General features: G+C 45.4%; 1 protein-coding gene across 2 annotated transcripts; it reads right to left on the bottom strand.

The window, feature by feature from the left end:
* Nucleotides 1–7,894: 7,894 nt before the first annotated feature.
* On the bottom strand, nucleotides 7,895–167,289 carry RBCK1 (RANBP2-type and C3HC4-type zinc finger containing 1). Of its 2 annotated transcripts, none has more exons than XM_086932718.1 (13): nucleotides 167,160–167,289; nucleotides 166,355–166,413; nucleotides 158,489–158,633; nucleotides 152,185–152,278; nucleotides 151,133–151,331; nucleotides 121,707–121,840; nucleotides 121,231–121,404; nucleotides 28,172–28,332; nucleotides 24,594–24,705; nucleotides 22,561–22,740; nucleotides 20,408–20,506; nucleotides 8,559–8,702; nucleotides 7,895–8,164 (listed from the first exon to the last, which is right to left on the bottom strand). In XM_086932718.1, the coding sequence occupies exons 2-13, from the start codon at nucleotides 166,374–166,376 to the stop codon at nucleotides 8,084–8,086; spliced, it is 1,545 nt and encodes a 514-aa protein (XP_086788844.1). In that variant the 5' UTR covers nucleotides 166,377–166,413; nucleotides 167,160–167,289; the 3' UTR covers nucleotides 7,895–8,083. The 2 variants fall into 2 exon arrangements, with proteins under 2 accessions (XP_086788844.1, XP_086788845.1); XM_086932719.1 differs by having other exon boundaries at nucleotides 167,070–167,262.
* Between the last annotated feature and the right edge of the window lie 59,215 nt (nucleotides 167,290–226,504).

The raw sequence follows: 226,504 nt of genomic DNA, 5'->3' as shown, positions 1-226,504 counted from the left end.
TCAACGGCTCCATTGGGTGATCGGGCACAGTCCAGTCAGGTAGATCCAGTACAATAGGGGCAAACTCTGCAACCAGTGCCGGGTCAAAACAAGTCTCCGAAACATCTATTGAAATGCAGGCTAGTTGCCGGGGCACGGGTGTCGAGTCAGGATCCGCTCTCAGGCCTGTGAGTCCATCCGTCGCAGACAACAAACTGCAAGTCTGGACTTCAATGGTCCCCTTAAGTGCCATGAGTGCCTCCAGCACCGTTCGCAGTGACGGGCCAGTTCGAGCCTGCTCCGCTAGATGCCTTTCTTCCTCCAACATGGTGGTCCCCACGGAGAGGCGCCTTCTCCAGGGCAAAATTAGGCGGAGCAGGAGTAAGCCATGAGGGACTGACGGTTAGCAAGCAATAATACGCAGCGAGGCACCGACCCAGGGGGATCGACGATGCAAATGCCGAACCCCCGGTCAAGGACCCCCGCGACACAGCACCATGCGTCACTCGTCACCTCACCTACTGTAGGGCACCAGGCAGCTGGTAGTAGCAGACCAATCAAAAAGTCCGAGTGTTCCAGAGAGCGGACCCGACCACATTCAGCAGTCCGTTGTTATTCAACTCGGACCCGGCAGAGCCCGCACTCGAGACCCCGGCGTCCCTGCTGGGTTAGACCTCAAACGATCATCGACATAACTCCGCTCCACAGCGGCGGAGAAACTCCGGGATTGCACCACTGGAGAGCAGGTCGGATCACACACACGGATCCGGTGCAGGTAACCAGGATAAGCGACAGGATAATAGACCGAAGGACGGAGGTCAGCGGAGCCGGGAGACTATGCGGCCATCTTGGTTGGTGTCGTAGCTCCTCCCCCCAAGACTTCCCTTTTAATGATAAAACTTTTTCCAGCATCCACTGACTAAATGTTCTTTCAATGCAAGATGCCCAAGATATCATCTTGCTGTTCCTCTAAGCACAGAGCCTTACAGGCCTTCCTTGCAGAGACTTGGTTTTGTTGCATTCTGTGGCTAAGCAAGAAGATTCGCCAATTTTCTGTCGTTTCCAAGCAAGAGTAATAAAGGACACCCTCTGGGGCATAGCTCTGTCCTTAAATGGAGAGGTTCATCCACTTGAACGTTCCTAAACATTTGTGGGAGTTGTGTTCTATTTTTCTTGGATATTTGACTGAGTTTCATACCCAAGAGTATGAGACTCCTGTAAGTTGTACACTCTCTTTCTTCATTGTGGTCCCTTGGAGCATGTTTAAGGGAGTGAGTGGGATTCCCCATATAGTCCCACTAACATCTCAATTGGACTTGGTTGCCTTGGGGAAGCTTGCTGTTTTTTGGCAAGGTCCTTTCTAGTCAAGACCCCTCCATGGTGAACCTCCACTGTCCCTGGTCAAGGGTTGCATTGTACTGCCACTCACGCCACTCACAGTTCTTTAGAGGATTTGTTTGGGGGTAATTCCTCACCTTCCTCTTGCCAGTACAACCGGGGTCAGAGTGCTAGCGCACTGGCTGGTAGAAGTTCCCACAACTTTGTAGAATTTCTTCTTCTTATCTTTCAACAAAAGGGGTTTGGGGCTGTAGTTGAGGGTTGTCATTCATCCGGGCTTTTGTTGAGCAGGTCTCCCTCATGCGCCATTTTGTTTTTTTGGATCAGTCTTCATCGCCCCCTTCTGGTGAAATTTATATAGCCCTATTTTCATATTCATTCATCCCAAAGAGGCTAGGTTCTTTTTATTCTGTTGGTCCTTTGTTCCATCCCCTAAGCCTTTTGCCATAAAGGTTTCTATTCCCTGCTACTTCAAAGAAAGCGGTCTGAATTTTGAAGAGCTGCTGACACATTATGCCCCCTCTTTGAGACCAAGTACAGTACTGTCAGACATCAGGCGTAGGTCTCCAGTGAAAATAAAGGGTGCTCCTCTTGGACTACGGACAGCCTCAGGGAGCTGTCTTCTCGACTCTGGCAAACTTCTTTCTTTCCAAGTTAGAAATCGTTATTCAGCTTTGCAGGGAGCCAGACTCTGAAAATATATTACTATTTCAGTTGCACACAGCTTGAGACGACATAGTAAGGGGAAGTTCTCAGCTGAGTGCAGGTTTTAATTTGCATACTAGCCAGTAGTGTGCATCATCTCGCGTGCACCGCTTTACCTATCTTTTTGAGTCTCCTGATAGTATTAGTGACTATACAGGTTTCCAAACTTACTTTCGTGAGACGCTGAAAAGTCTCTCTTTGGTTTACTTTTTGTCCGATAGCTCCTGCTATCCCAATGAGGCACCATCAGCCAGAGCTTACACTCTGTAGGCTTCCTTTCCTCTTGTCAAGCAGATTAACACACTCAAGGGCTGCACAAAGCTAACATTTTGACATGTTTCATCAGATGTTCAATAATGTATCTTCAAATCGAATGCCAGCATAAAAGGCAGACCCTCTACGTTGAAATAGATTTAGAAACCCCGAAACAAATCATAAATATCATGCCTGCCCAACCGTGGGGCTCTGAGCACAAAGCGGCTGGCAAAAGGTAAGTTCCTGCCTAACATAATTTGCCCCTCTGAGTCTCCTCGAAGAGTCACAGTGGCTGGATACAACATTGGTGCCTCTAAAGTGAATATTGTATTGACAAATATGCTGCATTACATTGGCTGTCTTTTACATTAGCGCACAGACATGTCAGAAGTGTAGTGGCTCAAACGTACGCATTATTCAGGGTTCAGTCGATCATTGGATACAGTCTCGGCTCGTCTTCCGTAGACCAGTTGTGATTGATATATTGCCATCTCAACAAAGAGGCCATGGTCAAAAAGAGCTATAATGATAAAATTGGGGGTAAAGGGAGGCCAAGTGATGTCCTATAAACTTTTCATGCAGGGGAGAAGTTGAAAAACAAATAAATATCATTACTGTCAAAACTTTACAGCGGAGCCTAACAATGCGCCTGCAGGTTTTTCTTTTATTTAGGGAAAAAAGCTACCAAGTGTGTCGCAATATTAAATGGAAAACGGATCACCAACGGTGAGTGGATTTTTAATTTTCCAAACCAGGGAGGTTACGTTCCCTAAATGCGTTTTAAAGAGTTCAATGACAAAATAAAACCATGAACAGACGAGGAACAACACAGCAGGCAGATGTAGATGACTGAAGATCACTCAGGGGGTCTTGGTCACAGCTTCATCTCACTTACAGACCTCATTTGTCTACAACTAATGCTTATTTGAGAAGATCATCATCGACCTGGTCAACCACCTATCAGACATATCCATTTGGCACTCATTGACACCGCTGATTCGAGATATTGAGAGCATTGAAACCTCCGTAACACCCTTCACACAAGAAGCAGATCTTAATCCCTACCTATATTAAAACCATCCCATCAAAGCCCATAAAACATCTTTAATTTGTCATCATCCTGCTTGCAAGAGAGACACCCACTTCCATTTAATAAATTGTAACCCTCTTTAACAAATATAACTTTTAGATTTAGTGATGATACTGCTCAACCAAACACGAACTAGCATCACTTGCCATTGGACGTCCACCCCGTTCACTTAAAGACTCAGGTCAACACAGGCTACTCAGCTGGCAGCACATTGGAATCCATTGATCACCAGTGCTCCTTGCTGCACAGTGCTAAAGTGGTTCACTTCCTTTCAGTTCGAAAGATCACATTCTTACATCCTCTGGCCCCCATGGCTCTTTTGTTTCTATATGAACTATTACTTTTTTTTTTCTTTACGGGTGCCTCTTGGGTTTTTCTGCCCTTGGCATTTTGATGCCTACATATACTGCTTTGTTTATTTAAGCAGTGCATTCCAGGTGGCAAAATGTCAGGCGGTGCAGAGAACACGATACAAAAGCTGTTTACCATGAATTTCAACTTGCATATGGAACTCCTCAGGGTTCTTCTTGCTAACCTGAAAATAACTAAACATTAGAATGCGGACGACACACAGCACTAGCTGAACGTTTTGTCAGCTGACCTCCATCAGTTAAGAACATGCTTTTCCCCAATAAAGTTCTTGAATTCCACTGGGCATCAACACCTTAGTTTGCCAGTTCTAATACCGATTCTCAACCAAAGCCCTTGATCATTTCTACCCAGCTCCGACTCCCTGGGCTTCTACACCGACTCACAACTCACCTTCAGAGAGCACATGAGCAAGAAGTCTCAGATAGCATTGCACCAAGTACGGCTGCCCCTGGAGATTCAGTCCTATCTTTTAGCATCCGACTGCCGGGCTACCAACCATGCCCTTGTGCTGTGGAAAGGAAAATGCTACTTACCAGTATGCATCTGTTCTTGGCATGTAGGGCTGCTGACATTTATATAGATCGCGGCAATCTATGCTAAGATATGAATTCAGCAACCCACATGCCTCGAACAGAAAATGCTACTTACCAGTATGCATCTGTTCTTGGCATGTAGGGCTGCTGACATTCATATCTATTGGGGCAGTGAGATAAATAACGGTGATGGATCAAGCCCTGATCTTTGGACTGGGTAAGAGTGGTCTGCTTAATTCAGACACTCTGTTCATCACCACCCCCTTTTCTGAATCGACATTCATATCCTAGCATAGATCGCGGCGATCTTTGCTAAGATATGAATTCTGCGGCCCACATGCCTCGAACATGGGCTTTTTGCAAGACACCATATCACCAACTTCAAGGTATCTAAAAGCCCACTTGGTCAAAAGATGTTTGAACTCATTGCATGCTACATTGGCTAAATCTTACATTTAAAACTTGTGTAATTGTTTGCAAAACAGGCAACTCCAAGGAATTAAATCACCTTGACTAAAAACTAACATTTGTGGGCCATTAATGCACCAGGAAGAACTAAGTCCCAATGAGACTTAAAAGGTGCCACAAAAAAGTATCAGGAAGCTAGCCTTCTCAGAGTAGGCTCTACTACAGTCTCCTGACTCATCGCCTCTTTCCAGCAGTTCTCTAACCTATTTCTTTGCCCTATCGTAAGTCAGTGGTTCTTAATCATTTAAACTTCAGAGAATCCCTTTGAATTGCATCTGGAAGCCAGGATTGCCAAGCCATTTCCACAATTTGAACCTAAACAATAATACACAAACAAGTAGACACTATATGAACTTGGCATATCTACTTTCTTCTATAACTGAACTTTAAATACAAGAGCGACTACACATCGGTTTAAGACCAAGGCTATATTCACAAACCAATAGATAATCATGTGAAATCAGAGCTCTCAGCTGAAGTTATGGGGGGCAGAAGTAGGAATTGAATTGTAAATTGGAGTCGGACAGACACAGGACAGAGCAGCAGTTGAGCTTGATGTGATAAAAAGCCAAGGACCATTCATGGTCTTTGTGTGAAAGGTAACAAAGACCGTGACTTCATAAAAACTAGAAGACAACAGGCTCATTATAGCGGAGTACTTCTGCCTGTAGAGAAATGGTACTTTGCCTTTGGATTTTTTTCCGCACAGCCAGAAAGTGCAGGAATTCCCCTTTCCAATATAAGCGACGCAGATTTTATAGCTTGTACCGGTCTATGTGAATGGGACAACTAGCAGCTTAGAAGAAGCCTTTTTGGATATTTAACTGTGTGTGTGTATATACACACACATATATAATATACATATATATACATATACATATATAGATCACTGAGTGGTGCAATATCTGGCTCGCTCACTGGGTATACCCGTATGATTTTCTAGAAAATCATACGGAATTTAGAAGTATTTTTAGTCAGAAGCGGATTGCATTCAAACACACTCCAACTAGCAACTAGAAAATAGTGACTGCATATGCACCCATGATCCATCCTTAGCTAGTAATTTGGTTCTGGCTAGAATAGTTTTTAAAATGCTTAGGATTTTTTTTTAAATGTGTTCCTTGATCTTATTAATACATACATCAAATACATTGGTGAGGGAGTACAGTAGACTTCAAGCAAACATTATTGTTACTTAATAAACTGTTACTTGGTAGGAGGAAACATCACTTTTATACAATTATTCAGCTCAAAACAATTACGATTAACAGCAAATAATGGTTAGAGGACATATGGGTCTGCGAACCTCTTTAATAGGCGCCGCAGACCACCAGGCTTCTGCAGATTACAGTTTCAGAACAACCATTTTAAGCGGACCAGTGTGGACTGGTATCCCCTCTAAATCCATCGCCTATGCACGCCTTACCTTTGAGTTACTCTGGCAATAGTCTTGATGAAGAACAGGGCTTCCACCCCTGTTGGAAAGTTAAATATATAATTGTCGCGTACAATGAAGAGCATTCTGTAGGTCCTTGCAGGATAGGGTTGTGTTTAAAAATACCCTCAGTAAAACACAAACATGTTTCTGGTTGTAGGAATGTCTCCTTTTCAGACACCAGATCCTAAAACTGCATTGCCCATATTTAATGTCGCTGTGCTGTTGCGCTCTGCACTTGGTTCTATCCACCTCGCAATAAAAACAGAAGGCGGTCTCAGCATGGCATGGTGACCTCACCACTCTTGTGCTTGCAGAATTAACAGAACCACGCATGCTCATCAATGGAGGCAGACAGACGCCCACCGCCTGTCTCTGTAATGGAGGCACAGACCAACTGGCCACCAAGTGTCTCTATAGTAATTAGAAAGCCAGTTTCTTTGCAGGAACAGAGGGATACGTATTCCCCGAGCTAGCAATGGCGGTACAAGTAATGCAAGCGCTTCTAATTTCTAATTTAAAACATTTCTAAAGCGCAGCGGTTTCTTGGCGCTAGTGAGCAGGATCGGCAACTGAGGGAAAAGACAAGAGGAATAGGAATGAGGATCTAAGCGGGGAAGGCCTGATTGAAGAGGAAAGTTTTTAAGTCTTTACGAAAGGAGAGGTACTGGGTAGCAGAACGAAGATGGTCGGGGAGGGAGTTCCAAAATGTTGGGGCCAAGGTGGAGAAGTTTGCCCCACCCCACTTTTTACGTGTAAAGCGGGGAATCTGAAGAAGGGACTTAGAGGAAGACCGGAGCTCTCTTATGGGCACATAGGGTTTTATTAAGGAAGAGATAAAAACAGGGGCAGTGCCCTGGCGGGCCTGGAAGACCATGCAGCCAATCTTAAAAAGGGAACGTTCTTTTATGGGAAGCCAGTGAAGCTCCCTAAGAAGGGGGGGTGGAATGGTGGTAGCGTGGAAGGCCGTAAACCAGCCGGGCCGCCTGGTTCTGGATCGACTGGAGTCTGCGCAGACTGTATGCTGGAATGCCATGATAGAGGGCATTGGCATAATCCAGCCTTGATATCACCAGGGCGGCCATGATAATCTTGAGAGCCTGAGGGGAGAAGAAGCGGGAAACAGAGCGGATGGTGCGGAGAGTGAGAAAACAAGAAGAAACCACGGAGCTGATTTGTGTGTGAAGAGTGAGCTGGTGATTCATTTTAACACCCAGTGTTTTGACCGTGGGTGAGGGAGAGGGTGCAGGCCCAAGAGAAGGGGGCCAGAAGAGAGAGCTTCACAAAGATGCGATTGTACTGGTTCCACTGTTGTAAGTAACAATGCTGTCCCATGGCCACACAGAAGTAGGACTGAAGACAGGCCTAGTTTCATCTGGCTTGGCCATACACAAGCGAACAAGTACATACCACGATGGACCCCTTGTCTAGCCAATGTACCATACAATGCACGTCCTGCTCCTCACTTAAAGAAGCATAAATGCGCTGCTTGCAATTGATAGAGAACCATACGCAACACTTGCAGCTCCTGCAGAAGAGAGTTCAATGCACTTCCTGTCATTCCTGTGGAAAGACTGGCTTGAAATAAACCCAGTGGCCCCATCGCAGAGTTTGGTGCGCTGCAGTGCATGCACTTCTGTGTTCATCAGCTTTTATATGGGCAATTATTCTAGAAGCAGTTCAGCATGCGCCGCAAATACATAGTCTGTAGCCGGTGGGTTTTGATTAACGTATTTATTAAAATTAAAAAAAATAACACTTTCTGTGGAATGATTGATTAGTGTAAGCATACCAACTGATTGTCCATCACCTGCGATAATTATAGAGTTTCCCCATTCTGCAAGGATATAGAACTTGAGTATCAGGTAGTGGATCTTGCGGGCTCTGCCCCGGCTTTGGTTTAGTAACTCAGTGGCAGTTCTGGCAGTTTGGATGGCAGGGAGCGCCATTGAGTCTGCACTTGCAGCCCCCGGATGTATCTCCAGAGCCCTAGAAGACAAAGCAGAACACAACATGGCTGATTTCAGTCTGCAGACCCAAACCTCTAGAGTCTCATCTCGCCCCCTCGCCAGCGTTTTATTCTCACCCTAAGATAGGTCTTCATATATCACAACTGACCTTCCTTTCTACAGGTCTTCTCTTAGACTTGCCATATTCCCAGTCTGATTTTCCAGGAACTGGCATTTTACTAGCCTGTCTTTCCTTTGAGTGGCCTTGCTCACAAGCCTTTCTCACAGCCCCTCTTTTCTCCTACTTGCTGTTCCCCCAGCGTGCCTTTCATTGGCCCTTCTTTTTATGGTCAAATGGGCCGCTCATTGTGTTGGCTATGCTCACAGAGGGTCTCATAAACCGGCTTACTCAGTGGTTCTATCCTTGTACCCACCTTTGGTCCCCAACGAGGTCCCTTCGTCACCCAGCAGATCTCTGTGTGACAGACTGCACATTTCAACCAATCACAGCCATCCTTCTTTTGGATGATGATCTGACACTGGGGGCAAAGCATAGCAACGCCTTGCTGCACCATCACCTGTAAGGAATCACCAGAACAGACAATGAGTCCCAGAACAGCTTAAAAAACAACAAACAAGCATACAGTGACAAGAGTTTTTAGGACTACTTCGTCCAAAGGCCTGGAACCAGAAACATACAGATGTCATCTTTGTGATCAATGTAAGAAAAAACGAGTAGTCAGAGTACACCAGTTAAAAATGTAAAACCACATTTCCTAAGGGCTTGCGTTGCCCTTGCAACACAAGCCCGTAACTGGAATTTACTAAGCCATGCAAACCCAGCTTGAGTGGATCTGCATGAATTAAAACTCCAACATACCGCAAGACAGTGCATTTTGCTGCCTTGCAATACCTTGCTTTGTAACCCTAAGGAGATAAGTCTTGAAACGTGGTAAAGGCTAGACCTTATAATTGAATATATGACACACAAAGTGCCTAAACCACACTTACTTCAAACAAAAACGATTTCAAGGCTGGAAAAATATTTATTAAATCCTAACCAGGCAAACTTGTTAAATGCCAATTATTTTGTTATTTTTTGCAAATTACTTTCACATACATTAGCAGGAAAGACAAACTACATTGAAATATTTACACTCTTGTACATTATATATAAACAAACAATGTCAAAAATAATATATCAACATCAAACGTCATACAAAGAAATTAATACAGTACCAAAAGACAATAATACAAACATATAGAGTCAACGAATGAACAAAGTCAAAGAAATTTGGGGTGCAATCATTTACAAGTATACAATGTGGCGTACGATGTGGTGTGATTCCTGACATGTGTGGTTCCTCACCTGGGCAACTTGGATGATTTATGTGAAAAGCGGCTGGCTCGGCCGCGAGGAACCCCGGCGCCGAATGGCCGATCCTGAGTGCTGTGAATCGTCAGCACTCTTTGGACTGATGGAGCCTCGCTCGTAGAGGCATTGGCGGAGTACAGCAGCTGTGCGCTCACAGCCTTTCCCCCTACAGGGATTCTTTATCATATTGAGTGGCAGGACAGGGGCCACTTGGCAAGAGAACTTTTGTGAGTCACAGGCAGTATACTGGACTACCATAACCAGCATGCCTTTTGACACGCCCTCGGGCGGGACTCCGTATTTTTAAATAAATCCCCTGTTCTTTACAACCTGTCTCCTGCCTCTCTATGCCAGTGAACAAGAGCGTCACAGCTCGAAACGCGTATGGCTTCAGGAATGCGGGGTGCATACTGCTGACTCTGCTGCCTACGATGTGGTGTGATTCCTGACGTGTGTGGTTCCTCACCTGGGCAACTTGGATGATTTATGTGAAAAGCGGCTGGCTCGGCCGCGAGGAACCCCGGCGCCGAATGGCCGATCCTGAGTGCTGTGAATCGTCAGCACTCTTTGGACTGATGGAGCCTCGCTCGTAGAGGCATTGGCGGAGTACAGCAGCTGTGCGCTCACAGCCTTTCCCCCTACAGGGATTCTTTATCATATTGAGTGGCAGGACAGGGGCCACTTGGCAAGAGAACTTTTGTGAGTCACAGGCAGTATACTGGACTACCATAACCAGCATGCCTTTTGACACGCCCTCGGGCGGGACTCCGTATTTTTAAATAAATCCCCTGTTCTTTACAACCTGTCTCCTGCCTCTCTATGCCAGTGAACAAGAGCGTCACAGCTCGAAACGCGTATGGCTTCAGGAATGCGGGGTGCATACTGCTGACTCTGCTGCCTACGATGTGGTGTGATTCCTGACGTGTGTGGTTCCTCACCTGGGCAACTTGGATGATTTTTTTATATATATATATTTTGATGTTATGTACGTTTCAATGTATTGTATATGTTATTTCTATTTATATCTTACAGCACTGAAGATGTCCTGCGTGACAGGACGAAACGCGTTGGCTGTGGCTTTTAAAGAACAAAACAATAAAGAAGAAACTTTTTTTCCAACTTGAGGATCATTCAATTGTAAGTATATGTAATGATTTGTTTTTCTTTGAGTGGTGCAGCCCTGATCCAGTTTGCTTCAAGTAGCAATCAACTCATACCAGCTCAAGAGTCAGAAGGGCTGAGGTTGGGTTCTTCATTGTCCTCAAAGTGACCGGGAGAGCTTGCCTACTTTAGACCACCATGACTCAAATCAGTTTCACCTTGTGGACTGTACAAAGTGTCAACTGCATCATGGGGACTGGCTAGCATTTGTTGACTTCCATCTGTTCATATCTCAATCTACAAGGCATCACCAATATCTAAGGTTTGCAAAACTGATGGTCAGCACTAATGATGCAGAGTTCTCTCATATCAATATCATCAGTTCCAGGAATGCTCACAATGGTGACCTCTATAGAGGCCTCGTGTCTTTGTCTGCAGAAGTTGATTTAAGCAGCCTCCAGTAGAGACCATTACAAAATGACTGTGGTGTGCAAGACCCTACACAACTAAGGTTTCTCCTTAACATAAAGTTCAGCTAGTCCTTAGACAAAGACTACAATTTCAAGGGGATTGTAATTGCTACCTCCAAGGGAACTGCCAATTTCCAGTTAGTGAGCGAGAAGTCTCTCATACAAACAAGAAATCAATTCTATTTAAGACCTCAGACATCAACATGGTGGTTTCTGAGGCTGCTAGGTGCCTTCATCGTGTGCGTCCGTGTGGTTCCTCTTACCCTTCCAAATTTGAAAGACTTGTAACTGAATGTGGTCCTTCCTGGGGCCAACTTCAAAATCTGCAGCGTAAGACCATTCTTATTTTATACCAAACTGCGGACTCTCTTACATAAGACCTCCAGGAAGTAAACATCAAAGAAGTGGTGTTGCAAAGGTGTCAAGGGTCCTAATGCAACCAAGGCAAATGGGCCTTTGGTCTCCCAGCTTGCTGTTAAATGACAGCCATATCTATCCAAGTCAGAGGTGCGGTGGGCTCCTCGCACCACAAGGCTCTGGTTCCACTGCATCTGCTGCCCTTCTTCTTCTACCCATCATTCAACTCTTTTCTCTATCCCCTTCTCCTTTCTTCCCTTTCACATTCTACCTAGCCACTTCCACTTTTTCCATCTCTTAAACTCACTCGTCTTTCTCTCTTTCCTCCTTTTCTTGCTCCCCTTAAACCTCGCCTCATTTCTTTGCCCGTTCCCTACTTCTTTTCTTTCCCTTCATCCTGTCTCCTCTCTTTTTTCTACATTATACACTTTCGACCACAACCCCCCTTTATTATCACTGTCCTCTCTGATCCCTTCCTCCTTTCCACTTTGATTTGTAGCTTGTCTTCACTCATCTCTTTCTCCGTGTTGTCTCCAAACTCAGTTATTCCATTTCACTTTCTTCTCCATCGCCTTTTTGCTAGTTCTTATATCTTCTTTCTCTCACATTTTCCTTCCCTTTCTACCTCTAGCTCAATGTCTTTTCTCATTCACACTCCTCTCCATTTCTGTTTTCTTTCTTTCTGTACACTCAAATATGCCTATCACGTTTTCAAGGCAAATATAAGGAACCACTGAGCTTGCAGACAGTCTCTGCCCTAGTTTAAGCCTGTCTGCCATTGACTCTGACAGAAAGTAGGCTGCAAGGGACCAGTCATACAGAAATGGCGTTCCCTTCTAGGAGGAGTTGAAGCCTTCAGTCAGACGTCATCTCACATGTGTCCTGCTGGGCTGTGTTAATTTATGTATTTATAAAGTTTTATATAGCGTGAACATGACCCAAGAGGGTATCAGAGCACTTTATATATGGTCAGCGAAAAGAAACGAGTGAACCAACAATAAGCAACACATTTCAAAGTCAAGGAGAAGGGAAAGAGCTCCACTGAAGGGCAAAGCAGATATGTAAACAAAACAGGAGCAAACATAAGTAGTAAACATGAGTGAAGAGAATGTTCCATAATGTGGTCCAGAGGGCAGCGTTTATAGCGAATATGCTACTTACCAGTATGCATCTGTTCTTGGCATGTAGGGCTGCTGACATTCATATCTGTGCATAGATCGCCGCCTAGTGTTGGGTCCGGATGATTGCAATTTGTTGTCTTGCAAGAGTCTTCGAAGTATCACGATATAGGTGACTCCTCCCCTGGACTACAGTGCGCATGGGCATCGACTCCATCCTCAGATTGTTTTTAGCCATTGTGGCAAAGATGGAGTGAAACTCTGTGAAAGATGACCATGCTAGAAGTATTTGTGAGTGCTGCAGCCGCTACAGGCGCCAGGGAGGAGGGCGGGCGATATGAATGTCAGCAGCCCTACATGCCAAGAACAGATGCATACTGGTAAGTAGCATATTCGGTTCGAGGCATGTGGGCTGCTGAATTCATATCTGTGCATAGAATACATAGCAGTCCCTCCATTAGCGGCGGCCGCCTGTGCCAGCTGCAGCAGTTTGGAAAAGTGTTTTTAGAACAGCCTGCCCTACAGCTGCCTGCTGTTTGGAGTGCACATCCACACAGTAGTGTTTTGTAAATGTGTGTGTGGTAGACCATGTGGCTGCTCTACATATGTCTTCTAAAGGAATATTTCCAAGGAAAGCCATGGAGGCCCCCTGCTTCCGGGTGGAGTGGGCCCGCGGGGGAATCGTTAGAGTGCGCTTGGCTTTCTGATAGCAGATCTGAATACACTTAACGATCCACCTGGCTATACCAGCCTTGGAAATGGGGTTGCCTTTGTGTTGTGGCGAAAAGGCAACAAATAGTTGTTTCGTCTTCCGAAAATCTTTGGTCCTATCAATGTAGTTCATTAAGGCTCTTTTGACGTCAAGCGTGTGGAGCATTCTCTCCGCAACTGACTCAGGATTTTGGAAGAACACAGGTAGTTCTATAGTCTGGTTGATATGGAACTGAGAAACCACCTTAGGAAGGAGCTTAGGGTTAGTGCGAAGCACCACCCTGTTGGAATGAATCTGTATAAATGGCTCTTGGATAGTTAGTGCCTGGAGTTCACTAACTCGTTGTAGCGACGTAATCGCTATTAGGAAAGCCACTTTCCATGTCAAGAACTGAATCTCGCATGAATGCAGTGGCTCGAAAGGGGGACCCATTAGTCTTGTGAGGACCACATTTAGGTTCCATTCGGGAGCTGGTGGGGTCCATGGAGGAATGACTCGTTTGAGTCCTTCCAGAAAGGCTTTGATGGCAGGCACTCTGAAAAGAGAGAGGTGCTGCCTGTTTTGGAGATAAGCCGCCATTGCGGATAAATGTATGCGAATGGAAGCAAAGGCCAGATTACATTTGTATAGATGTAAGAGATAACAAATGATGTTTTGAATAGGGGCGTCTAGCGGGTTGATGTTGTGGTCTGCAGAATAAATGACAAACCGCTTCCATTTCGCCGCATAGCATGCTCTGGTGGTGGGCTTCCTTGCCTCCCTGATTATGTCCATACAGTCAGGAGGTAAGTTGAGGTAGCCAAACTCTAAGACCTCAGGAGCCAGATCGCCAGGTTGAGCTGTTGCGGATCTGGATGCTGAATGTCGCCATGGCTCTGCGTCAAAAGCTTGGGTGTGAGGCGCAGCCTTTGATGCGGTACCACGGATAGTTCCAGAAACATGGTGTACCATGGTTGGCGTGCCCACGTCGGAGCAACCAGGATGAGAGTCATCGAGTGTTGCTTCAGCTTGCGTGCCACCAGCGGTATTAGAGGCGCTGGGGGAAAAGCGTACGCAAATTTTCCTGACCAGTTCATCCATATCGCATTGCCCTGCGACTGTGGGTGTGGAAACCTGGCGGCAAAGCTTCGGCATTTGGCGTTTTCCTTTGTGGCGAACAGGTCTATCTTTGGATGACCCCACCTTTGGAAGTACGGGTGGAGTACTGATGGATGTATCTCCCACTCGTGCATTTGGTGGCTGTACCTGCTGAGCAGGTCCGCCATCTGATTGTCCTTGCCCGGGAGGGGTTCCGCCATGAGGAAGATATTCCTTTGAATGGCCCACTTCCACATGCTTTGAGCCAGATGAGACAACTGTGGAGAGTGTGTACCTCCTTGCTTCTGGATGTAGTACATGGCCGTCATGTTGTCCGTCCGGATCAACACGACCTTGTTGCACAGATGTACTTTGAATGCTTTCATCGCCATGAAGATAGCCATCAGTTCTAGAACGTTGATGTGCATCTTCCTCTGCTGTGCTGTCCATAGTCCCTGCACAGTGTAGTGGAGTACATGAGCTCCCCAACCCTGGAGAGATGGGTCCGTCGTCAGAATGAGCTGTGGCACAGGCTCCTGGAACGGTCATCCCTTGCAAAGGTTTTGTGGATTCCACCAATGCAGAGAGCTGTATGCACGACCGGTTACCAACACTAGGTCTTTCAACTGTCCGTGAGCCTGATTCCACTGACGTGCTAAGCACTTCTGAAGCGGACGCATATGTAGTCTTGCGAGCGGGACTATGAAGATGCAGGAGGCCATCATGCCTATCAACTGCATGAACACTCGTGCTGGAAGCGAGTGTTGAGGTCTGAATTTCTGTATCAGCGATTGAATGCTGTTGACCCTCACTGAATTTGGCTGTGCTTTGGCTGCCAGAGTGTTTATTGTCGCACCCAGATACTGCCGTATGTGGGCGGGTTGCAGGTGGGACTTTGGGTAATTCAGTGAGAATCCCAGATCGTGAAGAAGGTGAATGGTGTGGGACATGTGGGCGGCACACTGCTGGGCCGACTTTGCCTGGATTAGCCAGTCGTCCAGATAAGGGTAGACGTGAATGTTCTGTCTCCATAGGTGTGCCGCCACTGTCGCCAGGCACTTTGTAAACACCCTGGGTGCCGTGGTGACTCCAAAAGGTAGAACCTTGAACTGGTAATGTTGATTTTGGATGGTGAACCTGAGGTATTTTCTGTGTGACGGGTGCAGCGGAATATGAAAATACGCATCTTTCAGATCTAATGTTGCGAGAAAATCTCCCTGACTGAGCAACAGTAGGACTTGCTGCAGTGTTAGCATGTGAAAGTGCTCCGACAGAAAGTACTGATTGAGGGGTCTGAGGTCCAGTATGGGTCTGAGGGACCCGTCCTTTTTTGGTATCAAGAAGTACAGTGAGTAAACTCCTGTGCCTCTTTCTTCCACAGGCACGAGCTCGATTGGCCCTTTTTGCAGCATGACGAGTACCTCCTGCTGCAATAAGTGCAAATGCTCGGCGGACATAGGACGGTGTCTTGGGGGTATGTTGGGTGGAGGGGATGTTAACTCCAGACAATAACCGTACTGGATAAGCTGTGTGACCCACCTGTCTGTGGTGATGGACTTCCAGACTGGCAGGAACTGTTGAAGTCTCCCCCCGACGGGTGTTGCATGGTCGGGGGGCAGTGACAAGGCGTCACTGTTTGTTAGTGGCGGAGGACCTGGAGTTGTTGTTTCCACGACCTCTGCCCTTGGCGCTGTTTCCACGATATCCACCTCTACTTTGTTTGGTGTATGTGGTTTGCGCGCCACTTTTATAGTACTGTGTGTTCTGGGACAGCTGGCCTCTGGAAACACCTCTATTGCTTGAGCGATGAAAAGAACCACCCCTGAACTGCTGCGACTGTAGAGCCCCCATAGACTTTGCCGTCTCAGTGTCTTTCTTGATTTTCTCCAAGGTGGTGTCCACCTCTGGGCCAAATAGATGATCAGGGTTTACTGTCTGATTTAGAATGGTGGTCTGTATCTCTGGCTTGAACCCGGAGATTCTGAGCCAGGCATGTCGCTTCAACATGACACTAGTGTTAACAGCTCTGGCCGCGGTGTCTGCTGCGTCCAGTGCACATTTGATAGAAGCATTTGAAATGAGCTTCCCTTCCTGGATGAGCATCTCAGCTGCCTCTTTATATTCATCTGGTAGGTGCTGTAACAGGGTCTCAAGTGTGTCGTAATGGGCCCTGTCATACCTGGCTCAGAGTGCCTGAGTGTTTGAAATGCGCCAGATATTGGCCGCTTGAGCTGCTACCCTTTTCCCTGATGCCTCGAACACCTTAGATTCTTTATCTGGGGGAGGAGCATCACCCGTTGTTTGTGAATTAGCCCTCTTCCGGGCATTAGAAACAACAAGAGAGTCCAAAGGCAACTGTCTCTTATAATGTAAGTAGGGTCTCCAGGCGCCGGTTTGTACTTTTTTTCAATCCTGGGGTTTATCACCCTGGCTCTTGTAGGCTCCTTAAAGATTTCCCCAGCATGCTTCAAGACACCCTTCAACATAGGCAGAGTCTTGACAGTCCTCTCTGAGGTGGAAAAGTTGTCGAAAAGAAAGTCTACTTCAATGGGGTCAGCATGGAGCTGGACGTCATGATTCTTAGCCGCCCTTTCAATGAGGGCATTAAACGCTGCCGAATCCTCAGTAGGCGACGTTTTTACAGCATACACTTGAGTGTCTGGGGCAGTGTGTGGATCACCTGGGTCAGCAGCATCTGCCCAGGGTTCATTTGTATCATCTGGATCAGTGTCCACAGGATAGCTTTATTCGTCATTATCACCTTCCCCAGTGTCCACATCTGAAAAAGTGGGTGAGACATCATGGCCACGTGGAGATACAGGTTCTACAAGAACAGGTGTTGAAGTAGAATCCTTCTTCATTTTTAGTGGTATTTTGTAGGACTCCATCGGCTGTTCCGGGGCGATTTTTCTCTTATAAAGAGAAAGTCTGCCTGTCTCGGCATCGATAAACTGTTCCTGTTGCTCTTCCAATGAGGATTGTCGATGCTTTGCGGCCGGGACCACAGTTGTCGGCTTCGGCACCGTGGACACATTCCTGGGCACGTCGACGGCCATTTTAGGGACGAAAGCCTTCGGCACCACTTTCGGTGGCAGTGTGAAGTGGGTGGGCGCCGACGTCTTCTGGGGTTTATCTGCAGGCTTCGAAGGTGGAGGATCCTTAGGCCCGACCCCCGAATCCTTGTCTTTGATGCGCTTCAGGGAGTCTGCCACCTGCTTCGAGAAGGAGGCGGACGGCTGCGTCGACTCGACGGAATCCTTCGAGGCACCACCAGGCGTGGACTCGGGGGTTGTTCCGCTCTTGGCCTTGTCCGGCCGACGCGGAGGCTGGAGAACCTTCGGATCACCGAGTCCTTTGTCGGTGTCGACTGTCTTCGGCGCCGATTTGTTCGGGTCGACTGCCTTGACCTTTGTCTTCAGCGTGCTAGACTTCGTCTCGACGCCCTTCAGCGGTTTCTTCGGGTCGATAACGCTCTTCTGCTTCGTCTGTGCCAACAGGTCCGAGGACTTCGAGCCGACCAAAGCAATACGCACTTTCGGTTTCGATGTAGTCACCAGTGCTTTTGGTTGCGTCGATACCGGAGCTTTCACTTTCGGTTTCGATTTCGCTGTTTGCGGCTCCTTAGACATGTCCGAAGCCGAGCCCGAAGGCGGGGCCGTAGAACTTATTGGAAGATCTTGGGTAAGGCCTGGTGGCGATCCCTCGACCTGAGCCTTATGAAGCGTTTTGGCCCCAGTGTCAGTTTGTGGGCATAGCTCCTCGCTCGAGCTATCTTTCATGGCCCCAAAGGCCCCATCGTCGTCTCCTACCTCGTCTACGACGTCTTCCGCTTCAAGCATCTCAACATCAGCGTCGTAGTTGGAGTCGACCTTCGACGCGGGATTAGACAGGTTCTCTCGAACCTCCCGGTCTGCTCCGTCATCATCCCCGGCATCGAAGATGTCCATTGGCTCCGGTGCAGTCAGCTGGGCTTCCTTGCGCGCAGCGCGTCAATGCAGAAGCGTCTTCTTGGATCGAAAACGGGAACAAGCCATGCAGCTGGCTTCATCATGATCCGGCGACAGACACTTGTTGCACACCGGGTGGACGTCGATGTGGGGATATTTGGAGTTGCACACGGGACATCTCTTGAACGGGCTCCGTTCCATGATGGGTCGTCGATAAGGCCTCTGGCGTCGACCGGGCCTTCAGCGTCGAAAAGCACGCGGCTCTCCTGGATATCCGGCTCGGGAACTGAGCTGGAACAGAACTGGGCACCGATCGCAAGAACAATACCGACGAAAAAACTAAAGGCCTTTTGGCCTTAAGAAACTTTTATATCGATTCCGACTTGAGTGAACCAATATGCATCCGAACCCAATGGCGGAAAAAAACAATCTGAGGATGGAGTCGATGCCCATGCGCACTGTAGTCCAGGGGAGGAGTCACCTATCTCGTGATACTTCGAAGACTCTTCCAAGACAACAAAGTACAATCATCCGGACCCAACACTAGGCGGCGATCTAAGCACAGATATGAATTCAGCAGCCCACATGCCTCGAACATTCTCTTTCCGAAAAGCATTCATCAGTAAGGCTTAAAAAGCTGCAGTTGTTGGTTTCAGGCTGGTTTCTGAGGGTTGCGTGTTCCAAATTCTAGGGGGAATGCCTGAGAAGGCATGGCTGTATGTTTTCTTTTTATTGAATGGTTTTCCTGTGAACCCAGTCGCATCTGTTAACTCCTCACCTGGCATGTTGGAGGCTTTTGACTAATCAGAGTTACTTTCACAGCAGCAACTTCTTCCTCTGCATACATGCTGCTGACATAGTGGCCCCTGCACCACTCTGGTATTTGGCCAGGGGGCTGTAGGTTGCGGGGCTGCTTTCAGAGAGGAATGGCCTGCCGGGAACCAGCGATGCCCTATGGCTTCATTTTAGCTGTGGTCTTTTGCACTGAGGGACTGGTTTCAGCTCTTTTCCAGGGCTGAGTATGGTCCACTCCATATTCCCAGTTTACTGCGCATTCCATAAATACAATCTGTGGATATGATCATAGTGTTTTAATTTGGACATTGATATATAATACTTACGGAACTACAGATGCACACAGAGCACCCATGTTCTATGGTGAAGGGACAATGGATCAGAATATAGTAATTCTAATTGATGGTTTGTAATTGTATTTGACTTGTAGCCCTGATGAAGGCAGAGGTGATAACATACCTAACTGACGAAACACGTGTCCGCTACAGAAGCTATTGGAGTGAGTATGAAATGCACTAAGACAAATCTTGATATGTGAAGAGGAAAGAAAATAAATGAACCAGGAACTAGGAAACCTTTGCACACGGACTTTGTGATTTTGTAACGTTGGATGCTCGGTTTTTGTATATATTTGAAGAGACTGAGGTTTCCTCAGACGAGTTGGGAGTGTTGGGGGCCGCTCTTCTACCTTGGAGCACCTTTATCTTTAAGAATAATTTTGGGAATACTCTAGGTTTGCGCTAGTACCTAACCCTTCCACATCAGAGAATATTATTATCACACTACAAAGCTACAATGTATATGGATTGTAGAAAAACAGCACTCATCGGCCAAGAAAGGTTAACATGCAAATACCAATGAGAAGGAACTCTTACAGGGTAGAGTCTCTTGCTGTGGAAAAAACAATATTTGCCACAGCAGACACAGCTACTTCACCACTAGCTCAGGCAAGAACTAAAATCTGCCCCTTTAAGGCGTGGTTTCTGTGGATAGCATGATTTGACTGTCTCCCCTTACATTTGTAAAGGGAATTGTCTCAGAAGCTCAACTTGCTGCCAACTTCATACTTATTCTGGTACCATCCAGACTCACCAACTGGAACCTCTTCCCAGGAGGCCACTGAACCTGACTCACGATGGATATGGATCAAAGACCATCCTCGCTGTTGAGAGTCATCTCCAACTCATCGGACCAGCAAAATGTTCTTAAGACGTTCTCAGGCCGCATGTCTAGCAGAAGGTCCGAGTCTCAGTAATCTCTGTGTCGCCACCCATAGGTGCTGTTGGTACGTCTCTGCGACATTGACCGACTGAAGGAAATCAAGGACTTACCGCCAGGGCCTCGGTTGTTTTCTTGGCAGCTTCATCATTCTCTGCCCTCAGCTTCAAATCATCCTGATACTCCTTACAGTTCATGTTTGTATGAATTGCCTATTAAAATACAAATGCTAGGGTTTTTTTTGTAAATACATTTTTATTCGCATTTATAAGACATGCATAACAATACTGAACAACTTACCATCACTCTCCCTTAAGCCCAGTCCCCATTACTGTATGTATACAACAAATTTATTTTGAAAACTACATTTTTAACCATTTTCTTCCCCAGAATGAGGACTCTTTTCTAAATCTTTAAGAGGATCCGATTAAAAGATCCCATGGACAAACTTTTTCAATTGATCCTCTTCCTTTCCTCGTATCGCAATACAACGCTGCACTCTCATACCCCGCCCAACGAACCAACTCCACTTTCCATTTTGCTAACCTAAGCACAAATGCCAGTTGTTTCTGGTACGAACCATCACCTTGGTAAATTTGGCCAGACTTTTGGCCTAGTGACTGGTGCAGACTGTGGGTCTGGTGACAGGTACAATCCATCGCCTTCACAGCTGGTCCAGCCGTGGACCTGGTACTTGGTGGATATCATGGGCCTACTAACTGGATCAGACCGCAAATGCGGAGGGAGGTGCAGTACATGGAATTTATGGTTGGTGCAGATTATGGACTTTGCAACTTGTACGTTGACGGAGACCCTGGGGACTGGTACACAGACTCTGGTGCTTGTGGCTGGTACCTTGACTGTTGGCGCCGGTGGATCTTAAACAAACCTTTAATGGTTTCTTCAGTCACACTGCAGCTTCGGGATTGGTGGAGACTTGTGACCCTATTGTCAGGTGCAGGCGGTTACTCTCATGGCTTTAGAAGATAGGATGACATGGTTTCTTCACATTAGTGAGTCTGAGTTGTCAGCTGGGAATACGATGCTGGTGAACGAAGGGCACTGACGAGGAGGACCTAGAACTAGGGACGGAGGTAAGATAAGGAGGCTTTGGTGACTTTGGTGAGCAAGAGCATGGTCGGCGTTGGAGAGGGGAGGTGATTGTTGGCATGCAATGCGGGGGATCCCAGCTAGAGGATACCCACCACTCCATACATAAATGGATTTGCTTTCCGTTTGTGTTGCACATTTTTACTTTCATTTTGTAAGTGAACCTGAAGGATGCTCAGGGAGTTTCTGCCACTTACAGGAAAAACGGCAAGAGCTATTACGATTCCAGCTGAGGCTTCTGTAATGTCTCTACATACTAACCACTGATCGCTTCCTAGGCTGTGCATTGATTTGTTTCTAAATGTCACTTTGATTATGACATTTACCTCGTTCTTACTATTCTTTAGTGGCCCCCTCCCCACCACAACAGCCAGCAGTACCAGCTGTCTGTCATGATCCACAGGGTAAAGTAATTTCTATAGGTTGCGCTACTGGGCAGCACTTCCAATGTCCATATCTTTCATCAAGAGAATGCCAAGTGTATGGAAGGAGACATCTGGGTAGCGGACCAGGACAGTCAAAAGACATAATACAACCTGTCCACTGTCCACAATGAATCATTTGGGTATGTTAGCAACCAGGATACTCTAGAAAGTCTACATTTTGCATCACATGAAAAGTACCAGGAAGATATGGCCTGTCACAGCCAAGCTCTGCAAAGCACTTTTCTTTATGGTCCTCAGCACAAAGTTGCCCTCTCTTTTTCATCATCTACTGGATTATGAAAGGAGGGTCACTAACCTTTTCATCAACCTCTAAGGGAATTAAGAAAAAATGGCAGGGCGGTTTTGTGCACAATGTCTACAGAATATTTGCAAGTCAAACTTCCTAAAGCTTGTGCTGTAGAAGGAGCTAGGTGGGTGGGGCAACCATCAAAGCGGCATAATGAGGAGTCAACAAGGTGGAAGGGTAAGGAGGAGAGGTGATAGGAAGAAGACTACAGGACCAGTTTAGGGGCCTACAGAGATGGTGAAGTAGTCATCAGTGAGAAGGTGTGATGGGACGCTGGTATAATGTGTGAAAGTGCAGGGGCAGACTGTGACGACGACCGATGCGAGGAGCAATGTGTCCATAGCTGTGGGGGAGGATGGGTGAAGTGGAGGGGTTCTAGTAGTCTAGGAGGGTGGTAATAGTAAGTAGGCTGGGGATGCCTTACCTTGCAGAGTAGGCAGTTGGTGAGCTCACAGAGAGGGCACAAGAACTCGTTGACGTCGTCTTCATAGATGCACCAGCCGCGGCAGTCGGTGGTCTTGCAGTGATAGCTGTTCATACTGCGCGTTTCTGCTAAGGATACGCCAATATCAAGGAAGCGCTGGTATTCTGCAGGGCTGAGAAGCTGCCATGACAACAAAGTGGCATTAGAACCCTAAAAGTGCCAAATAGATCCTTTGTGCTACAAACCAGCTACTGAAGATTAGCACCAAGTGCCCAAAGAAGACAAAGGACAGTGACAAGGTACCACAATCACTGACAATCAGCTCTAAATAACAGGCCTCAAATACTTTCAGCGTGTCCTCTGAACAGAGAAGAAAGACAGAACTCCTGGCCCTTTGAGTGCCATGTACTGATGCTCAAACAAACCCACACATCAAAGTAGCACCTCAATTACAATACTGCACCCTCACTAGTTACAAGAAAGCCCCATACTGAACCCTCAGAATAGGTGCAGAGACCTCCCAAAACAAGATTGAGCTTCTAACGTATACCATGGAGTGTTGCGCTGCCACCTGTTGTGTTACTGGCACTTGTATCGGACACAGTCACCCTTTAGTATAGCCTTGTAACTAGCTCCTGTTCATGGGAATAGCAGAATGGCCACCAAAAACACAACAGAACAGAACTTTGCTCTTTCAGTTAAATATGCACTTTGGAGCCCCAAAATGCATGAATAATGGAGAAGAGCAAGTAGGACAACATTGCAACAGAGCATTGAAATAAGGGACACTAAGGCATTAGATTTGATGGTTCACTCACACTGAGGAGTGTGCACTTTTTACCCTACGATAGCATTCCGCGGTTGACTTCCCAACATAAGGACCTGCAAAGGATCATTTCTACCTTATAGAAATAGATAGATGTCCCTCTCCCAGAGAAAACTTTGAACTATTTCTCAAGGGAGTGAGCGCAAGTCACCGAGCAGAAGCTCAGCAGGGGGAGCACTCGAACCTGATCGAGTGCCACGGAGGCAACTCTCTTCTAAGGGAGCTCTGCACTTTATCGGAAGGATATTATATGTGCTTTAAAGCTTGCAGGGGCTTGGTGGCCAACACCTCTAAGGGTGTATCATCATCGTTCTGAGATACACTCTTGACTGTAGATGCTGAGCCCATCGCTAATCCAGTCAGGGTACTTGGCTTGCAAACAGTAAGGAGGCCTTGGAGGGGATGGTGAAATACAGCAAGTTCACACCAGTCGCGGATGCGGCTACATCCTACTTTGAGGTCACATGCCAAGAGACTCTGGGGTTTCTGGGAAAGATGATATAAAATGGCTTTTTTCTGCTAGATCTCTCTGGATGATGCCATGTGTGGACTCGCAGGGTGCTCCGTCTTTGGGTATCACTCGGGGTCTAGGTGTCAAGCACTAGCCCTTATTTAGAGTGATGTCACCAATTTAAAACCACCTCTTTGTATCTTTAAGCTACCTCCAGCCTCTTTGGGTAAGTATGTATCTAGACAAGTAACAGTCACTAACCTCGTCCTCTTGTCATGCAAAGAGAAGGCAACTGCTGTGGTTTCAGGCAATTGTTGTCTTGCTGTTCTTCTCCCCCACTCATCATGGAGCATGAGACCCCCTTGTGTTCTTGAATTACTTTACTCTGCAGGCAGGCCAATGGAAGATCTAGGCAGGCCAAACATTGAGTTTCATTGTTTTTTCAAACCAGGGTAATGTAGCTCGGTGTGACCTGGACTAAGCTTCCTGACTCTGACCTTTTGGTTTACTAACCAGCGTATTTTTTAAATTCTAGTTTTGATTCACTTCACTTAAACCAATTTGAACCACCACAGGATCACACTCCAAATTCGAAACATAGAATCTCTCTGACATAGAGCCGAAGGTCGCCCAATTGAAATATCTTTGCTAGCATGAGACTAACAATAAACTTTGATTAACACAACTTTCACTAGGGGTGGCAGTAGAAAGCAGAGGCCGCCATGATATGCGCTGCTTCTGAGAACAAGACTATACCGCTTTGATTTCGCGTTCCAGCAGCTTCCCAGTGCAGGAGTAGTTATCATCCATGTAAGGGCAGAGGACCTCAGGCTCGAGGCTGTTAAGTACAGTCCCTTTCAGGCAGTCCCTGGAGAGGAAGAGAGAAGGGGAAAGGGTGGGGATCCAATGTAGATTCCATATTCATCCAATGTAGATTCCAGATTCAATTTCTTCAGGATAAGAGGAGAGGCCACCACAGGGATAGCTTGCTGGCAGAGTGGCTGTGTGTGTGTGCGCTGGATGCAAAGGAAGGGAGAAAGAAAACAAGAGAGGAAGTAGCACCAAAACCACAGAGGTGGAGGAATGCCTGCAGACAGTGACTGGGAGTTGGATGAGTAAAGATGATCAAACCAGCTGACACACTGCTTCAGTATTACAGTGGACTGTTTCAAAGTAAGCAACAGCATGACAGACTGAAAAGGCCTATGGGAAATGTAGAAGGAGAGCAAAGAAAAGTCATTAGAGCTGGCTACTTGACTATCACACATTACAGCAAGACAGTTCATCTGAGAGAGTCAAGCCCACTTCAAACAGGTAAGAACAGGTAAGAAATTCACAAACCGTCCTGCATCTGAGCTTGGCCACCCACTTCTGCACCACATTGTCCTGTGTACAAATCTTAATCTAACCTATAACTCTTTACAACTGACATACACATTACACCGACCGCACAACTACAAAAAACTGAACCAGAAATCCGAGATGAAAACATTTGTTAAGTCATACTCCAGACTACCAGAAGGCGATGTGATTGTGTGCTAATGGCAGACTGCACACTGTACACATGCAAACGATAACAATATCCTCTCTGTTGGGAGATGCAGCATCGTGAATGCTTTGTCTTTAACCTCAAATCACGTGTGAGCTCACCTCCATCTTGTAATGGAGTAAGCGTAAACCACACAATCCAGGCAGAACACTGCCCAGGGGAATTGTGGCTTTTAGGTTCCTGCCATCATGAATCCATCTGACCATGCATGCAGAAGCAACGTTAATTTATACTCTGTGCCTTTTCAAGTTTGTGAAATATATTGGGGGTGGAAAGGCCAGTACTTCACGATTTTATAAACATTTCGAAAGACGATGGCCACCAATTATTCAGTTCACACGCACTTGGTCCTAATCTGATGGACCTTATTTGGCCACCAGGAAAGAGGCGAAGTATTGGACTTCTCAGCCAGTTCTTGCTTCAAATATTCCACTCATTCCTGAGGAGGATCTATGCACTAAGTTGATTGCCCCACTTCTCCTGGAATGGATCCATGTCCTATAAAGCTTGTTCTCCAGAGTCACCCTGCTGCTGCTCTTGTGGAGAGAAGACAGACCTGCCTGCCTTTGACAAGGAGTTGGATTGCACCTTCCAGGAGAAAGCCTAGACCTAGCTGACTGGAGAAACCTGTGTGGGGAATATCACAAAACACAGACTTCCCAGGAGCCACGAGGTCGCCCACCAGGAGTCAAGGAGAAGCATGACATTAGGGTCAAGGAGCTGCATCACTGTCTTTACAACCATGAAGAGTGAACGTGCATCTTCTCCAGACCTACAGGTCCTCTGGAGTGCTTCTGTGTACCTGCTCTATCACCATGTGATGTCTGGGGAAGCCTGGACTAAGGAACCCTGGAATGGAGTCCAATCCTAGGAGATGGAGGAGGTCGCCTTACGTCTGAAACAATAGGATCAACTTTCTAGCTGCTTTGCTTCGGGAGACACTAGCAAGTCAATCTGACACAACAACAGTTCAGTGGGCTACTGAACTTTGTACACCAGTGACTAGACACAAGATCTCACCCATACTAAAGAGAACAGTCTGAGTAGTATCTAAAAAATTATGTGAAGGGTGGTCCAAGCTTTGTTCTGGATGGTGGGTTTAACGGACTTGGTTCTGTGGGCTTTGGTCTGTTTACAATCTTTAAATTCTGCAAACTTGAAATCACTGCTACTGACACAGAGGGCTACAAAACATGTAACCCCGGATCCATCATTCTCCCACCTCCACCCCACTGACTGTGTCCCGAGCACGGAACATGTCTGAGAAGTCCCTAGCAGACCAGAACATCCTCCCATACAATAATACTAGCCTTGGGCCTCAATATTAGCTGTATTTTTAGTGTGTAAGAACTACAGACAAGTATGTGGTCGGTCTCTGTCCAGGAAAATATGAAGCACTTCTGGGTGTTGTACATCATAGTTCAAAGGGTTCTATTTGCTAACCTGATACTGAAGCTTTTCCTTTCTTGGAATGTGAACCACTGACCGGACAGTTAAATGATTGACCTATTTCCTATAGGTACCCTGCATTGTGAATTTCCGAGAACCTCCATCTCCTGGACTAAACCTTGACTGCCAGACCTCCCATGCTCAGACAGGTAAGTGCTTAAGGGGAGCACTCGGCCATTTCAATTGGAGTTAGTGTGGCCATGTCACTTCACATCATCACACATGTGGCAACCTCATGCCTTCTCATGCCATCTAGACCTCCTCAAGACCTCGGCAGGAGATAACGGCAGGGCTCGAGTCGGGGTACCACGTGGGTGGACGGCGTCCCCAACTTATTTCACCGGGTGGACGCCGTCCCCCCTGCCAAACAGCTGGACTTCACTCTTTGGCCTCTTTGGGAGGAGATCGGAGCGCACCTTTCGTGACGTCACTTCCTGTCGTGACGTCACTTCCGGTGGCAGCATCCCCCCACTTCTCTTTTTAGGACTCGTGCCCTGGATAACGGAGGTCCATAGATCTCCAACTGCACTTGAAGGATACCTTAACCAGGAGCAGGTTCCACTGTAACACTAAGGAGCAATACAATGCATAGATCCTCCTCAGGGAAGGGTACACTCCTCCAAGAGGATGCCATTCTCAAAGATTATTGTATAATATCCAGTCTCACCAGTGTCAGTGGAACCAAGGCTAGTGACAAAACTTATACACTTGTCAGTCCATTATTGACTGAGCTTTCAGGGATGTTTCAGCCTTGCGGCATATAAAGATTATTAGTAGTTGAACCCTTTCTGATGGTGTTGTTAGCCCCTTGTATCTGTGAAAGAATACACCTACATGTTCTGGGTGCTTTAATCTTAGTCTTAGTTTAATCTTAGTCTGAGTACATTGAGTTAGATTGAGTAGACTAATACCCCAGATAGTATGATTTGAGGGTTTAAGCCAGGAACGCGGTGATGACAAAGATTGAGGTGATCAACTTAATAAGGCCTCCTGTCCCCAAAACACAAAAAAGATATCTCAAAGATTTACAGATAGGATATGTATGATGAATAAGCAAGCAATGTCCCTTTCAGTGTTATGAATTCCTTATGATGTAAAATAACTACCAATACTCTGCCAAAGTGTCCCTCAAATATATTTTCTGCATCTGTATGAGGTATGGACATAAGAATGCGTTCTTGTTCTCCGTACGAATGGAAAACCTAGCCTGGGAAATAGTCACTATTGCAGTCATATTCAGTGAACTCCTTCAAGGCTGTAATTTTAACTGCATAGTGAGTATACCGTTTTGGATACTTAGATCAAGTATTCAGTCGACCATATTTCAAGATCTTACTTGCAGAAGCAGTGTAGGCACTCCCGAAGAGTCACGCCTTCTCCTGGCTCCAGGGTTGTGTAGCAGACAGGGCAGTCGACAGCCTCATCAGTTGGCACGAGGCTCTGTCCATCCAGCTGCAGCAGGCGCTCGTAGTTCAGTTGCCTCCGTATCTCCTTTTCCTAGAAGAGACGATGTGCACTGTTAGTCTCACTAAGGAGATGACTGTTTCATTTGACAGTACTAAATGACATTACATTTACTACCGGCTTCATGTTGTTGCTATTATAACTTGGATTCTGCAGCAGTAAAGGAACAGACCTCAGTTTTTAGGTCGAGCCTGGGCAGCGCATGCGCTGCTCTGCGAGGCATGCTGTATTCAGGTATGGTCTTGAAGCTTCACCTATTTTCTGCCCATCTATTTATTTGGCTCCTGTTACTGTCCTTTCTAAATCGTTGCTTTTGATTTATAAATAGGCTTAGTAGTGCAACCTTAGTACTGCCATGTCTGCATTTGTAACTACCCATGACGACTGACTTTTCACTTGTGTTGTTAGACGGTCTGCTTTATCTACTGTCTATAAGCAACATTTTCTATAATATCCTTAATCTAGCTGTTGTTGCAGGCACGACAGGCTCTCCCTAACCCACACTGTTTTTATGACAGTACGGCGCTCGATCATGGACGCTGTGCTTTTTCTTTGAAAAATGCTCCCTGCACAGCACGGCACTTCTGCACACGCTATGCTTCTTAAGAAATGCTTTTTTTTTTTTAAAGCCCTCCATAACGCACTTTCACTTTAATGGCGGCCACACACCTTTCTTTAGACGAGCCGTGTCTAAAGAAAGGGACTTGGCCACCATTTAAGTCAAAGCGCGGCATGGGGCGCTTTTACAACAACCAAAAATATACATTTGTTTGTCAACTTAAACAAATGGTTTTTTTTGTCAAAGCGCCCCATACTGTGCTTTTGCTTTAATGCCGGCTGCGCTTCTTACTTTAGATGCGCGTTGTCTAAAGAAAGGGGTGTGTCCGACATTAAAGTGATAGCGCTACATGGGGTGCTTTTACAAACAAGCATTCGGAATGCAATAGGTCTCGCATTTGCGAGAGTTTAAGCTATTGGCATTGTGAATGACAATTTCTTTTATTTATGCTTTAAAAACCAAAACATAAATAAAAGGCATTGTGCTTTACAATGTCACAAGCTCAAACTCGCGTAAATGCGAGACCTATTGCAATGCAAATGCTTGTTTAGATTAAGGGCAGGTTCTGTAGTGGATGGACTAGGGGTAGACACTGTATCATAAAGTCAGGTTTGTAGTAATGAAAGGGAAGACTCTGTCACAGTCAGGTGTGACAACTGTAGTCGATTTGGAGTGGCTTCGGTGGTTGTTCATGGATCCAACCCATAGCAGCTCAGGGTTAGCTCCTGTGACTGGTAAGGAGTAGAACCATGCTAGTTCAAAGGAGGAATCTGCGGTAGACCCGGGGCGAGTTTAATTATAGGTTACTGGTGGAATCTGCGTCAGCTCAGAGGGGGATTTTTTAAATCATATGATTTTTGGTGTGCGAACATAGATTGTCATTCTGTTTTTTAAATTTGGGTTTTTGGTTGTTTTAGTACTCATTTCTGACCAATTGATCAGTCCGGGTGTAATCTCGATGTAGACTATTTTCTCCATCACATGATCTTTCTTAAAATTCATAAACATAAGTCTACCTATATACTGGATCAAGGAACCCTTAAAAAATTTTTTTAAAAACTGAAACATCTTTCCAAAAAACGATTATTATTCCTATATACAAAAACCAGACTGCTTTAAAACACATCTTTCTTTTTGAAAACTCAGTAAAGGACTTGCATACGGTTTAGATAAATGAGAGTGGAGTCGCACAATGCAACAGTGTTTCAGTTCACTGTCTTCCCTCTGTGGTGCGAGCATCCTGTAAGATTAGGCATTGGACCCTCCACCTATTTTTACGCTACAAAATAGTTTTAAGAAGTATTATATTTGCTTCGATCTGTACCAATTGACTTTGTCTTTATTTTGAAGTCTTAGTTTAGTAAGGAAGTGTTTTTCTTTAAGCTCACTTGAAAAATGTTCTCATATGTTCAAATTGCCACTGCAGTCATTTCTTCACTGCTGTGCCTCTTACAGTAGATAAAATGCATGGGGAGAAGGTCCTGCTTTATGCAAGTGTTTCCTTCTGACATTCACAATATGAATGCCCACTTCCTTTAAAAAAGCATCCAACTCATTATTTGTTGGACCACGATGTTGATACACGTGGGGTCATTCAGAGAGACTCTCATTACTTACATCCTCTTGCATACTAATATTAACAAGCATTTACAATGCAATGGTTTCGCCTTCGGAAAAGTTTGAGCCATTGGCATTCTAAATGGCAAACTTTTTATTTATGTGTTGGTTTTGAAAACAGATAAATAAATGGCATTCTCATTTACAATGCCAATACACACACCCACACAAGAGCCCCCCACACACACCACACAAGAGCCCCCCACACACACACACAAGAGCCCCCCCCACACACCACACAAGAGCCCCCCACACACACCACACAAGAGCCCCCCACACACACCACACAAGAGCCCCCCACACACACCACACAAGAGCCCCCCACACACACCACACAAGAGCCCCCCACACACACACACGCAAGAGCCCCCCACACACACACGCAAGAGCCCCCCACACACACACGCAAGAGCCCCTCACACACATACGCAACAGGAGCAATCCTTGTCGCTCAGCCCACACACTCTGTCTCTCTCTCAACAACACCAGGCACCCCAGCATTCCACTACCTCATCAAGCATTCCAACATTCCACACACAACACAATCATACTGGCAGAACAGCAGGGAACAGGTAACCAAGGGAAAGAATGCATTGAGAATTCAAGTCACAACACACTTCATTATTCATCCTAAAGGCATCACCGCGCCCTGTTGCTGTTACTCCTTCACCCTTGACCATGACAGCATGTAACACTTACTGTTGCTATTACATGTATACAGTCATCTAATCTGCCACATTCTCTTCTCAGTCTACAAACTAGAGCGTTACCGTTCTTCCCTATGCTTCCATCCGTGGCATGACCCAAAATAATTCGTCTCCTTGCAATATTTTGTGAGGCCGACCTAAAATTTCACAGATCAGCAATGGCCTCATGGCTGGACGAGATTTGGCTTCACCTGCGGATACCTGTGCTTAGAGTCGATTGTACCATAGCTTCACACTCCCACCTATTGGCCCGAAATGTGAACCTCGCTCACCAGTCACATTTTGTATGTGTTTTGTAATCGGGCAGGCTGTCTTTTCCGCTCCGGTGCCAGTTTTTCCTGGCTTGCCTCTGCCATTTTCTGCCTAACACAGTGTCCCTAGGTCTATTATGAAACTTTTCACGAGTCATGCTGAAAGGCTCGGGACTTTATTGACGGTCACCTGAGAGGGGTGACTCAGCACTTAGTTCACGGATCAGCTGAGAGGAGTGACTCAGCACTTTGTTGACGGGTCATTGAGTCACGATGGGAGGTGCTCGGTCCTGTAATAGCCCTTCACAAGCAACATGTATTTTTCTCAGAATAAATATCGGGGAACGTGAGCGCCTTGTTTCAGCCCGTTTAACTGCCTTTGGCATCTCATGACCTGTTTCTATCCGGTTTCTTGCGACGCCGTATACCCCATGGGTTTTGTTTTTAGCCACAGTGAGACCTAAACAAAAATTGTACTACGTATTTTTCCACTCAATCAAAATCTTAGACCCCAGTCATGTCACGAATTGTATTAATAATCCCTTCCCGTTGATTGAATTGAATGTCGAACTCCCTCCCATCCTTCGTACTTTTGCGAAAGCTGACTTTGTATAGGCCAATGGGATAACTGAATGAAAACAACTTTTTTCCTCTGTACACCCTTTGACAGTAGCGTAAGCAGCATTTCAACTTTCTAGCTCGAGTAATAAGCTTAGCAGTCTCCCGGGGTGCCGTTCTTACCTGCTGGACGGGTCCGGGTGGAGTGCAGCCGCCGGCCAGGAGCCGGGTCCGGGTGGAGTGCAGCCGCCGCGCTCAGTCTGTGTCCGGGCTCCGGGGGCGGGGAAGGAGGAAGGCGGCCATGAGGAAAGAAGCGGGAGGGGGCGGGAAAGGGGGAGGAGAGACGCGGCGGACACCAAGAAACAAGCGGGAGGGTGGGAGGTGCTCGGTCCTGTAATAGCCCTTCACAAGCAACATGTATTTTTCTCAGAATAAATATCGGGGAACGTGAGCGCCTTGTTTCAGCCCGTTTAACTGCCTTTGGCATCTCATGACCTGTTTCTATCCGGTTTCTTGCGACGCCGTATACCCCATGGGTTTTGTTTTTAGCCACAGTGAGACCTAAACAAAAATTGTACTACGTATTTTTCCACTCAATCAAAATCTTAGACCCCAGTCATGTCACGAATTGTATTAATAATCCCTTCCCGTTGATTGAATTGAATGTCGAACTCCCTCCCATCCTTCGTACTTTTGCGAAAGCTGACTTTGTATAGGCCAATGGGATAACTGAATGAAAACAACTTTTTTCCTCTGTACACCCTTTGACAGTAGCGTAAGCAGCATTTCAACTTTCTAGCTCGAGTAATAAGCTTAGCAGTCTCCCGGGGTGCCGTTCTTACCTGCTGGACGGGTCCGGGTGGAGTGCAGCCGCCGGCCAGGAGCCGGGTCCGGGTGGAGTGCAGCCGCCGCGCTCAGTCTGTGTCCGGGCTCCGGGGGCGGGGAAGGAGGAAGGCGGCCATGAGGAAAGAAGCGGGAGGGGGCGGGAAAGGGGGAGGAGAGACGCGGCGGACACCAAGAAACAAGCGGGAGGGTGCCGGCAATGCCGGACCAGACACGGGGGCGTTCCCGGCATCGCGTGACGTCGGCAAAAGCCAAAGAATGTCGGGAACGCCCCCGTGTCTGGTCCGGCATTGACGGACAGGCCCCTCGTCCAATGGCAAGGCTCCGTTTACGGAGCCAGCCAATCAAGGACGAGGGCCGAACCAAAGCACCCTACGGTTCTCAACAGGATTAATTGAATGTCGAACTCCCTCCCATCCTTCGTACTTTTGCGAAAGCTGACTTTGTATAGGCCAATGGGATAACTGAATGAAAACAACTTTTTTCCTCTGTACACCCTTTGACAGTAGCGTAAGCAGCATTTCAACTTTCTAGCTCGAGTAATAAGCTTAGCAGTCTCCCGGGGTGCCGTTCTTACCTGCTGGACGGGTCCGGGTGGAGTGCAGCCGCCGGCCAGGAGCCGGGTCCGGGTGGAGTGCAGCCGCCGCGCTCAGTCTGTGTCCGGGCTCCGGGGGCGGGGAAGGAGGAAGGCGGCCATGAGGAAAGAAGCGGGAGGGGGCGGGAAAGGGGGAGGAGAGACGCGGCGGACACCAAGAAACAAGCGGGAGGGTGCCGGCAATGCCGGACCAGACACGGGGGCGTTCCCGGCATCGCGTGACGTCGGCAAAAGCCAAAGAATGTCGGGAACGCCCCCGTGTCTGGTCCGGCATTGACGGACAGGCCCCTCGTCCAATGGCAAGGCTCCGTTTACGGAGCCAGCCAATCAAGGACGAGGGCCGAACCAAAGCACCCTACGGTTCTCAACAGGATTTCGCCTGCGCGGAAAAGCTGCGCAGAGCGCAGCTTCCGCTAGGCGAAACCTAAAAAGAGAGCGCCCAAACCTTTGAGGTGGGTAAGCTCAGGAACTACAGCGCCAATCGGGACACCCAATACAGCATTGCAAAACACAGTATCAGCAGATGGACATAGGCTATACAGCAGCCCAACATATACATTAGAAGGGGAAAAGAACGTTTTGTGCAAAGTAGTCCGTTGTGGGCGTGTGCGTTGTGCTGTAAAGCGATGGGCGCAGCATTCGGCAAAAGCATGCAGAATTATACCGCTTGCGAGAAGCGTTCTGTGTGGGACTAGCGTTCCAATATGAGAGGGCGTGTTCTTTACCATTGTTGTGGGCGTTGGGCATTGACGCGATGTTGTGCGTCTAAGTGGCGTAGGCTGGAGCGGACAAACACATTCGGGGATGGAGCGAACACACACGTTCGCATATTGCAGTGGCGTCGGCTACAGCGGACAAACACGTTCGCGGATGGAGCGGACACAGTTCGCTTATTGCAGTGGCGTCGGCTACAGCAGACAAACACGTTCGTGGCTGGAGCATGTTAAGGAACATATTGCAGTGGCGTAGGCTACAGCGGACAAACACGTTCGCGGCTGGAGTGTGTTATGGTTTTAAAATACATTATTATTACCTACTCGAACCATTCAAGACATTCTGTTTTTATGCCCGGACAATGTCGGGACGGGCTGCTAGTGTTGACATAAAGAGAAAAATAATGTTGAGTCGGTATCGATGCCTAGTGGGCACGTACGTTGAGAAGGTCTAGACTGCCTCAAGAACTCCACAGGAAGTAACACAGTTCCATAGAGCTCCGATTTCACTTGAAAGATACCTTACCCTGGAGCAGATGACATTGAAACACTAAGGGCACATTCTCACAAAGCATAGATCTTCCACAGGGTAGGGTATACTCCTTGCAGAGTACACGCAGAGGTTGCTGAACTTTTGCGGTCTTGTGGCTGGGATATGGCTGGAGCAGCTAAAAGCCCCTTCCATGGCCAAAAAAGGGGTGAAAAGCAGACGGGGACAGGTGGGGACCGAGAAGCCCAAGGACTTAGCCATAGCCCACGAGTCTTTAAAGTGCTCCAGGGCCATGTCTGCCTGGTCTCCGAGGAGATGAGGGCCATCACAGGGCACGCATATGAGGGAAGCCTGTACATCCCCAGACAAGCCAGAAGTTCTCAGCCAGGCGTGGCGTCAAACACCCACCGTCAATGACATCACTCTTCCCAGCGAGTCGGTGGTGCCAACCCACTATGAATGGTCAACTTTCCTGCATTTTTCCCATCTGATAATGCTTGGGAGAGAACGGCCCGGGCCTTCTCCGGGGCCTGTGGCAGCACTTGCACAACCGATTCCCACAAGGAGTGGGCGTAATGGCCCAATAGGCATGCAGTGTTCACTGAACGCAATGCAAGGCTGGTGAAAGAAAAAAAAATATCTTGCCCCAATTATCCACCCTCTTGGAATCCGTGTCCGGGAGTGCAGAAGGGAACGCACCTTGTAAGGTAGAGGCTTGGACCACCAAGCTCTTGGAGTAGGGTAGTTGGTGAGGATTTTGGGGCGCCTAGTGTAGGGCTTTGGCGGCAGGTGACTGTTCTAATCACAGGGGCCTCTGTGCAGGGCTTGGACCAGGTTCCTAGAAATACATTAGTCAAGGCCTTGCTGAAAGGCGGGGGAGGGGGGTCCGAGGAGGAAACACTCGGCTGCAGGACCTCGGTCAAGATGTCCGTCTTGATTTCCACCAAAGGGAGCTGAAAGTCCAGGGCCTCTGCTGCCCTTCTCACTGCCATAGCATAAGAAGTGCCCTCCTACGTAGCCACGGTAGGGCAAGAAAGCAGCCCAAAATCTGGAGAGGTATCCAGTCCACGGGCATCACCGAATTCCTCAGACCAGTCCATTTAGTGCTAAGGCTGGTCTTGTAAAGGGTCCAACGACCCCTCCCAATCTTCCTTCATTCTTAGTCCCTCAAAAAAAGGCTGAAGAACCAACCTAGGAACCAAGGGTACCATCAGCATTGGAATCTGCATTCGTAAGCGCAGATCCAGCTCCAGGTTGCGGGGGATAGGATTGGAAGCGGCATTGGAAGTCTTGGCACGGAACCTGGCGCCGGGGAAAGGTCCGATCGGTGCGGGTCCGAATCCACCACTGGATTCATTAGGGGTGCTGGAGCTGCCAGCGCCGAACCCAATGGAGCCCACTCTGAGCCTCCGGAGCCTGAAGGCGTGCCTGAAGGAAAAGGTCGCCCAAATATGAGGCACATGGCATCACAGAATTCTTTAAGTGGGGCGGGGGTCGCTCTGTCTCCTGGAAAGGTAGGGAAGCACGGAGCTGACCCAGGCGCAGGCTCCACAGAAAGAGGCCTAGAGCATTGAGACTCCTTCGTCACGTCGGCCGATGGATGGGGAGAAGCTGAAGCATGCTTGGAATTCTTGTGTTTCTTATACCTCTTACCTGACCGACTCGACGATTTTAAGAAAGAGGGCGAGGACTTATGACTCCCAGAGCAGTGCCCAGACCGTCCTGTCGACTGGGACCGGGAGTGAGACTTCCGGGGCGATCAGTGTGGAGCTGAACACCGGGCTGCAAGCAGCTTTAGGGACCGCTCCCTCAAAGCCTTCACAGCTATAGTCCGACAGTCAGAGCATGACTTAGAGTTGTGGTCGCGCTCCAGGCACCAGAGATAAATTAAGTGTGGATGCGTCGCTGTCATGGCGCTATGGCAGGCGACGCACGGTTTGAAACCAGAATTCTTCTTCAACATTGAGGAAAAACCTACACACCAAAAATCACTGACGCAGAAAGAAAAGAACGGACGTCAGCATGGCGAGGTGGCGCCTACATAGGTGACGCGGATGTCAATTATGGTACGGACGACGCAGACAATGCCATGTGAAGACTAACGACGCCACATATCTGCGCGCAAGGGTATTGCTCGAGCAAAAGTCTTCTGGACCCAGCCTGATGCCTGGGAAATTTTAAGGTAGGGATTCTGCGGCTAGATGTCTTTATCAGATTGTCTAGGCAGGAAGGCTGTTTACGGATTATGAGTTTTCCCAAAGATGGGTGGTCTGAAAGGGGGTCGGTTCTTGAGACCGTTACCTTAACCCTTGTACGAGGCCTTTGTTCTTAGCATGAAAATATGTCTTTGTAAAGGTATGGGCTCCACCAAAAACGTTTTTGGTCGTCTCACCTGCCAATTAACAATGGCCGTGTTCCGCCCTTGCCCTACTGCAAACTGTTGTTCACTACTTTTGGGTATTCTCAGTGACTGAGGCTCTGAAATGGAGTGTCAGGACTTGCGACTAAGTCTGATCAGTGGGGTATCTGTTCTGATTGGCAAACATGAGTTTGTCGCCGATCTCTCCAATAACCTGTCTCCCCTTGTCCTGTCATTAGTATGGCACCTGATTAATGCTTGTGGCTTTTCCCAATTGGAGGTACTCTGAATGAGAGATGGCTAATCTTCCTCCCTGTGCTTACTCAGGTTAGTTATTTGATTATATGATGCAGAATGCTTACCTCTTTCTAGTATGGTTTTCCCTGTACGTTGACTACAGGGTTCTGAATGGGCATATGCATTGGTTGTCTTCACAATGGGCTGTTACTTCCAAGTCCATCAATTTTAGTGAGCGATTCGTTGTCAGGGCTTTCCTGTCATAATGTGCGAGTCCCTGTCCCCTGCAGCCTTCTGGTGCTTGCAGATGATGAGTGGGACTTTGTACCAAGAACAGTAGTGTAATTTCCTTTATTTAAAAAATGTCTGCAATTTTGGTGACTAGAGTCAAGATCTGATTGGTGTTTTATGGATCATGATACAGAGTATGTTGTCTTTTTGGGCTGGTCATTCACACCATTGTCGGCAGCTATACTTGTTTTCTGCTGTGGGCTCCATGGAGGAGAGAAAGGGCAAAGGGAAGTGGAGGGGAAGGTCACAGAGGAAATGGTATGGAAGGGGTAGAAAGAGAGGGTAGAATAAGAAGTAATAAATGAAGAGGTAGAATGGAGGAGGGAAAAGGTGGAACAGTGGGCAATGGAAGAAAAGTATAAGAAGACCATTCAGGTAGATTTAAAAAAGGGCAGGGTCTGGTCCCTGTTACTGGTGCCCTGTGTAGAGTGTAAATTAATGTCCCTCTATTTAGTATGCATATCATTTGTTCCAAACATGTGTACCTGCTTGTGTCAGTATCGCTCTGTCCCAGTGTCTCTGTGACTGTGTTGTAGTTGTACACTGTGTCATTTGAAGGCAATTGTGTTAGCCACACACCATGTACAACCAGGAACTATAAAAGGCGGGGTGTTTAATGAGCACAATATTACAGAATGTGAATACTATCCTCGCAGAGGATATAAATGACGGACCAGGGCATTTGCCTTTGTTTGGCAACAAGAGCTTTTATTTCCCTGTCAGTGTGCTTGTCTTTTGGTGGGATTAAAGTTCTCTGTGTAGCTTTGGTCATCCTTGCTACCATGTCATTATATGTTTTAAGGGCGGACTTGTACTTTTTCCATGGAGCGTCCACTGGAGATGCTCCATTTTACAACAGGGTGACCGCGGAATAACCCAAAATATTTCCCAGTTTTTAGTGAGAATAACAACCACGCTCCCATGAAGACCTCAAAGGTGTGCGACTTACATCGTGACACCCTTGTTGTGCCTTTTCTTTGGAGTTAGTGTAGTAGGATCGGGCCAACACCTGCTTCATTTAATTATGCTTCCATTTTGAAGTTGGACTTCAACTTACTGGACAAGTTTGAGCATGAAGTTGAATGGTCGCACGTGCGGCCTCTGGACTGGGCTGCAACTTTGAGCATAAGCAAGACCTACGCAAAAGCCTCGACTTCTTATGTTAGGATACATGCGGCTTTGCATACGGGTTTCAGATTGCTTTCCATGTGCACGAGGGGTAGGGTGACCAGGCGTCCCTGTTTTGCCAGGACGGTCCATGTTTTTAACCAGCTGTCCCAGCAAATATCAAGAAATTTAGCTCATGTCCCCGGTTTTAGAGAGGGTCGCCTGAAAACGGTGGGAGGTGTTTTTTATGTTTTACAAAGCAGGGATAGTTAGCAGTTGTTTCAAGAAAGCAATTTAATAAACAGGCAAGCTACTGGGCTTAACAATTTCATTTTATGTATGTTCTTACTGCCTGTTCTGTAAATCTCTGTCGATGAGCGCTCTCACACTTGAAGTAAAATTGCAGTCCTTCTTTTGTTTTTGTGAAATGACCCGGTTTGTGGCTTTAAAATTCTGGTCACCCTAACGAGGGCACACTAATTATAAAATGTTGTCGTTTCACGAACCCAGACACCTCATCTCGGTCCATGACCAATATCAGCTTCCTGCATGGCTTGAAACCTGTATTTTTTGGTAGGGGCATTGTTCCGTAGCACACTGACAGTTTGTTTTTGAAGTCTACCAAAAATAACGGGAGCGGAGCCACAGACCTGCATTAAACGGTGCGGAAAAAAATGTATTCCAGTGTGCAGGAATGGCGCTTACATGTGGCTCTGCTCCGTCACTTCCGGGTGGTGTGGAATCACTGTGGAGCCACGACGCCACCTTGCGGCGTGTGGAAGCACTGCTGTGGAAAAAATTCTTTTTTGATTCTGGTGCTTGGGGAATATATTGAGGGGAGAAATTCATCAGAAATAAGTGTATACATTGCAGATTAAGGATCTCATTTAATCCTTTGTTGTGTAAAATAACCTAGGGATTATACTATATGTTAATAAATATTACAAATGTTCACTGGATCTGACAAGTCCCTCTTCTGATCAGTTGTTCAAATACGTTAATAACTGGGGTTTTGATATTGCACATAAAAAGACTAATTTACAATGTCAATTTGAAGAACATAATTAGTAAGCATTCTGAATTACATGAGTTTTAGAAAAAGGTCATTTATTAAAGAAAATGAAGAAAGAAGATTGGAAAATTGTACTGCGAAGCAATCATTTATGCAAGCAACAAAGTGTATAATTTAATATACACATATGCACACCAACAGAAATCATGAAAACAAAAGGCAAAAATTGATTCACATACAAACTCGAGTGAAAGAGCAATTTCCAAGGAAAGCAAGGGTGAACATTTGAACAGATAGAATTCCAAGAAGAAAAAGTGCTATTTACATGTGATGTGATTAATATTCTACAATGTAAAGTATTAGCAGCAAGTGACTCAAAGTTAACTCAACATAGAGATCCTGAAACAACAACAAAGGGCTAGACTCACGAAAGTAATCAGAGCCAAAATCCTAACTTTACGACGTTCGGTATTCACAAAAGGCATTTGGAGTAGTAAAGTTAGGATTCCTAACTTTACTACTCCTAAACTGATATAAAATCCTAACTTTATGACGTTTGGTATTCACAAATGGTATTTGGGAGAAGTAAAGTTAGGAATCCTAACTTACTACTCCTAAATTTTTGTGAATACCGAAAGTCGTAAATTTAGGATTTCGTCTCAGCTTAGGAGTAGTAAAGTTAGGAAGCCTAATTTTACAACTCCTAAATGCCTTTTGTAAATACCGAAAGTCGTAAAGTTAGGATTTTGTCTCGGATTACTGAATCGGGCCCAAAATGTTTATAAAATTTGTTTGAGTTTTTGCTTCATCAGCACTCCTACTGGGTTGAAGAAGCATTTTATTTACCAACCATTGTAACAACAATAGGCAGTGCACAAGGACAGAGAATTTAAGAAATTTAAAAAATACTATCTACATCTCATATTACAATCAAAGTCACATTTTATTTTGGAGAACCACATTTTAACATCATAGACATGGACATGTACCCACAAAGTGATACATTATACACACATCTGTAAATTAACCCAATTGGTCCAAACACAATTTTGTTAGCAATTCGTTACCACACTAGACGGCTTAGGCTGAAAAGGAAAATAACTGACAAATAAAGAAGTCAAAATGCTCATATTCTCATGAAGGGAGGGTCAGCTAACATTTTGTAACAAGTATTAGCATAGCCAATAGGTCTCGCCTTTGGGACCTTATGTGTTTAGCCAGAACTTTTGGCTACGTTGTAAGCCGTTGTGGCTGCTGTGCGTCATGTTGAAAAGTTATAATTAAAAGTGTTAAGCATTTTTGTTACCTTTATACAAACCAAGACTACATTAAATACAACTGAAGAACCTGATTAAAAAAAGATTTTAACATAAAAAATGTCTTCTAGTTTTCTTGTACTTTTACTGCTGGCAAATTCTTCCTGCCTGTTCTCATGCTTGTTATAAAAAAAAATATTATGGGGGAGAGGGACATAAATACCGGGGGAGTGGAGGTTGAAAAAAAGTAATTTAATTAGAACACAAGCAGCGGACGGACACTAGGGGAGAATCAATAGATGCCAGATTCCGAGGGCAGACTGACGAGATGCTTAGGTGGTGCGCTGATGCAAAATGGTGGTGGTGAGTGATGTTTGGTGCTCAGGTGGTGCCACTATATGGTGTGGATTGGAGGTACTTTGTGGATTGTGGTCAATTCCAAGACACATAGGGCCCGATGTAGGTAAATCTACATTTACCACTTCATAAATACCGAATCATACCGAATCGGTATTTATGAAGTGGTAAATTAGAGGGGGGGGGGATGTAGGTATTTCAGATTCGGTATCCCCCATTGCTTCCTATGGGCCTTGAAGCCCATAGGAATCAATGGTCATTACCGAATCGGTAATTACCGATTCGGTAATTACCGATTTGTGCAAGGGTGCAGGGGGTGTCACTTTGACACCCTCTAGCACCCCCAAAACAGGCATGTGAGCGATGTGGCACACAGACATGCCATAAGGGCATGTCTGTCTGTCACATGGCATAGGTGTGCATGCACACATGTGCATGCACACCTGGATTCGGTATTTTAACACCCAATTGGATTGGGTGTTAAAATACCGAATCTGAAGGGCCTGTGGGACTGAAAGTAGTCCAACCTACATCCCAAATTAAAAAAAAAAAAAAAAAAAAAATCGGTAAAATTACCGATTCGGTATTTTTGCGATTCGGTAATTCTACCGAATCGGTAAAATACCGAATCGGACAAAAAAAGGTCCCCTACATCTCAGTAGGCCAAATACCGGTCGGAAACGGACGAAATCGGCCGTTTCCGACCGGTATTTGGGGCCCGATGTAGGAGCCCTAATACCGGTCGGAAACGGCCGAATTCGGCCGTTTCCGACCGGTATTACGGTTTTCTTATGTAGGGGGCTACATAAGTACAGATTCGGTAATTTTACCGATTCTGTACATTTACCGATTCGGTAAAATACCGAATCGGTAAATGTACAGAATCGGTAAATAGAGATGTAGGTGACACTCTGAAGAGTGCCACAGGCCTTCAGGAGTCGGTATTTTACCACCCAATCCAATTGGGTGGTAAAATACCGAATCCAGGTGTGCATGCACATCTGTGCATGCACAACTGTGCCATGTGACACACAGACATGCCCTTAGAGCATGTATGTGTGCCACATAGCACACAAGCCTGTAATTGGGGTGCTAGAGGGTGTCAAAGTGACACCCCCAGCACCCTTGCAAGAATAGGTAATTACCGAATCGGTATATACCGATTCGGTATTCCACATTGATTCCTATGGGCTTCAAGCCCCATAGGAATCAATGGGGGATACTGATTTGGTATTTACAGAATCGGTAAATACCGAATCTTACAGATTCGGTATTTACCGAATCAGAATTACCTACATTTCCCCCCTCTAATTTACCACTTCTTAAATACCGAATCGGTATGATTTGGTATTTTAGAAGTGGTAAATTAGATTTACCTACATCGGGCCCTTAGTACCTACATCGGGCCCCTATTCTGAAAGCCCTGTGGCACTCTGACATGTGCCAGCTACATCTGCATTTACAGAATCGGTATTTTACCGAGTCTGTATTTACCGATTCGGTAATTTTACCGAATCGGTAAATACAGAATCGGTAAAATACCGATTCTGTAAATGCATGCCCTACATCTCAAAAGCATAATACCGGTCGGAAACGGCCGAATTTAGCCGTTTCCGACCGGTATTAGGGCACCAACATCGGGCCCATAGAGTCTTCCACTCTATAGATATCTTATCTCCTGCCTTTGCACCACTCTGTTCTAGATACAATGGAAAACCTTCCAACAAATATTCAAGAAGGCCCTTATAGAAGTCAAGTAATCCAACAGGAAATGAAAACCTAAACTGCTAGAATTAGAAACTGGAAAATACCATGCCATAGTTTCAGGTGAACCGCCTGAGCAAAATAATGTGTGAAATCGGAAGCCCTTTGCAAATCCCAAATCCCTCAGAACAAGTGTTTCCTTGCAGGACCTAAGTAGGCCCTAGGGTTGGGGGGGATACACCATTATAGCCAGACGAAGGGTCACCTACAACTAACATTTGCCATTAATTTTTAAGGCATCCAACATCTGAACAATCCAAGTGAGGGAAGAACTTCAGGCCCCAAATTCACCTAATGCGGAGTCAATAACATGTCTAAGGGAAGTAGGTAGGCATTAACAATTAGCGTTAGTGTCATGCCTCAGCAGCACTGAAGTTTGCTGTGTCACAGAACAGTAAGTTGTAGAAGATAAATGACATACATTTAATAAGTAATATTTTGAGCCTTTATGTGGTAGGACCCATGACGCAATGTCAAAGGGTGCAGGTGAGTTCGCCCAACATCTCTGCATCGGTCTTCCATTTGAAGTCATCTTGAATAGATGCAATCCTATGTGAACCCCACAGAGGGTAGAAATGTTTGCAATGGGTCCCAAGCGTTCTCAGTTTTCTATTTTTCGTGATATGAAGGACCAGGCTTGTCTCGGCCTTTATGGTGCAATCACCCATATGAAGGTTTATACGGGAATGGTCCATCCATATGAGAGTACTAGGCAGTCGCCTACGACACAAGCGAACTGGGTCGCTACAAATACATAAATAAATATATATATATATATATATAGATATATATATATATATATATATATATAATATATAATCCAACTTCAGAAATTTTAATTAACCCTGTATGCTAAAAGAGAAGCGCTCGGTTTGAAAGGCGAGTGCTGCCATTGGAGATAGGGTTCATTAACATGCACCCATGTGTGGGCTACACAGAAAGGGAGTGAGTGGAGCGGCCACACTGAAGACTGCAGAGGGGGTTCTAGACTCCAATCCACTCATCTCCGCCTGACCAATATGTGGGCTTCTGAGCAAAGAGCTATTGTCCCAGCACCCCACTTCTTCCAGCTGCAAAAAAAACAAAAAAACACATGGGGGCACCTAGACAGTATTTACCGCCTGCCAAGCCACCCTGTACATGTACCATTTGCAATGGCAAAAGTTGGCTCTTTCTTTTAAACTTTAGGACTGCCAAGTTGTGCTACACTGAAGAACACAAGTGCAAAGTCAGGGCATCCCAAATGTGCCATTTACACGTCAGAAAATAAAACAAACTGTACGTAACCAAAACAGAGTCTGGATAAAAGGGGTTTTGTATCATCAGGGGACTTTGTCTTCTGCTCACAAAGCGCCCAGCTCCCGGGACGGAACTGTGTCTTCGCTGTGTTCTGCTAAACGAGCACCCAGCTCCCGGGACAGAACTGTATCTTCGCTACAGTCTCCCAAGGATAGGACACACGGTTCCCAACACCCATAACAAGAGCTCAAGCACACAAACCGCTCACAAGGGACAAAAGTAACTCCATGGACATACGCATGGACGGACGCCCGCAGAGCTCAGGACAGGTCATCTTTGAAAGAGGCAAGGGACGGTCAAGCATGGTGGCCTTCTAGCATCTGTGGACACTTGGTGGTTCAACAGGTACTGACTGGTATATACCAGTCAGGTTTGTCGAAGTGTGCCCTGAATACAGACTTGGTGATCCCCATTGTGATAGCTGATGTACATAAGCAAGAGTGAGGATGGACATGCCCGCCCTCCCTAGCTTGAGGAATGCATGCACTTACACTTGTAGACAAGAAGGGCACAGCAAAGTGTGAACAACTAGATGTGAAACAAGTAGTGTGCACACCGGGCCTGTGCCCCGGCCGGCCAGCCCTACCAACATCTGTTTACAATTAACACAAGGGCGCGATAATTGGAAACAGATGGCGCTCTGTGGCAGCCTGCACGTAACTGCAAGCTGTAGGCCGTGGGCGGCTACAATTCCAGGCAAAGGTGGGACATGCCCCGCCTTTGCCCAATTGTGTGCTGTTTTTCTTAGAAAGACGCACGCAAGGGCCAATAGCGTGGGAGCAAAAAGCGCGTGTTACCAGTTGGATGCCCTTAAAAAAGCCTTGCAGAGCAGCGCATGCGCGCTGGCTCAGGAGAGACCTAAAAAGCAGTTAATCACACTTCTATTTCACATCAAGAAACAATACAGGTAAAATGAATGTTCACAAGGATGAAATATGTTCTACAAAGTTGGCATAAAGTAACAAGCTGTCACTGGGATATGATCCAGGTAGCAGAAACATATGTTCACAATGGTGTTTTCCTGTATACAACAGTAAAAGGAACCTAAATGAAGCTCATGACGTTCAAGCTGGAAAGAAGCCACAAGAATTTATTATTCAAAAATGTTTCCTTGTTAAATTGAGAGCAGTATGATTCATGATGCGAAAATAGGAGAGGGGATACAAGTTTACGATTATACCACATGTACAACAAGAGATATCTATCTCATAAAATGCCTTTGCCAAAATATAAAGTGGACAGATATCAAGATCTATAAATGAAAATCAAAGTTAAGAAATCTTGAGTATTTGGTGTCTGTCATAGCATGGTTAATCAATCCTTCACTTCCTTGGAGTCTATAGCACAAAGGTTGGAGAAGAATTCATAACACTTGTTGTTCTACTTTTGAATGCTTGGGCTCAGTGGTACAGCAAGTTTACCTGCATCCCTATTTCCCCAAATATTGCTAGTGGTGGACCCTAGAGAGGTTTTCTGTTACCCTCTTGATTCGAATGCTCACAGCAGAGTGAATTAACATGTTATCTTATATTCTTATTGTAGCATGACGTCATCAGCCTCGCTGTTTGAGAATGATTCATAACATGTATTCCATACTACAATTGAAAAGTAACAACCTAGGCAATTTAACGGTTAGAGTCACATAAAGGTAAAAATATTTGAGAGTGGACTACAGCTGACTAAAACACAAAATTTTATTAATCAATTAACACAATTTAAAAAGTTCATTTATATGACATCAAATTACAGTTAAAAATTCACAGTATATATTTGACATTAACATTATAATATACAAATTGACAAACAGTAAAAAAGGGGGTAGGTGGCATAAAAATTCAGTCTCTACGCGCGTTTCGGTGGCCAGCGCCTTCTTCCTGGAGCAGCCACACAATATTAATAAGTAGTTTTAGCAAGAAGTTGTTCAAAATAAATTTTCTTTTTCTTGTTATAATTCTTTCGATGTCAGATTTGATAAAACTGATTGGTTTGGTGATCAAGTAGTTAAGCCCGCCAACCGGAACCCTTTATGTAGATGGATGCTGGATAGTATTTCTTCCTGGGGTTTTCTAGATTTCTAATAGACTATATATCGATCTTTTTAAGATCTTGACATCAAGTTTCCATTTTGAAGGCTGATCTATTGTTGATACACTTTTGATACACTTCTGATAGCCTAAAGAGTTGGATACTTGGTTCATCACTTTTCCCGCGCTTGCCGTTCTGCGAGACGTATCAACCCGCCACCCGACATAGGGAGCCCTGCCGACCATCTTCAGGCAGGGAGATCTTTTAACCTTATTTTCTACACATCTAAGGATCAAGAACCTCCTTACATCCTTGAGACCTGAAAAAGACAAGTATCCAACTCTTTAGGCTATCAAAAGTGTATCAACAATAGATCAGCCTTCAAAATGGAAACTTGATGTCAAGATCTTAAAAAGATCGATATATAGTCTATTAGAAATCTAGAAAACCCCAGGAAGAAATACTATCCAGCATCCATCTACATAAAGGGTTCCGGTTGGCGGGCTTAACTACTTGATCACCAAACCAATCAGTTTTATCAAATCTGACATCGAAAGAATTATAACAAGAAAAAGAACATTTATTTTGAACAACTTCTTGCTAAAACTACTTATTAATATTGTGTGGCTGCTCCAGGACGAAGGCGCTGGCCGCCGAAACGCGCGTAGAGACTGAATTTTTATGCCACCTACCCCCTTTTTTACTGTTTGTCAATTTGTATATTATAATATTAATGTCAAATATATACTGTGAATTTTTAACTGTAATTTGATGTCATATAAATGAACTTTTTAAATTGTGTTAATTGATTAATACAATTTTGTGTTTTAGTCAGCTGTAGTCCACTCTCAAATATTTTTACCTTTATGTGACTCTAACCGTTAAATTGCCTAGGTTGTTACTTTTCAATTGTGCTTATTTCCCTGACCTAGGAATTACAAAATTCATTAATTCAGGGGGTCCTTGTTAAATACACATATGTATTCCATACTATACTTGTAGGCTCAGGCAATGTGTAAGGCAGCACCGAACACTTAATTTTCCCTTTTTGCTAAATCATGAAAGATGGTACCATATACGTTTATTTGTTGAATAACTTAAGAATTTTAACTCCTAAGTGGCGCCAACTGTGAGGCGGGAGTCAGAACTTCTCAGAATTAGAAATAACAGTAAGATTTGGTGAGTCTGGTTCCGGAGGAGCTAAGCTTTTCTGCAAGGTAACAAGTGGAAACCTGACAGCAGAGTACCTGCCCAGATGGTGTTGATATCAATCAATCAATCAATCAATCAATACCCCTGCTGGTATTAAAGAAATTATAGAGCAAGGACTGTGGTGAGCCTACATGTTATCCTCCTTAGTCTGCTTGGACAAACTGGACACTTGTTTGTTTGTTAGGCCTTGCGCCTAGCGGTGCAGGGCGCAGCAAGAGACTTTTTGTAGGGGGTTTGAAAACATACCTAGGAATCGCACACGCATGTGCTTTTCCTTTTGGGGCACGCTATTGGCCTTTGCGTGCATCTTTTTATGCAAGACAGCACGCAATTGGCCAAAGGCGGGTGCATTGCTCCGTCCATGGCCTATTGGTGTCTATTAGGTGCACCGCTGCCATGTGGTTTCACTTATCGTGCCCAGACACGGGCGCGATAATTGAAACCACATGGCTCGCTGTGGCGGGCGCGCACCACCCACGGGCTTGTTTGTTTCACAAAAGCGATCGCTTTCACTTTAGCGATTGCTTTCACTGCCTCTTGTTTTTACCGGTGCGGGAAGCCTCATGCTGAAAGCGGCCGCCTTCCAAAGACTTTTCTATTTATTTTGTTACAATCTTGGCACCTGCACGGGTGCCGCGACTGCATACAAATTAAAGAAATGGTATAACATGGTACCGTGATTGCATCAGCTTGAAGAGGTGAGGAGGTGTGCTGCTGCCATTAGCCCTGGAGAATAACTATGCGTGTGCCAAAGGTATCCCCCAACACTTAAATTTTTTTTTTTAACTGCCGTTGCAAGCTAATGCTGAAAGCGGCCGTCCTGCCAAGTCTTTTTTATTTCTTACATTTCTAACAATCTCGGCACCTGCGTGGGTGCCGCGATTGCATAAAAATGGTAGAAATAGATAAAAATGGTGTTGCGATTACATCAGCTGGAAGGGGTGAGGAGGTGCTGCCAAGAACCCTGGAGAATGACTGTATCCAGGCGACAAAGCTTTCCCCCAATGTTTTTATTTATTTTTTAACCGGAGCAGCAAGCTGCATGCTGAAAGCGACCGTCCTGCCAGTCTGCACTGCAATCAGGACTCACTTGATGCTTGAGTTCTACCTTCAAGCAGGACTCCCATGGCCGCCATATTCAAACGTGACTATGTGTCTTCACGTCTGCAGGGACAAGATCACTCACGCTCTCTGGAATGTGCTTTTGTCAACTTTCAGAAGCTGGCAGACGGTAAGCGCCACATGACTCTTGCTCGTAAGATACATGTGTTTACTGCAAGTGGAATGGGCTTGTGTTTTTGCAGACATGAGATACTTATATATATGTGAAGTTGTTCAGTGTACTGATCAACTCGTTGCCTCTGCTGTTTGCCTTAAGCTATGTATTGTACAAGTAATTAGATTAATGGACAGTTGAGCAGTTGCTACGCGGTGAACCCACTGATTTTGAGAGTTTTGCCACAGTAGCGAGTCTCGTGTAGTGTGACTGATAATTCTTTCACTTACAGCCCTCAGTGCCAAACTAATTCCGGTTATTCTTTATGCATCACCAGCGCTGAAACCAAACTCTGTTAGCAACTTCATTAAAATATATAGACAGAGTATCCAATCTTAGTTAAAATTGCGGCCAGCAACCCCACATTAATTAATAACATTGAATTTCAGTCTAGTGTTGCTGTCTGTACGGCACACGTGTTGTCTTTAATTGCCTTTGTACCTATACGAATGCTCTGATTAAGTCCTTGAAAGGCTTAATGTTTGCCAAACTGAAGGGGAAAAATGGGTAACTTGGATTTAAATTAGAAAAATATTGCCAACCTCATAAAAGAACACAGCCTCCCATCTTTAGGTCTGCTGTTGTCCTTAAGTATGCAGCCACATAAACTACTTATAAGGAACACCTTGATAAACAATACCATCTCAGCAACTTTTGATTCTCTTTAAAATACAAACTCACAGTTACTACTTGACACCTATACCTCCAGCTGTCAAGGTTATTTAACTTCTGCTTTAAAACTAAATATAATAAGCATTTGCAATGCAATAGGTCTTGCATTACTGAAAGTTTGACCAATTGGCTTTGCAAATAATAATGCAACACCAATAGCTCAAACTTCCAGTAATGCGAGACCTATTGCATTGCAAATGCTTGTTTACTTTGGAAGCAGTTTATCCTTTATATAGAATTTGTTACATTTCTGGGTACTAAGTAGTCTCAGGTGCAAATTGTCGTTTGGAGGAACTGTGACCATGGCATAAGTGCCTAGACCCCACTCGGAGGCGAAAAGCACAGCGTCAAAGACTGCCTGTTTGGGGGATTTAGTGCAGACCACCTCAACCTTAGACATCTCTTCACAACAGCGCCACCATGAGGCAACTGTCATAAGTGCCGGTGCCCGAGCACCGGAAACCACCAGCACAAAATAAGCACTGATACCAGGTAAGAAAAGAAGTACTATTACCAACCGACTGTCAACTGTGTGCCAAAGTAGTTTCCCATTCCTAGATATTTTAAAACGCAGGAATAACCTATGGAGATGGAGAGGTGCGGGGGTCAGGAGGAAGGTGTGAATGACCCACTCTCCAGTACCAATAGATGCAAGGTAGTTTAAGCTAAATTCTGTCAGATGATGAATCTCACACTGTAGGTAAAAAGAAACACAAACTGAAGCCCTCCTGACAAACTGAAGGTGAAACATTCCTCAAACGTAGAAAGTGATTTTTGTAGCGTTTTCTGATCCAACCTGTAGGCAGAAAATCAGGACGTATTTGAAGGTGACTGTTAAAATAGGGGCCTGGCACACACAAGAGTGCTAACACTTACAGCCCTTCCTTACAGCAATAGCATTTTTTCAGAGCAGTTCAGCTTGCCAACCGGTGGCTATTCCAAGTTGAAGAAGGGAGGAGGCTAGAAGAGGAAACTCAGTTGGTTTTACTGTCTCTAAACAAACCAGCTGCCTTTTTGACCTTGGATAGATATGGAAGAAACTGGCATATTGTTAGTTCACTAACAAACCCATTATCCATCAAATCTATAATTTACAGTGTGATTCAAGAGTGCCTCAAACACGGCCAGGTAACTGCACTCTTATAGAAGCTGGGCTTGAATCCACAATTAAGGCTGAACTCCTTTCAATTACCAGCTTGCTGTTGTCGCTAAGTGGGAAAGGGTTGATAACTTGGATGCAGGCTTTACCAGAAAGCCTGCAGTTGACAGTTTACTTTCCATCCTGGCTGGTTACTGAAACAGTGCAACTGGAAACCTTCAGTAAGCATTCCTGAGTACTAAACTGTGGTGTTCTGTCAACAGCAGTTCTCTTTGGTAGGAGATGTGGAGCCTCCAACAAGAATCAAAGCTAACAAATAGATATCTGCAAAGACGACAACCAAACCCAACTGGCTCATTTGAATCAGCTGGGGGAGGAACTCTGTCCGGTGTAGACCCTCAATTTCCGCTCCCTCACTGGTGCATTTAACATATCTAGCCCCAGTTTTAAGCAAGTCAATTTAAACACAATTTTGATTGTATATTGAGCCGCTCGCTGGCCAACATGTCCAGCCTAGCTCGGATTGGAAAATATTTAGATGACGTTCCTTGTAAATCGATTCATAAACACAGCCGATTTTCAGCTCCATTTATGAGGCCATAGGATGTTGTGAGGAAGGCAAGCCCAGCTTCTCAGATGGCTAAAAGGGATCTCACTCCACGTCTGACAATAATTAAAGTAATAAGGCAACTCACGTACTTGCTTAATTTCTTGGAGAACAATAGTGACACTGTTATTACTTCTTAATTGTAATTGTTCCTATTTGATACATGATCCTTTTATTTAATTTTATCCAATTGTTATCCGATATTGTATTATGATGGCTTTTATTCATGTAAATGATCAATTTTTCATTTGATCGAATGAAATTACTTACTTACTGGTGACAGTGTGTTTTTTGATCACAGGGGAGGGACTGTCCATCACATGAATGCAGTGTTGTTCCACAGTGTGAACTTGTCCTTATTTGTCAGCTATTTGTACTCCAATCCATTTCTCAGCCAACTTAAACATCTGTTTTATTATCTACTGCACTTGAGCTATATGGTACATTATTTGGTAATGACTAATCAGACCGCAGGGAATTACTCTGAGCATCCTGCTCGGGGATGCCTGAGAAACCAGATTATTTCTGTTACGATTATAGACCTCATAATCACAAACAGTCATAACCTGCCTTGAAAAAGCCGGGACCTGCTGGCACTCTGGGCGAAACACGTTTCGGCGGTCTCTTATTTTCACGTGGTTTCAAATAAAGAAAATAAGATTACAACAGGGTACTCTACTTTCTGTATCCACCACACCAAATCCAGAATTTCAGATTTCATCACCCTGAGACTATATATAATATTGGGGGCACAAACCTATCACACATGTGAAAACCTGTTTGCTAAAGAGCAGGCATTTACAGCATTGCATACAGAGAAAGCTACTTCAGAGAAAGGAAAATCATCCTAAGCTGTGCATGGAAATTGTCACTGTTCCAACAGAGACCACTTCCAATAGAATTCACAGTTTAATCACTCAAGTATGATTATCTTACAGTTGAGTGACTCTCCTCTAGCTTTTGTTGTCATTCTTTCCTGCCCTAGTGTTCAGTGACACAGTGTGACAGTGCTTGAAGCAACTATGCAACTTTGCTAACTTGAGAGTGCAGATAGGTTGGGAAGTTACAGGCTCCCGACCGCTCACATTGTCATGGTGTGGGGTTTTATGTTAGCATGGGGCTCTGTCATTGATCGTCTAACTGTGACTCCAAGGGTCTGAAAATGAGCATGGATAACTCCTACAAGTGCCAGAACCCTCTACAAGGCCTACTGGTCTAAGCTTCACTTCCTCAGGCTACTTTCAGGGAGCTTAGAGGCTACCAGTGGCACCTAAACTACTTGCTAGAGTCCCTTGGTGTAATGTGTTGAAGTTGTTACACTTGCACGTCAGCAATAGGTGTAACCTAATTAAATTATTCACTTCTTAACATTAGCAACCAGGAACCACGGCCTAGATGTAGGTAATTTTATTTTACCACTTCATAAATACCGAATTGTACCGATTCGGTATTTAAGAAGTGGTAAAATAGTGGGGGGGGGGGGGGGGGGGGGGGAGGATTTAGGTATTACAGAATCGGTAAATACCGAAACGTTAAGATTCGGTATTTACCGATTCTGTAAATACAGATTTGGTAATGCCCATTGATTCCTATGGGCATTGAAGCCCATAGGAATCAATGGGCATTACCGAATCGGTATTTACCGATTCGGTAAATACGGATTCCAGCAAGGATGCAGGGGGTGTCACCCCAAATACAGGCATGTGTGCCATGTGGCACACAGACATGCCCTAAGGGCATGTCTGTCTGTCACATGGCATAGGTGTGCATGCACCCATGTGCATGCACACCTGGATTCGGTATTTTACCACCCAATTGGATTGGGTGGTAAAATACCGAATCTGAAAGGCCTTTGGGACTCAGAAGAGTCCCACCTACATCTAGAAGTTACCGAATCGGTAAAAATACCGATTCGGTAAATTTACAGATTCGGTAAAATTGGCCCCCTACATCCCAAAAACCCATTTACCGGTCGGTAACGGCCGAAATCGGCCGTTGCCGGCTGGTAAATGGCCACCTACATCTGGCCCAAAATCCTTAAAACGCCAGCTGACAATATGTCAAAAACTGGAAAAGAGGCAGAAAATGAGCAGTAACTTCACATACAGTTAGTAGCCCCATTCTAACCACTGTAGACTTGACTGGCCTGGTACAGTCCGAAAACAAACAGATTATATCTACAGTAGCAGTGGGGGTAAGGACGCCAAACCCCAGAGTGCCCGTCAGGAGGTGGCAGGGGAAGCACTCACAGCGCGCCAGGCAGGCACTCTTTTCCACAGTTCAGAAACTGAGTAAACTTCCTGTATAGAAAAATACAGTGGTAGATCAAGCTTTTTGTAATCTGCTAGCAGACTCCTTCCAAGCTTAAGTCAAAGTAGTCTCTCACTTATTTCTCTCTATCAGTCAGGAGGCGGGAGGGTGACCTAATGGACCCTCTTCCACTGGGATAGAGGTCTCAAGCGGGGAATTCATCCCAGAACCTACTATCCCTTGCTCTAAACCTTTAACACCATCTCAGAAACACAGGTCATGACGATTCTCAGTCAGACCAGATCAGGTTCCCCCTCGGACACTTACACCCCAAAAATCCTCAACCTGGCCTGAAGGTTACAACTAACTACCTTACAGATATCTTCAACTGTATGTTCTCCCATGGATATTTTCTGATACCTTGGAAGAAGGCATATATTCTCCAGCTGCTGAAAAAAAATCAAACCTGGATAATAACGATCCAAACAATTACAGGCCAATCTATCGACTACCTCTCCCAGTCAAGATGGTAGAGAAAGTCATGAATACAGAACTCACCCACTTTATTGACGACAACAAACTTTTAAACAACGCTCAATATGGCTTTAGAAGTCAACACAGCAATGAGCTGGCCCTGATCAATGTGTTTGAGGAAATAAGAGAGGGAAGACAGCCCTGATCCTTCTGGACCACTCGGCGGCCTTCGCCACGGTTGATCATGATCTTCTAATAAGCCGACTGTTTTCTGTAGGGATCAGGGGCAGGCCTCTGGCTCTTCTGAAGTCCTTCCTCCATGACATAGAGCAATGAGTGGAGCTTGGCGGACACGGGTCATCTTGGTTCACCTTTCCTTGCGGGGTGCCTGCAATGCCCCTCGCTAAGATTGATACTTTTCGATCTTTATGTCACCCGCCTCTGGCCCCTCAAAGTCCTTCGGCTTTAAGACAGTGTCATATGCAGATGACATGCAAATCGCAGCGTCCTTTTCAGGGGACTCAACGGACACGGCACTGAGATTTCATGACTACATGCGCAAAGTTGTACATTGGATGTCCCAAAACTGCCTGACACTAAACACAGGGAAAACTGGGGTACTTCTATTTGGGCACGATACCTCATTTTGGCAACCATGCTGGTAGCCACAGGAAATGGGAGAAATCCCAACTCCTATCTCTAAGGTGAAAAACCTAGGCGTCTACTTTGACACCAAGCTGTCCTTCGATAGGCAAATTAATACAATCACCTCTTCAAATTTACACATGATCAAAACTATTAGGAAAATTCTTCCTTTCATCCCGCTAGAACTCCAGAAAGCAGTGGTAACAGCTCTTATCTGGTCTAGAATAGATTATAGGAGTGGGCGGTTACTCAACATACAATCACGCCTCCTCCGCAAAATACAGGTCATCCAAAACGCAGCAGCTCGCCTACTGCTTGCTATCCTGAAACATCAATCAGTGGCTCATGCCCTCCCAATATTACATTGGCTACCAGTTAAAAGAAGGATTGGGTTCAAGGCCCTCTGCATTGCCTTTAAAGCACTACATGGTCTTGGCTCAGACTACTTTGCAAACAAGTTCAAGTGGTAAATTTCAGAGAGGCAGCCACAACTGCCTCGTGGGGGGGGGCGCGGGGGAGGGAGAGGTAAATTGCAGGCACAGCCATATTGTGGAACTCACTCCCACTAGAACTTAAGGCAGAAAACAATCTCCTAGCATTTCGTAAACTTTTAAAAACTCAGCTCTTTAACAACTAGCCCAGTCACACTTTCCTAACACCCCACTGTGGCTAGCAGATCATAGTGACCAGCCGTACCGAGACACTTCGGGGTATTAACGCGCGTTACAAATATAAATTTCATTTCATTTCACTTCATTAGGCTCTAATAGTGCTTCAGTACCCAGGTGTCTGCCGCCTACTCCTGAACTCAGTATCCTGCCAAATATTCCCTGCCAAAATAGGTTTGCACCGTTAGAAGTCCCAATCTCTTGTCCCCAACATATTCCTGCAAGTATTGAGCAGACTAATACTCTGGAAAATGTTGTAGTAACTGATACATCTGCTACTATACCTCTGAACTCTGCTGAAGATGAAGACCTATGTTCCTTAAGATGCGAGCTATAGAAAATAAAATGTTTAATTTAAAATTTAACTGAAAGAATTGATGATCCTTAAAGAATCGAGTCCAATGCAACTATTAGTTGTAGTTGTATTTGTTGGGTTGGGAAGCCTCTATTAGGGAAGTCCAGTTCATTTATCCAGCCCCTTGAAGTAGACACTTTCACAAAGACGCTCACCCACGCTATGAACCCTCATACAAAGACTACAAAAAACACTGCTGCTATATCAGCTGTAGTGTCTACTGCTAGAGCCACACAGGGTTGAGGCCTTAAAGGAGAGTTCCATATATAAAGCAGTATGTTGATATTAATAATTCACCCATGAACAACAATAGATTGCCATTTCGGCCAACTTGGCCGAGATACTCTGCCAGGTGTCAGATTTACCAGGCTTCTGATAGGGCCCATCCTATTAATTGCTAAATCACACTTTATTCCTCCCCCGACAAAGGCTGGCAACAGTTCCAGAAGGGTAGTTTTTATAACCCTGGCCGAAAAACTTGATCCTGGTGCCCATAAAGATACAGTATTTCTGTGATTTTAAATAACAAGCCATTGGTTGATGGGCTCATCAGTCTTGAATTGTGAGCTTGCCACATGTAAGGATCTCCACCCCCCACTCTGCTATTAGATTAAGATAGCAACCTCCATCTAATTGCGATGGGTTTTACAACCCAGGGCCACATTATCATCATCTCCCTCTAGTAACATCTAGTAAGAGGGCAAAACGCAGGATTGGATGACTCAGAGTCTAAACTTAAATGAAAGACTGGGGCACTGGGTTGATAGACCTTTGTCGATTGTCTGAAAGGGAAATTGCATCATTGACTGTGTGGGTCTACAGGCAGAGCGAGAAAGTCTGGACTTTATGACATCATCGGGGATGGGGCAACAAATTCTAGAATGATTGGGGGGAATGAATGGTAAAGTGCACAGGAATTTGTCAGACTGAGCGAACGACCAGGGACACTGCAGGTAGAGAGACGGTGTTCCTACGAAAGCGGCTCTTACTATGATATCTTGGAACTTAGCCAGCATAAAATCTAAATTATGTGATACCGAGCAGAATGCTTACATAGTTGACTTTTATATCTGTCTATTTCAAGAGACCTGGGCTGTAGATAAGGTGTTCATCAATGGCTTCACTTCTTATAATGCAGAAGCCAGACCACCCTGGAAAACCAGGCGGGCTGCAGGAGGATTATTGATTCTAGTAAAAAAACACCGTCCCCTGCACACGTTTGTTATTAAAGGTAGAGTCACCTGGTCTAATGAGGAGTAGATTTAAGTTCCCTCCTGGGCTGCATGTAGTATTATTTAATGCATATGTTTCCCCCATTTTGGAACTCCTTGACGAGGTCATTGAATTGCCTCAGAAAATGCTCTGCCGGAGTCAAAGGATGAGCAGTGGAGCACACCGCTTTCAACTGTTGAACCATGGCCGCATTGTTTCCAACACAGCCCTTCAGTTATCTTCAATTGTAGTGTGTAGGAGCTTGAGAGCTTATAATGGCGGTACCCGCTCTGACCAAGAGAAGGCACCCACCTTTGGCATGGGTTTTTATTGGAGTATCATTGACTATTTGCTTGTTAATTTAAGGCTATGGCCATTTCTTGACAGTATCAAATGTGTTAATCATGTTGACAGTGATCATAATCCCTTGATCACATTTTTGTACGGTAACCTCTTTATTATATTTTCAACCTCATATCACACTAAGGTACCTCTTCCTTTGGTAGCTAACAACTATAGGTGGGTTACATGGCCTCAAGTACTGTCCAACAGGAAGTTGCTTTCTGAGATCTACCTCTGGTATGCTGAATACTTGTCTGACTTTGTATGTCGCCCAGATGATAAAATTCTTATCCTGAGAATCCACAACAAGCTTGTCGTGGCTAGGTTAGGCCCAGGAAAAAACGCTGCCATTTTACATACACAAACTTCTTAAGTTGCCTTCTTTTCTACACGTTGACTTTTGACACACATTTGCTTGCATGACTTCGCCGGAAATGGTTCTTAGAAACCACATTTGCTCACATTTCAACTTCATCAGCACATTATCACGATACCTTGAGCATTTAGTAGAAGGGATAAAGTCAATTGCACAAATGTTGTTTGTTGATCGTCAGGTAGGCAACATAGTTATCATAAGAGGATAAATAATGACAGCCTGGATGAGGTCTCAGCACTGTAGCATGGATCTGTTCATTATATATGCAGGAGTACTTCCGTGTTCAATTCAGAGGAGCACTTTGCTGCCATTGCAAAGTCGCTGCTTGTTGGAATTCCAGCTGCGTGGTTGCTCTGTGAAAAGGCATGCACAGCTTGTAACCAAGACGAGCCCCTGAAGACACTTACCCTCAGGTAATGGGGAGTCGGATCATCCAATAGGGCATTTTGGCAGATCATACTGCCCTAGGCAACTAGTTTAGGGATCGCATAGTACGAGTACACTATACAGAGTACTTATATGCCAGAATACGCACTGCTTTAGCAAAACACTGGAATTGTTTATCCTTTTCACTGTTCTCGTGATGCTAATAACTCATTTGTTTCTGTCGATTAATAGTTGCAGTACATATATTTTATACAAGACTCACAATGCTTCAATATTGAAATGCTCACCTGTGGACTTCTAGTATATCTCTTTGGGTATGCGTGAGTGACTGAGTGAAAGGGTTCTAGATCTGTTACTACAATTCCTTGGGGAGTCAGGGTCATCGTGTTCTGAGGTTGCACAATCTGGCTGTTACCTCCCTAGGCTCAGGGGTACTTATGGTTGCACAATGTGCTAGCAGGACTATAGGCCAACATATCCTGGGAGGGGCGGGGGGGGGGTGGTGGAGCATTGAATCAGTCAGGCACAATCCCAACGTCTATGCTGTCCAATAAACTCACAGTTCATACTGAGAAAGCAGAAGCCGTATGACAAGTTTTATTAATACACTTCTGGACATTTTTTTATAAAAAGGTCACACATAAGCAGACCCCCTATGTTAAAGCGAAACCGTGGTTTAATCTTGGATGTAAACTAGCCAAATGATCATTACTGATGGCTGTTCAAGTGTGCTCATGCCAGGAAATTTTAAAGGTTTAGAAGCAAATAGAAGATGGCACATTTGAAGGTTAAGAATAATTGGGAAGACCAAAATTGGGAAGATCTACTTTGAGTCACTAAGATAAATAAAGTCTTGTGTCATGCAATCTCTCAAGGAAGCCTGGAAAGCACAAATACTTTTTCTCATTATATTCACCCAGATAAGTGGGTTTCACTTTTCAAATCTTTATATGCCCAGGCTGGTATAGCTGGACCATCTTTAGGTCGACGTTCTGGAAGCTGTATACCTGTCACTCACAATACATACACAACTGTGGCTAGCGTTGTTAGCTTTATTACATCTGATACTCTTGATGCTATTAGTCACCTGGTCCAGATAAGATACCAGAAATCTGTACAAACCTGAACCTCAAGTTTGGCCAGCTCTTTGCTAATGCCATTGCGGCTCACAGAGAAATCCCAGGGTCCCGGAGGGAAGCTAAAATGATTCCAATTTATAAGAAGGGAGATGCTGGCAACCCCTCAAACGATCGGCAGTATAGACAACCTGTATAAGATCTTTGCTAGACAGGTCCGTGATAAGCTGTTAAATTGGCCAGATGAACATCAAAAGTTGTCTCCATTTGAAGCTGGTTTCTGTGTTAAAATTAGTACTGTTGATCAGGTGTTAAGATTTACAGTTTTGTATTGGAAAGGAGTCTTGCTCAAGGAACAAAACTTGTATGTTGTTTGTTGACCTACGCACTCAGTTTGACCTTGTTCCACGGGACATATTATGGAGTGTCATTGATGAAATGGGTGTCCCTGCTAACTTGGTCAATCTCATTGCGCATATTCATGAAAATAATCATGCACAGGTACGTTGGGGAGATGAAGGAAAGCACAGTGACCGCATCCCAATACAGCAAGATGTCCACCATCTAGCGCACCCCCATTTGCTATATATATCTAGATCTATAATAATATAATAAAGAGAGAGCCCAAACCTTTGAGGCGGGTAATCTCAGGAACCACAGCACCAATCACAACACCCAATACAGCGTTGGAAAGGGCAGTTGCAGCAGAAGGACATAGGCTATGCAGACGCCCACCATATACATTTGAAAGGTAAAAGAACCGTGCCAGCAAAGTAGTCCCTTGTGGACGTGTCTGCGATGTGCTGGGGGTGTGTGCTGGGGGCGTGACAAACGCTGGGGGTGTGTGGTACGTTCCCCCCTTCATGCTATGTCTCATATCGTGTGCTAATCCCACCCTGCTCCCTTTAAATACCCCTGCACCCCATAATCATAACCCACCCTTACTCCTTAAAATACCCCAACACCCTTAAACACTAACCCATCGTAACCCTATAAATATACCCTGTACCCCAAAACCCAAACCTATCCCTAAACCCTAAAAATACCCCTGTATCCCAAAACCCAAACCTAGCCCTGAACCCTAAAAATACCCCTGTACCTCAAAACCCAAACCTACCCCATAACCCTAAAAATACCCCTGTACCCCAAACCTAGCCCTGAACCCTACAAATACCACTGTACCCCCAAACCTAGCCCTGAACCCTAAAAATACCACTGTACCCCAAACCTAACCCTAAAATACCCCTGTACCCCAAAACCCAAACCTAGCCCTTAACCCTTAAAATACCCCTGTACCCCAAAACCCAAACCTACCCCTGAACCCTAAAAATACCCCTGTACCCCAAAAATAACCCTGTACCCCAAAACCCAAACCTACCCCTGAACCCTAAAATCCTCCTGAACCCTAAAATCCTCCTGTACCCCAAAACCCAAACCTAGCCCTGAACCCTAAAAATACCCCTGTACCCCAAAGCCCAAACCTAGCCCGAACCCTTAAAATACCTGTGTACCCCAAAACCCAAACCTACCCCTGAACCCTAAAAATACCCCTATACCCCAAAACCCAAACCTAGCCCTGAACCCTAAAAATACCCCTGTACCCCAAAACCCGTACCTATCCCTAAACCCACCCCTGTACCCCATAACCCAAAACTATATCTGAACCCTTAAAATACCCAAACACCCCAAAATATATACCTCAGTACCCCAAAACATATACCCCTATACCCATACTTACCTTATCCAAACATTTAAAAAAAACATGCTTTCACCATTCATGCATTTCCAACGAATTTCGTTATAAATGTATACGTGGTAAAAGCATATAAAATGTAATGCCATGCGTTATAATGGCATTGCGGAGTTATGGTACTTTCGTAATGAAAGTATGCGGAGTGATGGTATGCGGAAAGAAAGTTGCGGAATGATGGGTGTTTACCCTCCCCCGGTAAGTACATTGGTGGCACGGCGGCCCACATATCCAGCAACATACTCATATTTTTTCACCACCCATTTGAAAAATGCACAGGTCTCTCTCATTGATGGCCAGCACCGACATACACTTTTAGACACCCCTCCCGCCACAAGTTCTAGAATTGCGAACTTTAGAGCTAGGGAGCTACGTTCGATGTGATTCCAGGCAAATCGCTTTGTCTCCCCGTGCCCACCACAAATGAATGTGTTCTTCTGTAATGTAAATTGTGCTCATGCCATGTTGTCGAGTTCGCGCTATATAATGTTGCAAGGAAAAATAAAGTAGGGAAACTAGAGTTCACACACTACTGAACGCCCACTCTTAAGTGCATCAGCAGTGCACTGTGAATCTGAGCGTTTCACAGGCCTGTCACAGATAAGAAATGCTATCAAAACGAAATCCTACAAAACAATATACTACTGTCCGGCAGCAATTCATACCCGGACAACGTCGGGACGGGCTGCTAGTATGTGTATATATGTTTATATATCCAAAAATAACTTGCCCAAAATTCAGAGAAGCCACTCGCAGGAAAGTTCAAATCCGTGTTTATTGGAGAAAGCTGCAAGACGCTGGGAAGAGGTGTTCACCAAATGAAAGTGCCTGACGCGTTTCATGCGCAGAGCGCATTTCTTCAGAGGCGGTTATGCTTCGCTGCTGCTGGCTCAAATAGTCTTATTTAAATGTTCACCTCGTGACCAAAGGGCGTGGGCACACCCCGGGCATTCTGGTATAAGTAGTTCATTGTCTCTGTTGAGTTGCTCCCAGCAGCGAAATGGATTCAAAAAGATTAAAACCCCAGTGGGCTGTGAAGACTTCAAAGCACAGCGCTTTACATATTACACCTTCCTCCACACGACCTTCCTGCCCCTCGATGTGCTGCATCCCAAGACGCTGCACGGGTCCATTGAATTATGGCCGGGCTTCTCTCCGACCAGGGCCGGCCGGTTAACATCCAAAAGGAATATGCTACTTACCAGTATGCATCTGTTCTTGGCATGAAGGGCTGCTGACATTCATATCTGTGCATAGATCGCCGCCTAGTGTTGGGTCCGGATGATTGCACATTGTTGTCCTGGAAGAGTCTTCGAAGTATCACGAGATAGGTGGCTCCTCCCCTGGACTACAGTGCGCATGGGCATCCTCTCCATCCTCAGATTGTTTTTCGCCATTGTGACCAAGATGGAGTGCAGTACGAGCCAGACGGATCCACGGTACGGCTTCCTTTTTCAAGGGTTCCACCTTCACCAGCGCGCATAGAAAAATCGTCTACCATTGGTTCAGCTTTATCCTTCCATCACTTAAAAAGGATATCCATAGACCTCGACTTTTAAAGCAATTCCTCCTGCGCCATACAAACTTACCATGCCGTCCGTCTGAGCTGGGAAATCCGAAGCACAAGATTCATAAATTCTGGCAGCTCATCAGAACCTCATAACAAGAGAACGTTACACATCTATTTGCTGGAAGGTGTCGTGCCATTGAGCCATCAGATTTACAGTATTTGAAATCACGCAACAGCTGTTACTTCATCCTAGCAGGATCATACAACCAGGGACCATCATATACCTATTTTCAGAACGTGATGCACCGTTGAGCCATCAGACCTGCTGTAGTTGACATCTCACAACAGATTTTACTCTTGTCCAAGATCCCTCCATCGGATACCCATTTTTGTAGATACATATACTGTGAATACATCCCCAGTAGATACCTCAGTATCATACCAGCAATTGAAAATACAGAACTCCTGATGAAGGCAACTCGCCGAAACGCGTTGGATTCAGTTTTGTATTTGACAATAATAATCAATTGTTGATCTATGTTCTAGTGCTGAGATTATCTATTCTAGTGATTAGGAATATATTGATGTTTAGAAACTTGTATAAATTATTGTAAAACGTTGTATATATGGTGAATTTAAAAAAAAGTGATAAAAAGCAAAATAACATTTGTGAGAAAAAAGTAATTAAAAAGAAGTTTTATAAATCCACAATTTTGGTATTTCAATCTATATAATAACAATATGAGATAGAGTTCTAGAAATACACACATAACCCGGTGTTCAAGCGAACTTTCAAAAAATGATTCTGAGAGCTACAGCTGCGACAGGCACCGGGGAGGCGGGTGGGCGATATGAATGTCAGCAGCCCTTCATGCCAAGAACAGATGCATACTGGTAAGTAGCATATTCCGTTTGAGGCATGAGGGCTGCTGAATTCATATCTGTGCATAGAATAAATAGCAGTTACCCCCCTACCGGCGGGTGCCCGTGCCAGCTGCAGCAGTCTGAAAGAGAGTTCTGAGAACAGCCTGTCCTACAGCAGCTTGCTGTTTGGAGTGTACATCTACGCAGTAGTGTTTGGTAAATGTATGTATGGTGGTCCATGTGGCTGCTCTACATATATCCTCTAGAGGAATGTTACCCAGGAAAGCCATGGAAGACCCTAACTTGCGTGTGGAATGCACTCTCGGGGGAACTGTTAACATGCGCTTAGCCTTTTGATAACAGATCTGGATGCATTTAACAATCCACCTGGCTATACCTGACTTGGAGATGGGGTTGCCTTTATGTTGTGGAGAGAAGGCAACGAACAGCTGTTTAGTTTTCCGAAAGTCTTTTGTCCTGTCGATGTAATACAGGAGAGCCCTTTTGACATCTAAGGTGTGCAGTGCTCTGTCTGCCACTGAGTCAGGGTTAGGGTTAGGAAAGAAAACTGGCAGTTCTATGTTTTGGTTAAGGTGGAACTGCGAAACCACCTTTGGCATGAATTTAGGGTTGGTGGGAAGCACCACCCTATTTGCATGAATTTGCAGGTAGGGTTCCTGAATTGTGAGGGCTTGCAGCTCACTGACCCTCCGCAGCAAAGTAATAGCTATTAGGAAGGCCACCTTCCAGGTAAGAAACTGTATTTCACAGGAATGGAGTGGCTCAAAGGGTGGCCCCATGAGTCTGGTGAGAACGATATTTAGGTTCCAGACTGGTGAAGGGGGGTGTCTGGGAGGGATTACTCTCTTAAGTCCTTCCAAAAAGGCTTTAATGGCAGGCACCCTGAAAACGGAAAGGTGCTGCCTGTTTTGAAGGTAAGCGGCTATGGCCGCCAAATGGATCCTGATTGAACTGTATGCCAGGTTGCATTGCTACAGATGCAATAAGTAACATATGATGTTTTGCGTAGATGCGGCCAACGGATTAATGTCATTGTTGGAGCAGTAAATAACAAACCGCTTCCATTTGGCTGCATAGCAGGCCCTGGTAGTCGGTCGTCTTGCCTCCTTGATGATGTTCATGCACTCAGGAGGCAAGTTCAGGTAGCCAAACTCTATGACCTCAGGAGCCAAATCGCAAGGTTCAACTGTTGGGGATCTGGGTGCTGAATGTCGCCATGGCTCTGAGTGAGGAGGCTGGGAGTGAGGCGCAGCCGCTGGTGAGGCACTTCTGAAAGTTCCAGGAACGTGGTGTACCAAGCTTGCCGTGCCCACGTTGGAGCAACCAGGATGAGCGTCATGGAGTGCTGTCACAGTTTGCACGCCACCAGAGGTATGAGGGGGCTGGCGGAAAAGCGTACGCAAATCTGCCTGACCAGTTCATCCATATCGCATTGCCCTGAGACTGCGGGTGTGGGAACCTGGCGGCGAAGTTTGGGCATTTTGCGTTCTCACTTGTGGCGAAGAGGTCGATGTCTGGATGACCCCACTGTTGGAAGTATGGATGGAAAACTGACGGTTGGATCTCCCACTCGTGCATCTGATGACTGTGCCTGCTGAGCAGGTCCGCCATTTGGTTGTAGACACCCGGGAGATGCTCCGCCATGAGGAAGATGTTCCTCTGAATGGCCCACTTCCACATGCTCTGGGCTAGGTGAGACAGCTGCGGGGAGTGCGTGCCTCCCTGCTTTTGGATGTAATACATGGCGGTCATGTTGTCCGTCCGGACTAACACGGCCTTGTTGCACAGGTGCAACTTGAATGCCTTCAGTGCCATGAAGATTGCCATCAGCTCCAACACATTGATATGCATTTTCTGCTGTTGTGTTGTCCATAGTCCCTGCACCGTGTAGTGGAGGACATGCGCTCCCCAACCCTGGAGAGATGTGTCCGTCGTTAGCACTATTTGTGGGACAGGCTCTTGGAACGGTCGTCCCCTGCAAAGGTTTTGTGGATTCCACCAATGCAGAGAGTTGTAAGCACGACCGGTCACCAACACTAGGTCTTTTAGATGTCCATGAGCCTGGTTCCACTGCCTGGCTAAGCATTCTTGAAGGGGACGCATGTGCAGTCTCGCGTGCGGGACTATGAATATGCAGGATGCCATCATACCGATCAGTTGCATGAAAACCTGCGCTGGGAGGGATCGCTGAGGTTGGAACCTCCGAATGAGCAGCTGCATGCTGTTGACCCTGGCAGGGTTCGGTTGCGCTGTGGCCGACTGGGTGTTTATTGTCGCCCCCAGGTACTGTTGCACATGGGCTGGCTGCAGGTGAGACTTCGCGTAGTTGAGTGAGAACCCCAGACTGTGTAGGAGGTGAATGGTCCGCGACATATCGCGGCCGCACTGCTTGGCTGAACCGGCCTGAAAGAGCCAGTCGTCCAGGTAGGGATACACGTGAACACCTTGCCTGCGAAGGTGCGCTGCCACAGTCGCTAAGCACTTGGTGAAGACCCTGGGAGCAGTAGTGACCCCGACCGGCAGAACCTTGAACTGGTAATGCTGATTGTTGATAGTGAACCTGAGATATTTTTTGTGACTTGGGTGAATGGGAATGTGGAAATATGCATCCTTGAGGTCCAGGGTGGCTAGGAAGTCGCCCTGACGGAGCAGCGGCAGGATCTGTTGTAAGGTTAGCATGTGAAAGTGCTCTGAAAGGATGTATTGGTTGAGGGGTCTGAGGTCTAGAATGGGCCGCAGGGACCCGTCCTTTTTTGGAATCAAGAAGTACAGAGAGTACACCCCTGTACCCTGCTCTTCTACAGGCACGAGTTCTATGGCTCCTTTTTGCAGCATGGAGAGTACTTCTTGCTGCAATAAGTGCGTGTGCTCTGCGGACATAGGCCGGCTTCTTGGGGGTATGTTGGGGGGGGGGGTGGAGGTCAGTTCTAGACAATAGCAGTACCGGATAAGTTGTCTCACCCACCTGTCTGTTGTAATGTCTTCCCAGATTGGCAGGAACTGCTGGAGTCTCCCCCCGACAGGTGTTAGATGGTCGGGGGGCAGTGACAAGAAGTCACTGTTTGTTGAGAGCGGAGGACCTGGCGTTGTTATTGCCGCGTCCTCTCCCTTTGGCGCTGTTCCCACGGTATCCACCCCTGGTGTTTTTCGTGTAGGTAGATTGCGTGTTGCCCTTGGCGTACTGGGAATGCTGTAGAGCCTGTCCTCTTGTTGCTGCCCTGTTACCGGAGCGACGAAAGGAACTGCCCCGAAACGGCTGGGACTGCAGAGCCCCCATGGATTTCGCTGTCTCAGTGTCTTTTTTCATCTTCTCAAGTGTTGTGTCAACCTCCGGTCCAAACAGGAAGTCTGGGTTAACCGGCTGATTGATAAGAGTAGTTTGGATTTCGGATTTAAACCCTGAGATGCGCAGCCATGCATGGCGTCGCAGCATTACGCTAGTTTTAATTGCCCTGGCCGCTGTGTCTGCTGCGTCCAGTGCGCATTTGATTGACGCATTGGAGATCAGTTTCCCCTCTTGTATAACCATTTCTGCAGCCTCTCTGTACATATCAGGCATGTGCTGCAGTAACTGTTCTAGGGTGTCGTAGTGCGCCCTGTCGTATCTAGCCAACAGGGCCTGTGTATTGGCTATTCTCCAAATGTTAGCGCCTTGCGCTGCCACACGCTTTCCAGACGCTTCAAAGATCTTTGACTCTTTGTCCGGAGGGGGAGCGTCACCACTGGATTGATAGTTAGCCCTTTTGCGTGCATTAGCCACCACGAGGGAGTCCAAGGGGAGCTGGCCTTTGATATAGGTGGGGTCCACAGGGGCAGGCCTGTATTTCTTGTCGATCCGGGGATTGATAACCCTGGCTTTGGTTGGCTCTTTGAAAATGTCCGTCGCATGCTTGAGGACCCCTTTAAGCATGGGTAGAGTCTTACTGGAGCGTTCAGATGTGGAGAAGGTGTCAAATAAAAAATCCTCATCCACTGGCTCGGCATGCATGTCGACGTCATGGTTAAGGGCTGCCCGCTCTATCAATGCATTAAAAGCCGAGGTGTCCTCAGTTGGAGATGGTTTAACATTGTAGAACTGAGAGTCCGGAGCGGTATGGGGTCATCAGGGTCATCGCCTTGATCCCCTGCCCCTGACCATTGATGTGAGACATCCTGATCAGTGTCTGTGTGGTAAGAGTAGGCCATCTGGCCATAGTCTACATTCAAGTCCTCCTCACTCTGTGCTGGAGAATGAGCTATATGTTGCGAATAGTCCTGAAGTGGTTCAAAAAGAACCGGAGAGGTAGAAGAGACCATCTTCTTTTTGAGGGGAATCCTGTAACCTTCCAAGGGATGTTCAGGCGCGATCTTCCGCTTGTGGACGGTAAGCCTGCCCGACTCAGAGTCAATAAAGAGTTTTGCCTGGTTATCATAAGAAGGCTCGTGATAGACGACCTGTTCGTGTGTGGACTTGGAGGACACCTTCGACGTCTTGGAAGCCTCGGCGGTGTCATGGCGTTCGAGATGCTTTGGGCGGGCCGTGGGCGGAAGCCCAAACTTTATTGGCGCTGAGCCCGCAGGTTTCGAACTCGAAGCGGCTGTTTCGGGTTTCTTCGACGCCTGTGTAGTCCGCTCGCTTGACCGCGTCGAGTCGAGCTCCCGGCGCGTTGCGCCTCCAACCTTGGGCGTCGGCTACACTTTCGGGGCGTCCTTGTTCGTGGGTTCAACCCGTTTTCCAAGCCCAGCCTTGAGTCCTGAGAGGTGTGGCTCAAGACTTTTTTTCAACTGAAGGCCTTTGCTCTTCTCGCCATGTTTGGTCGTTGACGTCGGCGCCGACGCCTAGCCCTTCGAGGCGACGTGCTTGCTGGTCGAGGCCTGCTTCGATGTCCCAGTCTTGGAGCCGACGGGCATCTTCGACGCCGAAGGATCGTCGACAGCCGTAGCGGGAGCGGGAGTCGACGTCGAACCGACCACCATCTTGAGTAGTTTCGGTTTCGATTTCGGCTCCGCCTGTTTCGGTTTCGATTTCGTAGAATCGACCGATGGCTCCTTTGAAAGGGTCTTAGCCTGGCTTTGGCGCGGGGCTGTAGACCGTGTGGAAGGATCTTGGCTAAGGCCTTTCGGCGATGCCTCGACCGGAGCCGGAGGGGGCGGAATGTTAATGATAGGCCCCGTAACTGCGGGCGGGCTCGGCTCTCCACTGGAGTCGTCATCAACGGCCCCAAGGGCCTCATCGTTGTCCCCTACCTCGACGACGTCTTGGTCGTGGACGTATTCTTCGGCTTGCTCGTCCACCTCGAAATTGGAGTCCTGCTCCGACGCCCGTTCCGACATTTCTTCGGGAACGTCTTCTTCTTCCTCTTCCTCATCTTGGAAGAGTTCCTCGTCTCCGGCATCGAAGATGTTCGCAGGTGCTGGTGTCGACTGTTGGGCCGACTGCCTTGCCACGCGTCGAAGTTTAATAGTTTTCTTTGAGCGGAACTTCGAGCAGGCGAAACATTTTGACTTGTCGTGGTCGGGGGACAAACATGTATTGCACACTGGGTGCACATCTAAGTTAGAATATTTTGAATTACAAACGGGGCACCGCTTAAACGGGGTCCGTTCCATCGTCGATGTAGTCTGGGCCTGTGTTGTCGTAAAAAATTACTTCTTTCGACGTCGATTGAAGAACTCGAAAGGGACAGGCACCGAACGATACAATACCGACGCTGTGAAGGCCTTTTGGCCTTAGGAGTAGAAAGAGTACAAGTTTTGGAACTGGAGTCGAGATTAGACATCCGAACCCAATGGCGGAAAAAAACTATCTGAGGATGGAGAGGATGCCCATGCGCACTGTAGTCCAGGGGAGGAGCCACCTATCTCGTGATACTTCGAAGACTCTTCCAGGACAACAATGTGCAATCATCCGGACCCAACACTAGGCGGCGATCTATGCACAGATATGAATTCAGCAGCCCTCATGCCTCGAACATAACTTGCCCAAAATTCAGAGAAGCCACTCGCAGGAAAGTTCAAACCTGTGTTTATTGGAGAAAGCTGCAAGACGCTGGGAAGAGGTGTTCACCAAATGAAAGTGCCTGACGCGTTTCATGCGCAGAGCGCATTTCTTCAGAGGCGGTTATGCTTCGCTGCTGCTGGCTCAAATAGTCTTATTTAAATGTTCACCTCGTGACCAAAGGGCGTGGGCACACCCCGGGCATTCTGGTATAAGTAGTTCATTGTCTCTGTTGAGTTGCTCCCAGCAGCGAAATGGATTCAAAAAGATTAAAACCCCAGTGGGCTGTGAAGACTTCAAAGCACAGCGCTTTACATATTATACCTTCCTCCACACGACCTTCCTGCCCCTCGATGTGCTGCATCCCAAGACGCTGCACGGGTCCATTGAATTATGGCCGGGCTTCTCTCCGACCAGGGCCGGCCGGTTAACATCCAAAAAGAACTTGCCCAAAATTCAGAGAAGCCACTCGCAGGGCATTCTTTTGTGTGGATTTATTGCACGGCAGCCCGGCCGTGAAGGAAGCGCCACCTTGTGTACATGGGGCCCAACAGGGTTCGAGCTTTTCAACCTTCAGGCACAGCTGAGATTATGATGTCAAACGCCGGTATGCATTTTCCGAAGCCCACTGGGGTTATTTTATTTCAACAAAGACACTGATAAATGAACTGAATCCCACTTGGGAAAAACGTTTTTGCTCGATGTAGGGAACTACAGGTACCAGCATGCTGTTTATCAGAACTCACCTGAAAGGGCCAACCTGGGCTGCAGCTGCATGCGTGAAAAGGCACCAAGCGAGCACTTCAGTCTTTCATCAGCAGTCATCCTCTGAAGAAGAAGCCAGAGAGCTTTGAAACACGTAAGGATTGTCTAATCATCGGAGTAGAATTGCCGGTTTTTGAAAATTAAAGGCTTTTGACAAGCATCCAGCAGTCGTGTGCTTCCTTGCCTCAGGGCATTCTTTTGTGTCGATATGTGTATATATATATATATATATATATATATATATACACACACACACACACACACACACACACAATGTGGTCATTGATTAACTAGAATGATACAACCACACTAAAGACTTTAAGATTCCAATCTTACTCTTTGCAAACAATTTGTTACTTATTTCCAAGACACCAATGTGTCTCCATGATGTAACTGATAAATCTACTAAGTTTTGTGATCTAAGAGGCCTTGAGCTAAATACAGCAAAAACAAAGTTCATGGTATTTGGGGCTGGACCAACTAGAAATTGTGTTATGAGGGTGGGGCTTGACGTGCTGGAAGGGGTCCAAAGCTTTGTTTATCTGGAAATAAAACAGTCTGTGAAGTGGTCTTGGGGCTTCCAGCTGAACAAGAAGTTTCTACTCATACAACATAGGTCCAAAGCTATTTCACATATGCACTTTAGAACTAGTCCTTACTCCATCTCCCCAGCCTTGGATGTCTACAAACTTAATGGCCAGAATGCTGCCTTTTATGGATCTGAATTGTGGAACTATAGTAGTTTGAAGAAATTAACTATAGCTACGAATAATCTTTTAAGAACTCTTATTTCAGTTCCACCGAGAACTGCCCTTGTACCCTTATTTTTTGATACTGGGCTCAAAAGAATTTCTGATGTGGAAAAACTGAAATCATTGGTTAACTGGGTAAGATTATGGTCTATCCCAGAGCAAATTGTTTATAGGAATTATTTAAAGTAATGCATGAGCTTGATGAATTCATTGAAAGTTCATTGGCTAAAGCTTGTATTTAGCTGGTGTGCAAAATTGGGTCTAATCAATCTGTGGGGAAAAACGGAAAACATCAGTAAGGCCAAAGCTGCGGTTTTAAAGTTGCATTATTGGGCATTTGTTTATGATCACTAGGTTTTGATTAAGAGTAACGGGCATCTAACCAACCAATATTTTGAGTTGAAGACTACCCTGCACTTTGAATTGTTTTTAGACATCATTACACCTTCCTTTGCTAAAAGCTTGTATGTCTGACTGGGCAATTGACAACTCAAAGCTCCTGCAAAGAAGTGGAGTCCCGTGTCCTGCTTGTGGCTTGGAACCCAAAATGGAGGAACATATTTTGCTCTCCGCTCCGGTGGACCTTGGTGCTCGTTGTAAGTGGATTCGTCCGGCGTGCCTGACTTTAGGGACCAAGAGTTATTTAGTAGCACTTGGGGTATTAAAATCAACACTTCGAGCGACATAGTATTTGCTTTGAGTCGTTTTTGTTAAATGTCTGGTCCAAGAGCAATAAGGTTTTGTCTTAGATTAAATTTTTTTTAATTATAAACAATGTGAATAGTGCTGTTTCGCCATCTGTGAGTACAAATTTATGTTTGTAGAATCAGGTATTGCCTGCTCTATACTGAACTTTATTTGCTCATGCACTTTAATCATAATTTTTGTACCTTATGACGCAGGCTACCAATATTAGCTACTTGCGCTGGGTTCTTTGGTGTGCAACTACTGTGGCTAGTGTTAACTCAGCAGAAAACAGGAGTTACCATGAATGTAGTGTGCACTGTTCCTGGCGAACCATCCGGTTCAATCAAATTCATATACTGTTCACACTCATTTTCAAAATCGAGATTGCAATTTTTAGGATACACTGTAAACAAAAAATCTTTACTTTCTTTGAAACAATTTTTTATGGCTCTACGTTTCCTTCATCTTTTTATTGCATTACATTAATGTGTTCAGTTGTCCCATATCAGTGTATTTTACATTCATTTTACATAAATCAAATTGTTAACATGTCCCTGATCAATAATCATTCCTAAATTACATTCTTAAAAATACATCATAGATTGAAACACATGTTGAAGCTGGCCCAATGCATTTCGGAACACATCGGTTCCTTCCTCAGGGGCAGTATTCTGTAAACAAAATAAACATTACTGTAGTATTTCTTGTATATACTAAATGAATATGCCATTGCCACATGTATTTAAGGGGTCTCCCATGTGTCGTAGCTATATAGCCATCACCAGATGTTAATAGAAACTAAGGAGTGCTAAGGGATGTTAAATAAGTTCACACCCTGGTGCCACCTTATCTTCCAACAGGAGTGTCCAAAGGGTAATAATGTACTGTACACTGTCTCAAGTTGAGTTTAAATTAAAGACGTCACTGTGATACCTAATAAATCCTGCTGTAGGCCTCACTCGAATGTCCTATACCACAGGTTTATGGTAGTAATCCTCTAAATGCATACAATCTTAGGTAAGAAGCCTGTTCCTCTACGATTATCTCTGCTTGGACTCAACTAATATGTTCCAATAACTCACTCACCACTCGTGTCGAAAACAGAAGTGTACCTGTGGCTGATCGCTTCACACTGCTCTTTGCAATATCGATTTGCTGCAAGAGAATTGTTGCACTCATTGGTACTCGTTACCGTGGACCGGCGTTACCACTAGTAAAAGAAACCAACATGCACTCACCTAACTCGTCTCCCTTGAACTTTAATCCGAGTGACAATTTCTTGAAATTGGTATTATGGCTCACTGTATCCCAATGTCTAAAAGTCGAATTGCGGAAATCTTATTAGTAACCATGGTACTGTTACCATATTTTTCACATTAATCCCCCTCCACTATACAAACGTACCGGTTTGCCGCCTCGTGAAGTGCGTCTTAGTAACAACTCCTCGACTCTAACTCCGCTTCCGTCAAGCTACGCGTGAAGAGCGCTAGTAACAACTCCTCGACTCTAACTCCGCTTCCGTCAAGCTACGCGTGAAGAGCGCTGCCTCTTTGACCTCACAAATCCCGTGATGGTGAAACCCTGCGAAATATAGTTCCCGATTAGCGTTGTGCGAGTTTTAAAAACCGTGTCGAGAAATCTCCCTACGGTTTAGCGCTAAGCGCCCACTTCATGATCCTATGTGAGCACACTGATATTAATGTAAAAAAAACAGTACTTGCCCTCAGTCCTATATGAATCTATCATATTGTATCTTCGTGGGCCATCACATGACCCTAAGATGATGGGAAATGTAGTTCAGTGCAAAACCTCAATCTACTTTCTCTTATTGGATTCTGCAAACAACGTACTCGAACACCTCCTGTGTTATAATGAAACGGTCTGCTATGACCGAATACATCCACTAGCATCCTGCTGCCCAAAACCAAGGTTTGTCTTGTACCGACATACAAATACGGCAAAATAACGTACTGATATGGATTTACTTCACATAAATATGATCTCCAACCCGGTCCATGTAGCCTATAGCTTTAACGAGCTACCTCGAAGGGCACTTGCTGGTGTGCGTTATTCTGGTTGTTTCATTGTGAATCACATCATTCATCCTAATCCTCTCTTGCTATCATGTAAAGTGAGGACACCGATGCAATGTGGAAACCACCTGTTCAGATGTAATCAAGCTATATTGATATAGAATATTGTGAGCCAAATCATGATTATCTTGCTTTACATTCATTGTATACATTCAAGTTGCATATCACACAAGGTGATGCTCTTTTGTCTAAATTGTCTTCTATTAACATACAATAGAAAATGTACTGCTCCACTAGTTAAGAGTACCTGTGACTTGCATTACTAGGTTAGCTACCAATAATACATTGTATATGCTTAGCGTCCAGAGTACAAATCTTTAAATTAACTGTACAAAGCTGGTGCGCAACAATGATACACATTTACCTGAATATACAATTACCGAATATAAATTCAAGTTCTACTCATGTAAACATCAGAGTGCAATTACTAGTCCACGAATACCCTTCTTGTCTAGCATATAATTTCAACACTTGATAAAATGTATTGCAGTCACTGACTGACCTATGCAATCTTGAATACTTCCTGTCAGGGACTTCTGCCACCTTTCAAAATGTCTGTATGTCCTGTCCTTATTTCTTATCCACTAAGAAATACAAGGAATATGCTACTTACCAGTATGCATCTGTTCTTGGCATGTAGGGCTGCTGACATTCATATCTGTGCATAGATCGCCGCCTAGTGTTGGGTCCGGATGATTGCACATTGTTGTCCTGGAAGAGTCTTCGAAGTATCACGAGATAGGTGGCTCCTCCCCTGGACTACAGTGCGCATGGGCATCCTCTGATTGTTTTTCGCCATTGTGGCAAAGATGGAGTGTGATTCAGTAAGAGATGTCCATGCAAGAAAGTATGAGTTAGAATGAATGCTACAGCTGCAATAGGCACCAGGGAGGAGGGCGGGCGATATGAATGTCAGCAGCCCTACATGCCAAGAACAGATGCATACTGGTAAGTAGCATATTCAGTTCGAGGCATGTGGGCTGCTGAATTCATATCTGTGCATAGAATGTATAGCAGTCTCTCCCCTAGCGGTGGCTGCCTGTGCCAGCTGCAGCAGTCTGAAAAAGAGTTTTGAGAACAGCCTGTCCTACAGCTGCTTGGAGTGTACATCTACGCAGTAGTGTTTGGTAAATGTATGTATGGTTGTCCATGTGGCTGCGCTACATATTTCCTCTAGAGGGATGTTTCCTAGGAAAGCCATAGATGCCCCCATTTTGAGTGTGGAATGCGCCCTTGGGGGCACTGTTAAAGTACGTTTAGCTTTGATGTAACATATTTGGATGCATTTAACTATCCATCTAGCTAGGCCATTCTTTGAAATACAGTTACCTTTGTGCTGTGGTGAAAAGGCAATAAACAACTGTTTTGTCTTCCTGAAATCTTTTGTTCTGTCTATGGAATACAGCAGAGCTCTTTTAACATCCAGTGTGTGTAGGGCTCTTTCAGGTACTGACTGTGGATTTGGGAAGAACACTGGCAGTTCTATTGTTTGATTTATGTGGAATTGTGATACCACTTTTGACATGAATTTAGGGTTTGTCCGAAGCACGACCCTATTTGCGTGAATTTGAATGAATGGCTCTTGAATAGTTAGGGCTTGCAGCTCGCTAACTCTTCGAAGCGAAGTAATGGCTACGAGAAAAGCCACCTTCCATGTTAAAAATTGTATCTCACAGGAGTGTAAAGGCTCAAAAGGAGGTCCCATTAGTCTGGTTAAAACGACGTTTAGGTTCCAGACAGGGGAAGGTGGGTGTCTTGGTGGAATCACTCGTTTGAGGCCTTCCATGAATGCCTTAATTGCAGGCACTCTGAACAGCGAAAGATGCTGTCTGTTTTGAAGGTAAGCAGCTATGGCTGCTAAGTGTATCCGTATGGACGCATAGGCTAAATTGCAGTGGTGTAAGTGCAAAAGATAGCATATGATATTTTGAATGGACGCGTCCAGTGTGTTTATGACGTTATTGTTACAATAAATGACAAAACGCTTTCACTTTGACGCATAGCAAGCTCTTTTGGTAGGCTTTCTTGCCTCCTTGATAATGTTCATGCAGTCAGGAGGTAAGTTGAGGTAGCCGAACATTAAGACCTCAGGAGCCAGATTGCAAGGTTCAGCTGCTGCGGATCTGGGTGCTGAATGTCTCCATGGCTCTGCGTTAGGAGGCTGGGTGTTAGGTGTAGCCTTTGATGAGGCACCACGGAAAGTTCTAGGAACGTGGTGTACCACGGTTGCCTCGCCCATGTAGGAGCAACTAGGATTAGCGTCATGGAATGCTGGTGCAGTTTGCGTGCCACCAGCGGTATCAGAGGTGCTGGTGGAAAAGCGTATGCAAATTTGCCTCACCAGTTCATCCACATCGCATTCCCCTGAGACTGCGGGTGTGGGAACCTTGCGGCGAAGGACCAGCATTTTGCGTTTTCCTTTGTGGCGAACAGGTCTATTTCCGGCTGTCCCCACCGTTGGAAGTACGGTTGAAGCACTGAGGGGTGAATCTCCCACTCGTGCACTTGCTGGCTGTGTCTGCTGAGCAGATACGCTATCTGATTGTCCCTGCCTGGGAAGTGTTCCGCCAGGAGAAAAATGTTTCTCTGGATGGCCCATTTCCACACTCTTTGTGCCAGATGCGACAGCTGTGGAGAGTGTGTTCCTCCCTGTTTCTGTAGGTAGTACATCGCAGTCATGTTGTCCGTCCGGATCAACACGGTCTTGTTGCAGAGATGTACTTTGAAAGCTTTCATTGCCATGAAAATTGCCATCAGTTCTAGCAGGTTGATGTGCAATTGTTTCTGCTGCGTGGTCCATAGGCCCTGTATTGTGTGGTGGAGGACATGGGCTCCCCACCCTATCAGGGATGCGTCCGTTGTGAGCACAATTTGTGGTACAGGCTCCTGGAACAGTCGTCCCTTGCAAAGGTTTTGTGGTTTCCACCAATGCAGAGAGTTGTATGCGCGACTGGTCACCAACACTAGGTCGTTTAATTGGCCCTGAGCCTGGTTCCACTGCCGTGCCAGGCACTCTTGCAGCGGACGTATGTGAAGTCTGGCATGAGGGACTATGAAGATGCACAAGGCCATCATGCCAATCAGTTGCATAAACACTTGGGCTGGGAGAGAGTGTTGTGGCCTGAACTTCTGGATGAGCGTTTGGATGCTGTTTATTCTGGCAGGATTCGGTTGTGCTTTTGCTGCCAGAGTGTCTATTGTTTCTCCCAGATTCTGCTGGACGTGGGCAGGCTGGAGATGGGATTTGTTGCAGTTGAGCGAAAAACCTAGGTCGTGCAGGAGGTGAATTGTGCGCGACATGTGGCTGGCACACTGCTGGGCTGACTGTGCTTGTATGAGCCAGTCGTCCAGATATGGATAGACATGTATGTGCTGTCTTCTGAGGTGTGCAGCTACTGTTGCTAAGCACTTTGTGAACACCCTTGGGGCTGTTGTAACCCCAAAAGGGAGGACCTTGAATTGGTAGTGCTGGTTTTGAATTGTGAACCTGAGATATTTCACGTGTGCCGGGTGTATAGGGATATGGAAATATGCGTCTTTGAGGTCCAATGTTGCGAGGAAGTCTCCTTGACGCAACAGTGGCAACACCTGCTGCAGAGTGATCATGTGGAAATGCTCTGACAAGATGTATTGGTTTACGGGCCTGAGGTCTAAAATTGGTCTGAGAGACCCGTCCTTTTTGGGGATTAGAAAGTATAGAGAGTACACCCCTGTACCTTGGTGTTCTAAGGGTACTAGTTCTATGGCCCCTTTTTGTAGCATGCTGATGACCTCCTGCTGCAATAAGTGTAGGTGTTCTGCGGACATAGGACGTTGTCTTGGGGGTATGTTGGGCGGTGTGGACATTAATTCTAGGCAATAGTCATGCTGTATAATTTGCCTCACCCACCTGTCTGTAGTTATGGTTTCCCAGACTGGCAGGAACTGCTGTAGTCTTCCCCCGACCGGTGTTACATGGTCTGGGGGCAGTGACAAGAAGTCACTGTTTGGTGTTGGTGGAGGACCTGGAGCTGTTATTTCCTCGTCATCTACCCTTGGTGCTATTGCCACGGTATCCACCTCTACTGTTATTGTTGTAGGTGTTTTGCGTGTTGCTTTTATTATAAGAGGTTTGCTGTGTTGAGGCTCCTCTAAGAGCTCCTATGTTACTGGAGCGACGAAAGGAACCGCCTCTATATTGCTGTGACTGCAGGGCACCCATAGACTTGGCTGTCTCGGTGTCCTTTTTCATTTTGTCCAGTATGGTGTCCACATCAGGACCAAATAAATAGTCAGGGTTAACGGGTTGATTAAGTAAAGTGGTTTGAACTTCATTTTTAAACCCGGAGATGCGTAGCCACGCATGTCGTCTAAGCATGACGCTGGTGTTGATAGCTCTGGCTGCTGTGTCTGCTGCATCTAAGGCACATTTTATGGATGCATTAGATATGAGATTGCCCTCCTGTATCAGGAATTCTGCCTGTTCTTTATAAAGGTCAGGTGGGTGTTGAAAGATTTGTTCCAGTGTGTCGTAGTGCGCCCTGTCATATCTAGCTAACAGGGCTTGCGTGTTTGCAATTCTCCAGATGTTAGCTGCTTGAGCAGCGACCTTTTTCCCTGATGCCTCCAGAATTTTGGACTCTTTGTCTGGAGGTGGAGCTTCGCCAGATGTTTGAGAATTAGCACGTTTACGTGCATTAGAGACAACTAGAGAGTCCAAAGGCAGATGTCCCTTAATGTATGTAGGGTCAACTGGGGCTGGTCTATATTTTCTCTCTATCCTAGGGTTAATGACCCGTGCCCTGGTGGTGTCTTTGAATATGTCCCCTGCATGTTTAAGCATCCCTTTCAGCATTGGCAATGTTTTGACACTTTTTTCAGAGGTGCTAAAAGTGTCAAAGAGGAAGTCTTCATCAATGGGATCTGCGTGCATCTCCACGTGGCGATTATATGCAGCCCTTTCTATTCGCGCGTTAAAGGCAGCTGTGTCCTCTGTAGGCGATGTTTTTACAGGTTATGCAGAGTTATCAGGAATTGTTTAAGAATCTCCAGGATCCGCAGGGTCAGTCCATGGCTGAGTTTGTGTGTCCTGGTCATCCTCTGTTGGATAATTGTATTGGTCATTGTCCTCATACTCCCCATAGTTATCTGTGCGTGTGGGCGAGTACGTATATGTTTCCTGAACATATGGAGTGATAGGTTCAAAGAGCACTGGAGATGTTGAAGTCTCTCTTTTCCGCTTTAGAGGTATTTTGTAGGACTCAACGTCAGTTGCAGGCCTGATCTTCCTCTTCAACAGGGTAACCTTCCCAGTGTCGGGGTCGACATACAGTTTAGATTGTTCTTCAGTTGAGGGATCCTGTTCCTCTGCTACTGTGGCTTTTCCCCCCAATCTCAGCCTCTTTGGCTGGGTCGGTTGGAATCCGCTATGTTTCTCGAGCACCCTTGGCTTGATATGCGGAAGGAGTCCGAATTTTATCGGTCCGAGAGGTTTTGTTGTTGGACCGTTTTAGTAGTTTGTATGATTTGTTTTGGCGCCGTGGTTATCGATCCAACAGTTTTTGGTTGTTCAATACCCATTTTGTGGCCCTGTGTCGACTTTGCAGCATGTTGCTTTGAAGCGATGCTTTGGTTCCTTGGTTCGACGGAAGCCTTCGGCTCGAGACTCGACTTTGGCTTAAGTGTCTTTGTTGGCACTTGCTTCGGTTGTTCGACGCATAACTTCGGATCGATAACCGTTGTCCGTTCGAGTCCTTTTTTAGTGTTGCCAGGCGTCGACGTCGATGTCGTCGGGTCGACCGCCGTCCGCTTAACCGCAAATGTGGGAGTAGTGGCTCTGGCCTCGACTACCTTTGCAAGCGACCTCGATGGGTCGACGACCTGTTTTTGCTTGGTCGGCTTCGACTGATCCGCCATTTTGGGTCCGAAGAACGGGATGTCGATAAGTTTTGGTTTCTGTTTGGTAGCTATCACTTTCGGTTGCGATTTCTCCAGATTTTTGAAATGTCGTACCGATGGCTCTTGTAATATATTCGTAGCCGGGCTTAACTGCGGGGCTATAGAATCATCGTGCTGATCTTGGCTAAGGCCTTCCGGCGATGTCTCGACCTGAGCCTCTGGATCTGAACCTGAGAATATATTGGGCTCCGTACGCACGGTCGGCCCATTGTCTTCGCCGGAGTCGTCCTCGACGGCTCCCATGCCTGGTTCGTCGTCCCCTACCTCGATGATGTCTTCCTCGTCATCGACGCAGAAGTTGGAGTCGTGTTCGGACCCCTGCTCCGACTGCTGATCCGAGTCCTCAGGCTCAACGACCTCTTCGTCGTCTTCAAAGATGTTCTCTGGCTCGGGCGCTGACTTCTGCATCGTCTGTCGTGCCGCACGTCGAACCCGAAAGTCTTTTTTTACCTAAATTGAGCACAGGCCAAGCAGTCGGCTTTGTTGTGTTCAGGAGATAAACACTTATTACAGACTGGGTGTTTATCGATGTGCGGGTATTTAGAGTTACAGTTGGGGCATCGCTTGAAAGGACTTCGTTCCATCGACGATTGGCCCTGGTGTCGAGAAGGCCACGCGGCCCGATTCGACGTCCTGAGTAGAAAGAACAGGAATAAGTTGTAGGTACCGATCGAAGATACAATACCGACGCCCCGAAGGCCTTTTGGCCTTTGTAAAGTTACAGATATATATTTCCGAACTCTGAGTAACGAAAGTACATCCGAACCCAATGGCGGAAAAAACAATCTGAGGATGGAGAGGATGCCCATGCGCACTGTAGTCCAGAGGAGGAGCCACCTATCTTGTGATACTTCGAAGACTCTTCCAGGACAACAATGTGCAATCATCCAGACCCAACACTAGGCGGCGATCTATGCACAGATATGAATTCAGCAGCCCACATGCCTCGAACATATTGCATCATCCACAATTATATTCATTTAAGCCCTGGATATAATCACAAGCTTCCACCCTAATACTATAATCACAATAGTGCAATCTGCAGGTTTATTTACAAAAAACAACTCATATCGATTTTATCATTGAGTCCTTTAGGTTGTAATGTCTGTAAGAAATCAATCCAAAATATCTCCCTTTGTAGGAGCTTACTGCTGTTGTCTGTACCCTCATGTTTGTGAACCACGTCTACTATTTGTGCCCTCAATTGCGCTATAGTATGCTTGGCTTCCGCCCAATGTGTGGCTATACTTGATGTTCTGTTTAATAATCTAATAGTACTTTTATGTTCAGATAGCCTAAGTTTAAACTTCCGTTCTGTCTTACCTATGTAGGCTTTCCCACATGGACATTTCAAACAGTATATAATGTTGGCTGTGTTGCAGTCAGATGTATGGCGCAGTTTAATATGTACTCCTGATACTGGATGTGTTAAAGTCGTTCCAATGATAATAATATTGCAGTGAATGGAATTATGGCATCTGGTTGTCCCTTTATCAACTGTCTTGTGCCTAGGATGGTCAGTGGATTGTACTAGTTCTTGAAGATTTCTCGATCTGGTATATGCAAAGGTTGGTTCTTCATTAAATATCCTATTAAAATCTGGTTCATTAACCAACTCCTCCCATCTTTTTTTAATGATCTTCTTGATTTGCATTGACTGGTTAGAATATTTCGACACAAATGTGGGAGTGTTTATATCTATAACTTTTAAGATTGTGATGTTGAATGTGTACTGATTGGCTTAAGATGTGGTCTTGTTTCTAATTCTGCAATAAAAATATATTTAAAAAAAAAAAAAAAAAAAATGTGGGAGTGTCGGACACCTTCTTTTGCCTTTTGACAAACAGTTCTCCACGTTGTTTATTGCCAATCCTTTGTATGTTTTTCTGTAATATCTCTGCCGGATATCCTCTTTGTAAGAATCTTTCCTGTAATTCTGTAATTTTCTGCTCAGCTGTGTTCGGCTCGGAACATATCCTTTTAATGCGTATAAACAGAGTATGGCAGATTTTCTATCAAGCTTTTGGGATGGAAACTTGTGTGCATCAAGTTGCTGTTTCTGTTTGGTGACCATTTCTGTACTCAGTTTAGCTTGCCGTTTTTTATCAGAACATCCAAATAATTTACTTGGTCTTTACTGATGGTATGCGTGAACTTTATTCTCGGGTTCCTCTTGTTGAGATCGCCAATCAATTTCTCAAGACTTTCTTGTGATTGTGTCCAAATGAGAAAAATATCATCGATATATCGACAGTATTGTGCAATGCCATCAATCCAATCTTCATTGGTTAAAATGTTATCACTCTCAAACTTAGACATAAAAATATTAGCATATGCTGGTGCGCCCAAAAAACTCATTGACGCACCTGTCAATCGTCCAAGAAATTCACCTTGACACTCAAAATAACTTGTGAAGACAAAAAAATAGTAACTGTAGCAAAAAAAATACTTTGTTGTTGTGGCATGTCCATTTTCAAAAGTGCCCATTCCACTGCTTCTAGCTCTGAAGTATGTACTATTGAAGTGTATAGGGCTGTGACGTCAATAGTGCAAAGTAACCAATGTTCTTGCATGAGAGATTCCATTGTCTGTAGCTTAGTCAAAAAATCTGTTGTGTCTTTGATATATGTGCACCAGCTCTGTACGAACTGCTGCAAAAAGTTATCCAAATACCGACCAAGTGGATCAAAAATAGAATTGTATGCGGAAACAATTGGACGAAAGGGGGGTCAATAGGGGTGCTTGTGTATTTTTGGAGTCATGTAAATTCTGGGTCTCCTAGGGTTAACCATTATCAATGTTGATTTTAAAGACCCGCTAATGGTACCGTCTTGTTCTGCTCAATCCAAAATGGATTGTAAAATGGATTGCAGCTGTTGTGTGGGGTCCAACTCAAATTTGAGGTATGTTGCGCGGTCTTAAACATGTTCATTGACCTTTTTATCATAGTACTCAGTATCCACAACTACCCATGCTCCACCTTTGTCAGCAGGTTTTTAAGTCAATGCAGTATTGTTGGCTATGCCACATAAAATCAGTTTTTCATAAACCATCAAGTTTGAAGATTTTTTTATCTTGTAATCGAGATGTGCACAATCAGGTTTTACTAAGTTCTCAAAAATATCCAACGATTTATGAGGTATGGGAGCCTGAAATTTGCTTTTCCGCTTCAGCCTTGAAATCAATTCTTCTCGATCATCATGAAAGTCTTGAATGATGTTAGTAAAATAATGTTTTAAGTGCAATTTACGCATAAACCGAAATAATGCTACATCAGTGTCTAGTCTCGTGGTACCTGCTGTTGGAACAAACGTCATCCCTTTGTTTAAAGTAGATAGTTCTTGACTGGATAACCTTGTGGAGGAAATATCGATTATGAGACTAGATTCTTCCCGCTTCTCAATTGTTTTCCGGCCTTGTCCTCGCCTGGTTTTGGTGCCATTGGACCTGTTATTTTTGGGGGACTCGAAGGAGGTTGCCCCTGGTCTGGAGCTTGTGATAAAATAGATATTGCTGGTGATGTAGTTGGTACCTCTGCTCCCACTGCTGTAGTCGATGGTCCTGTGGTTCGTAGTGACGATTTGATGGCTGGAGGCCTGTTGATCGATGTGTCTTGATCTGTAGCAATACTTTCTTCTGAAGAGGAGGTTGACTTCTTATTCTGGAAAAAACGTCTTTTGGCATAGATTTCAGCCCATGTATAAACTTCGTTGAGCTTATAATCTATGGTATCTCTACGATACTTCCTAATTTTTCCTTCTTGCAACTTTTTACTATATCTATCTAATTTTCGGTTAAGGTCTTACAATGTTGCACTCCATGTCGCACTCTCCAATTGAAGTTCCAGGTCCATCTCGATATTAAATATTTCTTCCTCTAATTCCTGTATGGTTCTAGACAGTTCTTCTATAATTAACAAAAAAAGGTCAAGTGAGCACTTATTTAATATAGCGAACCATTTATCCATGAACTTGGCGTTTAGATGGAACCTGAATAACATAGGGCGTATTGCCAATCTTAGACCTCGTGGTATTCTCTGGGCCCTATGGTATTGCACTAGGGTGGATGCGTGTCGTCTCTGATTGAGTTGTCTTCTTGTGAGATACTAGTTGTTTTAACTGTTGCATGGTAGACCCCCCATGTGTATCAACAAGTTTGACTTCCTGTATCAATGCGTAAATTTCTGTGGCCTGTTCACTAGTATATACGTGTGTTTCTGCCCTATTATTAGTAATATTTGAAATAGATTCAAATGACGACCTTTTCCAAATTCTTAATCTGCGGTGTTAACTCAGACCTCGCGAGGGCCATATGTTTATATTTTAGAGTATATTTTTGAATTGTTTTGTATTTTGCTTGCCCATGTCTTTTTACCTCTGATCTTTGTGTAGCATGCCTAGAGCAAACAACACAATCGCTTTATCCCAGTTTTTAACAATGCGTACCAAATGTACATATGTAATTGTGTATCTTAAGTTATGTTTTTATATCTACTTTGGTGGTTTTGGAAACCGAATAAAGTATTGATTGATTACCCTAGGGGTCTGGTTTCACTTGAACTTGCACACTCCCCTAGGCTCGTGCTCACTTGTCAAGTTAACTGTGTGAATTCCAAATAACCCGGGATGCAGACTCCGGCAAGAGTATGTAAATGTAAATGTGCATGTATTTATATAGCGCAAATCGCCCACATCGCAGGCATCTATGCGCTTGCTTAGGGAACCCGTCCTGGTATTCCCCTGTGAGATACCCCGGCAGGGTATCCACAAGGTGAAAGCCAGGCATCCCGCCGTGAGGGGCCGTTGTGGAGATTAAGCAAGCTATTGCCCAGAGTCGCAGAGTGTGAACCCGTGAGTCGAGTAGGCACCGGAGTGAGAATTATCGAGTCCGTGGAATTATTGAGCCCAACCCCCATCAGGGCGGGGAATTGAACCCTGGTCCAGGGCCGATCTCAGCTTCCGGGTCTGCCGCCTCTAACCCCTGAGCCACACTTCTTGATCCATTTTATATACACGAATAGCCCTGCAAATAAATAACACTTTCTCAGGCTAACTTGTGATTCAACATCTTTACAAAATTGTTACAAGATTACATTGGTGTTAAATATGCTCAAGATATTTTATAGCATATAATGTGAAGTTTTAGCTCTGCTACTTTCAGTGTTTCAAGTCAAGAAAACCCTGTATGTGAAAAGGCGCGTCAGTGTTCTACAGAGAAAGCCTTCATTCCAAGATGGATATTCAATTCACAGTAATCAAGTAGGCAGTTTGTACAAGAGCAGCAGTACACCACGTTCATACCATTCTGCAGTGCAGTATGATACACCGCAGTATGATACACCGCGGTGACACACTATTTTGCAGAATTAGAACATTACGTAACACTCTGCTCTTACCCCGCTCCTGCAAAACCAACACAATCGTTTATCATACTGGCACTAATTTATACAAAAACAAGCAGTTTCACACTGAAGGCCACACAACAGAATAACAGAATTGACACACCATAGAAAAGCATAAGCACTGTACATTTAGTCTCAAATTTGATTTAACATATATGTCACTAGGGCCTGTCTCTGACTTTCTCTGTGCTTCAGGACTTACAGTCTAGTTTCCCTTGAGCCACATCTGACGTCACTGCATAACTTCAGACTGCTGCCTTTTCCCCATGACATTTAAAGTGAAACCAGGTACGTGATCAACCCAATTGTTATGATTTATGTGGTTACGTGTATTGCCAGAGCTCCTGTAGATTCAAGTATTGCAACAGTTTGTTTTTCTTTGGTGGTGTTGCAACAGGACAAACGCTGTGTTGCCTGTTCTTCAAGTTCTGGGACATTCCGACGCCCCTAGGCATGCAATTCGTGTGTTCATCAATAAGACTTACAAAGTGATCAAGCGGGTAAAATGGCTTTAAATATTTCCCTATTATATGGCTTCCCTTTACGCTAGTAAAGAAGGACTTTGGGGATTAAATAATGGGTCAAACTTAGAGGTTTTTAAATGAGATGCCTTGTAAATTAAATCCTCCTTTGGCCCATAAGTAACGGGTTCTTTACTTTAAAAACTATTAAGAGATTGGTTTGGTGCAAGGTTTGAGATTAGCAGAGATAATGAACAGAACAGTGCATGCTTTCATGCTTATGCAATGGTATTCCTACTCTATGTCTGATGCTAAGTGTAAGAAACATTGTGTTGAAAATAGGAATGTTCAGTAGTTCCAAAAATGGACAGTTTTAGGGGTTATCAAGAACTGGCAGTTTCTGAAACTGCCTGAAGTTGTTTTTTGTAGAACTACCACCAGGGGACGGGTTCTCATTGAAATCCATAATCTGCACCGGAGGGTTACTTTGCACAGGGGCAAATGTATCAATTTCAAGAATACACAAGGGTTTTCTGAGAATACTTCGGGAAACCTTGTGTAGATTCTCACATAAGAGTATGCAAACGCCTTTCCATATGCACAAGTGTGCATAATGTACAATGGCACACGCAAAACCTCGTCGCATTACTGCAATTACACTTCTTTCTAACTTTCTGAACGATAGTGAAGATATTTCTGTAGAAATCCTTCTCCTAGACCCACACCACTTTTGTAGTGATCCCTGTCTGTGATTACAGTGGGAAGGTAAGCACCCCTGCCTTTTACAGCAGCATACATCTAATAGCTTGTAGGGAGAAAGTGGGCAGAAAAGCGTCTGAATTTACCCCAGAAAAGTATGTTTATAGGTGTGCACACACCGAAGTTTATAGGTGTGCACACCTTGAGGTTTATAGGTGTGCGCACACGGAGGTTTATAGGTGTGCATACATTGAAGTTTATAGGTGTGCCTTTCTCACCCCTGTAGAAATCTTTATGTTCACACTTTGCAAATGTGGTTGTGCACTTGTTAAAAGAAATACAAAATTAAAAAGCCTATTTCCATGTGTTAGCCAAATGTACAGGTGCAAGGAGCTCTGGGCCAGATATATCAAGGCTTTATGCGTTCTCAAATGGGCCAATTTGCAGAATCGGGCCGTTTGCGAACGCAAAAATGCCTTTTGCAATGTATGAAACTTTTGGCATTCGCAATATGGGTAATCGCAATTTTTTGCAATTACCTAAACTGCGAATGCAGTTAGGGAATCCCAGTTTGCGATCAATGTGCCATGTGGCGCTCAAACATGCCCTTAGAGCATATATGCACACTCACCTTTTCTGGGGGTGCATCAAGGGGCCCTTCAGGCCCCATAGCACAGTCAGAATTGCATTTGCAATTTGCTATAACCAATTTGCTAATCACAAATTGCGAATGCATTCCCGCTATTAGGGAATGCATTACCATTCATTCCTAAAGGAATGCATGGTAATGCATTCTCTAATAGCGGACTGCAATTTGCGATTCGCTAATAGGGAAAGTTAGGGATTCGCCAAAAAAATTGAAAATCCTACATACATTATATTTTTCGATTCTAAAATAGCGAATTGGTAAAATTCACTACTTAAGAATCGCAAAAGCAATTCTTTTAAAAAAAATTTTTGGGGGGAAGACCTTTATTGACAAAAATCGCACATACAATCCAGCAGTGAGCCCGAGGGCTAGCACGTACAGTACATTGCAACAGAGAAGGTGCTAAGGATATGTTACAGGAATAATGAGGTCTAATTTTAAAGATTTTTTTTTTCTGTAGGATAGACAAGAGCAGGATATCGAAGAACAACGAGTTAGTTCTGGCGTCGTAGGAACAGGATAGACAAATAGGAACCGTAATAAAATGCCAGATTCGCTGCCTACCACACATGCAAAACGTCTAAACCCAGAAAAGAAGAAAAAGAATAGAGGGCCCATAGAGCCAAAAAGAAAAAACAAACCCCCCCCCCTATCCACCCCCCACCCTGCACCCCTGCAGCTGGCTACGGCCCAACCCCCCCTAGCAGTGTGCCTGTCGCCCAGTAAAAGGAGTCCCGAAATATAGAGAGTAAGAAAAGAATCCTAATCTATAACTCTCAGTAAATAAAGAAAGGTGGGGAGGAGCCCACCACCCGTCCCCCGGCCACACCGTCCCGCAAGTCCAGCAACAACACAGAGTAAAAAGCCCGGTGATATTAAGCAGTACAATCAGGATAAATTAGAAATGCAGAATCGACACGTAGCGCAGTCAAAGGCAGCGACACACCACCCACATGCCCAGGTCAGCAACAGGAGACCCCCAGACAATAACAATAAACGTTCACCCCTGGCCCGTTCTCTCTCCGCCACCACTGCTAACCACGGAAACCCAGAGAGTCCAGGGAGATGTGCACGATAGTCCTAACGGGGAACATCGACTGGAGCACTCAACCATGTCCCGTACATACAGGGCCAATGACAACAAGCTGGGCCAAGAGTACGCCACACCCGTGGCACAGAGCAAAATCAGTCCAAGGATGAAAGTCTCAGTGTCAGGCCCCTTCCGGAGCGATCTCCGAGTAGAGGGAGATACGGTGCTGGGAGAGAACACTTGTCGTGATTGCAGTCCGTACTTTTCACTTCGGCCAGGGCAATAATCAGCAGTAGCAAGAGGCACCCCGGGATCTGGGGTCGCAGGGCAGACACCGCTACGCAACGCCGCCATCTTGTCGCGGTCAGATGTAGAACAAAGAACCCCGCTACAGTCTGACGAGGCGGCCATTTTAGAGCATCCACGAGCACTTATTAGAACGTCCACCTTGTTGATCAGGGTTTTTGCAGAGTGTAACACTTCGGAATGAAGGGAGACAATAGCCGCCAATAGATCTCCATAGCCCCGAGCAGTTCCATGCTCTCTTTCAGTCAAGTTGTCTCGTACCACACATCCACCATCACTCCATGACACAGGCTCTCCAAAGCTGCTCTCCATTGTGCACTTCGTGATCACCACTGGAAACACCTCGAGTAGTGCAGGCCGCTGATATTGGCCAAAGGCTTACAGCTCAAGGAAAGGCGTTAAGCAGGACCGAAAAGAGGCCATAAACATTGTCCCTGAAGCAAGCCGCTCCGCCCGATATTGAGGGGGTAGAAAGGTCGGGAGCCTCCCGCCGCTAGCGGGGCTGTGTTCAAGCACTCGTCCGTAGTCGCGGTGTGGGTATCTGCACTCATGCAATCTCTGCGGGTAAATCGCCAGGCACAACCAGCACAGTACCTGCAGTCTGAAGGAGCGAACGTTCCAAATTCGGCCGCGTCTATTGTAAATGGTCCGACCGGGTCAAGGCTGCTTCTGACGCCCGGTGTTGATCACCCGGCATTCGGCCCCAGCGGCCACTCGAGGCCCCGGTCTCGGGTCCGCTGCGGGCCGCAAACTTCAGTCGGACATTGCTCCCACTTGCAGAGCGTCGCAAGCCTCAGGATTACACCGCTGGCCGCCTGGGCACATCGGCTTCCACATCTTGTCTTTTAAAAACAGGATCACCGGCAGGATAGTCACAAAGAAGGAGACGGTCTCCGGAGCCGAGGGACTACACGTCCGATCAGGTCGCCATCTTGGCTCCTCCCCCGCAAAAGCAATTCTTGATACATTTGGCCCTCTGTGACTACAGCCTTTTGAATCTAATCCCCTGGGTGAATTCTGTGAATGGGCTTAGTTCCTGTGAAAGACCAGGTATTATCCCTGGAGCCTGTGTGCGCACTATTCACACAGCCAAGAGTGCCAGGTTCCCATGTTGCCACTGCATCTCTCACTGCCCACCAGTGGACACTTCATACACTGCCAGCCAGTACCAGATTCTTGCATAGTTCACAAGTGCCATCTCCTTGTTTTTTTCATCACTGCAACCTACTTGCACCTGCCCTAGTGCCAGTTCCCCCACACTGGTATCCAGTATGCTACACTGCCCAACTTATGGGTAACAACTTTTCACGCCAGTACATGGCAGGTCGAGTCGAGGTCCTCTGCTGATCTGCTGGTGCTGTATAGGAATTCGCTCTGGAATGACAATTTAATTATGAATTGGAGAAGCCACCCCTCTTCTCAGTATCTTTATAAACCCCCAAAACGCTTCTGTAGCATGATAGGTCAACATAGTTTTGTGCATATAACCCAAAGAGTACAAAACTTATTATGCCCAATTCACGCTCTGCTGACATTCTGCCAAATAATTGCCTAGGTAACAGGGACACATGCATGTCATCTCTGCTTGACATTTGCTAAAACCCACTGTGCTGACTTTATGCCATAAATCTGCACAGCTGCCCCACAACTGAGGTGTTTCGGGTGCATGAGCATGAAAACATACATATCCTTAAAAACTAAGGGGCCAATTAGGATGGCGGACGGATCGCTACCGCCATGCAGGCGGTGGCGATCCATCCGCCATCCGTGCCCGTCCGCCACCTATTTCCCCACCGCCATATTACAATGGCAGGGGGGCCGCGGCGGACGGGAAGACCGTCTGCCGCATTTCCGCCGTGGTCGCCTTGCAACCGCAGCAGAAAAGGTCTAATATGGTGGGGTGTCTAATAGACACCGCCAGCCATATTATGATGTGCTGTGGGCAATGCCTTTCCGTGGTGGCAATGCCGCCACGACAAGGCATACGGTCTTTGCTTTGGGGGCCCGTTGCGGGCCCCCAGGGTGAAGGGGGGTGCACATGGGGGGGTATCTATGGTACCCCCCTGCGTTTCAAAATACAACATGGCAGGCACCACGCGTTGCCTGTCATGTTGTGCTTTGAAACGCTCAACATGCATTTTTAGCATTGCGGCGGGCGGTGCTTTCAGCGCCGCCCGCCGCAATGTTAAAAATGCGGGGTGCACCCGCCACTGTGGCGGGTGCATCCTAATTCGAGGCACGGGACCTCCGCCCCTGTGGCGGACGGTCCCGTCCCCCGACAGGATGGCGGACAGACTTTGTCCGTCCCCCATCCTAATTGACCCCTAAGTGTTTATATAGAAATCCCTCTCTGGTATGTGTGTACATGTTAAACGAGTTGGCGGATGTCGAAGTATTGATCTTCATACACCATCCTTCTTCGCTTTGTTGGAGTAAGAGAGTTCACTCAAAACTTTGGTATGGGAGGTCAAAGGACATCCCGAACCTGGAAGGGTGGGGAGATCCTTCCGAATGTCAAAGGATGATGGGGGACATACGCCCTAAAAATGACACAATAACTGTAAAGGTATACCTCTGCTAGAAGAAGCAATTATCAAGAGGGGGTGGATATGTGCCACGCCTATACACTACCTCAGTAGGGGGAGGGAAACAAATCCTTTTTTATAAGTAACTCTAATAGAGCCCACCCTGACCCCTAAAAGTCAGGGTGGGCTCAACCATGTTCCAGAGAGCTCTTTGTATATTACTATCTAGTGGGGTTTAATAGCTAAATAAAAATTCCTCATCCACTCCCAAGTTATCCCCCCTTTATTCAAGGGGTGGATAGGAAAGATTAAAAATAACTATGAAAGGGTCACTGTGTATACTATGATCCTATGACCCTTACAACGCCAACATGTTTCTGCCCAACACTACTGGCCTTAATAGATCCTGGGAATTCGTCAGGGCGGGTTGTTTTTCTAGTACACACCATCCCCCCTCTCACGGTGACATATACCTCGTCAGAAAATTTAATGTGGCATGCATACTAAATTTAGGCATGCAAAGGACTGCATACTTACCTATCCGAAAGTACCCTCGCAATGGATACATTTTATAACACATGTAGGCCCTGTAGCCTTGATTGCACTGCCAGTGTAGTGGATAACACAATAGGTTCTGCAGTCCGCAAGTAGTATTTACCTTTAAATGCCTGGGGTGTATTTCTGCACCATTAATTATGGCTTTATAGGAAAATAAATTGAACCAATCAGTGATAAGCACATTTCGACATGTTTAAATGGAGAGCACAGGCATGTTACCCATGTTTAGCAGGGATAAGGTACACACAATTCTAAAGCCAGCAAAAATAGATTTGAGAAAAAGCCAAAGAATCCAGGGTGACCAATTCGAAGAGGCAGATTTCCTACATATACCACTCATAAATGCAATAGAAACTGGTATCATATCAAAATGTGACTCAATAGACCCACCATCCTGTAAGATCCCAGGCCAGGAAATAGCATAAAGTGAACCTATGGCCAGTAGGGCAGAACCAGCCACTTCCAAATAGACAGATTAAAAATAGCACTTCCCTGTGCTCTAGCAGTGCCTTCTCTTCAGCTAAGCCTTGCGATTCTGTGGTAAGGGCATCAAAATGCCACACGATGGTTCTTAATGTCCAAGCGGCCAAATTTCAATCTAAAATTAATGGAGAATTCTGGTTTCCTACCTCAAAGAAAAAAACATGAGGAACATTCATGTAAATCCTGAGTAAGATTCTGCAAACATTCCTTTCAGTGTCCGTTTGTTCTGTGTTGAAGTTGTGGTCAGGTTATGCTTCGGAGTTTCAGTAAACAGGCTACAACTTGCTTAACAGTAGCAATGCCTATGAGTTTCCCTAGCTTCCTACTTTCAATGTCTTTCGTATAGAACACGAATAAACTGGGCACAGAGAATTGAGGAGACATGGATTACAAGACCATCTGCGGCGTACTCCAGGGATCATCCCTCAGCCCGACACTCTTCAACGTCTACATGACACAATTCGCCAAAATCGTCCGATCGCATAACCTCAACATCATCTCATACGCCAACGACACCCCGCTGATCCTCTCCCTCACCAAAGACCCTGTTCACCACCAACACCAACTTCCTCGAGGGAATGAAGGCGGTCACCGAATGGATGAAGAACAGCCGCCTGAAACTGAACTCAGACAAGACGGAGATCCTCATCCTCGGACCCACCCCCTACGCCTGGGACTCCTCCTGGTGGCCGGCCTCACTGGGAGCTGCACCAACACCCACCAACCACGCACGCAATCTGGGGTTCATCTTGGACTCATCACGGTCGCCGACCCAGCAAGTCAACGCCATCTCCTCCTCCTGCTTCAACATCCTCCGCATGCTGCGCAAGATCTACAGATAGATCCTCACCGGAACCAGAAGAACGGTCACCCAGAAACTGGTCAGGCTTGACTACGGCAAAGCCCTCTACGCTGGAACCACGGGCAAACTTCAGAAGAGACTCCAACGCATATAGAACGCCTCTACACGCCTCATCCTCAACAGCCCCCGCCACAGCCACACCACTGCCCACCTGAGGGACCTGCACTGGCTCCCAGTCAACAAGAGGATCACCTTCAAGTTCCTCACCCACGCTCACAAAGCACTCCACGACGCCGGGCCAGCATACCTCAAAAAAATACTCACCTTCTACTTTCCCAACCGCCAGCTTCGCTGACCTCACCCTTGCCACCATTCCATGCATCCACCGAACGACCACCGGCGCCAGATCCTTCTCCCACCTCGCCGCCAAGACATGGAACACCCTCCCCATCCACCTACGACAGATCCCAGGACCTGCTGACCTTCAGGAGACTTCTCATGACCTGGTTGTTCGAGCATTAGCAGCTCCCCCCTCCCCCCAGGCGCCTTGAGACCCTAACGGGTGAGTAGCGCGCTCTACAAATGATTGATTGATTGATTGACGGTTGGTGAAGTTCTATCCATGGCAACTTCTAATGACACATTGAGCAACCTTTCAAATGCAATTTGTCCTTGCCCAACTTCAAGAAAGGGGAGAGAATCCATAAATTCAATAAGTTTGAGTCATTCCCAAATTACTCATTCTACCAAATCCTTAATTCAAACAGGGTTCTGAACCATTCCAGTCACAAAACAATTGGTATCCTCTGCAGGTGTTCAATACACCACTCATGCTTCTGAGACACATGGCAGGAAAAAATACAGTCTGAAGATATCATCAGGTGTGAAGCACTGTGGGTTTCAGGCCAATTGCATAATGAACCTATCCGTCTATATTTTATGTCCACCGTTAACCGCTAGCTGTGAGCATTATGCATAGCATGTGAATCTAGAATAGTTTCAAGCACCAAAACATGGGAAGTCGTTTGCCCCTTCTGCCCTGTGTGGGACTATTGCGATACCAAACAAACAGTTTAGGACTAGCTGCCTAAGAGCAGCTTCTGAATTTAAAGCTAGGTAAAACGGAAAATGTACGTCTATCAAGTTAGGGTACACATTTTTATTACATTCGTTGATCGAAGTTTTTAGTTTTTTTCTGTGTATTACTATTGTGCACTTTGCAAATACAAAGAGAGCTTGTACAGTAAACGCTACAAACAGATATTAGGTGGTGTGTGTGAGAGTGCGTTATTTGCAGGCAAACCGCAATAGCAGCACACCCAATCGCTTATTTATTTTTTTAAGTGTGGAACGAGGAGTCACTTTGCACTTATAAAAATAAAACATTGATTAAAGCTGTGTTTTTGGAACAGAAAACTATTTCCTTCCTTTTAGACCACGCCCTGGGCCTTGGCAACCAAAACACTACCCTCTCTTTTTATGACATCAGTAGCCTTTGCAATGCATGCTAAAGTAGAAGGCTGAAGCCATAGCTGGTTGCTGGTGAAGTTATCACTGGTATAGTAGCCGCACGTGGTGTATACCACAAGCTATGTCGCAAGAGTTAAACGGCAAAACAAGAAATATTCAACAAAACTTGTCGAATGTAGGAACACTGAAGGCAAACCACCTTGTAAGGTCAACATTAAAAGAGCAGCTGCCCACACTACACAACTCAGTAGGCACTGTTCCCCAATATTTCACAACCACAGGGGTAGAAAAAAATCCTGCGTTGCACAATCCTAGGGCTGTTGAACCACAAAGCGTGCAGCTTAAGGGCGAAGAAATCCGCAGTGCACAACAACAGGGACATAGAAACTACATATTGCACAACCAGCAGGTGCAGAACACAGCACATCCCAATGGTACACTGACCAACAGTTTGCAACACCCAGGTGCCACACCACACAGCTGTAAGTACCTGCAGTACACAGGAAGGCACAGACTCACAAGGCAGTAGAACCAGAAATGCACACCGGGATTGTAGAAATGGACAGTGCAGACCCAGCAAGGTGTAGAAATCTATCAGGTTAAGGTACACATTTTTTATTGCATTTGTTGATTTAAGTTTTTGGGATATTTTTCTGTATTATTTTGGTACGTTTTGCAAATGCACAGAGAGCTACGCACAGATATTGGGTAGTGTATGTGGGAGTGTGTTCTTTTCAGCCAAACGGCAATAGCACAGCACTCAGTCGCTTATTTATTTTTTGAAGTGTTTAGTGATCCATCACATGTAAGTACCTGCTCGTCTGTGTGAGGGGAAGATTCCAGTTGTGCCCCATTTGTGTTATTTGTTCTGTATGCAAAGGAAACTTGAACTGCTGCTGCCAGTGCTGTACCTCTAATGTTTGTGAGGAACACGTGTGCACTACTGCTGCCTGTGCTGTTCCTCTTCACCTGAAACAGGGAAGCCGCCACTTTTTGGTCTTCTTGCTATAACTGATGTGTGCGAGTTAAGTCTCCCCTTCTGCTGCCTGAGCTGTGTATGCTTGTCAAATGTGCAAGTGACGTGTCCGCTAATACTGCATGTGTTCAATGTGTGTGAGAGCAGCGGGTAGGAATGGAAGCTTGCACGGAAGCTGTGTGTCCGTGTGAGCAATAGTTATGAACATGTATGCAAGTGCGTGAGTGAGTGATGCTGAGGCTTTCATTGAGTGAATGAGTGCGTACATTCTAAGGGACGGGTGATTGTCCACGCGGATTCACTCAACCTGTACAACCTCATAATGTCGCTTTGTGCGTACTTCAGCGTTTAGTTGTTCTGCATAGCGAAAAGAAAGTTTGAGGGAAATTTCAATCTAGCCTCTAATCTACATCCCTTAGCTGGCATCACAGGTTACAGATGTTGGACTGTGGGTCAGCTGCGTTTCCTGAGTCTCCAGAATTTAGATAGTTGGGTTCTACCTCTGAATTTGGGCCATGACATTCCAGAGTCCTGACCTGAATCCAGTTATCGACTCTTGAAGGTTAGTCGATAGACCTGGTGTGAGGTGGCAGAGCCTAGTAGGATCATGGCTGGAATTTACTGTGTCTTCAAATTGAACATGTTCACATGGCCTCTGGCCCCTTACGCTAGAATGTGTGACCAAAGTTATCGTTGTGTTCAACAGGAACTATTTTTGCCACTCCTTCCACAAACAGTTGTTTTTCAGCATCTGAACAATAAACGTTTTTACCCCACTCAACAGTAATCAATTTATTGAGCTTCATAGAATAAACAAGTTTTTGATTATCGACTGAAGAATTATACCCCAATCTCTGCAGCAAGTGCACAATCAACACCAGCCCATTTAACGGATTGTTTATCGTGATACAAGTCAAGAAAGTTACGCAAAGATCAAGTATATATCACATATAAAGTTATGTAAATATCAATGGCAAGTGTTTAAATCACAAGCTCTGCTGCATTACAAAACATAACATTTTCATTTTTTTGTTGTTGCAGATTTTTGTTAGTCTTGGCATGTGTCCTCCTTGTGTAGCACCAAATTGAAAACAAATATTAAGGAACATCTGAAGCCTTATCTGACTATTTTTAAGCCACATAAGGGGCAGGATGAGGACGAGAAGTCACATTGCACTATGTAAAATAAAACATTGATTTAAATTGTGTTTTCGAAACAGAAAAATTCTTCCCCTTGGACGCCCTGAGCCTTTGATGCCCTGGTAACCAAAACACAACCCTCCCCCTTTATGACATTAGAAGTCTTTGCAATGCATGCTAAAGTAAACGGCTGAAGTCACGGCTGATTTCTGGTGCAGTTGTCACTGGTATATTAGCCGCTCGTGGTGTTTGCCACAAGCTATGGTGCATGAGTTAGGCAGCAATATGAGAAATATTCAACAAAACTTGTCGAATGTAGGAAGACTGAAAGCAAACCACGTTGCAAGTTCAAAATTAAAAGAGCAGCTGCCCACACTACATAACTCAGTGCATAAAGTTCTCCAAAATTGCACAACCACAGGGGTATAAGAAGATCCTGCTTTGCACAATTCTAGGGCTGTGGAACCACAAAGTGTGCAGTTGTAAGGGCGAAGAAACCCACAGTACAAAACAACAGGTACATCGATTCTCCAGATTGCACAACCAGTGGGTGCAGAACACAACACATCCCCAAGGTACACTGACCAGCAGTTTGCAGCACCCAGGTGCCACACCACACAGGTGTAGGTACCTGCAGTGCCACAACTTCAAAGACACAGGAACACACAGACTCACAAGGCAGTAGAACCTGAAATTCACATTGGGAGTGTAGAAATGGACAGTGCAGGCCCAGCAAGGTGTAGAAAGCTAAAATGCACACCCCAGTGTATCTAATGAGTACAATTAGGATGTAGAAATTCACAGTACATATCCACAAGGAGGTAGAGAAGTACAATACACACCTTAAGGTGGGTAACCTCACAGTACATATAACAAAGAGTCTTCTGCTTGTTAGGCTTCAGTGTTCACAACCACAATTTGTGACGGGTGTGGGATAATTCTACGAAATGACTGCAAGTGGATTAAACAACCTGACACAAGCAGTGCTATCAGCCAGGTTGCAGGGAAACAGTCAGAACAAGGCACTCAGTGAAGGCCTCAAGTGTATATTACAGATGCAGGCTGGAAAGATAAACATACAGACATGGGGTATATGCAGCGATGAACTATGGGAAGTGTGTTCAGTGTCCTTCCTTTGGTTGACCCATAAATCCTTACAAAAGTTTTATATCCTTGGGTGAAGCAGAAGGCAGTTCTTTGACTGAGACACTGAGCATAAAGACAGGTGCACAAGAGGGCACTTATATCAACGCAATCTCTACAAAAAGAGGCTGCGACACAAAGCCAGAGGTGATGGGAAAAAAGAGAGATTTAACACAGAGGTAAAAAGGTGGGTGGTGAAGCAGACACAACCCACCTCCAGTAAGCATCAACATTTCAGAATGACAAATATTTACAGGTTCAGAGTCCCCATCGAGGTACGTCGGGAGCAATGGCGTGGAATAACTTCTACAGACGATGGGTCCAATGCCACCTCCTGTATAGATGTTGGGGCAAATGTCACTTCCTTCACAGACAAATCGAACAAAGGTTGGGGGCAGTACAGGCTAGCAAAGAAGCGATAGTTGTGTGCAGCATAACACGGCAGAGAACATGTCCTGTCAATAGGTGTGTGCCGGTATATATCAGGAGTATCTGCCTGTGCAGAATAACGGCGCAGAGTCACAGCCTGTAGAGACAACAGTGCAGAGATCACTCTTGTGCAGACTAACATCGCAGAGGTTACTAGCTGTACAGACTAACAGAACAGAGGTTCTTGCAGGGGCTCATCCACTATAATGGCAGAGGAGCGTCGCCCCAATCGTCAGTCCCGAATAATACAACTTAATTTCATTTTTCTGTGACTGCCGTACGCATGCGTGTAGCACGGAGCGGGGTTGGGAGGACTGGTGGGCACTTAGAAAGAAGTGCGCCTGTAAGTTTGGCCTGCCGTCCTAGGCCGGCCAAACAGACACGCACATTTCTATTTCACCAATCCAGCAGTGTTCACAACCAGGTTGGAGAAATGCTGCAGGCTCCAAGGGACTAGCCACTCAGACCAATCCTGGCACTGCTCTCATATGTTTTTTGTTTTTTTAAATTATCATTCCCCCTCCGGTCTGTCCACCCCCTCCCTCTTGACTCGTTTTAAGGCAGCTGCTACTGGGTGCCTGCCAGGTACAGACTAACTGAGCAGTACTCACTGCCTCTAAAACAAAAGTTACAGTGCTGAGGTCAATTCATGTGAAGACCGGAGGAGCAGAGGCCACTTCCTCTCCATGCTAAGGGAGCAGACCCCGCTTCCTGCCCAGACTTACAGACCACTTCCTACCTAGACTAACCGAGCAGTGGTTATCCTGTATAGACAAACGGAGCAGTGATCAATTCCTATGCAGTTGTAAAAACTAACAGAGCGATCACTTGGTCAAACGAGACCACTTGTACAGACTTACCACCTCTGAGGCCATGAACGCTACAACCCGATGCAGTAGAGATTTCTTCCTGCCAAGACTAACAGGGAAAGACTAAAGGAGCAGAGATAATTTCCTACTTGCACTGAAGTAGCCAACAGAAATTCCTAAATTAGCTCATAAAGCAGAATTCAATTCCTGTACATTGAGTGACTTCTTGTTAGAGGACAAAAGGCGATACATAAGAAACTCATGTATGTTAACTAACAATTAAATGGAGGATTGTTTGAGATTTCTTTTTAGATTACAAAGTTAATATTTGTGATAGTCGTGCGTGAAAACCTCATCCGCAGCCCTGCGGCAAAAGCATACGCCGACTGTACCAATCCTGCTGCTCGCTTCGGCCATAAGTTCATTAGGAAGACGTTTTCCTGGGTGAGGGCTCGGGATCTATTTTTGGCAAAGGGTTATCCACTGTCCTCAATCTGTGCCAGAGTCTCCGTGGGTGCAGGCTCTCCCAAATCAACAGCCACAGGAGCATCTGTCTCCCAGACGGCCAGATCCTGCAATAAAAGGGCCTGGAGCATCTCTTCTGTTCTTTCTCTCTCCTGCTGCTTAAAGAGAAAGAAGAGAAGAAAAAGGGGGTTACTCTTGCGACCCCAGAAGCGATACCCTTTATTTCCCCCAAAAAGCCACCCAGGAGAACAGTGGGCTTCAAGAACTGTACTCTTGGGAAACTACTATCAAAGAGACCTGCCAACACCTGGAGAAACTGGTCCAATCTCCACATCCTACATCTCTCCACATCTCCATTGGCACCAATCTGAGAACACACACACTCACCAACCAAGCATGCTGTAACTAATACACCTAACCCATGCATCACAAACTCAAACAAATTACAAGCATGGCAAATCTCCAGAACTATGCAGTACAAGACATTACGTATCCAGACAACCACTGTTGCCCAAAGAACCACATACAGCCCAAATAGACCAAGAAGTAAAGTGCTCTTACTTCTCAACAACACCAAATATTGACCCCCATACACCACTCTTGTGAAGAGATGACAAAAAGAGTAATCTAGCCACATCATTAGCAATCACAGTCCTTTAAGAGCGTATGCACTTTTGACGTCATGTTAGATGTTCCACCCATTACCAGCAACATACTAAGTGATAAACATCTGGTCTGAAACTGTTGCGAAAGTTGAATAAACGGCATCACTGATGCACTACACTTTTAACATTTAATCAAAATACAGAACCCACTACAACAGTCACTCACTATAAGCTGGCTGTCCAACCCCAACCAAGCCACCTGCAACACTGCACCAAAGAACTGGTCTGATTTTCAACCCAGCTCCTTCCACAGCAATTTCAATACCGACCATCCTAACTCTAGAAAACACAACAAAACCAATTGTACTCAAAGATAAAAACACAAAGACCATCTTCAGACTCCGATATGCAGTACGCTTTAGCTCATTTATAAACTCAATCACCACTGCCAACATTATCAAAGCAATGCAAACCACACCAAAACTAAATCATCTCTTAAAACGTGTAAACAAAACATTTTAACAACAGAAAATGAAACCATCATTCAAATTTTGAAAGGCCCAGGAAACTCGGCTGCAAGCGATGACTAGTGACACCAAAAATCAATAACAGCAGTACGCCACTAAGAAATCATCGTTGCATTTGATGGCACCAAACATCAATCACAGCAAAACGCTATCAAGAAATAAATGTTGCCACAACATAAACTCTTCACATTTCAACATTACAATGATTCTAGATCATCAGAAGTATCACCCCAATAACAGTCGGCACACTCACTACTTCGTATAACATGTGAAATGTCTTAAACTACAAACTTAGCAGAAGCAACCTCCCATTACCTTTATATCGAAAACAGCCTGCAATCAATCCACCCATAACATTTGCATTTCTAGTACGAAAAACATCCCCACCACCTCTAACCCAAGCAGCCCATTCTAGAGGCCACATCAACCCCAAAAGATCAACCATATGCACAAACCCAGACAGGAGGATCCAAATACTGTTTCAATTGCTCCTCTCCCAGCGACAAATCAACATCCAACAATCAACCACAAAGGATCCCATTCATGTCTCTTGCAACAACCATATTTAAATCACATTAGTAACCTCAAATGACTCTTTCCCTACACGTATTTAAGGCAGGGCGTGGCATGTGCTTATATCTCCTATGCTCCAACCAGGAGACCTTGATGTTATGACTTTGCACCTTTTGTCCTTCCATTTACGTGACCCGTGTACTCACACATAAAAGCACCCATTGAAGCCTAATTTCCTATGCTGAACTTTGTTTCCTCATGTTAGAATGGGCACTTAAACTGGAATTGGTAAACTTCACTGACATTATACAAAAGTAATAAGTTACTCACCCTGTAAGCATCTCTTCATGGCATGTAGTACTGTAGATTCACATGCTGTGCATACTCCTGCCATCTAGTGTTGGACCCAGATGGTTGCAAGTTGTTTTTCTTCTAAGAAGTCTTTCAAGTCATGAGGTAGCAGGACTCCTTTTCAGTTGGGGTGAAGGGCAGGCAGGTCAATGAAAACATTAAGGTGAAGTGAGGAGCTAACGTAGGAAGGAATCTGGAGTTGGTGCGGAGGACAACCCTATCCCTATGTACTTGGAAGAAAGGATTCCAGGATAAATGCTTCAAGCTCACAGACACACCTAAGTGAGGGGATAGCAATGAAAAATGCCACCTTCCAAGAAAAGAACTGAATGGGCAGGTGTGGAGGGGCTCAAATGGAGGGCCCATGAGTCGTGGGAGTACAATTTTGATACTCCATGAGGGAGCCGATGGAACCCAGGAAGGAATGACCCTTTTGAGACCCTACATTAACGTTTTAATGCCCGGCATCCTAAAGAGAGAGATGTGTTGTCTATTCTGAACGTAGACAGTTACAGAGGCTAGATGTAATCGTATGGATGTAAAGGCTAGTCCAGAAACCTGCAAGTGGAGTAAGAAATAGACAATGTCTTGTACTTTGGATTTCAACGGGTCAATTTCTTTTGAGTGACATTAGCAGGCAAATCTCTTACACTTAGCCACGTAGCAGGCACAGGTGGTAGGTCTGTGTGCTTCCTTGAGGTTACTCATGCATTCAGGTGGAAGACTAAGGTATCTAAATTCTATAACCTCAAGAGTCGGATCACAAGGTTGAGGGTCCTGGGATCGGGGTGCTTGAATTTTCCATGGTTTTGCATGAGAAGGTCTAGCTTTTTGGGGACCCTCTCATGCGTAACCACTGATAGTTCGAGCAGTCGTGAACCAGGGCTGGCAGGCAAATGGTGGTGCCATCAGGAAGAGCATGAGGGATGTCTGTGGAAGCCTCCGAACCACATATGGAAGAAGTGGGAGATGAGGAAAAGCATAGGCAAATATCCCTGATCAGTTCCTCCATAGTGCATTGATTCTGGACTATGGGTGTGGGAACCTGGTGGCGTAGTTTGGGCTTTTGGCGTTTTCTGCTGTTGACAACAGCTCTCTCTGTGAGAACCCACACATTTTTAAAGTAACAGGGAGGACTTGCGGGTGGAGGTTCCACTTGTGGAATTATTGCCACATTCTGTAGAGGAGGTCAGCGAAATCATTGTCCATTCCCAGAAGGTATTATGATAACAGATGAATGTTGTGGCAGAGAGCCCAACACCAAATGCTCTGGGACAGCCAAGACCGCGCCCCCCCCCCCCCCACTCCTTGTTTCTGAAAGTAATTCATGGCTGCCATATTGTCTGTCTGAACAAGTACAACTTTGCCAAGCCAGAGAGAGAAAAAAGCCTTCAGCTCTAAGTAAATGGATAGAAGTTCCAAATATTTGATGTGGAGGCCCTCCAACCTGGTTTTCCACTGACCCTGTACAGTCAGATCCTGTAAGTGTGCACCCCACTTTATAAGAGAGGTGTCTGTTGTAACAATCCTTTGCAGAACTGGGTCAAGAAAAGCCCACCTCAGCAAGAGGTTGTTGGTGTTCCACCACTGCAGAAAGCAAGGAGTATGGAGGTCAATCAACACTAAATTGTCTCAGTGACCCCCTGCCTGAGACAACTGTTGCGCCAAACAGTCCTGCAATGGATGCATGTGAAGCCTGGCATGAGGGACTGTGGCAATGCAGGGGGTCATCATGCCTAGGAGGCACATGACTGTTCTGACTGAGTGTAGTTGATTTGATTGAAACAATGGGAGCGTTGCAGTGCCTGAAAGGACTGGATACTGGGGGATTTATCTAGACTATGCCCACCTCAGAGCTGAGAATATGCCCCAGGTAGGGCTGGCTCCTGTGGCGTTCATGGTAAACCCTAAGCGATTAAGCAGGTCTATTGTGACGTGTGTGTTTGCAGCATTCCTGGTAGGTAGCATTTTTCATAAGCTAATCGTCCAGATATGGGAAAACGTGGACGCCCAGTCTGTACAGGTGTGCATCCACCAACACAAGGCACTTGGTTAACACCTGAGGCGCAGTAGTGACCCCAAAGGGGAGCACTTTGAACTGATGATGCCTTCCGGTGACCACAAATCAGATTTGGCGAGCTACCCTTGCCTCTGCAATGGTTGTCCCAAAAGGGCCCTCTAAAATAACCTCTGGTAGAGGATTGCTTGCCCTGAGCAGGCCGACAGGACGTGGAGGTTTCAAGGGAGGTGATTTTTGAACTTCCACAGAAGGGGGTGCAACGAAAGAAGATGCAGGGAGCAGAAGTTTGCAGTGCCCCCACTGCTTTGGCTGTTTGAATATCCTTTTTGATCTTTTCCAAAGCTCTGTCTACTTGAGGACCAAAGAGGTGCTCACCATCAAAGGGCACGTCCAGCTGAACTTCCGGCTTAAAGTCAGAGATACGGAGCCATGTGTGTCTGTGTAGAAGAACACTAAAGCTCATCCCTCTGCCAACTGTGTCGCCTGTGGCAAGGGCACAGAGTTTAGAGGTGCTAAAAATCAGCTTGCTCTCAGAAACAATATCCCAATACCTTTTCTGAGGTATTGGAGGAGCTCCTTCATTTAATTCCAGTGGGCACGATCGTATCTTGCAAGAAGCCCGACACATTAAGCTGTATGCCAGTGGTTGGCCAGTTTCGCGTCCATCCATTTCCCTGCTGCATCAAGGTGCTTACTTTCCTTTTCTGGTGGTGGGCATCCTCGCTGTCCAGGAGGTTGGCTTGCTTACAAGCAGTAGTGATTACCAGAGGGGTGGATGGGAGCTGACTGCAAATTCCCTTCCGCATGGGTAGGTACTGAGCTAGGTGTGAAGTTCCATCTTACGAAAGGAGGTGGCCCAACAATGGAGTCGATGACCATGTGCATTATCGCCATGAGGAGGAGCCACACTACCTCGTGACTCCCAAGATTTTCCCAAAGAAAAACAACTTTCACACATACGGACCCAACACTAGATGACTGGAGCATGCACAGCATGTGTATCTATAGCCACACATGCCTTGAAAATTAATTTCACAGGGGGCAGTTGCCTGCCAGATAAAAATGTGATAAAAGTCCCACGCTGAAAAGGCCCTCTTTAATTCCACAGACAATATCCTGTGGTTGATCCGTGCTGGATGAGGCACATAGATTCCTTTCTATTCCCTGGAAACTTACCTAAAAACTGATGGTGTGGTAGGTCCCCTCTCTAATTATGAACAGACTCCAGTGATCCTTCTGATCTTAACAGCTACTGCACCATGACTGTCTTCAACTTCTTTGTAAAAACCAAAGGGAGTCAAGAGAGTTGTGAAGCATGAAGCTCAACAATCATTGCCAAAAATAATTTGTTAGAGAAGTTCAGATTAGACTTCCGCATATATTTACACACGCTTCAAAACCTATGAGACACTAAACTTCATTGACAAAGGATTGGGGTATCTTTTTAATATTTGTGGACCTCAGTTAAGGATTGATACTGTCACCATCACTGTTAAAAATCCTCAATCAGCAGCTACATAAGCTGAAAAGAGACACAGCTCTAACCAGCCAGAAGTAAAAGAATGATATGTGGTTAACACTTATAGTTGTGGTGAAACAAGTTCTCTTCTTCCAGCTAAAGCTTAGGTTGAATCCAGAACTTGATGTCTCATCACAGCTTGAAAATCAACCTCAGTTGAAAGACAGAGTTCTCAATTGCGAATTGTTTGCTGGCTTTTAAAGGTCTAGGATTCTCTCCAATGGTAGAAGCCATTATGATATTGTATGGCTCTGCTCTAAGAGTAATCGGTTTGATGAAGGTCGCATCTTAAATTAGGTAAAATAGGATTGTTGACTCTCATCGATGGGGAACATTAAAGAGCTTCCAACTATCCACTATGAAGTGTGGCCCCAGCACATTGCTACGGGGAGGCTGAAGGGTGGTAGTGACTTATTAATCTGCAGGGTGCACATGCATTTTTACTTGTTATCCCTGGGAAAGGGGTTTCTAGATTCGCTCATAGAAAATATGTACAGTTCCATCAATCTTGGGTCCTTCACTTCCCACAGTGAAGTGCTGCTAGTATGTGCTAAATATGATGTGAAAGGAGTCTGTGTGCTGTGGGAACAATGCACTCCTATGCAGTAAAGAATGCTGTAAGGCCTTTTTCATTTGGAATCTGGGCAGTCAGAGATAACTGGGCAGCAACTATTCGGGTTACTGTCAACTACCACTGCTGTCTTGGGTTCACAATATTGTTGCACTTCAACTGTATGACCTAGTTATCCCATGAATCTCCAAGGACAGCACTTTGTGCAATCAAGGCTTACTCCAGGAAGTGGGTTGGGGCTAGAAACTAAAAAGAAATACACTTAAATGGAATGTTCAAGTGCTTCCTTACTTCACAAAATGACTTTTTAACAAGTACAATATTCTACAAGTTATGACACTCTTTGAAAACCTGGAATGCTTAGCACCTTCTGAGCACTCGTGTTTATAGAGCATCACTGAAGGCAAGGAGGGACTTTGAGTGAACTCAGGTGAAGTCTGCATCTTTGGCACCGTCAGTCAATGGGCAGAAAAATCTGAAATGCATAATGTTACAACGTTTGTAACGGACTGCCTTAGCTTCTGAGTAAAATGGAGAGGTTGCAGATAATGGCCCACCGAGGAATGTGTTGAATATGCAATCCTTTTTGGCCCCAATTACACTGCTCAAATTGGCAGGATCACAACTGTGTTGGAAAGCCTTCGCAAGGTGCTTGCAGGTGATCCATGGGGTGCTGTGTGTGTTTCCGGAGTGGGGAGAGAATCAGGGCAACCTCCTCCTGCCGCCAAGATGGGGCCATAGACAGAAGTCGAATTCCAGACCAATGGGAGAGGCAAAGAAGGCAATTACAGGCACTCGTGGAAATAAGCAGAGTCGGACTCTTTGCAGGCTCAGCCTTCTCAGCTGTGAATGCAAAGAATCTGCTTCTTCACACAGATGTCGCCATGCTTGCTCTGAGGAAGCTGGCTGGGATGACCCTGTGGAATTTGGGCAGTCTCAGTCCATCTTGATGTCCTCCAAATTATTTTTCTAGTCAGCTGCTCCTTTACTACAGTTCACATTTCACCTCTTGCCACACAGAATCCACCTCTCTCCAGGCAGGCCTTCTTTCTACACAGTAAGGCAGTTACGTGGGCTTTCCAGACTAACGCCCAGTCTGAGGGGGGAATTAAAACCAAGCCGGGGCTCCACGTCTGGCGTCTCAGAGACTTCTCTTCCATTTTTAGTCACAGGACCTCGGCGATGGGAAGAATCGTTGAACCCATTATTGGCTGTGCAGGTGCGTACGCTTCTTCCTTGGGTGGCCAGGTGTTACCAATCAAAGGAGGCTGCACTTTTCAGTCCTGGGGGATAATTCTTCCTGCTCTGGTCCCAGCTACACGGACTCCATGCCCTATGTTCTTCGTGTCATTGGTTTGGTCTGGTCTAGGTGGATATGGAATGACTCTGTATATATATATATATATATATATATATATATATATATATATATATATATATATATATATTTCACAGTGGGACGTTGATCGTGAACAGGAAGAGTGCAGGGGTAAGATTCACTGTGGAAGGAATCTCTTTGACATTAAAGGGCATGGGATAACTACCCATCTCACATTGTCAGTAGATGTATATGGGGGGGCATCGACAAAAACACCTGGGGGAGGATGGGGTGGGGTTGATCATGGCTGAGCGCAAAGGGCGGGTGTCTGAGATCATTTCAGGGATACGTTTTCAGCATCTCATAAGCCACAGTAATTGTGAGACTTGAATGAGAAAATACATTTAAAAAAACCTGAAATAGAAAAAAAATACTATTCGTTGGGTCTTTTGAACCCCTCACTTCCGGGCCTCAATGCAACTCCACCTGCTGCACTAATGCTAGCCTGCTCCTCGGTGCTGCACTATCCCCCTTCCCCAGCAAGCCTGGCCATCACTTCGGTATCGAAACACGTGTTTCAGAAAAAATGAGCTCTTGTGTTGCCAGCCTCCTTGCAGCAAGGTTGCTGTCAGCGCTATTGCTATCCAACATGCCTTGATTGTAAAGAAAGATTCATAATTGTGATGCAGTGGGCCCTTCACACCCCTGGGTCTCAGTGCCACTGCACCTGCAAAACCAATAACACCTTCTCCTCTGCCCACATTACTGGGCCATCACTCGTAGGACTGAGGTCCACAGCAGGCTGTCTGCCCCTTTGTGTAAAAAAAAAGATGGGAAAAGGCCCACATTTCACCCCCTATTGCTTGGGACCTTTCCCTGTGCAGCAAAGGGGACTTGGGCCCCAATGCTTATAAGGATAGTGGCGCCACAACCACCTTTTTGATAGTAACATATACTTAATTGGGGTGTAGTGGTACCTCACACCATTGCCCGACTGCCAGAGAACATACCACACTAATAGTAGTGATGGCACATAAATAGTCTGCATCGCTCAACATCTTCTTCAGAGCACCTGTTGCCATTGATAAATGAAAAGATTAGATACCATAAAGCATCCCCTTCTCTAGGCCATCTTTTTGACGTTTCCCCTGGATTTTGCTCCATTCTGCTTTTTTCATGGGCCATTACTCTGAAGCCCCAGGGGTCAGGATGATCAGAGCTCTGAATTTCACCCTTCTGTCCTACTCCCTGCCCTCACCTAGACTCACCTGAGAGGACATCTGCATGTACACAGAGGTCGAAGTTGGCCAGGTGTATGGGGGGGGGACAATGTGTTTTTAATTTTACAAAAACAGTTCCCATACATTGTATTAAAAAACAACCATCCCAGAACTGTTAATGGGGACCTGGAGTACTTGAGGCTGCTGATAGGGAAGGGTCTCTAAAGTGCTTTAATTTAATGAGTCACTTGAGAAATCCTGATGCCAAGCATTTATTATTTCTGAAAGATAATGTTAAGGCTGATTTTTAGAAATTCCTTTTAATGTACTTATAAAAAAGCCTGCTCTATATACATTTTAGTTAAATATTACTTATATGCATTCTTGAAAAGTACTTGTTTTATCATATACACTAAATCATTGTGTGGCAGCCTATCTTATGTGTGTAATACAATTTTAAAATAGCAACTTGAATATTCACAGTGCTTTCTGTTGTTGGGACCCCGTAGCACTATATACACAAGACACTATTCTGCACTGCGCCAAGCAGGATTCAATTCTGCGCTCTTACAAACAGATGTCTACAGTGATCACATTAACCTATTCATGTTTCATAATGTGAAAGAATGCATTTGCCACCAAAAAGTTGACGATTCATTTATTTTTTATTTAATGTGTGTGCATATTTCATGTGCAGTTGCCGTGAAGGTGAAAAAAAAAATACTTATATTTTTTTGTCTTTGACCCAATCACCACAAGGCTCAGGATCACAGTTGCCGACATGTTTGGTACAAAAATCACCAAAAGCCCGTATATTTCCCTATTATCGGTGCATAATTTGTACAGAACATGTTAGAACAAACCTCTCTAAAGTGTGTTCTACAGCTGCCCTAATGAACCATAACTGATGAAGTAAACAAAGACAGAAAAGTCCTGTGAAGAATGTACACAGACAAGTTCATATAAAGTTTTATTTAACCATGTCTGGGCCTTTGAAAAGTCATAAAACGGGAACAGATGGCTGGCATTTTTCCCTGTGGAAGGCGGCAACCCTAACTTTAATCGCTTCATGTAAATGAAGACGGCCTGAAAATGTGAAAAATAAACAAAGTGGCGCTTCCAGGCCCTCTTCATGTACAAGCCTTACTGAGGCATTTGGGCGGCCCCGAGAATGTTGCCACGAACCCCCAGCGAGGCTCGCCCAGTTTGCAGACTTCTTCACTAAACACACACTGAGGAACATGAAGGCAAAAGCCCTCTGCTTACAAGACTGATGACTTATTTTAAACTAAGATCCATTCTGCAGCCCCTCCCCACCCCCACGCCCTCCCACAGAGGTACAGGTAACAAGCATTTGGAATGCAATAGGTCTCGCATTTATGCGAGTTAGAGCTATTGGCATTGTAAATGGCAATGACTTAATTATGTTTTGTTTTTTAAACATAAATAAAAGGCATTGTCATTTACAATGCCAATAGCTTCAATTATCACAAAAGCAAGACCTATTGCATTCCAAATGCTTGAAGGCATCGCTCAATTGCCCCCTTCGGTCTCCCATGGCCCCTGAAGAGCTCCCAGTTTGCTAGGAGTTAAATAAACAAGAGACCCTCCTGCTCTCCTGCAGTAAGAGAAACTGATTAACCCCTTGCGTGCGGGGCGTATTTTCCGCCTGTGCTGACTCCGCCTTGCGCGGGCAGAGTCATGACGGAACGGTTCCGTCATCAGCACAGCTCACCCGTAGCTGATGACGGAACCGTTCTGTCATCAGCACGCAAGGGGTTAAAGAAAATAGTGCTAAAAGACTAAAAAGGACGTACCATGTAACAACCGAAGTAAAAGGGCCAGTCCTCATGGGAGGTTACAAATGAAGACAGGGCAGTACTAAGGAGGGACTAACAGGCCTAGTAACAAATCAGAAGCCACCATTTACAAAAAACAATGACACAAGCCAATGACAAATATAGGCGGAGAGTGGGTGGGCCTTCAAGCACATACTCAAATACAGCATGACTCGCAGATCAGCGCATGCGCTGCCCAGGCTTGACCTAAAAAAGGACATTAGAAATCTCACTACGTGTTAGTGGGGCAAAAGCCAAAGAACTGGCTTCAATCTGCAAACACATGTAAGCAGATATGCAAACAAGTGGTTTCTCACATTAAACCTAACTTACAGCATTGTGGGGAAGAAGGGAGCAAAAGAAATGAGTGTTCTGATTTAATGCATAAACAGACAAAGTACTGAACGTGTCAAACTGTGTGATAATTGAGTGTACAGATGTAAAATAGTTCCTCACACATACCAACGGAAGTACTTCCTCAGAGGTGGAATGATACCCCCTTCCCCCATTAGCCAGGTGAAAGAAACATACGTTTGGATGGAGCCAAAGCACACCAAGTATATGTTAACAAACGGGAAACACCAGGTCTTGCAGACAGCTAGACTTTGGGTGCTCTGTGCCATCACCAACTGTCTCAGAGATAGTAAGGTTGCTTGCTGGACTTGGTAGGTTTCAGACAGGAGTATGCGTTCAGGCCCAGAACTGCACAAGAGCACATGGAAAGCTGTGTTCCACCGGTCAACAACCTGCAGCCAGGTAGGATAAACTTCACTATGACCAGCCTCTTTTGAGATAGAGGTCCTGGAAGTTCTGCAGCCATTGTTGACTGCCACAGATTGTGCCATCCCTTAACCCATCTCCAGCTGTGCCCTCAACAGTGACTATATTGAGTCACTCAACAGAAGCCCCCTTAAGTTCCTTGGCCTTCATCCACAACCAGGCACCAAGCAGCTCCACTGCAGTAGGTGTCGCTTCATATGACCTATTTGGAGCACCCTTTGCCAGCCAGTAGACTGCTTTTGTGGGTTGGGACGTGGTTTTGGATTAGTGGTGTTTGAGATCCCTTCTGCAGGGTTGATAAACTACTGGGATTTTCCTGCAACCACCTTGCCAACCATGGGAACTACAGGAAAGGTAAGATAAGTGACAATACATAGAAGGTTGGCATCTGCTACTCTACTGTGCCGAGGTTGGCATCTGCTACACTACTTTGCTGAAGATACAGCACAGTCGTAGGGTTGAATCTTTTCTGGAGCTACCAGAGTCAAAGAGCGACCAAGTGGGCTACAAGGAAAGCACTACGAGCTCCGAACACCAAGCCTCATCAGTACACATCCAAACCCGATGAAGGAAAAAATACAATCTAACAGAGTGGATACCCATGCATATTGCCAATTAAGGAAGGAGTCACTATACCTTGTGACTCAAGACTTCTTCAAGGAAAAACAACTTCTAGACATCATAAACCCAGACTAGATGGCAAGAGTATGCAGAACAGGTGTATCTACAGCAAAACATTCTACAAACATAAGACTAGCACATCCATGGGATCCTACAACTACATTCAAAGCCATCCCAGCCTGACCTTAGGATATCATAATATTACATACAGGTGTATTTGTAGAACTCATGCTCATACTTAGGGGGAGGGTCGTGTGATGCTTATGACAGTGACAGACTAAGTCCAGAGTGAAGTGATGTTCCACTGCCGCCTTCTAGTGCGATGCAGGTACTACTGGTCTAATTAATCACTGATGCTCTTTGAATGCACACCATCAAAGGATGGCTGACATCAACCTCCAATCACATGCATAGAGATTGTGAACCTTATTGCCAAGCACATTTTCCTCTTCAGCCTTTCCACACACCTAGAACCATTTGAGGTACGTTGTCAAGAAGGCAAAAACACTGGAAGCAATAATCAAATCCTCCTTGAAAACACAGGCCATATCTGCTACAATACTTTGCAGAGCATATACGCCATTTCTCTATGTCAATTTATAGCGGCGAAAGCAGGAGAGACCATAAGTGAGAAATCATAATACTACAACATATGCCCGACTGGCTGTTTAAGAATGTAGTAACATCCCAGCAAAGTACACAAATACTGCAACTTGAACAAACAACAAAACATCATGCTCAAATACACGATAGCACACAAACATTTGATCAACGTCAATTCACCTTACATATCCTAGTATACAAAGATATCTACAGCTTTGCCATTAAGGACAAAAATCAGTCTTTGCTCAAACAGTCTGTGATCCACCTCGTGATGTACCCCTAGCATCAACCTCTACTGTCATACCCATCACCAGGCACTCTTGCTGACGGAATTACACTCCAACCATCATGAGCTAAAATAAATATCTCCTACTCGCCACTTGAAAACAATGAAAGAATTACTGTCCCCTCATCATACACCAGTGGCTACAGTCCAAACCATAACCCTCTAAGTGTTTGGTTGTTCTCTCCCAGACTACACCTCCATCAAAATTATATCAGACTATCAAGTAACTGTACCTACATGCTGCACCTACCCCCCCTCAAACAGAACATCATGCTGGCTAAACTACACCCCAATGTTGCTTTCAAACTATACGCATCCTGCTCTGTGACCTAAAACAGAACACAGTGCTGCCCCAACTAGATCGCAACATTTCAAAATGCTGTACAAAGTGCCCTGAGCAGAACAGCACGCATCAAAGGTACCTTTAACAGAACTGCATGTTTGCCAAAACTACCCTGCAAAAGAACCGCAACATCCAACTACAACCAGCAGAACTTCCCTCTGATCGAACTACAGTACAATGTTTGAACTGCTCTTCTTGCAGACCTGCATGCGCCTACACTACCTGCCAACAGACCTGCACCTTGTCCATACTACCATAAGCAAACAACCCAACATGACTGCATCTTCCCCAACAGAAAAACGTATGCCCAAAATAAGCCGCTAAATAACTGCACACAGTCCAAATCACAGAGTTGTATTGCTCCCAAACGTCCACCAAAAAAAGGGGGAACCTAATAAAAGTGTACCAACAAGACTGCACCATGCCCAAACTGCCACACAGTATGTTGGTACTGGCATTTACTTAGGGCACCACCTCGCCACTGCAGTGCCTTCAGAGTCTGGGAATTACTTTCCAAAATGTTATGCGTCTTCCAAAAGTGTATCTTATTCAGTTTAAGCAGTTAGGATGCTTAAGTTATGTGCTCCTGTTAGGTGAGTGGGTTAGCCGTAGTGAGTAAAGCGTTTGATGGGTGAGGCCAGAAGGTTGTACCAGTTCACTTACCTATTTCTGCATCTGGTGCATCTAGCCATCGCCCAGAAGGTAATGTCCACTATGCTCGAAATGCCCTCACCAGAACTGCACTTCATCAAAACGATCCACAATAAATATGTATGCAGCAGGGTTGTGGAATTCCTATAGCCTGACTCCAAGGACATGTTTTTCTAGTTCAATGGCAGCTCTTTGTGCATGTTCATTTTGTCCTTGGGACAAGAAGGTCCAAACCCCAGCAGCACAAACCCTTTGGCTGCCAGTTCACAGTATCACATTATGGATCAGGGAAGGGCGTGGTCTGCAGTTGAGGTAATATTTGTGTCCATATGTTAATGCTGTTCAAACTTGTATATATGATCATTAATGCAAAACCTTTATTATTAGGGTGAGCGCTCTAAGGAAGTGTTGCAAGCTCTAACTACACTACTGACAGTGGTTCCAGTATAAAGATGTGAACACACGTATGCAAAGTTTAACAAAACAAGGCTACGTATAATGCTCCCAGAATGCTCGTCAATTGGATGCAAATATTTGCAGAAGCTTGACAGCAAGATTGATGATTCTTTGCTTTCAAAATATAATGTTCTCAGAAAAACGCAACTAAGAAAGATATACGTTTTGACTAAACTACTGTGAAATTTTAGATACCATTTCTTTAAAACATCATTCAGTAAAATGTGTTGATGCATGCTAGTATTTCCAAAAACATTCATAATAGAAAAATCGGTGAAACTAATTTCTAAAAGATTGTGGGAAACATGAAATTAAACAAGCATTGGCAAAGCCAATACTTCTGACCCTGCTGGTCGCATTTTGATTTTGTCAATGTTTTTCTTATTTTTGTAAAACTTTAGTTGTGGGAACTGCCGGGCCTGCACCATTATAACAAACATAGGCAAAAGGCAAAAATATTTTTCGATCGCAAAAAGCACACTTTGCCAAAGTAATCCCTTGCAGTAAACAAAAATACTTTGTGTGCCGATATGCTTCTTGTGAAAGAGCAGAATGCGGTCCCTCACAGTGAAGTTAGACGATAAATAGAGAAGGATGGAAGGATGGGGGGCGTGGCTTGGGCGCCGATGGCGATGGTCGCCTGAAAGCTCGGCTCCGGGACTAAGCCCGAAATTATCCTGAACATCGGAGGCTGAGGGGCGCCCCAGACCCCGCATTCGGTTGAGCGAGGCGACGACACCCTGCCGGGGGCCTTGGTGGAGTTTGGACGGGGGTGGCCACGAAGAAAAGCCGAAGTTTGCGAAGTTGCGGAGTGCGACCCAACATGGCGCCCGGACCCCTTTGTCCCCTTGATCGATACTACGGAGTTGAAGAGGTCTCGCGGGTGTCGACTGGCACCCGGCTTCACCATCCTCGGTTGTCTTAGACATTGGACATTGGCAGGCTCGGACCTTCTGCAACGGGTTCATACTCGATTAGACGACCGGGCGGGTGCCCACGCACTAGAGGGCACCGGGTGCGGGTGCCCTCTGTTCCAGGCGGCGGTCTGCACCGCAACTCCGCAACTAGCTACGATTTCCTGACCAGCCCAACTACATGGGTGGCGCGACACTCTGGCGCCATGGATCAACCGAGGGAGTTGGTGGCCCTCGCCCCGGAGCTATAGTGGGTGAAAGGCCCTACCCGACTCGGCGACGGTTGTCTCCGCCCCCTCATCGGTACCCTCGGACGCCGTGGCGGTGGCGTGAGCCGAAGCGGCGGAGTCTACACAGGCTCTGGAGAAGGAGATCGCCCATACCCGACTTGAGAACGAACTCCCGGGAAGGTCGTGCTGGACACCTGTACACGGAGACGCCTACTCCGGGACCCTCACGGGGAACCCCTGGCAGCATGGGGAAACCTAGAGGAGCCAAGGGATCCAGCCAGACCACCTCGGACTCTGAAGCCCAGGACAAGGAAGAGCATGGAGACCCTAAAAGACCTGGTGGCGCACCACTGCAGCAACACTTCGACCGGGTACTGGAAGCGATAGAGGCCACTCGGTCGGCTCTCCAACAAGACATTGCCCAGGTGGCGACTGGCCTGGGCCTCCTTAGGGCAGACCATGGTAAACTCTCAGACCGGGTCAAGGAGGTGGAGGGCACGGTGAAAACTTTAGAACCGGCGCAGAGAACCCTGGCTGCGACGATTAAGGATGCCATGTCCCGAATTGAGACCCTCGAACGGAGGGCGGAGGATGCGGAAGGCCGCAACAGGAGGAATAACATTCGGGTGGTGGGCCTGCCGGAAAAAAATCGAGGATGGCGATATGGTGCGATACTTGGAGACCTGGCTCCGAGACACGGTGGTCCCGGAGGGCCTGTCCTCCTTTTACACTCTAGAACGGGCCCACAGAGTCCCAGCACGGCCCCCACAACTGGGACGAGCCCCAAGACCGGTGGTGGCGCGGTTGCTACATTTCCGGGACAGAGACCTGATCCTAAATGCCGCCAGGCACAACGGCCCGTTCCAGGTTGCAAACAGTCAGGTGAACATCTTCCCTGACTACACCTACGAGACGCAGCGCAAGCGGTTCTCCTTCCTGGCGGTTAAGCGTGAACTCAGAAGTGAGGGCATCCAATATTCACTCTTATTTCCCGCAAGGCTCCGCGTCATTGTCGACGACAAGACCCAGTTCTTCGACACCCCAGAGGAGGTCTGGGACTGGCTCGAACTGTACCGGACAGGGAAAGATGGTTACAGCGCCTCGACCCATCGGGCGGAGGAGCCGGAACAAAGGAGGCGATCTAAGAGGGTCAGGAACCGCCGCGGCCGCACGGGAGGGCCCTCGACTGCGGAGACATCATCGGAGCGGAGGGGAGTGTTGGAAGTCCGGTCGGAACTGTCGGGAGCAGGAGGCGAAGTCATCGAGGAGGAGGAAGAAAACCCGGGTGCTCAGGGGGCACCTTCGGACTCGGAAGATTCGGTGGCAGACAGTACCCATACACCGGTGATCACACCGAAATCGGTGGAGGACCTGTTGGACGGACAAGGGTAACGGGGTATGCTGCCTTGTTTTGGGTGGGGGCCCGGCAGGGGGGAGGCGGTTGCCGTTCTTTATTGCTGACAACGAAGGAGAGAGGGTTGGGGGGCCTCTGCTATTGCCCCGGAAGGTTGTGACACCGGAGGGGGTTTACTATAGTCCTGGTAGCCTGGGCGACGAGGGCCCACTGCCTCCGCCCAGCCCGCACCTGGCCCATAAGGCCTTCCTACGGTGGCGACCGTAGGACTAGTGGGGATTTTGGGGTTGATCTCCGTAGAGGTTTGGATGGGATCTAGATGGTGCAGTTTGGGTCCTGTTCTGGGGTGGTTGGGGGGGGGCTTTGTTGGTTTTTGGGTGATTTGGTTCTGGTTGGGGAAAATGGCCGCCGTCAGCGCTGGGAGGATTGATGCTTTTTCTTTGTGGGGACCCGAACGGGGAGACTGTGCAAGAACACTCTGGGACAATGGCTGATGTTGCTAACTTGAAATGTGTTACATGGAACGTGAGGGGGCTTCACACTATGTCCAGGCGTCACAAGGTCCATGCTTATTTAGTGCGTAGGGGAGTGCAAATGGCGCTGCTGCAGGAAACGCATCTGAACAAGGCGGAAGGGGCGGCGCTTCAGCGTAGGTGGCGAGGGCAGGTCTTTTGCACGGCGTACTCTGCTTATGCCAGGGGGGTGCTAATATGGATTAGGGCGGGAGTCCCCTTCCAGGTCACGAGGACAGTGTTGGACCCAGAGGGGCGTTTCGTGGCCATCTCAGGCACTCTAGGAGGGAGGGACCTGAACGTTTGCTGTGTATATGCCCCTAACGTGGACCAGACTGCCTTCCTTTCCAGGTTATCGGGCTCGCTGGCCCACTTTTTCGCCGGGCCCCTCCTGCTGGGGGGAGACTTTAACTCCGTAGTGGATGTAGACATAGACCGCTCACATCCCCCGCTCCCCGATTCCCCGGTCCGGCGGACGGCTAAGGGTCGTCAAGATTGGCAGACCCGCTGGGGTTTGACGGACATTTGGAGGGCGCATCACCCCACGTCTAGAGATTATTCATACTTTTCGAGCCTTCATGAGCTGCATGTCAGACTGGATGGCTTTCTTGGTTCGTCCGAATTAGTTTCGGCAGCGGTCCGATCGGAGTACTTATCGCGGACCATCTCGGACCACAACCCCCTCCTGCTGGACATTCGCTGGTTCCCTGGGACACCGGCAGTACCCACCTGGAAGATGCGCCCCGAGATCCTCGAGGACAGTGTCTTCAAGGCGGACCTAGGGGAGAGAATCACGGATTATTTTGCGTCCAACGGCGGCTCCGCGAGTACTAGGGCGTTCGAATGGGATGCTTTCAAGGTGGTGGTGAGGGGCTACTGTATCTCTAAGAAGGTGGGCATGCGGCGCGTTATCCTGGCTGAATTGGACACAGCGGACCGAGCACTCCGCGAGCTCGAAATTAGCCGCCCCGGACACCCGGAATTGCAAACACAAACGATGGAGGCGAGGGAGAAGGTAGCGGTGGAGGTCGAACGGCTCCGCTGTTTCGATTATAAGGCCTATACGGTCCGGTCTATTGCGGAGGGCGACAGGTCGAGCGTGTTGCTGGCGTGGTTGGCCAACCCTACGCGCCAGTCCCAAACGACGACAAGTATGCGTAGGGCAGATGGGACCGAGGTGTGCACCCAACCGGAGATTCTTAGTTGCTTCCGGCATTACTACGAAGGTTTATACCGCAGCCGCTCCGCACGAGATCCAGACCGGCTTGATAACTATCTTAGCCCACTGGAACTCCGCACAGTTGGACAGGAAGTGGCGGAAACCCTGGGTTCTGATATTGACTTGGGGGAGATCCGCGGGGCCATCAAACGGATGGCGAGGAACAAGACCCCGGGCCTAGATGGCCTTCCGGTGGAGTTCTACGCAGCTTACGCTGACCTCTTGGCCCCTCGATTACTGGTGGTCTACAGGGAGGCGAAGAGGTTGGGTCGTCTCCCTGGTTCGATGTGTGAGGCATTGGTGGTTCCTCTCCTCAAACCAGGCCGAGACTCGTCTGACCCGGGGTCCTACCGTCCCCTTTCAATGCTGACGGTGGACTACAAAATATTGAGCAGCATCTTGGCCTCGAGGCTGCTGGGACATATGAGTTCCCTAGTGCATGAGGACCAAGCCGGTTTCATTCCACGGCGGAATACGACTATGAACATCCGGAGGTTGTTCCGCTTGCTCGGGGAACCATTCGTGGATGCCCCGTCCCCGGTAGTCTTGTCGGTGGACCTGGAGAAGGCTTTTGATAGCCTGGAGTGGGACTACCTATGCACGGTGTTGCGGAAATTCGGCCTCGGGGAGGGATTTATCAAATGGACAGCAGTCCTCTACGCTTCCGCTTCGGCCAGGGTTAGATCGGGCCCTTTGATTTCATCGCGATATCCGGTGGAGCGTGGCACGCGGCAGGGGTGCTCCTTATCCCCGCTTCTTTTTGCACTAGCGGTGGAGCCACTGGCGATGCATCTGCGCTCGGGAGCCCACTATACGGGCTTATGGACAGCGGCGGGCCCGCATTACGTCTCGCTCTATGCGGACGACCTGTTGCTCTTCCTGGAGGATCCGATCGACGCGTTGCGGGGAGCGGAATTAGCGCTAACGGAGTTCGGTGCGGTCTCAGGCCTCCAAGTGAATTGGTCTAAGACCTGCCTCTTCCCGATGCGTAGGGGTACCCCCACTCCTGCGCTAAGTAAGGAGGTCAGATGGGAGCCCGACTGCTTTAAATACCTTGGGGTATTTGTGTACCACGACCAACCCGACCTCCTAGATGGAAACATTGCCCGTTGCATACGAGCACTCCGAGGTAGCATGGACTTCTGGGCCACGCTGCCGCTCTCCGTGGCGGGACGCATCGCCCTGCTCAAAATGGTGGCGCTCCCACGGCTATTGTATTACTTTCGGACTTTGCCGATCCGGGTCCCACCGGCCACGTTTCGTCGCTTGCGTTCTATGGTGGTTGGGTTCCTCTGGGGAACGGGCCGGCGGCGGGTGGCCCTCAATACCCTGATGAGGCCGAAGGACGAGGGGGGGCTCGCTGTGCCGGACTTCGAGAAGTATTACCTAGCGGCGCAGCTCCAGACCTACACCCAGGAGATAGCCAGGGAATTCAGAGGCCCGGAAGACGGTAGAGGAACGGGTATGGCCAGGCACGTCCTCGCCTTTATCGCGCTGCGACAGCGCTTGGTCCTACGGGACCTGTCGATGGAGGAGCGGACTATCCGACTCTGTTGGAATCGGGCTCATAACAGAGGCCGCCTACGGACGCCATATGCGCCTGAAATACCGTTGGGGATGCTGACGGCCCTCCCCCATGGAGGAGATTGGTCACGACTGGCGGACTGGGAGGATTCCGGGTTACAACTCGTCGGGGACCTGTACGAGGACGGAGCGCTCTTGTCCTTTCAGGATCTCATTGTCCGCTTTGGGATCCCCCGGGGCGACTTTCTGCTGCACTCGGCCATTGTGCGAGGGATCCAGGCGCACTGGCAAAACGGGCTAGAGGAACCTCAATTGTCTCAGGTGTGCCAGTACGTAATGATGTCGGCGGGCACGGTGAAGGCGGTCACTTGCCTCTACGGCAGGTTGATTACCGAGGGGTTGGCCCCTCTCACCACACTGAAGTCCCGCTGGGAAGAGGACATTGGTAGGGAGATCCCGGAGACGACCTGGTCCCAGCTGGTGAGGCGGGCCTGGAAGGGTACACGTAGCGCCCGTTTCCAACTGGTCCACTATTATGTTCTCCATAGAGCGTACCTGACCCCGGTAAAGATCAGGCGTTATTTTGCCACGGCTTCGGCGGAATGCCCTAGGTGTCCGGCTCAGGAGGCGGACCTCCTACACATGCTATGGGCCTGTCCAGGACTGACGTCCTACTGGCAAGAGGTGGCGACGACTTTGGAAGAGGTGACGGGGAGGCACTTATCATTCGATGTGGCGGTAGGGCTCTTGCACTGGTTCCCCCATACCCCCCGGAATAAAATCACCAGTAAATTTATCGACCTGGGGCTCCTACTTGCTAAGCGAGAGGTGACCAGGAACTGGAAGGCACGAGCTGGTCCTACAGGCAGCAGGTGGCACAGTGAGCTTTTGAAATGGGCGGCGGGTGAGAGCGCGCTAAAATATCAGTTGGCTTGGAGGCAGGGCAATGAGAAGGCGCAGGAGGCCGCGTTAGAATGGGAAACGCTGGTGCAGGCCCTCAGAGATTATTGTACCCACAGCGACTCTGAAAGTGAAGAAGCAACTCGACCCGAGTCCCGTTAAACATTAGCATTGACAGCACTATTCCCTTCCCCGTGGGTCACGCAGTGGATCCTATGTAGATGAGCTCCCTGACGCTGATGGTGGGGGGGGGGGGGGAGGGGGGGTTTCACAGTTACTGGGAATTCTGAGGGGGGGGTTTCTTTTTGGGGTTTTGGGTTTGTTTAGAAAAGCAGATGACGGACAGTGTGTTATCCGGACCAGCTCCAGCATCCTACTGACCCCAGCTGCATTTGCCGCCCAACCCCAGGCGTATGGGCTGATTGGCTGTATAACAACGGTATGGGAGGGGGTCAGTGGGCTATACTTTGTATAAGTTGTTTATACTTCGATACTGGTCGCTACTGTATTGTTTTACTGATTCCTGCAATAAAAATATATTTAAAAAAAAAAAAAAAAAAAAATAAATAGAGAAGGATAGAATTTTAATAAAAACAAAAAGGTCTTGTCTAATGCCAGACCAAATTAGGGGCCCAATTCTTAAAGATATTCACAAAAGTAAAACAAATGGTAAATGTCCTGGCATTAATGCAGATTTACAGCTGTCATCAATTTATAAAAATACATGTACAGAAGTAAGCTAGGAAATGACATGCCTACAAAATATTTCTGAGCTGCATTTTAGCTATGGATTTGCTCATGCTAAAGCTTTCTGTATGTTTACAAGTTCACTTTTACTCCAACCCCTTTCTTCTCAATCCTGGAAGAAGTTTTACTTCTGCCCATATCAGGAATAAATGTCCAACCTTTATCAGTATGGAAAAAGATTAGAGAAGAGCAGGTGAAAAACCCTAAAAAATCCAAATTAGTAGGTGTTCAGAGACTCAAAAGGGCATGCCAACCCTGAAACTATTCCTTACCGCTACTTCCAGCCCCTGTATGTAGATCTGTGGAAAACTGGCAAAATAAGTGAATTGCTAGTACTCAAACCTTACTATAGTATGAGCCCTGGCATAACCAAAGAGGCTATTGTGAGACCTTTTAAATAATGAGATTGCTGCCATAATCTGTTGCTGCACTACTTGGCACCAAAAGGACAAGTGGCGTTATCTACAGGACAAGTAGATCAATGAAGCAACCTGACCCATGGACATGTAGATCTTTTATAGATTTCCACACCCCTGATGCGGCCCAAAAGCACTCCTCAAAGAACTCCACTCACCTTTGCCTGCCTTCTAGCAGAACCACACCCTCACAAAATTGCACTTCAAAAGACTTCTTGGAGCGAAATCCAATTGTGGAAAGGTCCACCTGAGAGAATTGCTACTTTTGCATCAAGAGCAGTGCGGGCATAAAGTCCACTCTGAAACCTAGATAAATTAGCCCTGCGGTCAGTCATAACCTTGAGATATGGTGATCACAGATGCCTTCTGGGAAATAATCATCTCCCTAGGGTGACACATTGATCATGCTTGTCACGCGTGACACTAACCAGCACCTCTCACCTCCTTTCAGCACGTATCACCAGCACTTGGCATATCTTACGGACCCCAGATCCACTCACCTGTTCATACTGCATTATCGCTAGCTCCTCATTCTGCATTCGTTGAAGCTCCTCCTCATCAGGCTTGTAGATGTCTGGCACAACGTACCCTTCAGGTCGCTCAGTGGAGCAGATCATACAGCCCGGGCGCGTGGGCTTGTTAATAAAGGTGCAACTGGGGCATTCCCACCCCTCCTGAAAAAGACAGAGAAAGATATTTTTGTCGCAAGCAAGTACCAGCAAAAGTTTCTTCTTAGCACATACTCCACTTTACTAACCCTATTTTAATGGGCTCTTTTATTCAAATGACTACATTCCAGGTCTGTGCCCTAGTTATAAGAGGTGCCTGAACACCCGGAAGCAAACCACAGCGTGTCCTCTACATGCCAAGTCCTCCCTGTGCATGGATTGTCCTGCCTCGTCACAGCACCATGTATCCCTCACCTCGAACGTCAGTCTACTCCTTGGTGGTGCCTTTTGTTTCTGCATTACCTTACCTCAGGAGGTTTAGGAGGGTCCGGTAGCTTTATTCTGGTGGCAGGCTCCACTTCTTCCCGTTGGATGACTGGCTGTTTTGTTTCACCATCATCCTCCACTACGTCCCCTGTCCCACGTGCTTCCAAGATGACCTCTATACAGAAGATGAGAAGAGCAGATTGGATCAATGGTGAAGATGTTTTCAAACATAAACATTGTGCTTATCATAATAGATCAGTGCGAGAAGTCAAAAGCCTGAGGTCACTTACAAAACTACCATCAGATTAACAGCTAATGAGTTACACCATTTACTGCACCCCTCAGGGAATTAACCGCTTCAGCGCGGCGCAAATTTTCGCGCTGTGCTGAAGATTCTAAAACGGGCGTGGTCGTGACAGAACGGTTCTGTCACCAGCACAGCCCAACCGACGCTCGTGAAAGAACCGCGTCAAAGGGGTTAAAGGATGGAAGTGAGACAGAAAAGAGGGGGGATATACCAAGAACACATTGTGTTTGCAGAAAACTGAGCGATGCAGATGCGATTTAAAACCAAGCATGTGAACAAATTAGTCTATCACAGTACAAAAGTGACACTAAATGCAACATATTATGAAAACAAGCACATCTGCTTCCAGAAATAAATCTGCAATGCTACATGTTTCAATGACACCTTCTTGAGAGCTAGTGACGTGATCGGATTCTCAAACTGTGTGCTTATTATAGTCAGCCCCAAGAATATAACATAACAAACACAAAGGAGAAATAAAAAAGAAACTTGCTCATAAGAAAGAAAGTGGCACATAAAATGTAAATCCTCAAGCCTCCCCAATTTTCACGACATTTTTGCAACTGTTCTCAGAGATTTTTAACTATAACATTGACTTCATTCCTCTGTTGCCCTCAGAGTCAAGTTTACAAGTTTATTTTATTTGTTTTGGTACTCTACTGAGGACCACAAATTTTATACGGTAAAATTCAGTTACATATACTTTTAGAATTTCATATTAATACAAAGCTAAAAAAGATTTTAAAAATGTATAAAAGTTATAACAAACTAGTTCATTTGGAGCAAATTTGCATACTGTGATCAAGTCCTTTACGGTAGTGATACGGCAGTTAATGTATATAGGATACAGATGTTTTGTCCTAGCTGCCACTACTTTTGGGTTAGGGCATATAAATAAAAGATGTTCTACATCCTGCTCCCCTCCGTGGCAGAGGTTACATAATGAAGATCCATTTGGGTGCCATCTTGATGTTGTGGTTAGCACTGGTAAGATGCCGAGCCGTAACAGGATGATTGTTCTCCTAGCTCCGTGCGAGAGATTAAAGTATATGTATTGTTGCACTTGCTTTGGTGCGATTGTTTCCGTGAAACTTTTATACAGAGTCAATTTGGCACAGTGTGAAAAATCAAGATCATAACTGAGTCTGGGGGTGAAACATTTTTAAAAGAGTTTCCGTTGTGACGGAGTCCACGTAAGCAACAGGTTAACATTGATCTCTGCTAGTTTAAATGCAGTGGATTTGTTGCTGAAGAATACTTGTTTCGAAGCGTCACAGTCAAAGGTCTCGGTTTTAAGTAGTGAACAGAGAGTTCCAGCCTTTGCGTGCAGCAGGTTATATGCCCACCTGATGACGTTTGCGATAGCTCTTGAGTAGGAGCTCGTGATAGAGAATTCGAGGCGAAGAGCTTGCACCGGGGTGGAGTGTGATACCTTCAGCATTTTCCTCAGTATCTTCCCTTCTTTTTGTTCCAGGAATGACCACTGTTTTATTGGAATATATTCCAAAGCAAATGATAAAACTGGAGGTATCTTTGTACTATATACTTTGAGAAGGGATGAAAGATGTCTGTTGCCTGAAGCCGCGTATAGTCTTTGAAGGGCTCTGGCATGCACCTCGGATTTCCTAGTCAGGTTATTAACCTGTAAATTGTTTTTTAATGTCGTATTGAAAATCCTGCCCAGGTATGTGTATTCCTCTGTCTCTTCTATTGTTCCAACGCCGAGTCTCCAACAAAATTTGGTGCTTCTTTTTCTTCCTGAGAAGGAGACTATTTTTGTCTTGGTGAGATTCTGAATTAAGAAGTTTTCCTGACTGTATTTGTTCAGAGTGTCTAGAAGTCTTTGCAGGCCGAAGGGCGTAAGATCTAACATTACAATATCGCCTGCATATAAGAGGGCGTGAACGTTATGGGCTGCGATCTTTGGAGGCAGACTTGGCGCTTGTTGCAGGTGCTGAGGCAAATCACTAAGATATAGTGAGAATAACAAAGGGGCTAGGAGACACCCCTGCTTGAGACCATTTGATGTTGGAATTATGTTGGTCAGGCCCTTTTCACTCCCCATTTGCACTTGACACCACGTGTGCGAATGCAGTGTAATTATGATTTGTAATAATTGTTCAGGGATTCTTAACTTCCTCAGTTTTTTCCAGAGTGATGGTCTGTCTACTCGATCAAATGCAGTAGAAAAATCGATGAATGCTGCGTATACCGATTGGGATTTTCCTACAACGTATTTGTCGAGGATTGTTTGTAATATCGCGATGTTATCGATAACCGAATGGTTAGGCCTGAAGCCGGCCTGATATAAGGGGATTAGATCCTGAGAAAATGCCCAGTTTTTAAGTTGGTCCAACACTTCGGTGGCAAAGATTTTCCCCGTGTCATCTAGTAATGCTATTTGGCGATAATTGCCGGCCTGATGTCTTGACCCTTTTTTGAAAATCGGTATTATGATACTCCCCTTCCAGGATTTTGGCACTGATCCTGTTTTAAAGATGAAGTTAAAAAGGGGAGAGAGCATCTTACTCCAACCCTTGGGATCTGCCTGTAGGACCTTGATTGGTATTTGGTCTGGGCCGGAGGCTCCTGTGGATCTCGCATTTCGGATGTGCATTTCTATTGAGAACGGGGAGCCGGTTCCGATCGGAACGTTGTTTCCTTCGCTGTTATTCCCAGTGTTTACAGCCTCTTCATTACTCGTGTTTGCTCTGTACAAAGCTGTCAGGTAGATTTCCCATTCTTGCCCTCAGAGTCTTTTAGGTCTTGCTTTTAGCATAGACAACTGACATGCACCACACCACTACCTACTGAGAACGCCAGCAGGTACCCCAGTGCTGCCAGCAAATATCTTTATGCAGCCATGGAAGCTTGGGGGGCAACCTTGTGGCTGGAGGAGTCCCCTTTCAAGTATGCTAACAAGCAGTTGCAATGCCATAGGTCTTGTATTACTGAAAGTTTGAGCTATTGACGTTGCTAATAATAAATCAACGCCAATAGCTCAAACTTTCAGTAATGCAATAGCTATTGCACTGCAAATGAATTGCGGCACTCGCGCTTTAGACAGCTTAAGGTAAATTGCGTGTGCTGCAATTGGTTCAAAAGTAATGAATAAAAAAAATATGTTTTTCTATTTCTGTACTTTTGAAGCAATAACGGCACCCGCGCTTTAGCTTAAGATGTTTAAAGCGAAGGCGCGGGTGCCGCCATTGTAACAAAAGTAAACAAATAGAAAACAAATGGCGGCTGCATGCTTTTAGCATGCCAACCCTCCCGAACCACGCGGGAAGTTCCTGAAAAAGTGCCTTACCTCCCACCAGATCATAAAAATCTGATTGCCTCTGCTTTGTTTCCGCCATTGTGCAACCGAAAGCGCGCATGGTGCACTGAAAATAAAAACAACATGTGGCCGCCAATGCACAAGGACAGCGCCCCGCAAGTGGTGTGTGCTGCCACCACTGTAAAATCAAAAGGACGCATGGCGCGCTGAAGAAAAATAAATTGTATTTAAAATCCGAGGGCAACGGGTTGGGAGAGGGGGTGGTCTTTAAAAAGGCAGTGCTGTGTCGGGCTGGATATAAAAGAAGCAGCCGCCATTGCTATACGCTCGTGCAGCATGTCGTGCCTGCTTCTGAAAGACATAAATTATGTAAATAGTTCTCCCTAACTGCTAATGAAAGCTAGAAAGTAAGTATACGATGAAAAGGACCCTTCACGCTGGAGTATTCCACACGCCGCTAACGAACTGTCCGGATCCGGGGACAGTGATTGATTGCACACACAAGAACCTACTCATTTCCCCTTCATCGTGAAGAGGCTGTGCGATAAGATTTTCCATTGGCTACCTTGGCTTGAAAAATATTTTTAAGAGGTCCTTTGTTGTTCTACTTGCGCACATTGACCTGGGATGATTACTCCTTCGGAATCCCAATTCGTGATCTGAGCGTGTCTCCATATACATACAAGATTGTTGGATACTCATAGGAGGGATTATATTTAAGCGACGGTGGACTATTACCCTATTCTTCACCATTCTACATACTGAGTGACGTAACTCCGATCGAAGATCATCTACTATACTGAGGAAGCTCCCTGTGAGGGAGAGAAACACGTTGGCTGATTCTTTTATGATTGAAATGATGAACTTTTCTACATTTTTTAACAAATAAAGAAGGAACAATACTCATACAAATTTTGCTTGTTTGGACTTTGTGATTGTGCGCCCCCACTATCTTCAAAACGTTCTATGATCTGGAAACACAGTGACGCCACTCAGCAGCTGACGTCAGGATTGGCAGCACATTCATCAATACATATCTTGAACTGGGAGTAAGGTGCAGCATTCCTAAGGCCCGCTCCTGCTTTTTGTTATAAAACCACTTTAGAGGAAGCAGTTCATGCATTAAATTATCTCTCATCTAATTTAAATCTGCAGGTTGACCTTTTAAATACTATGTCAGCCTGCATCTCAAGAATAAATACCAAACTTGAAAATCTGAACAGTCTTATTGTTCGAGCACAAAGAAACACTGATGTTGGATGTACCTTGTGTCCCTGCTCTCTTATACTTGACAAGTTGAGCACACTTGCTCAGTTACTGAACAACCTTGAAAAAATAAAAACAGCTCAACACAAGGGAATCAAAGAGATGAGGACACCAAAGGTGATATCCTCAGTACTCAGGCTGACATAGTGCCACCACTAAAAATTACTTATCCCGATGTGACATCTGCAAGAGACTGTACCAGCCTTAATTCAAAATTTGAGGATAACAATGCATAATCACCCCTCACTAAAAACAACAGCAGATGTGCAACCAAAATTTTTATCATGAATCAATCTTGAACAAGGAAAAAATCTGAATGGTATGGTTCATATCCAAACTTCTCCTTCAGGGTGTCACGAGAATGAACAAGGATATATTCCTCTACATGTGAACAATGATGAAACAACAGACAGCCTCCTAAAAGTAAATGCACAGTAGAAATTTAATGGACCGCAAGTACCGGAGGTAATACAGTTAACAGAATCAGAGAATAACAAAATGGAAAGAACCCACGTGTTGCTGGACAGTAAAGAACATATCAAGCTCCGTAAGATTCGTAAATTATAATTTAGATCAGCTGTCCTGGAATAAAAACAATTGTGAAGGAAGCCAGAGTGTCAATAGAAGAAAATGCCCAGCAAGGTAACAGGAAGATAGAAAAGGAAGAAATTGGTCCGCAAGCCACAGACATCATCTTGGACCCTGCCAGATCACTCATGCAGAATAACACGGGGACACAACTACAGTCACAAGAACAGAGGAAACAGTCAAACATAGTATGGCTGACACCAAATTAACTCAAACCGAGCCTTTGTTTCTTAAGCAAGAGGATAATGACAGCAGGATCTGGGGACAAGTTGCAGATCAGAGGTGCTTTTAAGTCCCTTTAAACCAAGCGCACAACTGAAACAAGCATTTGCAGTGCAATAGGTATCGCATTTGTGAAAGCCAGAGCTCTTGGTGTTGAAAATCACAGTGTTTTTTACTTTTGTTTTTTGTATTCAGTGGAGTGATGAGAGTTGCATAGTGCTATTGCCATTCGTTTGGCCTCACCTGCGCAGGAGAACAAGAACATGGGAAATAGGTTATGGGGGATGGGAGACAAGTGTAATATGCTGGCTGGGAAAAAAAGTAACACTGGAATTATATGCTTCTGAAGCCACAACATTTTAAACAGGACTATGTATTTCAGAACATGACACATAATTCACAAGTTTCGGGTGTGGCGCGACCGGTTTTGTTTAAATCATTTCACCACCCTCTGAGAGACGCAAGCGCATCTTCACCTAAGGAAAGACTGAAACTGAGAGGTCGATAACATGTAGGTAAAGCCTCTGACATTTTTAAAGAGACCTATATCATTGAAAAGAAACAGCCACGATTGTCCCGGGCTGCTTGGAAAGTGCGCCCGGGGAGCTGAATGTTAAAGCAAAGAGTGTTTTGCATGTAGTAGGAGAAACTCATTAAGAAAATAGTGCTTCAAGATTAAAGAAGACGTACTGTATAACAACAGAAGTAAAAGGGCCAGTCCTCATAGGATGTTAGAAACGAAGACAAGGCAGTACAAAGGAGGTACTAACAAGCCTATTAACCAATCAGAAGATAGCATTTACGAAGAACAATGACACAAGCCAATGACAAATATGGGCAGAGAGTTGGCGGGGCTTAAAGTCCATACTCCAATACAGCATGGCTCACAGGGCAGCATATGAGCTGCCCAGGCTCAACCTAAAAACATATAAAGACTCAAATCAATGCAAATGAGATGTCCACAGCCAAACTATTATTTTTGCCACAGTAGCAGTCCTAGGATCCTCATGACATATTAAATCTTTAGAACCTGATAAAACTATTCAAAAATAATATCAATCTTAAAAAATGACTCCTCAGACCTTCTTTCTGTTGCATTTTTGAAGCCAAGAGGAGCTCCGACGTCAGAACCATCACTGATAAACTTTGCTACTCAAGAACTGGCCACTTTAGTCTTTTAATGCAAGAACATCATTTTGGGATTGGGGAATAAAGATCACGACTCACTACATAATCCTCATCTCACACTCCTAGCAGTCACTGATGTAAAAAAAAGTGTGATATAAAAGCGCCCACACATATTTTTCCGATTATCATAGCGGTATCAACTGATGGACAAAGTATTCCAGAGAACACAAATTACCATTCATAAGAAACAGACTATGGATGTCAAGCAATCCACTTCAACTAAAGAAACGCTCTTCTCCATTTAAAGAAATCTCAATCGGAAAGGTAACTACGTGTCAAAGTAAGCCAGAAAGGAGAAAACGAATTAAGGACACACACTGTGCTTGGAAGGCACTCAGAACAACCTGCTCAGAAACTAACTAGGTACCCTGGACTGGACTTGGCTTCCCATGACTCTAGCAGATGGTGAGATATCGAACTGTGGACTTGACACAGACAACAATACCAATAATCTATTCTAAAGCCAATGAACAAACCTCAGCCATTCTGAACATTTGTTCATGGAACATACCCGGAATCCAGCACAAGATAGCTGACCTTGAAGGTTTTTAGGAAATTTTAAATTAATATTCTCCAGGGGACCTGGTCCAAGCACTTGGTCTCTTCGTTGGGCTACTGAGAGTATTATAATATTATAACAATGCTTTAAAATCTATCCTCATCGGGCGGCCCAATGGCGTGGGAGGGGGGGTGCTTGCAATATACATCTTGGCTAATATAAATGTGAAGGTTGAAACAAACATTCCAGAGAAATGGATTCAGACTATAAATGTAGAAGACTGGGCACAAGGTACAAAAAAATCCACTTATAGTATTAAACATATACATTAATCCCACTTTCAGGGAAAAGTCAGCAACAATAAAAACAAGCATTGAAAATGCAAACGGTCTCACCTTTGACTAAGTTAAAGCCATTTGCTTTGCTAATGGTATTGTATAGCAATTTTTAATGCTAGTTACCTCTCCCACCACCTGGCACATGTTTCCATATACAATGCTACAACACCAAGCAGCTACCACCTAAGTAGCAGTCAGGAACTAAACACATTTTTAAAAATCACTTGACACTTTTTAAGCAAAAAATAAGCAAGATTAAAAAAAAAAAAAAAGAAGATCTTTACTAAGTTCGGCCTTTTTAAATGTAAAGGGTTTTTAGAAACACAAGGCTACGGAACACAATTAATAGAAATTGAAAGTGAAGGTATTTGATGCAATTCCACCAGAAATAAACATATTGCAAGAAGAAGGGGCTACCATTCTGTCAGCGATTTCAACATTTGGATCGGTTTCCAGACCATGTAGCACAATAACCAATAGTACAGTACAAAATGATGTCCAAAGACCATTTCCAAAAGTTCAGATAAACAGCTTGATTCATTTTCTTTAGATATATATATATATATATATATATATATATATATATATATATATATATATATATATATATATATATATATATATATCTCTCTCTCTCTCTCTGGTGTATTATTATACAGATTAATATACTCAATACACCCAAACTTGATGGTAACTTGACTTGGTTAAATGACCAATCAGATCCTGATAATGCTGTGCCTCTTCCAGACTGTTAACAAAAATAGAATGCACACTTCGGGAAGTGAAGTCACCATTATAGAAAAGGATAATAATTAATTACCGTAAGGCTAATAATAGATGTATCCTGGAGCATCACTTATAATTCACCAAAAAATGTTGAATTATTAACTCCGCCACCAAGATCATGAAGTATCGATATGCTGCTTTCTGGTGTAATGACTTCCGGGAGCGGATTTTGGGGGTTATATATTAGAAACCACAGTAAAGACTTTCCATCAAGAATCAAAACCGTTTCTGCTGGGCGGCTTGAATGTACATACAGATAAAGCGACAGACTTTTGAAAGTAAGTTTTAAAACACGGTTCATTTCTTTGGACTTAATCACCTTGTGAAATCAATACTCACAGCAAGGGAAACACACTGGAATTAGTTATGTCTACAGGACTGTGAATGGGCTCAATACTAACCGTATACCCTAGTCTAATCACTTCGTAGTCCCTTGTAATGTCATGGCATCCAAATATGCTGATAAACTTCAAAGACTACCCTCCTCTACCTGTGTCTGAAATAGTTAGAAAGAAATTTAAAGAGCTATTCTCCAGGAATGAAGGTCGATTCTTAGAGAAGTTTCTAACTGATTATGTGGAAATTGTTTATGAGACTAAAATGTACAGGCAGACCCCGGGTGCAGAGTGCGGCAGTTAGCTGGCTGGCGTCGTTGTGGGGGCTCCAATGAAGCTCAGCATGAAGAGGGAGCCCGGAGGCTGCAGCAGGGCTGCTGCGGTGGCTGTGCGCTGACCATGGGGCAGAGCGCTGCGCAGTGCTGCTGCCGCCGCGAGACGGGCATGCTGCCTGGGCTCCGGAGCATCTGCTCTGCCACTGCCTTTGCCCGGCTAGGGCACGAGCACGGGGGTGGCGGCTGTGGGCAGCTTAGAGCAATTGCAGGAGTAATGGTCCTGTGTGCAGCATCACGAGAAAAAAATTGGGAATGGGAACACTGACAACGGGAAGGGGGCGGGGGATGGAGAACACGGCCAACGGGAGGGGGGTGGGAACAGGAAACTAACATGACGAAGCTTTTGATAAGAAGCTTGGTTGCCATGACAATAGAAAGCTATTGTCACAAGATGGCGTCCGACTGTCCACAGTCCGCACGTACACGCGCAGGCGGTTAGGTTTGGACAAATGGCGAGAGCAGCCATGTTTGTCAATCCCTACGCGTGCATGCAAGGCTTTAGGAGAATCAATTGCAAAAGGCACTCGCATGGCGAGAGCAACGCATGCGCTGCTATCGCCAGGCGAGACCTAAAAATTGAATCAATTAATATGGTACTAACAGAACACGATGCCTCATACTTGATGTCAGGAAATTTCAATCTAAACCTTTTCTATCATCATAATCACGATGACAAGATCATTTCATGTGATTTAGTATGGATCATACCAGTACAGATACATCCTTAGGTGAGAGGAAGAGACAGACAACCTTTCTTGCTACGTCAGATATGAGAATACTAAACGACAATAGATTTATCAATAGCTTCCCTCGTTCTCTTTCAACTACACTGCAAATTTCAGGGTAGAACATCACAAAGAGAGAGATCATTACCCTCAAATTAGCGAATTGAGATCCAATGTGCAATCACACACAGCTTAAAACAACTCCATTTCAGACACAAACTCACAAAAAAGATGTTAAGATGGCAACAACATGTATGAACCAGCTGAAAGAAAAACACCTCAATTCACATAACACCATAACAATGTAGGAATGGTTTTGAGAGACTGCTCGCCACTTATTACATTAAAAAGAACGTTTCCACTCAACAAATAACAGAGATTAAAATTTTAAAAAATCCCTGGATGGCAAAACATCTAAACACCCTAAAGAGGTTTCTTATCAGAGAATATTGACAATCAAAAAGGTTCTTCACTCACAAGGAGCACTAGACCAGGGTCAGTGAAATGTGACGGCTTACAAGAAAGCAGTATGGAAGGCAAACAAAGATCACAATGACCAGTTTTGGGCAGGAATTCTTTACTCCAGTAAACAAAAAAACTCAACACCTTTCTGAAGATGATCAGTGAGATAGGCAAAGGCCCTACTAAAGCGCTTAAAGCAAATATTAACAAAGAAACTAGGGCAAACTATTTGAGAAAACACTATTCTATTAGACTGCCTCCAGAGGAGCTTTGTACATTAAGAAATGCTGACACATCCGGTCCCGGGCCCATCAGCCTCACATCAGAAGGACAAAAGCATTTGTCAGTAGTTTACACCAATAAAGGCGTCCCCATGACTGTTTCTGTCACACAAGGTCAAGAACATAGGTCATAAATCGACCAGCAGTACGTCAAGACTGAGGCCCTAGACCACAATGGGCTTCTTAACGTACTTATGGTCAAAGCAAAAACAGACAAGAAGCAATACTGAAGAAAAATCAGAGCTGAAGGGACCCAGGGCTACACGACCAGCCACAAGCACTATTTAAAGCTAGTCCTGCATTTTTGGGGGGGAAACATTTGTTTAAATATACGGTTTCTGATCTTTCTGGTCATCTTCGAACCCCGAGTAAAGGATTTAAGTTTTGCAATATAATTAAGTAATGGTAGGATTTAAGAACTATGAAAAATCGGAAGGTGCCTGGCTGTTACATGAATAAGGATGCATGATTATTTTACACAACACTATAAAGTTTCCCCAAAGACTGTCATGCTTTACCCAACGACATTGTTCATATTATTCATAAATCAAATATTAAAGTACAACAGTAGGTCAAAAAAACATCTCATTGTGTCTTTTATTTTCTCAATGCACTTATCTTTCTACTTTTCTTCTCTCATTATTTCACGTTTATCAAGAGATAATTTTCTTTTTTCTCACATTATTTCATATAATTTCTAAAAAATACATACATGGTAAACAGTTCATAATCATGAATGTATTTCTTTAAAGTTAATACAAGAATCAATTCAAGAAAGTTTTAAAACAAGTATATACAACAAAACACCGCGTAGTCTCGTGTTTCACACTGAGACTGGATTAGAGGCAGAGATCCCTTTCTGTCCCATAAAACTCAACCGTGTACAGATATTTTATGAGTGAGATTGGATGATATGAATGTTTGATGTGTGATTGTGTATATCGAATGGTATCCAGGGGTGTTTTGTTGTATATACTTGTTTTGAAACTTTCTTGAATTGATAGAAAGATAAGTGCATTGAGAAAATAAAAGACACAATGAGATGATTTTTTGTCTTCACTGTTGTACTTTAATATTTGATTTATGAAGAATATGAACAATGTTGTTGGGTAAAGTATGTTGGTCTTTGGGGGAAACTTTATAGTGTTGCGTACATTTAGTCCCCTCTTTTCCCTGACCTAGAAGAATTACTGAGGGGTTCCCTTTATTCCTGCTTCTGCATGATTATTTTAACAATCTGTTTTTGGTTCCATAAAGTATTCTAGACAGCAGGAACTTTCACACCCCGCAACGCACTTTACCAATATTTGCAGTTTATTACTCCAAACTTTGGAGGGATAGGTAGTTCATTTTAAATATAATTTAAGCATACTCTCGCTCTAAGTGTTAGAATTAATGTACAAAAACAAACCATTTTTAGGTTTCGCCTGGGGCCGGAGCACTAGCTCCGTCCAGGAAAAATCTTATGTTTTCTACAGTTGGGGCTTAGTCCCGCCTCTGTCTTTCATTGGCTAGATCCATAAATGGAGGCTAGCCATTGGAAGACAGAGGCGTTCGTCATTCAGCGAGGCGACTCGTGGGCGTTCCTGGGATGTTTTTCTCATCCGGCCCCTTTTAGGACGTCAGTGCGGCGGTGGGCGGGGTTTATTTTTCTGTTCGTCGAGGTTTCTTTTCGTCATTACGCGGCCGACCGCCGCCGGAGGAAGTCCAGGTCCAGGTGAGTGCTTTCCGTGTGTTCCAGCACCCCCCTCCCGCTGTCCCTCTTCCCGTTCCTGCCCCCCCCTGCTGTTCGTGTCCCCGTTCCCGCCCCCTCCCGCTGTCCTAAAGCAGCGCTTTATAACGTCTGTAGCTGCGTTTCATGTAGAGCACGTAGTCATTCTCTCCTCCATCACCCTTTCTTTACATCTTTAATCCCTGCCCTTCCCCTCCATTACCTTCCCCCCTCCTTCATTCCGCACAACCCGCCTGCCTTTTCTGTACCCTCCCACTCCACGCAGTGTAGACATTGACTGCTTTAATTAGTGACCACTTGTTTGAAGTTGTGCAACTCGGAAAGTGCTCATGTGCAACCTTCAGGAACTTCATTATTATTATTCGTAACCGTGCATTCAAACGGAACAGTTGAGCACTTTATTCAGACTCTTTCAGAGTGTCCCCATAACCACAGCGATGGGCACATTCCTATCAGTGGCTGGATGCGCTGCAGCTTCTGCCTTGTAAAGCCAAGGTTCAACTCTCCTGAAGTGGGCAGGGCTGCTGTGCAGCCGTATTCCACAACACCGGAGAGCGGGCGCTGAGGCCAGCAGGTAGGAGGCTACAGAAAAGCACAGGGAGAGGCTGTTGTGAATGCATGCTGGTTTGCTTTCACATTCTCTGTTACTGTAGATCAGGCATTTGAAAAAAACACAAACCATGTATCATCTGCTGGTTACTCCGAACATTTGCAATGAGTGCACATTGAGAAAGTTATGAAGCAACTTCTCATTTAAAAAGAATGATAGTTTATCTGTGCTCCCCACCTTTAAAAATACACAATATCAAATCACACGAGCGTCTCCTCTGGGGGAATCTTTTGACAAGTGGAACCTGCTGGGTGTCTCAACAGTGAGATACGAGGGGAGGGAGGATAAGACCATTTACAGAAAGACTACAACTTAGCCCCCGCCTAGGCGTTCCACTATCTACGACTCCGTCACGCCCTACAGGCAACCCTCCCGAAAGGGGTCCCTCTTCCAGAGTCATCCCCGCTCAAAAACAGATTATTGGAAGAGTACATCACCAAAAGGCGACCTCACTAACATCTAAAAAACAAATAAATCATGCACCGGATACTTTAACACACTTAAAAGTGAAATGGGAAAAATACATCCCTGATTTGCAAGATGAGGAGTGGCAGGAGGCAATGGCCTCCCCCTGGGAGGTTGCGATCATAGCCCGGTTTCCATATAATATGGGCTTGCTCCAAAATTCAAGAATACCGGTCGAAAATAATTCAATGTTTAAATGAAGTGTACAGGAGTGAGTTGCTAAGTTCTGCAAAATTGTGTCTCCTAAATGTGTGGGAGGCAACGGATTTGGGAAGTGGAGACCAAATAGGGGTGACTCTAGCACTGATGATCGCCAAAAGAAATATAGTACATGCTTGGGTTTCTGATATGACTTCCTCCCTGGGAGACAGGAAGAGGGATATGGAATGGTGTATGGTGGCGGAGAAGGCGGTGTATACCAGTAGATGTTGCCCCCCACAAATGGAGGAAGGTCTGGAGTAAATGGAATGACTTTAGAGGCAACCCATGTACGGCGCCAGAGCTTCAGAGGAGGGTGGAGGAAATGCAGGAGAGATAGATTGAGGATGGAGTGATGGAGGAACAACTTGCCAGTAGGACTGTAAGAAGTGTCAAGAATATTAAAGCTATAATCAGGAGAAAGGATGGTATACTCATTTGTGGTGAATGTATCTGCTTGTTGGTTCTTGAAATAAAAAGATTTATATAAAAAATTATAAAATACACAATATCACTTGCTTCATATGCAGCTGTTTCATAAGAAGGTCAGTTTTATTCTTAAACAACATTTATCTTTAGTACTCTAATTTACTGTCTCCTGATTTTAATTGTTTAAGACAAATGCTTAAAAAGGCCTTCTAGGTCTGTGATGGTTTCAAAATAACACGCGCTCAATAACACTTTATATGGAGACACAGAGAGCGCTTGATGTAGCATGATGAGAAAAGGATATTACAGGAATGATACACCAAAATGACCCTTTTGCGGAAAGTCACCCAGCAGGGAAAGAGAAAAGCACATATAGTAAATTTGTGTAATTGAAGCAAGTGGGTGAGCCGTGTCGTTGTGACCGGGCGCTGCATCCCCTGTACAATGTGTGACGCACATAAAAAGTATATTCTGAGAAGTGCATCCTGGTGTAAGTACAGCAGCTCTAATGAAAACTGTCCCGCAGGAGTTAGGGTTATGGCCTAGAATAATTTCTCCTTTTAGCATCGGCGCCTAGAGACAAATCCGTTTGTATAGCGCCATCAGAGTAAATATAAAGATTAATTAACTAACTGTGCTCATCTACAAACATTTTATGATTTACGATTTTAATACCATGAAACCCTTAACCAAGTTTCTATCTTATCACTAATTTAGGCATTAAAATGTAGACTTCTTGTTTTATTATGAACAATATTTCAATGTAAAGGTGAAAGCTCTGTTGTCGGACTGTAACTAAATCAAATCAAATTTATTTATTATGTTTTGGCTCTCAAAGAGGGCCACATAAACATGTACAAACAAAGTAACAAAAACATCACAAGTGCAAGGGTAATAAAAACATGGTATTCGAACCGTAATAGCTACACTGCAGACCATCCGTCCCACGAGGCCGGGCCGGCACAATCTTCCAGAAACATTAATAAATAGCTAAAAATCCTTTAAAAAAGTTAAAAACATAAGCACAAAACATTTCATTCGGTGGGCAATAAAGTGCATGAAGAAAATCTTGCAAAGTGATAATGCTGAGGCGTAGACAAATTACTTTAAGCCATCGATTGCGCAAGCTACGTAACATAGGACAAATCAAAAGTACATGCATACAGTCCTGGTTATTCAATTTACATAAATTGCACAACGGTGAAGTGCCATGCCATTTGGACAGCAGCACATTAAGGGGGATTAAGTCGTACCGTAATAAAAACCAAAACCTACGAATCCCATGTGGTAAATTCCACAGGGCATACGGTTGAGGCTGTTTCAGTCTATAGGAAGAGATGAGTGGCTCCACATTCCTTTTATCTCCAACTGTTTTTATGTCGGATAGAAAGCAATACTCCCACGAAGCCTCCTTAAGGACCTGCTTTAACAGCATGGGAGAGTAGGAGAAAAGCACACTTTCATCCAGTCTAAGGATTTTCACAGCCCTTCTAAAATTACTAACAAGTTTGGAGAACTCCTTAAAATTGCCCAAAAGTTCGTTTTTGAGTAAAACTCGCAAGGTTCCCTCTCTTGCTCTGGCCAAACTGGCTACCCACCTTATTAAGGCACACAGCCCCTGAACCCAGGCACTCCTGAGTCCAAAATCCAGCCTGCAGGCGGCCAGTGGACAGGCATTGTTTAAAGTCGAGAGGGATCTTAGGAGTTTTCCCTCGATCTTGTGGCAAAAGTCCCAAAGTTTTATCTCTATGATTTCTATACCATACAAGATGGTTGCGGGGATTTTAGCCCTAAATACTTCCAGAAGGCTAGAAAAATGTCTTTTCCCCGTTGCCAGGTATAGGGACTTTAACCCATTGCCATGGGCAAGAGCTTTGCGGGAGCAATGCTCTATATGGAGATTCTCGCTCATGTTGGCCGAAAATATTTTCCCTAAAAATGTATAACAAGTTACGACCTCCAATCTATGTGCTCCAATAGCCCAACCAAAGTTTGTCGAGCGGCATTTCTTCCTACCAGCTATACACATCACCTTACTTTTGTTAATATTAATCTTCATATGATGCTCCCCAGCAAAGTCCTGAAGAGCCTGAAGCCGATTTGCCAGACCCACGGGAGTTAAGTCAAGCAATAGCACATCGTCGGCATACATCAGACAGGCGATTGGCACCCCTCCTATCAACGGTGCGATCCCCTCACTGTGGGACACAACAGCAGGGAGGTCAGTGGTATATAGGGAAAACAGCAGGGGCGCCAATAAGCAGCCCTGTTTAAGGCCATTCTGGGATGGTATTTTGGCCGAAAGTCCTCTCTCACCCCCCATTAAGACCCTGCACCAGGTCTCAGTGTGCAGAGCCCGCACCAATTCCAACAGGGGAGTAGGGACACCCAGCGACGCCAATTTTCTCCACAGCGTTCCCCGATCTACTTTATCGAACGCTGTGGAGAAATCAATAAAGGCGGCGTATACGACACCCCCTCTCACCTGGACATATTTGTCAGTAATAACCTGAAGGGCAGTCAGGTTATCCAGAGTGCCATGTTCCCTTCGGAAGCCAGTCTGTTCCAACGGCAAGATGTTTCGCTCCTCGACCCAATCAGAAAGAGAACTCAGGAGGCATTTCGCAAAGACCTTTCCGATGGAGTCGAGGAGCGCAATCATGCGATAGTTACTGGGGCTGTCCCGTGCCCCCTTTTTAAAGATAGGGACCAGAATGCTTCCTCTCCACGATGCAGGGACACGTTTGGAAAAATGGCATGCCCTAAACAGGGGGTATAAGATTTTACTCCAGGTTAATGGGTCTTGTTTTAGGACCGTCATTGGGAGCTCATCTGGTCCCATGGCCCCAGAGGAACGCATATTTTTTATAGCCAACTCGATGTCCTTCTCCGAGGGAAAGAAGACCGAGTCATCAGGGGTAGCATGCATGATGTTATCCACACTTGTGGACCCATTCCCTGCATATAATTCCCGGATATGAGAGGACCATATATCCTCAGGTATGACTATGGGAATGGGGGAGTGGCGTGTACCACATCCTTTCCCGATTATTGCCCAAAAGTCTTTGATGTTGCCATATGCAGCAGATTCCCTCAGTTTGATCCATACTTCATCCTCCCTGTCCCGTTTGATTTTTAGCTTAAGTCTGCTTCTCTTTCTTTTTAACCTAGCGATATTTTTCCCACGTTCCGGTACCCTTTCAACGTACTGTGCACGGATAAGTTTGTTTAGTTCCCTATTTAGATTACGGAGAGTCAGAGGAACTACCTCTCCTTTTTTCCTAGGGGGGACAGTTTTTTTAGCATTCAAAAGAATCTTTAACATGAATTCCTCAAAACAAACTATTTCATTTCCGTTCCACTCTTCTATTTCCTTAAGGGTATCGGTCAGTAGCTCCTGCACCCCATTAATGGCAGCATAATTCCAGAAGCATCTTCCAGTTGTTGAGTGGAAAGTGGCCTCCTTGCCGTTTAGCGACCAGGATGCCGTATTCAAAGAATTTAGCGAGAGTGATAGTAATAATATACTATGGTCGCTCAGAGTCGTGGGGGTGATCTGTAAGTCCAGAATCTGAGGAAACAGACTATAGCTGGCGATGGCATAGTCCAAAATTGATGAACCAAAGGGGGATTTGTGGGTATAATTTGCGGGGACGTCGGATGGAAATCTTCCATTTAAGATGATACCATCCCGATCGCTAGTTCTTTTAACAAGATCTTCCCCCTTTTGTTTGTCTTTAAATCTTCAGGGAAAAGCGTCTGGGGGATGCAATGTGCTTCCTCCTTGGCTTTATCCCTGAAGAGTTTTAGACTAGCATTTGATACTTTACAATTCAAATCGCCAATAAGCAAAATTACGGGAAAAGGAGGTGAATTTTTTATCTTATCCATATACTGGAGAACCCGCTGCAATTTATCATTAAAACATTCCTCAGGCGGGATATACACATTAAAAATTACCATGGGGTATTTTACATTATCAAGGAATATATTTTCTAATGTTATTGTGTGGAAAAGTCTACTGGAATCAATGTAATGGGAAAATCTCCATTGAAACTTATTTGACAGCAAACAGGCAAGTCCCCCCCTAGCATGCCCTTTCTTAGAGGGCGCAGCCGGTACTTCCAGAACATAATAATCTTTTAAAGGCGTTAACCTGTCTATGCACCATGTTTCCTGGATACACAATATATCAGCCTCCAGAGTGGATAAAAGGGTCATTTTCTCCGGGCTGCTATGGAAACCGGCCGCGTTCCAGGAAATTATGTTTAAGGTTGGGTTAAAGATGTTGGAACAATTTGGGGTTATCCTTATTTTTTGTTGATAATGCACTATGAAGCCAATTCCACCGGTTATTGTCATCATTGAGTGTGGAATTCTCAACTAGTGGAAGAGGCTTCACGTGCGATACTGAGCGTTTTCCCCTGGAAACCCAAATTTTCAGGTCTCTCAGAGGAGAGGTAACCCCGTTTTGCTCACCGCCCCTCAACCCCTGTTTATCAGAGGCGTTTGGCTTGCCTGGGGTAGAGATAGGGAGAATATCAATACCTAAGCGTTGAAAATTTTCAGCCTGCTCTAGTATCAAATTTGTTATGATAGGGGAATAAAATTTCACCCGAATACTCAAAACCCGACTTCCACCCAACAGAGTCACCAATTCTATGTCTCTAGACTGAATGTGGTAGAGACATTCGACTTCACTGAAACGCTTGAGAAGCCAGGCTCTATTTAACAAGAGGTCAGTATCAAATAATGGAACAAAATCTAGTACACGCACATCCACAGGGGCCTTTGGCCTGCTTACAGGTCGAGCCGGAGGGCAAGAATTTTCGGAGTCAATTGTTACCACAAAAGGGGGGGCAAGAGGGTTTAAATTCCCGGATGGATAAGAAATTGGGCCTCCCAGTGCACTCCGAGAAGATGAGCCTGGGAGAGAGCCCCCAATTTGTGGAAAATCTTCCTGAGAAGGCAGGCTGTCTTGTTCATTTTCCTCCTCCACTGAGGTTGAAGTGGTTAAGTTCACATCCATGTCCACTTTTAAGGAAGTAGATAAGGATTCCCCATTCCTTGTTTCATTCTCCCTTGCCTCTGTGCATTTTTGGAAGATGATCTTCCGTTGCTTCTTCTTTCTATATTTTCGAATTGGTTTCCTCTTAATGGCTTTGGTACTTTTTTGTTTACCATGTTTTCTTTTTTCTTCATTGTCCTCAAGTTTGTTGGCCAGGAGATCTTTTCCGCCATCCGGGACAAAGATAGAAAATAACTCCTGGGCCGTTTTGGGGCCAGGCAAGACCTTATCCTCCTCCTCAATCTCCAGGACTATATTCTTGATGCAGTTTGATGCAGCAGTATGAGGCATCTCCTTAAGAGGGACCATAGCAGGCTCTTCATTTTTCTTAACTAGTTCGCTTCTAATGGCAATAACTTTCCCCTCGGATACAGATAGTCCAGGCTCGAGGGGGGGGGCCTTACTCGAATCCGGCACTCTCTGCAGCAATAACTTTAGGATTTGAGTAACTGATTCAAGGATACAGTCCGAGCTGCCAACAAATTTCCCTAAAAGCTGCAAAATTGAAGCAAGAAGTTGTTCCAGCGCGATCAAGGACTCAGAGATCGGCTTTTCTCGTGCTTCCGCAGTGCAAATATTATCTAGGAGATTGAGGTCAGGGCTCTTGGAGGAGTTTAGTAAATCGGATATTTCATGTCTGTTTAGCGATGGGGTGCTACTGTACAGCATTAACCCTGATGGGGTGGCACCCCCCTGAACTTTGCATTGCTCCAGGGATTCCACTTTAGCAGGGCTCACGTAGCGTCCCCATAGTTCCAGATCAATGGATAATGCAGACAAGTCATCCCCCGGCATGTCATTCAGGGGTACCTGAGGGATCGATGGTATGTGCACTGGCTCACTTATAATCCTCAGCTTCCCATCTGTAGGGTCCCGAGAGGGAGACCCTCCTACCATTGTTTGGGGGGCCCCCTGCTGGACAAGGGGAGATTGGACCTCAGAGGTAGTTGGTAAGCGTACTTCCAGGGCTTTAATATCTGGATTATGTAGAGTTGCACCTTGAGTTTTTTTTATACCAGATAGATCCCAGAGTTCAGATAACTGACATTGTCCTTTCAAAGGAGGGTTGTTTACTGACTTGTTTCTTGTACGGATGGTAGTTACTTTCCGGGTAGGTTTTTCTCCCACTACCTTTCCTGATCGTAGAGTTTTAGACATTTTCCACAATAATAAAAATAGAAATATAACAATATAAAACGTATAAAAGTCTGGAATAAGGTCAGACCCAGGCGGAGCAGGTAAGACCAGGGTGCAGTATAGCTATCACAGTACTCGCAACAAGTTATCCTCCCACTCAAATGGACACAGATGCGAATAGATAGTAGCAGTGTAGAAAATAAAATATAAGGGACCGGGCCCAGCCCGGCCTACCTCGGTCACTGAGGGCCACAGAGGGCCCGCCCTTTGCCCGGGCTTAGCCCGGCGACGCCCGCGCGCGTTCCGCGATGCGCGGACCCTCTGCGCAATTGTAGCCAGGTGAGGGGGGCGTGGCGGGGAGTTGTTCGTGGCCCCGATGGCTTTGTGGGCTTTGTAGTTTGTTCTTACTGACCAACCACCGCCAGCCGCCTTCAAACCCCACACGAGTGTTTCCCGCGCAGCGGGAAACGCGAGCAGTTCTCCACCAGCGCTGTCAGTTAGCGCTTTGAAGGTGAGGCGCAGGGAATCAATTTAGAAACGTTGCTCCTGGGTTAGGAGATGCAGGCTTCGCTCCAGCGACCAAGAGTACAGCAGAGTAAAGGAGTTCTCCGCTCCACAGCAGACCCTCTGCGCAATTGTAGCCAGGTGAGGGGGGCGTGGCGGGGAGTTGTTCGTGGCCCCGATGGCTTTGTGGGCTTTGTAGTTTGTTCTTACTGACCAACCACCGCCAGCCGCCTTCAAACCCCACACGAGTGTTTCCCGCGCAGCGGGAAACGCGAGCAGTTCTCCACCAGCGCTGTCAGTTAGCGCTTTGAAGGTGAGGCGCAGGGAATCAATTTAGAAACGTTGCTCCTGGGTTAGGAGATGCAGGCTTCGCTCCAGCGACCAAGAGTACAGCAGAGTAAAGGAGTTTCACAGTACTTGTGATGCCCCCAAAATTAGTTGCAAGCCTCCAGGAACAATGTTTTGACTTCAGTCTTGCATGTTTCATGAAATTGGCCTGATGTTTTTTTCCATAATGGAGAACTGTGTTTATTTCTGGTGACACAAGGTCTTCAAGTTTCAGCAAAACATCACCCAGCAGTTTGCAGAGCAGATCGTAAGCAGGTTTCTCAATTTTTAGTTGTATCAGAAGGTTTCTGACAGGGTTACGGATTTGTTGCAGAGCTGTTCCAACTTTGGCAGTAATTTTCTCCTCCAACTCCGTTCACCGCTGCGTTTGCTCTCCCCTTCCGTGATTGCTCCGTGCTTTCCCGCCGCAAGCTCTTCCCTCATCTACTTGCTTGCGGCGGCGATAACGTTCGCGGTTAGGGGCTGAGTTATGGAGTTATGGCGGTGGCGAGTGAGAGTAGCGGGCTTAGCTCAGCTCAGCACTCGCTCTGCTACCACCGCTCTGCCGCTCCTTGGCTCCTCGGCTCTCTCACGCTCCTCAGCTCTCTCCTCTAACTCTGACTCACAGCTCCTGTCCACTACCACACTGAAGGGTTCAACATCGGATCCCGCTAGAACGAACAAGGCAACGTGCCAACATACAGCAAGCCCCATAAATGGCTCACGCTGAGCAGATTTTGCAAATGTGTGTTATATAAACAATAATCAGTTACTTGATGGACTCAGAAGTAATGTTTCATTCACAGGCAGGGTGGAAAAATAAGATTAAATGACATTTAGTGTAATTTAAAAAAATGTTAACCTCGGACAGCCAGTTAGTGATATTACGCAGAGTGAGTGTGCAGAGTGAGTGAGTGTGTAGAGTGTGAGTGCAGAGTGAGTGTGCAGAGTGAGTGTGCAGAGTGCAGAGCGAGTGGGTAGAGTGAGTGAGCAGAGTAGTGAGTGCAGAGTGCAGAGTGAGTGTGTAGAGTGAGTGTGCAGAGTAGTGAGGGCAGAGTGCAGAGTGGTGAGTGCAGAGTGCAGAGTGGTGAGTGTGCAGAGTAGTGAGTGCACAGTAGTGAGTGTGCAGACTAGTGAGTGCACAGTAGTGAGTGTGCAGACTAGTGAGTGCACGGTAGTGAGTGTGCAGACTAGTGAGTGCACAGTAGTGAGTGCAGAGTGCAAAGTGAGTGTGCAGAGTAGTGAGTGTGCAGAGTGCAGAGTGCAGAGTGCAGAGTGCAGAGTGGAGAGTGGAGAGTGGAGAGTGGAGAGTGCAGAGTGGAGAGTGGAGAGTGGAGAGTGGAGAGTGGAGAGTGGAGAGTGGAGAGTGCAGAGTGGAGAGTGGAGAGTGGAGAGTGGAGAGTGCAGAGTGCAGAGTGCAGAGTGCAGAGTGAAGAGTGAAGAGTGAAGAGTGAAGAGTGAAGAGTGCAGAGTGCAGAGTGCAGAGTGCAGAGTGCAGAGTGCAGAGTGCAGAGTGCAGAGTGGAGAGTGGAGAGTGGGGAGTGCAGAGTGGGGAGTGCAGAGTGGAGAGTGCAGAGTGGAGAGTGGAGAGTGGAGAGTGGAGAGTGCAGAGTGGAGAGTGCAGAGTGAAGAGTGAAGAGTGGGGAGTGCGGAGTGCAGAGTGCTAGGGAGTGCAGAGTGCTAGGGAGTGCAGAGTAACTTGGGAGGGCTAGGGAGTGCTAGGGAGTGCAGAGTGACTAGGGAGTGCTAGTGACTGCAGAGATTAAGCTAATGGCAATGTAAATGACAACGCCATTTATTTATCTGTTTTCAAAACCAACACATAAATACAAATGTTGTCATTTACAATGCCAATAGCTCTAACTTTTCCAAAGGCGAAACCATTGCATTGTAAATGCTTGTTTAAACATGTAGTGCATGTCTAATATCTTTTTCTGTGCATGTAAAGGTTTTAATTAACTAAACGCAATTTACTTAAATAAAGACAATAATATCTACTAAAGATGTGTAATGTCAACCATGTTACTGCCTTGGATATACCTAACAATTGTCATGTGTCCTTTGAAAGTTAGTGTTGCAGCTTTCTTACATGTCAAATGTATTTTCTGTTTCACTTGTAGTATTCTGCAGAATAACAAATAAAACAACTGAATAAAGTTCCCGCTCCATAATGCAATACTCAACAGGGAGCAATGAATGCACTACATCAACAAATCACTTTAGACAAACCTTGGTATGAACATTCACACAAGGCAGCCCCAAGACATGTAGCCCCTTATTCCAACTGCTGTTGGCATAACTATGTGGTATTCCAGGTCATATCCTGAATAGTCTCCAAGAAATCCAGATTTACCAAGGGAACCAGTTTCAATACACTCAATACCTGCAGTAATCTCCATTTTTCATCTGGTTTCTTGAGAGGGATAGGTAGAACAACAGGAATGCAGTTTTACCACAGGAGCTGAAATCCATATTCGACTCACGTCAAAACGTAACCACTACCTGATACTAAATTCAGGGACTTGAATCAGAGCGGGAGACTTTGCCTTACCTCATCCTTTGTATTGTTTGTTTGGGGAAACATTAAAATAAAAAAAGAATAATTACATATAGCACTTGTAGTAATGTTGAAATCATATCAAAGAATATAATAAAAAGAAAATAAATACAAGTGGTCAATGAATGATTAGACATACTAATAAATAATTAATACATAGTAAAAAGTTGCATTTCCTCACTCTCATCTATCTGACTATGCCATCAAGGTCATAAGAAGCCCCCAAATCGGTTTCATTTTACATGAGCTAGTCCGACTTTTTTTTTTATTTGACACCTCCATGACACACAAATCCATACAACTATTGCACCAAAACCGATAGTGGGGGGGGGATCGCTACCTAGCTTCCCATAACAATACAAAATCAAGTAGTAAGCATGGTATTAAAATAAATCAATTTGTCTCAAGAGGACAGGTCCTGGGAAAGACTCAGTAAAATGACGGAGAAACAGAATACGCTGGATCCAAGTAAAAATGCTATGCTCCTGAAATATGCATTTCCAAAATTCATAAAAGCGCCTGGCAGACGTACACATTAAATCGACATCTTCCATACCATAACTAGGACACTGGGCGTTTGAGTAACAGCCCCATAAAAATGTTTTTAGGCATATATTGAGGATCATGGCGTTTTTTTATAATGTGGTAATTTTCAGTTAATAGTATTGCGCACGAGATGACCCCCCCCACCTCCACAATCTTTCATCGCTTCTTACAAGATTGCAAACACCCAGCCATTCAATCCACTGACTGCTAAGTACTGAAATATATCCCCCATTTTATTAAAAACCCAGTACATACAGAGGTAATCCCATCCTTCTTGGTACCAAACAGGATATCCAACAATGGAATTAATGGTAAATTATGGTTCCGCAGCCCGATATTACCAAACAAGAAGAAAGCAGCCTTTGTCACAACAGAACAAGGAGCAAAGATATTGCTCTGACTATGCCATTTAAAAACCATAACATAACAGTGAAACTCTATTTTCAGACAATAGCTTCAGCTGTTTACAAGGATGCACCAACATTCTTAAACTGAGATACTTGTGACTCTAGGTTACCACATCCAAGGCAACTTTGTGACCCTCTCGCACACTACAACCTTTAACGTGAAGAACTACATAGATTATTTTTTTACAGGTTTTTAACCAAACTTTGTTGTGACACATTTTTACACCAGGTGTAACAATAACTTATGGCTCATGTTTCAGTATGACAACTCTTGATTTGTGGAGGTTTGTGGAGATGCACCGCTGATCAGTAGTTGTATAGAAATATTACAAGTGAGTCCTTTATACTCGTGGCTGTTCCTGTTGCGCACAGGAGCAAACAACCTAAGGCATCATTTGTGGTCACAAGGCATTTTTATGGCGCAACAATTAAAACACACACATTTCAGTCTACAACGCACCACGCCCATGCAATGAACAGAAACTCTTCAGCCTGGCCAAAGTACTAAGGAAAGTCTATAATGCGTTTGACAATGGACCTTGAAGCAATACTCTAGCACAGCGCAACAGCATTTAGCCATTTGTTTACGTATAAAAAGCAGACGAAATTAATTGCTGAAAACAAGTGCTAAAGGAAATTCTAAGAAGGGACAGGCAACATTTCAATGTAGCCCTGCAGTCTAAAAAGAATAATGTCACCACCATGTGAGCATTTTTTAAATGTATATCTATTAGGTTATTTCCACAGGTCCGTCTAGAAAACCTACACAAACAGAACTGACAATATACGTTTTGAAAATAAAAATAAAAAAAGATATTGAATGAACAAACACTTACAATTTTGCTTCAGAAGTTCTTTTTTGGGCTGGACCACAGAGGACTCCACCATGCTGGTGTTGGGAGGAAGGGCCTTTGCATGGCTTGGAAAAGCGGAGTGTCCTTTCCCTGTATGTTTTGTCCTGGCATCCTCAATGTTTTTCCTTCAATGAAATTGACAACATGCAAGCACACTGGAGGTGCATGACATTTCTATGCCTGTGACTCATCAGGAGATACTAGCTTCGCTGACATGAGGTTACCCTACGTGACCACCCAATCGGAGTAACAGTGGCTCCGCCCCCAACCCCAATCTATGGGGAGATGGACTATGGCACCAGCATGATGCTAGTCCAGGGGCATTTGTTTTGTTGTGCCTGGACCCCTCTGAGGAGGCTGCTTACCAGCTCTCCTTAGTAAAGGTCCATCCAGGTAGGCTCACATGCCTACCTTGTTTGTGAGATGGTGTATGCATGTTGGAGGAAGAGTGGGCTTCATGGTAAAAGAGTGAATAGTGGTGTCCATTCCGACATTGCACATGGATGTAGAAGATGGTGGTCAGTAGGCCATGCGTTGCCCATACTGGACATGGGAGTCTACACATCCTCGGGCTTCACAACTCCAATCTCATCCTTTGAGTTCAGGAGGCTTCCAAGTCCCTTTCTTTGTTTAAAGAGCATTTGCCCCGCTTTAGTGGAACTTAGTTTCCAAACCCCGTCTGAAGGAAGCCCTCATTTCACACTAACCAGTCCAAAATGGTTCGACCTGGGAATTTCTGCTCCTGAAGCCTGTGAAAGCCAAGAGACAAGAAAAATATAGATCTCCTGAACTGCAGAAAGACAAACTAGTTTAAAAGGTTCCTACCCCAGGCACCGATGTAGGATAAATACTGATCCCCTCGACTCTTAGGTTTGTAAATCCCGTGGACCGTGCTCCAGACAAGTGCAAATGCACTACCAGGAACAGACCCTCAGGCAGGCTGCAGTTCTCCTACCAATCTCTTGTAAGAAACTTTGCAGCTTGGCCTGAACGGTCCTGAAAAGTGAATTGCTAGTTTTTCGCTGCAAACAGAAAAGTGGTCTTGATCCTGGGAAAATCTGCACAAGGCCCTTCTGCCTAGATACTCAACTTGGAAGATACCTCAAGGAACCAATATGACCCAAGAGATGAGATCTTGGGTGACCTTGAGAAGCAAAGAGACAGACGAAGCACTGTCCAGGTTGAGCAGCTGCAAATTAGTCTTTTCATGAAGTAAACTGGTCAACCTTCACTGTTGTTGCCTTCCCCCTACCTTTTGGATGCCTCGTATTATACCCTTTTCCAGTCTTACAGAGACCAGGAGGTCTTGAGCACTTGAACGACCTCTGACTCTCATGGTTTCTTAGGTATTATGGTAGTCACAGTCCATTCTTAACACTAATGTTCAGATCTCAGTGGACCATGTGAAGCATTGGGGTCCAGTAAGGCCCCCTTCTCCAATAGGTGAATCCTGCAACTGGAAATATTGTACTGCAAATATTGGTTTCAATATACATTAGGTATCTAGAGGACTTCATAAGCGATCCACTGACTTCTGCCCCCTCTATCACATCAGACCATTGGCTTGGACAAAGACTGTGAAGGAACCCAGAACTGCACCACTGACTGCAATTGGTAGGAATATTGTTTGGGCATTGTGGTTTTGGGTTGAGGAATTTGTCAGTAATTTTGTTGCTGAAACTCAGCAGTTAGGGAGCCTGTCCGCTGGGCTGTCCAGCCTTCCAGCCAAGCCAGAGCCTAGGCCACTGAAAAAGAGTCACACATATCATAGCAAGACTGCCACAGTGTCCCATTTCTGTCAGTAACCTGTCCCGGTGACTTGAAATGGTCAATTAGAGGGCTCATGTAAACAGTGTTGGAAAACACCAAATAAGTCCTTCATTTACCCAGCGACGCCTCAAGTACAAGCCAATATTATAGCACCGTCATAAAACAAACATAACCTGGAGAAATTAAGGGCAAAAAAAAAAGTTTGGTAATATTCTGGCCCTAAAAGATTGTAGCGCCTTCTATTTTTGTGCATCATATTTGACTGCTTGTTTTACTTACGACTGAAAAACAAACCTATTCTTATTTATAGATATAGTACAAGCTGGTTATTGAGTTTATTAAGTGTAATCTACTGTCACGCTGTATCTGAGTTGCTGACACCTACTTGTGTAAGCGCTGACGACGCAACTTCTCTAACATTGGTGAGCCAAGTGCCAAAAGCACAAAACAAATGGCCCCCTACAGAAATACCCTCCACTGACTGAAACATATAAGACGTGCTCTCTGCTAACACCAGACATGCAATAGAGCTAGCATAGAAGTGAGATAAATGTCCAAATGATGCTTAACAGATCATTTGCGGTTACATGATACTTGCAACTACAGCTTTGTCATTTTGTGGCACTGTAACTAAGACTATACTATTGACCTAGAGATGATAATAACATAACACAACCTCTGATGAGATTCACAAATGCAATATGCCGACAGAGACGAAAAACGATGCAGCACGAGGACACTGTAACCTACAGAATTCATTGACATGCTATAAACGAAGCAGCTTTCACACACAACCAAAGAATAAAAAAATTACACAGCACAAGCAGTTTTAAAAACTTTTTTAAAAAGTACCCAACAATAAAAATGAATGTTTTTACACACACAAATAACTGGACGAGAACATTTTAAAGCACAAAATACACAAAGGCAAACAAATCTTACGAATGTCAAACTGCCTTTAACTGTTTTTTGGAGTCGCAAGATGGTATGAACTGGTCTAACACTTTCAGGCTGAACCATTTTCCTGACCGTAGGATTCCAACTTCCTCTTATGAAGTTGTGGCGTAATTTCCTCTGTACCGCCTCTCTGGGACAAAGGCAGGGCATAAAATAGCTCTTTACTGGGATCAGCACATCAAACACCTTCAGTTTTGGTAGCAGGATTTAATTTGGGGATGGAACCTTTGTTTCAAATTAGGACAGGCTATCCAAATGACAGCAACAGGGCAGCTAGTGATGGTGCAACAGCAAGTACAACTTTTGTAGCAGCATTTCATCCACGCTTCCTGTGGTGCCCTGCAGGGATGGCGTTAGGTCTGGAAAAGCTTGCTTAGCCAACTTGAGTTTCCTTATAGCCAACTGTGATAGCATTTCGTTGATATCGGTCTTAAATCATCCAAGTTCCTAATCAGATCATCTATCACACTTCAGCACAACTAACAGAGGACCTAAACCTGACTTTTTATCAGAGATATGTGTCTGAAACACAGTCGTGTGTCACTGGCTAACCACAGGAACTCAACTGGGGAAATGTGGCAACACGTTTCCGAACCCAATGCCAAGCAGGGCCATTTCAAAGTATGTTACAGGTCAGCCCGAAAAAGAATTCTCAATGCACTGCAGATTTGTGGTAGAACTGGTGTGGTTTACTTTCATGCTTACAGAGAGAGCAGGAACGCGAGACTGCAGTCAATCTAGAAAAGTTATATTCACTTGTTGAAATGTTATAGGTCCCACAACGCTCTGCCTTCTTGTTGGGTTCACAATAGACCCACTCTGCTATGTCCCTGGCCTCTGAGATCCTTCCAGGCTCAATTGTCTGCTGGTTTTTATGAAGAAGTCAATACGCTAAACATTTCCAGCAATAAACAAAAGTGAACCTAGAGTTAATATAAGATTTATTGCCCCTCTTTTCGCTCTCTCTCGGGGTCTTCAGACCCCAAGAACAAGGTAATTTATCCTAAAAAACATACATTTTTCTCAGGTTTTCTGAATACAGGATATGACTGACAAATTATCTGCCGTACAAAGAGCTTCCTATTACCATTGCATCTCCTTTTTATCCCAAACCATATATGTACTCCCCAGTTTGTTGCAGTGGTGTACATGAGTAAGATGGAAATGACAGAAGTACAAGATAGTGACAAAAATGGCTTCAAAAGGAGAAGGCACATCCAGTGCCTGCATTTCTTACTGCACATTTCCCATCACCAGCCATGCTGTTTTCCAACACAAAAGTATGGTCGCTCACCCTCCAAAAAGATCCGGCGCTGTGCTTTCTCTAGATGCCCAGGGGTAAGCTTAGCTTGCTTGGCAGATCGAATATACAGGAAGGCTGTGTCGCCATCCCTGCGTATGCCATGGTAGTGCAGGGTCTCCTGGTCGTGTGGGAGCCTCTGTCCAATCACCCACTGTTGCACACTTGGGTGAAAGTTGTACTCCTTAAACACCTGAATCATCAATGTGGGAGAGGCAGAAATAGAATGGGGTAAGAATCACTAACATTTCATACGGAACACGTACAAAAGGCCGACCAGAGCCACATGGTCTGAAAAACGTGACAATTGATTTGCCCATATCCATCAGAGATGTAGCAGAGTAAAGCTTGCGCAAAGAACAAAAAGTTGCACAGCCTAGCCTAACAAGCTGGGTTAGGCTGCTACTTTTCACCCTCTGGCCCACACCTTTACATAATCCCCACTTCTTTAGTACAGCGACATGCTGACACAGAAGTCCCCCCAATGCCAACAATGCCCTGCAAGCCAACACTTGCCCTACTAGGCCAACACTGACCTATTCAACACTAAACCAACAATGACAACTACCCCTCACTTTCCAGGATTGATACCAACAAACCACATGCCATCAATTACCCACCCAATATCAACCCTGATCTCCCTAGCCAATAGGCCTCCTCCTGCCATACCTCTTCCATTCTAAAATGGAAACTTCCAACACTGCTCACTCTTTCGAATGTGGCTTCCTTTCCAACCCCCCACCTAACAATTTCCCACTAAATGCCATCGCTGAACCATCCAGACTGATGCGGTCTTTTACCTATCCAATTCTGATATGATAAAAATTACCAACCCCTCATCATACCCTTTCATTTACATAATACCCCGGCCTATACCTGGACCACCTCCCCCATGGCAGAACCTTTCTAAACGCCAACACTGACTCCCAAACCATTCAAAATGTATCAACAAAGTACACAATCGCAAGAGATGATGCCTCTCTGCATTCATCCTCATTCCTTCTGTTCTCGTTGAGCCCACTTTGTGCCGGTTACTATTCTCTTACCAGATCCTTCAGCGTAGACACCGTCATGTCAGCGCTGACCTTCAGTGTGATGGGCGCTGTCAGGGAACCGGCATCTTCAACACTGACCCGCAGTCTGAAAACGGAGGAGTGGAAGCAAGTATTAGAACCCATATATTCATCTAAGAGTGAAGTCTTGACTTATAGTACAAACATCCAGACCTCCTCCTGTGCAACAAACCTCACATCATACACGCAGAGAGCTACTCCAGGGGTGTAATCCGCTATGTATGGTTGATAGATGCATTCACTGCTCGAAAGAAACTCCAAATTTACCCCAATCTTATCCGATAAAGAAACCACTGGATACAAACTCCAAAACCAAAATGCGACACAAACACACAAAGCCTCATCAATCAACACAGGTGCTCAGCTCTAATACAGGAGCTTCAATAACGCTTCAATATTCATATGATGGATGGGAGATGATTATGCACCAGGGGACAAAGGCTGGAAGAATCTTCCTCACAACCAGCATGAGGTGCTCGAGATGACTGATCAGATGTTGCTTAAATAGAAGCACCAGGCTCGCCTTCTCTAGTTTTCTCTCCTACCCAAGGCGGTCACCTATGGGAAACTAAATGTTCTAAGATGCATTATAAACCTGTTTGATTCTTGTTAGACCTAATGTTTTAAACATACCAAGCTCAGGTCCACATATGTGCAAGACAGAGTTCAGCTGGAAACAGGGAACATGGTAAGTCAGATTTGCAAATGCAGTGTACGGTCCCTAATTTCAACCATTTTCCAGTACATGGATATACTCACTATCACCCACCCCTCCAGGGAGTAAAACTAGCAGCAAGTTTACTCATGAATTTCACATACAGTAGGTCTCCTGGTAGAGAACCTACATTCACACACCACCACCCCCCAAAATAATACTATCAAATTGTAAGCAGTGTCACCTTCATCTAATTGGATAATTTACTAGCATGGACATCCACTCTCAAAGAAGGTATATTAGAGGTGTGATAGAGAAGTGACAACTGAATCACGTGTTAGGAATCCCTTATGTACAAAAAACCCCAGTTTTTTTTGTTTATTTTCAAATATCAGATGGTTATTTTCTACTTTCAATAATATAGGTAGAGCATTCAACAAGCTCACCCCTGGGCTGGTAAAAGATATTCCGCTCTACTTTTTATATCAAACATTAGGGGCTATAAAAGCTTTATAGGCATAAAATGAAGTTTGTGAGAAGAAATGCCTCTTAGGTATTCTGACCAAAAAGAAGGAGCCATAAAAGAAGTAAAGTGATGCCATAACAGGCCGCTTCGAAAGAGATCCTTTCCAATACCCAATATCAAATAAAATACTTGAGCTTAGCTGCAACAGGATCTAATTTCCTAAGGGCAGAAATAACAGGGATTACATTGTTCTGGATATGCTGCAGTCCAATAGTGTTTTTGCAGGCAAGCACTCGTACACAACATTGCTAAAGTCAAGCCTTATAATAAGAAATGCGTTGACCACCATTATGTGGAGGGAAAGATTTAGAAAGAGTAAAAGCCCAAGCAGTACCTGCGGAAAGAAACAAAAGGCTTTCCTAACACCAGCCACTTGCCAAGATCGAGAAAGGCCAGCATTAGTTACCGCTCCTAAATCTCTCACCGATTTAACGGTCATAAGGCAAAAGAACATAGATGTAGGCCAGAGACTACATCTTACTTGTTAGAGATGTTTTTGGTAAGAAGGATCTCGGACTTCTATACATTAGCCTTTAGATAGTATGAGCTCATTGACTAAACCATGAGCTCCAATATAGCGATGAGTCGTTAGATACCAAACTCCTCCTCACTGTTGAGTTTGGCTTCGAGATGGGTATCATCTGCAGGCATGTAGAACAGAAAATCTATACCAAGCAGCCAATGTTCGTGCAGCACAAGGAAGACATTGAATAATGAGAGTCAGGAGACCTGAGGGACGTCCCCCAGCACAGGGTTGTATGCTGAGGAGTTAGGAACAACAAAATAGTCAGGCCTTAGATAAGGCTCCATTTAAGACATGCTCTAAAATCCGTATTACAGGAAGGTTTGGAAAGCTTTCCTCCTCAATGGGGTCTGTAATAGATTGAACTTTGCCTGGAAAGAAGGTGGATATGGGAATCTACCAAAATTTGAATTTTTTAATTCCTTTTGTCAAAGGTGCTGCATGGCTAGGGTCCTAAAAAGTTTTAAAGATGTTGTTGAATATTATAGGATAAATTAATGTGGGCAGGAAGATGTGTATCTTTTTATTACATTTCTACCTATAAAATACATAAATTTCACCCTCGGGTATTAATATCAGTCACTGCGGCCCTTCACTAGAAAGAACCACCTTAGAAACAAGCATTGGAAATGCAATAGGTCTTGCATTAGGAAAGTTTGAGCGATTGTTATTGTAAATGACACTTTTTTATTTATGTGTTGGTTTTGAAAATAGCCAAATTAATAGCTTTCTCAGTTACAATGTCAATAGTTTTAACTTTCGCAAATGTGACACCTATAGCATTTGTAATGCAATGTGTGTTGTATTTACGTGACTTAGATGTATTGATATTACAAATAACAATGGCTTTTATTTTTGTAAATCATTAATACTTAAATAAAAGTTATTGTAATTTATAATGGCAATACCTTAAACGTTTGTAAATAACTTTTGTGAAGATTATGTTCAGTGTATTTTATTGTGACGAAAATCCAAGAACATTGCATTTGCACCTACACACACACAGAGCCACACACACACACACACACACACACATATAGATGTGGTGGTGGTGGATCTGGGGGATATGGTGGTGGTGGATGTGTTGGTGGATGCGGTGGTGGATGTGGTGGTGGTCATGGATGTGGTGTTGGTGGATGCAGTGGTGGTGGATGCGGTGGTGGATGTGGTGGTGGTGGATGCAGTGGTTGATGTGGTGGTGGTGGATGCGGTGGTGGTGGAAGTGTTGGTGGATGTGTTGGTGGATGTGTGGTGGATGTGGTGGTGGTGGGTGTGGTGGATGTGGTGTTGGTGGATGCGGTGGTGGTGGTGAATGGGGTGGTGAATGGGGTGGTGGATGTGGTGGTGGAGGTGGTGGTGGGTGTGGTGTTGGTGGTGGGTGTGGTGGTGGATGTGGATGTGGTGGTGGTGGATGCGGTGGATGTGGTGGTGGTGCATGCGGTGGTGGTGGTGGTGGATGGGGTGATGGATGTAGTGGTGGTGGGTGTGGTGGATCTGGTGGCGGTGGATGTGGCAGTGGATGTGGCTGTGGATGTGGCAGTGGATGTGATGGTGGATGTGGTGGTGCATGTGGAGGTGCATGTGGAGGTGGATTTGGAGTTGATGGTGGATGTGGTGGTGGTGGATGTGGTGGTGGATGTGGTGATGGTGGATGTGGTGATGGTGGATGCGGTGGTGGTGGTGGTGGTGGATACGGTGGTGGTGGTGGATGTAGTGGTGGTGGTGGATGCGGTGGTGGTGGATGGGGTGGTGGATCTGGTGGCGGTGGATGTGGCTGTGGATGTGGCGGTGGATGTGGTGGTGGATGTGGTGGTGGATGTGGCAGTGGATGTGGCAGTGGATGTGATGGTGGATGTGGTGGTGGATATGGTGGTGCATGTGGAGGTGGATTTGGAGTTGATGGTGGATGTGGTGGTGATGGTGTATGCGGTGGTGGTGGTGGTGGTGGATGCGGTGGTGGTGGTGGATGTAGTGGTGGTGGATGTGTTGGATGTGGTGGTGGATGTGGTGGGTGTGGTGGTGGATGTGGTGGTGGATGTGGTGGTGGATGTGGTGGTGGATGTGGTGGTGATGGTGGATGTGGTGGTGGTGGATGCGGTGGTGGTGGATGTGGTGGATGTTATGTGACAGTAGCGGGGGTGAGGGGTGAACGCTGTGGTAGAGATGCTACTGCCTCCGGGAGTTGTGATAAGGCTGCCAGCTGCAAGGCCATGGTACAGGCTCCAACCTGGCAGTGACAAGGCGCCCCCATAAGTGGCACACAGATAGCCTTGTAATCATGACTTCTAGACTTAGCGTATCCAGATTACTTTCACCTCTAAGAAATTCGATCAGCTTAAACATAAAGGTGGATTTAACAAAGAACAACCCTTTTTACACGATTAACTTGCGCACAGAAAGCAAAGTATTCAGTTTGCGACAGCTCCTCCGTTTCCGATAAAGCAAGACCCGCAAATTAAAAGGAAGCTTTCTAAAGAATTATATACAGCGTGGAAGGCGCCCGGTGTGAAACCTCGACAGATGCTAGGTGTGACCTTTCACTAATTGTACTGCCTGTTTGCTCTGTGAAGCGGCACGCTGTAGACACTAACACGCGTTGGATAAAGTGCCAGTTCTTTTGAAGTTAATGGATTTTATTGTGCAGCATGAGGGGGGCAATATGGGCCCAGGTAGGCTGTTTGCACCCACATAATCTTGGCGGTGAACTTTGTGAGCACTGACAGTTGCCTCAAAAAATGCAGGCTGCTATGTAGTAAGATTTGAGGGTCTGTAAATATAGACTTTAAAAAAACAGTAAATAGGCTCTTGGTGTGTTGACATTTTAAAACTGATGACTTCTCACTTTCTGTAGTTAACATCTCATCTGCTGGGCAAAGCGTCTGCACCCTTTCTGGTTGTTTATGCTGTCTCACATACTTAAAGTTGCGGCAAGGTTGTGCTGGGAGAGAGAGAGTGGGGAGGAGAGTAGGAGGAGGAGGGGGGAGGAGAGTAGGAGGAGGAGAGTAGGGGAGGCACGGCCTATCGGCCGTGCAACCAAGAAGTGAGGGGGCGGAGCTGGGGGAGATAAAGCAAGACCCGCAAATTAAAAGGAAGCTTTCTAAAGAATTATTTACAGCGTGGAAGCCTTCCGGCGTGAACCCTCGACAGATGCTAGGTGTGACCTTTCACTAATTGTACTGACTGTTTGCTCGGTGAAGCGGCACGCTGTAGACACTGTAACACGCGTTGGATAAAGTGCCAGTTCTTTTGAAGTTAATGGATTTCATTGTGCAGCATGAGGGGGGCAATATGGGCCCAGGTGGGCTGTTTGCACCCACATAATCTTGGCGGGGAACTTGAGGAGGAGGGGGGAGGAGAGTAGGAGGAGGAGGGGGGAGGAGAGTAGGGGAGGCACGGCCTAGCGGCCGTGCAACCAAGAAGTGAGGGGGCGGAGCTGGGGGAGGCTGTGAGAGAGAGAGTGGGGAGGAGAGCTGAGGGAACTTAAGAAATGTGACACGAAATGCGACACGGCAGGCAGGGGAGGGGGCGGAGCGGGGGTGTGGGAGGAGTGCGCCTGAGCGAAAATACATGCAAGGCAGGCGGCTGGGGGCATGTGCACGCGCTTTTAAGCTCAATGCGCATGCGCACTGAGCTTGAATTTCACGGGCACTGCAAGGAATCGCCACGATTCCTTGCAAGTTGGTTAAAGACTGTTTAAGCCCCCATAGTCTCGCAAGCTCGATGCGCATGCGCATCGACAGGCGAGACCTAACAAAATCATTCTCAAGCAGCAAACTCTTACTCACAGACATGGAGTGACAACCTCAAGCAGAAAACTTGAACAGGCAGTGCCATGCGCAGCAGGCAACAGCACACAGAATACGCATGCAACATGCTTTCGTGGTCTCATCCCTGGCTCGTGAACTTACTCACACACTACCAAATTTAGGTAGCTGGCATACGCCAACAGTATAAGCCTCTGGAGTACGCTTATTCAAATAGTGGTACATTAAACTACACAGTAGTTTAACCCCAACAACCCTTTCATCATATTTAGACAGTTAACTCACACTAAGCTTGTCCTGGGGCCACAAACTTTCAAATAGTTAGACACCTTAAATTAGTGAACCTGCATGAAAAGTTTTACTCGGAGGTGGCGCGCTCACAATCTGTGGTGCTCAGATCTAATACACCAGGCTCACTTAAAATGTGGCGCTAAGACACGAAGCAAAACTCACAAAGAGTGCAGTGTCAAGACACAACACTCTCACTTCCTCTCATTCTCTCTCCACAGTGATTAGACCTCAAACTGATTCAGAAAGAGTGCATTGCCAAGCCACCGTGCACACTGTGGTTGTAGACATCAGGCTTAGTCTGACACATCTGTTACACAGACACTAGGCTTACTCTACTTTTGGTGCACACATACCACGCAGTGTGGAGGCCACATACTTGGCTCATAAAGGGTGGTCTCCAGACAGGATCATTCATGCACTAACAGTGCAGCTGTAAGACACTTAGCACACACAGTGAGGCGGAGGTCAGACATCCGGCTGACACACAGACACTTCTCTTGCTCAGATATATAACTCACCTGATGTCCTGCTTGGGGTAGGCCTCATGCTTTAACTGCACTGTCACACGGGCATACAGCTCTGCCAGGTGTTCGGCACACTCTATGGAGGTCTTTTTATCACCTAACTCGATTGCCTTGGCCAGCTTCAGGGCGAGCTCTTCCGCTGTGGAGACAAATAGGTTCTGCTGAGGAGGGACATGTTGGGAGACATATCAGGTTGTGCCAAGCCTTTTGCCACAAGTTTGCGCTAAGCCTTGCTCTGTCACCACACGTCTGTACTGGAGCTTGCGGTGCCTGCCACAACTGGCCTGTCATAAATATTTTTGTTCTGTTGTACCTACCTTGTCTAAGCCATACTGCACCTGGCACCTGCCCACCTACTATGTCTTACTATCTACATATACTAAGCATTATTCTGCCTCTACCACACTTATTATGTTGCAGGATAACCCCATTAACCCTTGAAGGGGTGCCTCACCGACCGCTACCACACTTTGCTGTGCTTGGTTATATGCTTGCATTAGCTCTCCTGTACGATCACGCCATGTGTCACTCTCACAAAACATGGAGAATTCCCAAACACACAAGTAAATCTATAGGCGCAGAGACCTTTACCTCATATACCCCCATGTCCGGTCCTGGTCCAGTGTCAATCCCACGGTCCTGAAATCTTAAAGATAACTTTCCGCTCAGGTCACCCAACCTGGCTGAGAGAAACAGGGTCGGCTACCCAGTATCGCTTAAACTGCTGCTCTGAACACAAATATGCACCATACATATCACACAAAACTACACAGTTCCACATGCAGGGAGTGGGAAAGGAAAACCCTGTATTTTTTTTTACTAAAGTAACTGGGTAACCACACCATGGCCAAAAACACTTCCAAGATACAAGACTACAGAATCTGGCTCAGGCCTGATCTCATAGTCATATTCATTAATTCTTCAACCGCAGATCTCAATGCGAGGGGGCATCTTAGCCTTCGGGTTTCCGAAAATTGTGAGCAAGGCCTGGTGGTCAGTGACAACAGTAAATCGTTTTCCGTAGAGGAATACATAAAAATGTTTGCAGGCCTGCACCACAACCAGACTCTCCTTCTCTGGCTGAGAACAGGAATGTTCTGTCTCAGACAGAATCCGACTGGCATAGGCTACAATGTGTCTCTGAGCATTCGGAAGGCCATTGTGTTGAGCATGGATTGCCCCTAGCCCTATCGGGCTCGCATCAACAGTTATTTTGATATGTGATTTGGGGGTCGAACTAGGCTGTTTCAGTTGCGTTCTCAATTGCATGCTTAATGTCGCAAACTCTTGTCACATTCCAGAGACCATTGGAACAGTACATTCTACTTTGTCAAGTGGCACTCACTGTAGCAATGTTGTGAATGTATCTTGAGCAATAACTATATCTAGCCATGCCTAGAAAAGATCACAGCATGGTAACGTTCTGAAAGGGGGTGCAAATGGATGACAGTGCTTTCACCTGTCCGGATCTGGAGTTATTCACTCATCTGAGATTATGAGCCGAAAAAAGTTGAGTTTGGTTTTGTGAAACTCGCACTTTACAGCATTCAGAGTGAGACCTGCATCAGTAAGTAACTGGCACACTTGGTTGAGAGCTCAAAATCTCAGGCATTTATATCTGAATAAACCGTGAGTTGAAAAAGTAGTAATGTACTTCCACCTCTCCTCCAGTTCGAGTTGAAGGTATCATTTATTCAGGTCAAGATGGGAAAATACCTTGGCTCCATTTAGTTGTATAATCAAATCTGCTATATGAAGACATGGTTGCCTTTCCCCTCTCAATGGCTTTGTCGCTTGGCGCAAATCAACGCAGATGCGCAATGACCCGCTACTGTCCTTTTTTGGCACTACAACTATGGGTGAAACCCATGGTGTGGACCTGTAGAAAGTTCAATGATGTCATGCTTTAAAAGTGCTTCCAGTTCTTTCTCTACAGCTTCTTACAAATGAAAAGCAACTCTACAATGTCGCTGAGCAAGAGTGAAAATGTCCTCTTTGATATGAAGCTGTACTTTCATTTTCTTGAGTTTTCCCAGACCATGGAACAACGATGGGAATTGGCTCATAATCTTCGACTGAGCACAGAGGTTGTAGTTGGGGGATTCTAGGCAGGCATCGAGTCACTGCGTATGTTTAGTACCACAACTACCTAATTTTCAATAACTGTATATAGTAGAATGCTCTGTTGTCCTCTGGGATCATTATGTGTCATATAAGGGTCACCTATGTTACCCATTTATTATATACCTGTCTTGTACGTAATGACGAATACCTAATGCCTTATACTACCTCACATCTTTATGTTTTATAACTGTATACTGTAAAGCGCTATACCTGTCTTGTACGTAATGACGAATACCTAATGCCTTATACTCCCTCACATCTTTGTTTTATAACTGTATACTGTAAAGCGCTCCGATACCCTCGTGGGTCACGTTCGCGCTATCTAAAACCTTATAAATAAATAAAATATCAATCCCATGTCAGCAGTGGTGGCAAAACTGACAAAGTCCCTTAAAGAACATGAATGGTGCTGGCACCGCTGTCTTGTTGTGTTGCATTGTTACTAAGAACGACTCCTGGCTTTGCAGTAGTTCAGATGCGGCCCAGGTATATACCTTCATTCCTGATGGAGTGAGGACAAGCACGTGAGACAGGTTATTAAACTTTTTCACTGGCATGATAGCAATTGATGCACCACTTTCTATGCTGAAAGTTATTGGGTGATCATTCACTTTCAATGTACTTTTGGGGCAATGTCCAAAATTAAGTTTGTTTTTTTGTTTGGCGAATTTCCTTTGAACAGTGTTCTTCTTTATAAGCAGCTAACCCTACATGCGCATGCCGCACTTTGGTAGATACCATCAGCGCACACCCATCCCCTTCATCAGCATTTGATTGTGATGTCGAAGAGCCTTTGAACGATGTGCATCACGACAATTGATCTCCCCTTGTTTCCAATTGTCATAGCAGATGTTGCTTTTTGGTATAGTGGGCGTGGCAAGAGTGCTTCTGGAACGTTCTTGCTTCCATCTCGTCTTTCCATCGTGAAGCACCTGATTTTTTCTTTGCTTTGCATACTGTTCTGAAATGATTCTCTTTCCCACAACATCTGCAGATCTGCCCAATGGCTGGACATTCACCTTCATGGGGAAATGAAAATCCACATCGAAAGCATAACCTTGATTTCTTTAAAGATGTCGACTTACGTGCATCTTATTTTTGCGTGTGCTCGCTTTTCACGTTCCGGGCTGATTCACTGTGGGCTGTTCACGCTTCCATATCAGCAGCATATCAGTCTGCTTGTTCCTCTGCTCTCGTAACCATCAGCATTTTTTATAAGCAGTGTGTTCCTCTCAACAAGCACCTTCTAAACGGAAAGGAAGCCACTGATGATTCTGACACGCATTGCTTTTTAGTTGGTGTAGTCACAGAACTTGCAATACTTAAGGAGTGTATCAAGTCTTCCAACAAACTCATCCCTTGTTTCACCAACCTGTTGTTGTGCTTGGTTGAAGATGTACCTTACATAGTCGACATTCGGCATGGAGTTGAATTTGGACTTCAATGCTTCTTTTACATTTTGGCATGATTTTGCTTCAGTATGTGAAATCGTCTTTAGTGCTTCTTTCACCCCATCACCTGCAGGGTTATTCAAGTATTTGATGGTCTTCTTTTTATCTTCTTCTAGCGCATCTATGAAGCCATCAAATGTTTTAATCCACACAACCCACCTGGCACTGATGTTCTGCTTCTTAGACGGGTCAAAAGGCGGTGGTGGTTTCATGAATGCACTTGTAGAAGACCCACCTTGACGCACTACAATTTGCGCTGCTTAAGGGTCGAAACGTCGACGCATCATATATGTCTACACAGTGCCCATGATCACAGTTTAATTTATCAATGAATCTTGAAGCATTTGTGTTTAAATAACAAGGATGAACAAAAAATTGTTTTTTTCCCCTCCTTTGACTGCACGCTCATTTGTTCTGTATATAGTGTACTGTCCTTATCACCAATCACCACATGTCACTTTTTCACCACAGTCACATATTTCATATTGCAATTTAAATTGGGAATTGCGACAGCCTTGATTATTTGATACTTTGTTTTGAATACATTATTGAATTCTAATTTTAGTGTATGTTATATCTCTTTCCTCCTTCTCAAATTATTGGTATGTGTAAAAAGTAAGCTGTTGCTACTTGTTCATTCTAAGCAATTGAAAACCCTGACGGAACCACTTTCCACTTTAATATATATACACCCAGGTTCTGAGGGACACCGGGTCGCCCCATTACTTATAACAACAACACAACACCTCACAGGAAGCAGGCAACCTCCCTCCCCTAAGCCTATCACAACGCTGCCACGGCAGTGTTGTGATTGGTGGGGACGGCGCCCAGCCAGGCACCTACGGAGAGGCCATTTTCTCCATGTAGGCTTCATGCATCCTATATGGAGAAATTGGCAGAGTGCACGACTGCTTTGGTCGGCCCCAGAAGGCTGACCAAACAGTCAGGGCCCGTAAAATTGGGCTAGCCATGCCTCCCCTGCCCTGTTGCAGGACCGCCCATCCGCCACCAACCAAACCCTTCTGCTTTCTCGCAGTGCGAGAAGCAGTAACATAAAATGTTTTTTATAGCATTTTATGTTACTGTTTCTCGCAGTGCCAGAAAGCAGTGAGGCAACGCTCCTCCGCCCACATGGAGAAGCCGCCCCGGCCTCCTGGTATCCAACCCTCCTTGGGCCGTGTGCAGCTGCACTGCCACCTAAAGGACAATCTTAGAACATGCACCCAGGACACTCACTTTCATAATGTCACAATGCACCTACTCCCCTGTGGCCTGTAACAGCCTGCATTCTTTATAGCATGCCATCCGTAAAAGAGGACCGAAACAGTGGCATTCTTTAAACGACTGATGCATGCTTCAATGGCACACTTCAAAACACAAAGTGGCGTGCCACCCTCTACCTGTGCTTGAAACAGTTTTTCAACACACCTTTAACTAGTCTGTCTTACAACCTACTGCTACACTCCCTCCACCATCTCTTGCCCACCTGGTCCCACCCTGAGAAGGTGGTAGTACCAGGACAGACTCGACCTCTGGGTGGGGCTAACCTGAGGGAGTTTTTTGAAATTGCCTATTTTTTCCTGGATAAATACTTGGATCAAGGTTAATGAATAAAAACCTTTAGGATAAACCACAGAGTATCCTTAATTTAACTAAAAAAAAAACAAAACCTGCTGCACCCTCGAAAAAGCCTGGCGCCACGACCAGACCACAGAAAACATGACCGCCCTCAAGAACGTCACCCGCACACACCACCAGCTGATCCACACCACCAAAAGGACATCATTCAAAGAACGCCTGGACAACAACACCCACAACAGCAAGGAACTCTTCAGCATCGTCAAAGAGCTCTCCGACCCCAGCGCCGGAAACAACGACATCACACCCTCGCAAGACCTGTGCGACACACTTGCCTCCTTCTTCCACCGCAAGATCGCCGACATACACAATAGCTTTGACGCACCAACCACGCACCCAACCACCGAAACAACGCCCCCCACCACCACCCTCTGCAACTGGACCCCGGTCAGCACCGAAGACACCACCCGCACGATGAACACCATCTACTCCGGATCCCCTACCGACCCCTGCCCCCACCACGTCTTCAACAAGTCCAGCTCCATCATCGCACCCCAACTCCGGAATATGATCAACATCTCCTTCAACACCGTCCCCTTCCCAAAGAGCTGGAAGCATGCCGAGCTCAACGCCCTCCTGAAGAAACCGACAGCGGACCCCACCGACCTCAAGAACTTCCGCCCCATCTCGCTCCTCCCTTTTCCTGCCAAAGTCATCGAGAAAACCGTCAACATACAGCTCACCGCCTTCCTAGAGACGAACGGATCCCTCGACCCCTCACAGTCTGGCTTCCGAGCCAACCACAGCACCGAGACCGCCCTCATCCCAGCCACCGACGACATGAGATCCCTGCTCGACAACTGGAAAACAGCTGCCCTCATCCTCCTGGACCTCTCTGCAGCATTCGACAGTCTGCCACCGCACCCTAATACAGCGCCTCAGCAACATCGGAATCCAAGGGAAAGCACTGGAGTGGATCACCTCGTTCCTCGCCGGAAGAACCCAGAGAGTCCGCCTCCCCCCGTTCCGATCCGCGGCCACCGAAGTTATCTGCGGCGTACCTCAAGGATCCTCGCTCAGCCCCACCCTCTTCAACGTCTACATGAGCCCCCTTGCAGCCATCGAACGCCAACACAACCTTAACATCATCTCATACGCCGACGACACCCAGCTGATCCTCTCCCTCACCAACGACCCGGCCAACGCCAGAGCCACCCTACACGAGGGAATGAAGGACGTCGCCGAATGGATGAAGAACAGCCGCCTGAAGCTGAACAGACGGAAGTCCTCATCCTGGGATCATCCCCCTCCGCCTGGGACGACTCCTTGTGGCCCCCTGCCCTGGGCACCACCCCCAAGCCAACGGACCACGCACGAAACCTGGGCTTCATCCTGGACTCCTCCCTCGCAATGACCAGACAATTCAACGCCGTACCGTCATACTGCTTCAACACCCTGGGCATGCTCCGTAAGATCTTCCGATGGATCCCCACCGAAACCAGGAAGACGGTCACCCAGGCACTCGTCAGCAGCCGAATGGACTACAGGAACACCCTCTACGCGGGAACCACTGCCAAACTACAGAAAAGACTTCAACGCATACAGAACGCCTCCACACGACACGTCCTGGACATCCCCCGCCACCACATCTCCACCCACCTGAGAGACCTGCACTGGCTCCCCGTCAGCAAAAGGATCACGTTCAGACTCCTCACCCACGCACACAAAGCTCTCCACGACCTGGGCCCCAAATACCTCAACAACCGCCTCACTTTCTACACGCCCACCCGCCAGCTGCGATCGACCAGCCTCGCCCTCGCCACCGTACCATGCATCCGCAGAGCCACCGCCGGAGAAAGATCCTTCTCCTACCTGGCGGCCAAGACATGGAATTCCCTCCCAATCCACCTACGACTGACCCCGGACCATCTCTCCTTCAGGAGGCAACTCAAGACCTGGCTTTTCGAGCAGTAACGGACCCCCCACCCCAGCGCCTTGAGACCCTTCCGGGTAAGTAGCGCACTTGACAAATTGTCCTGATTGATTGATTGATTAATTTATTTAGGTGGTATCCTAGGCTTATTAAAAGAAAATCATATGGTATTATTGGTGGACGTATATGGTTATTGGGACCATTACGTACTATTGATTCATCTCTGCCCTAATAGTACCACCTAACCAGGGTGGGATGAGGTAGCAAATGATGTAGCATGTCACATTACGCGAGTGAGCCTACCTCGTCCAATTCTTATAATTGCCCTGTTTTATTTTGTGACTTGAGTGTAGCAGCAGGTGATAAGACAGACACTAGTGATGGGTGTGCTGAAAAACAGTTTCAAGCACAAGTAGAGGTTGTCATGCCAATTTTTTGATTTTTTATTCTTTCGTAAAGGCAGGCGTGAATCCCGTAGTGCCTTTTTCTCGCTCTCTCTCTCTTTTTTTGTGGTCAATAGACACTTGCCTCATGGGTCTGCCACTCGTATTCTAGTTTCGCAAGTAGGAGCCCATTCGCCACACTGACTTCCATGCTTTGGGGATCAGAGAAGACGATAGGTGCCTGCGGCCCTTCTATGGCTTCTAGCCGCCCACTAAGGTGACTCCACCCAGTATTGTTGTCTGCGCTGGCTGTTCTGTATTCTCCCACACCACTGGCTGTTCTCTGCCCTCCCACCAAGCATACAATTGCCACAGCGATGACTGCTCTTACCCTTTGTCGTTGGGTCCCCCATCAGTTCTGCCCATCACAACATCAGCAGCAACCACAACCTGTAGGAAAGGACATGAGAGAAACGTGAACAAGACCTAGAACCTCACTCGAGAGTGTTTGCAACTTGCTTCTCACATTACAATGAGCTCAAACCCTGTCCTAGGGCCGGGAGAGGGCCTTCACTTCTGCTGCGCAATAAAGTATCTTGCAATGAGGAACGAGTCTTGTTTTGGTAGTCGGAGTCAGTGGCATTTAGAGCTCGAACAGCCGCAAAAACACGAACTCTACTTGATCTGCTTACTAATGACCTCCACCTATGTGTACATTGATCTGTCTTAACGTCGCTGTAGGAAGCAACGCACCCCACCTGCCCTCGACTGAACCCCTTCAATTGTCCGTCCGTAGGCAGCCGTTTATTGGTGTGTTTTTTTTTTAAGTCATATTGCTTTTTGGACTTCGCCTTTTCATTCAGATCGCAGGTCGAGCAAAGTTTATAAGGCACTTTTAAATTAAAAAAGCAGCACCTGTCTATTGTTATAGAACACATGTTTATAATGCACCGCTCTACTTTGGACGCACCGCAGCCCTTCCGATTTGGTTGGGACTCATGTTTGCTTAAATTTACCTATCTTGTTTAACTAAAAAAGTAAGTTTTTTATTTTTTCTAAGCAGCACCTGGAAGAAGACCCGTCAGACACCTTCCACAAGCACCTACCTTGGGCAGCCAACCCTGTCTGTAGATTCAACAGACTCTGCCTCGAGCAGACCCCTGAGGACCTCGGTTGGTGCGGGTTCGCTGTCTTACCTTCCGTTCCCCGGCCAGTGTGAGGCCACATCTGTCGGTGGTCGACTGGGGCCAGCGCTACACTTAACCGCGGTAAAGGAAACTGAAAGCAACCGCACCAGGAAGCGAAAGGGGGCGTGTCGGAGGTAAGGGGCGGGAACGGGGCGGAGCCAGAAAGCAACCGCACCAGGAGGCGAACGGTGGGCGTGTCGGAGGTAAGGGGCGGGGCCAGAAAGAAACCGCACCAGGAAGCTAAAGGTGGGCGTGTCGGAGATAAGGGGCGGAAACAGGGCGGAGCCAGAAAGCAACGGCACCAGGAAGCGACATGTGGGTGCGTCGGAGGTCAGGGGCGGGGCCATATAGTGGCATAAGGTAAGCGATAGGTGGAGCATGGGATGGGGCGGTACTACGTGGCGGAAGGGCTCAGAACGCGAACTAGTTTCACTGGGTTGCACGGTCAAGTGTGTGGGAGGTGACCTGCGGCTGTTGCTGACGGATTGGAGTTGGTTAAGGTCGTGGTGCGCTCTAAGGCTGTAAACGACGTGGGAAGGAAGGCTTCCCAATCCTAGTTCGTACAGAAAGCACACTCTGGCCATTTTGTTCGTGGCCCTGCCTCTGTGAATTGTCTGAGCCAGTGTTTTGAGCGAAATTATTTTTAGTGTGCATGCAAGGTGACTCCGTCAAAAGCTTACCGCGGCTCCCCACGGCACGGGCCTTATATCCAATGAACAGTATCAAGCACTGAGCACAGTCTCTGAAACCAGACATTGGGATCGAGTGAACAGACACTCCACAAACTACTTTGATAATCCAAAGTGTGTCAGAAGGGCTGCATTCAGGGCTGGTTCTCAGACTTGTGGGGCCCTGGGTCAAAGGGAAGATGTGAGGCCCCTCTAATTTGAATGTGACATCACAAGAAGTGACATCATAGAAAACCAACATCACAGGACTATTGATCATCTTCGTCATTGCTGAAGAGACCTAGGGGCATATGTACAACAGAATGGAGAAGCGTGGCGTTAAGCAAACATTGCTAACGCCACGCTTCTCCATTCTGAAAACGCAGGGCTGCACCATATTTACAAGAATATGGTGCAGACTTGCGTCTCCCCCTGCGCTGGCTCTAAGTTAAGTTGCCTAGCGCCAACGCAGGCACCCTTGCCCCACAGTGCAAGGGAGCCTGTGTTGAGGGGAATCTTGAAATGCCGGTTTGTAACTTCTGTGTCTGCTGCTTAATGCAGCACACATTAAAGTTGCAAAACAGCATTTCTTTTAAATGATTATGTGCAGGAAGGGGGACCTTCCTGCACATAAACAATCCTAGCCAATTTGCTGTTTCTATGTGTGCTGCACAAGGCAGCACACATGGAAACTGCTAAAAGGAGGACAAATAAAGCATTTTACCTCGTTTCGCCTGTTTAAGACCAGGTTTTTCCTGATCTTTATTTTGGCGCTGCCTCCTATTTACGCTGCCCTTGTAAATAGGGTAATTTTACGGCGAGAATGTTTACATTGCACACCGATATTTAAGTTTGTTTCGTTCCATTTTCTCAAAGTTCATGTTCTTTTTCCATTGTTTGAGCGTGCAGCCTGGACAGTGAGGTTCGCCCTGGTATCCCACAGAAAGTTTACAACACTGTGCTGTTTCTTTCAGAGAAGAACTCGTGGGAAAAAGAGTTTAGTTACAGCAGTGAATCAGTTGACCCCTGAGGAAGGGCCTATTACGGCCCGAAATGCATTGGGTAATAGAAGCATTGAGTTTGGGATGTACGTTGCATTTTACGCGTGCTCAGAAAAAGGCCTGGAGTGGCATATCTGCAGCAGGAGAAGCTTTTAAATGTTACTGCATCCTACGTGTGAGCACATATGGAGAATAAAATCTACATAAGAAACCCATTTGAAGCTGTTTGGAATCTTTTCTTCAAAATTGGATTATTAATCGAGTTATAATATATGGTGAAGCAGGCTGTGCACCGGACTGGAGTGGGAAACCCGCTCCTTCCTTTTGTCTTGTAAATAGGGGACAGTGTCAAAATCAATGGGTGTTGCGATGGAACGCCCATCGCAACACCCATTGCCCCCCCTTTTCACGCTAAACACAGCATGAAAGGGTGCCTTATTTTTCCAAAGCAGCGTTAGCCCACATTAAGTGGCTTAACACTGCCTTGTAAATAAGACGAGGCCCCTATCCCCAACACAACGTCACTGAAAATGTGATGTTGTGGAGGCAATAGGGGCTTGTACATATGCCCCCTAGTGTTGATATCAGTAACATGGATTAAAAGATTATCCAAATGAAATACATCCATCTATTTTAAAACTGTATTACATGGATTACAATGGTCACATTGGATGGAAAAGCTAAACGCAGATCTTACAAAGAGGGCTATTCTTACTCCAGGTTAACTGATTGTTGCCAGATTAATGCATAGTAATAATTTGAGAGCATTGCAGAAAATACATTGAATGGCATCACTGGTAAAAATTATGCAACAGGGTATAGTGAGATGAAGTTGAATTCAGTTACATATACCTTTTGCATTCTTATTTGAGATCTTCATAAATCACAGACTAGAACAACAAGCATTTAAAATGCAGCAGTCTCGCCTTTCCAAAAGTTAGAGCTATTGGCATTGTAAATGACAACATTTTTATTTATATGTTGTTTTTGAAAACAGATAAATAAATGGCATTGTCATTTACAATGCCAATAGCTTAATCTCTCACAAATGCGAGACCTATTGCATTTGGACCCCCACACACACACACAGAGCCACCCACACACACACAGAGCCACACAGCCCCCCCCCCACACGCACACACCATAAAATGAGCGAGACCACATTCTTGGGTATAAGGAGAATCCTGTTTTATGTGTGGGTGGGGGGGGGGTGTCGATGGAGTTGGAAATGCCATTTTCATATATTACGGTGTGAATAACAAGGACCCCCTGTTTAGGCAACCGAATATGTTTGACAGGGAAAATAGAAATGTAAAGAGAGGCACAGAATGTAATATCATCAGGGAGAGAACGATAAGTGAAAGGCACAACAATCAATTAAAAAGTACAAAATGTTGTTTATTAATAAGTATATATACTCAGAATAAAAACATAAAATTATTTCGACATATAGTAAAATAAAGTTTGTGACCTATTCTAAGGCCTTAACACAATACAACATTACACATGACATCATTAGTTCTTAATTCCTAAAACAGTGGCGGACAATACTAGTCCTCTTCTCGACGCGCGTTTCGGCGTTTTTCACTGGAACGCCTTCTTCAGGAGCCACAAACACAAGCTGAAAAACATATATAGCAATTCAATTTCTCTTTCCAGGTGAGTAATATTAGCCTTTCAATCAGTATCTCAATACAAGTGCATGCAAACATATAATCCAACCACCTATTACATATCGCAAACTCCCTACTTATGTAGCCAGCTATAAGGCTACTAAGTAGTACTGCGAGTAATATATAAATAACAGGATATGTATATGGTTACACCATACACATAAATAGGCTATACCTATTTTATTACTTTTGATGACCTTTAGCTTTCCAAAAGTTATTTTCTATCTGCTGAATAAAGAAATTGATCTTCTTACAGAAATATCGTAATGCAACATTGTTGCTTATGTTATGAAGTCATGGTTGTGATATTTAATGTCACTTTCTCACAGTACGACATAGTTGCATATGCTATGATGTCCGTTTTTTTGCTATTTAACATCAGCAATCTACTTGCAACAATGTTGCTGGTAAGAACGAGTCCGTTTTCGACACTTTGCATTCAGCAGTAACTCACTTGCATTAATGTAGTCCGTCGTTGATATCCTTTTAAAACTACCCTTCATGACGCGGTAAATTTGAATAACTAATCACCGCATTTCGGTGATTGGTCATGTCCGCTTTAAAAGGAAGGAAATCCGACTGAGCAGTTGATCTCCTTTTCCAACGGCTGCGGGACGCCACTGGATTTATCAATCGTGACGCCCGCGGGTTGATGCACAAGCAGAGTATATTTTAATCATCGGTAAGCATGCAACCCCGTTACTCGCCGTGAATCCACTATAATGTATTTTTCTGTAGCTTGGGTCTCTTTATCAATGCTCTATCGTATTGCATTTTTACTTCGCAGCTTGGCAATACAACACCAAGGATACGAATCAGTGGCGGCTGGTGACATTTGAAAGTGGTGGGGCGTAAATACTGCACTGTGGCGAGCGCAGCGCAGCGAGTGAGGCCGAACCACCTATGGGGGGGTTGGGGCTTCTCCCACGAGAACATTTTGAAAAAAGTGGGCAAATGGTGCATTCTCAAGCACATTTGAGAAAGAGGTGGCTTGGCGAATACATCTCTGGGAGTAGCCAGACAAGTCTCTTTACACTTGCACAGATACATCTCTCTCCCTGCATTCATATAGGCACAGTCACCCTGCACTCATAGACCCATCACTCACCCTTCCCTGACACATCAGTAAGCCAGCATTCACCCATCCACATCACTCACCCTGGCCTCACACAGGCACCCTGCTTACCCTGCACTCACACGGACATCACTAACCCTGGACTCACACAGGCAAACTGCTCACCCTGCACTCACACATACATCACTCACCCTGGCCTCACACAGGCACCCTGCTCACCCTGCACTCACATGGACATCACTACCCCTGGACTCACACAGGCAAACTGCTCACCCTGCACTCACACAGACATCACTCACCCTGGACTCACACAGGCACACTGCTCACCCTGCACTCTCACAGACATCACTCACCCTGGACTCACACAGACATCACTCACCCTGGACTTACACAGGCACACTGCTCAACCTGCACTCTCACAGACATCACTCACCCTGGACTCACACAGGCACACTGCTCAACCTGCACTCACACAGACATCACTCACCCTGGACTCACACAGGCACACTGCTCAACCTGTACTCTCACAGACATCACTCACCCTGGACTCACACAGGCAAACTACTCAACCTGCACTCTCAGACATCACTCACCCTGGACTCACACAGGCACACTGCTCAACCTGCACTCACACAGACATCACTCACCCTGGACTCACACAGGCAAACTGCTCAACCTGTACTCTCACAGACATCACTCACCCTGGACTCACACAGGCACACTGCTCAACCTGCACTCACACAGACATCACTCACCCTGGACTCACACAGGCAAACTGCTCAACCTGCACTCTCAGACATCACTCACCCTGGACTCACACAGGCACACTGCTCACCCTGCACTCACACAGACATCACTCACCCCGGACTCACACAGGCACACTGCTCAACCTGCACTCTCACAGACATCACTCACCCTGGACTCACACAGGCACACTGCTCAACCTGCACTTTCACAGACAACATTCACCCTAGACTCACACAGGCACACTGCTCAAACTGCACTCACACAGACATCACTCACCCAGGCTAATTCTAAAATGTGGGAACTCATTTTAGAGATGTTTATAAATAGTCACAAATTAGCATTTCCGTTTTCCCTTATGGACTTTGTACAATTTCTGTGGAAAATATGCCCTGTGGCGAAGACTCAAAGCACTGGAATGTCAAATTTGCTGCCTTGTACTGTCAAGCCACCTGCTAGTCGAGTGGTGTTTCTTTAAACTCATGTGTAAGTAAGGATACATTAGAATTGCTTGAGATTAGGCTGCATTTCAATAAACTGATGCGATAATGCGGTGTCCCATAAAGCAAGTACAAGATTCGTAATTGAGTGCTATGCTGCGACATGGATGGATGGTGACACTTCACAAAATTATAAAAAACAAAAGCTTAATCTATAAAACTTCGACACAGGCACAGCAATACTATAATTATTAAAACATATAATATTAATGTCGTACTTCCCTCTAGGGTTAAGGGCTGCTGTTGTAAATATCCCACTAAAGAGAATCGGGGGGGAGGGGACAAAAACAAATGAAAGAGTCATTTCCCCCATTTCATATAGTCTCTCTGTATAAATAATTATTGCGTGCTACACCATGAATCGGAAACTCCCGAGTATGTGATCTAGGACTGTGTCTGTAAGTAGAGTGCAAAATGGCATACGGGTTGTTTTTATTTGCACACTATTCACACCTCTCGAGCAAGCAAACGCTTGCAGGCAAGGTGGCGCTTGAGGATGGGGGCGTACCACTGCTGGGCATCAGAGCACCAATGCATACCTCCAATAAGCCATGCTACAATGACAGACACCTTTTGAGCAAGGGACATATATATACCCCAGCCCCTCTGTAAATGTGCCTTCGTTTTCACGTGGAGGAGCCGTCATGTTTATATATCTACTCGTGCTTAAACATGAGCATCTTTTGAAACAGTTCTGAATTCTGAAAAAGGTAGAACTGTACACTCTAGTCCAGATGCAGAAATAAACTGATGGAAGTGAGGTTTCTGCCTGAACTGTGTAAGTCAGGCCTTCAGGGCCACATTACGTGAAGTTTGGATTCGAAACAGCCGAAGAAGCCGCAGATTACAGAGTGTTTCGCAAGACAGAAAACAAAATTAGGACTTCCATTAGATCTCTGATGCAGTAGCAGGGCTACTTTTTTTTTGTTTACAAATCACTCCACCTTCTTCTGCCACAGGCTAACACACCTTCACCTTAAAACAATACAAACATTCCATGATTCAAAGTTTTTCTTTCTAAAAAAACACTCTATATTTATTAAGCGTCTACTGACTCTGGATATTTTTATAAAACTCAATTGTATTAATGTATTTACTTTCAAATGGATACTCACCTTGAACACGTCCTTTCCCCACTCCAGTCACAACATTTATTGACAGTCGGGAGCCGGAGGTCACAGTTTTGTCTGGAGCACCGGTGATTATGTGCTGCTGCTACACCTGTGAGTGCTGGGGCAAGCTGGGAGCGTCTCCGAGAAAGTGAAGGAGGGTGGGGTGGAATAGTCAGGAGCCTAGCGGCCCACGATGGTGAGGACTGAAGAATGGCTACAGGCACGCAGACTGGAATACCAGAGGCCTGCCATGTGAGAGAGTGCGCGCAGGCCACCAAACACATTGCAGCATGTCTCCGTCTAATGAGGGGGCTTTCTCCCTTCTCCCTCCACCCGCTCCACTTGCATGCCCTTGACACTGCGGCAAATCACGTCTTCGGTGCCGAGCGGACTACACCACAATACTTCAAGGCACTCAGAGTGAGAGATGACTGAGGCACCTACAGAGCTCTGGGACAAGTAATGGGCAGAACCCAATGAACACTGCGAAGTGACCTGGGTGCAGGCCCGGCTCCAGGAATTTTTGTTTGGGTGGGCCAAGGGCGCATTTGGGTGGGCCACTGCGGGCTCAATGTGTCGCTTCTGGAGGTAGCCTACAAATAAAAAAAACTGTACTCCTGCGTGTGATAGAAGGGGATAACAGGAGATTCAGGGCCCTCCATTATTTTCCAAATCTCTTTCTAATCGTTAACACTCTCAAAAAGTGTTTTGATCCCATGTAAGGTCCTTTTGATGGGCAGAGGAGGTTTCTGAGGTGGGAGTATCAGGCAAGTAACACTAATCAGCCTGCCTCGTTGCCAGCCTTCAGAGAGAATCTCTCTTCATTATTACCTCCATCTGACCCCAGACTCTGCAGTACACTCCCTTCCAGGCCTGATCATCAATTTTCTACAATCTCTCTACCGTGCACCTTAACTCACAGCTAACCTTGGTCCCCAGCCCTATATCAGGCACCACCTGGTTTCATTCTCCATAATCCCACTAAAAAGATTTGTAAAATCACCTTCAAACTGAAAACCCTGAATATAAGAGTAAATATAATTAGCACACACTTTAAACTATGTTACACAGTGGCCCTAATGACCCAACTGCTAATTAAATAAGCAAAAACATTACAGGGTCTATTATAGCGCCGGTGCAAAAGTATTTATTGGTGTCCCACCACTGACCTCTTACTCGATAGACAACTTTACTACCACCCTCCAACAGTGCACTTAATCTCTCCTTAGCCCCTTTCAGTCATGACCTCCTCATCAGACTCCCTCCCTACCTGCCCCCCACCAGTGTCCCTCATCACTCCAAAGCCCCTCCCCATGACCACCTCCTCAGACTCCCACACAAATACCCTCCACCAGTGCCCCTCATCGCTCCATAACCCCTCCCCCCATTGACCTCCTCTTGAGTCCCTCACTGCCACCCTCCACCAGTGTCCCTCATCGCTCCAAAGCACCTCCCCCATGACCTCATCGGATTCCCTCATTGCCACCCTCCTCCCAGACTCCCCCACTACCACCCTCCACCAGTGCCCCTCATCACTCCGTAGCTCCTCCCCATGACCTCCCCCTCCTCGGATTCCCTCATTGCCATCCTCCAACACTGGCCTTCATCTCTCCGTAGCCTCTTCCCCTCATGACCTCCTCCTCAGACTCCCTCCCTACCACCCTCCACCAGTGCCCCTCAGCGCTCCATAGCCCCTCCCCATTACCTCCTCCTCAGACTCCCTCCCTACCACCCTCCACCAGTGCCCATCACTCCAAAGCAACCCCCCTCATGACCGCCTCCTCAGAGTCCCTCCCTACCACCCTCCACCAGTGCCCATCATCACTCCAAGCTACACCCCCTCATGATCTCCTCCTCAGACTCCCTTCCTACCCCTCCACCAGTGCCCCTCATCACTCCAAAGCAACTCCCCCTTATGACCTCCTCCTCAGAATCCCTTCCTACCACCCTCCACCAGTGCCTCTCATCACTCCAAAGCCCCTCCCCATGACCTCCTCTTCAGACTCCCTCACAAACAACCTCCACCAGTGCCTTCCATCTCTCTGTATCTCCACCCCTCATGATGCCCCCTCGGATTCCCTCATTGCCACCCTCCAACAGAGCCCATCATCACTCCATAGCCCCTCTCTCATATGCATTTTATTTCTTGTATAGCGCTACTCGTAGTGTAGGGTATCACAGTACTGTACATCACACACATATTATGCAGACACAATGATTCATAAAAGTATCCAAATCAGCCTATAGGGAATGTCACATAAGCTAATGGAGATTACCAGGTGTAGGAATCACATCTCATCCATGCTGCTGGGCAATATGTATTAAGAGGGTTGGGTCTGGAGAACCACAAACACAGGATTTAAAGCATGCCCCAGTGGTTGGCTGTACTGATTAGAAATTATATCTGCCCAAATTCTGTATTGCAACATTAGACTAATGAAATACTGGGAAAATTCGAACTAACTAGCAATACAAAAAAAAAATCTAATTATACCATTCTGGTTTGTATACACGTCTTTGATCACACTGTCCTATGTATCAAAGGATCTCTGTGACAAAGGAAGTAACCCACTGAGCTATCCACGTTAACTACAGTTCTATTGCATTTAAATACTACAAACCAAAAAAAAGAACGCTCTCCAGCAAGATCAACAATCCCCAATGTTATTTGGACATTTAGTTGTCGTGCATCCTTGCAGAAACACTCATGAATGATACCAACGATTTAAACACACGATGTAAATGAAAATGAAATAAACACGGCGTTCTAAGTATGTCTTTCTCACAGATTTAAAAAACACAATAGCCACACATTCTCTTACCTGCTCCTTATGAACTCTGTCACAGCCGGATCGGGTAAACAAACAGCTCAAGGGGTCAGGAAGGTCAGGAAAACGAAACGGCTAAACAAACTCCTCTTTACCAGCAGAAAAGAATTAATTATCCACAAATCCAGTTCCAACGAAAGGCTTTGTCCCCTTCGCAGTGCCCCTAATGTACCTGCACGAGTCGGCGGGGACACAGCCCACCTGCCTAATAGGAGATGCGTGATTGGGGGTGCGAGCCCAGGCCCAATCACGCAACTCCTAAAGAAAGATAACGTTCGAAGAACGTTTTAACTTGCAGTGGCCATATTCTGCTGGCCTTGCTGACGTCACTGCCAGGGCCAAGGGTTAAGTTTGGGTGGGCCAGGCCAAAGTTTGGGTGGGCCCGGCCCACCCGGCCCACCCTCTAGAACCGGGCCTGCCTGGGTGACACAGGAGTTTGAGCTCAGTTACACTGCACCACTTCAGGCAACAAGACAATCTGCAAGACAGAAGACCACGTCATCGGGGTGAAGACAATCTGCGTGTGGCCCTGCACAGGAGGATAAGTGCGAAGGTAGTCCGATTTAACTGGGGGAACACCGACAGCTCGCATGGGGTATTGGAGTGCCTGCAGGCAGGCGTTGATGAAATAACCCAGCAAAAAAAAACACCCCAGAAGACCCACCTGAACATTACTTTTACCCACTGTACACCATGATGGGAGGAAAAGGTGTACGTTACGAGAGATGTTCCTACGTAAAAGTAAGGGTGAGGGAGGGATGTAATTAGTAAATGCTCACAGAGTGACTCACAGTATCCGGCTACCGGCTTTGATGTCCCCAGTTTCTTCAGCCCGTCCAAAGGCAGCAGGTCGGCTGGGTCATTGTAATTGTGCATGAACTGCACCAACTTCTTTATCCTCCTCCTCTGTTGCTACTTGCTCCCTGATCTCGGCCTCCTTCCTCTCCGAGTCCGACAGCATGCCCGGCTGCCCGAGTGGAACATCTGGGTGGCGGACCCCAGGGGGGCATACACTTACAGCGCGCCGCTCTCTCATCCATTGTCTAAGCTTTCCTTAACAGCTCATGCGACCCGCCCGCATTATAAAGCAGGAGACTAGGTCGGAATCGGATCTCACCCAGCTGGCAGCTCTACCGGTACGTACTACTCAGAGAGTTTAGGCGGGGCCGCGGGAGTACAGTTTGGCTTTGTTTTTTGTTTTTTTTGTTAACTTCAGTGCCACATCGGGGCTTGCCGTGCCCTGTCGCTCATCCTGGTGGTGGCATCCTCAGACTGTTCTGGTGGTCTTGCAGGGCAGCTTTCATGAGCTGCTCACTGACTGACACTCGCAGGCGCAGCAATCTTCCGGGCATCGCTGACGCTGTGGGACACCCAGCGCTGGAGATGCGGCCGCAGCGCTCCTCGTGCCTGTGGTGGGCCTAGTTTAAATTGTAGGGCTCGCGCGCGGCGGTAACTCAGCCAATCCTGGCGCAGCATAACATCACCACTGCGCCAGGATTGGTTAACGTGCAGGGCTTATACTGCCCATAATGAGACCCGGCTCCCCCGGGTCTCTGCCTGTGTTCCTGCTAGAGGAGGAGGAGGAGGGAAGGGGCTACTGCGTGTGTGCGCATGCGTGGGCAAGTAAAAAAAAATGACTTGTCCTAAATGCGCACACACTGCTGCTCTCCCTGACACGCTGCTATCTGCCAGCCTGCCACTCACTGCCACAGGCCCGCCCCCACCCTTCCGCCACGCGATGAGGTCACTACAGTTAGTGACTCACACTCCGGAAATAAATCATTATGACTGTCGGCGCTGGCCGCGCTGCGCTCGTAGTTCAAATTTTTGGTATGCCCTGCGCAGTGTCAGTGACGTGACGGTCGTCCATGGGCCATGGCTAGTGGGGCAACGCCCCAACGCCCCCAATGGACGAACCGCCACTGATACGAATATTTCTACTGCGGTCCAAGGTTACTTGAATATGCAAAATTCTCTTTAAATATCGGTAAGCTTTTAACTCCGCCGCCCTCCGCTTATTTACCTTATGCGTATTCCGTTTACTGCATCGTGTTACTCAGAGTAAAGTTTCGATTATATTTCCCTTTACCCCTCAGTGTTGTGTGCTAATACGAAGGGAGCAGATATATCGACTGCAGGCCCTGGTTGTTTAAAACACGCCGAATGCATTTTTTAACTATCGGTAAGCGATCTACGCCATCGTGCTTTCATGACTTGCTCTAAACGCATTTTCTGAGTGAACCCCGGTACTTTAGAGTTAAATGTTTGTGCACTTTCGTTTCACTTCTCAGAAACAATATAACAACGTTAAGTGAGCAGACATACCGAATGCTGTTCCTGGCCATCTGATCGTTATAGATTTTATTCATTTCCATTCATGTAAGTGCACTAATTGTATGTTAAAAATATCCGAATTTATCTTAGAAATAAAAACAGCTCTAAGAAGGACTCGTGTTTTTAGGAATTTTTCAGTAGAGTGAGCATCTAGCAAACTAAAACCGTTAATAATAACATTAGCACAAAAGTAAATGTGGGTTCATCTTTCACATTTGCAGTTTTAAACAGACCCGCGAATAAAAAAAGAAGAAACGCTAGACCAACAGCTGCTGCCTGGTGCGGCCTATATAAACAGCTACCGATTTAGGTAAGAATGGGGGCACTATGTGTATATTATTCTATTGGTCTTAGTAGATGCTGCCCGATCTTTGGTAATGTATTTGCATAAGTTACCCCTTCTTTTGTAAAACCTCACGATTATAAGGAACTAAGCCTAGGAAATTTATAGATCTTTGCCTAGTTGTAATAAAACACTTATAAATACATAGATATATATAACCTTATATACATATATACATATAACCTTTCCTATTGTTAATCAATAACAATAGAGAAATGCAATTGAGGCAAGGGTCTAATTATCATACAAGGCCCACCTCTCTATATAAATGCTGCACCACTGCTCAAATGTAACATCTAAAAAGTTGTGTACCTTATGTAGCCTTATAGCTGGCTACATAAGTAGGGAGTTTGCGATATGTAATAGGTGGTTGGATTATATGTTTGCATGCACTTGTATTGAGATACTGATTGAAAGGCTAATATTACTCACCTGGAAAGAGAAACTGAATTGCTATATATGTTTTTCAGCTTGTGTTTGTGGCTCCTGAAGAAGGCGTTCCAGTGAAAAACGCCGAAACGCGCGTCGAGAAGAGGACTAGTATTGTCCGCCACTGTTTTAGGAATTAAGAACTAATGATGTCATGTGTAATGTTGTATTGTGTTAAGGCCTTAGAATAGGTCACAAACTTTATTTTACTATATGTCGAAATAATTTTATGTTTTTATTCTGAGTATATATACTTATTAATAAACAAAATTTTGTACTTTTTAATTGATTGTTGTGCCTTTCACTTATCGTTCTCTCCCTGATGATATTACATTCTGTGCCTCTCTTTACATTTTCTATTTTCATATATTACTACATTATTTATATGTACCAGAGACTGATATTCGAAAACATGGTCAGATATGACATTTGTTTGCGATTTATTCAATCGGCATTATTTCCGCATGCCTACATTATGTACATAGAGCTCACCAAGACGAAGAGTTCATGTAGTGCTCAGGCATTTGCGGCACTATGTGCATGCTATGGTGGTAGGCATCTGCGGGTAATTACAACCCCTCCCATGTGCGCTGCCTCAGTTCACACCGATGCGCTCATGTCACGCCAGACGACCCGGAGCCACGCTGCTCCTGGCTGGGCGCAATCAAGCCTCTGTAGTCCAAGCTGAGCCCTGGTGCGCGCCAGAATGCGGAAACTGCGGTACCGAGATCAACACATGGTTCTTCCAGTCGGAGTGCGTGCCTCACCGAGGGTCTGAAGCCAGGAGGATCCTGCTTTCTCCCAACATGACACCTTTGGCTTTAAACGGAGTCCCTTATTTAAATCGAAGAAAGATTTGATTTACTCATTGATGCAACTATGCAAATATAAGCTGGGTATATGCGTTAACCCCCTGGTGCTTTTTCGTTTGGGACTACCTTGTAGTTGTATACTCCACTAGACTGTTAGAGGAAGTACATATGTAAATTGGTGTGTATATATATATATATATAATTGTATATATATATTCTTTTGTCCTGAGGGTACATATAAGTTACTTTGATATTGTATATGTTTTGTATATTTGTATATAATGTACATGTGATGTGTTGTATATAAACTGTGTTCTGTTGTGCCTTTCTGGCTGTTCGCCCATATTTGTGTATACGAACTTTGATATATTCTTCTTTGATTTAATTTGTTTATCACAAGATAATTAATTGTTTCTTGTTTGATAATTAAAAATGGATTGATCCCTTCAGTACCATTTCTCTCTACTTTTTCATCCTTGAATGTCTCCTGCTCAGGTACGGGAGGGTGAGGTGGGCAGAACCCCTAATCATTTTTTCTAGTTCTCCCAACATCAGAACCAGAGGGAAATATATCACTGCATTCCTCTCCGAAAGTAAACAACACAAGAGCAATTTTACGTGCTCTAATCTCGTGGCTTACATTCAAGCTAAACATCAGTGATTCTTTCCGCCTTATGGCTAAACCAGCAGCAAATTATTAAAACAAAGTGAAACTTTAATGTTCAGTGTTGTTATGGGAAATACGTTTCTTATGTCCTTAAAGCGCGTGCCCCTAAGGAAAACAAGCAGTTCAGAAAACAAGCGCACCAACGCCAAGACATTTTTTGCAAGCCCCCTCCTTTTCAGACGAGGGGGCGTGTTTTTTGACTGAGAACGTCACCAGGTAGAAAGAAAGTCAAAAACACGCCCCCAATCGCAAAAGGACGGGGCTTAGATCGAAAAAAGAACGTCACTGGGACCTCTTCTCCAATGGCTGGCCGCCGTTTAGGAGGCCAGCCAATGGAGAAGAGGGGTGGGGCTTAACCTCGCTACTCCAAAACATTAAATCTCACCAGCGAGACTGCGCATGTGCGCAGCCTACGTTAGCCAAGACCTAAAAAAGGGCAGCAGAGTTCTGTAGGAAAAAAGCTTTCAGATTTAGGATACAGAATGAATATATTCTCCTCACAGGGGATGGAAGCCAAGTGAAGAAATGTACATTTCTTATAAAAAGCAGATAAAAGGAAACTTTGCAATCTGATAAGGCAATAAGTAAACTGATAAGTACATAAAAATGCAATTCCAGTGAAATAGAAATAGAGTAACTACAAAGTTCTAGAGATTATTCTCGTTGGGTGGCCCCCTGGTATTGATTCATTACATACAGTTTAGTATCTGTGTGTTTAAAGTGAAGGTATGCTGCAGATTTAAGGTTTTTTATACTAAGATTTTTCATCTGGTGTCAGAACTGTGGAAAGTGGAAGTGGCAGAATGGCAGGATTGGGATGAAAATCCCTCAATCGCCCCCAAAAGATAGTCCTATTGTTGTATATAGTTCCAATTTTATGTGGTCATCCAACTTGAGAATAATGGGGGTAGGGCTAGGAATATGAAAACAAAGAAATTGCCTTTTTCATATCATGTCCTGTACACATCTGGACGTTATTGGTAGAATCTACCCTGTTTTGCCTACATCCTATTACAAACATATACATATAACAGGTTATCAGAAAGGTCACTCATAACAAACAGGGAGATAATACAAGGCAACAAAATTAGTGTTATACTTACCTTCTCCTTCAATGATTAGGAGGTGGCGATCCTATAATCCGATCAGGATATTCCTCAAAACACTGGAGACCAGAAGTAAAGTTAACTTGTGGAGACACAGAAAAAGGGTTTTCCACAAGGCTCTCAAGTTAGAGAATAGCAGTTATATCAAATGGGAGTGGGGGGACCAGGAGTCGTTAGGTCCAGCATATAAGCTCCTTACTATATGTAATGGTCCAACAGTTCTATAAAAAGATCTCTGGTAAAGTGCCCCCTTGTGAGTGCCCGTTGGGCATTGCAGTGTCGACCCGACAAGGATCTTGCCTGATAATGAAGCATGACACCCATAGGGGTGTGTTAGGGCACTTGCTCCTATTGGAGCATATCCCCCCCTGATAAACTGTATCTATACACACTTATTCCACCATCTTTAAAAGGAACTGCATACTTTTGTTGGATCAGAGGAAAGCAGTGCCAAGATTGAAACAATTTCTGTGCCATGATGCTCTCATAGACAAAAAAGTAGAAGCTGGGTGCGTCCCATTTCTTCACATTGTGTCTTTTTTACCCTTAAATTTCATTTACTACTAATAAACTACTAATAATGAAGGTAAACATTTCTGGGAGAAAATTCTTGAAGGTCATGAGGATGTTTCCTCGTGTTAGCTAGGACAAATGTGGGTCCCTGGGATCCAAGTAAAATATTGGGCTTGCATGGAGGGTTGATGCCAGCAAGGCAACAAAAGGCAGCCCAATTTGCTCCTCTGCTGTCAGGGCAGAAACCTACCAAGCGCTTTGTCATTGACCCTTCCATGTGCAGGGTGGCAGTGTGGCTAGGGTTTGAACCACAGTCCAAATAAGGCCAGTCCAACTGGTGATTGTCTGCTTTTGATAGCCTTCTGCAGTTTGAGAGAGGCTTGTTGTGTGAACTCCTGCTCAAAATGCTGGCTTCCTTCGTGCCAGTAGTAGTAGGTGGAATTTGGATGTTTTAAAGTTTGTGTTGTTTCTGCCAAGGTTGCCAGCCTTGATTTCTCTTCGACTTCCTTCCTTCTTCATCAGGTGTATTTTTTTAGCATTAGGAAGTATATCTGCCTCTAAATAAACAAGCATTTGCAATGCAATAGGTCTCGCATTTACTTAAGTTTAAGATATTGGCATTGTAAAAGACAATGCCTTTTATTTATGTTTTAAAAATGAAAACAAAAATAAAAGGCATTGTTATTCGTAATGTCAATAGCTCAAACTCGCGTAAATGCGAGACATGTTGCATTGCAAATGCTTGTTTTTCTCCTCATGCTTATTTCATCCTAATACACTTCTTTTCCCTCTTGCTTATTTCATCCTAATACTCTTTTTTTTACTGCATGCTTATTTCATCCCCTCACACCTTGGACCTGCGCACGGAAGCCACAGGATCCTGCGGCAGCGCCCTCGCACTGTCAGCTTCCGAGCCGAGTCTCCGCCAGAGCAGCTTTTCTTTGCTACCATTTTGAAAATCTAAACTATAAATTAAATTAATGCGGGACAAGGGCTTCTTTTGTGCAGCTGCAAGCCTGCAGGATTTTGCGAATAATAGGACTGGAAAGTGATTTAAATCCCGGTTTCAGGGGTCACCCCGGCACTCACAACTCTCTGCAGGGGGAGAGCGCACACAGCGCAGTGTTAACCCTTCCGGGGCCAGCTCCAATTTGCTCAGTAAAGGTTCATGCTGCATGTTGTGTTTGAGGGCTGCCGTTCGAGCTGGGCTGTCATTCGTAACTGAGGGTAGAAGATAGAGTCTGGCTGGGCAGAGCAGGGCACAGCACTATTTCACCAGAGAGGGTAAATCTCACTCCATCAGGAACTTTGATCATTTGCTTTGCCGAAGTTCGGCTGGGCTCGTGCTACAGAAATGTAATACATTCATGCATGTATCAGTCACTAGGAGTAAAACACACATTTGGAGGTCGGGTTCAGTCTCGCTTATTGCAGTCAAAATGTCACTTGACTAGCACTTCAACACTGCATGTGGCCCAGTTCAGGGCTCTGTTTTTAGGACCTGCAGAGGACCAGTAACTCATCCCACGAGAGGGGACCCATGTACAGACTCCTTTACTTGTAGAAAGGGCCGCTTTGGACAACTCAGAGAGCTGAGCCAATATTTTGGCAAACTCTTAGGCTACTTTAGTGACAGTTATTTTATTTTAATTTTTTTAGCGTTTTGCCGATACCATTTCTGTTGTCATTGATGTCAAAAATATGTAACATGCTGTGATGTCATCAAATAGACTAATTGGTTCTTACCCCTAAGAATTTCAGAAAGTTGACAACTATGAGTTTGCTCAATGCAATTCATCCCAGACTGGCCATCTAGAGTTTGGTGAATGTAGAACCGTGCTTCGTGATTTGTCTTCACAGCCTGCCTCTACCCCCTTAGCTGACAGTCCAGCTCAGTGACAGACCGCACCTGCCAGTTACCTGTCAGTAAATCTACGGAGTACAGACTACCACAAAAGGCTTCCTACTGAATCCAGTGGCGGCAAGTTGCATTTTTAAAATTGGACAATATGTATGGCCCGTTGAAAAGGCACAAAGGATTCATTCGGAATGACAGTGTCCACCATCAACATTATAAATACGAACACCAAGGTGTGGGGAAGGGTCGGGTGTTCTCATCAATAGATGCTTTGGAAGTGCTAGGGGTGTGGAACGGGTTGGGTGTTCCCACCTCAAATCACCCTTTAATAGCACTCTGTGTTTGGAAAAGCGGCAAGTGTTTCTATCACAGACCTACCTTACACTAGTGGGGTCTGTCAAAATGGGACAAGGATAGCCGTCACATAGTTCCATCAGAAAAGTACAGTCTAAGGCGGAGGGATACATGACCCTGTCACATACCTCCCTTAAAATAGGAGGGACTGCCAAGAAGGGATAACGTCACTGTCACATGGTAAAATTGCAGGGTGCCCCCATATAACAATTGCCTGTTGTATACAGCACTTCGTGCTGTGCTTTTTCCACAAACAAGGCTCTTTATAGAACAGGTCTTACTATTGCCCAGCATAATGGCACCAGATATGCCAATCAAGGAGTTATTGAGGGCTGAGGTTGCATTGCCAATAATCTAAGTAAACAGGGTTTTTAACTTTTCAATAAACAGTAACGGTAGTGCATACATTTCAAACAGACATAACAGTTCTACCAACGAACAAATTCCAGTAGAAAAATTGGTACAGTGAAACACCATGAGAGTCAGGGTTTTAAAACCTAGAAGTGTAAAACCGCGAAATTATTACACATTATCCTCCATTCCAAACGGCACAGCTCGTAAAGGTGAGGTACACTGCACTGGGAATAGGTATTTATCTGGGTAGTATTATCTTCCATTATTATCTCACACCCCAAAACAAGGCCTAGAGTGTTCCTGTTACACATGCACTTCAGAATAGCAGGGACTGTGAAAACAAGTTGAAGAACTGAGGCGACATTGTGGGGCGCACTCCGGAAGTCAGGCAGCCTTTGTTTGGATGTGTGCAAAAACCACAGTTGATGGACAGAATGCAGAACAATGTCATACATTCACCCCAGTACAGAGATCTGGGCCCAAATCCATCGTTTTTTTGCACTCCACACCACCCCAGTTCAGACATGGCCATATGCAAATCAGTCCGACCCTGTGCCTCATGGGAACAGTCCTGCCCGAACTGCCAAGCCATGCCTTTCCTGGACCGGAAAAAAGTTTTGCATTTGTTTGGACGTGGGCGGGGCCTGCCAAAGAAACAGGAAGGAACCGCCGGGGAGAATGTCCGAAACCAGGCCCCTTGCTGAAGTCCCTGCCCCATCAAAGGGACCGGGCGAAGAGCGAGGGCATACAGCATGGCACCGGAGGCAACACAGGGCTCCCGAGTGGGAGGAGACCCCTGCGGCGTGCCAAGAGACAGACAAGGAACCTGCACACCGAGCCGGTGAGTGAGAGCTTGGCTGGGTGCATTGTTGGGCTTAAGGATATCCCAAGTTGAGTGCGCGTGCACATAGAGAACAAAAGTGAAATTAGAGGAGGCTTGCGAGGACGGAAGGGGGACAGGAGATGTTAATGGGGCGGCGCTTTCACATTTCCAATCCGCCCTGCGCGTGCCCATCTCCTTTGGAGACAAGTCAGCGACAATAGATCTCGCTGGCGACAGCACTTTCGCGCTGCGTCGCCAGGCAAGACCTAAAAATGAATAATTAGTGCATGGCTGCAACTTATGTCACCAATTACAATTCTAGAAATTTTGGCATCTTTTTACTCATTGAAATCCATTGCTGCCTGGCACACGTCGCCATATGGATTACTGGGCCTTCTGTGATTACCACCCTTTTAGGGGTACAGGCACACAGCATTCCGTTATCGCTGTGACTAAGCTGGGAATTTCTTATTATATTTACAATTCGTGAGTCTCCCTCTCACATACCCTCACCCATCTCACCCAGAGGTGCTGCATCCCAGAACGTAAACCGTACCTCGTTGCTCATCACACATCACATAAAAACACATTACACATGAGCTCAAAACAAAACAACACCCTTCCAACCACACACCCTACATGTTGTAGCTTGCTACCTAGGTTGGTAAGTGCTTCAACGCCTCACATATGGGTAGTAAGCGTTATACAAATGCTACAATACCATACAATATTTTAATTAGACACAGCTCGAAAAGTTAAAATCCCAATAAAATGAATTAGAAATGCTTCCAAATTGCTGTAGTGGGCCACATAGCATTGAATATTAACATATAAGGCTGCTGGGTGGGGTAACATGACTTCTGTTGTGATCTGTGTGCAACCTCGAGCAGGCTAGCTGACATAAGAGTGGCCTCTTTCATGCAGCATTTTGTAAGTATACCTATTTAATTGCTTACTTAACAGGCTGTCCAGCCTACGATTAATGTATTGTTAAACTGGGTAACAAACAGTAAAGTCTGCTTTTTACAACACTACAAATCACGTTTATCAGGGACTAGCAGCCCGCCCCGACGTTGTCGGGGGGCAATCAGGCTTGCTGGTATTCCACCCGCCGACATGTAATTGCACTGGTCCCGTACTTTTAAGCAGAGCTTTGGGCGCTGGTACTTATTCTTAACTCTGCTTAACCCCAGGCTCACTTCCATTCCCACGTTGTCTGGGGGCAATCAGGCTTGCTCCCAGTCGCCGAAACCTAGGCCCCCAACCACCTCCTCAGCTCAAGTTCACCGCCACCTTCAGTGCCCCCAATCATCCGCACACGCCCTGCTCCCTAACACTGTGGCCACGCATCCGACGCTGCAAACGAACAAAGCCAGTATACACGCCCCGCTGCAGCGCTAAACTTGACCTGTCATCCCGCTCCAGTCCGCCTTACTTCACCGCTCCTCCCCGCGGTTCACGTACCTCAGGCCGCTCCAGTGTGGCTAGGTTCTCCGCTCCTCCCCGCGCTGTTGTCCACCGCCGCTGCAGTCCAATCCTCCTTACTTCACCGGTCCTCCCCGCGGTTCACGTACCTCAGGCCGCTCCAGTATGGCTAAGTTCTCCGCTCCTCCCTGCGCTGTTGTCTGCCGCTCTTCCCCGCGGTCCTGTCCGCCGCTCCTCCTCGCGCTCCCGTCCTCCGATGATGATGTCAGCACGTACGTGGTTAGCGCACACGGCCGGTGCTACTTTGAAGGGACTACTTTTTTTTATTGTACATTTTTTAAATAACGTATGTATATATTTTTTATATAGTCTATATCCATCTACTGGACCTCCCCTTTCCAACGCTGTATTGGGTGTTGCGATTGGTGGTGTACTTTTCGAGTTTACCTGGCTCAAAGGACACAGTTCTCTCTTTATAATAGTAGTATAGATAAACCCTTGAAAAGGAAAGTTCAAAACGGCTGCCATCTTGCCAATGTGCCAAAACGAAAGTCTGTAGTTTGGGTTTGAGCAATGAGTTAGTGAGCATAATTTCCTCCCTATGGCAGCACCTTTACATGAGAGGCCAATAGGATGCCCTTGCCACAATATCCATCTTCGGTCTGATCTCTCCGTAAAGTGGGTTTGTGCTTAGTACATGCAACAAACAAGGCTAAATACATGCAAGGCCTATAGCCTTTATGTGTGGTCACTAATAATTAAGGCCTCTGAATGGATAGCAAATCTTTAAATAAACAATGCCTGGGGAAGGAGGCAAGCGAAGACCTCAGTTTCTTCACGGTTGATAGCAGAAAACTTTTGTGAGTTGCACCCTGGCTGTATAACTGTAGATTAGGAGTCTGAATCTATGCAAGGCACAATCCGCCTTCCTGGGTCCATTATATGAACGTCATTAAATAGTATAATAGTAACTACTTAGAAAAAGTGGAATGAAACACTTTTATACGTGAAGGATAATTCAAATGACAGCTAAAAATACCTTTGACACACCACCACATAGGTATTGTGCGTTTCACCACTGCATTAATACCCAATGAGTTGTGTGTTTCTTAACATGCTAAATATTCTAGGCAAAGGCTCAGAATAACATCACCATTAACAAGCATTGGCAAAGTCAATAGGTCTCGCCTATAAGAACTATTGGCTTTGGCAATGTGTATTTGCTGTGTTGTACATCAGTGTCATAGACTGCATTTGTTGGAGTGGTGTGTTGTTGAGTGGGGTAGGGGGAGTAGAGTGTCATACAGTTGAGTAGAGGGGAGTAGAGTTCAGTGGTTCAGTGGCAGAGAGTGTTGTAGAGTGCAGAGTCGTAGAGTGGAGTGCTGTAGAGTGGAATGGGGTGGAGTGGGTTGGAGTGGATTGAGGTAGTGGGTGAATTGGATTGGAGTAGATTGGGGTGAAGTGAGTTGGATTAATTTGATTGGAGTGGGGTGGATTGACTTGGGGTGAGGTGGATTGGATTGAGGTGGATTGGAGTAGGGTGAATTAAAGAAGGGTGTATTAGATTGGTTTAGGGTGGATTGGATTGAGGTGTTTTGGAGTGGGGCGAATTGTTTTGGATTGAATTGGGGCAGACTAGAGTGGTGCAGATTGGAGTGGGGCAGATTGTTTTGGATTGGAGCTGATTGGAGAAGGGCAGATTGGAGTGGAGTTGATTGGAGTGGGGCACATTGTTTTGGACTGGAGTGGGACAGAGTGTTTTGGGTTGAAGTGGGGCAGATTGTTTTGGATTGGACTGGGGCACAGTGTTTTGGATTCAAGTGGGGCAGATTAATGTGGGGAATATTTTTTGGGATTGGAGTGGGATGGATTGGATTGCAGTTGGATGGATTGGGGAGGGGTGTATTAGATTGGGTTGAGGTGAAGTGGATTGGAGTGGGGTAGATTGGATTGGGGTGGATTGGATTGGTGTGGATTGGATTGGAGTGGGGTGGATTGTGGTGGATTGGAGTGGAGTGAATTAGGAAGGAGTGGTGGATTGGATTAAGTGAGTCGGATTGGTGTGAGGTGAGGTGGATTGCCTTTAATGGAGTGGTGTGTATTGGGGTGTTCTGCACGATTATGTATTAAAACATAATTTCAGATAGTACACATAAGAAAGAAACAATGTTGCTTTGCAATAAAATAATCCTCATCTTTCGAAAACAGCGCCCCAAGCAAAAACAAAAGAAAATTGAGTGCAAAGTAATCAAAGACTTGGCAAAATAAAATAAACGTAACTAACAGGTTTTCTGCACTTAGCTGATCCTGACTCGGAAAGTAACCAGCGTATAGCGAATCTGCATTGTTTGACCCAGCTTCCTTTTCATACATTCCGTAGCACCGAGGAGCGATTCAGTGCCTTCGAGTGCAACGAATAGTGAGAAAAAAGAGCAGATTTATACTGTAAGCTCCTAGCTGATGAATACGGGCTGGACTGCTCTAAATAGTTTGGATGGGACATGTCGGAGCATATCCGATGAGTGTGCAGTTATCCCGCTCTCTGTGTATTGGAGCCTATGCGCCCGATTTATTCACTACTCAGCCCTCCCTGTAGGGCTGCATACGGTGCCCACTCCCCTATCATAGTCCTGAGGAAGACCCCTACGTAAGGTGGCAATGAACCTACAAATATTTGGGGTCAAAACGTCAACACTTTTCTTTGAGTCAGCATAAAAACAACAGAGATTTTTCTATTGTGCTTTCCTGTGTAGCTTTGCTATTATAAGTTATGCAAACTATTGTGTAGTAGTGGCAAATTACTTCTCCATAACACTTCATCCTCACGTAAATCACCCACTTTTTCTACTTCCCCTTTTCTTTGTTCCGGGCACTCTGTGTATAAATTTTAATATGTTACTTTTGTACTTGACAATACGACGGTGTGATTAAATAACACTGCTCAATAATTCAATTTATGTATTGTTTTTCTCTACTTTTTGTGAATATTCGTTTAGTGTGTTTGCTTGTAAAATACTGATTACTGGGACCATCCCTCACTGTACTGACTATGAAAGTGTAGCCTTTCAGACAGAAGCAGGTCCCATGTTTTGAACTGAGGGCGGGGCCCTGGGCAGCTGCCCACATAGCCCATTCCTAGAGCCGGCCCTCGCTGCATAAATGCAGGTGCGCATTAGAAACCACAGGACCTTTGCCACATAGCCGTACAAATGAATAAAACAAGCATTTGCAATGCAATAGGTCTTGCATTTACGTGAGTTTAAGCTATTGGCATTGTAAATGACAATGCCTTTTATTTATGTTTTAAAAACCAAAACATAAATAAAAGGCATTGTCATTTACAATGCCAACAGCTCAAACTTGTGTAAATGTGATACCTATTGCATTGCAAATGCTTGTTGTTGTGGAAATAATCTCTAAAAATTGAAATGGGTCGAAGAAGGAGCTATCACAAAAAAAACGGAGGGCCCGATTCACAGAACTAACTTAAGACAAAATCCGAACTTAAAGTTAGGACTCCTAACATTACTACTCCTAAACTGAGAAACATCCTAACTTTAAGACTTTCGGTATTCACAGAAGGCATTTAGGAGTCCTAAAGTTAGGACTCCTAACTTTACTACTCCTAAACTGAGAAAAATTCTAACTTTGAGACTTTCGGCATTCACAGAAGGTATTTAGGAGTCCTAAAGTTAGGACTCCTAACTTCTGTGAATACCGAAATGAGTAAGTGCCTTCTGTGATTACCAAAAGGAATAAGTGCCTTCTGTGAATACCAAAATGGTAGTAAGTTTAGGATTTTGTCTTAAGTTAGTTCTGTGAATCGGGTCCGATGTCCCTGCAAACATACTAACATTTTCTAGTGAAGAAACCCCTTCTGCCACCCATTGCAAATTTTGGGATATTTTCTTATCCCCACCCACCCCAGAAGGGCATTTAATTATGCCCATGACACACCTACATTTTGAACCATGTTTCCAGGGTCGGAAGAAGTCTTACCCTCAAAGTTGTAAGTTTGTATGTGTTTACAAAATTCCTGGCATTTCTCACCCTGGCACGGGCATTCACGCCCACAAGAGAAAATGTATTTGCACAGAAAACTCTGTGTAAAAGTGACTTCTGTGCATTATAGGATTTTATCATTAAATTAATTTTGACTTTAAATAAAAGGCTTTTTTCAGGCGTGAGTCATTTGGCACAAGTTAATGGTTTGGTGAACGAGAACCATTAGCATCACTTCCAACTTCACAGCCTTCAGCATGTATACATCGACCCTACCTTTCAGTGTTGGCTTTATTGCAAGCATTCTAGAAGTTAAACATATTGTAAGGAGCTAGTTTCTCATTATAGTAAGCATTTGTTTGTATTAGACTTCAATATATAAGGCACATTAATTTAAGTTGACATGTCTGAATGTTTTAATTTACTTGTTGCAAACAATACTAATTTGGGCAGAAAGAAATACAGGCGCTGTGATCTGTTTAAAAGAATTTGTGTTTTCTGTAAAAGAAAAAATAATGATAAAAGATAGTGGTGGCTTCTGCTTCCACCGCATTCGCATCTCACCCACACCAAATATGGCAAGCTATTTTTTTAATTTAGAGAGCCACATATCTCAAATGCTTTACAATCCGCTGTCAGGAGCCACCATTTTATTCTTTCAGGAAAGCGGCAGAGTGACAACTTTGAATAAATTACGGCCTGCTCTGGTCTGGCAGTGGCATCCGTTAGACAACTACAGGTATGTACTGTAACTCACAATGAAAGTAACTTGAGGCCTCTGCCAACCATTCACCTCCTGACAGTAATAAATGCATGGGAATCACAAAAGCATTAAGTAAATAAATAATTAAGCACGTCCACTGTAGTTAAAGCGGACGCGCTATAATTTAAATATATACATTAGTAAAAGCAGAGGGCCTGCTGAGATGTCGTGGGTGGAATAAGGAAGCTCATTAAAGAAAAAAGTGCTTACCGACTTATGAAGGAGACCGTGTGGCGCCACAAGTAAAAGATCCACTCCTCATGGGAGGTAACAAACTGCGACAAGGCTGTAACAAGGAGGGACTAACAGGCCTCAGAATGAATCGGAAGCCAGCATTTACCAAGGACAATGACACCAGCCAATGAAAAATATGGGTGAAGAGTGGGCGAGGCTTCCACAGCACACTCTACTACAGCATGTCTCGCAGAGCGAGCAGAGCATGCGCGCTGCCACTAGGCTCGTCCTAAAAAGCACAATACAATGAAACCTATCCCTCACCTCCCCCGCCCTTAAATTGCCACCCAATAGCATGGCCACAACTGCATGTGAGTTCACTAATCCCCTATATCACTGAGTTTTTATTAAACGTCAACATTAATCGATTGCCCCAGACACGTAGGCTTATGGTTGGCCCTTGTAGCAGGGATCGCAAAAAGAAACATTGCAAGGAGGTGGGGGTGGGGGGGGGGGGGAGTGCCCCAACCACCATCGCTGGGGGAGTGGGAAAGAGACCTAGACTGGTGCAAAAGAGCTGAAGAGACAGTATATAAAAGTAAGGGGTGCCTTTAAAAGTGGGAGAAGATATGGACACCATGGCATAAGCACAGAATGACTGTGGGGGAAATGTGATATGCACCAGTCACATTCAAGCGGGGTGGGGGGTGGGGCCGATGACTCATGTCTATGCTTATCTCTGGGATCTGCAAATACATCCCCTGGGTAGGCACTCCAATAGGTGATCAAAGTGATTGATTCATCCACAAGGTAGAACGTTAAATGCTTTTATTCAGCAAATTTATTCAGTTCGATATTTTAGGCATATCAAATGACGGTTTGTAATCCATATAGGTGCATCCATGAACTTTGCTCTCCTATGCATTTCGGGCTGGGAAGCCCTTGGTCACGGAGCGCTGTTGAGGAAGGGAGGGAAGGTGGTATCAGTAGGAGTTCGGTGGATCTAAACTAGTATTTATGTACATGTGCACTATGTGACAGAGTGCCAAAAATGACGAAAGCGGGTGTACTAATGGGCTTCCGAGTGACTACGTGAGGGTAAGGGTAGTGCAATGGAAATTACCGCGTGTGTTATCTTCAATGCGCGCAGTGCGCGATAACCTGCTGAGACGGGTCGCGCTATAAGCGGGGGAGACTTACTTCATAGGGAATGGTGGCAAGGCGTGCCGTCCATCTCGTATTCGAAAGGTCTGTAGGTGACTCGGGCGGTTGTACGCTAGTTAAAATCACTCGGTGGTGTGACGGGAACGGATTAAACATAAACGAGGGACTGGTGTTGTGTTAGTACAGTGGTGGCCATCTTGGAGTGTGGGAATAAGGTGTGCTGATTATTCAAACAGGGTAGGGGTACAGGGAGTCAATGTCAGGAAACAGATGTGGTGTTGCATAAATAAGCAGAAAATCATACACAATACATAATATCAACATTACAGGTAACAACTGTACTCAATGCGATCATTGAGGCCATGTGGCTTCAGGGTCTGTAACAGGTAAATCCATTCAAGTTCTCTTTTTAGCAATAGTTTATGGTTATCTATTCCTTCTCGTTTAGTTAGGGTCTCAAGCACTATAAACTTCAATTGGGCGATAGAATGTCTGGCTTCAACAAAGTGCATGGCAATGTTGGATTTCTCTACTTTCAACCTGATATTAGATTTATGCTCGTTGAGGCGAGTTTTGATTTTGCGCTCAGTTTTGCCAATGTACAGCTTTCCACAAGGACATTTCAGAGCATAAATAAGATTCATCGAGTCGCAGGTGGCATCAACTTGGAGTTTAATGTTATGACCTTTCATTGGGTGTTGAATGCTGCTGCCTTTGATAACGCTGTTGCAGTGGTTGCAATTGTAGCAAGGTATGGTGCCACGGTGTTGTATATGGGTTTCGGTGGGTTTTGATAGAATCTCTTTGATGTTCCTGCTTCTGGTATGTGCAAACAGTGGTGGTTTTTCAAAAATGCCCTTGAAATCGGGTTCACTTTGTAAGATGGGCCAGTGTTTCCGTATGATCTTCTTGTATGTAGGGCTGACTGTGGAGTATTTAGAGACTAACACCATGCGTTGATCTTGCTCCTTCTTGGTTTTTAAAAGGCTGTCTTCTCTGGAAATAGGATCGACTCTGGATTGGGCTTCATATAAGATGTGTTCAGGGTATCCTCTGACACGAAACCGTTCACGCATTTCATTAATGCGCATGATGTATGTCTGTTCATCAGAGACAATGCGTTTGACGCGCAGCATTTGTGAAAATGGCAGGTGTTGCTTCAAGGAACCTTGGTGGAAACTAAAAAAATGTAAGGTGTTGTTCCTGTCTGTACTTTTCCTGTGTAGATCGGTGATGAATCCCTCTGGTGTAATCTTAATGTTGACGTCGAGAAAAGAGATTTCTGTATCACTTATGTGCCATGTCAGTTTTATTCTTGGATCCTTGACATTGATTTCTGTTAACAAATCGTTAAGGGACTCTTTGGTGTTGGACCACATGAAGAACAAGTCGTCTATGTATCTGACGTACATTTTGGCATAGTCTTTAAACTTGGAGTTGGTATATATGTACTGCTTTTCAAAATTCTCCATGTATACGTTCGCATACGTGGGGGCAGCGCAGTTTCCCATCGCCATTCCGGATAGCTGTAGGAACCATTGATTGTCTAGCTTGAAGTAACTGTGATAGAGAATGAATATCATCAGTTCCATGAGGAAGGCCTGCATGGATGTCTTTATCTCACTGTTGAGCAGAATTTGTTCTATGGCCTCAATGCCCCCAAGATGGGGTATCGATGTATAGAGAGAACTCACGTCTGCGGTGAAGAGGATCAGTGGTTGCGTGTTGTTAACTTGGATAGATGAAAGCTTCACTAGAAATTCGGTAGTATCTTTAATATAACTAGCAGTGTTGACAATGAGAGGTTGTAGGTACTTATTGAGTAGTTTGCCTGTGGTCTCATGTATGGATCCTTTCGTTGACACAATTGGTCTGCAAGGTGGGTCTGCTAGATTCTTGTGTATTTTAGGGCACATATGAATCGTGGGACTTTTTGGATGTTCTGCAGGTTATCGCACACTGCGCGCATTGAAGATAACACACGCGGTAATTTCCATTGCACAACCCTTACCCTCACGTAGTCACTCGGAAGCCCATTAGTACACCCGCTTTCGTCATTTTTGGCACTCTGTCACATAGTGCACATGTACATAAATACTAGTTTAGATCCACCGAACTCCTACTGATACCACCTTCCCTCCCTTCCTCAACAGCGCTCCGTGACCAAGGGCTTCCCAGCCCGAAATGCATAGGAGAGCAAAGTTCATGGATGCACCTATATGGATTACAAACCGTCATTTGATATGCCTAAAATATCGAACTGAATAAATTTGCTGAATAAAAGCATTTAACGTTCTACCTTGTGGATGAATCAATCACTTTGATCACCTATTGGAGTGCCTACCCAGGGGATGTATTTGCAGATCTCTGCAATACACTACTCATGTGTCTAATAACGGTGTTAGGACGGATGACACCACCCTGATTGCGCACCCAGACCTTTGTTAAAGGATAAGACCACCCACCCAGCGTACGCTGTGCACCACCCACACCTCACTTTGAATTTACACGTTTTTCTGCCCCGAGGTGGTCTGCACGCACTTGAAATACAATGCAATTTGAGGAAACAAGTAAAAGCACGGAGGCAAGAGCTCATACATTGGTGTATGATGAAACAGACACACAACGAATATATTCGCTGATTGAGGAAGACATTACCCCCACCTCCACCACCCGAAACAAGGAGCAATGCATCAAACAGTTGTTATACCTATCCAAGCGTCACATCAACCAAAAGCTCCACGCGAGCACATTACTCCGATACCACCGGGCACTCAGAATCCCACGTGGATTGCGCATAGCATTGAAACCTTCTCTTTGCAAAAATTCGAAACCTTTCTTAGAGAAATGGAATGGAATATTGAATAAATGCAGCCTGGACTTGATACTCCTGATAGTGGAGGAACTAGCTGGCATCCTTAAAGAGTTGGAAACTGAGATTAAAGAAATTGACAACGAAATGAAAAAGCTACTCACACCCGAGGAATTAACATCAACCTTAGAAGATATTAAAAACGTTCTTGACAGACATCAAAAAGACATCAATGAACGAAAAATTAGAACGTTCCGACGGGACACGCTTGATTACAAGCTTGATGAAGTTTACTCCTGGGCCGACGTGTACGCCCAAAGGCGTCGCAATAAACCTTTTAACACCCAGACTGATACATCGTCCTCTGACTCAGACACCACGAGTCGCACTTCCAGAAAACCCACCACTGGCCCAAGACCAGCACCCAGCTCTGAAAGAGATAGTACCTCAACCACCACTCAAGAACAAACATCAGCGAGCCATTTTTTAGAGGTGGACCCCACCGAACTCGAAGACTCAGGCGGAGCCAGGCCAAAAGAAAAAGAAAAAGAAAAGAGCCCACCCAACACCCGGAGCATGCTAGCCAAAAAGGATCCGAAACTAAAAAAGACAGTCTAGTGATTAACATCTCTGACACCCAGATCTCCAACCATGAAATGACCTTACTTGAACGAGGCACATCGTTCATCCCAACCACTGTGACTAATTTGCTTGAACTAGAGGTCAGTACTTTTAAGTTCACAAGAAAATTAAGACTAAGACATTTCTTCGATAATGTACTACCAATCACTACCACCACAACTAGCAAAAAAGAGGATGAACTCAAAGGTTTAAGACCCCCTAGCACCTATCAAGCTCCATGTAGTCACAAATGTATCGACCTATTTGAGACACTGGTACGCAACGATCTGCAGACGATAAACTACAAAGCACCCAGGAGAGCGTTCAACCTCACCAATAAGGATCGGGACACAATTAAAGCATTGGCCAACAATCCAAAAATCAGATGCACCAAGGCCGACAAGGGAGGTGCTTTAGTAATCATGAACTCAAGTATGTATACACAAAAACTATGGGAACATATACAAGACACAGAGACCTATCAGGTACTTGACAATAACCCCACTACTGAATTTCAGAATCTGCTTAAGGAAATTGTCAATCGAGCCCATGAGGCAGGCACAATAGAAGATCGAACCAGAAGTTATCTCATAACAGAACATCCAAAAAGTCCCACGATTCATATGTGCCCTAAAATACACAAGAATCTAGCAGACCCACCTTGCAGACCAATTGTGTCAACGAAAGGATCCATACATGAGACCACAGGCAAACTACTCGATAAGTACCTACAACCTCTCATTGTCAACACTGCTAGTTATATTAAAGATACTACCGAATTTCTAGTGAAGCTTTCATCTATCCAAGTTAACAACACGCAACCACTGATCCTCTGCACCGCAGACGTGAGTTCTCTCTATACATCGATACCCCATCTTGGGGGCATTGAGGCCATAGAACAAATTCTGCTCAACAGTGAGATAAAGACATCCATGCAGGCCTTCCTCATGGAACTGATGATATTCATTCTCTATCACAGTTACTTCAAGCTAGAAAATCAATGGTTCCTACAGCTATCCGGAATGGCGATGGGAAACTGCGCTGCCCCCACGTATGCGAACGTATACATGGAGAATTTTGAAAAGCAGTACATATATACCAACTCCAAGTTTAAAGACTATGCCAAAATGTACGTCAGATACATAGAAGACTTGTTCTTCATGTGGTCCAACACCAAAGAGTCCCTTAACGATTTGTTAACAGAAATCAATGTCAAGGATCCAAGAATAAAACTGACATGGCACATAAGTGATACAGAAATCTCTTTTCTCGACGTCAACATTAAGATTACACCAGAGGGATTCATCACCGATCTACACAGGAAAAGTACAGACAGTAACAACACCTTACATTTTTTTAGTTTCCACCAAGGTTCCTTGAAGCAACACCTGCCATTTTCACAAATGCTGCGCGTCAAACGCATTGTCTCTGATGAACAGACATACATCATGCGCATTAATGAAATGCGTGAACGGTTTCGTGTCAGAGGATACCCTGAACACATCTTAAATGAAGCCCAATCCAGAGTTGATCCTATTTCCAGAGAAGACAGCCTTTTAAAAACCAAGAAGGAGCAAGATCAACGCATGGTGTTAGTCTCTAAATACTCCACAGTCAGCCCTACATACAAGAAGATCATACGGAAACACTGGCCCATCTTACAAAGTGAACCCGATTTCAAGGGCATTTTTGAAAAACCACCACTGTTTGCACATACCAGAAGCAGGAACATCAAAGAGATTCTATCAAAACCCACCGAAACCCATATACAACACCGTGGCACCATACCTTGCTACAATTGCAACCACTGCAACAGCATTATCAAAGGCAGCAGCATTCAACACCCAATGAAAGGTCATAACATTAAACTCCAAGTTGATGCCACCTGCGACTCGATGAATCTTATTTATGCTCTGAAATGTCCTTGTGGAAAGCTGTACATTGGCAAAACTGAGCGCAAAATCAAAACTCGCCTCAACGAGCATAAATCTAATATCAGGTTGAAAGTAGAGAAATCCAACATTGCCATGCACTTTGTTGAAGCCAGACATTCTATCGCCCAATTGAAGTTTATAGTGCTTGAGACCCTAACTAAACGAGAAGGAATAGATAACCATAAACTATTGCTAAAAAGAGAACTTGAATGGATTTACCTGTTACAGACCCTGAAGCCACATGGCCTCAATGATCGCATTGAGTACAGTTGTTACCTGTAATGTTGATATTATGTATTGTGTATGATTTTCTGCTTATTTATGCAACACCACATCTGTTTCCTGACATTGACTCCCTGTACCCCTACCCTGTTTGAATAATCAGCACACCTTATTCCCACACTCCAAGATGGCCGCCACTGTACTAACACAACACCAGTCCCTCGTTTATGTTTAATCCGTTCCCGTCACACCACCGAGTGATTTTAACTAGCGTACAACCGCCTGAGTCACCTGCAGACCTTTCGAATACGAGATGGACGGCACGCCTTGCCACCAGTCCCTATGAAGTAAGTCTCCCCCGCTTATAGCGCAACCCGTCTCAGCAGGTTATCGCGCACTGCGCGCATTGAAGATAACACACGCGGTAATTTCCATTGCACTACCCTTACCCTCACGTAGTCACTCGGAAGCCCATTAGTACACCCGCTTTCGTCATTTTTGGCACTCTGTCACATAGTGCACATGTACATAAATACTAGTTTAGATCCACCGAACTCCTACTGATACCACCTTCCCTCCCTTCCTCAACAGCGCTCCGTGACCAAGGGCTTCCCAGCCCGAAATGCATAGGAGAGCAAAGTTCATGGATGCACCTATATGGATTACAAACCGTCATTTGATATGCCTAAAATATCGAACTGAATAAATTTGCTGAATAAAAGCATTTAACGTTCTACCTTGTGGATGAATCAATCACTTTGATCACCTATTGGAGTGCCTACCCAGGGGATGTATTTGCAGATCTCTGCAATACACTACTCATGTGTCTAATAACGGTGTTAGGACGGATGACACCACCCTGATTGCGCACCCAGACCTTTGTTAAAGGATAAGACCACCCACCCAGCGTACGCTGTGCACCACCCACACCTCACTTATGCTTATCTCTGGAGAATGTGTCCCATTGTGACTCCTTGCCCTGTAAACCACTGGAGGCGAAAAGTCTCAAACCTCTCTCGAGTAATATTAATGTGATGATGAAACCTAGCAATGTACAAGCATATGCGTTTTCTGTATTGTATGGTCATTTGAGCAAAGTTGATAACAAGATTTTTTTGTTAAACCAATGTAAGCATTAAACATCATGCATAAAGAACTCTAAACATTCCTATACCCCACCTTCATGCTGCTTCACCCCCCTGTCAAAAAAATTGCAATAAACATCTTTCTGGCCCAAAACATACTGAAACCCACCTGTTCATTAAAACTACTAAAAACCCTCCTAAAACACTGATCCCCATTTATTCACCTATCTAAACCTAACGGTCAAAGTCTTCCCATACGTTAATCGTACTCTCTAAGACCACCTATATAATAGGGCGGTAGGGGGCAGATAGAAAATTCCTGCCCTTTTACAGTACAGTCACTGAGCGACATCTGACAAAAGAAGACATATAACATGCTGCCCTTCACCCCTAAGGCCCCATTCCCTTAACCCCTTAACTTGCCCAAAAAGCTCAGGGAGCAGACCACCAATGTTGGCAGCCCCCCAAATCCCCATTCGACAAGACAACATGCTTAACAAACTAAACTATTCTGACAATCAAAAGGCTGTGAAAAATGTGACTTTAAAAAAGCAGGTGCGCGTTACAAACTACAGAAGCTTTGGCGCTTATCTGTACAAACGAATTAAAAGCTCAGTACACATCAGGGTTACATACCTTCCCTTAAACCTCATGCCTAATGAACTGTAAACTTTCTCAACCCCCAGTGCTTCTTCCCTGCCGCCCCAAATGCATTAAAACCCCCTTTGGCCCTAAAACATCCCAAAACCCTCGGCTCAGAAAAAGCCCATAGGAAGGATTTTTTCTCCCCTCACCCCCTCCTAGCACCTCAGTCAAGGTTCCACTCTACTTACCCCTTCACCACGTCATCACCCAAGGGCTTAACAAAGCATCTGGTCAACCCTCCATTGCAAACATGTTTTTTCAGCAACAGCAACATTTCCTTCCATCTCACCCACCCTTCCCCAACCACCTCATCCCTCCTTCCCCAACCACTTCATCCCTATCTTTGTCTTGTCGAACCGCAGCTGCCTCCCGCGTGTCCTTCCAGCTGCTCCCGTGTGTCCTTCCAGCTGCCCCCCGCGCGTCCTTCCAGCTGCTCCCGTGTGTCCTTCCAGCTGCTCCCGTGTGTCCTTCCAGCTGCTCCCGTGTGTCCTTCCAGCTGCCTTCCCCGCGTCCTTCCAGCTGCCTTCCCCGCGTCCTTCCAGCTGCCCCCCGCGCGTCCTTCCAGCTGCCCCCCCGCGCGTCCTTCCAGCTGCCCCCCGCGCGTCCTTCCAGGTGCTTGCCTCTCAGCGCATTCATAAAGGAGCATCCGCAAATCCAAATGGCATAAATTCCATCAATGGGCCCAGAACCAAAGCTGTGAACACCTAGCAGTAAAACAGCACACATTTTTCATCAATGTAATCAACCCCCACACATATCTCTTTTAAGTAACCCGAGGGCCCCCTGCCTAATGTTGTCATTGGACCCATCCTTCTACCAGCCTCTGTCGCCGACCCTATCCTAAATAAATGAGTTCCATAATTCTCTCACAGTCGGCCCACTTCCTTTAAATCCTTAAGAAGCAGCTGAAAAGCTGCAATCTGAGACCCATTCTATGCAGAAAAATGTATTTTCTTTCCCGAAACATTTGGCAGTGTAACCCTTCCACAAATAAACAGGACACAGCCTACCTACGGGGTGTTTTCTCAAGGATGCTTCCCCATCTAATCTGTTTTAGGCCTCTGCATCCTTCTCACCAGACACACATCACTGTATATTCTAAGTCCTTCCTGGTTATCGCTCTTAAACCCTTAGCCCGTGAAGTAGTGTGGCTCACTGGTTAGAGGCGGCAGACCCGAGAGCAGAGGACGGCCCGGGACCAGGGTTCGATTCCCGGCGCGGCAGGTTTCTGGACCAGGGTCAGCGGACTCGATAATTCTCTCACCTCGGTGCCCACTCTGATCAGCGATCACACTCGGTAACTCTGAGCATTAGCTTGCCTCATCTTCACTAACGGCCCCACCAGACCGCCGGGGATGCCTGGTCTCACCCTGGAGATACCCATTAAGGGACCATCTCTCAGGGAAGCCAGGAAGGGTTTCGCAGCGGTCGAAGCGCCTTGGGACCCTACGGGTAAGTAGTGCGCTATATAAATGCCAATACATTTACATTTACATTTAGCCCTTAGTAGTTCTGCTAGACGAAAAGCCCCAAAAATATCCATACCATTAGCATAGAAGACAACACCATTTGAGCCTTATCTAGGTAAACTCAAGGGAGAACTACTAGTACTCTCCACAGAATCTACTACGATAATGGCTTCCATACCCTCTTCCCATTTCCTGTTTCTCTTTTCCACCCTCCCACTAACCTATGCCCCAAGGCTCCTGCAGATGGGGCATACCCCCACAGCCACTTCTTGTAGAAAGCTATACCAGCCAGCTTACCCGCAAACATGACCAGAGACCAACCTTTTTCAGACATTATCATTATAAATTAAACCACATCATCTCTCCCTTTCCATACCTCCAATCTCTTCTTTGTGTCCCGAATGCCAAGAACTCTTTCCAAGCCTGCCCATAAGCTCTCCTGGTCAGTGGCGCCAATGAACCGTGCCCCAAATCCAGTATCCCCAGTCTCCTACCCACCACATGTCCTGCGCCATCCCTTTCCTCTTGTCGTACACCCGCGGCGCAAGCCCACAGAATCTCCACTGTAAACGAGACAATGCATCTGCTCTTTTATTGTCAATTCCAAGTATATGCCATTTCCAGAAAATAATGTTCAACTTCAGACACCCAAGCACAAACAAACGTAGCAACTGCAAGACCTTGATATTCCTAGCTGACTGCCTATTCACATTGTTAGCCGCAGCCATGTTGTATACATTAAACAAAACTTTCTTGTTCTTGAATTGCTCAACCCACAAGGCCAATGCAACTACCAGGGGAAAACCCCAAAGAAACCTATGCTGCATCTTTCCTGGTTTCATGCAACTGGCCATTGTTCAGCTCTCCAGTTACTGGCCAAAATAAACAAAACCCAGCTCCTCCTGCCGCGTCAGAGAAGATTGGAATGTTCCCCTCATGTTTCCTTACCCAGGCCCTGCAATGATATACCATTGAAGTGATGCAGAAAAATCCTCAACATTTTCAAATCTGCCCCAACCCCGGCTGATAGCTATACTGTATTATGGATAAGGGTCAAACCTGACAGTGACAAACCCAGTCTCCCATAAAATGTGCAACTGGCACGCACGCCTCTGCATGTAGAATTGAGTATCCAAGTGGTACCTGTTATCGAGGAGCTGCGGCATCGCTGTGTTTTTGTCCACCGGTATTCTTGCTTCCATCCTTGCTGAATCAATTTCTATTCCTAGAAAGGATAAGAAAGTGTGCAGCCCTATTATAATTTCTGAAGACAAAGGAATACTCAAATCTACCATAAGCTCTTTAAACTTACCAGCATCGGCTGGCAGTCTCTTGATCCACCTGGGCCCACAAAGAAGATATCAGCCACATACTGCATCACCAACTTTATACGTGTTGCAAACGTGAACATCCTCTTCAGAAAAGGGCGAGCCTCTCAAGACATAGAACATCCCATAAGCAATGCTTTGTCCACAAACAGTGACCTTCAAACTGTTTCCCCAACAGTTCAAAATCGCCCGGATGTACCACCAAAAGTCAGGTTTAAGGTCTCTTTTGGTTATCCTATCTCTTACTCCTATCGTTCTCACCAACTCATTAGTGACATCAAAGGATGAGTATATTACGGACACCAACACCTCCTCATTAAAGTCATTAACCAACTGGCCTTCCAGCCATGACAAATGTTGTATCAAAAGAAATTCTCCTTTCTTCTTCATGGGAACCACATTGGTGACACATCCAAGTTATGGAAAGGCCAGTCTCCAAAAGCTCCGCTATTCTACCTGTGCTAATTTGTTTTCCTAGTTTAGCTCTCATCTTCTAGCTCACGGACCATCAGCTTAAAATCTTGTTCGAAACCAAACAACAACAAATGGGTATCTAATCTGTTTTCATAAAATTACAGCCAGTACTCAATCCGTGCAGCTTAATTGGTGTATGCACCTTTTTCGCAATGTGCCAGGCTCTCCACTCATTCCTTTCTGATTTTGCTGCTGCCAACCACCCCACGAGATTTCCCCTGCTCACTTCCAATGTTACCTCCACATTGGGTGAGTGCATGCCTCTTCCTGTGCTTCGAGCACTCATGCCTGAAATCACGGTATATCCTGCAGCAGAAACCACTATTGAAAGCCCAGCATGTGCCACAATGACCTTGCTGACCACTCCATGCACCACTCACCCCTCTTTGGGATGGAAGCCCTTGAAAGGGCAGTTACAACACCTGCAGCAACTAGTGGTGCACACCATATATTCCGGCCTAGTGAGCGCCATCAACTACAACCAAAGATTATTGTCAAGTTCCCCCCCTTACCTTTAGCATCCACTGACAAACAAGCACAACATTTTCATAAATATATATATTAAAAATGCTACTGTCCAATTCTCATTTGTGGCAGGTACCCTTGATTTTCTTGCCAGCTCTTTTTCATCAGATCTTCCCTTGCCTCCCTATGCAGCAACTTGAAAACCTCCAAGTATTCCCCTTTCCATATTTGCTCCTTTGTTGCTGCCATCAAGTGAGTAATCCACACGTGAGGCAATTTCTTTATCTTAATTTCTTTATTTTCCGCCTCATTGTTCTCATCCCCTTCCTGTACCTTCTTATGCTCTTCATCCCTTTTGACTGTGTCAGCTTTTATCCCTGTCCCTTCAGTACCCTTACCTTGATCTGACACCTATCTACCTACCCTTCTGTATGTAACTTTACCTCTGATAACTCCCCACTGCATCACTCCCATCTCCCACTTCTTTCAAGACCATCTATTTATTAGCCCCAACTTCCATCTTCTTTCCTGTCCTTAAGGTTGGGGCTTGCAATAAAGCCTCTGGTCTCACCAGCGACCTTGTCACCAGCGCTATCACCGACGTCTTCAGAGCCACTACTCTCTGCTTCCCACCTTCCTGTAAAACTCACCCTCTTTCAAATAATTCTCTTCATAATCCAACCTTAAGTCCTCCCCCATTCCTGGTGCACCTTTCTGGACGCCAATTGACCAGCCTACATAAACCAACGGATTGGTGACGTTACAACGCAGGCTATTACAACGCCTGCTGTTACAACGCAGTTTTTACATCGCATACCATTACAACGCAAAGTGCTTTTAAGCGCTGGATAGTGAATTATTTAATTTACTATTCCAACTCCAGTCCCCGTGGATAGTAGGGAAGGTGTTGGATAGTAAATTAAATATATTCCCTATCCTAGAGCGCCCCCCAGCGCAATGCGTTGTAATGATTTGCGTTGTAATGGTTGCGTTGTAATGGTAGTGCGTTGTAATTAATGCGTTGTAAGTGATGTTTCCCAAACCAACGACTAAACTTCTGCCTACCGCAAGACACCCGCACTCCTCCACACTACACCGTGCACACACACCCTGCATCTGTCGCAGCAGCGGCTGCTCCTTCTCCTACATCGCTGCCAAGACCTGGAACGGCCTACCCCTCCATCTTCAAACAGCATTTTCCCTGGTGGACTTCAGGAAGAAACTCAGGACCTGGCTGTTCGACAGAGATGTCGGACCCACAGCGCCCAGATACCCCTATGGGTGACAGTGCTGTGCTATACAGATGCTAATTGATTGATTGATTTTTTTCTACTTCTAGAACTTGTACAGAAGTTACTGATTACAACCTCCTTCACTAAATTATTACTTGCCTATGTAACCAGACAGTAGCTGGGAAAGCGGAAAAGTACTGCCTGCAGACTCTGACTCAGCTCCTCCCTTTTCCGTGATGCTGCATTACGCGGCTGGGCAAAACACGAAAGCAACCTGTTGCACTCGAGCTCCTCTGAGCACCCATGTGTGCGTGCAGTCCTTATCGCAACGGCCAGCCATCACCCAAACAACACTATGTCAGTCTCCTCGATCAATGGTGTGTTCGTCCAGTGTGGGGGTTAAACTGATACGAGCAGAGCGGCAGCGTTGCAAGATTTGCTAGATCTTTGGAGGCACAGAGTGACAAAGAGAAGGCGGCTCTTCCAGTGTGGTTTGTGGTGACGCAAGGGTCAAGTTGACCAAGAAGACTCAGCTCAACCTGTATATTGGGCAATAGTGCCGGTTGGCATTGAGAGTTTGAGGAAGAGGAGAAAGAGGAGGACATAAAAAGGCAGACGTTTGCTGCGAAAGACTCGGAGACTGCGGAGACTTGAGGGAGTTGGGAAGTGGGGAACTGAGGGGACTATCAGTAAAAGAGGAGAAACCTATGGAATGGACCGACTTTAAAAAGCAATCGTACTTGACCATTAAAAGCATCCAGACTTCTTCCCACAACATCATGCCAAAATCTGGATTCTGGACAATTGTTAGGATTGTAGTCAAGCCCTAGAAATCACAATCAGAAAAACGCACACTTCATGAAGCAGACAATTAAGGTAAGGTCTCTGGCGGTTCTTTCTTATGGGGGAAGGGCGTATCCGTATCTCAACATTTAATCCTACAATTAACAAAAGGATGGAACGACAAACTATATTTGTCTGTTTTACAACATCAGGTACTGGGACTGCATTATAACGGTATGTGTGACAATTAAAAGTTGAATGACCATATTACAACTACGGCGCAAATAAATAGCCTGGCTTCATCACAACCTACACTTGATTTCGACTCAGAATCTATGTATGGAAAAGACAACTCAGCTACTACGTTAAATAAAAGCACTGGTAGACCCTCTGACCTAAATGATAACTTAGATGATCCTGGATTACTAAATAAACTACACATCTCAAAAATAAATTAGAATGCTACATCTCATGAGACGACTATAAAAAACTCTAGTTTGATATGCGAAATCGATGAGGCATCGCCTTCCTATCCCGTCCGATCAATGGGCACAATTAGTACAACATTGATCAGGATATCGGACACCCTAATTAATCAGTGGATTTTATTACCTGATCAGGTGCAACAGCTTAAAAACATTTAATTCTATATGAAGGCTGTGTGGGAAGCCCATCGAGAAAACATAGAGCTATGCATTTTTACTGAAATTCTTATAACAAAACTTCAATCTCCTTTACAAATTGACGATTTAATTGATCAGATGTAACTTTTTCGAGTCAAAATCGCAGTACTATTTCAACAGTCTGCAGAAGGGGAAATTTACAGGAACAAGGAAATTCTGGTTTAACCAAACCAACTGTACAGGAAAATGTGGCGGGAATTTTAAAGATGGAGGATGAAAACTTTATACAGAAAGACATAAAACGTCCTCTTTTCCACAAAAGGAAATTACTAAATCTTGCCAGTGAAATCTCAAAGTGCATTACATCCACTCTCTCGAACTATGGGGTTACAGAGGACAAATCAGTAGAGTAGACAGAGCAATGTAGAGGGACCATGCAAATGAAAGAACTACAGAGCACAATATGGGTTAAAATGCATCGTTTGAAAGGACAAAGTTGTGGAAAATTATATTTTTATAATATTATGAAAAGAAATGTGTTGAGAGAAGCAGTCAAACTGACGGAATGGTAAAAAAGCGTGCACTCTCATGGAGTGCTAATGAAAAGAAATGTGCTGGGTAAAGTGTGAAAAAAGAGAGAACTAGAGAATGGGAAAGCACATGCACTCTCATGAAGTACTTTTCAGAAAAAGAAAAACAAGTTGCTGGAAAGCAGACACTTGTGGAAGGACTATGCTTCACAAGATGGATGAATTGCCTAAAACAAATATAACAAATGAATAGAAAAAAAAAGGTAAGACCTTCGCTTGCAATGGAGTTACTCAAATAATGGGATTGTATTGCAATCCTATGTTCATATCTTGAGATGTTAAGTGTACTGCTGGTAAATGTCCAACAAAACTGAGAAAATGTTAAATAAAAAGATTTTTCTAAGAATTAAGAGTGCCAAAACATAAAGCCAATGGAAAGCAAAGGGTGGTGCTGCTTTCCAGGCCCGCTATTGACATGTCCTCAATACATTTTCCCCAATCAGACAGCTGTGCTGTATGGCAGCCTTTGACCGAAAAAAGGAACCGATGATACCAGTGAGAAAGTTGCAATCTTTTGTTGGTCGACAATTGACAACACTGCTAAGCAAATATCTGTTGCTAACAATTGGGCTCATTAGAATGACGGACGGACTAAAGTCGTCCGCCTTCCAGGTGGAAAACATCCTTAACAACGTGGTCAGTACACCGCAATGCTGTTACATCGCGGTCGTTACAACGACCGCGATGTAACCACGCAATGCCATTACAACGCAAGTTTTTACATCGACTTGCGCTAGATGGCGTGCTAACATTAAAAATAGTGTGGTTTACTATCCCAACACCTTCCCTACTGATAAGTGGACTGGAGTTGGAATAGTAAATTACACTTTTCTAATGTTAGCACGCCACCTAGTGCAAGTCGATGTAAAGACTTGCGTTGTAAAGGCATAGCGTGGTAGCATCGCAGTCATTGTAACGAATGTGATGTAACAGCACGCATTGTAATAACACGCGTTGTAACATCATACAACCATCCTGGTGTAAAACAGGTCATCCGCCATGCATGCGGCAGTCTCGCACACCCGATCAGGATGCGACCGCCACCATGGCGGTCGAATCTTGAATTTTACCATTGCGGCAGGTGCTGCTGACAGCAGCACCCGTCGCAATGTGAAAATGCCAGGTTTTGCATTTCACAGCACTACGTGGCAGACACCACACGGTGCCTGCCATGTAGTGCTGTGAAAAGCAAGGGGTACCATAGGTACCCCCCAAGTGCACCCTCACCTCCCCCCAACACAAGGGGGGCCCGCAACGGGCCCTGTCACAAATCCCCACAATCCTTTCCATGGCGGCAAGGCCTGGAATAGCCAGCACATGACTGGCCATGTGGTCCGTCCACTAGGCAATCTGTAAAATTTCTTTTGGCGGACCTGTGGCGGACGATCTTTGCGTCCACCACAGTTCAAGCGTGATTCCCTCCGCCATCGTACGATTGCAGAAGGCCGGTCACAGCCAGGCAAGCAGTGGAGGTCCTTTCTATTTTTTTGTATTTTTCTCCTGTTTTTCCTTTTCAAATTTTTTTCCTCTCTGTTTCTCTTGTCCCCCCCAAATCTTTCATCTTCGTTTTCTATTTCCTTCGATCTTTCTATTAACATGTTTTTTGCTGCCTTTGTTATCTATCACTTTTTCCTTTTATTTCCCTCTTTTTTTCTAGCGTGATCTTTTCCTGGAGTATATTTTGGTTTCTTTTCTGCTGCATCTTAATATTCCAAAGATGTTTTGTTTTATCAGTCTTTTAATTCCCTCCTTCGTCTTTCTCACATTTCCACTACCTCTCTTTTCATTGCTAATGCTCAGCAAACGCAGCTGCCCTAGTGCTACAGCCACCTGGCCTCTGTGAACATACAACGCTGATATTCCCTATGCGACAATCTTGGTTTTCTCACCCTTTCCGTGGACACTTTTGGAACGTACCCTTTCTGGACTGCTATTAGTATGACAAATTACTGGTTTACCTTTGTTTGTTTCATTATTCCAGCAAATGGACATTCTTCTTGTTGAATGTTTCTATATTACTTAGACATGCTATGCACCTTCTCTATGCTTTATTTCTTATTATATTGTTTCAACAGAACTCACACGTTTACAGTTTCCTCAGAACTCAGAAGCTCAGCCCAAGCTACCAAATGTAAGTCAAGGTTACATTAATTGAAATTGGCTTAAGCCTTAAGGGTCCCATCTGAGTGGTTTGGTCGAGCATACATGGTGCACAGATCACTTCAAGACTGTACCCCTCCCCCATACCCTGCTGGCATACTCTCCTTACATTCTGTACCAGGAGCAACCAGGAAGAGTGCAGTGGTTGGGCTAGGATCCCACCTCCACGTGCACACTGGGACTCACTCAACTTTCCTGAGGAATGAGGGTCCTCTTTCCTGGGGGAGTCGTTGCAGTGAGGGAGGAAGGGTGGCCAAGGTTGCCCAGCCAGGGGGATCCAGGGCCTTCTCTCGAAGCTTAAGTGGGGTGTGGAGTTGCGTCTGGTCAGGTGGCTGGTTTCCTCACCAGCAGACCTCAGCACCAGAGTAGATGTGTATAACATGAGCTGAGCAGCCAGTCTTTGTAGTCGTGGTTGAGCTGCTTCAACAAGTTCTGCAGCTTTGTACCTGGTGATGAAGAACATTACTCTAGCCCTTAGAGCAGCTGTATCAGTGATGGTGAGTGGTACATGGGTCAAACTCTGTTACACACTCACTGTGATGGATGACCTGCCTGAGACTATGGCTGATGGTCTGCGCGATGAAGAGAAAATGTAGGACCAGAGGGTATTCTCACTGTCATCCTCATCATCATCACCAACTTTATTTCGCAATATTAAAAATGCATAAAAGTACATAAAAAAGGTACATACAAACATTCCATTTCCTTTACAGAATTTGATCATAATATTTGAAGTTCTCCTATCCACAGCTACTTGCTCAAACGTTAATACAACCTTCAAAGAACTTTCTCCATAATCCTAAGAATACCTTATGCAATTAATTACTAGTAAATTTCGTCTTTATCAGTTATTTCAAGGCATCTGAAAAGTAGATTTTGAAACCTAAGGACAAGGTAGCCATAACAAGATGCCAATTATATGACTACAATTCAACAATGATTGAAGTGAAAATGGAGGACCAGAGGGTATTCCCACTGCCCATGTGAAACCCCTGTGAGAAAGGAAGGGCGACCTTGTGGGACCTCTCTTTTAACCCCTTCCATGCTGATGACGGCCAGGAGCCGTCATGGCACACAGTGCTCGTGTGCTGATGACGGCTCCCAGCCGTCATGACCACGCCCGCGATCGGAATGTGCCACACAGGAGCGGAATTCCGGCCGCGGGCAAGGGGGTAAAAACTGGGAAGTAGGGGGATGCCAAACTCTCCCTGTGCAACAACTAATTGTGATGACAGATGAGAGGAGTGGGGTGCTGGGGTTACCTGGGGCCAAAGCAGTAAGGAAGCTGCCCCGGACAGCCTTCCACCGGTTGTACGATGGTACAGCGCAGGTAAATACTTTGCCAGGCATTTTTTAGCGTGCATGTTTTTACCACGAATACGCATTTACATTGCATGCCAATACCACGCATTGTTTTTAGATTTAACAACAATGTATTTGTGGGGGGAGACCCCCCACTACCCCAACTTACCTTAAATGCCTGGTATTGGCATGCGTTCTAAATGCATATTCGCAGTAAAAATATGCGTGCTAAAAAATACATGGTAAAGGTACAACGAGGTAAAAACCTAGTTGTAAACGCTGTTTCCCCCTTCCAGCACACCTCGCCATCCACAAGGTACCCTGGGCTAATAGCCAGCGCCCCACTGTGGACTCCTGACACCTGAAAAACACCTGGCCCAGACGACGCAGAGGCACAATGGTTCCTGGCCCTCTAGCCAGGTGGGCCTGAAGGTCCATGCAATTCTGTTACTCCAATGCATTGATTAATGTAATTAGGACGATAGGCCTCTGCATGGCTTGTTGACGTTGTACTGCCCTACACTTGTACTTGTATTTGACATACTTCTGCACCCCCCTTCCCCAGGACGATGAACTACATACAAGCCAAGTGAGACAATAGAGCTAGGGGGGGCGGTCGAGGAGGCACCCCGAATGCACCCCTCTGACTCGTTCCAGACTATGAGAGACCAAAAAGAGTGACAGCACGTATCTTCAGTCAGGGTGCAGTCATTTTTGCCAGTACCTTCTTGGAGGGATAGCCCGCCGGCTCCAATGTATACGTTCTGTGCATTGTCCTAAATATGTGTCCTTTGCCTCCAGATGTCTATTGCGCTGGGGTAAAGCCAGTAGAAGGGCAGGCCAGTGTGTCTGGAGAAATGTTGGTTGCAGAAGAAGAGTTAGGGCACAGTGGCTAAGATTTAACAAAGTTAGAACTACCAAATCTGTGCCAGGCTGCTGTTCTCTAGTGTCAGCGCCAAGACGCCTCCGGGCATTCGTTGCGCTTTATAAATTTTAAAATCAAATCAAATCAAATCAAATTCTAGGGGAAACAATGGAAGCAGGGTAAGGCTCATGTCACCACATTGTCTCTTTTTTAACCCGGAAATGGCGTTCACTACTAATAATGAAGGTGGAAGTAGTTCTGGGAAGACATTCTAGCAGTTCAGGAGCATGCCTTCTTAAGTAAATTAGACAGACAAGTGTGTCTAGGATTTAGGGAAGTAGTATAGGACTCTCATGGAGGTCTGAGGAAAACGGGGTGACCCAAGTCAGGCTGATTCGCTCTTGTGCTGTCAGGGCAGCAACCTACCAAGTGATTCGTGCCTCACTCTTGTCTGTGGAGGGCGCCTCTTTGACTGGGGTCTCAGCCACAGTCCAAGAACGGCTATCCTATCCCGACTGCTGCTCATCTGCCTTTGGGAGCCTTCAGGAGCTTGAGAGAGTTTTAGGGGTGAACTCTGCTCAAAGTTGAGGATTCCATAGGCGTAGCAGCAGGAGGTGGGATAAGGGCATTTTGAAGTTTGCGTAGTTTCTGGGGGCACCAGAGAGCCGCCCAGCAGGATGGCCTAGTGTTATGCCCATCCACTGACTATAGCTATGTGTCTGCAATGCCTGTGTACTACATCGCTGGTTGGGCTGCTTCGAGACAAAATTCTCAGCATTTCAGCCTTAATGGGAGGCAGGAGTGTGGCTCAATGCTGCTAAGGTCTATCTGTTTCTGCCTGAATTGTCGCATCTACCAGAGTCATGCGGGTGCATTCACCTGGCAGAGATATCAGAAAATGGGTCAGGCTGGATAAATAGGCCACTGCACAGCGGCAGCCCCTCCGCTAAGGAGGAGGAGCGTCGCCCCACTGCTCTGCGAGCAGTAGTAAAGAAAACCGAATGATAATAACCAAAGTTATTATCATTTTAGCTGTCCGTTTCCTGGTGCAGGGCTGACAGAGCAGGAGCCAGGGGGAGGAGTGGTTTGCCCACTCCAAGTGCGCATGAATGTTTGTCCCGCCATCTTAGGCCGGCCAAACCGTCATGCACACGTTGCATGTTCCCTCCCAGGCTGCATTACATTCCCCGTCTGAGCGCCGAACCATGGCGCTCAGACCAATCACAGCGCTGCATTGCAGCATTGTGATTGGCTCGGGGAGTCAAGAGTCTGGGTGCTTCCTGGTTCCTGCTGTCCAGGAGCCGAAGAGGAGCGAGAGCCGGTGGCTGGCCTGCCTGCAGATAAGTGTTTGCCACTGCAGCTGGGTTTTTCACGGTGGAATGAACACTTGATTGAACTGCTTTTGTCCTGGCAGAGTCGTGGTGTGATCCTGGGTGGTGTGGCTATTGACCCTGGTAGCTGGACACCACGCTGCCCTCCCATTCTGCAGTGCTGTGGAGCCAGTGCGAATTGGATTTATTCCCTGTTTTCGCCGTAATCCGGAGGGTGTACTGAGAGAGTACAAAGGTAATACGAAGAGAGTACCGATAGAGTAATTAGTGAAAAAATGACAAATGAAGTCTTATGACTGCATGGTCCCATAGCCTGGGATCAGTCTTGCGAGAAAAAGCTCTGCGATTCGCTGGCTGCATCATTAAGAGAAATGTTGCCGCCTCCATTTTAGTATTTGGGGTCTTCGGGGGTCATTACGATGGCGGAAGGTGGTGGGCCTTCCGCCATCGGACTGCGATTTCCCCCCGCCACATTACGATGGCTGGGGATCCATACTGCAAACGTGGTGGACGCAAAGACCGTTCGCCACGGAACCGCCACAGGCAATCGTTACGATTGCCTGGCGAACGGTCCAGATAGGCTAAAATGGTGACGGTACCTAGCAAGCACCGTCAGCCAAATTAGGATGCTATCTTCAGCCAGCGTTTCGATGGCGACGAAACCGCCATGAAAAGGGTGGTGGGGTTTGGTTTTGGGGGCCCGTTGCGGGCCCCGCTTGTATTGAGAGGAGGTGTGAATACGCTGGGGGGGTACATGGTACCCCCTACATTTCACTGCACCCATAGGCAAGCACCGTGTGGTGCCTGCCCCGTAGTGCAGTGAAATGCACAACATGCATTTTGAACATCGCTTTGATTGATTGATTGATTGCTTGATTAATTGATTGATTGATCGCGGCAGGTGCTGCAGTCAGCCTCACCCGCCGCAATGTTAAAGTGCAAAATGCGACCGCCATGGTGGCTGTTGCATCCCAATTGGGTGTGCGGGACCACTGCATGTATTGCGGATGGTCCCGGTCACTACCACTATTTTTTCACAGACATTTTCACCTAACTAAATGTCATTTTAACTTTTGTTTTTCCGTGAAAAAAAAAAAACAAAAAATATATATATATATATATATATATATATATATATATATATATATATATATATATATATATATATATATATTCACTGAAAAAACCATAGGTTTCACACCAGTTATAGTTACCTGGAAATTTTACTAACATAAAACCATTGAAATTCCCACGTTATAGTTAGTTGGACTCACTATAACTTGCGCGTGTAATGCACTGCTGATGACATCACATATTACATCACTCATGACATGGTCAGTGACATCACTCATGACATCACTGATGACACCATCCAGTGGATGTGTGCCTTTCTGAAAAATAAATAAATATTTTTTATATATGTATATGTAAAGGTCAATGGAAGAATAAATGTTTAAATAAGTGTCTAAATGGATGTTTTTTTTTTTTTAAATGATTGGTTAAATAGCTTATTAAGTGTATCTTAGTGAATACATATATTAGCGAGTAATGTTTAAATATTTAAATATATGTATCAGTGTTTCACTTTGTGTATAAGTGGCTGCATGGGTTGGTGAGGAGCTACATGTGTGTGTATATGGGTTATTAGATGTTTTTTTTTAGTATCTCTATAATTGTCTTTGATTTGGTGGGGGTGTTACTTAGCACATAGATGCATCAATGACTGACTCACTGTTTGTATGTGTTTTGAAGACAGCATATCTGTAGGATTGTAAGGGTGAATGAGTGTGTATATGTATGTGTTAATAAGTGAATGACTGTCTCACTAGTGTCTTTATCAGTAACTACATATGTTTTAATCTAGTATATGTGAGTATTGGTGTATATAATTGAGTATATGTGAGAGTGAGAGATTGAAAGAGTTCTTGTTTAAATAAGTATGTGTTTCTATAAGTGTTTGTTTAAGAGAGTATGTATGTGTAAGTTTCCTTAGAAGTAAGGTGGTAGTGTGTGTATAGCTGTATATGCAAATAAATGGATGTTCAATAGTTTATTTGCATGTGTGAGTATGTGTGTGAGCAACTTTTGGAAGACTGTCAGTGTGTTAACGGATGTATAGGTGTCTCACTACATATGATGAGTGAGTATATGTATGAGTGACTATATAGAAGTGTTGGTGAGTGAGTGGATATGTATATAAATGGTGGAATTACTGAATTGGTTGTTGTATCTGGTATAGGTATGTCCACTTTTTTTTAAAAATGTTTTTTTTTATTTCTCAAAATGTGTTTCAAGGGTTACTTTACAGTGAAAGTAGGTCAGTCTCTCTGTCACAAGGATGGTGTCATCAGTGATGTCATGAGTGATGTCACTGACCATGTCATGAGTGATGTAATATGTGATGTCATCAGCAGTGCATTACACGCGCAAGTTATAGTGAGTCCAACTAACTATAACGGGGGAATTTCAATGGTTTTATGTCAGTAAAATTTCCAGGTAACTATAACTGGTGTGAAACCTATGGTTTTTTCAGTGAATTTGATAGGTTTTTTAAATGCTAATTCCTAACTATAACTGGTGTGAAACCTATGGTTTTTTCAGTGAATTTCAAAGGTTTTTTAAATGCTAATTCCTTTCTATATCGAGTTTCTAACCTTTTTATTTTTTTTACAATTTGCTGTTTTGTGTAAGTATTCTTTCTTTTTTTATATATAATTTTTTTCTTTTGCGCTCTGGGTGCGCGCTCCGGTAAGCTCTCCGGTATGCTCTCCGGTAAGCTTTCCGGTAAGCTAACCGGTAAGCTCACTGGAAAGCGCACCCAGAGCACTACTTTTGTTCGTGAAAAAAAAATATGAATGAAAAGTTAATAATAATGCAAAACATTTCGTACCATACAAATAAAATCAGTTTTTTTTTATAAGGAAAATGATTATGCATTTCCGTAAAAGTTTGATGACGCCACTTTGGCGCGCAACGTAAGCGCCCTCGGAGGCGCCTACGTTCGCGCCGCGTAAACGCACCCGGAAGCGCCTACGTTCGCGCCACGTATGCGCCCCGGAAGCGCCTACGTTCGCGCCACGTAAACGCACCCGGAAGCGCTCCGGAGCGCGCAGCGTAAGCGCGTCGGGTCATGTGACCTTAAAATAACACTTTTCATTGGTTGCACACAGTTTTTTTTACAAAGAATGAAATCCCCACTCATTTCCTTCACTTCTTCTTTCACTTTTGTGACTGAAAGACCTGCCTTTTTGCTCCAGGATATTTCTTGGTTTTACAATGGCTGCCAGACGATCCAGCAGTGAGGATGACCCAGAATTCATTTATGAAGAGCCTCCTCAACGAAAAGTTAAGGAACATTTCATTTGGAAATTTTTTGAAATCCCACCTGGACAAAAAAAGGTAAATGCTCCAAAAGTGCAGTGCAGGATCTGCAAAGAAGAGCTGTCACGAGGTAACCCTTTGAAAAAGTACTCTTTTGGGAACTTCACAATGATCCGCCATGTCCAGAGGAAGCACCCCCAGAATTTTGCCCGGGAAAGTGTCAGGGCTCTGGCACAAGAGGTTCCCAGTGATGGGGCCTCTACATCCACCGGAGGAGCAACTTCTTCTGGGAGGGGGCAATCACAGGAGCAGGTGCCAAACATTCAACCTGCATTTAACCATGGTATCGTCAGATGCAGATACTGCAATCAACTCCTCACCTATGGGGAGCAAAGTGTCCAGCTCATGGTTCGAGCATTGGAGAACCATCACTGCCCTTCCCACCCCTAACTTATTTTTTAGTTTTTTTTGCTCCTGTTGAGCAGTTTCCATTCCCTGTTTTTGTTCCTGTTTTGAAAAAATAAGAAAACCAAAAGTTCTTTTCAGAACTACCTCCAATTCTCATCAAAGAGCTATATTCTTAAAAAAATGAAAAAGAGTAAGTGAAATAGAGTGCATTGATAATTGAAAGGAGAATGAGTAAGAAGGAACAGAAAGGTATGAGAGGAAAAAAGAAGTGAAGTAGGAGGACTGAAAGAAGGTGAGTGTTAGGAAAGAAAGTCATGAGAATAAGAGTGAATATGGGGAATGTTGATATTCAATGAAAATGCTGAAAAAGAACAGCAGTGTTGAAGGATAAGAAAAGATGCATTGCTGGAGTTGAAGGTAGAAGGCCTCATTTATGAAGCCATGCGTCACTTTAACGCCACCAAAGCATCACTTTTTGTGACACAACATTCCAATAAAAAATGCACCTTATTTATTCATATTTACAAAGTGGCGTTTCTATGTAAATACATCACTTTGTAAACCCCTGTGCCACATTATTCCTAAGTCAGGTGTAATGTATGCAAAAGGGACGTATTGACGCAAGAAAGGGTCGTAGAGGTGACACAGTGAAGAAACTGGAGGCCTCATTTCTGAAAAGTGACGCATCGCTACGTGAAAACAGCGATGCGTCACTTTTCTGTGCGCACTCCTTACGACATTCCAGATGTGTCATATGTAATGTTTGACGAATCATGTCGCAAGGAGTTACAGATACGTCAGTATTTCTGACGTATCTGTAAACACAAAAGTGACGCATTGCTGGAGTGCGTCACAAAAGTGACGCAACTCCAGTAATGCGTCCTTTCACATGGGGAAAGCACCATCGCACCAGCGGTGTAAAAAAATGCGCCTCGTTGCGCTATTTTAAAAGTGATTCTTTTTTTCCCATAGTACGCTCCCCGGTGCGCTCCCTGGTGCGCGTACCGGGCGCTCCCCCCGCGAAAATCTAATTTTTTTTTTTGAGACCCCGCGGGCCCTTTAATGGCCCCCATATCAAACGTAGGGTGTCGGGGGGGGTCTACTCTGCCCCCTTATGCTCATTTCCCCCCTTTGTTTTTGCCACCTCTTGTGTCTCGATTTTACCGAGACACAAGATGGCAGCCGCTCCGGACTGTTTAGAATGTTTACAGACACCCGAGAGCCAATCAGCTTTCTGCGCGCAAGTCTCGTGGCGCGCCCGGTGCGCTCCCCAGTGCGCGTACCGGGGCGCGGCTATAGATATATATATTTTTTTGAACCTAAATTACTCAAAATCCACTGGAGAACATATCTTGAGACATAGCAAAGGCACATCGGGCTACCAGTCCCTACAATTTTGCCAAGTTTGGTGGAAATCCTTTCAGCCGTTCGGGCTAAAAGTGAAATCGACCGCCCTATGGAAATTAACATGGGGAAAACGCGTTTTGGGACCCCCCTTTTATCTCGGACCCCGCTTGACAAATCCCCCCCAAACTTTCAGGGAAGGACCGGAGCTCCGCGAGGCCATTTTGAGGGAATTTTCAGTCAGATTCATCAACCGGCGCCAAAGTTATTCCAAATAGAATTTTGAGATTTAACATTGAAAAAAATCCTAACTATAACTACCTACATATATATGAGAGTAACTCTTTCCCTCAAAAAGTGAAAAATGCACTCTGCGATATTGTAAAAACTCTAAAATCTTTTTTTTAGACCATAATATGAGGCAAACAACAATGTGCAACAAAGCCAAAGCACCCAACACATTTCAGCATTCTCAACCCCTTGGTCACAGAAAATGCCGAAACGCGTCCGGTGTTTTGGCTTTGTTGCACATTTTTGTTTGCCTCATATTATAAAACAGTAAAAGAAGTTCTTGTGATTTTCTACAATATCGGAGTGCACGTTTTTCTCTTTTTGAAGTTGAGAGTGGAGCTGTCCTTACAGTGTTAAATTTTAATACAAGACTAGATTCTTTTCATAGTAACAGAGATGCCATGTCTCCACCTCCTGTATTTGGGATAACTACTTCAAGTATGGTTCACTTGAGGATGTTTACATCATGATTGTGATCCAAGAGATGGTTCACTAGTGGTGCATAATTTTATTTTGTATCAGATACGTGATTTATGCTTCCATATCTGTTACCAGATTTCTTGATTACTGTTCACAATATATAGTTTGTCATAATGACAAAGGATTCCATATACAACATTTTTTGTTTTACAATTTTAGAATTTTATATGAGTGCATTTAAGATTGTTATATTCACAGATAGTGCCTTCAATGATTTGGTGGCATACCACACATGTGCCACATCCTTGGAATAGTGACAACTTCAGTGTTCTTGTTTTGTCCTCCTTGTGGGGGTTTGCTGTACTGGAGGGGCTCTAATTAGTTGGTTCCTCATTTTCCGGTTCTTTGTTTTTTTAAGGCAAAGTGTGTACTTTCAGGCTTGCATTCCAGGTATTCTAGGATATGGCATTTTTGATTCACTATTTTTTTTTATTTGTTAGTGCTTAGGCAACACGTTGATACACAAATTATTCTCTTGAGCTCTGATTTTTTCTTCTTTTCCAGGATAGCTCCAAGCAGTGTGAACTATGCTTTTCTTAACCCCTTCCATGCTCATGACGAGCTCAGCTCGTCATGAGGCACAGTGGAGCTGTGCTGATGACAAGCTGAGCTCGTCATGAACAGTGGAGTTCTTCATAAATCAGCACAGGAGGGGAAAATGCACAGCAGCGATGTGGTTAAGGAGTTCTTAATCAATGTATTTGGGTGTCCCTTCTTTTAAATGATTTGAGAGTGCAGTTGCCTGATAAATTTAGATATCTTTATCAGAGCAGTTTTGGTGAATTCTCAAAAATGTACCATATTGGAGATTATCCTGCAGGCTTCTTGAATGCCACCTTCAGTAATTGAGGACAAGGTTTTTGTCAGGTGGTTTTCTGTATAGTGATGTACAAAGTTTGTTAGTGGAATAACGTATTTCTGTGTCTAGGAAGTGTATGGATGATCTAAGTTTGGCCAATGTTGAATTTGAAATTAAGTTTCAATTATTTTGCCAATCCAGGAATAGTTCAGGCCCTCTTCGATCCCCGTCTCAATGTAGAATATGCCATCGATGTGTCATATCCATAGGGCAATGTTCGCTGGAAAAGGGTTATTTTGGTACACAAAGTTTTCCTCGAACTGTGTCGTAGACAGAATGGCTATCTCTGGACGAAGGAATGCATCATCTCTGTGTCTTTCACAGAAAAAAGCCTCATAATTGAATAAGAAACAATTCCTTTTCAGAGCAAATCTTGCCACAGTTAGAATACAATTCAGTGGTACCCTCTGTTCTGGATACATTTCAAGTAGATCCAAGTCATTATCTTGGGGTATGTTTGTGTATAAAGATACAATATCCAATGTTACAGTTGTGTCTGACTATCAAACAGTAAACCTTCTACTTTCTGGATGAAATCAGTCATATCTTGGATAAAAGATTTCACTTGGGGTATTAAATGATTTAAGAATTGTGTCCTCAAATTTCGAGACTAGATCCAGCATGGAGGTACTGCCAGACACTCTTGGACGCCAAAGTAGTACTTCCACATCTTCATGAATTTTTGATAGAAGGTATAAGTCAGGAGTACAGGGTGACTCTTTTTAAGATATTGAAATTCAAGGGGCCAGTTAGTCCCTCATATCCTTCCTGGAGTGTACGGAAATATCTTCCATAATTTCCTTGGTAGGGTCATAAGGAATTTTCAGATAATATTCCACATCATTGACTTGACGGTATCCTTCTGTAAAATATTTTTCTTATTCCCAAATCACTGCAGCACCGCATATATCAGCTGGCTATATAACAGTAGAATTCTCATGTTTCAGATCTTGTGTTGCTTTCCTCCTTTGTGTGTCCGGCAATTTAAGCTTGTAGTATTCTTTTTTGTTTCTACTTTGGTAATGGCAGAATAAGCTATTTTTCAAATGCTAGCACAGTGTCAGGCATTTCATTTGTTGGAGGGCAAAAGGTTGATTTATTCTGCAAGCCAGACACTTCTAATTTTCTGGGAAGTCTTTGATATAAAAGAAGACAACAGTCAATTTTCTGAATAAATCCATTGCTTCACTCTTTGATCTTATAAAGTTGTTGCTACAGGATGGGGCAAATCAGATGATTAATCACCGAGATTTTTCTTGGTTTTTGTATACTTGGCACCACATTCTCATTTCCTAGGATTGGTTCTGGTGTTTGAATCTCCCTCTTCCTCTCAATTGGCCTCACCCTATAAAAGGCTGCTGGTGTTGTCGCTGCTGAAAGTTTTGATTAGATGGTCTCTCTCTGGCGTCTTGCTCACCTGATGATTCGAAGGAGGATTTTTACACTCTGGAGATCAGTTACCCTGTCAAGTTGGGGAATATTAAACTGGGAATATTTTAAGTGTAGGTTTGTTGGCAAGATATCAGAGCCTATCAGGCACTTAGGCACTTTGAAATCCATATGCTGGATATAGAGGAAATGTCTTGCTTCCAATAGAAAAGTTATTTGAAACATTTTATCAAGAGTAGCTCAATGGTTAACGATATGTAATTGTGCGGAGAATAAGAAGTTGGATTTTGTTGTTTCTACTTGTATTAAAGGACAACCACAACTTTATCTAACCTGGAATTTGGAACACAGCATTTTGATACTTTGTATTATTGTTGCAGATGAAAATTTTGCCATTAAACACAAACACTGGTCCCTTGAAAGGATTAAAGCGAGGAGACAGATTATGTGAATTTAGTATGATCTCCCCCAAGACCTTATCAATGCCCTAATTGTCTGCCCTCTGCTGCAATTCAATCCATGCCACTTATTAAAACCATTGTTCTTGAACTATGGCGTTGGTTGGGTGAACAATGTATTGCATTTTATTGCTAATCCAATGAGTGAAATAGCTTATTTTAAATGTTTTAAAAGCTTCCAAAAGTTGTACTATTATGTGATCTTCTGTTATTAATATTGTAGATCATCTCCGCAATTATGCATTCCTTTGTCCAGAGATTGCCATTCTGTCTATGACACAGTTCGAGGAAAACTTTGTGTACCAAAATAACCCTTTTCCAGCAAACATTACCCCATGGATATGACACATCGATGGCATATTCTACATTGAGACGGGGATCGAAGAGGGCCTAGAACTTTTCCTGGATTGGCTAAATAATTTAAACTTAATATCAAATTCAATATGGCCAAACATAGATCATCCATACACTTCCTGGACACAGAAATACGTTATTCAACGTATGGTAGAGCTAAGTCTTAATAAATAAATACATTGAAATTGAAAATTGACAAGTCTTCATTGTGAGGGATAATAGGTCGAATATAAAAGAATAATGGATGACCTGTGCAAGCTGATCCTTGGTCTTCCATATCTTTAGGTTCCTTGGTTTAGGTACAGAATTTGATCTGGAGGACTGTCTTACTTTTATTGTTTTGCCCACTGATTTGTTGCCGGCACCTACAGATCCTAGATAGACATTGCTTTGTCCTGTTGTTGCTTTTGTTTCTGTACCTCAGTATGTAGAATGGTCTGGTGCTTGTCAGAGTTAAAATTAAAAGGATCTTCAACTGCAGGATCATTATCTTCCCTATTTGTCTCCTTGTGTTCATCCTTTAGGGGCTGTGACCAGACTTCTTCCTCCTACATTTCCTCTCAATAGTATTTCTATTGCCTCCTTTCAGATCTTATTAAGGAGATCATGTTAACAGTGGCTGTTGCCACAGACCTATCTATCTTCAGGTTCATCAGTAGCAATGGAGTAATTGTCGCATCCACTTCTACCATCTTCACGGCCTGATGGTTAATAATGGGGTTGAGGTTTTACTCCTTGTAGTTACTCGCGTTACACGGTGTTCATCAATCCATCCAACGAGAAGGGCAGGTTGGGGTTACCAGAGTTCAAGACTGATGATGTACACAATAGCCAAGACATCAGTCCTTCTCTGGACAAAGTAGGCGGTGTAGAGTGGTCAACATTCTTTCACACTGATTCAATGACCAACTGCCCTCCCTCTATGTCGAAGTGCTTTCGACATATCCTCCTTCAATCAGATATCCTGCCTAGCCCTAATGTATGTATTAAGAATGAAATCCTACGCACCAGCATAGAGTTAGTGCCCAAGCTCTTGTCTCATTGAACTGAAGTAAGTATCAGAACCAGCTTCTTTCTTGTCTCTTCTGGGACACTGATTGTGAGAAGTTGGCCTGATATATGATGTCTCCAATGCTGGGGGCACCTTGTATCAGTCCAAACAATCCCTTATGGTGTCTGGTTGTAAGTCAACCTTATAGACAAGCTATCCTAAGGGTAGCATAGACCAAGCAGCCTTAAAGGCTTAACTCAAGAGGTTGTGTTAAGCGAGCTGTTTTACCAATCACAATCCTGTAATATCAAATGAAAGGACATCACACAAGTTATATATTATAAAAATATATGTATTTATCACTAGAATAATCCTCTATACTCTTTATGAGTCTAGAAGCACAAGCGTTTAAACAAAAGCACAGTTAAACATATAAAAGTTGCACAATTATGGATGAGGCCCAGGGGCCACTCAAACCATATACTGAAATAGTGGTATAAGTATCACTAATCGAACAGTGGTCAGGCCTAGGGCCTGGGGAATCGCTGGGAGCAGTCGGGACTAGCAATGCTGAAGTCGGGAAAAGCCCGCGGGATTCGGGTGCAGCGCTTAAAGCACACACATGCACCAATGCAATGTCAATGATGCGTAAAAGTTACAAAGTTACTGTTAAAGGAGACTTCTGATTAACCTAGAAGGATGAAACTTTAGACATATACACTAGAGGTGTGTACCAGTACAGGAGCAACAGCGTTGCTGAGTTACCTTACCCACAGGAAGCGGGTGCACGGGTGCAAAGTAGTGTCGGGTTTCGCCACGCAGGTTGATGGTGCCTGAAGATGAAGATGCTGCAGGCGTCGTGAAGAGAAGTGTCCGGTGTGATCCAAGGGTGGATCGAAGATATAAATGATCTGAAAGCAGAGGGGACAGAGTCTGGGTCACTCAGCAGTGACCAGGGTGGAACCAGGAAGGAACCAGGCAATGTCGGGCACAATCAGGTCGATGTCATGAAGCTTATCTCCGCTGCCGTGTGGACTCTGGGGCACCGAGGATGTCCAGGAGTGGATCACGAGCTGTCCCATGCAGGCTCTCATTGTTGGCGGTGTCAGCTTCCGGATTAGAGCAAACAAACCTTGGCAAGCGCAACCCACGCAGGATTCGAAGATCGCTTCTTACTCGGACCAGGAGGGTCAGAGCGGGTGCTCCTTTTCAGGGGAGCGAGGGCAAGTCTGGAGCAACCAGACTCACAAGTCAAATTCAAAGGTTCGTCGGTACTGGGGCCGCTAGCCAACGGGCAAGCGACCAGACCAACGCATTGAGCCAAAAGATGCAGAAGGGCCCCACGCAGCACTCGGTGAGTGTAGAGGGGTGAGCTTCGGTGCAAGAGAGGCTCAGGGCTGGGGCTTCTCAAACCCCAATGCACAGCTTTGAGGGTGCCTCGGGAGCTGCACGGTCAGCACCTCGTGGTCTTTCCAAGATGGCGGGCCCCACGCTTCAGGTCACCTCCACGGGTCTCAGCTCTACAGGGACTGTGGATTGGGCTGTTAGAAGGCAGGCACGCTGGGTCTTGTTGATCTCTGTCGCTCGAGTTCCGGCGGGAACTGCAACAAAGCCAATGTTGAGGTGCTGGATGGTACCTGTTTGCACAGGGTAGTCACTCCTTGACGACAAGGGAGATTCTTCAGTCTTCTACGTCGAGTAGGATGTCGAAGGGTCGAGAGTTTCGTTTCATACGTTTCAGTCAGGATTATCTGAGTGCGTTGGCACTGCTCCCATTCTTATACCAATCTAGGGGGCTGGATTACCTGCTAGGTCCCTCCTATGGGTGGGACCCAGGAAGGGGGGGTTACACCCCTTTCCCTTTGTCCAGGGTCGCGCTGGGACTGGGGCTGGTGTGCCCCAGAACCGGTTTGACCGGATTATGCAAGGGGAAGCCTTGTGCGCCCCAGGCACTGTCTATTTTTTTCAGCCCTCCCTGCCCCAATACACTATCTCCTGTCTGGGGAGGTGTAGCACATCCCTGCAACAGGAAACCCTTTGTCCAGGCCTCCTCTGCCAAGTTTCGGTCAGCAGCAGGAGGTCAGACTCGTGTCGGTGGCAGCAGCATCCATTTTGTGATGCTGAGGCTCTGGTTAGGATTAACCACGTTTTAGTAAAGTAACATGTCTTCTCCCTCCAGAGGGGTGGAATGCTATCCCCGTCAACAGGACTGTCGAGGGGATAGTATTCCAAATCATATGACACCTTACACAACATGTTTTGATAAAGCCAAACCAAAGTTTGCACATAACCGCGATGGATTATAATGCACTTAAGAGTATATGGTATGGCATTATCCCGGAACAGCTAAGGGAGTTGTTCCTGACAGCTGCAGACAGGCTCAGCTCCTGCTAGAGCACCATCTCACATAAAACCAAGCACTCTGCCTCCAGGATTGTTAAGGCCTGCCATACGAGTGACTTATAGGGATATATGTGTCCAGTTTTAAGTGTAGATATAGATATTATACTATATCTAAGCAAGGGGTGATTACACCACCTTGCACTAGCTGAGTGATCAGCCAGTTGTGTCAATTTAAGAACCAGCCAGGGGTGGCAAAAGCTATGCTGCAGCCCCTGGTAGGCCTTGGATGCACCTATGCCCTTGGCACCTATTGTGCACTATATAGGGACTGACAAGGTGTCCAGTACCAAATTGGTTATGCACCTACAGTGCATGGAGTCCATTTTAAGGAGAGAGCAGATAGCCTGGGGCCCTGATTAGCAGGGAACCAGGCCAACTAAGTCGAAAACCAGC

The sequence above is a fragment of the Lissotriton vulgaris genome, chromosome 7, assembly GCF_964263255.1.
Source record: "Lissotriton vulgaris chromosome 7, aLisVul1.2, whole genome shotgun sequence".
Lineage (NCBI taxonomy): Eukaryota > Metazoa > Chordata > Amphibia > Caudata > Salamandridae > Lissotriton > Lissotriton vulgaris.
Note: the sequence above shows the minus strand (reverse complement) of the source record. Positions and strands in the feature narration are given on the sequence as shown.

Coding starts and splice junctions, on each gene's coding strand:
- RBCK1 (XM_086932718.1), bottom strand. CDS start 166,376: ATGGGGGACCCAACGACAAAGG. Junction 151,332..152,184: donor TGTCTACGCTGAAGGATCTG/GTAAGAGAATAG, acceptor TTGATGATTCAG/GTGTTTAAGGAGTACAACTT. Junction 121,841..151,132: donor GCGCCGGATCTTTTTGGAGG/GTGAGCGACCAT, acceptor TCTTCTGTATAG/AGGTCATCTTGGAAGCACGT.